At 41.8% G+C, this 284,009-nt stretch overlaps 2 protein-coding genes across 3 annotated transcripts; one reads left to right on the top strand and one right to left on the bottom strand.

Moving 5' to 3' along the window:
• The first annotated feature begins 48,436 nt into the window (after window positions 1-48,436).
• On the top strand, window positions 48,437-52,450 carry DBX1 (developing brain homeobox 1). Its single transcript, XM_066322235.1, has 4 exons — window positions 48,437-48,791; window positions 49,345-49,446; window positions 51,512-51,714; window positions 52,073-52,450. The coding sequence occupies exons 1-4, from the start codon at window positions 48,437-48,439 to the stop codon at window positions 52,448-52,450; spliced, it is 1,038 nt and encodes a 345-aa protein (XP_066178332.1).
• A 9,563-nt stretch (window positions 52,451-62,013) lies between these two features.
• On the bottom strand, window positions 62,014-273,135 carry NAV2 (neuron navigator 2). Of its 2 annotated transcripts, XM_066320538.1 has the most exons (39): window positions 272,034-273,135; window positions 214,365-214,482; window positions 210,967-211,019; window positions 195,570-195,642; window positions 190,350-190,560; window positions 188,727-188,795; window positions 185,702-185,859; window positions 168,105-169,206; window positions 164,367-164,479; window positions 160,901-161,009; window positions 158,180-158,575; window positions 145,835-145,957; window positions 114,050-114,188; window positions 108,650-108,941; window positions 107,027-107,729; window positions 103,320-103,787; window positions 102,248-102,313; window positions 100,976-101,020; window positions 98,598-98,758; window positions 96,150-96,338; window positions 90,442-90,494; window positions 89,160-89,183; window positions 88,976-89,050; window positions 85,507-85,590; window positions 84,808-84,919; window positions 84,348-84,493; window positions 81,474-81,646; window positions 79,138-79,291; window positions 77,876-78,035; window positions 77,300-77,400; window positions 75,922-76,017; window positions 75,638-75,806; window positions 72,767-73,002; window positions 70,897-71,051; window positions 70,364-70,435; window positions 69,690-69,886; window positions 69,376-69,494; window positions 66,044-66,247; window positions 62,014-65,710 (listed from the first exon to the last, which is right to left on the bottom strand). In XM_066320538.1, the coding sequence occupies exons 1-39, from the start codon at window positions 272,289-272,291 to the stop codon at window positions 65,585-65,587; spliced, it is 7,302 nt and encodes a 2,433-aa protein (XP_066176635.1). In that variant the 5' UTR covers window positions 272,292-273,135; the 3' UTR covers window positions 62,014-65,584. The 2 variants fall into 2 exon arrangements, with proteins under 2 accessions (XP_066176635.1, XP_066176636.1); XM_066320539.1 differs by lacking the exon at window positions 188,727-188,795.
• Window positions 273,136-284,009: the final 10,874 nt, after the last annotated feature.

Below are 284,009 nucleotides of genomic sequence, written 5' to 3'. Positions count from 1 at the left end.
GTCCTTTCTAAAAAGCTACCAATGAAAGAAAACAAATCAGGTTGCTCAGCAAGCAACACAATTTCTCTTTCTGTTTCTAATGGTGTATCAATAATATTCCAAAATCTTGACAATCCAACCGCCAGTCAATCACAGTTAACATGTAAAAAATGTTTAACAAAAGGGATTAGTGGCACAACAGACAAATCAAGATTTGTGCATCTGCCATCACAGTCAGCACTAGTCAGTAACAAAAAAGAGATGTCTGCATAATTTAGTCTGTTTTCTCGTCACCTATGTTTCACATGTGATGGGTATTGCTAGTTTACCGTGAGATCAGTCCTGCAATTCCTTTTTCCATTTCTTCTGCCTGTCATTTAACTCCTCAAAACAGTCAACTCTTCCTGACAACAGGGGCAGAAGCTATATTTTCTTTTGTGTTGAAAAGAACACTGGTCCTCAACAAATTAATATTAATTGCAGGTCAGCTACCACAGTGGCAAACGAAGCAACATTTTAGTCACTGTTTTCGCTATCTTAACATCCCAGGTGCAACATTCTGAGAGGATACTGAAGTTCCTAACACTAAATGAAATTGGTGGTTGGAGGCTGAACTGTGAGAAAACCCTTTCTTGAGGACAGGTGCTTCAAAACCACCACTAAGCACAATCAGGCCCCTGAGAACATGCATTAGGGAGCTGCTCTTTTCATCTCACAGGAGGCTGAGAGCACCTGATACAGTCTGAAGTTTTGCTGATTAAATCTACCCAGTGAACTCCTAGGAGCAGTTTGCTGGCTCTGGAGAGGGACGATGGGGTCACCAAGCCCTCCCTGCAGCATTACATCATGCACTCTGACATGCCTTAAGCTCCTGGGGAGGGGTTTAACCACTCCAGCTCCTGCAACATCTCTGGCCATAAAGTCATTTGAACGACTGAAGGGACCTTGGAACATAGCTTTGGACTTCCTCTGTTCCAAGAGGACCATAGGAATTGTACAGGAATCAAACCTGAATTAAATCCGATGCAAAAAGTCATTTTCTGGAAATTAGGAGATGTCTATTTTATGGGTGCAGGGGTAACTTGGTTCCTAACTACTTTCTCTCTTCTAATTATCAACTTTGGCACAAATTCTGCTACTACTTGAAGCACTCAGAAGCAGATAATGTGAACCTTGGCTTGGTAGGTTATCTACAGCCTATTCTTCAGAAATCACCTGCATGAATGGTGTGTGTGTAGGGAACAACAGGGAGATGAAGAGTAATTTTCATTAGGTCCATGGACAGCTTGTGGCAGAGCAGACCAAAAAAATCCAGCACAAGAGGTATAGCACAAGAACAGACTAAGTTCTTTTAACATTTACAGCTAGTGCAGCTAAGGTAATATTTTCAGGCAGACTGACATAATTTTTAAAGTTAATTAATTTACTAGTATTTTGCTCTTCCTTCTGGCTTACACTGCTTAGTTTAAAATGGCAACAAGTCTTACTACAAAGGACAAAACAAACCTTTTGGTAGTTGGGAGGCTCATAACACTGAAATTTAAGGTCATACAGTGTTGCTCATCCCAGAGCAACTTGAATGTTAATCCAAAATTTTCCACCTCTTCTCCTTCAGCTTCAAAAGAATACTGATTTCTCTGGAGCTGTGGTGGTCAGTCACTGGTGCTCTCCTGATTAAGGGCTTTTGTTTTCTAGTCTGACAGGCACCAACCCAAAGCCAAGAGAAGAAAAGAATGGAAAACATTATCCATAAAGAAAAGATGGATTTGAGGCTGCAGCTGTTACTGCTCATCTAGTAGCTCTTCACCAATACCTTGTTCGTTAAAAAAAACAAACAAACAAACAAACAAAAAAAACCATAATCAGCCACAAAACAAGCAGTCATACATAAAAGCCAGGTTTCAAACTTTGACCAAATAAAGGCTGCTTTATAAAGCATCTTGGCCTGTTCTCATGATTATATAAAAAAAGCAGAACTGTGATCCATTAATGAACATCTAATGGGATGCATGACATGGCCAATTTTATTTGCAGTTGACTCAAGGCTCTTAAATGATGTGTCAAGGGATCATTTTTTAATCCATGCCCCATTTGTTTTACTGCTGTGTCAGGGATTCTAAATGGAAAATAGGTGCTTTGCAATACCTCTGCAATTCTTTGTTTGGGTGTTTGTTTCCAAAGCTTGCTTACTCCTGATTAATAAGGCCAGTGTCATGCAGAATAAAAGAGGAATGTGTCACGTTAGTTCTTTGAACAGCTAAACATGTTCCTGTCTCAGTGATTATTTCTCTGTTTTTATTTTAACTTTTTATCAATAATTTCCTAATTTACATTGCTCCCATGTGATCTATATGGAAAAAAAGCTCCTTCATTACCACTTGACCAAGATCAAAAACCAATTACAGTCAGAATCTTTGCTCTGTTTAAACATATAAACCAGGAATAATCCATAATTGCCTGATTTCAGTATCTCTCTGAATTGTGATGCGCAGGTTTTTTTAAACCTAAAAAGATGTTTTAGGTGTATGTCAATATGGTAGTTGTGGAAGATGAAAAGACTGACTTGCCAGGTAAAGCCCATCTCCATAGAACAAGACAAGCTGTATTGCTCCTGGGGCTCCTAGAGCTCCAATTAAGACAAAGCCACAATTAAAGAATATATCTGCTGTAGAATGCTACAATTATAATGCCATGGTGACTGCCAACAGCTGTGAAATATATTTCAAGGTGGTTTGGGTTTTGCTTTTTTTTCCCCTAATCAGCCATTATCCTTGTGTTAAGAATTAAATGCTACCTGTAAAAAGTACTGAGGTAGTATAAATGCTACCTTAATGAACATAACTACCATACATTATAATTCTTGATTTCATTAATGGGGTAAAGACCAAACAGTGGTTGTAAGGTAAATTGGATGAATAATTTACAGGAGTACAAATAGCGTGTTGTCTGCTACAGAATAACTGGTCATCAAGAGCATTACCAGAGCATTTCAGTTTGGAAAGATTTTCATCTTTTTTAGAAGGAAAATTTATAAGCAACTTGAATACAGGGCAGAGCTGTGAGTCAATAAACTTTAGTCTCAAATCATAAAAGATTTGGGACCTAAAAATACTCCAATAATATCTTGATTTTTCTTTAATTAATAGTCATTTTCCACCTGAAAAAAAAAGGGGGGGAGTCTCAATTTTACCTTGAAAAAATTTCACCAAGTTCTCCAGCCAGTGCATGCAGGATAGCACAAGCTGGATGTTCTTAACTGATGGTTCTGAGCTGTAATTAGTCAGTGGCAAATGTCAAATGTGCTGGTAATTGATGTCATAATGGTTTTGCAGGTGCTTTGTCTTAGTCAAATGACATGTGTCATCTTCTTGATGCAACACCACTTCAGCGTTCTAGGATTTTTGTTTATTTTCATTGCAGCACTTATCTGTGGGGTTTAGGCTGTGTTGGTATTGATGCCTTAAGTTCTGGCTTTCATGTATTTCACATTCTGTGCTGCCCAGGGGTGCAGTTCTGAGCCTCATATTCAGTGTCACTCAGCTCTTTTCAGAGAGCAGGGAGACAAAACAAATCCTTTCCCTGCTGGAGACCAAGGACAACTTTCAGGCCCAAAAGCACAAACAAGGGTGGGCTGGAGGGAGGAACAAGAAAGATGGGACCTCACAACCTGGAGCTGGAATTGGACAATTAAACCTCAATATGCAAATGGACCAAAACTTATAAAAATGTGAGACCTTGTGACCAGTCAGACATTTTGTGACCATTTTCACTCCATCTTAGGTATAGCCCTGCTCAGGCTCCTGTCCTGCACAAGGTGTATCCTGGAGGCCTTTAAATAATTCCTACTTTATTGTCTGGCTCTGTCCAGTCTCTGTTTGAGGTCAGCCTGCCCAAGGCAGCAGTATTTGCCCTGTCAGGTGCTTTTCCTTCTCAGCCCCTGCCTTGCTGTGGGGGGTTGGACCACCCCAGCCTCAGCCCCCAACATCTGTCGCACACAGCAGCCAGGAGTGGGTGCCTGCAGGAGAATATCAGCACACCCCCAGCATTCTCCTCTTTTTAGCTCCACGACTTTCCCAGTAATTGCAGTTCTTGTAGAACTGCAGTTATCTTTTTGACAGAGAGCAGATGACAGGTTTCCCTCAGAATGGAGATTGTAAGCGCTGGCACTGCCTTCAGCACAAAGCAGAGCAGAGAGTCCTCAGCACACAACCATCTGCTAAGAGACAAGACAATTCAAAAGAAACAGCCAAGGAAAGCAGGTGCTGACACAAGCTACTGACTGGTAATTTAGCCTCATAAATCTAACTTCTAAGAACTCTGACTTTTCAGATTTAGCAGTCAAATCTGTCAGTTTGGCAATGATGCTGGTGCAGAAAGCATGAGTACTGCCCTTGATTCTGTTTGCTAGTGAGATCCAACAGGGAGTGGTACTGGGATTGATAATAGGAAATGTTATTTTGGCCTAGTGTGTAGTAAACATAGCAAGACTTTGCTGCTAAACTATTCATTTGATGGAATACAACAGTCAGGAAGGCAGAATTTATTTCTCTAAGGATCAGTAAGGTCTGAAGCTCTGCTTTTAAATAGTTTTTGTGAGTGAGTTAGCAGCTGAGGATAAAGCAGGATCAGGTGTCTCTCAGAGCTGAAGATTTCTTTCCCAGACACTTAGGAATACAATCAGGGATCATACAAATAGCAAATCTATGTCATCAAGCCCTGTTTTCCTCACTTGAGTCTACACACTCATCTGGAGAAGTGACAAGGAAGTTGTGGGGAAAAGGTCTGATGTCTGGGAGAGCTTTCTCAGGCAAAGATGTGAACTGTGCAACTTCTCTCTTCATCTGCTAGAAATTATTCTTGCTATTCATCTGCTTTTGCTTTTGTAACTTGTGAGCTGTATTAACAGGTTAGGCTTCTGAATAAATCCTCATGTATATCCAAGGGACCCCCATTTCTCTGTTTGTCTCCATTTATTTGGAAATGAGGAGGAAGCAAAACGTGTCTGAGTGTGTGCCAGTGTCTGAGTCTAAGAAACTTCACATGTAAAGGGTTTTCAGGTGCCTGTTTTCAGCCTAAAAAAATAAGCTCCTCTTTCCATCTTCCACACCCAAATCACCTCCATCCTTGCCACAGACCTTGTCTGTTATTCTGCTTTACACCGCCTAATATAATTTAATTTTTGACATCCAGGATATCAGCAAGGGATTCTTAGTTACCCAACCCTGATCCAACAACCTTAGAAAGGCACAACCCAGATTGCACACTGCAGAAATGGTATCATGGTCCTGCCTCCCCAAAGAGCCTGTAGCTCACTTTTCTTCAAAACATCCCCAGCTCATTGTGCTTGATTTGAAAATGCAAGTCACTCAGGGTGGAGTTTATGCCTGACATAGACCAGATAAACTCCAGTCAGAGCCTCACAATACTTTTTTTTTTTTTTTTTTTTTTTTTTTTTTTTTTTTTTAATTTAATCTTTAAAAGGACAGGCTGCTGGTTAACTGAGAGTCCCTTGTTTGATTGACAGTATCTGTCAGAGGCAATGAACTCCACTTGAACATGTCCTTTATGTTCCTGTGTAAAGTTGTTCAACTGTGACCCTTCCATCTGTTCCAGCTAATCTGAAAGTCATTTAGGCCCGCTTCTCCATTCATCCTAAACACAGCACATTCTCCTGTTAACACACATATGCAAAGTTGTCAGGCTGTCAGCTACGTAAGGGCTTTTTCCCCCTCTTTTTTTTTCCCCCCCAAACTCCCACAACATCTGTGTATACGTTTCCTTGCACCGATTATAATTTAAAAAAAAAAAAAAAAAAAAAGGTAAAATCAGAAACTGGCTCAAATCTTGCTAATTACTTTCATGAATGTAATAGTAAACCTCACAGCATCACTTCAGAAAATATTCAGGGAGGTCCTTTAAGGAGAGGTCATCAGGTAGCTGACTCCAGTGCTCTAATGTGCATGTACAAACCTCCATATGTTAAACACTGAAACAAATGATTGCCTTGAAGGTGCAAGATCTTTACCAAAAAATATGTTTTAAGATTTTCTGACCGCCACTCATAAACAGCCCTTCAAAACTCCTTCAAAAATCTATGATTGTCATGTCCTATTTGATATGCAATTTTAAAATGCATATGAATTTATGAAAAAAAATACCTGGAAACTTTTAAAAATGTGGTACTCTCAGTTAATTTATTCTTTAAAATTCATCTTACTCCAGTAGGACACTTTCCCACTAACTCTGTCAGCACAGTTAGTATTTATGTTGAGAACAACTAAGAAATCATCTGTTCCTTGCACACAAAGTTAATGTTGACAAAAAAGTTGACTGTAAATTCAGGAGAGTCAGTATTCATTATGGTCCTGCTCAGATATTGCTGCAAAACTATGAAATACATCCAACAAAACTAAGAAAAACCAGAGAGGCAGTTTCTGATGTGTCCAAAGAAACACAAAAGGAAGGTTGTCACCCAATCAATTTGTTATTGCCACAGAAGAAAATATTTATAGAAATTTCATCATTCATTATTCTTTTCTGGTACATGCATGCACCAAAGTCTTTACAAAAGACCAGGGTTTTTACAAAGAAAGGAAAAAAAACCCGAAAGAATAGCATAATGCCATCTATTGTAATCTACTTTCAGAATAAAGAGAAATCTGCTAAAATTTATGGAATAAAAAGAAAATAACAACCAGAGGGGGCAAAAAGTAGTATAGGGATTATTATGAGGTTTGTTGTGCTTCTCAAAGGGACCATGACTGCGTGCTGTACACATCCACACCATGTCTCGAATATTTATTACATGGAATGTGTGTACTTCTGGTAGAATCCTGACTTCCTGGTAAATGTTAGTACAAAATGAGTGACACTTGTAGCAAACCTTTGTTCTCGTGGCTGATTTCTCTGACAGAAGTTACACAGAAGAATAGGATCAGGAAAAAGAAGGAAAAAAAAAACCAACAGAAAAAAAGCCCCCAAATTTCCCCAGCCTACTGTTCAGCTCTGTCATAGAGAAGTAAAGAAACTAGACCTTCCATTCATGTATTACCCACTCTGGTTGTCATGCAAGCACTTTGGCAGTTCTCATTGTACTTGAATGGTGGTAAAGTAATAAAGGCAATGGGATGAACTTCTCTTTTTTCCTTCCTTTTTTTTTTTTTTTTTTTTTTTCACTCACAAGAAAAAAAGTGTTCCAGATTCCTGTTATGATGTGACAGAGACTCAAGAGTGACAGTAAAAATCTGCCAGCCTCACATTAAAGACACAGTAGAACAAGATTGTCATCTGTGCTACCATTTTTTTTTAATTTTTTTAAGAGATGGTTGTTGACCTTTCATGAGTTGTCAATAACAATCTGAAGTCATCCTTATATGCCCAAATGCTTTCCCTACTATAGTTGTAGGAATACTGCTTGTAAAACCTGACCCACCAAAGTACATCAGAGTTGCAGGGTTAATTGCAAAATGCTCAAAAACTACTCAAAAGGACTTGTCTGTCATTTCCTGCATGGAGTTTCTGCTTTAAAAATAGTCTCTCTACCCCTCCTCATCAGCAAAGATGGATGAGATCTGCTATCTTCTGAGGTCTGTAGGATAGACAGGCCAGATAATCGGGCCTGGTCTGCAGAAAATGTCTTCTCTTAGGGTTCAGCACCCTAAGAACACCATCCTCTGTTCTGTTTGAAATGTCAGCCTGTGCTGATGAGTCACACACCTTTAGATGTGCTTATTTGCCTTAGTATAAAGGCCCCTGAGACAGGGGTCTTGGACACTAGTTCTGGTGGATTTGGGGCCAATGAATGCAGCCTTTATTTGCCAGAAATACCATTAATGGAGATTTGCCTTTATTTGCCATGAATATTGTTAATGAAGGAGCTTTGGCAGTGTTCCCCAACTCTTCTGGCTCCAAGAAAGTATATGTGGAGACACTCCTGTTTGCTGTGGTGCTGCCCTTCATATCTTCTTGCATTACTGCTGGTCAAATTAATGTCTTAGGGAGTCTAACAACACAATTTTTTCTAATTAACACAGGAAAATGTCATTAAAAATGCAGCTAAAATATCTTCCTCGACATGAAAATCATGCTGGACTTCAGGGATGGGTTCTGAGTGCTGCCTGATGTGTATTGAGCTTTTGCTTTATCACCTGGGGATTCTTGTTGCTTCCCTTTTATTTCAGATAAGGGAAAAGTTAAATGAATTTGCCATAACAAGGGGCATTAATTTCAAGAGAAAAGATGTCACAAAAAAGAAATTCAATTAGAGATGGAAGAGAAGGTGGATTTTCGTGAGTAAGGGATCTCTGCATATATAAAAGACCACTAGGGAGAATCAGGTCTTTGTGTGTTTTCCCAGAAACCCAGAAGAGTAAAAAACAACTACTACAGCACAGTGAGAGAAAAGTTATAACAAAATTGATACTGGAAGTCCAAGAAGGATGCAAAGAACAAACAGTATCTAAGATTCACTGAAATCTATGATTTATGTCCAGTCTGAATTTTTTGAGTAAGCATGCTGGTTATTTTTCCCCCAACATCAACACTTGGTAGGAATATGTAAGAAATTGCTAATATGTTGAGTCTGAAAGAAGGATTCATGGATTTACAGGCCCAGGGAAGAGGCTATGAAGGGGAGCTCATGGAGAAAGAAAAAAAAGAAAGCTAGAGGTCCCAGCTGATAATAAATCTCATTTGAAGATATATGTTGTACTTTGACAGCAGCACTCCTGGGTGTTCTAGGATCTGGTTATTTCTCTGTGTCAGAAGAGGAGTATTGAACATGCAAGGTGCAAATCACCCTTTAGCTCCTTACCCTGTCTAGTTTGTGTCAAATCTTTGCCCAGTCCTCATTGTGGAAGAAAAGATGACTTTTAATTTAACCCTTATACTATATACTACTATTTTCATCTGAAAATACAGCTGTTAAAATAAGAAAATCTGTTTGTAAAAATTACTATGTCATCTACTCTGTACTCGATGAAAATTAGAGACTGCCTTCAAAAATAGATTAAAAAAAATAGAAATTCTTATTATTTGACTTTTGATCTTTGCCCCTAAAAAACACCTTCAATAAATCTTTCAAGATTTATTTCACAATCAAAAGAGCCAAAAGTGTACATTTAAATGAAAAAAGAAAGAAGGCAGCAACTTCTTGGTAGCTATATGACTCCAAGTCGTGGGGACTAGAAAAAGAATAATAAAAAAAAAAAAAAACAGATTTCTGAGCTGAGACTGGGGAGCTTGAAAGGTCAATTAGTCCATGCCTTTGCCTCAATACAGCGACTAATGGGAGGAGATAAAATCATATAGCTCTTTGCACGATCCTGTCATACCCACAACAGGAACAAAGTTTCTAATGACCAAAGTTTGTCTTTAAAAGCAAATTCTACATGACAGAAGTTTTAGAAATAGAAACCTGATATGCTCATCCGCTGCAAAGAAGAAGCCAGGGAGTAACTTCTTCAACTTTCATTGCTAATTTTTGCAATTTTGAAAGTCTAGTGATATTACAGAAGCGTTACCTGTGGCCCACAGAAAATTATTTAAAATTCGCTGATGTTTACCCATGCCCAGATTTAGGTGTTTAATCTTGGCACTCTGAATTTCCACTAACACTCATTTTCGGGCTGATCGTCTCAGGAACTTCTTGCATCTCATCTGCATGTAACAAACAAATCCCTAGTAAGGAGCAGTTTTGTATCTGTGTTGGCCTGCATTTGTGCTTTGTTTTTAATACTTTTTAAAAGAAACTGGTTCTATCCAAAAGAGAACTGGAAATAAAGAAAGATACGTCTCTTGCCCAGGTTTGCCCTCATATTTACAAAATTCAACATTTTCAGCTACAATGCTCTTTTTGCTTTGTATCAACTGAGCTCCAGGACACTCCCTGAATCATTAAACAGCAAGGCAAAATAATTTTTCTTATTATTCATATTCAGCTCAAAATTTGAAAACAAAACTGGCATTGGAAAACAAAATTAGTTACAGTTTCTACATGATCGCAATAGCAACTGCACTCTATATCTGACAGGAAGACATTTTAAGGCACAAAGAAAGCTCTTTAGTAAAGACATGGATGTACCATAGAGACAATGGAAATAACTATCCTATTAAAAAAGTTTAATCTAAAATCCCAATTTAAGTTTGGTTGAAGCCCTGCATTTCTCAGCTGAGGATGGCTGAGCTGCAAAAGAAACGTGGGTGGAAGGGGATGATCTGTGGTGCAAGTACAGCCAACTGATGGATGTTAAAACAAAGAGTAATAAAAGCCAAGGAAACTGAAATAGTGAGGGAAATGGGATGCAGGAATATCAGTCACTGAAACTCAGGTGCACCATAATCAGTCAACACCATCATCAATATCCTTCCTGTTTAAACACTCAGTATTGATTTTGCATGTGACAACTTACTCACAATGACTTTAAGATATCCGAGAACTCGGAAAAACAGATGCTAGATGAAGTACAAGCATGAATTAACTACTGCAAATCTTCAAACATCACATAGCAATCGCTTTATTTTACATCTTCTTTAAAAGCTACAGTGGATCTTTTATCTGACTTTCAAAATTAAACCTTTCTAGTGTGTTTAAGCCATTTTTCATCTTTTCTCTTGACTTCCAGTGAGACTAATTTTTTTCATGAAAGCTGATATCCTTACACAATGATGTGACTCCAGGAGTTGTGGCTCTGACAAAAAGCACCACTTTGAACAAATTATCCAGTCCATGAGAATAGCTGCTTACACTGGGTGATAACTAGTAACAGGATCTGTCTCACTGAGTAACTTTGAACACGAGTGGTTTTTAGCTCTAAAGGATGCTTTTAAAAATATCAGTTGCAGAGACAGAAGTCAATTTAATACGTAAAATTCAATGAAGGAAATAGGAAAAATAGTAAAGATGTGAGGCAAATAGCCATAGTGCTTTACTCACTCTTGAGCTTTACTCACAGGAGTATTTGCCACTGCTCCTGTGAGGACCATTGCACAAGCATACACCAACCCCTCTTCGTTTCTCCCAGCACAGTGCACAGTCCCTCTGGGAATTTATACACGTTATTTCAAATTCCACTTGTCCCAGTCAAGCCACAGCAAACAGACTCACTTCTGGAGCTGGAACAAACAGGCTGAAAGGCAGAACTGGCAGAGTAGCAAAGGGGCTCGGACTGGAGCGTACATATAGGAGAGAAATCTGGCAGAAAATCCAGTTTCCAATAAAGGAATATCTCCATGAAAAATACGTCCATGTATTTCTTCCTCAGAAGCATCCCCACTGGAGCCTAATGGGAGCCCATGAAATGGGTGTGGGGAGCCTGTTAAATAAACCTCAGTTCTCTTCTGAAGAGCAGCCTCGTCACTTGTCAGACCTCAGTTTTCCAGGGATTCACCTGGAGACCCTCTGTTCTTTCCCACATGTTAAACAATGAATTCTCCCACCAATCCTTTGACATCATTACATAGATTTATTGCTACCTTTTACCAGTCAAGTAGCCAGAGTGCCTAAGAGCCTGTGCTAAAGTTACAGCATGAGTTAGAGGCACTAGGAGGGAGCATCCAGCAATGCCAGCATTTAGCACAAGCCACAGGAAGAGTCACAACTGGGCTTATCAGACTGAACAATGAACACAAGCACAGTCTCATCCCCACGAAACTGGAATAACCCAGCCTCCCAAACATATGGAGGAAAATATTTTAGGACTCTGGTACCATTAAAGAAACAAACTCGTACCCAGGAACATGCAGTTCCAACTCTATTTTGCACAGCCCTTCCTCCAACACCCAGGCAAACAAAAGGTCAGAAAATTTAGTTTCATATTACCAAGGCTTGGTGGGTCTTTTAATCTATTTTCTTGAGCCAACCAGAGATGGAGTGAGTTTTCCAAATCCCTCCCCCCGCAGAGACAGAGCAGATTTTTAGTCTCCATGAAGTCCCTCTGCCCCACAGATGCATCATGAGCACCTGAAGGTTCTGCTTTGCCTGCCGTGCCTGCAGTTGTCTGTAATCATTCCCTTCTCTGCTGGCTGAAGTTACATGCTGTGGTAGAATATCTGAGCAAGAGACTAAATCCTGCTGGTACTTTCTTCCATAACTTCAAGTATCGTAATGGAACTGATTTGGGGAGCATTTTTGCCCAAGAAACTCAACAAAATTAATTTTGCCCAAGGTTACCACCAGTTTATGGCTGCCCAGTATCTGATGCTATCCAAAAGCTCCAGTGCTGGTGATTTTTATATTACTTTTCCAATTACTGCAATGAGATGAGGTCTAACAGTCAAACAGCTCGACATAAAAGAGCCTCAAATCAAAGGAAAATGCAACAGAGGAATATTGGAGGGAAAAAAAACTTATCCAATTGCAAGTTCTGTTTGCACCTCTCACTTTAGATTCATTCATGCAACAGCCAGAAGTAACAGGTATCTGTAGTACAGCTGCACAACAGCACCAGGGTTGTCTTTGAATCACAGCCCAGGCCCAGAACTCATTTAGGTTTTGAGCTAAACTTTCTCTTCTGAAAATGTATAATAATAATAAATAATAATAATAAAAAAATTAAAAAATAAAATACAAAATTTAAAAGGTGCAGACTTCCCAGCCTGGTACCAATCACCAACCCTCCACACACCCTTTCCCCCGCTCCCTGTCCCCCGTCTATTTTACAAAGCTCCATTTAATGTATTTCCTTGGAGCTCTGCAGTGGTTTCAAGAACTTGTGCAGGTTCTGTGACACTGGTGCTGGGTGGCAGCAGCACAGACAGGCACCAGGGTGGGAAACATTGAACTTCATCCTCAACAAGTATCAAAAGGCGACTTCATTAAAGCCAAAGATTTTTTGCAGTGAGGTAACAGCTTATAGTGTATTGCAAAGAGATATGAGAAAGGGCAGATTTTTCTTATCTTTTGTTATTGGAATTGACCCTCAGGGTCCTTAGGCCTTGGTGAGAGCTTAAGCAAGCTTAGATCAAGGAAGGATTTTGAAATTGAATTTATTCAGATTAGCAAAACCTTCCATGAGAGGATTTACTCTCAACAAGCTGTTGCCAACTCAGAGCTTAGAAAGCCCAGCACATTTTACTGATTTACAATCAACTTTTTTTTTTTTTTTTTAAACCCAAGGCTGGCCTCATTAAAATGTTTGCCATCAACATTCACAGTGTAGCTAAGATTCCCTGCCAAATGTTTATTTATAGGTACTTTCCTTGCTTGTTCAGATAATTTTCATTCAGAAGACGTTTCAGGGTTTTAGGAAAAAGATATTGCAAATAATGGTATAGGGGAAAGTATGAGAGGAGGAATGCCGTAATGAAAAAGTGCTCTGTTAAAATGACTGAGATGTGGCTTTCACTTTTTCATTACGGCGTTCCTCCTCTCATACTTTCCCCTATGCCATTATTATATAATGTGTGCCTGAGGGTACAAATGAAGGAACTCACCTCATGGGTTTAGCACTATTTTAGTGCCTCAGACAATAATTGGACTGCAACAGTCTAGATCAGCCAATGTCTGTTCAGCATAGTCTAAACAATGTCTAAATTTTTTTAATTAAAAAAATTAAGATAAAGTGCTCTATTAAAATTGTATTGCAATTTTCTTCATATCCCAATAAAAACATATCTAGACTGCACATAAAAAAAATTCTCTTCCACTTGATGCATTGGTTTTGCTGTTTCTAGCTCTAAAAAAGTGAATTATATGTTCCTATTTCTGTCCTGCAGCCCTGTGACACACATGGAGCTCTCAGTCCCAGTTGTTTTATTTCTTGTGAACTCCGAGGGAAACCCAAGTTGAATCACTCGGCGTTTCTCCACCCGCACCACAGGGTCAGGATTTTACCTCACAGCTCCCAAACCAGATTTGCATGGTGGGAATTTGTTATATGCTTGCCCTGGGAGCTCTCTCCCTGCCTTCAGGAGAGGGAGAAGGTGCAGCAGGGAGTGACTTGCTCAGAGCCCACTCCTGGATGGCTTTGCCAGCTTAGGTGCCGCACCACCACCACATCCTGCAGAAACATCTATTTTGGCAGGGAAGAGATTTGTGCCTGATGAGTCCATGGTGTGGCAGAGACCTGCCCCAGGGCTGTGAATCCCACAGGTGCTTTGCTTTTTGTACAAATTCCTACCTGGCTCAGCCTGGTGGGAAATGAAATACAACCCTGACAGCCGCCACCAGGAGGAAAGTGTGGGGAGGGCTTGAGGATACAAATGAAGGAACTCACCTCTTGGGTTTAGCACTATTTTAGTGTCTCAGTCAGTAATTGAACTGCAACAGTCTAGCTCAGCCAATGTCTGTTCAGCACAGTCTAAATAGTACCTTTTTTTTTTTTTTCAATTAAAAAGTAAAAGCCAGAGCGATACTAAACCATTTGTTGCATTTCCTCAATCTTGTGACTTTTTTCTTGGTTGTACCCTAGAAATGTACTTTGCATTTCAATTCTAGCTGTGAAAATCTATCAGGAAACAAATAAAAAAAACTTATTGATACTCAAATTGTGTATTAATATAAGGTGAAATGGTGCAAGGAGCCAAACACTGCAGCACTTGCTAAAGAGTTCTTACACCAAGTCAATCCAAGAATTATTTTTCACAGCCTTCATTTCCTCAGCACAGTCAAATTTCTTTGCATGTATTCGTGATTATTTTATTTCTTCAGCTAAACCTGTTTTCCTTGACTTACAGTATAAAAAGGAAAAAATTACTTTAAGTATGTACCTTTCTTAGTGTGGGAGATTTTTTTATCCCAAGTAATATCTGTTTAGAGAAACAAGCCAGCATAATTTTATAAAGCCTCCTCAGAAAAAAAATCTTCCAATATCAATCCATAAAATGTTTTCACACCTTTAAAGTGTTTGGGTTTTTTTTAACTTGAAAAACATAAGAAAAATACATTTAACAAGGAACACTTCTATATAAACAAAGCTCAAAACTCGCAGAATATTTTGTAACTACCTGATTTTATTTAATAATCCATTGTTTTTGTGCAATTCTGATCCTGACTGGATTTTGTTCCTTGAAAATGAAAGTAATTAACTACTAAGTTTCATCAAATAAAGACCCAGAAAGCTTTTTTTGTTGCGTTTTTTTTTTTAGTGGAAGCATTTAAGAGAAACTACTGCAAAGGACTTAGAAGTCAAATCTTACGTAGGTCCCTTAGAGATGGACTGGTAAAGGGACTTGTGAACTAGAACAATTAATGAAATCCCAGCCTTTGCACCTCTGGTGTCTGCAAGAGTCCTGTTGCCAAACAACTTTCTTCTTGTGATTGAAAAGCAAGTAAACACTCAGTAAAAAAAGCATTTAGATTTTCTTTGCATTCCCGAATAAACCGTAATATTTTTTAATTAACAAAACGGATTTTTTTCCTGCAGAGAAACGGGATTTTCTTGTTTAGCATGTATTGCACCAACAGCAGTTTTTGAAAAATCATCTTCCCTGTTGCGTGGTGTGTGCTGAGAATCTGCTTAAGGTACATGGGATTCCCCTTTGCCCTCTGCCAAAGTGTGCACATGCATACGTTACGGGAGGCAGGTTTGGAAACTCTTGCAAATTCTAATTTTGTATACTTGCCTAACCCTAAGCCCATTGTGCGTGGTATTAGGGCCGTTTCTTGTCAGAAAGATTACTGTTGTATGTATACTATCTTAAATGGTCTTTTTGTGACCTTGCTCTGTGCCCTGAAACAAACGAAGCAGGTTTCTAGTGGAGATTTTTTTGGTTTTGTTTTGTTGGGTGGGTTGTTTTGTTTTGTTTTTTGCTTTCCTCCTGATGGGCGTACTAGGAGTGGTGGGAGAAGGAAGAAAAAAAAAAAAAAAAAAAAAAAAAAAAGAAAGAAAAAAAAAATCATCATTACACATGCGGTGCACCAAGGCACACAGACTTCCTTGTGACCGTACTTAAAGGAGCGGGCACAAAGAAATAGTCATTGCAGCTACAATGGGGGAGATCTAGTATGCATTTCCAAGGAATCACATTTTGGGGAGAATTACAGAATAATTACACATATGCTTAGATCATGAGCATTCAATGAAGCGGACAATATTTTGAGGATTTAAGATGTTGGTGTTGTGGTCGTCTCTAAGAAACCAGGATAATTCAGACATTCAAATGCAAAAATGCACCATTTGGAGAGTGTAATGCGGTCTGTTCTGGTCAGTGTTACAAATTCGGAAAGGATTCCCCGGCTGCAGACATTAGCCACTTAATACCTAAATCTGTTTCCAAATGTAAAGCATACAACAAAAGTCTTTTGCATTAATGAATCGGATCCTAACGCTGGCGCAGTGACACATTTCATTAACGTGTCACATTACAGATGTAAAATATAATTACAATGGATATGCCTGTCCTACAGCTTGATAAAACCCGTGGATGAAATATTGTTTAACTGATTATGCAATAAACCTCCATCTCAGTCCTGTCATTTTCTGGCTGTAGGCTGAGGTAATTTCATGCCAGCATACTGAATTTCTCAGCCTTGCAGCTACACTTAGGGGTGGCTCAACCATGTGGATTTGATTTCTGCTAGTACAACAAAAATACCAGGCCATGCTAATTGTCAACTGCTAATTAATCGTTAGGAAGTGCCAGCAAATGAGTGCAAATATATTTTGAGTTTCCCTACCAGCATCACGATATAAGCCATTGCCACTTGGGCTGGCTGTGCTTTTAAATGCAGAGAGATGCTACTACACAGAAGTTTAAAAAACTTCACACTGTTTTCTCTCATGTTTCATAAAAAGCACAGCCACTAAGACACAGAGCACAGCAGAGAACTAGCATCAAACTCTGTTTCTTTTCATCATCTACTTCCTTCAAGTATATTTCAATACTCTGTAAAACATGGGGCAGGTTTTGCGTCTCTGCATCTGGTCTCATTGCAACTGAGAGCAAAAGAACAGCATAATCAGTATGCAAACGAGTATTACAGCATCACTCATGTGACCCAGGGCACTCCACAGTCATCAAAGGAAGAATAAATGTACTATTATTACTATTGTTGTTGTTGCTATTGCTACTATATCTAAAATATGCTAATATTTTACAAATATTAGCCTTTACAAATCAGTAAAACAATGGCTGTAGTCTGAATTCACGTCCTCAGATGAGTAGGCTGCAGGATTGATGGGGCTGTTGGTGTGATGAGAGCCTGCTTTGAAAACCATGAAGTCTGAGGGACTATATGTAATTGCGGCCTCTGCAAACATTTACCTCTGGGAAGCCCTGGTAGAGGGCAAGTTTATGGCAAGAACAGCCTTCAGGCTGGAACACAGGAGGGCTGGAAATCCAAGGGGTGATTTTCCACAGGGAGCCCTCCATTCTGGGCTTACCATCACAGGGGCAGCATTTAAGGCTAAGCCACCACAAAATGCAGCCTAAGCAGGATAGTTACACTCCTTGAGAGCCTCTGTCCAGGCAATACAATGAATCTGAGACAGTTCCTCCAGTTCATCTCCCCAGTCACACCACCAACATAAGGTCTTTTCCAAGAAATTAGGACAGATTTCCCTTCATTTATACTGTGAGTCAATTAGTCTCTCTGATCGCCTTTGCTTGTGGGCTTTAGCACTTCTCTTGGTGCACTAGCATTGAGGTTTACTACAACTTTTGCTTCAAATTAATCTAATTAAATTCATGAAAGCAAATTAAATTCAACTTACTAAATGTACTAAACAAATTTATCCACAGAACTGTCTTACAAGTCACGGGATTTTAGAACATGAAGAACCCACTAAAAATCTCCTATTTGGATCATTCTACGCTTGGGGGGGTTTAATACTTTTCAGTGCACTTTTTATATCTTTGTGTTTCTTGGGAGAAGAAAAAGAAATTAACAGACCTCACAAAACTCTTTAAAAACTACAAAGAACAAAACACACAAACGAAATGACAAAAAAAAGAGAACCTGGACCCACAGGTTCTTTATGTTTCTCAGACACTGCTGATGCAATTCTGCCTATCAGGAGATAAAGTCACTTGGCAGCAGTGAAGCATCTCTTTTGAAACTTTGAATTTTTTATGAAGCACAGGCACTATGTGTACATTAAGTACTCAAAAAGAAAGGAAAAGGTGGTAAAGCGGATAACAACAGGGCTGTGCTGTGTGCAAGAGTATGGAATTGTCAAAGCTTATTTAAAATCCTATTCTTGTTTTAAACTGCTGAAATGAATAAGCAATAATTGCAATCAGGAATGACAAAATAATAATGATTTAAAAACTCAGGACCCTGTGGACCATCAGGTTCATATGAGCTGTAAAATTCAAGTGAAGGCCACAAAATACAAGTGTGTGAATAATACACATAAAAGTAAGCGATTCACTTGATGGTTTCACTGCCAAAATTGTAAATACCCTCAAAAAATAATCAATTATATTTCTATAATAGAACATTCAGAAAAACATGGTCTAGTGCACATTCAGTCCTTGCTACAACAGAAAGGAGACAGAGAGGAATATACTAAATAAAAGAAGAAAAAAGTGAAATACATAATTATAAGAAATTGATAAATATAAGGTTGCATCTGTAACATTCTATTATACAAAGATATAAACCAGGCAGAATTCATTTGACATAAATATTTGGATTTAAGAAGCTTCTGCTTTGAACATGGGAAGTGGAAGAGACATTTGCAGCAGTAAAGAGCAACTTGCCAGTGCTGTGATTCCCCACTGATCAGATTGTGCCAAAGATTCGACTGATACACCTTCCTAATGGATGGACTCGTTTTCCCCTGAAAATCTTCACATTTCTCTCTAAAATGTAAAGCCCAATGTGTATGTTTTCTCAATGTGTATGTTTTTAACTTGGTTATGCTCCGCTGGCAGCACCCCTTCACATGCATGTTGATTTAGAATGTGACTATGTTGCTTAAGTCTCTATGTTTCTGCTTGTACAAGCAGCTATTATTAACCATAAGTCACGAAAGAAGGATGACTTAATTACTGTAAAAAGAATATTTTAATTTCCTTGTAGTCATGTGACACTTTCATCCACCACAGTCTAATTGCATATTTTTTTATGTACGTTACTGTGTAACAGTGACTTTCAAGCAGCACCTTGCATACTTCTATAGGTGTTACCAGAGCTGAGAAAGGTCAATAACAATCTTAATTACTGGAACCCTAAATAGTCTGGGGAGACATGAGGCAGGTTTTTTAACCTATGTCTTGTCAATTCAAGCTCCCTTTTTTCAACAGTGACTGAAAAAACTTCTTACCTCCTTTGTGTTTGTGGAGTTGCATCTCAGCCATTATCATTCCAGCCCAAAATCCCTCGTGGGGTGAATCCACACCTTGCTGCTCTCACTGTAGTGGAAGGATGAGAAAGAGAAAAGTAGAGAGTCATCCTCCATTCCCACCATACAGTGCCTGGAGCTTTTTATGCCAGCACATTCCATTCCCAAAGGCCAAAACCATCCCATTCCTAAGCAGCCAGTATTCCTTGTGGTCATATTAGATGTGATAGACAACAAACAGTCATGGGTTTATAGCAAGCATTTACAAAATACTCCTAGAAGTGTTCCCACCTGTTCATCTTAGACATCTTTGCCCCACTAAGTGCAATAAGCAGCAATTCCAAGCAAATGTATGAGACAGAGGTAAATCTGGTCATATCAGCCTAAATGAAACAGCAGTCACTTATTCTGAAGGGATAGTATTAAACCTTCCTGGGGTAACTGCAGGCTTTGAAGCAAAAGCTCCACAAATAGTGGAGATCTGTAGAGTCATCTGCAAAACCTCACTCTTCCTACTGTTTCTAACAATATTTTGGTGACTTTATCCTGAGTATAGCACAGGAGTAGGTATCTGAGCAATTTGTGTTTTCCACTTGCTTTCTTTTTGCACAGTGCTGTCAGACAAGGGCACTGAATGTGGGAGTCTGATTTAATTTCATTTTCACAGAGAGTAAAAAGTGCTATGCAGTTTTGTAGCTCAAGTCTTCCCACAGGATTTATTTGTTAGGTCCTGCAATGCTTTTGCTTACTCCAGCTTTATGTTTTAGGAGCTGCTGACCTGAGTGAAGTTTCTCCTGATGCATAGCTGCACAGGCAGCCAACTCCAATCCTTCCAGTCTCAACTGGAAGTGCTTCATGGGAAGAAATACACAGCTATCTACCAGCAATCAGAGCAGTGGTGTCTGTCTCACACTTGTTGTGTTGTTGCCTCAGAAAAGTTAGACCCATTTCTCCCTCTTACTCAGACCTTCTTTCCGATTAACAGCTAAAAGAATTTCCCTGTTCAATCACAAACTAATTAGTTCAATAAAACTTCTGCTAGAAATGCCCAACACCCTCAGAGTTAGCAAACAAGAAGTGTAACACTTTCTAAAACAGATTTACTGAGGTCTTAATTGATCTTAAAATAAAGTACACAAAAATAACCGGTGGCTTGGGAAAGCATATTTGCAGATATAATATTGCATTACCACATCCCCACTGGCAAACAAGACCCTATAGGCTCTACTGCAGCTTCCACATTCTCCATTAAAATGGACAGGAAAGCTCTCCCAGCCTGGCTCAGTTTACTCTGGGTGTCAGCAAGTCAGGTTATATATTTCACCAAGTGTAAAAGGAATGTCATGTACTCCCTCCACAGAGTCACAGGAAAGTGCAAGGGCAGCTCTGACAGAATCATCATCACCTCTGTGTCAGAGACCAGCAAAGAAGAAAACATGTAGCTTGGGCAACAAGAAGTCAGAAGTTTTCTAAGGTCACTCAGAAACCTCCCATTCATTATTATGGTTCAGGTAATGGCCAGATCTGGCTGGCACATGAAATCCACCTTGTAAAGTAAAGAATGTGATATCCATTCAAACCCACTGGCCTTATTGTTAGGATGCTCTTTCCAGATGGTTCCTGTAATGTACTGGCAAAATCTGTAACCTTGGAATGTTTGGAGTTACATCCCTGCCTAGCACTAACCAACACAGCCCCACATTTACTCAAATTGCCTGAAGGTAGAGTCATGGAATGGTTTGGGTTGGAAGGCACGTTTAAAGACCCTCTAGTCCAACCTCCAAGATGAGCAAGATCTAGCCTTGCAAATATTTATGCACCTTCCAAATACCCAAAGCCTTAAACATTGCATTCACGTTTAATCTGAAACGTTGAATCACATTTACTCTGAAATCTAATAAACCACCCCTCAGATGCAAACCAGCAAAGAGTTCAAGTACAAAAAAAAAAAAACCTGTGTGACTTCTAGTTTGTTCTAAACACGTCAGTGATGACCAACCCAAAACATACAATACTAATTTCTCCACAACACCATCTTGCTGTGGAACAAAGGATACTGCAGCGGTCCGCAATTTGGCTGGCTTTTCACGCTCTCCCTATTCTTCTAGGGAAATCTTCAGCCATGAAATTTCTTTTTTGTCAACGCAAAGACATGGTAATGTCAAGCATTCATGACCATAAGCATGGAAAATTGATGAAATTACAGTGTGTTCAGGAAAATAATGCGGTGACGACAGAGAGAATCTCTGCTTGTCTCTGCGTCCTGGTGGCAGCTTTTTGAACAGGTGAACATTTTTTCCTCCCTCTGTGCAAAACATCTCTCTGCATGAATACATCAAATGGATGCCCAGGGAGAAAGGTCAAAGGGAAATAGGCACACAAATAATTAAGATATGAAGAGACAGTCTATGAGGTTCATAAATGCTTTCCATTGTCTTATTCAGCTGAGGTGCACCTTTCAACCTGACACAGGAGAGTATCTGCAAGGCTCTAGAAAAATGGAAAACAACGGAGCTAGGCTTCTTGCTGCCAAAAAACCAGGGCAGGCAGAGTGTGGATAGACAGGGTATCCCTCTTCCAGAGCTCCCCACAACCTAGTGAGGGCCATCTGGAAGCTCCGCATGGAGCTTCCATATTCTGGGAGCTTCCCCATATTCTGGGCGCTTCCCCATATTCTGGGCTCTCCTGGTTTGGTCCTGCAGTGGGATCTTCACACACCTTGCTTCCACAGAGTGGCCAGGTGAATAAATAAATGAATGACTACACCAGGCCCAACAGTCATATGTGACACTACCTTGGGCAGCTCTTGAAAGAATCGAGAATTTGTTGAAACATTAATTACTTTATGAAATCCACAAGTAACATTAAAGGCTAGAATTAAAACTGGAAGACTAGGGAAAAAAAAAAAAAACACACAAAAAACTAGTTAAAAGAAACAAGAAGACAAACTGAAGAGAATGAATAAAGGGGAACACTTTACAGTAAGACCCTGCCAGAATGCCCTCAGCTAAGTCCCCAGTCCAGCTCTCCTACCAATTGCAGTTCTTCCCCACAAAGAGTGTTCCCCTAATTTGTGTGTCAGTGTGCTCTGCCTGGGAGCAGAGACTTCTCTGCTAAAGAGCAAAGCTCACAAGCCCTGTCCCCTTCTGACCAGCACCTCACTTTCATCACAGACCAGCAGTGTGGAAAACTTGGTCATAAACAGGAGTACTACCCCCTAAAGGATGGGATTGCTTTGTTGGATACCCATCATAGTAACTTCAAACACTCACACAGACAGGATCTCCTCCTCTAAGGAGACCCCAGGAAAATGCATTCTCTCCTGTTTTCTTTCCTAAATTATTCTTTCCCTCGATGCCACACCCTGATTTTAAAAGAATGGTTGCAAAGACCATTTACAATGGTTACAATGACCATGCTAAAAGCGTAAAATCAACCTAATATTAGCAGAGTTTCTCCTAACTCAAACTGATCAGGGTGGGAAATACTTCCAGCTATTTCTTTGAAACCCTAGCAATAACTTGTAGTTCCTTACAGCTTTTAATGAACTTCTACTTTTCAGACTTTCCTCAAAGGTATCTTTTCCCCAGGCAGACAGAACACACTCATCTTTATGTGTCTTATCTGTGCAGGAGATGCACAAGTATTTAGGAAGGGGTCACACAGTCACAGAGCCTCTCCCATGCCCTGCATTGCTCAGCTGCAGCTACTGCTACTGAAAACACAGTCTGAGGCAAACCTGCCACCATTTGCCTCCTCTTTGGGCTTTAAAGACAAGAATTCATGTCCCAGAAGCTCAAGCCCATATTCATTAAGAGGAAAATTAACGCATGACTAAATTTCAGCTGCAGGCTGACAGTTTTAAGGCTTCAGTTTTAAGGCAGCACTTGGTTTGCCACAAGCTTGCTTCTTGCTCAGTCTCAGGACAGGGACCCTACAACAACAGCTGCAGTTCCCTGGCCCAGTTTCCATCTGCTCTCCAAAACCAGCCACCCAAACCTGATGTATCCCAAGGTTTCCTTGCCAGGGGTATTCTCCTGAGCTTCTTAGCCAAGCCAACACAGGGCTGATTTTCAGACAGTTGCCATCATACCACTTTGTCTTTTAAAATCATAATTCCTTCTTGATCTCTTTTTATTTGAAGTCACCTCTTAATGGTTTTCAGGTCTGAGGACCAGGACTATTTTCTTAAAATCTGAAATCCATATATAATCAGAAGGCTCCAGAGGCAGATCTATCTCACATCTAAAGGCCTGCCATAAACTGGAGGGATGGAGCACCATCACTCCAGATTCCAAATCTTGCACAACCTCTGCACTTGGAGAGAGCACGAGTGAAACTCTGCCCTGTAAGACAGTTATTTCTCAGGCTTGAAGCAGCTCCCCAAAGCACAAGGCAAGTGCCAAACGGGGAGAGGTCCTGTCCTACCCTCCCAGCACACGAGCTGAAGGCAAGGCAAGCTGCACAAATGCTGGAGGGATTGCAAGTTACGTTTTACATCATCCATTTCTTCCTCAGCATCACTCTTTGTTGTGCTCATGCTCTTGTTGCCCTCTCGTGGCTGCTCTGACAAAGAAGCGGGCTCTACCTCAACCCACTCGGGACTGAGCTGTGATTACAGATAGGTTTTTTGAAGTTTAACACCAGCCTTTTATCCCTAAGAGTGATCCGCTATGGCAAGAATTTTTAATGCTGTTAATTCTACAAACCTCCTTACGTATTTCATAGTACCCCAAAAGGTTCTGTGGGGTTGGAAGGGACCTTAAAGATCCTATAACTCCACTTCCCCTGCCATGGGCAGGAACACCTTCCAGTAAACCAGTTTGCCCAGAGCTCCATCCCTTCCTGGCCTTGGACACTTCCAGGGATGGGGCAGCCACAGCTTCTTTGGGAAACCTGTGCCAGGGCCTCAGCACTCTCATGGGGAGGAATGAATTCTGAATATCTCATCTAAATCCACCCCCCTTCCCCCTAAAGCCATTTCCCCCATCCTGTCATTCCATGTCCTTGTCCAAAGCCCTCCCTCTCTCCCCATCCCCAGTCTTCATCTGCTTCCACAATACACAGCACCACCACCTTTACATTATACAGCACATTAAGCACATTTACATCAGTTTTGCTGCTTTATCCCAGCATGAAAATTCAAAGGCTTCTCTCACTGACACCAGTGAGTTTCCTGAAATCAAGTGCAAGCAAGGGAAGGCCCACAAGTCCCCAGCTGAAGTCCCTCTTTGCTGTCCAAGGGAAGCCATGGAAAGCACTGGCAGAGCAGACACCCTTCAGAAATGAGAACTGATCTGGTCACCGATTTGTTCACCACCAGCAAACAGCATCCAGGAGCCTCAGCATTTTTATTGTCAGGCAGTGACTGTCACTCTCCCTTGTCCCAAAAGCTATTCAAGCTCTCAAAGCCCCATCGCTTCCTCCAATGCCCACTGATTTCACCCGCAATTAGCTGGTTTACCAAATGCTCTAGAGATGAGCCTTAATCTCCTGGTGGGTTGGTGATTAAGGTAGAAAGTGTGAATAAGCCCCTATAATCAGAAAGTGTTGTGAAAAAGGGCACTTAATATACATGAGGCATGGAAACTGTATGCAAAATAAACTTTGTTTCAGCAGCAAAAAGAGCATCAGGATGCGGTGCTCAGGGGAAAAAAGAAAAGCAGTTTCATTTCTGAGAGGTTTTAGTTCTTACTAAAAGCTGTCTAAGTTAATTCAGGATGACTGATAATCGCTATAGACAGAGTGCCAGAAGAGGCAGGATTCAAAAAACATACAAAATTGTCAGAATTGGACAAAACCCACTATGCATCAATTTTTTTTTGCCCTGAGAATACACTGAAATTATCTTTCCCAAACTATTTCTGGAGCAGATGCTGTTGTGCTTGTCTCTGTAAACACAAAGAAAATAAAGAAATAAAGTTTACAAAGAAGCACAGACCTCCTGTGCTGTGTGACACTGACCAAGAAAAAAAGAAATACACATAGAAAAGTATGAAAGCACAATAACTTATATCCTCATGAAAAACTAATAAAGAGAACCTTGATATATTTGCTAAAGCAATATTAATGCTTCCACAGCTAAAGCCCCTAAGTAGGAATCATTTTACAATTTGATTCCACCACTACTTAAAAGACTCAGGAAGTTAACTTGAAGAGTTTCCACTTCAAAATTCCCTTTTAAATATTTCTCCCTGTAAGGTTTGACATTTCTTAGAGCTCTCACTTCTGCAAATGCGTGGGACAACACAGAGCAGATGTCTGTGAGACAGTAAATAAAATAAAGTCTCTTTGCTCAAGAAGGATAGAAGAGGAATTATAAAATGTCTCAATTCTTCCCAATTTGTTTCAAAGCAACTGACAAATTTTTGTGGGGGAAAAAATTATTCTTGTTTATTGGCAAGGCATGGCATATTGAAATATTCAGGATCACAAGTCTATGGCTTTATCCCAACTCACTGTGGCATGAAAGAGAACCTGTAACCACTCCCAAATTTCCATTTTTGATACTGAGCTGATACTCTGAAAACCAATAGATGTTTTTCTTCATGGGTTACTAATTAAAACTTGAACTAAAGCTCCACCAAAAGTGACAAGTGGGTGGAGGAGCATTTTACAGAACCAAGGGCCACCAGCCACAAGACAGAGCTCATAAACGTGGAGTGCCTTGGTGAAATCTTGAGTGAGTACAAGGTGATAACCCTGCTCTAATAAATCATTGCAAGTAGAGAGATGGTCTTTCCACTTTCCTTAAGCACGAGGACACAATTGGGGAGTTTAGAGTGAGCATGTGGTTGCCTTTAAAATTTCATAGCGGTGTTGCCATCATTATGGTAGCCTTATTTTCTCCACCCCTGCCAAAACATGTGACATTTGATCTCAGCCTGAAGCAGCCAGCGGTGGATGAAACACTGGAGTGTTCATAAAATACACAGGCCAGCTCTCAAACAATGCATTTCACTGATAGGCAGTGGACATGGGGTTTGTTTCAGAAGCCAAATCCTCCCCCACAAGAGGAAACATTCCTTTCTTACATGTTCTGGCAAAACTTACTGTGCAAAACACTGCTGAGAAACTGGGCAGAGCCTGTAGATTCAAGGACTGGGAACCACCTTGAGACTTTTTCCCCCCCTCTATCTTCCTTAAGCTGACACAACCTTGCAGCATTCGCTTTGATTTTGATTTAAAGCCATCCTCAAAAAACAATGTAAAATTCGTTATGAGCAAACCTCTGTAGCACTTCAGCTGAACTACAGCAGAAACTATTTGTCACAGCAACAGCTGGAACAAGATGTGCCTGCAAGATGAATGTCTTGTTCATGCACACTGCAATGCTGATCAGCACTGGAGGGAAAAAATAAAAATCAGTCTGTTTCCAGCATGTTTGAGGCAAGAAGAAATAGTAGTCATTTCATTTCAGTAAAGATGGATAAATCTCTGTATCTTATCAGATTTCTTAAAATAATCCCTGGCTAAGTAGACCATCAAGCTCCTGAGCCAAATCAAGTCTATTCATTCATACTCTCAAGACCATTAAATGATAATCAGGCAGACGTTACCCAAACACCCAAAAAACTCCGCTGGGGGGCTGCCTCCTTATAACAGAAATGAGTAAAGGAATTGGACTTCTCAAAGTGCTCACTCTGAGTTAGTTTTTTAGATTTCATATTTATTTTCTTGCAGTTATTTAATACCTATTTTAATTGCCAAGCACTATCCCTACATAGTCTTAAAATTTGCCCGGATGTTGACAGCCAGATGAGACTGTTCTCAGCCTGTGTGGCAGGCTTTTGAATTAAAATTTCACACACCATGCCAAAATAACTGTGGTTCTGCAGAAGCAGAGGACAGAGCAGATCTTTTACTTTATGGAAGTTAACATACACCTCTATTTGTCTCCAGGCATCAGATAAACCCAGAAACGGACCGGCCTCTGCAGCTTTTTTGCCTCTATACACTCATTGAATTCCAGAAAAAGAAGAAAAAAACCACCCAACATTTTTGGGACCTGTACCAAATGTCTTGTGGCCAAATGCAAGGGAAAGCAAAATTTGCCTGGTTTTCAGTTTTGTTTTAAAACATTTGGTCTGGTTCCAAAATCCTAAAAATTTTCAGTTTGCTCCATGCAACTACCACCATTTGCCAGCAGCATTCTTACTACTTCTTTCTTCACTTGACTTACTCTTCACTAATTAAACTTACTGTTTATGCATATTCAACCTTTGTTATCTCACTCCTCCCTTCAGTGCCTCTGTGTTCCTGTCCAGCACACACCCAAGGTTGGCCCAGGGCATTATTTTCAAATCATATGAAATTTGAACTTGACTGATTTGGGAAGTGGATAAGGGATATTTCCAGTTTGGGAGATAACAGAGAAGGCAAACATTTCCCATGTGACTTCTGCCATGACTGGAAGATGAAACCATTGCAATGTCTTGCCCTTGGCTCTGATGTGCAGGACATGCAGAGGAATAGAGGAAGACATCTCCTTTTACAGTTTGATTTGTTATTGGTTCTAGATTAATTCATTCGTTAGGATCCTCTTCTTCTCCTTCATGTTCCTTCTGCCTTTTTCTCCCTTCCTTTGCAACTCTCAAATAGCCCAAACATTAAAAAATGAATATTATCTTGAACAAGTCATTCAAGTTTGTACACTAATTCTTAGACCCAAGAGATATCTATAGCTCCGTCCCATATAAATGTCTCTAAAGAGTCATGTATTGTGAAGCTATAATTCCATTCTTTCAGCAGCACACAAAATCAATATTAAATGCCTTCCTGTTAGCTTTCCTGACTCACAGGTATCACAGCTCAAGACTTTTTTTCCCTAGCATCTTAATCCTCCACCCTGCACCATGGATTTAGGAGGAGAAAAGATAACCAGGGCAGCTGCCTTCAAACTCCATGTGCTTCAGTAAGGGTCAATCACCAAAGCTGTAAAATCAGTGCAAACACACACAGGTAGGCTTACTCACGTTTTACCTTCTAAAACTTCATGAGGAAGTTTTGCAGGGTTCCTTTAGAACACAAATTACCCCACATTTCTTTAGTCCAACCTTCCTGCTTTACTGCTGCCCCTCTAATCAGCTTTGCCAGTTGCATCCACGCAGTGAGGATCCTGATTCCCTTGGATTCACCACCCCCAGTCCCCTAAGCTGGAGAGGACAGGGTGGGAGTGTGCCACCTCAGATTGTCTCAGTGGTAAAGATCTGTGAGAAGTAATCGGGATCAAAAGGCATTTGCTTAAATTAGCTTTATTATTATTACTACATAAAGCCCAAGGAATCTTCACAAGGGGGAAAGTTTTCCTTGAAAGTTGAGCTTTAGGGGCATTCAGGCCCTAAAATTTTCCAAAATTCTCCTCATAATTGGTTTCATCATACATATGTCATTAAAAATCATCCCCAGTGTATTTGTCCAAAATTAAAAAAAAAAAAAAAAAAGAAGAAGAAAATTTCAACTTTTTGTCGTTCCTGACAGAAATCATTCCATTTTGACCACCTGATGGGCCCTTGGGGTTAATTAGAAAATCCCCATCAAGAGCTCAGAGGCCAATATCAGCTGTCAAAATCCCACATTCCCCTCTTTCACCTCTTTCAAGTGCAAAACAACCTGTGTCTGAAGATGTGCCAGAGAATAAAAGGGCACACCACAACCACTGTGGGCTCTGACTTAGACCTATTCATGGCCTCACTACTATGAATACAGCAAAATCTCAAATGAAAGTTTTAATCTCCCCACTGCATTCAAGCCAAAGAGAAAAGGGCTTCCCTTTTAACGATTTCCCCCCTTAAATCTTTTGTGTTTGCCGTGCTCCTGAAAAAGCTGAGATTTTGCTCAGCCCCAGCGAGGGCTTTTGCCACAGAAAGCACTGCACCTAACCCCTTTGTGCTGACATAAGAGTAAAGGTCTGCTCAGACCAAAAGTAACTCATGCAAAAGGCCTTCAGAGGCTCTAAATACAAACTGAACAAGATCAGAGTTAAAAAGTGCAGGCATCTGATCTCATCTTCCATGCTCCCTGCCCTTGTTCCCAAAGGTGAGTGGGGGGGAAGCAAACATTGGGGGGAAAAAAATAATAATCAGATGTACTAATGGTGGAAGATGAAGACAGGAAAGTCCTGTTACTCCGTGTCCTTTGCATCTCTCCAGATAAGATCTCTCTCATGTGAACAGGTAAATTCAGCACACCAGAAAAGTGCAGACCTGCTGTTATCCCAGTGATCACCAGCTGCTTTCCTCTCCCTGTAAGCAGACCCCACTCACAGCAAAGTCAGCAATAACTCCATTTTGCACTCAGTTTTATGAATGAAAACAGCAAAGGCTACGATTTCATTAACAGCTCAGCCACATGCAGGCACATTAATGGTGTGAGATCAAAACTAGGAGCAGCAGTGAGGACCTTCAGATGTGCCACTCCATCTTTTGGGGTCTGGGGAGCATTTTTGCCATTTTACCACAAAACACACCCTTCACCCCATTTCAGTCAGAGAAGAACATTTCTTCCCTAGCGCCCCCAGGCTCAGAGAGCACCACCCAGCCCCACTCTGTGCCCAGCCCCTCTCACCCACACAGAGGCAAGGAGGTTTTCCATCCTTCCAGCGACTGTGCTTGCCCCCCTGGCCCAGGGCTCCCTCTCTCCCCTTCCAGTGATGATTGTTTTATTTTTTTCTCCTAGTGAGCAGCAACACCTACATTGTATGGGGAGAGACAGGGAGCATTCATACTCCTCAGAAAGCCATTCACTCCAGGGCAGCTGGAGAGGCTCAGTGCTCGCCTTGCCCTCTTCACTCTTGGATGAGTTTTGTGCAAAGCTCGGGCTTGGAGTCCTTTCCCTCCCAGAGCCAAGCAATTAATGAGAGGTGGAAAAAGGAGAGAAAGTGTCGCAGGGTTTTGTCTCTCTTTCTTCGCAATTTGTTCTTTTTAGGTTTGTTTGTAGCTGAATTATGTTGTTATCTGGTTGCCCGGGAAGGATATAGAAGCATAAAGGATATAGAAGCATACTTGGGGAGAGAAAAGGAAATTATGTTTAATTAATTGATATCTCCTTGGGCTTTTTTCTTTTATGCTAAAGCATTGGAAATAGCACCTCCTATTCATGGAGCAGTGAGTGGAACTGCTGCTGCTAGAAGAGAGATCACTGGCCAAGAAGATTAGGGGTGTTTTAATTTAGTATTGCCCTACTTCAAATAGTGGCACACCTCTTTTCAGAGAATGCTTTTTGCAGATCAGAGTTCTAGAGATCCTAGCAGGCTGCTAACAACTTTTGTCCCCCGAGATTTGTGCTGTACTGACCAGGATCACATTCTAAAGCAGCACTATAGACCTTCACACAATAAAGCCTATGAAAAAAGTGAGGAAAAAAAGTTGAAAAAAATAACCTCCCTCACAGCTTCACCCATCATCCCATCTCCTTTCCACTTTATTTGCTGTTGATGCAAAACCATTGGATTTCCAATTGTTATGAGAATGCTTTATTTTTATTAGAGATGCACCAAATAGCTCCCACCTCCTCAATACTACATGGGCCACCCTTCACTAGAAAGTTAAAATTTTCATATTCTCTTTTGTGAACAAGGACCTATAATAATACAATAAACAGCATGGTTTGTTTCTGGTGAGCCAAGCACAAAGGTCAATGAATTAGGTTTTTTTTGTTTGTCAGTGATGTAATATATAAAATGCCATTTGTTTTTAGGAAAATGCCAAAGTAATGTAAAAATTTCCATCACTGGTGCAAAATGAAAACACACACCAGGGATGAATTACATTCTTGGGTTTTCCTTGGGAGAAGCTGAGTGTGTTAAGCCACTGAAATAGCACAGTGTAATCAGACTGTGATGAATCCAGTAAGACAGGATCATTTAATATAAGTGTCGTGGTCCAGCCATTTCCCACTGGTGGCCAAGGCAATGTGCTTCACACCCAAATGCAATCAATGCAAAATAATTTTACTAGAAAATTGATCAATAGAAAATGCTGTTGTGTTCTGTATGACAGCAAAATCTTTTTTGTCTTCCTTTCGCCTTTACTCATACTAAAATAATAAAATATAATGGAATAATTCTATCTTTAAGTCTAACAAATAACTGATTGAGAACTGCTTAATTACTACAGAAAATAATTTTGTCTTGTTGTTTTCCATAATAACGTAGTATTTTGCAATTTAAACCTAAAAATAAAAGTAAGTCGTGGCAGATGTTTCTGGATGGTTTAGAAGGCTGTGCAGCCTTGTCCTGGTTGACACTGGACAAGAATCAGTAATATCCCTGTCAATCCAGAGTAAGTGCCAAACAGTCAGTATAATACAAAACTCAGAAGAGTTAAACACTCTCTTCATTCCCATTGCCCAGACAAATGGGGAAAAAGAAGGCAAGAGGAGCTTGGAGATGGTGGTTCACTGTGTCAGCTGCCCTATAAATACAGAGCAAATGGGAGTCTTCCTTCGTAGCTTGTACAACCAAGGAGAAAATATCTCAGTTCAGTCTGAAGGTATGAGCTCAGCTCTTCCCAGGAACCTGAATTTATTAGACACTACTAAAAACCAGCAATTACACTTAGGAGTTGGTATAAGCAGGCCCTAAGCAGGGTAGGTGTAAGTAAGCTGGTAAGTTTTGTTCTGTGATCCTGTTTGTTACATAATTAGAAACTCGATGATCTAGGACAGCAAATGGCATCAGAGACTCACTAACTTGAATATATAGAAATATCTTTGGTGTTTATTCTCAAGAGGCATTTTAGGTATTGGTTGGACAATTAAGCTGCCAATTAACAATTTGAGAGATGTGATGGAAATACAGTTGTGATCAGCCTCTGGTCACTGCAGTAAAACCAAAATCTAGACTTCCAGTCAGGTCTTGAGAACCCTGGGAGGAAAGGCATAGTACCAGCAGAATGGGGTTTGCTGGGATATGACCTAGCAAAGGAACCACTGTGACCAGAATGACAACTCACTTGACCCTATGGCAGGATTTTAACAGATATCTTACATTAAAAACAACCCTTTCATCCTGTTCAAGAAAAAGAGACCTCTCAGGACAGCTCTACTTTTACCTGATTTCAGCCAATGATTGACATCTCAGTGAAAGGCACACACCCATAAAGTTTCACTGCAGATTTTATCCAATTACTTTTGGCCTCCAGAAAACTGGAATTACTCTTCTAGTATGACACAAGGATTAGATTTGGCAGTAATATTCTAAATAGTACCCCTGTTAGTCCTTTTTCCTAAGCTTTTGAGAATCTCTCTGCTCAAAAACAAAACAAAACATAACCAAAAAAACCAAAACCAAACCAAACCAAACAAACAAAAAAAAAAAAAAAAAAAAAAAAAAACACCAAACCAAAAAACACCACAACCAACTGGTTCTTCTCTCAGAACTGAGTTTGATGAGCTCTGACTATTGTATAGAAGGGAGGTAGAGAATCAAGGGTTACCTTTGACTTGGGTCCTTTACATTACTGGATCTCTAAGTCAATAATCTGTTGCCATGACTTTAGACTTCCATTTAGCCACCATTTGAACACCACTGCCAAAACATCCTCTCTGCACGTGATCAAAACATTCTTCCACTCTTTTGTAGCTTCTACATCCTTGAAGTGGTGAATGGCACTTTTCTATTTTGTGCATGCAAAGTGTTTTAGGTAAGATTGTGCCATAAATGTGGCACAAACTCCACTCCCTCCAGAAGAGATTTTCTGTCAAATAAAGACAATTTAGTGAAAACTCTAAAGTTCTCTGTGTCAGCCACAATATAAAAAACAATAGATAAAGACAAACTGAATAAAGTAGCAGAGAATTACCAGGGGATCTTCCTGTTTGCACGTGAATGCTGCTGAGCAAGCCAAAGCCCTTGCTTAGGCATGGTTTAATTTATATGCCCTCAGAATGAGGTCATATCCATATCATGCATGATCTCTATTAGCTTTACAGATGCCTTAACCTGAGAAGGCTCAAGCTCTTCAAGAGCTATTCACACTTGGCAGATTGATATAGTAACTGACAATTCACTGCCATCCAAGTGGATCTGGGAACACAAAGCTCACATAAATATTGTCGAGCACATCCCATTGTCACTTATTCACTTCTGCCTTTCAGCTTCCTACAGCCCTGAGAGGAAGAGCATTTCTCTCAGTATCATATGTCTGAGTGACCCAGCAGACACAAAATTGTTTCCTTTTGACCAGCAGTGGGCTGTGCTTAGAATGCCAGAGACAGGTTAGTTCAACCAACCAACAGTGCGAAACGTCAGAGGCCAGGTGGACAGAGACTGGTGAGAAAGCCTGGAGCAGCCTGTGCTCTCACAGCAGCCCTCTCTTGGAGGGTAGAAACGAGCCAAGACACACTCTCATTTAACAACATGAAATGAGCCCTGGTTTATTCTTTTCTACAGCTCAGCCATCCTGACTCTGACTGCAGCAAGCTCCTATGTAGGGTCCAGCTGCAGACTCTGGCTGCTGGTTGTTTCCTGCTGGAATATGACTGCAAATATTTCCTTGCTGCCTCTGACCCCAGGCTTTTACCTGGCTCAGGTATGAGCCAGAGCTGCAGGCTCTGACCCCATCAGACCCAGACTGACCTCACAGCACACCTTTTACAGCAGCAACTCTCTTCTTCATTTTTTTCTTAATGTTTCTCTGGATCGCTCCTTCTTCCCCAGGGCTCCTCTTGCTTCAGGTCCTCCTGCAGTATCCCCTCCTTCAAAACCCTCCCTCTGCCCAGCCAACCCACCCCTTTTATCACACTTCTCTTTATCAGTCACAGCTATGACCCGTTAAGGGCAAGGCTGTTCCTCTTCTTTGGTAATTAATAGAATTGTGACTAATCAGGTTCCCCTGTAATCTTTTCCTCCACACCTAAAGTACTGGTGTTCCTACATGGAAAAAGCTCCAAGAGGAAGAATGAAGGCCTCTCTGATGTTTTTTCTTCTGCAGTCCCATCGCTGACCTGCCTGCCTACCCAACCTAAGGCCTTACCAAAGACAACTGTGAGCAAACAACAGGGTTTTCATCCTGTACTCGTGCCTTTCCAGCACAGAAATTCCCACTTGGTCCTTTGCCCTGGATTTACTACCCTCACCTGAACCCCCCTCTCTCAGTGACAGCTCTCAGGAAGGAAGGCACTAAGAGAAATAGAGAAGGATGAGAAAAACAGGAGAAATAAGTGTGCAGAACTCATGGCTTTCAAACTTGGCCTGGACCAAATACTACTGACTGAGAAATCTGGTTGAAGAAGGTCAGATGCTCTCCGTTCTAAATTTGGAGAGGTGCTCTTTCTTGTAATTGCCTGGCATGCATCTCCCTCACACACTAATTTAACCTGAAAAGAGTAATCAAATTGAATAGATGTGTGTCCTTAGCTGCACTAATTCCTTTTATTTAACCCCTGTTTCAAAATATTGCTTTCTTTTCCCCTTAATGAACTTCCAGTTGAGTTAATGAATAAAACTGGGTCACCAAGAAGGCAAATGAGTGGCAGAATTGCCACAAGTGAAACCACAGGCTCATGTGGTCCAAACAGGAGTGTAACTCTATCTTCCAGCACTGCAAGCTGCTGGCAGAGCTCAGCCTCTTTGTCGAGCAGCACCCTCTAAGCATCACCTTCAGCTTCAGCTGGGCAACATGGACAGACTGGATTGTTGCAAGTACAACCTGGGCACGACATGCAACAGCTATTTTTTCATCCTAATCATTGTCACATGTACCCTTATTTGACAATTTTGATATGGCAGACACACAAAAATGCCTTTTCTTTTCTGCTGCTCCTCTTTAATGCAGTGGGAGTTACTGGATGTAAAATCAGTTGGTATCTAAAGTGCAAAAATTGTCTACTGAGTACCAGATGTATTAGGGAGAAGCAAGAAATTTAAAACTAAATCTTTCCTTTAGGCTGTCAGCACAAGTAATTCAGTGTCTATTTATTGTAAAGTCTGGAAAAAAGTAGATCCATGTGTTAATTGTCAAAAAGCCTTCTTTATTTAAGTACTACAGCCAGACTTGATGGAAGGGAACAAGAGAGGCTGAGTGAAATTTATCCATCTACATCATTTTGTGTGGCAGATGGGACCTTGAGAAGAACGCAGGAAACTTGGTGCCCTTCAGTAGTCCTGGATTTGCCTGAAGTGCTCCTGGCTGATTCAAAGGGGCACATTTCATTACCCAGGTCAGTCAGACAAGCACAGAGGCTCCATTTCCTTCCTCCAGCTTCCCCCAGATTAAACCATCAGACCCACATTAATCGCTGGGGGTAAAAGACATGGAGTAATTGGACTAGGAGGTTGTCAACAGGCTGAGGGCTTCTGTTCAGAAAACAGATGTCTTGGCTTTTCCTTCATCTTGTTTATTCTTCATAAATAGCAGAGCAAGACAGCAGAGTCGCTATTATCTGGTAACAACGTTCTGTTAATCAGGCATGTCATTTGCTTGTATGGCCCAACCTTCTGCAGATCCCAGACATTCCCCTTCCACAAGAATTAACCACAAAAACACTGCAGCCTAGCTGCTTTATGACCATGGATAGGATCAATTTGTTTTGTGCTTTTTGACACTGATCTTGCAACAGCAAACATACAGACACTATAGCAGGCCTTTTTTTTTTTTTTTTTACATAAATAAGGTGGTCAAAACCCACCACCTTTCCTTTTTTCAGTGGCAGTTTGTAAAGAGCTTTTGCCTAATTCCCAGCTTAGTAAAGAGACAGCACTAAACTGAGGTACAGCACATCCTTCCCAAATAGCTCTGAAAAGCAATCAACAGAGTGAAAGCCAGGTCAAAATAATAATTACACCAGGAGCATATTATTGGTGGGCTGAAAGCAGGAAAGAAAAGGAAAAACCAAAAATAAAAAAAGGCGGGGGGAGGAGAGAAAGAAAAAAAAAAAAAGGCAAGACAAAATCAGGAGTTAAAAGAATTCAGTAAATAAGTATGGAGTTACACACTGCAGCCTGAACTCACATCATGGCAGAGAGGACCCATGGGCTTATAGAGAAACCAGAAACAAGGACCAAGAAGGGGATGAGGCAGGAAGAACAGTTTTCCATCTGTGGACGCTCTCCAGATGATCTACAAATTACAGTACCCCTGCCTAGAATGCAAACCCTTTTTACAGTGCCATTTGCTTTAGGCAAAACCACAGTCTGTAACACCAACTCGAATCCCCCAAGCACCTGGATTCAGAGGTTTCCTCAGGAACAGCCACTGTGAGCTTCCTCACCTCCTGGCTGAAGGGGGTAGATGACACATCTCCTATCCCCACTGTCCGTGCTGGAAATCTTTACATTTTAGCAGGAACAACAGAACTCAGAGTGAAAACTTTGGTGCTCTGCAGCGGGGGCAGGTTCACCACAAAACCCTGACACCTTTTATCTTAGCAGACGCTTTAAAACTCGAGTGAATCCAAGGAACAGCCCAGCATTCCTGCAAATACTCAACAAACTCTAGGAAATGTGGACCTGGAGGTTGCCTCCCACTCTCCATATGGACTCTGCTCTGCTGTAACTGCATCCTGACATCCTTGCTGGAAGTTTTATATTTTGCTTAACTGAGGCGTGCGTTTTTCTTACTGGCAAAATGTCCACAGACTTCAATAAGAGCAGGATTTGGATTATTTTTTGAAGCTTCTCCCTACTGTCTCTTGTGACTTTTACACACTTCTGTCCTCAGAGGTCACCACTCTCAGTATTTGTGTGTAAACCTAACATGCTTTGCCAAACAGCCAAGCACTACAGGTGTGTGGGTAGTAAAGGAAAAAAAAAAAAAAAATCGAAACCAAGCATTACATTGTGTTTTGCACATGCAAGGGAGATGCACAGCATTTAGGAAAAATAAGGAAGAAATGGGATGTGACAGGAAAACGTTTGTGTGACTGCACATGGGTGAGTGCACCTCCCCATGGACTGTCCTCTGTAAGGGAGTGCTCCAGGGGCCATCTCCAAAAGTGTAATGAGGAGGCTTGGTAGGAGGGGGAGCAAATAAATAAAAGCTTTTTTTCCTCTTGGAGCCTCTGGTTGTTGTCAGCACTGCTGTTAGACCCACACAGCCTCCTCCTTCACCACCCTGTCAAGTGCGTGTGGCCAGCAGAGCTGGGATCTTTCATTCCCATGTCTCCCAGGATAACCAGGCTTCCACACAAACAGCACTTACATTTCAAGGGCGTTTGTTCTCTCCTAGTTCTTTATCTCCCCACAGAACTCCACTGCTGTCCAACATTTACCCCACCTGTATGTGCTGCAGTTCTATTTAGGCTTCATTTTTATTAAATATCAGAACCTATCAAGGATGCCATTGTTACAATTGCAACATCAAATGCAAAAATGCAAGAACACAGGTTCTTTTTCAGGAGGGTGTCAGACTCCCCAGAGAACAAGTTCAGCCTTCGGTTTTGCACATCAGGATCGGGGGCAAAATGGCTTGAGGGAGCCCTATAGAGGTGCTTTTGCTTCCCTGACTTCTCACACAATATTCTTTCAAATGAATTTAAGGCTTTTCTTGTCCAAATCCCCGCAAAAGTAACCACACTGCAGGTTTTTTTCCTACTATTATGCAAATAGATTAATCAGCCAACGCTCCGGTGAGAATTAATTTATATCTGAATCAAATGAGGCCTTAGATTCTTTATAACCCAACCCCCAGGCCAAGGCCTGGGCTAAGGTAGCAACCTCATATTATTCATTTGACGAAATGTGAACTGACATAAATACCGTGGCTCACTTTCAATCCGATTACCCCGTTACCTCACATCAATGCTCTCCCAGCCATCAGCCTCCAGCGTCCCTCCTTTCAGCAGCGCAGCCAACAACTGACAACTCCTCCCTGATAAACAAGCCCCCACGCTGCCACCTCGGACCCCCACTCTTAACCCATCATTCCTGCTCAATGGCCCTTATTCAACAAGGTACTTTATTTTGTTTGTAGGAATCGGGGGGCACTAAACAACACAAAAATGCTGTTTTGCTGGGGCTGCGATTCAAAGCTGCCCTTTCAGAGCTGCTGAGAACTCGAGGCACGAACAATAAACATCCAAAAAAAAAACCAAAAAACGGGAGCATCGTGTCCAGCCATACGTAGATATTTATAACAGTCATGCACACAATTTAATACAGTCACTGACATCTGTTATCTTTCATACTCTCCTTAACCCTTAAAAAAAAAACCCAAACCCACACACCAACGTTTGGGGCTACTATGTCCAAAGGTCAATGTAGAGTGAACCCACATTTTGCACAGCATCCCTATACTAAACTCATGTTGACAACCACTAAATTCTTTCTATTGCCTTGCACAGGAACTTGTTTTTTTAAAAGGCTTCCCTCCTCCCCCCACTTTAAAACTGTAAGCATTCAAAAAGCTTGGCTAAACAATCCACCAGGTGTGAGAAAAGCCTTTTCTGTGCAAGCAGCTCTGTGTCAGAAAACCTACACTTTGTAATTAGATTAGCAAGCAAGGACTGAATAGCTCTGATCAAAACATCCCCCCTCTGCATATTGTTTATAGTGCATAACTGATAACTAAGCTTCTCTAGTCATGGTTAAAATCTGCTTAAAAACAGGAGTCCTGTCCACTCTGGAATGTAAATGAAGAAGAAAAGAAAACAAAGTGCACATTCTTAAAAAGCTATATGTAATTACTTGCCTTTCTTGCTGAAACGCAGATTGATTTGAAAATATGTCATAAAACAAACCCTGTGATTTAACAGCAGCTCATCATGACACCACCACTTAAAACACAGCTAAGAAAGTTAGAGACGTGGTTTTTTTCATGGTCAGCTCAGGAAGAGAAAGAGGAAAAACCTCTTGGCCACATGAACATCCCAGATCCCTGTCAGGAGAACGAAAAAAAACCTCCTCAGCCCAGGAGGATGACTTGACTCTGTGGATTTTTTTCCACGTGGTCATATAATCTTTTGTGTAGTGGAGCCAGCTTCCCAATGTAAAGAGCAAGTTTGAAAGTGCTGACTTCCTGGGTACACTACAAGAGGGGTTAAAAGGAGTTGCAGTAAATTAGAGAGCAAATCATCCCCACCTGATCCTTCAGAGCAGAGGCCTGCACTCACCTGGGTATGATGCTAAATGGAAAATAAGGTTCTCCCTCAGCCTTGCATACAAAGCTTATGTATTTTTCTTGGAAATAGTGAGAGTGTTTCACAGCCCTGTTTCATCTGCCTCGAGTGCAAACATCCCAGTTTTGAATTTTGAGCTCGGCCAGTGCAGTCTGAAGTCACTTTTGCACTGCAGGGCCTGGGACCAGATGCAAATCCTTGTGTGCACCAATCCGTGCAAACAGAGACCTCTGGTTACTGGTTCTTCCTGCTAAGGCCAGTACACAGTATCCTATCATTATTTCATCCTTCTTAATACAGTCTTTTGTATATTAGTGCTGGACAACCAGAATAGAGACCAAAAAGCCACCCTCTCTTTGGCTAGAGGACATTGTGTAAATAACAGAAGATAGCATGAAGATATTTTCCATTTTTCCTCTCATAAATCTGGAGGCAGTTACCACATACAGAGCAGTGGATAGGAACCTTTCCATGCTGTCCAGCCTGCTGCTGCTCCTGCTGTGACGCAGGAGAAGGGAAAAGGCCCAGACATGAACTGCCCTGGCACAGAAGTCCTGTGTTATTGCTTGAACTGCCCCAAGAGAGGTGTTCCGATCACAGCCAGCAGTAGTCCTGTCTCTGCACATTCCCCCCTGCTGATCTATTTATCTGTGAGAGCAGGAGACATTCACCAACAAAAAGGAGGATAGAAATTTTTTTGTATGATACCATTGGAGGAAGTCAGATAAGGGTTGACAGGCGAGGGACTAAACTTCCATTTCAGACCTAAGACAGAACAATTTAAAACTAGAGAAACACCCCTTATGCCAGTACATCCATGAATCAGGAGGATATAGTTTCAATATTTTTCTCTATCCTCACCTTTCTGGTTCTGATGAGTCACAGTCAGAGTAAAGGTCCTCAAAAAAAGCCTGTGCCAGGACAACATGACCATACCAGATTTCATCAAGTCGAATTTTAAATCTGCTAAATCCCACCTGATGGTCCTAAAGAGCCTACTAGAGACATATAATTTGGTGTTCTCCACCCTTTTACATTTTTAATGGACAAGGAAAAACAGAAAAAAAAAAGAAAAAAAGACAAAAATCATGACATGATGAGAGCCAAAAATGTGACTGCAACCACTAAAGCATGTTTTTTGTGAACCAATTCTCATAGCTACAGGTGTGATGAGAAACCTGAGAAAAGCTGTTCCATATTATGAAGATGCTCTTCAAACATCCTGGCTGTCTCAGTCTAAACTTCAGTTGTCTTTGATATTTCCTTCTGCAGCATCAAAACATTCCTGACAAAGTCCTGAAAGGAGACAAGTGCATTCAAATTCTTCTAGGGCTTAACCCCATCGCATTGAAATTACCATGAGTTTTGCCCCTGACTTCAGCCCTGACAGAACAAGCAACATTCTCAGGCCAAAGGCATGGGGAAAAGCTTTTCTACAACTCTCTTTACATGCTCACACTCTCCTTAGTCCCAGAGATTTCCGTTTGCTTTCAGAGAGCTGAGGCCATAAATGGGTGACACACTTCACTGTGTATCTGTCTGATCTCATAGCTGCTGGAATGCAAGTAGGGCGTTTTTTCTTCTGTTTGTCAGAAAGAAACACGATTCTCTGAGAAAGGATGCACTTCCTGCAGGTTGGGGAAGTACCCATGAGAAAGGCCTTGGCTATTGCAAGACAGATTCTCAAAGTCCAGGATCTCATCAGCTTTTCTCGAGGATGAAATGGAAGAGCCCTTCATCTCTGGACATCAGGAAGCTGTACCTCTTGCAAAGCAAACCCAGAAGAAGAGTGGTCCTGTTCAAGTCTCCAGGACGAGCCAAGTGTTTTCTGAAGAGAGCAACTCTTTCTCACAAGCGGAGATCCAGTGGAAAATCTCCCGGCTCTGCAGGAATCCAATCATCCTGAATTTAGATAACAACCCCAGAGAATCCTGAAGAGATGTCCATGATACCCAAGACTATGAAGCTGGTAATTCCTTGGGCATTACTGCTCCTTGGTTTTCTATACCTGAAACAGCTCACTTGGTAAAAGCATCCCCAAGGACCAGGAGAGATACAGAAATTTTCATTCCTCTCGCTTCCCATTTTACACAAAGAGACTGGGAGCAGAGCACATGGACCATACAGACCAGAGCTTGCCTACTCATTTCTAGGTGGTTCTGTGAAGGCAAACCGTGAGGGGCAGTTTGTCATTCTTCTTCTGTCAGAGGTCCAGGGGTCAAACACCCTCCACATCAACATCTACAAGGACAGCTCGGTATTTCAGGAAACCAAGTGTTCTGTCTTTATTAAAGAGGACCACACAGCTACTCTCGTCCTGTCTTGGGTTGCAATGCAGGATGTATTCTATTCTCATCTGTTGAAACCAGGTGGGGAGGTGTTTTTCTTCATCTCTTCTCTGACCCATTCCTCCTGGCTCTGGGGGAAGGTACCTTCTTTTATCAGGCAGCTGTTCAGACCAGCTGGGGCAGGGTTCTTATCTCTTCCACCACCCATCCTCCCTCCAAGGGATATCTGCTGTTAATGGGTCATCGAGGCTCACTGCATGGCTGATACAATTACATCATCCCAGTGGGAGATGCTCCACCCAGGGGGAGGAGCCAACCATTCCTACCTGGATGGAATCTGAGAGTCAGAACACCAGGACAGCCTTTTTCAAATGGATTCTGAGAGGAAGACCAGACTCATCTCACCACCACTGGACCCTTCCATCATCTCTACTCCAACTAAACCACATCTGTCAGTCCAGGAGGACTTAAATGGACTGCTCCTAACACCCTGACCAACAGGGTGTCAGGTCATGTTCTGACTCTGTCAGTGTTTTCATTTTTGTTAATTCGCCGCCTTTTTTTTTTTTTTTTTTTTTTTTTTTTTTTTTTTTTTTTCGTACTACTACATTTTTAATATTCCTGGTAAAGAACTGTTATTCCTATTCCCATATCTTTGCCTGAAAGCTCCTTAATTTCAAAATTATCATAATTCAGAGGGAGGGGGTTTACATTCTCCATTCCAAGGGAAGCTCCAGCTTCTCCCTGGCAGACCCCTGTCTTTCCAAGCTCAGACACATCCTCTATGGATGCAGGACAGTTTACCAGCACCTTGAAGACATGAACAAATCTGTGGTCAGGGTATGGTCCGTAACTGAACCATTTAACTACAAACTCATTGCATCAATGGACAAGGTCACAAAGGCAGTAGTTACAAGAAAATACTAAATGCCCAGGGAATCTGATGATCAAAAACTCTTGGAATTCACACTTTATTTTTCGAAGATATTCCCCCATTTCAATTCTGAGAGCATTAGAGTATCCCAACAAGGAAATTTTGCACTTGTGTTTACTAAAGGACTGTTACATAGTATTTGTAATCAGTATCAGTGTTTGAAGTTTTTTCCCTTCCTTATCATATGGCTTTGGGTCTCCCACCAAATGAATCACAGGTAATCCCTGTTAAAGGACCTTTCAGCACCTTCACATGGGACTCAGAGAGAAAAACACTCTCCCCCCAAAAGCTGTTTTCCCCACTGAATCATGATGTCTGAAGGTTTTTTCACCTAGAAGGAGCAAAGTGTGCCTCCAAGCCAATCACCACCCTTCTGGCTACCAGCACATAGCTTGGGCTTTCCATTGGGAAACTCACTCTCGTGAGTCTCCCTCTTAAACCTTCCCAGAGAGACTTAAGCCCAAAGGAAGTGAAGCATCACCTGGCTGGCGTGGAAGAATTCCAGAGGTTGAGGGTTAAAGGCTCTAGCCCTTTAAGAAAAGGTATAGAAACAAGAGAAAGTCCTGGGTTTATCCTACAGGTAGTCCAATAGTAATTCTTTTCTTTCTCTGAGAGAGACCGAGGTCCGTGTGTGATGTTCCAGCAGGCAGAGGGGTAGAGAGCAGCCTTTAAATCCATTCTTGTGGCAGACATCAAGGGAGTGTGTGGGCTCAAGGACCCTCAGTTTAAGGTGACAGCCAACTCTCAGATTTTCTAAAATCCAACCCAGGACATACTCATTCTCCTGCTGAACTATGCTGAGTCCTGTCCTTCAAAGAAAGTTGTCCCTCCTGTCAAATTCAGGAGACTGAGGAACAGAACTGGGTCTTAATGACTGAAAAAGTCAGGAGATCTTCAAGTCCCAGCACTTAAAATTGCCCACTGCAAAGAGATTTCAGCAGATCAGTCAGCAGAGAAATTTGCCACTGTCACAAGCAAAGGATCACAACTTTGGTTTGCAGTAAGGAGGCAGGAGTACTCTTAAGGAATTATTTGAAAGACAAAAGGAATTTTCATTCTTCTGACCTACTTGAGCAATGTGAGAGAAACACATGTTTGAGAAAATAAATGGTCAAGTTTCATGTTCTGTCATCCTCCTCCATATTTCATCTGCACGAATTTGGAAACCCTTGGGGCAGAGACCACAACCAAAACGAGCAGGACCCTGTCCACCAATATCTGAAATCCAAACTGCCACTGTCCAATTCCCAGCAAGGTTCCTCTGGGCCAAGTAATCAAGAAACTGATGCAGCAAACAAAACATCATATTGTATTTTGTAAATCCTAGCTCTCCAAAATGTGCCAATCTTAGCTCGTGAAAGGAGTTATTTTTAAGGGGATTGTGTGGTTGTTTATTAGACAGATCAGTGGAGAAGAGAGAAGAGGGATTGTTCAACCCCAGATTATTTTTTTAAAACAAAGGTGGAGGCCGGGGAAAGGATAAAAGGACGGAATGGACAAAAATAATCAAATTTGGAAGAAAGGATGCAAATTAAACAGGCTTGGAAGGAGTTAGTAAAGCGCAAGCAGGACACAGAGACTAAACTAAAGTTAATTACTTTTGACATGATCAGATCATCTGGTTGCATTTCAGGCTGTGTGCACTCTGGGCTGGCCAGCATGAATGGCGAGGGGGAGAAAGAAAGTAACTCTCCCCTCGAGGTCCCTTTGCCAAGTCTGGGCTGTGCGCTCTGTCCGAGATCCCTCTTTCTTTGCGCAGGGAGAGAGAGGGGGAGAGGAGAGGGAAACACAGTTAACCACCTGTCAGGGCTGAGGACACAATAAGGCAGCCCCCAAAAGAGCTTTTCATGCATGCGTAATATATTTGTTCAGCTATTCACTTAATGAAGCTGATAAATGTGATGCAAAACAATAGTCAAGTTAATCTATTTAGTAAAATGTTTTGAGACTCTCAGGCGATGTTAAGGAGGGTAGTGTGCTCGGGGACATTTTCATTTCAATACGCTCATCTCTCCCCTCTTAGGGGGGTTTCAAGCAACCTATGTGAATATAATTTCTTATAAATGTGTCTTTAATGGGTTTAATTCACCCTTGCCAGCTGTTTTTTTAGCTATTTTGTAAGAGCAAAACAAACGTGCCAGGCTTGGAAAGCTAGTTAAAATTAGTTTCGGTCACTGGGGCCAAGCTATATTTCCTGCAAACCATCTGCTTGATTGGCACAATAGAAGGATTTTCAAGAAAAGGGGGGATCTAGAAGAGCTTTGAACGAACCAACAGTTACTGTTCCTTGTGCTTGAATTCTAAAGGTGAAGACTTAGGTGTCTTAATACAGCCTCGCCCCCGCAGCCTCCATTCAAGCTGCCGGCGTGGTCGATGAGCATCGTTCGGGGGCTGGGACACAGCAGGGACGGAGCATCCCTCCCCCTCTCCGGCAGCCCTCTCTCCGGTGGAAAAAAAAAAAAAAAGGGGGAAGAAATAAGAAAACAAGCTAAAAGGCGCACACGCACATTTGCACCGCAGTTTTGGGGAGGAAGGAGGCAGCACTGCGGGCCCGGGCAGCCGGGGGCGGTGAGGAGAGGGGTTCGGCCGGTCTCTTGTGGAGCGGCTCCCGGTCTGGGGAGGGAGAGGAGAGAAGTTGCGCCTGCCCCAGCTGCGGGAAGCGGCCGGACAGGGACAGCGGCTGTCCCGCGAAGGGTGTCCCGCGTGGGGCCACGGCGTGGCGGTGATTGAGACGTCCGTCCGTCCGTGTGCCGGGGCCGGGGATGCGGGAGAGCGATGGGGCTCCGAGCGCGGCTCCGAGCGCCGCCGGGGGGGGCGCCGGCCGGCCCTGCCCAGCCCTTTGGTCTCCGGATTTGAAGTGCTGGCTCTCCCAATTTCATGCGGATTACCAGCCTCGGACCGGGACACACGCAGCTTCAACTCCCACCTCCCCCTTCCTACCCACTTCACCCGCCGGCAGTTTTGGATTCGGGCTCTTTCCTTTTTTTTTTTTCTTTTTTTTTTTTTTTTTTTCTTTAACTTGACAAAGAAAGTGAGTGACTTTTAAGAAATAAATTTGAAGATAACGACATTAAAATGAATGGCAGGAAACACAAAACTGCCCGAGCATAGGTCAAACGGCATTAGTCACAGGTTTTATCCTGAGACATTAGAATTCCCTTTCTCTTAAATGATCACTGCCTCTGAAAAGAAACTTCCAAAGGAGATCTCTTAAAATAAGATCCTTTCGTCTGATTTCTTGGTTTCTTATGGTCTATCTTCCCTTTCAATAGATGTCTAGTCCCTTTTGCCGTGGTGCTTAAGGAATTCTTTATGAGTGTGCTCAGACCCATCACAAGGAATCGGGTCCACGCGTGCCCCAGCATGCGTTTGACCCAACCTTCCAGAAAATGTCAGCCCCTCTTTTTTAAAAACAGAGAAATTAGCAGCAGTTGGTCTATAGCGAGACAAAATGCCCCCGATGTATTTGCAAAGAAAAGAGTAAATCATCTCAAAGGAAACGTACAATGACTGTAAAAAACGAAGTGTTCTCGGAACTGCCCGGGCGGAGCTCATTTGGGAAACGCCGGGATCGGGGGACGCTTGCGAGAGAGGCGGGGAGCAGAGGACAGAGATGGGACCGGGAGCTGGCGGGGTGCCGGGCAAATATTTTACTGGGAAAGCCCCGTTTGCTTTTTCCATTCGCTCCCTAAACAACACCCCCGAGAGCAGCGCTGAGCAGGACCGGGGCTGGAGGTACCCCCGGGGTGGGGGCCAGGGGAGAGCAGAGCCTGGAGCAGGGCGGGGCAGCCCCAGCTCCCCCGGCACCCCTGGCACCCCATGGCATCCCCCGGCACCCCTGGCACCCTTGGAACCCCATGGCATCCCCCGGCACCCCATGGCACCCCCCGGCACCCCCAGCGCAAGCGGGGCCAGGCGCAGGTGGCGGGTGGCAGCCCCGCGCTCTGCCCACGCCTTCCTTCCCCTTTTTTCTTTACCTGCTAAGCATCAAAACTGGGGAGCGGGGAGGGGGGTGTGGGGGGAAACTCCAGCGAGGTTTTATTTCAAAGTGACGCTTTCAGACGGCGGACTTTTTGCAAAGTCAGGTCTGCAGGTGCTCGTCTGCTGGGGGCCGGCGAACAGCACCGGGAAAGCTTGTCAGGATCATACAGTCTCCAGGGCTGATTCCGTCCTCTCCAATAAATAACTTTTTGATTTGAATCAAGGGAGAGGTTTAACAGACTTTCTTTCTTCCCTAATGTGATATAAATCGCAGATGCACTTTTATTGAATGGTTAAAGCATCGACATGGAGATAATCGACACAAAACGTCCGGACAAAAACCATCGAGAGAAATAAAGCTGGTTAATAAGATTTTTGAGAAAGCTTTGTGTTAAAAAGTAAAAAGGGAAAACAGCTGAAGGTGACAGTTAGTTCATGGTTAATAGGATAAAGGCTGCATGGTTGAGCTGCACACTTCTGCTTGCAAAGGTTCAGACACACCAAAGGGCTGAATGGGGTGCTTTTAAAACATAGGACATTTAACACATCTGTTATCGTCTTTAACAGAGAAATCAGGTAAAACCACTCTCAATAGCGGCTTTCATCACCCACCTCCAAGGGAAACTAACTACACTTGCCCCTGTTTCTGTATTTGCCACCACAAACAAAACTTCTCTGCCAGAAAAATCCCCGTCTACTACTTTCCCGTTAGACGATGTCATTTGTCCCTCGCACCAAAGTTAGGGGGCTCCAGGCTCTGTGGCACTGAGCAATACACCTTCCGAAATCCCGCACAGGCGCGCAGATAAAAAGCCAGATCAGGTGAATTTTGGCTGCTTGGAGCCATCGACACTGACAAAGCCGAGAGTAGCTCGGGCAACTTCAGCCAAAAGGATCCAAATGTTGCACAGCTGTCTTCATTTTCACAGCTGGAGAGTAGACCTCCCCGCTATTTTGAACGTAGATAAGCTCCAGAGGAGCAATCGACTGAGAACCCGAAGGGGTTGCTCTGGTCCCACAAAGCTGTCCGGACCTCTCCCGTGTGCAAAACTCAGATTTTGTGGGAGCAGAGTTCTCACTGGCCACATCAAGGCTCACTTTTCGGTCCGGGCAAACCTCTCGCCTGAGCGCAAGTACGCGAGAGTTTTACGAAGTTCGGATCTTGAAAGGAGAGGTTGGCACGGCAAATACGCCTTATTCTGGACCTTTGATGTGCAGATAGGAAACCAACTCCGTCTACACGCACTAATTCTGCCTCATGCTAATAGCAGGAGCAGAATGTGTTCAAACCGCAGTGGGATCCACTCTCCAAGCGTGTTTGTCCCTCAACAGAGCTTAGTTCCACGTTTTCCAATTTGTATTTTCATATCCACAAAACCCGTGCTTTCCTGAGAGTCCGCAGATAAGTTTATATGAATATTTATTGATTTATTTCCTAAACACAGCAGGGGAGCGGCAAATAAATTTAGTGCTTTCTTTAAATAATTCCCTTTCTACGAGGCAAGATGTCATTTGAAACTTTTAAATAGGCATTTAATTAGCCTGTGTGTGTTGCCTCTGAACAAAACCCTGCTGGGAGCCTTTGGAGCGCTGTATTCCAAAGAGGCGGTCAATATGCAAAATTGATGACTACACTTTCTTTGTGGCGGGGCCATTGTGCCCTGGTTGCTTATGAAGTCTAATCCAATCATAAATTGCGGCCCCGGACCAATGGAGAAGCCGGGAGCTCGCCCTGAATGAAGCTCAAGTGGAGAACTTTGTTGAACCCCATTGTTGGGGCTGTCACTTTTGAAAGAGCCTCAGCGGGGCTGACCACTATAAAACCCACGGTCCAGGAGGAAGGGGCAGAGAGAACTCCGCCAGGCTCTCTGGCTGGATCTTTACCAACCCAAGTTTGCAAAGCAGAAAACAAAAGCGAACAAACAAACAAGCAGGCGAGCGGCCCCAGCCCGGCTCCGCGGACGGCCCCTGCGATGATGTTCCCCAGCCTCATCGCCCCTCCAGCCGTCTACCCCAGCCTCCTCCGGCCCACCCCCACCCTCACCTTGCCTCAGTCGCTGCAGTCGGCTTTTTCCAGCCATTCCGGCTTCCTGGTGGAAGATTTGATCCGGATCAGCAGGCCCACCGGCTACCTGCCCAGGACTGCCCCCCAACCCAGCATGTCCCCCCCGACCTCGGCGGCCAGGACGGACTCGGGGACGCCGGAGCTCCCCAGCTCCACCACCGTCGGCTCCAGGAGGATCTGTTCTCCGCAGACTTCCAGCAGCAGCGACTCCACTTTCCTGAAGTTTGGAGTCAACGCCATCCTGTCCTCCACGCCCCGAGCGGGTAAGCGGGGGACAGACACGCCGGTCCCCGGGCGCTGGGGACACCCCGCCCGCGGTAGGGGGCGACGGGCCAGGGGCAGCGCCGGGAGCCGCTCCGGGAAAGGGGAAAGGGAAAAGGGAGGACCCGGCGCCCAGCCGCTGAGCCTCCGGCATCGCTCGGGTTTCAGGGGCTCGGGGCAGCGCTGCCGGCCCCGGGAGCGGCAGGCGGAGGGACGGGTCCCAGAGACCGGGGGTCCCCGGCCGTGTTTTCTGGCTGCCCCTGTCCTCATGGGGAAAAAAAAAAAAAAAAAAAAAAAAAAAAAAAAAAAAAAAACAAAAAAAAAAAAAAAAAAAAAAAAAAACACCAAAACAAAAAAAACAAACAAACCCAAACACAACCAGCAGAAGAAGTGCCGCTTCTCCTCGGCCGTTCCGAGTTCAGTCTGGCTCTCTTATTTTTTTCTAAAAGTACCACAGCGTCGGTCTCCGGACCGAGCGACAGAACCCAGCCTTGCCGTCGGTGAGGTCCAACTGGCGGCTACCCTCCGATTAATTTGATTTTATTTATTTACTAGAAACCTCTCCTGCGTTGCTTCAGAGCGTCCCGCCTAAGACTTTCTCCTTTCCGTACTTTGAAGGATCCTTCCAGCCCTTTCTCAGATCTTCCTATTTCCCAGGTAGGTGTTTAAAAGTCCCAGCCTGACTTTTAAAAGCGTCCCTGTGTGCGGGCGGGCCCCTCTGGTGGCACAGCGCGGGGATTTCTGCCCGTCCCTGCCTTTCCCCCGGCGGGGTTATGCCGCAGTTCAGAGGTTGGAGGGAGTACAACATTCAAGCATCAGTCGCGCCAATTTGCTGCCCGATTTAGCACAGGCAGTGACTGCCTGACATTCCCTGCCCGCTCCCCCCGCTGATCCGCAAATTAGCCGGGATTGTCACGGTCCCGAGGCGAGGCGGGTCCCCGCTCTCTCCCTCGCCCGGACCCTCCTCTCTGCTTCCCTCCGGCCCGGCGGGAGAGGATGTTTCAGCACCACGAGGGGCGGTCAGCTCCCGCCGCCCGCCGCCGGCCAGGGAGGGACGGACAGCGGGATGGAGGGACAGAGGGATGGACAGAGGGATAGAGGGATGGACAGAGGGATGGAGGGATGGACAGAGGGATGGAGGGATGGACAGAGGGATGGAGGGACAGAGGGATGGACGGACAGAGGGAGGGACGGACAGAGGGAGGGACGGACAGAGGGAGGGACGGACAGAGGGGTGGACGGACAGAGGGGTGGACGGACAGAGGGGTGGACGGACAGAAGGATGGAGGGATGGACAGAGGGATGGATGGAGAGAGGGAGGGATGGACAGAGGCGGAGATGAGAGAGGCAGGGAGGCATGAAGAGAGGGAGGAATGGAGAGAGGGAGGGATGCAGAGAGGAAGGGAGGAATGGACAGAGTGAGGGATGCAGAGAGGGAGGGAGCCTGTGGGTGTCCCCCAAGCCTTTCCGCAGTACGGGCGGATCCAGCGCGCTGCTGGAGCGGCGTGACTGCCCTGCTCCACCTCTGCCGCGCCCTTACCCCTGCTCCATCACCTCGGCCGCCCACTAATCCTTCCCTCCTCCACCTTCCCGGTTACACCGTCGAACGACACGGGGAAGGCGAGAAAGCAGGAGCTGTGACTGTTGCAGCACCGAAATAATATGATGCTGAGAGGACAATTAAAAAAAACCAAACCAAAACCAAAACAAACCCGAAATCTGATTACACAAACAAGCTATGAATTTAAAGAGAAAACAGGGAAAGGGAGAGAGAAAAAAAAAATAACCCAAGCTCTTCTATTCATCCTCTGGATAATGGAATTTGCTTCCTTTCTCCAGCATGTGAATAGCCTAACAAAAACAACTTGAGCTTTATAAATAGCTTTTCATGTCCATTTAATGAATATGATTTGGGGAAAGAGACGATTGTGCCATCAGTATTCTCCCGAGGAGCCTGGCATGCCGTTGTGTTTAGTTTGAAAGTGTAAATCTCTTTTGTTCCAATAATATATGGCGTTAGCTGCTTGTCCTCAGTCTTTTTCTGTTAGTTCATTACTACACAATTACCATTCACGCTTCATTAGCATCTCTGTCTCTCTTGGGGAGGTTCCCCCCTCCTTTTTTTTTTTAAGGCGAAACTCTGCCCTTTTTTATCATACTAATGCCATTGGGAACCAGGCAGTGTGCTAATTAGCTGCTACTTTTCATGTCTTCGAATTGAATTCTCCAAGTTTGGAGCGGGGGTGGGGGGGAGAGAGAGAAGAGATTATTATAAAAAGATGAATACTGATTGATCAAAACTACATCTGAAGAGAAGAGGAGCGGTTTTGTTCGGAATCAGAAAAGTCCTCATTTTCATCGCCAGCATAATAAAGCATCTGAAATGATAAAAGCATCTAAAAAAAAAAAAAATCAAATGCTTCTGAGTGGGAGGGAGAGGTTTTTTATTATACCTCTATCTTAGCTGGTACGCCTCGCTTTGCCTTTTCAGGCCGGGGACCTTTGAATCTCCCAACAAAACCGGCCACCACTGACCCATTTTCCACATCTGAGCTGATAGATCTAATCCCGACCACCGCTGTCTGAAAGAGTGGGGGACGGCTGGTTAAAGCCTAAAGCTCCTTTTCACGGCCCCAGGTTGATGGGAGCCCGCCCGAAGGGCAGGGAGGGCTGGTGGGGGCCGGTCCCGCTCAGTGCTCAGTGCCCTGTGTCCCTCCCACAGCTGCCTCCGCCGTGGTCCCCATCCCTGGCACCTTCTCCTGGCCGCTGGCAGCCCGGGGCAAGCCCCGCCGGGGGATGCTGCGCCGAGCCGTCTTCTCCGACGTGCAGCGCAAGGCACTGGAGAAGATGTTCCAGAAGCAGAAGTACATCAGCAAACCCGACAGGAAGAAGCTGGCGGCCAAGCTGGGCCTCAAGGACTCGCAGGTGAGGGGGGCACTGGGTGTGGGGAGGGCAGAGAGTGTGTGACGAGCCAAGATTCCCCCACACTGCCCGGGGGCAGCTTGAGAGAAGCCGGGGAGGAAGGGATGGGGGCAGAGAGAACGCCCAAAGCAAGTTACAGGCGATCAGCAGAACCCAAAATGTCACGATTCCCAGCTGGGTGAGTAGGACCACAGCCTGATTGTCCCTGAGCTCTCTTGTAGGGTCCTCCAGAGATCAGATTCTCTGGCTCCTGTTAGCTTTAGTATGGGCATGTGCAGGGTTCTGAGAGTGCAGCCAAAATACCTTTTCTGATCCTTGTTTTTCCTGAACCATCTCACTCCTCGGTCGCTTTGTCCCCCAGGTGAAGATCTGGTTCCAGAACAGGAGGATGAAATGGAGGAACTCCAAAGAAAGAGAGCTCCTCTCTTCTGGTGGCTGCAGAGAACAGACCCTACCCACCAAGTTCAACCCTCACCCAGACCTCAGTGACGTGGGCAAGAAATGCTCAGGAGGGGAGGAGGAGGAGGAGGAAGTTCCCCCCGTGTGCCCGCCCAGCCCTCAGCATCCCCTGACCTACCACCAGTCCCCAGAACATCTACACCTGAGGGACAGACTGGACTCCCAGATGTCTCCTTCTCCATCCCATTCTAGCAGCCCCAGCAAACCTTCAGACTTCTCAGATTCAGAGGAAGAGGATGATGAAGGGGAAGAAGAAGAGGAGGAGATAACAGTCTCTTAGATCACTTGCCTGCCCCTGCCATCACATGAGGACACTGCAAAGATGTAAATAAACCAGAGTGCTATAAATTGAAGAGGTGCTGTCCCACCCCAATGTCCACATGCTTCTTCAGTGCAGCTTCTTTATCACAATAGCTGCAAGATGTCCTTCGCACTGGTATTCCTCATTTGTTGCCCCGTGTGGAGGTTTTCATGTTCATAATATCTGCCCAACTTTTCATAACTCTCTCTGCTTAGCAATGAATATTTGCTCAGTTAGCTACCTTCTCCCAAAAAACCCAGACAACAGTCAGTTCCTGGCTCTACAGCAGGGAGAAAAGGGAAATTTCCCTGTAGGAAAGGAAACTTCTTCCCCCAGATTAAAAAAAAAAAAAAAAAGGTCAAAAAACTCATATAGATGGCGTGGCTATTTCTATTACCTTTCAAGTGAATTTCCAGCTATGGTCTTACTTCAGCTGCTACTGAAGACTTGCCTGACCTAGTAACCCTTTCCTCCAAAATAAATAACCTTGAGGAGGGACCCAGCCTGAGCTCTGCCTCCCTCCTCACCCCAAATGGCACCACGCTTGTGCAACAGATCCATTGAAATCCCTGGAATGGCTTTGAAGGTATTATGCAAGCATGCCCTGTGTAATGGAGATCTTACATGTTCACAATTTTTGTCTTAATTTATTAATCAATATTGTGTTCAAAGCACTGTCGAATCCACCTCCTTACCCACAAGTTTGTGCTTATTTTCCACCTTGCTTCTCCTGTCCATGGTGTGGACAGAGGAAAGTGGATACACCTCTTTGATTTTTAACTGAACTTTGCTGTCTTTGCACAGCTTATATGAACTGTACACTATTTTGTACACTTACTCTGTATGGGTGTTTTATACCAAGGTTATTGTCAATGAATATAACAATGGTTCAACAATGCTTCTCTCCTTTTTTTTTTTTTTTTTTGTTTAATTAAATGACAGCTAAACTACAGGTGAACGCAGCTGTTTAATTGTGTAACTTATAAAGAAACCCTTTTATTTTGTATTTTACTGTGTACAGACTTTAAATATGTATATATATTAAAGTGGATGACTGTCAAATAATAAAAAAAAAAAAAAGTAGATTTCCAAATTTGATCATTCAGTAATACTTGGTTCTAGACAACAGGTGGTTGTAGTTTGTGTCTGGGAGAGGAAACTACCTTATTAGTGATTCAGTAAGAACTTATCTAATTAAGTGATTTTACCAGAATATCTACCTGCCTTTTAACTAGGGAGCAACTCACTAAGATACTACTGTTTATAGACTGGCAGCAGGTAATTAGACCATTCTGACAGGGTAGGGAAACAGAATGAAGGAGATAAAACTAACTCCTCAGCCTCAAGTTCCAGCTGAGGATCATTCCTACAGCACCAGGCAAACCCATTACCAGCCACCTGCTTTTTGCTTTTACATTTCTGCTATACATCACAGAAACATCAGTGGGTTTTGCCTTGCATACAGGTAGCAGGGGTTTCCTGAAACAAATTTCATTACAAAACTGTGTTTATTTTCTGCCCCATGATCTCTAGTGCCCACCATTCACAACACACCAAAATAAAAGCAACAAATGCAGCAGATGTCCCCCAGATCCAATTCTCCCTCTGTGCTCCACTGCCACAGCCACGAAGGAAGGTGTGAAGGAAAGAAGAGAAAGATTCTGTTTGGAAGGGACCTACAAAAATCATTTAGTCAAACTTCAGAGCTGGCCAAAAATTAAAGTTGTTACTAAAGGGCATTGTCCAAAAGCCTCCTGAAGCCTGCCAAGCAAGGGGCATGACTACCTCCTGCTAGAAAGGCTGTTCCAGGTCTTTAACTCCTTTCCAATTAGGTAATTGGACACATCTAAGCTAGGACGCATTGTCACATTTCTCATCTAATACCCCTCTGACACCTTGAAGCCATTAGCAATTGAGAACATACACCTGACATAGGTGGAATGGAAAAAGAGATGGAAAAGACACAGACAGTATTTATCCCACAGAGTACAGCAAAAGGGCTCACTGGGTTTGGGTCTGTTGTTTTGTAAAAGCCATGCACCAAAAAAAAAGCTAAACAAGGAATTCACTCACTGCTTCCAATGGGCAGGCAGGTCCTCAGCCTTCCCAGGAGAGCAGGAATGGTTACTCCCCCCTTCTTCCTCCTTACCCCCACTTTATATCCTAAGCCTGATGTCCCATGGTCTGGAATATCCCTTTGGTCAGTTGGGATCACCTGTCCTGGCTGTGTCTCCTCCCACTGATGCCTTGGGCAGGCTGACCTAGAACAGAGACTGGACAGAGCCAGAGAATAAAGTAGGGATTTATTGAAAGGCCTCCAGGATACACCTTGGGCAGGACAAGAGCCTGAGCAGGGCTACACCCAAGGTGGACCCAAAATGGTCACAAAAAAGGACAACAAGGTCTTATGACTTTATAAGTTTTGGTCCATTTGCATATTGGGGTTTAATTGTCCAATTCCAGCTTCAGGTTGTGAGGTCCCATCCTTCTTGTTCCTCTCTCCAGCCCACCCTTGTTTGTGCTTTTGGGCCTGAAAGTTGTCCTTGGTCTCCAGCAGGAAAAGGATTTGTTTTGTTCCCTGCTCTGTGAAGAGAGCTCAGCGGCACTGAATATGAGGCTCAGAACTGCACCTCTGGGCAGCACAGAGTGTGAAAAACATGAGAGCTGGAACTTGAAGCATCACCACCCTCCCAGGCATCCCCAACTCCCTCGCCAGTGAGGCAGAACAAAAAGCAGAGAAGGCCTTGGCTCTGTGCAAGCCTCACTCAGCAATAACAAAAACTCTGTTTTTATCATCAATAATTATCAACATTACTATTAGTGTCTATATTATTGTGCATTCAGCACAAATCCAAAATACAGCCCCCTACCAGCAACTGAAGGAAAACTTACTCTACCCCAGCCAAAACCAGCACATCCAGTAAGCATAAGGCTATAGTTAAGTAACTTAAAAAGACAGAACTAATTCAAAACAGAGTTTAAAATCCAGTGGCTACTCCAGGAAACACAGGTGCCATCACACATCCTACAACACTCTAGAAAGGCACGTATCCAAAATAAGAACAGGTATTGCTTATACAAAACCCCTCCTGATTCACTGTTCAACAGAAACTGCTGATCTTCTTATGCCCTCTGCTCTTTGCATTTTCTCTGCACTAGAAATGCTATCAAAAATAACCATTTAAGACTGCTTCTTTTAGCACGAGGGCTGTGACATCTTATACTGCTAGAGAAATAGCCCTACTAAAGGAAAAATATAATGGAATTGCCTTTTAACAGGGAAAAGTCCTTACCCAAAATGTGACGTTTATTACTCTTAGACTTTTTTCTTTTCCTCATTCAGAGTCTCTTTTTTTTAACATTAAAAAACCCCAAACACCATTGTATGACTACTAAGCACAAACATTTGAGATTCAGGGAAAACTAAATATGAAATTAAAGGGCTCATTTTTATTTACCAACAGTTGCCAAACTGTACCTCTGGCTGCAGGAAGGGGACCTCCTTCTCCAACACTTCCCTTGTACAGTCTGGATGAAGAATTCGGAGTTCACAGCTACCATGGGGTGGCTCAGGTGGCACCAGCTGTGCCAAAAGAAGTACTGCAGAAGTAGCCACCCTTCTGGGAGGTCTAATGTCAAAGGCATGAACATTTTCTCTTACCTCAAATGTGGAGAGATTCTAGTCACATTAGGAGCATCTAGTGGCAGCTGGATTTGTCCTGGTGTGCCAGGCTCTGGGAGCTCAGCTTGAGTGTACTTCTGAGAGCAAATTGCTCCATAATTGGAGTGTCAAAGGTGACCTCCCTCTACTCCCTGAAACCAGCTCAGCACTCTCTCTCTGTCTTTATTTTTAGTGTAGCTCTCTGTAGGCTTTGGGAAAGGAGGGAAGGTGATAAGAAGCCTTTCCTTCCTTCATGGAGATGGAATGGTTTCCATAATGACTAGCAGTATCCCGAGTTTTGGAAACTCTGGTAATCCCGTGTGTAATGCACTCCAACAACAACCTCTGTTTTAGGATATCAAAGAGCTGTTTTTAATCACCCCGCAGGCCAGAGGTATTGTTTAACCTCACATCAGCACCACTTTCCTGACCCACGTGACAGGGATTTAACACCTGGGAACCTCCAGGTGAGGCAGAGTGGGGAGTGAAGAGTGGGGCCTCCTCACAAGTGTCTTTACTGGTGTCTTGGTTTGGGAAGACAGGTATCTGCCAGGGAAAGATGGAGCTTCCCCTGGAATGGAGAATGTAAACCACCACCACTCTTTTTCCCAATTATAATTTTTTTTTCAGTTAAAAAGCTTTTAGACAAAAGATTTTGTAGATAAAAAGAGCAGTTCTTTACTAATATATAACAAAACAAACAAACAAACACAACTACAGCATTGATAACAAAAACAGTACCAAGAACTTCGAGGGCTTTGCGTCACAAACACGCAGGGCAGTTTGGTCTCGGTGCCTTTGTAGGATTCTCAGAGCACCAAGCTGGGAATAGTGGGAAAAAGAGTCTTGGGCTGGCAATTGCAGAGTGTCAGAAATGTCCTGGCAGAGCGGAGGCAGGGTCTGGCAGGGCAGAGGGATGCAGGGTCAGGCTGTAGCAAGAGGAACAATGCTGATGGTGTTGCCCGGAACGAAGTTAAAACACAAACTAACAAGGAGTCAGTTTATGTCGTGCTTTATTCGGGGCCCGGGGACCTGGGGACCAACGTCCCAAATCAGGATTCCCAAAGACCCTCATCAAGACTCAGGTTTTTATACCTTTTTACAAAGATTACAAACAGAAAAATCTTTGATAAAGCAATGACGTTCAGCTACTAGGTAACAGGCTTCTAAAGTAATAAATTCTACATGCTTGTCTTATTTAAAACTATAGGTTAATTACCAAAATTTACCTTCCCCCCGTCACTAGACCCCCTCCTAGTAATATTTCAAACTTTATCTTTAAGACGGTTTTCCCTTACAGCATGTTCTTCATGCTTTGCTAATCCCTTTGATTATTGTTTCCACAGACCCAGCATATTCCCAGGCTACCTTCCCAAGGCCTAGTGCCCTAATGCTAGCCAAGAAGCCTTAGCATAACTACTGCTATACAATTTTCTGATATTTTGGTAACAATGGAACTACCACGGCGGGGCAGGGCTGGCTCAGCTCTCGCAGGGCAGCAGAGGAGCTCAGAATTCCAGGGGGAGCAGACGAGGATAGATTTTCCAAGACTGGACTGCAGTGAAATCTTCCAGCAGGAGCACTCCGAACGCCAAAACCCAGACAGCCTGGCTACCTGAAACTTTGTCCTTTTTTCTGCCCCAAAACCCCCACCCCCGCTCCGAGCTTTGACCATCTCTTTGTTTTGTTAAATAGTCTTAAGTACGACATTTAGTCTCCTTGGTAACTTATGGGGAAAAAATTCTTTAGAGTAAAAAGGAACAAAACCTAACCCCCAACAACTGGAAATGCACATGCACCAGGTCTGCTGCTTTTACCTAATTTTCCCTCCTATGTAACCAGCAAAGGGCTAAAATACTTCATAAAATCATACAACAGCACAGGTTGGAAGACATCTGGAAAGATCCTCTGGTCCAGCCTTTTGTGGGAAAGGGGCTCTAGGTGAAGACTGTTACCCTGATCAACCATATTTTGAAAAACTTCCATCAATGGGGACTCTACCATATCCTTGAGGGGATTATTCCATAGAATGATTGTTCTTTCTGTAAAAAAATAGCACTGTGATAGTGAGATAAACCCCTCTCTGGTGCAACTTATACCCATTGCTCCTTGTCCTCTCCATGTGGCTCCTTGTGAAAAGAGAGCATCCATCCCCTTTGTGGCTGCCCTTTAGGTACTGAAGTCCTGCCGTGAGGTCCTGGACAAGTTTTCTTCAGGAGGAGACCCACCTGCTTCAGTCTTTCTTCACAGGGCAGGCTGTCATAACCCTCCCTTGGTTTAGCCAAGCTTAGCCTTGCTAAAAGCAACTTTGTATGCCCCAGCAAGGCTCTTGTAGCCCTTGATGGGTATTTGGCCACCTTCCCCTGGTCAGTATTTATCTCTTTTTTTGGTGTTTAAGCACATCCAAAAGCTCTCTGCTAAGCCAGAGTGGTCTCCTGCTCTGCTTCCTCCCTCTCCCTTTGTAAGGGTTGGATTGGTCCTGAGTAACTCCCAGCCCTTAAAAGCTGCTTGTGCTCTCCATGGATGCTTCCCACAGCCCCTCACAGCCGTGCTCTGAGCATATGGAAGTTTCAGGAGTGGAAGTTTCAGGGGTTTTATCCTTTTAGTTTTCTTCAGTGTTCTTGTTCTCAGGATCTGAAACTTCACGGTGTTATTATTGTTATATCCAAGGCCACCACTGATAGTTATGCAGTAAAGGAACTTTTCTCAGGTTGTGAGCATTAAATCCAGCCAGCAAAGCGTCGTTCTGAGCCAGCATATCCAGCATCTGCAGCAGGAAGCATTTCTCACCGAGCTTTCCAGGATCCTCGTGGATGATTTGGGCACTCCTGTGCAGAAAGAGATTGTTTAACAGTCAGGACTGATTTGGGACTGGAGGTTGGTGGTATGGCAGAAAGTGTGAAGCTGAAAATTGTGCAATATCATTGTCAGAAATCCTGCTGTGGATGAGGTTTAGTGGCTCACACAGATCTGAGCTCATGAGCTTGTTCCATCCCCACCTGGGCTTCGTGTCCTAACTCCTCTTTTGCACTGGGTGGTGCTGGTTCATCACAATCCCTATAAAAAGACACTGGGACCTGGTGAGCGATCAAATGCTGTTTGTTAGAGCCAACACTGCAAGATGGGACCAGCAGAGACAATCCCCTGTCCCTCCCCAGCAGAGCAGCATCCACACACAGCATCCTGGCCACACCTCACCCATGGCTGGGGGCATTCAGGGTGTCACAGGAGGGTGTTTGCTCACAGCAAAAGAACTCTATTAACCATTTCTGCTGTCAAACAGGAAGGATGCACCCATGAGACCTTCTTGCTGCATGGTTACATGTCGTGTTTTATCTTGTTTTTGCCAGTGTCGGGATTAAACGCGCCAGACAGTATTTCCTGTTTGGACTCAGATGTTTATTAACTCTTATCTACATTTCAGTCTCACAAGCCATGAGTCCTACAGCACTTCTAGCTAACAAACTGAGAATGGAGCCTTATCTCTCTCTCTCTAAAAGGCCTTTTAAGGATAAACTGTCTAATTATGAAAAAATACCTAAATTATTTTTACTTTTAACCCAATAACCAACCTTTTCTATCCGATTACAAAACACCACCCAGACCCAGGAAGAAGAAGGTGAAAAAGAAGGACTGGCTTCAGCCCTAAAACCTCCATCTTGCTTTATATATATATTACTACATTCTAAAACTTTAACCCTAAGTTTTCCACCCTGTGATATTACACACTTCTATTCACACTACACACCCATAATCCCAGTGCTATCACTCAATTTTGGAAGCCTTCTCCAAGGCCTCAGGTGAAATGCAGTGTTTTCCTGGGGGTCAGTGCCTGTCAGCACAGAAAGCTGAAATTCCCAGTGCCCAGGGTTCCAACAGTTACACAAAGCCAAGGACACATGGATGGCTCAACCCCTCAGAACCCAGCAGGAGCTGAGTGCCTCTGCCAGAGTGGGCTGAGCTGATCCTATGGACAAGGGGCTTGTGCATCCCAGGTCTGGAGGCCAGCCTGTCCTGGTGGCACAGGGCAGCACAGCACAGTCCTGGCTGTACTCAGGCCCACTGACATGAAGATCACCAGCTCCTCCATCTACGATGGGATTTCAGTCAGGATCTCAGTGGAAGCACAAACTCTTCCCATCTGCCTGTGGATCCCACTCTACGTAAAGTCCTTCAGACTTCCTAACTACCCAGCCCCACATGGGTGAAACTCCCCGAGGAGGAATTACCTATCTTTAGCCAGAGCATGGTCTCCACTCCCTGTAACATCTCTTGAGCTTCTGAGCATATCAGAAATACTTGTGACCGAGCAATACTTGTGTCCCAGCTCATTGCAGGAGGTTGGACTAGATGACCTCTAAAGTTCCCTTTCAACCCAAACCATTCTATGATTGAGGAAGGAGAGAGGAACACTGATATCTTTCTGTGGCCAAGCCAACAAAGATGATGATGGGGCAGGATTTGTCTACAGTCAGCACCACTGCCAGGGGCAAAGATGAAAGTTGTCCTCAGCTGCTGTGCTCTGCTCTAACTCCCAAAAGCCCAGATGAAATGTGTCCACATTAGAAACCACAGATTAACTCTTGGTAACCACAGAGATCAATGTCAGAATCCTGGGCATCAGTGAAGTGGTGAAATGGACAGAAAGTGTGGAATGGAGGATGGGAGCCTGCAGGGTACCAGGAGGAATTTCCTTGAGGTGACTACTCCAAAGTACCAGTGGAAAAGGTCAGAGCAATGAGAAGGGTGTGAATACATGTCACAGGCTGCAGACAGAGCTTATAAAATTACTCCAGAGAATTTCCCTTCTCCATTGCAGAAAGGAAGTCAGCATTGATCCTACGGCGCTGAGAAATGATGAGATCGATCCAGAAAGGACATAAAATGAAACAGGATGTTGGAAAAGTAGGAAAATAAAGGTTGAAGAGAAGATGAGGTAAAAGAAAAAAAAATCAAGATAAGTGAACAAGATAGAGTGTATAGAGCAGGGACAAGAATAATGTGGCAAAGGGACAGGGCAGCCAAAAAAGGGAAGGAAGGGAAGAATTCCTGAGAGATAATAAGCATTTTGGCAGTCCAGCTTGGATTCAAAAATTATCCAAGATCATGGCTGAAAGCATTTTCCAGCACCAAGTCTAGGACAAGCAATTCTGTGAGTCAAAGGAAGTTTACAGAACACAGAAAAATGTGCTTGAGCATGTCCAAAGCAATTCTGCCTCTGGAAAACTGCTGTGGAGGACAGACAATGCCCACATCACAGATCAGCTCTGAGCTACCATTTACATTGCTGTGTCATTTTGGATTGAACTAACTTGACTGGAGATCATCAGTTTTCAGCAGAACTTCTTCTTTTCCTATTTTCCTTCAAGTTTTCTACATGTGAATCTATCCCACCAAATTTAATCGTTCAAATGGGTGATAAGTGGACAAGGAACTGTCAAAAACCCAGAAATATGAAAAGAGTTAGTCTCCAGAAAAAAAAACAAACCCAAACACCAAATCCCTTAGATTTTAAGTGCAGAGGAGAGAACTTTTACTTTTTTTTTTTTTTTAGTCAGAATATTTACTTGCCATGAAGGAGAAAAGTTTCCTACATGTTTTTACTGAGTATTTTTTATTACTGTATATCCACAATGTCTCTATCAAATGGGTGAAGAGGAAATTGGGATACTGTGTGGAATGTGAAGGTTGTCCAGAGGGGTTGGAGATGCCACTGGAAACATTCCAGGCCAGACTGGATGGATGGGTGAGGGCTGTTGGCACCTCCTCACAAGTACTTACAAAAAGCCAACAAAATCAAAGGAGTGATCCCCATACTCCTCAAATGAAAAACTGTAAAATGCTGATTAGGAAGGGATAAAAAGTTCTGGGAAGCCACAAATCTGAATAAATAAGCATCAATTTTATTGAATCATGAATAATTTAAGACTGGTACAATCATCAGCTTTATTCTCCATGACACGGGGTGGGGAAGGGGTAGAAACGGGGAGAGTGAGAAAGGGGAGGCATGATCTCAAACAGACCATTCACAAATTCCAATCCTAAATGAGAACTGAAAATTAAATAGGGAGAGGAGCAAATGGAAAACATCATAAACGTACACAAAATACTCAATTCCTAGTTTTCTCTTTAAAAATGGCTAGAAAAAATTCATCAAAATGCAGCACTTTTAATCAAATATTTACATTTCTATGTTACAATGAAAAAATGTACATCTTATAGAACATATTTCATAAACTGTTCCACTGGAAACGACTAGATCAAAACAGCAACCTTCCATTTAATATCAACAAAGATTTTTTTTTTGCTTTGTTTTTGTATATTATTTTTTTCTTGAAAGAAAAATTGCCACATTTAGACAAGATTTCATACACATAATATCGAAGTTAAGCATCAACAATGAAATATCAAGTTTGCTTCTTTCAAAATGTACAAAAAGGCTAACCAACCCCCCTCCCTCCCTCCCCTTCCCCAAATAAACCACATCTCATTTATGGCCTGTATCATTCTTGGCAGTTCTGAAGGAAAGAAAATGGTTTATTCTTTCAATTTATAACTCAACACGAATGTTGCATAGAATTTTGCATTTCTTGTTGGTATTTTTTTTAAACAAGCCAACTTTGTAAGGAGGAGAAAAAAAGGGGGAAAAAAAAAAAAAAAAAGGAAGCGTTTTGAAAAAGCCTTAAATGAGAAGGAAGTCACCTAAAGAAAGACTTAATCTATGAAAAGTCTTGATTAAAAACTAAGACGTGTGCACAACAGGTAACCCTGCTTCCCGAAGTTTCAGAAAAGACATGGAATATTGTGATGCTCAGAATGACTAGCCTATTCAAAATTGCCTCTCTCACTTTAAGCCAAGCTAGTGTCAATAAAAAAGAACAGATAATAGAAATGTCTTCCTGAGCTTAAGCACAGGATAAAACATGAGAAAAAAAAAATACCCCGTTCCCCACAAATAAAACATTACTTTAAACATGTCTTTAGCACTCAGTTAAAAGTCAACTGAGACATTTTCTAGGATATCAAGTCCATTTAAAGCCCTAGCCTTGCAACTGGATTTTTTTTTTTTTTTTTTACAGGCACATGCTCTGTCTGCATGGATTCAGTTGGGGGATTAGGTACCAAAATTCACAGTAGTAGCAGGTAAAGTCAGTGCTGGGAAGCAGAATTGTCAACACTACTGGAAAAAATAACTTCTCTCAAACTCATCATCAGCATGCTATGGATTTGATTCCATACAGATCTAACCCACATTTTACAGTACCAAGAACTGGATTAGGAAAATTGGCTGAGTAACCTTTGTTATTCCGTTCAGTGACTTAATGAAATCAGAGTCCATAAGGTTAAAATGGTAACAACACCAAGCTCTCCCCCCCCCGGTCATTAAAATATTTAATTTTTTCCTTTTACAATATTTTTCTTAAAAAAAAAAAAAAAAAAAGTCATCAGCACTTAAAAGTTGTAACAGGAGCAGATTCAAGACCAGCTTAGTAAGACAAAGTACAGTTATATTACAGAAAGTCATGAGGTATAATAAAACCATCCTCTCAAGCTGAGCCACAGAAGCATGAACTTGTCTGTTATGTCCCTTTAAACCCACAAGATCTTCAAAAAGTGTTTCTAGTAAGATTTCTTACTGTACATTGAAAAACCAGCATATTCCTGTAATTTATTGGAGTTAAAAAGCTTCTCTTGTCCCTCCTGCATGGATAAAGCAGCTCCTCAGTGATTTATTAGCTGCGGATTGATATGAACCTGAAACATTATCTCATTTCCCTCCTTATTTTTTGTCACATTTAAACAAATTCTAGTTTCTCATACAAACAATATTCACAGCAACTTATGATATTTCAAGAGATGACTTTAGCCCTGTTTCTTTAAATAAAATCCCATAATATACAGCACTTATTTAATCAAACACAATTAGTACAAAATAAGGCATCGCTTTTAAAAGTCAGCACCAAAGGAGAGCTGGAAAGGCTCGTACAAATCCCTCCTGAGGAGTGAGGTGTTGGCTGAGGTACAGCTGACGTGCTGGGGATGGTGGTGTCACCAGGAAAGTGCAACTCTTTGGGAGGTGTTCTTGTCCCCCAACACAAGTACAAGCCTTAACACTGACAGTGTGGGTGTGTGCGTTCACAGAGGAGGAGAAACCAAACCAGGTTCACAGCTCCGCCACAACTCAGAAGCATGGCACAGCTCAACTCAAAAGACACAGTACTCAGTACCTTTTTTTTTCCCAGATCTGAACACTGCTAGATTTTTTTTTTTTTTTTAACTTTGCAATTAAAAAAGAAAAGTCATGGAAGTAAGTTTTGTCACCAGAGTAGCACTGGAACTGCCACAGAGCTGAATTTCAATTAACCCCCTTACGGTTGTGCTGATTGGAATGAAACCTCCGAACAAAACCGAAAGTGTTTAGAAAACAGCTGTAACATTTCATGGCAAGAATTTAAAACTGAAAGTCTGACTGATCCCTTCTGCAGGGGTGTAGCTCACCTCTGTGTACAGAGCTCACCATGCCTGTGCACTGCCAAGGGTCCTTTGGAGCTGTGGGGCACAGCCCTGCCACTGACTTCTGTGCAGGAGGGAAGCCCCCTCTCCTCAGGGTGGATCAGTGGGGTGTAAACGCCACAGAAGTCAGCCCAGCTGGTGGTGTCGATGTGAGTGGGAAGAGAAATTGGGCCCTGACTAGCAAAGGGCTACCTAACCTTTCACTTGTTAGCAGGATTGATTGTTACACAGTGTTTGAAAATAACCTGACTTGTTCAGACTGTATATATATTTTTATATATTCCTATTTATATATATAATCTTTATAAACACACAATGAAAGAAAGCCAAGGTCTCAGACTGGCAAGGAGAGCAGCGTTTTTTTAGTTTCTTTTTTTTTCCTTTTCTCTTTTAAAATATTTATTCAAGCTTCCCTGTTTTGCAGCTTTGCCTTCACTGAGTATTATTACTGAGGCAAGCAACATTGTTATAGCACCAGAACTATATGAAGCTGAGTTTAATCCACAAAGCTGATTGGTAAAAGTCCAGCCCTCATGTAAATGTGTTTGGTCAGAAGCAGCATAGGCAAATATTCCCTCTCCCCTCTCTTTCCAGACAGTACATGGCACAAAGCTGTTTGCTTCACAGCTGTGAAGTTGCCTCCCACCCCAGTCCCTTCGACTTAGTAGTGATGATGATTTTCAACATCTTCAGGATCTTAGGCATGACAGCTTACAGCAACTAAAAGGAAGGAAACAAAGGAGTAGTGCAGTTCTCATCATTGTCAAAAGAAAAACAATACAAAGGTTGCTTGGGTTGCCTGCACCCAGGTTCAAGATTGCTCCAAGTGTCTTGTTCTTGCAGCTCTAATACTGAGATCCCAGCCCAGGAACATGTTCTCTTCATGAGTCTGTGATCAGGGCTCTTGCCAAGTGGAAAGCACCTCTGTCTGAGGGAGATCACAATGTCGACTCCAGGGAGGAATCCAGGATGTCGTCGTGATGGCTGTTGCTGTTGGAGTCGCTGTCATAACTCTGGGGACTGGAGTAGTTGGCTGCCTCCTGCAGTCTCATCAGCATGTTCATCTGCAAGGAAGACAAGGGAGTTCATGATTATCTGTATTCTGAGGTAGGAACAACATTAACTCCCCATGACAGCCACAGCAGCACTCGCTTTGCCAGTGGGCAAGGAAGGAAAGGGAGAAACAAGCAGGGTCAGTAACGCTGAGGCTCAGAAAAGAGGTATTGACTGTAGATCACAGCAGCATTCCAGTTACTGATAAAACACAGCTTTTCCAGCAAAGGGGAAAAGGAGACGACCGAAGGGATTAGTCTACAGCCACAGACCAGTTCCTTTTTCTAATCCCTAGAAACAACGCAAACAGAAACACTTCTGCTGCTCCAGAAATGAGAGCTTACCAGAGGATCTCCTTCAGCATCACTCACTGGAACTTGTTTGGAGGTGGAGCCTTCCCGGGACACGGAGTAGCCGTCAAAGCCCACGTCCTCGGGCCGCAGCTGGAGCAGAGGGGGCCACTCGTGGTGCTGGGGGCTGGCTGCCCAGGGGTAGGTGTCCATCACCCACTTGGCAGGGTCCTCCCAGGGAGCTCTCCTCCCGTACAGCTGAAAGAGCACAGAACCATGCCAGACATTGCAGCCACCTCAGCCAGCGCCTGCCTAACCAAAATGAACGTGCCACGCTTCTTGGGCTGCAGGAAACACTGTGTAAAGTAGGGCTGAACGTGAGATTTTCCCTACCCTAATGACACACAAAGCCCTTTGTCATGGCACTGATTTGGAAGGAGCTGACCACCTTCCCTGAGGCTTCCCTTGGCACCAGCTGAAGGAAGAAACGCCTGAAAACAACATCACCTAATTAAGTCAACCTAAACGATGGCAGCACAGAAAAGAAACCATCAGTGCTGACATCTGGACTGCACTGGCAGCTGCCTTACAAACTGCCATCCATGGAATGTGGAGGAGGAAACATGAGATCTGTCATCAGACAATAGTGATGGGTGACAAGGCATGAAGTTTTCAAGTCAGAATTTTTCATATTCAACTAAGAAAAAGCACCAGCAGTAGCATTTGTCTATGGTCAGGTTCCTAAGCAGGCAAGCTCTATTTCAAAAACGTTTTTCTGTACAGAATAGACTGAGCTACTGGATCCCAATGTATTCTCCCTCTTATATTCCATCTGCCTTAGCTAGACAACATATTCATTTTAATGCCTTCATGACTTCCAAAAGCATAAATACAACTACAGGTGCCCTTAAAACATTTATTTCCACTTTATAAAGATCAGTATCAACATCCTTCGGCAACTGGAGTTTGTCTCTGACATTTTGTCACTGTCTCCTCCTTTTGAGCCCCTGCCCAGGGGCAAAAACAACTGTCTAGCAAAGAAATTCACCAGGTCTCTGATGGATCTAGGACTATCTCACTTCCCTCAATAGTGTTTCTCCTTGGCATGCTTTTGTGGGTTTAGATTTTGCTTGCACAAAGCATTAAATTGCTCTGAGTACCAACCCGTGGTGTGCTGTGAAGCAGGAGAGAGCAGAGGTGCCAGCAGATGGTGCTAAGCAATCTGAAACACAGCCTCCTCCACAGCCCAAACCCTTCATCCTGCAGCCCTGCTATATTATCTTCCCAGCAGAATGCCTTCAAAATGTGGCAAACCAAATTTCCCACTTTAATCTTGTTCTCAAATTTACAATGATGCACGTCATTTGGAAAGTGGCGAGGATTTTGTATTTTTCACATCTTTTCTCTTGAAAGTCTGAGTGGATCCAAGCTCAGGAGAGGCTAAATGACTCATGGTCCTCTTCCATGGCAACCAGGTCTGTCCATCCCTCCCACTGGCATGTTTTCCAGGGAGCAAGTAATGGGACAAGGATGGAACAGGCTGCTCCACAAAGCATGAAAGAAAAAAATCCCTGGAGTATGAGTGATAGTGGCAGAAAGGCACAGGGTCTCTGGGTCCTCTTTTTGCTGGTGCTGCATTCTGTACTGATACACCAAGCAGGAGGAACTCAGGTTTTATGCAGCCTTCTGATTTTCACATCCCTGTTTTGAAGAACAAAACAAGCCAGCTCCCATGGGCGCAATTATTGTAAGGATCCATTTGGCTTGTTTGTATTTGACCCAAAACAATTCTCTAAATGAGAAACAGAAATATAAAAATAGCTGAGAGCAGATCCACAGAGATCAGAGAGAAATTAGGAGTCCACCTCTCCTTTCTGGCCAGCAATTTCAGGAAAGAAGATGAGTTCTCAAGAGGGGTGTTTGTGGGTGTGGGGAACAGAAAACAGCTCCAGATGAAACCCACATTTCCAGCATTAGCTTGTTCATTAGCACCACTCCGGCTACTCTTCAAGTACTGAAGTGCATATGCTTATCCATCAGCCAAACAAGAGAGGAATTATTTAAATAGGGATGAATTAGTGCAATTTGGGGAAAAGGGACTGAAGGGCATAAAGAATCTAAAGCACAAAGTGAGGAACTAAAGTCCTTACACCTGGAACACAAACCACTCAAATACCCTAAGGAGAGATGAAGATACTGTGCAGAACAAGGAAGCTAAAGAAAGGTTTTATCAATTGCTCTCTCCCTCTTCCTCCACTTCCATTACTAATACTTTAGTGCTTTCCGCACGTACTGATCAGTGATATGAGAGCTCCAAAACCCAGTACAAGGAGCCCATGCATTACTGTGAGTATCAGTTTTCTCCATTTCAAGAGTAAACAAAGTCACCTTTCTCTTGTTTTAGGCTGGAAAGATTCCTGGCCCCCCATTACCTTCCTTTATAACAAGTTTGATGTAAAATGGTTCTCCTGTTCTATTTCTAGCAAAGTTCCTGAGTGTGTTTTGTACTCCAGGACCTATCGTTTTCCTTATGTCTCAGAGTCTACCACAATTCCCAAAGAAAACGAGGTCTCCAAGTACAGACAAATTTCAAATGGCGGCTGCGGTTTGCCAAATTTTTACCCAAAACTTGGAGAATTCATGTATTTCAAAATTTGTAAGAAGCCATCAGTAAAAGATTAGCTCTAAAACATATTTTAAATTAGCTGCTGCTGGGCTTACTGTGAACAAAGAGCTGGTTTTTAAAAAGCCTCCTTTTTTCCCTTACCTAAATGGCAAGTCCACAGCAATTCTCTGCTGAATGAACCCTCCTCCTGATTCCAACAAGCTTTATAATCACACAGATGCCAAAAACTATTCCAAACTGCCAGATTATGAACCAATTACTAAGCACAGACAATCAATGATGATTTCACTTCATCCTCTGAAAGAATTATGAAGGAAGCTACTAAAAAAATCATCTGAGAAGTAATCAAAATGTCACTGATACTGCTCCTGTCATTTATGAGCACATTCTCTCCACGCAGCTTTGCTCCTATGCTGACAGATTTGATTTCCAAAGGAAAATCCTGTGCATATTTTTCTGATGCACAGAATAATTTGAAGGTGTGCTTCTGGAACAGTATTGAAAGCTATTTGTATGTCTAACTCCCTCCCAAAAAACATCAGCAGTTTGGCATCTAATCACTTCTTCCACTCTCTATTTCAGAAGTGCTTGAAGGGACTAATTCTGCCTGAAATTATTGGCAATTCTGGTTACATTTTCATAAACATGCAGATATGCAACATGCAAAGTTGTATCTACAGAAAATGTTGCCACTACTGAGTTTTGTTGCCTTTTGAACAGACGCCATTCTAGACTATGATTTTTCCCTTTGCCTGCTCACCTGTAGTCCTTCTCTTACTGCCTCCAGGAGATATGGAATGATGGAGTAGTTCCACAAGTCAGTGAACCAAACTCTAGAACCATCTACATCTATTGGACAGGAGAGGAAGAGCCGTGGGCCTGGAGAGGGAAATTCGGATATTACACTCAAACCACAATCACAATAAGCATCAAAAATAGGATTGATAACATCTGAGAGTAGGGTTTTAAAGAAAGCACTGTGATACAGCACAAGGAAGTGTACAAAGATACACCTGATATATAAGGAAATATATAAAATACATATATTTACATACTCCTGGGCAGAGTACTTACCAATAGTAACATCAGAGGAGCTGTGAGCCTCCAAGAATTTGTTCAGGTGTTGCCAGACCTTGGGAATCCAATCAATAATCTTAACCAGCTCTGCATTCCTCATCCTGCCACTGATCTCTGTTTCAATGAGTTTTCTCCTCAGGAAACGGCCGAGAAAGCCTTTGACAGGCTCGGTGTGGTTTGCACATAGCACCCATCTATGGCAGAACAGCAGAAAAAGCCACTGTTTCTCTCCCATGCTACTGAGTGTATCTATTCTTGACTACATTTCTCTCCTTTTTGCCAGATTATCAGGATCCAAATGGGCCATTCCAGTCATACATGTTTTTCAGCAGGAGTTACTTTGGAGTATTTCACTAGACGAACCGATTTTTATTGTGCATTGTTTCAGCTTATTTCTCATTAATCTGCTTTGCCTAAATATTGTCTTACTGCAAATCTGGTAGAAGATCAAGTATCTTAACAATCCTCTGCAAAATAAAAGTTTTATGAACCCAGTTCCTTTAGTGACAGCACCATAACCAAGCTGCACATGTCAGGGCAGTAACCAGGAGCAAATGGCATTTCTCTCTCACTTTGCTATTTCAGCTGATAAGAACAATTTCAGATGACTCAGTAGCCATTACTCCTTTGCCAGCCCACAAACATAAATGAGAAACATGAAAAAACAGTACCTGAAATTATGGTGAAGTTGAAGATTAGGTGTGGAGGAGGTGGCTTGGTTCATTGTGCCAATAATATATGGACTATTGGGAGAAAAAAAAAAAATCAAGCAAATCAAACTTGTGAAAGACAAGTTTTAAGTAAAACCTGAACATTAAAAAAGGTTATTCAAAACTCTTTTGTCAAAGAAGGTTTTGTAGTTACTTATGACCAAATTCTCTACTGAGACTCTGAGAACATCAAATTCTGAAAGCAAACCAGAAGTCCCAAAACAGGACCTCTCACTACAAATGGGGATTTACTACTAATGATCTACATCATGAAGCAAAGACAACTACTATTTAATTACTTATTTCAGAAAAATGGGTAATTTTATGAAGGAAAAAGATCCCTCTGAAGCACTGTCCACAACATGGACAACCTGGTCAACTTCCTCCACATTACTAAATCAATGTAGACTTTGGTTTTGTGATTGGGTTTTGCGAGAGCAGTGCTCTGAGTACAGGATTCACATTTGCAAAGTGTTCTGATACTATTTCTTTACCATTTGTGGTACTTGCAGTTTAGGAGTCCATTAAAGATCTCTCCTAGGGAGCTAACGTGGTGCAAATTATCCAAAATGATGACAAGAGGCATATCCACAGCATTATTTTCACTGTTGCACTGGTCTGCCAGGTTGGACAGGTACTGGCGGAGTTCCTGCAAAGCAGATATAAAGAAAAGAAGAAAAAAATTTTTTTCTTCACATTTCTTAAAAAATCGATTTAAGTAGATTAGCTTGGTAACAAAACCTAAAGCAAAAGAGTTTGACATCTATCAAAATACACACTTTTTATGAGACAACATAAGATATGGTTTTCTTTCTCTTTTGTAGGTTATGCTGAAGACTCAGAGACTGTACCAGAAATCCTGTGAGAGATAAGGGCTTCAAGAGGGGAAATACTTTGTAATTTAGTTTGTGCTCTTTATTCATCAATCTCAGACCTAAGAGGTCTGAAATACAGTTTTGTTTCTTTTCAGGAACTTGATCAACTCTCCCCATACCAAATCAAACTCTGCATTCCAGCTAGATTTTTGTTATACCATCGTACATCTGTGTTTCCATCAAAATACAGCTCACAAAATTAATCTGGAACAAACCAGTCCCCATCAGAGGCCAAATCTGGAGGCCTTCAGTAATGCTGGAAAGAAGGACGAGCTTTTGGTGTGACTGATGGGTGGCTGAAATGCTCTCAGCAGCTTTAAAGCATGTCTGAAATCATACCAGTGGCTTATAACCACAATTTCAACCATCCCTTTTCTCCAGAGGAAAATATGCCTAAGGCCATCAAATACACAGCTTTTTTCTTTTTTTTGTTTTCTTTTCTTTAATCTAGATCACTGGAAGTATATTCAGCAAAACCAGCAGCACATAAAAAAGCCACGACACGCCCTACCTGCCCAGGAATGTGTTTGCACAACAGCCCCTCCAAACTCAGCACATGATTACAACTGCTGATACCTGCAGCTGCAGAAGCTCCTGACAGCCTGGAGATGCATTTCAGGGTTTTGGGAAAAGTGCCCATATGCAATGGGGATTGCTTAAGTCTCTGGGAATTTTACACAGGTGTTTAACTTCCTGGGCAGTTCTCAGGCTCCTAAACACTTGAAAATCATGACACCTTTAGGTGTTAAACACACACCTCGAAGCTTGCTCTTCCAGACCCATAATCATGTGAATCTAAAAACCCTTAAATATTGCTTCCTTCAGGATGAACACAAGGCTTTGGAAACAAAGGGAAGTTCAACATGACGGATTGAGATGGATTGAGAAACTCTTGTTGGAACTCTGGAGGCTGAAAATTTCAGGCTTTCTGTTCTAAAAGGCACTGATCCTCAAGCAAGCACCACATTTGACTTGAGGCCTTGAAACAGGCTTCTGAAATTGAGTGATAGCACTGGGGTTGTGGGTGTGTAGTTTGAATAGTATTGTGTGATCTCACAGGGTGGAACACTTAGTTTAAGGTTTTAGTATATAGTAATATATATGGGGCAATATGGAGGATCTTGGATGTTGTCTGGGTCCTTCTTCACCCTCTTCTTGGTTTCGGGTGGGTTTTTTTCTAATTGAGTGAAAAAGGTCCATGTTGCGGATCTTGGGTGGTCATTATCGGGTCAAAAATATAAATAATATAGGTGTCATCTTGTTATTGGGTGATTAGCACTTAAATAACCTTGGAAAGAGTCAGAGGTACTCCATTTTACCTTAATTTTCTACCTTGCTAGTTAGAGCTTACGGCTCATAAGAATCAATAAACGCCGAGCCCAAATATGAAAACCGCGGCTCCCACGTACGAATCCCGGCTCTAACAGGAAGAAAAGAAGATGCGAAACCGAACTGTGGGCACGTGGTGGGGCGAGGACAGTTGGCTCACCTTGCTGGATTTGTGGTCCACGTTGAAGGTGGCGATGATGCCCTCGGCCAGCTCCCTGCCCTCCCTGAGCACCATGTACTCGGACAGGCGGTTGGCCAGGTAGGTCTTGCCCGTGCCGCTGGGGCCCGACAGGATGATCCTCCTGTGCTCCATCAGCAGGGACACGTACCGCTGCAGGATGGGCTTGGGGATCAGCGACTCGAACACCAGCCCGTCCAGGCTGTTCTCACAGATACCTGCAGCAGGGAGACAGGCCTCTTTGTGGAGGGTGCTTTCCCCGGGGAAGAAGAAAACCCCCTCCTTGATGCCATGGGAAACTCCTTTCTAAGTGCAGTAAGCCAGAGGCTTACTCACATGGCATCTAAATCAAATATGCAAATTGTTGCTAGAAGGTTCCTCGTTCTTTGTGTTACCACGGGTCACAGGAATCTTAATATTCCTAATTGTTCTCCCGTAATGGACCCTTCAGGATTCATAACTACCCCTGTCTGACCCTGGCTTTCTGCTTTTGGCCCCTTGTTACTGCCTTGTCCCAGTTCACTCCAATACAGTGGACGCCTTCGTGTTTGTTGTTTCTGCATTACTAAATTCAGTTTCTGGACAACTGGATCAAGGCTGTCCCTCTCTATCAAGTTGCCATCAGGGTAGAGTCCAAAGGAAACTCAAAAGGCTATGATTGTCCAGGCTCAGACCCCCGGGAGTTTCACCTGTTTTAGGGGAGATTTCCAATTTTTATCCAAATTAGCCTGATGAAGGCGTTCTTCACTCCAGAGCTAAACCCCTTCCCCACCCCGCTATCCCTCATGGTCAAGGGAGGCACACATAAAACTGGAAATCAAGTGCAGGGGTGACCTGTGGGCTTAGCCTGGATCCTCCTCCAGCCTGTTTAAATCCTCAGCAGCATCCCTAAGGCCTTTTGGAAGCTGCCACACCAAAGGATTCCAGGCCATGCTTTTCATGCACAGGCCATGATGTTGGAGTGTATTTCCACACCCAAGCAAATGTTTCCAAGCAAGGAAAAGAGGATTTCAGTTACACCCCTGACATTTAAGGAAGATGCACCAGAACCTTCTGTTCTTTGCTCACCATGCTTGGCTCAGTGCCCAGCACAGAGGCACCTGTTGGTTTCTGTTCTATTCTATTCTGTTCTGTTTCTCTTGGGCAGCAAGCCAAAAGCCCTCCTAAAACAGTAAATACTTAAGAAGGAGCACAGAGGTGCTCAGGGCTTTTTGGGGTGTCTTAGCTGGTGCTAGAAGTTTCTCTGCACCATGCCCAGCTTTTGTTGTGTTTTTATATAGCTTGTTATTTTCTTATTTATTAAAAACCTTTCGTTTTTCAAAGCACACCTGATCATCCGTCTCACAAATATTATTACAAGCCATTCTGAGAAGTGCTGGACACCCTCAAGACTTGATACACCTTCCTGAGGCTCATTACAGGCTGGCCTCATGTAAGACTGTATCAAAGCCATCCATTTTACAGCATTTCACCAGGCATTCACCCAGAATGTACCTGTTTACTTTTGGATCACTAGACAAAAAAAATCCCAAACACCAGCTATCATCAACTCCCCCTACTTTCCCAAATGCTTGTAATTAAACTCCTCCTCTGTATGCTGATAGTTATCTCCTCTAACAGAAAACTCCTACTGATAAGCATTTATGCCATGTCAGCAGTCACTTCAGGCAGAATTGGCTCAGGGAAAATACACAGTGCTTCAAAATAAACAGCAGGAAGCGAAGTTGGCAGGTCACCCAGAGAAATGTTTGCACCTCAGTGGTTACTTGGAATATTAAATATTTGTATAGGCAGCTTTATATCTCAAAAGTATATGTAAGTGATTTTCCATAAATTGATTAAAAGTATTTCTATTTTATTGAAAACTCTTATCACTTAAGAACCTTCAAGGCACAAGCCAAGTCAGTGCAAGTTAAATATAAACTCAAACTGCAGCTTTACAGACACAGGTAGACCTTATGCAGTATTTCAGTTAGGATTTATGACTGGACAGTGCATTTTATATAAGCAGAATATCCTGGGTTCAAGCCTTGGTAAATTGATGTATTTCACAGTTTGTCTTCCTGCCCACTGATTTGCTATACAAGGTAACTTGGTTTTTAGACCAATATTCAAAAATCTGCACTGCTCTCAAATAGCACCAATCTGCCTGCAGATTTCACTGGTCAAACTTTGAGAAAACTGATGTATGTTCAAAATGCAAAAGCTGAGGGTTTTACCCCTGAACTTAGTTTCACAGTATAGTTTCCATAAAAAAGTGCTTCCCTGAGAAGCCAAATGAGAAACACCAATACTAAATTTTTATCAGTATTATGGAACGAAATTGATAGGAATTCTACAAACCATACATTTTGAAAAAAAATCCAGATTTTAAGGTGTTTCATAAAATTTGGGCTTCCTCCTTCCTGATACTTAAGGAGGGACCCTTCAGTGAGACCAATCAAGCAAGTGAGTCAAGATCAATTTTGTTTTTACCCTTCATGAAGGAAATAACCACTATAGCTACGGCAAAGATCTAATGAAATTTTGAGGCTTGACTCATTTGGAAATTACTTTGCCGCTCAAACAGCTCCACTGCATCCCTTGTGGAATGAGGTCTTCTCCAGGACAACTCCAGATCTGTGGAGTTTGTAATTAGTCCTAGAGCTACAGGTTGAAAACTTGCTGAAATTACAGACTTAGCATACCCCAAGTGCTGACTTTATGGAATGAAAATAGAAGGAAGCAAGTAAACGGCAGGAACAGGAAATAGCAGCTCAATAAAAAGTTTCTACTCCTCTGACTTTCTTGACACAGCAAGCTCTGATAAAATTCCACAGTGAAAACTCCACTAGGCAGGTCAGGTGAGATTACCTTTGATGGCGACTGAGATAGTGTTGTTTTCTCCAACCAGGTACCCACAGGGCAGCAGCTCCGGGGTCTCTGCACTGTTGGTGCGCTTGATTTCCCCGATGCTGTAGCCCAGAACACTGTCTGAGTTCAGCCCCAGCTGGCTCACGGGATCCACGTGGATTATGTACTCCTAGGGTGGAAAAGGGACACAGGAGGTCAGGCAGCACTGGGGGATTGCCCTCTCCTGTGACAGTACCCAACACACGAAGGAGAACTCGAGCTCACGGCGTTTTGTACCCACTGACCTTAAACAGGCGCCTTACAACCCCATCCAGAACATCCCACTTGGTCTTCCCACTGACTCCAATGCAGCCTATGAGGAAGGTGTGAGGCCTGGAATCCTAAAGGCACAGCAATAACTCCATCAGACAAGTGTGGTTAATGTAATTAAAATGCTGGCTTCCCTGCCCCTTCCCCTTTTACTTCTAAATAATGGTGTATTTTCCTTATTACATCCTTATTACTCTATATGGTGAATTCTGAATGGCATATGGAATCCTTTGCACATAATAAACATTTTCAACAGTGTTGGACCCTCAAATCTACTCAGGTGGCTGTGATGTTAAGTTCAAGGTATTTATTAATCAATCCACAAAGAATTCAAAAATCTTTGAGAGGACTACAGTTTAGCAAAGAGACAGAAAGACTCCTAGGAATATTCCAGACAGAAAAGTAGATGTCAAGTTCATTCTTCCATGACTTCACAAGCAAAGATGTGACATTTGCAAGGTTTATCCTCTTTATTTCTAGAAATCCTGCTGTGGGCATAGAAATCTATATATACAGAAATGATACATGGCTCTAGTAAAAGTAGTAATATAGAAAGAGAATTTATATATTTGATGTATCACAGCATTTTGAATTTTGAAGTGATTTTTAAGGCAGATAAAAGAAATCAGAACAAATATAATTCTTCTGTTTCTCTACAGCTGCACTCACTGTGAAACATTAATTGAAGAGAAAACTAATTTCTATCATAAGATTTGAAGTGTTACTAAAACTTGCTCTGACTGCAATCAGCATCAGTTTTACTGTTTATAATTAATGCAAAATCGGTATTTAATGGAAAGATCTGCTGAGTCCATTTTATTCCTCATCATTCTGATTTGTCCACCCCTCAGGAAGACATGAAGTTACTTCTTAAACACACTTTTACAGGTACTCAAAAATGTGAGATAGCCAAGGCCATTGCTTGGCAAAGACTGTATAATACATTCACACATGTAATATTTAAACAGATGAGATGGGATGGAAGTTTACAATATTTGCAACTCATTTGGCTATTTAAGATTTTTTCACGTACTTGTGGATGGGAAACATCTGAGAGATGTCACTCTAAACAGGGTAGTTGTGCCAGAGAGGACAGCTGGAACTAGAATGATGTAGTATAGATTTCCCAGTTTGGATTTGTCAAGTTCTTCCATAGGGCTGGTGCTTCTGGCATTTTGGTCCCTCTCAGCAGCTCCAAGGGAGCTGGAGGTAGCCAAGTGCCTTCTCTATCACTGTTAGCACACCAATGAACTGTTTCCCTGAGAAAATCCTTAAAACTCCCTGGCAAACTTGAATTCCCTCACACATTCCAAAGCCACTTATATTTCAAAGCTGGGGATGAAACAAACTCACCTCCTTCCATTTCACCTCATCCTGGAAGTTGACAACTATTTTGACATGCCTGCCTCCTTCTTTCCGGGCAGAGCCATCTCCAGTGTCATCCAACAGCATGTCTGTGGACAGGAAACATCAACAGCTTCACAGCTGGAGCTCAGTGACAATGGAGGCTATTCTGGTTTCCTGGAGTCTAACACAACATGTCTGGGCTTCACATGCCCCAAGGTAAAACACAAGAACCAGGCTGAGTGACTTCCCCACCACATATCCCTCTTAAAAAGGGATGGTCATTGAGAATTATTAGCCAGTTACTCTGTATTTTCCTTCCTATGATATATCCCCTGGCAAATGTGCACCATTAAATGGCTTTAAACATGACTTTTCAGAGCTGAGATCATAATTGGACACCTCTGACTGAGGGTGTAGCAGACCTACGATGATATTTAAAGGAAGGCTTTGTGCCAGCTCGTGACATATTTCCACACCTCAGCTGTTAATAATCCTCACGCTTTCATTTTTCCATGGCTAACCAGCCCTAACCTTCCAAGTGCAGGATAAAACCTGCCCCACCACCCTTCTCATTAAACTCACCGAGACTGGTCGACTCTGTGAGGTTCAGGCTGTGTTGAGAGAGCCCCACTGAGTGTCTGGGAGAGGAGGAGATGGAAACCTGAGACTGAGCCCTGCTGCAGCTGCCGTGGTTTTCAGACTTCAGCCGATCGTTCTCCGCTTTTAACTTTTCAATCTCGCTCTGGAAAAGACAAGTCAGACATTAGAAGACACAGTGAAAACATGATTATGAGATGGCAACGTAAGAAACTTAAGAATAAATGGTAGTTTAGCAGAAATGCTGTTTTCATAATGTTTTAATTAAGGATTTTAGTTATTACTGTATCCTTTCTGTAAACCTTTTCAACATATCTTAAAATATGTTGGAATTCACTAACACTGAAATGTAGCAACCTAAACAGAGAGCACAGAAACATTCTGACAGCCAAGAAAATGCTGTCCCCATCTTGGGGCTGAAAAAGCTGCAGCTGAGGGCAGCAAAGTCAGGTGTTCAAGCAGACTCTTTTAATGAAGGTTTAACACTGGCACAAAGCTAAATAGAGCCCTTAGCAAGCACTCAGAAACTTCAGATTTCACTGTGGGGGTGGCTGGCCACATCAGCACAGGCTGCAGGATGTGGGGTGGCTGCTCCTTGTCGTTGTAAAGGCGGCTGAGACACAGAGAGTGACACAGTAAAAGTTTTCAGAAGGCTCCTTTATTAGTCCCAAAGCTTGTACTTGTAGGAAATACCAGAAGGCACTGTGTTAAACTTAACTGGTCAGCAGTACAGTGAAATTCAGTTCATTGGTCAGTAAGGGCTATTGTGTATGTCTACCAAATTTTCTCTCTCTAGACACGTTTACATTTTTCTTTTGTGGGTTCTCATGAGACAAATCTTATCGTTTACACAGGTGCTTTTGTTTTTCACCCTCAGAACAGATTGTTGTGCTACAGGAACTCCTCATTCTCAAAACAGTGAACTAGCAAAAAATACAGGAATTAGCAAATTGCTTGTTAGCTAAGGGAAACTTGCAAATTACCTGTTAGCTGCACTTAAAAAGAATTCACAGAATGACTAGGTTAAAAGAGACCTCCAAGATCATTGAGGCCAACATCTTAACTAAACCATGGCACTGAGTACCACATCCAGGGATGGTGACTCCACCACCTCCCCGGGCAGACCATTCCAGAACTTCATCATCCTTTCTATAAAAAACTTTTTCCTAATTTCCAACCTGTATTTCCCTGGTGCAGCTTAAGAAATGACAGGGGAGCTTTTTGCCTCCTTTCCTACAGCTCCTCACCTGCATCCTGTTCATGGCCTCTCTCAGCTGGTCCAGCTGGTGGGCAGAGCTGAGAGCTTCCAGGCGGATGTCCGTCAGCTTCATCTCCTTGTCCCGCAGCTCGTTCCGCAGCTGCATCACCGTCTCGGCCTCGCTGTCCGTGCACTCTGAGATCCTGCAGGAGGACATGGACAAACATACGCTTGTTGCCTGCCTCAGGGGGCTCCTCCAGGTTGTATTAGGAGAGGAGGAATGAAGCCCTGCTCATCCTGCTTTGAAGCAGGTAGCAATTCCAGCTTGTTGGATTAGAGGTGCCACTAATCAGATATTAAACAGGTCATACCGTGGGACACAGACAAACACACACTTGCTCTTTCCTCAGGGTGCTTCTCCAAAATATATTCGAAAAGGAGGAATGAAACCCTTCTTATCCTGCTTGAAGCAGGTAGGAATTCTGGCCTGTTGAATTGGTGGTACCACAATTCACATATTAAACAGGTCATACTGCAGGACATGAACAAACACACACTCATTTCTTTCCTTATGGTGCTTCTCCAGGGTTTATTAGGAGCAGAGGAATAAAGCTCTTCTTATCCTGCTTGAAGCAGGTAGCAGTTCTGGCTTGTTGAATTGGTGGCACCACAAATCAGATATTAAACAGGTCATGGAAATTTTAGAGTTTAATGAAACAAAGATGTCTGAGGGTTGTTTTTCTTTAAATCAGCATCTGAAACAGAATTATCTGAAATCACCTGCTACTGGATAGTCCTCATTTTTTTCCACAGTAGTTGCTATAAAGGAAAGCTTCTAAAGCCAAAATCTAAGTAAATTAAAGGGGTGCAAGCATTTAACAGCAGTTGGTTGGAGATTGATGAGTTCACAGACAGATTTAAAGCTCACTAGGTGTGCACAGCTGGGTTTCCCTGAACTGCTCTGGAGGGCTTTGGAACTCTACACCTATTCAAGCATGATAAATTCCTGCTCACTTTAAAGAACTCAAGCTTAAAAAATTTTTGGTGGCATTTTTCTTCCCTCCATCCACAAAAAAAAAAAAAAAAAAAAGTTTCTGAGTAAGGACATTTCAGCACATTTGTAACTGTATCTGTATAAAGATCAACCACACAGCTGCATGCTTTAAGGGAGATTTTACCTAACATGTCTTCCCCTTTATTAGGTTAATGAGAGATGTCTTCCCCACCAAAAAGCCAAAACACACTAGTTTTACTTGTGCTCTATCCTTCCCCCAGTTCACATATTTATTCCTTGTTCATGTTTATCCTTTTGGCTTCCATAGCAAGGTGAGATGTACCCACACAGCATTTTGGCTGATGACAGATGGCATCATCATTTGACAATTTTCTGGCCTGAGAGTTCTAAAGCACAACTCACTGTAGTCACCAGAAATGCACTGTGGTAGGCTCAAGAGACAGAAGAAGCTTTGAAACAAAAATCATGGGGGATTATCTTCTGCTACTGACATTTCATCACTGTTATACAGCTGGAAACTATTGCTATTGTTTTCACCTCTTCATGTGAAAACAAGTGGAGGGGAACTACTCCAACGCATTTGTTCTGAAATCAGGCTGGAAGCTCTGCACGACCTCCCAAGGTCAGGAGGCTGTCTGGTGATTACAGGTTTCACAGTACTGGCCTGTTACAACTCTCTGTATTTATTTATCCTGCTCAAGGGACAAAGCTACTGATGGAATTGACCCAAAAGCTGCTTTACTAAATTTTCCATGTACTTTCTAAAATGTGCGTTCAGACTCGAAACAGCGTGGCAAGGGAATTGTTCAACTTTATTTCACAGGTGGCCATGGGAAGAACCAGGCACAGGTGGCTGGGGAGCTACAGAAGGAAAGAGGGGTGGATCATCTCCATTCACCAGGCACAAGTTAGATGAACTCATCTGTATCACTAAATCACAGTGTTTGATTTCCTTTCCTTTATCTGAATTTGTCGATAGAATTGGGAACTTATCACAGCAGATTAATACAATATGTGCTGTGTTTAGACGAGAGAAATAAAATCCCAGATTTAACCTGGTTTTTTTTAATTAATAGGAAGAGATCCAATTACTTTGGCACCTCAAGGTCACCCTGGTTATAAATATTCTTGATACTCAGTACATTATGCTGAGAGAGCAACTCAATGAAATATTTACACTTCAGTACTGACACAATGATTTTTGGCTTTCTGGACACTAATGCAAAGGTACTGGGCTGGGAGTCAGCTTATGCATCTTTAAACCTCTGGACACATGAATTCAGCATCTCTGTTCCTCTGCCTTCTCTCTACCAATGCAGTAAGATGTCTTCCACGCCGTTTTTTGTCTAAAAACTACAAACATCACTTACAGGGAGTTGGAATGGGAAGCTCTCAGCAGTGGTGTTGAAACAGTGGTGTTGTGGTGTGGTAGCTTTGGTGAGGAAGGCAAGGAAGAATCAGTCATCTCCTCAATGTCAGAATGAGAAGATGCTGACTTGGGAGATTTCTTTTTCCCAAAAGCTTGCTTGAAGGAGCTGCGTAACTGGAAAAAAAAAAAAAAAACAAGACCACAGCAGCAGGTCCATCATTAAGAGTGAAACCAGTCAAAAAAAGCCATAAAGGTAAAAACTCTCAACATGCAAATACTCCAGATGCTACAGCCGTACTCACACACATAGTTAAGACAGATGGAAAACAAACAAAAAAAAGCTTTTTTTTTTTCTTTAACCATTTTATCAGATTTATCAGATTAATAAGGTCAATAGGAGTGGCTATGGATGCTTCCTATTTTTTAAGAGCTATTTGACAGCAAACTCTGTTGAGTGCAACAAGCTTTACAGCAGCATGGTGACAGCTTGCAGCTGTGCTGGCACAGGGCCCAGGCCAGGTTAATGGTGCTGGCAGGGTTAGTGGTGTCAATGGTGGGTTAGCTTTGTACCTCCCCAGTTAAAGTAGCTCCTCCTTACCTCGTTGACCTGCCGGAAGAAGTGCAAGCAAAAGGAAGTGGGGGAAGGAAAAAAGACATGTTTTAACAGATAAAGCCACTGATAAGGAAGTTCTGGATTTCTAAGACAAACACGAGCAATGATTAACAAAGACAAACAGTTACTTTAAAGCCGGAACCCTGCGTTTTCCAAAACCAGGTGTCTCAAACCACAGATGGCCATTTTTTGCATTACCTAAGGAAGACACCAGATCCAAACTATTTAAATTGCATCTTCTCCTAAGTTCAGGCAGAGTGCTTTGGCTAAGAGCCAAGTTAAAAATGTATCTTTTCATTACAGGAACAGGTATTTCACTACCTGAGAAGACTGCAACTTCTCTACCTACCTGCAACTAAAATAACCTTCGGTAATGTGACTGCCATTTTCCAAACAAGAAGTAATATTCATGTCATTAAACTGATGTTACCCCAAAGTTACAATTCAAGTGCTCAAGAAGCATTTGGACAATGTTCTCAGGTATGTGGTTTCACTTTTAGGGAGTCCTAAAAGTTAAACCCCCTTGGAATCAAGGTCTGGACTCGATCCTCATGGCTTCCTTCCCACTCAGACACTCAATACACACCTTTTAATGCCATTGCAAATTACATACCGTACACAGGCTGGCTTAATATGAGCTGAAAGCTGTTTTTAAGCTAGACAAATACTCCTACAATGAGAAATGTTGAAAATCTCATGTTTCAGCTCTGAATGGACAGCTGCGTTGCTTCTACACAGAACACAAGGATCTTGGCTGAGAACTTCCTCAGCACTGGTGGAACAGAGAATGTGTGAATCAGATTCAACTCACATTTTCTTCTCAATAGTGTTTTAATTTCAAACCTTCATTTCACAGCAATGATGCACTCATTTTTAATAACAACATAAAAATACTGTCCTGTTTCTCCTACTTCATGAAAACTTTATTTATTTATCTTTATAACAAGGAAATGTTCTCTTAACCTTCTTCAAAGATAGTTATCTGATGGATGAGAAATGCAGGCTGATGCTGGACCATATCCACTAGGTTACAATAACAATGAATAGAAGCTAAACAAGAATTTAAAAAAGTCTTTATCTTACCCAAAGCTTAATGACTACATAAGTTTTGTGTCACAAACTAAGAGTTGCTAGAAATTTAAAAGTTACAGCAATTTACTCTGTCTATACACTAACAGCACAAGGATTTGGAGAAGAACCAATTATTTAAGGGGCAGAATGGAAATGCTTCTTTTGTGAAGCAGCTGGCAATACCAAGAGACACCAAAATGATACCTCTGAGAAAAGAGAGAAATAAAACCAAGAACTTGTTCAGGAAGCTCCTTCTTACAGTTCAGGAGTTTCATCAACATTTCTGAGAGGATATTGTGCAAATACAAATGAAGCTTTTACCAGCTCTAACCAGATTTTGCATCTCTACAGATTTATCTGTACACCCAAGAGATCCAGGGAGATTTAAATTCAATGGGAAGAAAGGGGTGGATTGTTTTACTGGCTACAGTAAAGGATCTAGGGACTTCAGTCCAAACTACAATTACACTAGGTCACTAAGGCAGTTATGTTCTAATTGAAAATGGAGTTGAAGATAATGTACCTTTCCTCCAGTACAGGGTACCTTGTACAGAGTACGTGATGAGCAAAGAGGGAAAAACGGGAAATGACAGGTGAGCATTGCAAAAACTTCCAAAAGAGATGTCCATCATGAAAAACGTATAAAGATCAGGGTTTTTTTTTGTTTTGGTTTTTTTTTTTCTTGTTGTTGTTTTTGTTTGTTTGTTTGTTTTTGGTTTTTTTTGTGTGTGTGTGTTATTCTTAGAACTCCAAGTTAGTGCTGGACAAAGAGTTCTTAAAGTGTTTAATATGTTCACTTATAAGAAAACCCTATGAGGTAAAACCAAAAAACAAACCCATAAGAATGATCTTCTCTTGTGGGTTTGTTTTACTTTGATGACAGAAGCCACATTTTCCTTAAGGGGCTGGACATCCCTTTAGCCAAGACTGATCTTTGACAGCTCTTTCTAATTTAAGGCTGGCCTTCTAGCTGTCAAGCTAAAATTCAATCCTGTGCAGGGTCAACACAAGGATATACATCACTTCCAACTCAATTAAGGCTTCACAGGAGAGTTTACCCAGGATTTAAGCAGTGCACAGTCCTCGTGCTGACCTGCTGCACGAGGCAGGGAGCAGCGGCTGGGTGGATTTCACTGTGCATGTCCTGACAATTTCATATAAATCTCACACAGTCTGCTAAAAGACACTCACCCAGTTCTTTCTCTTCTTTTTCTTGGAGTCACTCTCGATGTTGCTGCCCACGCTGGAGTGGCTGGTGGCACTGTTAATGCTGGAGACGCTGTCTGAGGAGTGCTGCCGCCGGATCCGCAGGTCCGTGGGCTGAGCAGCTCCAGGACCTGGATATGAACAGAGGCAGTGTCAAAATCATCTAGGAAATCTGATGAATGGTATTAATCACGCAATCCTAAAGAAACATTTAGGGACTCTGACAATCACTCATTCCAAGGGATGTATTGCATATTTCAAATCCTTGTTTCTTGTGACGAGACTAAAACCTGAGATGCTTCAAACTTTGCCTTCAGCAGATTTATCCCAGTGTAAATTACTGGGTTACTCTGAGTAACTCTGATGGTTACATCAGCTATTCCCCAGAGGACTGAAGCCCCACTGGAGAGCCCTGGAGTCTCTGCATGTGGTGCTTGTCTCTCACCTTTGCAGTTGAGCTCAGGTGTGTTGATGACTCCGTTGATGGCAGCCTGAGCAGCAGCATTTTGTTTCTTCAGGAGTTCAATTGTCTTCCTTAACTCATTCAGTTCTGAGTCCTTGAATAAGGGAAAAAAAAACCCTATGACAGCACATGGGAGAAGAACTCCAAAGACGCTGCTTTCCCATCTGAGTTTTGGTAGTTCATAGTGAATTTATGGCATATAAATATAAATGGAATATAAATGAGGTTTGGGATACCTGGGGAAGCACACCCTCAACAGGGTGCAAAACAGCTTGGGTATTATGACACAAAAAAAGGCATGTATTCTGTAATGCAGAAATAATGCCTATTCAAGTGTACTGTCCAAAAACACAATGCTGCCAGTCTTGTAAGTATTCTTGGTGTTTCTTTCAAACATGCCCGTGTATGGCTGCACTGGGATGAAATATATTGCAGACATACGCAACACTGAAGACTTGTGTCCAAAGCAACAACTGATAGGAATAACCTGATCAGTTGCCACAAAATCCCAGTGCAGAAAATGAGTGTTTTATACAAATTATTTATTACATTTTACTCAGTCACCACAAGTCAGGGAGCTAAGGCAAGTTGTGTATGTGAGTTTTTCCCCCACACAACTACAGAAGGAGCAGCAATGCTGGAAACAGAAATTAAGACTTCCCCAATCCTTTTGAAGCTTGCCTTTTGTTCTGCTGTCATGGTCAGGCTCTGCAGTCGGATTGTCATGTTCCCCAGGCTCTGCTCAAACGCTGCCACCAGGTGAGCCTGAAATCAAACCACACAAGAGGAGTTTGTTTTGCTCTCTTCCCCCAAAAAGGAGTATTTCTGCAGTATTTAATCAGTCCACCCAGTGCATGGCATTGTTTGTTGTGTAAATGGTGCAGAGAAAACAACACTGCTTAGAACAGGTCAAATGAGTAGAGCACACATTATGGAAATGCTTGCCAACAATAAAACACAAATCAAGTTTTTGGATAGACAAGAGTCATGCAGAAACTTCCCTCCAACTAAACCACTATCTTCCTTGTGGAAAACTAAGGCAAGAAGATACTGGCAGCCACAGAGGTGGAGGTTCTCACTGTGTTTAGCCCACCAGGAAAGCCAGGTTTGCCAGCTGATACACCTGCACTCAACTCAAAGACTTCTCCAATATTTGAGTGCACCTTACTTCCAACCAAGGTCAGCTTATTACATATCATCTAAAATTCCTGCTGCTTGGCCAATTACCCATTTTTCTTTTCCCAAGGAAGGAAAAAAAAAGATTTCTCTGTGCTTCTTGGGAGAAGAGTGTCAAATCTTTTTCCCAGGAAGCACCCAGTGTCCATTACATGAAAGGCATGAGCTAGGAATTGAAAATGACTGAGAAGCAAAAGGAAGGAAAAGCAGATTGAGAAGATGGAAAAGAATGTAAGAAATTGTATTTCTAGTGCCATGACATGGCACTGTTTCATGGGTATTCATATGCATGTGCACACATAAGTGATCACAGGTATATTTCAATATTTGTCTCATTAGCCATAATAATCTACACTAACCATAGAAAAAATAGCTTTATTTCTTTATTAAAGATAATTCTATATGCACAATGACAAGTAAAACTGTAAAATCTTTCCAAGCAGAAAATGACATTTTCTCACCTAAAAAAATAAAACACTGAATAGCAAAACCTTTCACAGAGCTATTCCAGAGTCATTCATCAGCAGCACACAGTTGACTTATCCTAAATAACTGTTCTCACATTCACAATGAAAACAAACATGAGCAGTACAATAACATAGGGATGTGCAGCTCTCATTCCCATCAGCCCCAATGAAAATAAGCAGAGCTGAGACTGAGAAAACGGCAAAAAGTAATTCAAAACCTAACACTACACACATAGGAAAATCTAAATATTTATTTTAAAAACAGAGAGCGCACAGCTTCTGTTGGGGAGGATGAACAGGGAACAACAAAGCTGATATTCAGGGACCCTCAGCAATACTTTTCAAAAGCAAAAAATAAACTGGCAAGCAGGACTGCATGGATTAGTAACAGGATACAAAACCCTGAATGGTTTGACCTGAGCCTGAAAAACCAGCTGTTCTTTCAAAACCGGATCTTGCAATTATTCCTATCTCGAAATTGCTCACTGAGCAATGGAAAAAAATGTATCTTCACTTTCTATAGCTAAAGCAAAATGTTTCCAAATTCTTGCCCTTGATGGCTTGAGAAGCATCAACAACTGCAGTGACTATGCAAGGAAAGTCAGGGGAAAAAAAATGTAAATTGAAGAGATTAATTTGAATTGTCTAAGTTTTAATTACCTTTTATTCCTTAAAGGAATCATGTCTAAAAGAAAGGTCCAAGTGTCTTAACTAACAGCATTTATTAATCTCAATCTTTCTGGAAGCAGACCTTGCCTTTTACATGGAAAAAGGGCATGTTCTCTGCAAAGAGGTGGCTAGAGACTGAAATTTAATACTGGGACAGTTATAAGGACATCTCTTTTGCCAGTTTATGGACAAACCAGGGGCAGCCTCGAGTCTAAGAAGCTTAAATAGCATGAATAAAACACCGCGAAATTTTAGCAAAGTGAACGAAGCAAAAATGGAGTATTATCAAAATAACAAATGATATGCCAATTTTTTTTTTTTTTTATTTTGAGAAAAGCCCACAAGAAAAACCCGCAAGAACCCAAATCCAAACAAAAACATACAGGAGTGCACATTAAAAACTGTTCTCCACAAAGAGAGTGGCAGTAACCACACCGAAATTCTTGGGCAGATGAAGAGCAGCTGGGCCAGGCAGTGAGCAGCCTGTGCTGAGCACCAGCCCAGTGACCCTGAACTGTGGCAAGGAGAATGCAATAAAGCCAAGGCAGAGCCAAATGAGCTGCTCAGCTGACAAGCTCTTTGTTTGAAGGACACAAGCTGGGTTATTTAACAACATCATTAAAAACCTGTGCAAGAGAATCTGGTCCTGCTTTCCCACAAGCAAAAGAAACTTCTGGGGGAAAACCAACCCGTGTATCCATCCCCTTTATGTTTGAAAGGCAAATAGAAGATTTAACTTTTGAAAGATGTTTAAACTGCTTTCTTTTCCTCTTGGGACAGTGACTAAGTGGTTTCATGCAGTCAAAGCCCTTTTATTTGACTTCTCTGTTTTAATTGTGTTCTTGGTTTTCCGTTCCCATTTTCAAGCTGAATGAAGCACTGTGATGCCTGCAGTGGACAGCACAGATTTCTCCCTGAACCTTTCCTGTGATACTGCACAGGTGAAACCTGTCCTTTCCTTTGTCTTTTCCTTTCCTTTGCACTCTCCCTATTCCTAGAGCTGATGGACAGGAATGCCCCTTTCAAGCAGCACATGTTCTGCTGTTTATTCATTCCCATAAACCAGGATGTCAGTATGATCTGATCTGCTGACTATTCATCTGCAGCTTATTTACTCTAGAATTGCTTATTTTCCTTGCAAGCTTCTGTGTTGCAGATTCCTGCTATCTGTGACTGTAGCACAGAACACACAAATAAACTTGCACAGGGTCATACAGTATTACCTCAGCACCTCCTGGATTCCAAGTATTTTTTTCCCCCCAAGTGTCTTAAATTACTTATCCCTCCGATTCCTGAAAGGAACAAGCAGAAGTATTGTCTACACTGACAAAAACTATCTCCACTCTTTAGGCTTAACTTTAAATTAGTTTCTGGAGCCCCTTATGCCAGTACTATCTATCATATCAACTCACATCTTTGTGCAACAGAAAAACATAATGCATTTCAGTACAAGTTTCTATTAACTGTTATTCCTACCAATTATAACATTTATCTGTATTTCATTCCATCCAAATGTCAAAGCAAGACACTATTTATAAAAAAAGACCCTGTCCTCCATGATTTTCTCAGGACCTTAAGATGGCTTACATACGTATGAATCCAAATTAATACTCTAACTCAGTTTTTAAAGAAAGGTGTCAGATAATTTAGTGGGACAGGGCAGAGGAAACTGTTTTTGGACTTGTCCCACACTTGCATGCAGCCATTTCTTTAAACACATCAGTAGTACAAACTGAATGTTATACATAGGAAATCTTTTTGTCACTTATAAAAACTGGGTGGTAATTGTTGCATTAAATGCATTCCAGGTCCATGTTGGCTCTCAGAGTTGTACTCACGTTAGCAGTCAGCTGAGTTGTCAGAGCTGACACCTTTTCTTGGGACGCATCCAATTCTCTCCGCAGCTTGCGGATCTGTGGGTTTGAAGAGAGCACTTGAGTGCATCATAGCAAGGAAAAATAAAACAGCAAGACACACAGTGCAGAGTGTCATTTATGCTTGTCAAAGAGGATGTGCTCTTACCTCTGACTGGCACTTCTCTTCAGGCTGTAAAATAAAAGGAAGCACGTGAGGTTGTTACAACATAACCAGCCTAATAAATTTATGCAAATTCTCTTTTTGTATTTCAAAAGCTCTAATGTGGATTCCTTATTTTGGATTCCCACATCCATACTCAGTCTAATTTAAGCTCCTAATTTATTTACTCTTAAGGAAAAGGAAAACAGGCTGCTGGATGTACTTCCTTCTGCAGGAAGGAATTTGGGGTCCACCTTGCAGCCTGCTGGCCAGTGCACCTCTGATCCAAATCACAGAAGTGTGAAGAAGTCCTGGCTCTGTCCTCAAGGAGCACGAGGCTCTGAAGAACCAGGACTGCCACAGAACTAGGCAATTCCCTTTGATCCATGCTCAGCTCTCCATGGGAAGGAAGTCACATTTTTTTGCATTCCAAAGTAATGTGGAAAAAAACCCCACAAAATTAAAAATTCCTCCCACTTGGGTCCAGGCACTGTGGCAATGGAGGACACACAGCCAGTTATGAGGATGCCAAGGTGGATGTACTGACCATCCACCGTGGTCAGCATGACAGAATTGTGGCTGCTATGGCCAGTTTCTAACCACAGTTATCAGCCAAGGAGAAGTATGGGGTGGGAAGTCACACACTCCCACTGTTTCCAAGTAAATATGCCCAGCCACCAGGAAGATTACACCCACCCAAATGCACTGTTGGGGCCACTCGTGCAGCAAGCACAGAATCTGAAGCTCTGAGTGCTCCCCTGGACTTTCAAACTCCAGTAAGCCTTATTTTAGGATCAGATAACCAAATGAATACACACTTGTGGAGAAAATGTAACTGGCAGAGCGAATAAATGGTCTTTTTTTTAGAATTATGAATATCTGTGCATTAAAAAGTGGACAGAAACTTCTTTAGTAGTAGCAAATCATTAATATAAGGATGGGATGACTTTATTCAGCAAATTCTGGGATGCTCTAAATAATGAAGTTCAAATCTCCTCCTAATTACTGAGATGCTTTGTAGCAAAACTTACTTAGCACAGCATAAAATACAGACTCAAAAAGTCAAGGGCTGCTTTTAGACCACTGAAGTCTGTTTTTAATGAAGATACTGCTAAATATCCACAGGCATCTTCAAGAACATAAACATTCCTTTCCTAGCTAGCATTCAGAATACAGTCAAATGAAAACTGCATTTTTCCTGCTCCTTGAATGGCAAAACTAGCACAGCAAAACCAGTCAATTCAATAATTTTGATGAACAAATAAACTCTTCATTCCATTCTACTCACTGTGGAATAAATGGATGATGTACTGGACACCAAAGAGAGGGAAGAACCATGCACTAAAAGAAAGAAAATAAACACAATGAATGTAAGTGCACTAACACAGAGTGGAATCCTCATAAATCATCCACTGCCAACCACTAATCTGCTGAAGAAATACTTTCCACAAATTTCATCATCCATCATAAACTTAATTCTCTTATTGCACCAATAACGTACTGTTTGAAGCATGCATTGCCAGCTGATACAATCCACAACCTTGGATTTGGTAAAGCTGTTTTACAATTCTCATAAGACTTGTTTGTTTGGGAAAATGAAGTGTGGCCAAGGAAGCTTAAAAAAGTTTTGATGAAGGTCTGTTCCGAACGAAATATTTCTCTGCACAGTTTATCTTAAAATTCTTGCAGAAGGGCTTGCTCAAGAGTAAAAAAAAAAAGTCCCAAGAAATGGAGACGAGATAACAAAATTAAATCTAAGTATTTAATCTTCAGTTTTAGGTAAGATTGAGGGGTGGGGTTTTTTTGGTTTATTTAAGCAGCAGACCAAGATGGGAATCTCCATAACACCCAACTCCAGTGTGTAACCAGATGCTCCAGGAAAAGATGTGGAGGACCCAAGATAAAAAACATTGTCTAATTTTAGGCCTGTGAAGTGTCCTGTAAATGCAGCTGTACCTTCCTTCTGCTGACTGTATCAGTTCATCAATGAGCCAAACATCCCCTTCCCCTGCAGGGTTTCTTGCTCTTTCTTTAAAGCAATGACAGGTTTTTAACCAGGCAAAGTTTGTTCTCCCATAACATGGCCACAAAACTTTCCGGAAAAGGATTAGTTTCAAGCAATTTTTGCATTTAAATTAAATGAAGGAATAAATTATACACTGATGGCCTAGATGATCTTCAGAAGTCCCTTCCAACCCCAACTATTCTGTGATTCTCAAGGTTGTTACCACCACTCAGGCATCAGGATTTACATACAAATATAGCATCATTTCATTGTTTATTACAGTATTGAAAAAAGTACCTGAAGCTATTCTTTCTGCTACTGAAACATGCAAAATTACTTTTCCTTTATTTTTAGAAACAAATAGTACTGAACTGAAACTTTCATTCAAAATTTAGGTAACTGAACACAAATCATATGAAATAGCATAAAATCACTTTTTCTTTCTTCTAAGTCCTCCAGCCAAAAAAAAAAAAAAAAAGTTTAGAAAAGCTGCCATTTTTCTCTAATTACCTACTGCAATTCTACATTCATAATAAATGGGTTCTGCTTTCCCACTGACATTATATCCTAAGGCAATACTGGAAAGAGAAGTAAATAAGGTCTAAGTTGGCTTCTAAAGGAATTTAAGACAATTTAAAAAACCCACAAGAAAGTAAAATCAAACCTCACACCCATTCGCTTTCTCTGGGTAATCATATTTTCAATTAAAATCATCTTTCTAGTTCGGCATTAAGGACTAAACTGCACTAAGAACATAAAAATAAGTGGTGTGAGTCAGAGCCAGGCTCTGTCTAATGGTGTGCTCCAGCCCTGGCTGCAACCACAGGCACTGTTTACTGCAAAGAATGAAAAGAGGAGACAGATACACAGTGATTGTTCCCCAGCTACATCTTTGGACCTTCTGGGAAATCAGCAGAGATGGATATTCCAGAGATGGAAACTGCAGTCAGACCATGATTTTGCCTGCTGTGGCCTCTCTACCATTAACTCCCTTAACTGCTACTGAATCCACTGACACGTTTTGTCTGTAAGGAAAAATCCTCTTGTGTTCAGAAATTCAGTTCTTTGCAGTTGTTTCAGAGCCGCTGCTGAATCAGTCAGTAAGTTCCTTGGGTGCCTTTACAGCACTGTGCTAAGAGAAGGAATGAATAACCAATCTCTTAATAACAAACCAAATTCAACACACACCCCTTCAGCCATCATTTTCCAAGCTGAAGATTTCAATTTTAATTTGGTATCACAGATGTTCTGCACTTAAGATGTCCTTCTCACTTTTCTTTATAAGATATCCTTCTCGCTTTTCTTTATTTGCATTTTCCCCTGCAGATTTTTGAGATGGAAAGCCCAAAGTGAGGCAATATTGCACAAGGCAACAAAGGGACTCATACAGGGAACAGAGTATTAATTTCTGAGCTGCCTCTTTGTAGCTCTCCTTGTTGAACTTTTTTCCTAATAGAGATGTAACCAAATAAAGAGCCCTACCAGCTGGCCAGAGAGGAAACAGAAACCTTTACCATGGACTTGGTCACACACATCTTTTTAGCATCAGCTGGAATTTTTAAGATCACACTGGCACTTTAATACAGGAGAGAAGACTCAAAATGAGGAGAAAAGGGAAAGAACATCCAGTTCCAGGAATCCTGATCCTGCCTTGTGAAACACCACAATCACATAGAATTCTAGATTTATTTAGGCTGGAAAAGACCTCTAAGATGCTCCAGCCCAAGCATTAATCCAGCACTGCCAAGGCCATCACTGAACCAAGTGCACATCCCCGTGGCTCCTAAATTCCTCCACGAATGGTGACTCATGTGCATTGTTTGAACTTGTGCATATTTTCAGATTTCTCACTTCCAGGACAACTAAGGAGTTAATGTATTTGTGCAATTTCTTTTTAAAGTATCTGCAGATGGCTACTTGAAGGCTATTTAATTAGGAGCCTGAAGGCAGTTATGCTCTTGATGCAATTCCTGTTTCTTGCAGCCAGCGTGCATCTGCACGCAGCCTACAAACCCAAATTGGTCTAGAACTATTATTTTAAAGCACTGTAAATGCACAGGCAAGCATGTATCATTTTTAATGGTAGGAAGGAAAGGCTCTAACTGTGATCATCTACTCAGAGAGCAGAAAGAACAACTGGTATTGCAGTCAGTAGCACGAAAAGGAATAACAATTTATATCCCAACAATAATAAATGAAGATTTTAATTTTTTTTTTTTCTCTTGGAGGCTGAAGTATCAGGGTAGAGCCAGTGGGAGCCCAGCTCCTGGGGAAGACTGTTGGCTGGGGGAGTGGGGAAACTGGAGAGCCAAGAGACCACTCAAATTTTTAAACTGTGTTTTTTTTCCCCTGTAAAGTTCTGGCGAGTTTGGAGGCTTTTCCTGCTGGCACCTCCACAGCCCTGAACCCTGTCTGTCACAAGAGTCCTGTGCTGCAAGGCTGACCAACCTCCCCACCTACATGCTGTGCTGTGAGAGAACATGACTGTACTTCACAGCCAGAGACAAGAGAAGAAAAAGCTTTAAAGAATAAATCCTGCCCCTGCCGGAGTTAATGAGAAGCAAATGTCTTGTAATCTTATGTGCTAGGAAATAATTAAGAAGTAGGTTGGTAAAGCTTTATTTAAGACCTGGATTTATGCTTCATTGACACCGGATGATTGTATAAACTCAATTTGTTCGCTAACCACAAATTTATAGAAATTTAAATTTCTATAATACTTTTTAATCTATTCTGTCAAGGTGAAGGCAAATTTCTGCTATATTCAGAAACATCTTGATCACTTAGGCCTTGTGATTCCCTGAGAAATAAGCAGGAGCTAAAAAGCAGGTGACTCCTGCCTTCTCTACACCCAGGGAAGTGATAAAAGAACTATCTCCTGAAGACAAAAATAGAGAGACTATACCTAAAATTCAATCCATCTGGTAAAATAATGATAACCTTTAAGGTGTGAAAATTTGAGGAAAATCTAAAAGGAATCTTCAGCATGTCCACTGTAGGGTGAAATTCCTTCCTCAGATACCAAAGTGGTATTTTCCAACCACATTCATGTCCATAACTTAGTGGCTATTTCTTGGACTTCATTTTTATTACTTTCTTCAAATGAATAAAAAGTACTTAATAGAACATTTCACCGAACTCTTTTCAAATTTTGCTTTTCTTTTTTTCTTAATGGCTCATCTTCAAATACTGCAATATTTATTAAATGTTTATCCCAACTAGCCTCTCTGCTGGACAAGTATTTCTGAACTTCAAGAGAGAGTTTAACCTCCAATATGCCAAAATGGATTAGCTGCAATTTTGAGCACGGTTAAAACACTAAGGCTACAATTTCTTCAATAAAACCCAAGTAAGTTTTGCTGCAGTAGCTCCTTCCGTAAATCACTGAAGTGTAACACAGATGCAGTGATTCAAACTGCTTCACAGATTATATTAGGGGACAATTTAGTAAGAGCATGACTGTTCATCACAGTGTGGAACTTGACTGACTGAGCATCTGGCAGTCTTTGTTTATGATCATTCAGCTTTCTTGAGAGCAAACAAAGGTTAATTCCTGCAATGATCCAGCTTTTAGCCCTACAGCATTATTCTAATAATTTTCAACCCCTAATGAAAATCCTCAGCCACAGACTTCTAAAATACAATTAAATGTACTGAAGTTAGATTGACTAAATTCAATAACCAATTAATTAATTAATCTTTCCAGAGACATACCCAATACATATTTTCTACTTCTTCCAATGGCAAAAAAAAAAAAAAAAGAGTGAAAGGATAACCAGAATCTTCAGGAAGGCTCCTTGTGGATCTCAAAGGCTTCTGCAAGCTCTGAAGTGTGGCTCCCATGCATGCCTGGTTCTTGGGGAGCAACAATCATGGGGCCCTTGTATTAGCAGTGCTGAGTAAGTGCAGGTCTGTCTCCTGTAAATTGCAATCAAGCTCCCAACCCTTGCCAGAAAAGAGATTTCAGACTCAAAGAATTAATGTTGAAAGTGTTTCCTATGAACCACTCCATCCTTGACTTTCCAAAGTGCAGTGCTCGAGGATTTTAACGTGTAATCACAGCCACTCTTGCTACAGCCACAAGGATGCCTGATCAGGAGCAACCAAACTAAATATTCATCGACAGATAAATGCCTTTTCTTATTATATTTACATGAGTTCCTTTTATCAGGTGTGGTTACATATTTGAAAAGAAGATGAAACACTCTAAAGACAAGCCTAGATGTTTCAAAGAACTACTGAATTCCTTTGTTTGGAAAAATCTGTTATATCAAGCCAGATCTGTTGTATTCAGCAGAAATGAAAAGGAAAAAACAATTTGAGCACAGATTAAATACTGGAAAAATTACTGGGATAGAAACAGTCCAACTGCTATGACTTATCACTATCAGTGATAGCAGTTTGATTGTATAGATCTCTACTCTAAGTGGAGATGCAAGTTCAGAATACCCCTATTGAAGAAACACTAACGTGCTGACACTAAGCGTGACTTAGCTGCTCTGAGAGCACTAAAATTGAAGCACAGGATTATGTTTAAGCCATTTCTTGAACAGGCAAGGTCTAGGTACAGAACTTATTTCCAGTGTCTGACCAAAACAATCACTGAATAAATGACATCATTCTCTCTGGTGACCAGTGACAGTCATGTCAGGGGACATTTAGGTTGGATATCAGGAAAAAGCTCTTCACTCAGAGGGTGATTGGAACAGGCTCCGCAGGGCAGTGGACACAGCAGCAAGGCTGGCAGAGCTTATAGAGTGTTTGGACAACACTCTCAGGCACGTGAGGTGATCATTGGGGAGTCCTGGGCAGGGCCAGGAGCTGCATGTGACAATCCTAATGGGTCTCTTCCAACACTCTGATCCTACGACCACAACAACCACAACCGGGACTACGGTCTTCCCAAACACCGCGCTCCAACAGAACAGCCCCAAGCTCCCGTGCCAACACCACCCTCTGGCACTCCCAGCCCCAGGGGACACTCCACTGACCCTCCTCGAAGCCATCACGGAAGGATCCGGAGCGGCTCATGGTGCGGCTCTTCTCGTCCAGGGACATGGAGCTGTTGCGGAGGCGCGTGTCGCCGTAGGGGTCGTAGGGTGCGTCGGCGTTGGACAGGCTGTGCGTGCGCAGCATGCTGGGGTTGGACAGGCTCATCTGCGCCGCGCTCGTGGGGCTCGCTGCCAAGACAGCAACACACAGACACTGTCGGAACCCTGGGAGCTGGGAATTCCAGGCCTCCTGTGCTCGCGGGCACTGACCCTCCATCAAACACGAACGAACCCACAACACGCGCCGTTACCGCCGCAACCACAGATTTGTGCGCTTGGTTTTCCTTTGCTTTCCTTTTTCCTTCCTTTTTTTGCTTCCAAAAATGCAAACACTTCCCCCACCCCGCTCCTGCTTCAGAGGCACAAGTTTTTGCTATCATCTTCCCCAAGGTTCATTGTTTTTTCAAGTAAGAGGGATGTCAACTAGGCTAGCAAATGTGAAAACTCGAGTAAAAAAAGGTCATTATAAACACTAGGTGCTTAAAATGGTTATGTGCTTTTTACAGGTTGACATGTAAAATGTTTACATATTTACATTTATGTTTTCTGTGTTTCCATAAACAAGCTCGGTCACCTCACTAGCACATCCCAGGCATGAACTAATCAAACCATCATTTAATTTGGAACTGCTCTTCCACAAAAATTTCAATGTTTTGGCTATACAGAGCAGAACTTACCTTCTTCAAAGCCTTCAAGTTCTAGGAAAATGACATTTTTCTATGTATTTTAGTCACAAATATAAAGAGCTTTAGTTTCCTAATAGCTGTATATTTCAGAACTTTCTTTCCACTATGATGTTCTGAGGACTGTAAAATATTAGCTTTGCCTTAAAGGCCAATATTCTGTCAGCCAGCATTTAGAGTTCAAAAGTACTCCAATCTCACATTTCTCAAAAAAACTTTTGTGCTAAAATTATGCCTGCTATTTTCTAAGTATTAGTTGAGTTGTGGGTAAAAAAAAAAGAGAACAAAATCACTGTTCATCTGGGCAGGTTCCTCTTGGTGTGCTGCCACTGCCTATTTCTATACAGATCATCAACTAATACAGACTATTGTAGAAGACAGGATAATTCAGCTTACAGGTGCTCGACTTTCGTATCATCATTTGGTCTTGAATTAAATCCAATGACCCCTCTTAACTCCAATATCTCTAAGTCCTCTTCTTAAGAACACAGAAAAACATATTTTCTACTTTTTTTTTGTAGTCATTGCTGTTTGTGGCCAAATAGCTTTTGAAGCTAATAGAAATAATCCCCAACACGCTACACATAATGTGTTAAGTTTCTGGGCCTATGACAAATTTTTTTGGTTATTTTTTTTGAATTTCATTGACTTTCCTGACAGTTTGCTAGCTGTAGCCATGCTGTGTGTATATTCAGCTGAAATTTTGCTAAGTGTCAGTTTATTTAAAGCCACTTATTGAATGTGTTTCTTTCCAGAACACTCAAAGAAAGGCTCTAGAATGTCATCACTGCAACTCAAAACTACTCTAGAAATAAGCGATTGTGCAATCTGCTCCAAATTTGAACAAGAAGTTCCCAAGCACAAGCTTAACTATTTTGCACATAATTATTATATATAAACTAGTTATTATATAGAAGTTATCATAAACAATATATTTATTTTAAATAATAATATTAACCATTATGGCGGGACTTCTGCGAGTCATAAACAAACAGGCATTTTCTTTCCAAATGTCACTTAAAGCCAAAATTTACAAAGCAACCAAGTCATATTTAACCAGCCCACCAGAGATGAGCGTCACTAGCACTTTAAATCAGCTTATTTCAACTGCTGATAGGGTCAACTAAAACCTGCAATGCTTCATGGATCCTGCCAATCAGCTTGTATTGTTCCTTTTATTTAGAATGTGTCTATCAATGAAATTAAGTGAAGGAATGGCAGTTTTTCTGATCTGAAACTCCCCTGGCTTTAAATATAGCTTGATTAAGCTTTCTGAATTCTCCTACAAGCCACTTGAAAAAGATCAAGACAAAACACCACACTGATGAGACTGGCACATGCAGTAAGTAAAATCTAAAGATTTTAGAGAATTATTACTGTCCAGCAGGAAACATCTTATTCTGTCCTCTGAGCACTCCAATGTGTGATATTACCCAACAGCTCTACTGAGCATTTTATAAAGCTCACAATTTATATTAGGGAATCTGATTACTCCCAGAGAAGCAGTTTCAAAGTTACTGCAAGTATGGCACCTTTGGGCATACGAGATAATGATGCTAATTAGTCACTCTCATTTCAATGAAAGTGCTTCCTCAGGTTCAATGTGGGCCTTGGAGCTGCTGAAAGAAAATGATCTTGTGTAACATATGCTGTTCTCAGGACATACAATGCACTGCTGTGATTATTCAAACAGATAATTATTCACCAAGTTGTGAGAAGTTAAATCTAGTTCCAGAGGGTGATGTTATGCTGGATCCAGATGAAAATGGAGAATTGGCAGCAGTATCCTGCAGTCCTCCTGCTGAATGGGAGCGGAGCCATTCCTTTGCATCCTCTTGACTACGGAGTTGTGAGGATGGAGTATACCTGCAAAAACGATTTTCACTATCAACTTTGATATTTATTTGACATTTTTGTTTAAAAATCTCCAAAAAAACAACCAATCATGAAATGTCACAAGGCTTGGGGTGGGAGAGAGAGAGAAAGAAAAAATGGAAGAATCCTCATATGACATTAAAGGATTAGAGAATATAAACCAAATAGCATTCTGAATTAAGGAGCTGCTCCAAGCTCTTCCATCATGTTCCTAATTCATTTCACCTCTGTTTGGGGGGAAAAAACAAACCACAAAGTTCTTTTTTATGGCTTCAGGTATAATCAGACCAGAGTGAACCAAAAGTTACAGGCAGAAGTTGTACAGTGTAAAACTGTAGGATAAAATGTAGTGTGTGCTACATCATATGATTTAAAAATAAAACTGTAAGCTGGCAAACCTTTCACAAAGTTATGCCAAAATTCTAACACTATTCAAATATTCTGGTATATCAATAATATTAGCTGACTTTTTGTGATATTACAACCAAATTCAAGTCAACAAAGCCATTATCAGGACTTTTGTCAACAAGCTGTGACACAGTATTTTATATTCCAGAGACACTCATGTAAGGCCTGGGGAGGTGTATCCCACTTAGTCCAAAACTATCAGCATTAAAGCATCATAAAGGAGACTATGTTTAGCCTTTTCTGAAGGCAATGAAAATAGCACCAACATGGTCCATGCCAACATCAGTGGCAAAACATCCACTGGCTTCAGCTTAAGCTTGATTTTTTGTGTATATGTGTGAAAAATAGATATGTCAGGACAGGTGTTATGTAAGCTACGTGATAGGGTACAGGTATCCACAGCCAGAGCATCATGGAAACACTTGTCTGCTGATGGAATTCAGTGCCTGTCTTGGGCTATGCCATCACCTTTGGACAAATATTTATGGATTACTAGCTCTCCTTCTAAAAACTTAGAGCCTATTACTTGCTGATACTATCTATCTAATTAATTAGATTCCCTTCAAGTAAATATCCTACAGGAAGATATCACTTACTAAGACTGTTTTAAATCAATGGGAACACTGCAGTAAGTTAAAAAGTCAAACTGCTTTCAAAAAATACATTCATACTTCTGCTTATGCCTCAACACTTCAGCAGCAGTCCCTGACAATCTGCATCTCTTAAACTTTGCATATAAATTAGTTTATTTAGAAAGGGCTTTAAACAGTCATGTTACCTTAACATACTACAGATTAATTTTTATTTTCAGCATTAATACCTACCTCTTCAGCACTCAAATGTTTTGGTCTTAGACTAGAGACATGCTTGAGGACATTAAAACAAATTGCCATTTAAAGAAAGGCATTTAGTACTCAGCCTCATGGGACAAGGCTGCTGTGAAGAACAAGATGCATAGCACAGAAAAAAATCAGAGCTGCAGTTCCAATGCAGTGATCCCAGTAGCTGCATTAAGCAATTCAGAAGCTGCAATTTCCTAAGTTGTCAAAGATACCTTCTGTAAATTCTCTAACACGTAAAGCTTTTAATTAACATAGCTAACAGTAATTCTGCCTAGAATTGCTAGTATCAATGGGGGAAAAAATGTTATAAAAATCACTACCTTACAGATGTACAAAATATGTGAGAAGACAACTGCTGAAAGTTTATTTGGTGATTTTATTTTTTGTTATTTTCTACAGGAGTAGAGCCCTATAGATGTAGATTTAGGTATTCTGATGCCTTTTTTTTTTTTTTTTTTAATAGTATGTCCAATTTCATCCTGAAAGGTTTAGCATGATCTTGTAAATATTTTCTATTTATATAATACCACCAAGGTTGTCAGGGTTAAAACGATCTCAGGTCATTCCATGTAACAGCCACAGAAACAGCAACATTATTGTTTTTAAATCAAGCCCAGAGAAGGTTCAAGATGCTTTTCAGCAATTAAGCCAGCAAAAACTACATTTCTTGCTCAAGCAGAGAGGCCACTGGATGAAAAAAAGCACAGTTGTCAATGGCCTTCTTTGAGGATTGAAAGAAAGCAAGAAAGAAGGAAAGAAAGCAAGAAAGAAGGAAAGAAAGCAAGAAAGAAGGAAAGAAAGCAAGAAAGAAGGAAAGAAAGCAAGAAAGAAAAAAGAAAGAAGGAATATTGTTGCCACCTCTTGCAAACTGCGACCATCACCACCAGCCACAACAGAAACACAAAGCAAACTCCAAAGGCACCACAAAAGATGTTAAACCATGTGGAAACACCAATACCTGAGTCCCTTCTTAGGCAAAGTGTTCCTATCAAGATGTGGATCGCTGCAGAAAAGTTAAAAGAAAAGAACTTCAGAGAAGAACAAAAGGGAAGGAATAAGATCAGGACGAAGGACGAACAAACATCTGCATCACCTTTTCAGAGAAGAAGGTGCTAGGGCCTCCCTACAGAAACATGCACAGACCTCCTCACCCAGGTGGGGTTTGCACAAACATGCAGCTGGTACCATGCCAATGAACCACATCTGTCCACAACCTCATTTCACTGTCTCTCCTACCCACAATGAACAGAAATGGCTCTTTAAACATCAAATGGGTGTTTAAAAATACACTTTTCAGCAGGCCATTGGTAAAATCTGATGGGAATCTTCAAGTCCAAACCAGCTTCCCATCATTTCTTTCAGCAGACACCATTTAGGGAATGCAACTAATTACTGTACAGAGGTATTGAGCCCCAGACTGTTTAAATTCCCAAATCTTAGCCTAAGTTCCATTAGCAAAGTAAAATGGACTGACCAGTCACCCAAAACTCAACTACTTCAGTTTATGTTTTTACAACTGATGAGCAGAGCCCATTAATTTGTTTTTTTAAAAAAATATCCCCAAGCTAAAGCAAATTCATTTAATGACAACCCTTAGAGCTAAGTTACAGTATGGGACTGATTAAAATTACATCAGTGAGCAAAAGGGAGCTGGAACGTTTAGATTTGTGTCATCTTTTTCTTAATTTTAGCATTCATTTGTACAAGGACAAATGTCCCTAAGTACTTGGAAAACACTCATGAGCCAAGCTGCAGTAAGAGACTGACAACACTGAATGACACAGGGACTTCACAACAAAAAGGACAGGCCAAAAAGGCAGTGGGAAAAGCAGCATGCCAGAGGAATGCTGAAATGCTAGTGAGAGTTTAGATTTGCAGGAAAAATAAATAAAAAAAAAAAAGGGGCATGATTTTCAAATTGCCTTTGGCAAAGATACGAAGGGTGGTTTAAAAATACACCCCCCCCCCCAACCAAAGGACATTCCCAGAAACAAGTGCAACACCAAAAACATGCCAACTGTGCTGTCAGCCCCTCTCCAGATGGATCTGGGTGGGTAGCTGGGTGTTTGCAGGGACTCTCACTGGCATGTCTTTGTGTCAGTTCACACCTGGACGATGAACACAGCAGAGCACTCAACTGAGCACAGTCTGGCACAAAACAATTTGCTTCACTGAGATGGGCAACAAAACCTACAGCCTTAAGCATACTCCTGTCCTGAGAGAGCATTACCTGTCCTGTCTCCTGGGCAAAGTATTTCGGCAGAATTTGGGGCTAGCAGCAGGGGAAGAAAGAGGGCTAGAAAGAGCAGTCCAACAAGACAGAAAACAAAAGAAGGAGTATTAGAATGAAAAGATGAGGGAACAAAAAGGAGTTATAATAAAACACAAACAGAACCCCAAACTGTCAGAACATTCAGGTAATTTTCTCCATTGAGACACAGCTACAAAAACCTTGCTACCTGAACTCATCACTACACATCAGGATGTAGCTGATCTCCAGTGCTTGAAAGGATTCTCCTGCCATCTACAAGGGGTCCCTCAGAGACCACTGCCAAGTCCACCCCAGTGACAGCTCAGTGTGCCACCAGTCCAGCTCTGATGCTGGAAAAGCCCTGCCCCCTCCTCCCAGGTCCTACCCTGTGTCCACACAGATACCAGTGAATCTCATTGTGTACAGAGCTGGGGAACTGAGCAGCCTGAAACACAGTTCAGCTGATTGTTTATCACTTGGATCCAGCTCCCAAGAGGATTCACGAAGCACTCACATGAATGCTTGTACTGAAATACTGTAGGCAGCAAATGGAGATGGGAAAAGGCAGCAGGGAGAGGATAAGAAGGGATCAAGTGACCATAGAGATGGGAACTTGTCTTTTCAGCATCACCTCCAGTTTGAAAGTTGTCAAATTCTATAATCAAAAAGTTTAACAGGAAATGGTTGACTTTTCAAATCTAAATTGGAGGCTTTTTAAAAATATCACTATCAGCTCAATTAACAGCAGATTTTTGGAAGGATAACCTAAGATGCGAAATTCAAGTATTAGGTACCATCTGGTAGCAAAAAAAAAAAAAGTTGTCACATTGGTTGTGACAGCGAAGGAAAAACCTCATCTGAACCCATCCTCCTGCTCTGAACTGGGCTCCTTTCCTGGAATAACTTATCTAGTTATTTTCTAGTCCTAGAGGTACTTGCATTATAAAGTAAGAGGCATTACTTGAGCTCTATCTGCAGTGTTGGCTACTGCTGCCAGGGCTTCATTCCCACTTGAGACGCAAACATGAAAACAAGAAAAAAAGCCACTAACCTTTCAGACAGCGTAGTCTTAACACTGTTGGTTCGGACGAAGGGAGTCAGAGAATCATCCTTGGAGGCTGGTATCAAGCCACTGGAGGAGTTATGGCTCAGGCCACCTCCACTGCTCAGGGAGATGTCTATGGACTCACAGCTGGTGTGCACGCTGCTGACAGACTGGTATCCAATGCCATCCTTGCTAACTGCAGAAGAGCTGCTGGCGTTGGTGCCCCACGTCAGGCTGTTGGAAGGAGCAGAATGTGCAGAGCTGGGGCTGGAGGCCAGTGGAGACTGGTTGAGATCTGTGTTTTTACCATAGAGGGGACTGCTGCCCCCACTGCTCAGCACACCACTGCCAGATGGGGAGTCAAGGTTACCCTGCTGGTTCATGGTGGCGTGGGGGTTGGAGATGACTACTGAGTTTTTCATATTTTCAGCTGTTGTGATGGGAACTTGTTTACTAGGCTTGCCACCAAAAAGTCTGTAGAAAAGAAGACAGCATGAAAGATATATAAAATGGAATAGTAAACACAAGGATATTTTCTATCTAGACCATACATATCATCTCAGCTTCAGAAAACCAGTATTGAGTACATGATTCTAGACTGTCCATATGCAACTACACATTTATAATCTCCTTGTGTTCACTGTCCCTTGCAATAAAGCCCAGAGGCAATTACAACAGCTTCAAATCTATCTCAGGTGTGTCATCTTTGAATCATCAACCAATATTTTCACAAAACTAAAATGCAGCTTCACAGAACTAAGATACAATCACATCATCTTCTGTTCCTTAAGGAAAAAAGGACACCAGAGAAACAATCTGATGTATGGAATACTAGAGACTGAAAGCTTATTGACCAGGTAAATTCTGCACAAATCAGCAAATGCTCTGCACACAGGCAGGTTTTGCTGAGATGCAACAATGTGCTCATACCAAATATAGCCTTGTTTCATTCCACCAGCCAAGCTGGCTGGAAACAGTATTTTTTAGTGGAGAGTGTGATGGTACCTGCTTTTTGGCACCTGGAAGTGGCTAGTAAAAAGCTAAGTGAGTTCCAGAGCTCAGGGAGGGAGGGGATGGAGGAGGCTGACTGCAGCATCACTGCTGCCTGTGATGCAGCTGCACTGCCAAGGAAGTAAAGACCCCAGTTCCCTCATAAACAGTCTGTGAGAAACTTCTGCCCAAGTGCCTCAGCAGTAAACATAAACCATCAATCATTCCAAAACCAACCTTCAAAGTTAGGAAGGAAATGTACCTTCCATTCCAGCTTCAAACATCCACCCCAAAACCTTGCTTTCCCTTCTGCCACTTGGTTCCTGTAACTACCTTTGGAACCTCAGTTTTCCTCACGCGCACCTGTACAGATCTGCTTATTCATCTTTCCCTGTGGAGTACTGTGAGTGAAACCACTCAGAACAGAGGACTTCAGCACCTCCATACAAGTGCTCCTAAAGACTTAGGGGTGGGCGTGCAACCAGGCAGAACTTTCTCTGCTTTGGAGCATGCCCAGGTTGTTGGATGCACGGACACTAAGTCACTCTGTCCATCACTTCCCACCAACACAGGCTCCTGCAGCACCCCTGGAGCAAGCCCAGTGCTGCCCAGCAGCAGTGTCCACACTGCACAGGTGCTTCCTGCAGCTCCAGTGCCTGCAGCACACCTGAGCTGGGCAGCTGCTGCTGCCTACTTGCCACAAGGCACTTGGACAACACTTCCGACTGAGAGGGCAGGTTTAGATAGGACATAAGGAAGAAATCCTTTGCTGTGAGGGTGGTGAGGGCCTGGCACAATGTTTCCCAGGGAAGCTGTGGCTGCCCCATCCCTGGAAGTGTCCAAGGCCAGGCTGGGTGAAGCTTTGAACAAGCTGGGATAGTGGAAGGTGTCTGCCCATGGCAGGGGAGTCAGAATGAGATGATCTTCAAGGTCCCTTCCAACCCAAACCAGTCCATGATTCCATGGCCTTCAGCAGCTATACTGACTCAGGGTATTCCCTAAGGTATTCCTGTGCTACAGCATACAACCTCTTCAGCTGCACTGGGGAAAGCACTCCTAAAAGAAAGGATCCCAGAGCTTTAAAAACCCCAAACACCCACACAGCAGTCTTACAAGCTGTTTTTTAAGCTATTCCCTGTTTATGACAACATGGAGGTTACATATATTCCCAAACTTAGAGGTAAGTCTGTGTCAGTACAAAGGTATGGATTCTAATTCACCGCGTAACACAAAAAAAATTACCAAGGGCCAAGAGGAAGTAAGCAAAAAACAACTTCTGCAACTCAATTCACTATGAAAATTAGGCTCAGAATCTTCTTTACTGACATTCTAGAAATCAGTAATAAGTAGACGAGGCCCAATTCAACTCTGATGCATTTCAACACATGACAACTTTGACAGGCTGGTGAAAATTCAAGTGTGAAATTGTAAATCAAATGAGGGGATAGTTAAATTGAGCCTCAGTGCCTGCTCTTTGAAGTTTCACGTATATAATGTAGGATTTCAATTACACAGCCAGCAATGTAGCTTTTTAGTAAAATTCCCAATCACATTCCTACCAATGTGCCTGAGGCACATTGAAATCACTGAAAATCTGCATTTCTCATTGTGTAGCCTACAGAAGTGAAAGGCCTACTGAAGCTTTTAGGTAGCCATTGATGAAAATTACATGTTCCAAAGCACATGGCTTATCTATTGTTAACCAGGTACAAAAATAAAATATCTTCAGTTATCCTCACACAGACTCTTCAAATAAAACCACCCATCTAAAAACAGTTTACAGCATCAGCCTAAGCTGCCATCACAGCCATTATGCTTGCACTGGTGCTTCAGATGGAATGTGGCTTTCTCACATCACTGGAAGCAGGATGATGGAGCATAACCGTATGGGTATTATGGGCGTCACGACAATGAAATGCAAAACACTGCAACTTGAAACAGACAAGCCACTCAAATTCAATTGAAAAATAATATTAACAGAACTTTTTTCATCAATATCAAGGCTCTGATACACACTGCATCAACAAATTAGCTCCTCACCAACTATTAATGTTAGTGTATGAGGTACTCCTGGAGAAATAGAAGACAGGACTTTAGTCTAAAAAATAGGATTAAAATAAGAAAATTTCAACCAGCTTAGACAGTAACTTTATTTAGGGCTCTTCTACACAGGCTAAAACGTTGAGTCTTGCAACATACTGGGGCAATCCACGCAACTTATAACAGTTTGCTTTTGGGTGAATCTAAGCATGGCAGGTCAACACCACTGTCATCACGAAAATCTGAGAGAGCCCTCCAGTTGCTGGTTTACAGTTTGATCCACGACTGGACAGGTTTGTTACATACACACCTGTGCAAGAACTCTTCGGTAACCTTCAGGTAAGAAAATTCTTATTCCTGTGATATCTGCATGGATTAAAGCCTTCAGGTACGGATTTTTGAAACAAGAAGACTCAAAAATGGTAATTGGCAAACTTTCTGCCAGACCTGTGTGTGGTTTTTCCCCTAAACATTAGACTTCTGCTGCTGTCATGTGATGATGTCCTAAGTATCCACAACACTGGCCAACCCATTTAGGTGAAATTAAATGTAAATACAAAAGACCTTGAAGCAGGACACTAGATAGTAAGTGCTGCACCAAAGCCAGCCAGGCCTGGCTGGCAGGGTGCTGCTCATCCAACTCCCACTAACACCACTGCACAACCGAGGAATTTGTTGCCTACCTGCGCAGAGTGGGAGAGGCCACATCAGGGTACTTGACTCCTTGCTGGTGGGTACTCTGAGCTCCGCTAGCAGCAGGCTGTGACGCAGGGTTCACTTTAACAGAATTACATGAAGCCACGCTTTCGTTGTCAGACGAAATCCCTTTCTCTTTATCAGTCTGATTGACTAATCCTGGCAGAGAGCTTCCAAGGATTACCTTGGCAGGCTCTCTGATTTTAGGGACAGGCAACCCAGCTGACTTGCTGCTTATGTTGGAGTCTATGCTACTTGTGCTAGATCTATTCCCAGCTCCACTTCTGCTACTGGATTTACTGGGCCGGGGTAAGCTACGGTACTGGAGATTAGTTCGTGCACTAAGTGCTAAGTAGCCATCATCCTGGTTCTGGGAGCCATCAACACTAGTCTTCCGACCAGTGGTCCTACCCATGAGTCCAGATGACTTGGGGATCTTTCCCAAGGTAGCCGATCTACTGGTGAGAGTTGCCCCACTGGCAGTGATTATGGTCATGCCTACGGCTGACCCGCTCTGTTTCTTAAATCCAAATGTATTAGCATTAGCAGCAGCTGTCCTAGAGTTACTTGTGGGAAGCTTTTTGGATTCATCACCACTGCTGCGTCCTGCATCTGATGGGGAACGTTTAACATGTCCAGCTTTAGGAGATAGTCTACCCTTTTCTGATACCTTGGCGTCATCAGTTTTCCCTACAAAAATAGAAAAAGAATTCTAATATTTAATGACTTGAAAACATCGAGCAAATGATGAAACTCAAAGCAGCATGAAAAGCAAAAGCGTGTTAGCCACTGGAGTGCAGTTCAAAGTTATGATCTAGTCTGCACTGAACTTACAAGCCACTCTAGTGAGTTACACATGCAGACTTGCCAAAGAAAATATGTGGTGCCTTTGCCCTCGAGAATATGGAAAGCAGAACAGCCTTACATAATAGTGACAGATAAGAAAAAAAAAAGTTTCCCTCTGCAGCTACCACAGATTGATCATTTCTATCATTACGCACTAGTAGTGTTAGGCTGAGAGCATAATCTCCCTAAAAAGCATTGTTAAAGCATTTGTATTGTTCAACGCAGTATCTAACTTTAACTTTTTCATATACAATTGTGTACAAGACCTAATAAAAAGAGAGGTATGCAATTATATTGCTTGATTATGCAAATTCGATCGATTTTCATTCACACATCCGCAAGTGCTATAATCATTAATACACTTAAAAGAAAAGCCAGAAATCATGATTTGTATAAACAAGCATGCTTGTTCAGTAAGGGGGGAAAAAATCTCAACCATATACATTGTATGTGCTTGGTTAACAGTGACTTCAAAAACTAAAATTACATTATTTATTCTTCACACAGCAATACTGTGCTGAATAAATAGCTTGGCTTAAGACCAGAGTTTTCATGAAAACAACTGGCAGAGTGTACTAATCTGAAATGTACGTTTTCAGACAGAAATAGAAATGTGGACAAACAAGATGCTGCTCAGGTTAAAGCAATGCCTAAAAATACAGACAGGATTACCTGAAGTTCAGGTTCTGCCTCTGCTAAGCCTTTAAACTGTTTTCACACCGAACACACTTTTTGGCTTGTTTACATCTTACGCCTCCTCTCACCTGTTCCAGGTGTCTTTAGCACGCCTGGGGCTGTTGAAGGTTTGGGCCTTGGTGTGGTAATGCCAACCTGAGCTGACATGCCCCGTCGCCAGGAGCCCGTCTGGGAAATGACAGTGTTCTTCCTACCAGAGGTGCTTTTGTCCGACTCATCCGACACATCCGAGGGGTTCCGCCTCCACTTGGAGCCCGGCTCCATCTTTACGCCGCTATCAGATCCCCCGTCGGATTTCTTGACTTCATCACTGGACCACAAGGAATTCCGTTCCACCTGGGAATGCTTTTCTGCATCAGTCTAGGACAGATAAGGCATTGCAAGACAGCTTTCAGAGCAAGTCTTTCTTTTTGAGAAGCTTCTTAAGTGAGAACCATCAACCTGATTACTCAGCTCAGCAGGCATCTCAGAGTACCAACAAAAGTGACATGCCTTTGATGAAGAAATAATCACAGCAAGAAATTAACCCCAGCAATGACATATTTTTTTTTAATATGCTTTGTGAGAAAAACACAAAAAAACCCACAACAGCCATGTTCCTTGGAATAAATAAAGGGGAAAAAAACCCCACTTGATTTATAAAGGACATATTCAGCTCCATGACGTTTATAATCCTCCATCTCAAATTTCTAACAAACCCTTTTACTGCCAAAAAAGCATTTCAAACCTGTGCAGCCAGCCTTCCTTTCTTCCTGCTGCTTTCTTATCTCTTGTCTGGCAATCTGATCTCCAGAGCATGAGGAGGCAGCTTTTGGAACAGATCTGAGTATGTGGAATGCTGTTAATTCTAACCTAACATAGTAGAAGGACACCTAAGAACCGAAGAAAAACTTTCTAACAATACTCAAGCCTGACTTCAATACATAAATTACCCTTAGCTTCTCTTGCAGACTGTTTTTCCTGTATTTGCACAGACTGATTCTGCTACCAGTCTTTCAGGAAGAATTTTGCTAAGCTCAATGTCAAATAGAAAATTTTCTCATTAGCAGACCTTTACCAAAATCTCAGAAAGGCTTAAATTAAATCCATTATCCGATACATATGTGAATATTTTATATATTCCCCACACATTAATATTTTCCACTCTTTCGGAATTCTACTCCTGGCAAATGCTGTTGATTAAATTTGGCAAACGAGGTAACACCACAACCAACCATTTTGTGATCAGGCCCAAATGACAAATATCCACGCATTTGACTCTGACCAGGATAAAAAAAAAAAATCACAGCTGAACTGTTCTCCAGCCACCACAGCACCATGAAAAAGACTGACAATTCAATACCTGATTGGGCAGTTCCCAAGTACAAGCTGATGTGTTTTGGTGAGCTGTTGAGTGCCACCTCTGCCCTGCAGCCTCAGCACAAGATGAATGTGCTCAGAACTGTGCGGTAGGTAAAAGGAATAATTTATTTAAAAGGAAATTATTTTAAATATCCCAAAGCATTATAAATCTCACAGACTTTATTCCCTTTGGATAATCAGAAAAACACAGCACAGGAGAAGCTGCAAGATTATTCACCACGCTTTTCAGCCTTTATTTTTAAGTTCCTAAAGAATGTTTTAAGTTTATGACTTTTCCTAGCAGATAACACCATTAATATCGAAGAATTTAGGGGAACTGTGGTTGAATTTTCTCTGTTTTTTACTGTAATTACTTTTTTTTTAAAGCCTGAAAAACTAGTTAAGCGATCAGCGTGTGAAAGCTGACACCACACATCACAATGGCCTTTCTTCAGTCGGGAAACAGGGCTTGGACTATTAATCTACATATTGAGCCATTAGACTAACATGCATTTTGAATTATGGATTTTGATAATATTATATTCTTGTACTTCCCTCGTGCAATGCAAATGTTGTTTCCCTGAGCCTCCATGCAGAGAGAGCAAACCAGCTTGAGTGGATCTCTGCTAACTCCCTTCTCTTCCTATGCCTGCCAGGTTTGGGGCTGGTGGGTCACCTTTCTACTTCTGACCATCACTAGGTGTGGAATAAATTCACAGTGAGATTGTTCCTATGTCCTGTGCCTCTCCAAAATCAGTCTTTCATGAAAACATCTCCTGCATTCACAGATCTTGGAAGAGAGCACAGGGAAAAAGTACCCCTTTTATTATAATAATCAACCAATAAAGCCACCTCAAAGTCACCAGCCCTCACGTGGTCACTTCAGTATCTTGCTCCAAGCTCCTTGTCTGGAATTGTGTGTTTGCACTGTTAGTGCTCAGGAACAAGAAATACACCTACTTGCTAGCAAAGGTTTTATTCTAGTTTTGGTTGACTAGGAAATATTTCTGTACCTTCTATTTCCCCTCCCCTAATCTGTAAGATTAGTACAGTCTCCCCAGAGAGAGCAGCACTGCAGGAAGTCCTCTACCTTTGCCATCCTCCCTTTCATTCTACTACTACACCCACGGCCAAAGTTTTCCTGCAGCCTTTGAAATGCTGCACCTCCACCTGTGAAGCCCTCTGGCCAGAGGTGTTTCTGTTTACTGGGAAACACTGAGAACAGCACAGAAACATGACTAAGGAATCAAAACCAAAACACAGTTGAAACCTGGCTTGGGGACTGCAGCTGAAACTCCACCCATCCGGAAGGATGAAAGTGGAAATACTCTTGGCTGGAGGTCATGGCAAGACACAGAGAGCACAAGCTGAGAGCAAAGCCTGAGCTGGGAGCAAACCACCAGGATTTCTCCACTCACTCATGAAGTTCTGTAGATCTGAAGCTGTGGACAGACCAAACCCATCTTTGCTGAGATGTCATCTTATACAACTGCTGCAGTTAAAGGAACCTTTCTATCTTCTCATCTTTTTACCGTCACATGGTTGAATTTATTACTTGGTCTCTTTCTCCCATCTTATTTCAGTTAAGTAAGTTATTTTTAAGTGCCCACCAGGTTCCTAATTTCTCCTAAAAGTATGCATATGATGTGACTTTAAAGGCACGCTGTATGTAGTACTGTGATAAAGGTAACTTACCTAATTCTGTGCAATACAAAGGAAAAACACTACGGTGTCAAAACTCACATATAACTACATTAAGTAGTTTGGTACGTGGCATAATCACAGCAGGACATGAGAATGTGGTAAGGCAAATTCTGGTTCCCATCACGAACCTGTTCAAAACAACTTGAAAAAATCTTCACTGCATTGCTATAAAAAGGGGCTACAGCTGTAATTGTCTCTGAAGATGGAGTTAATATCATATTTAAGTCCTGTTTCTGCAAGAAGGAAGAAACTACAGCTTTTGGAGTATGGGGTGCCCATCAGCTCCAAGAATCAGCTTCCCAACAGAGATTTTTTTTTTCTACTGTAACTATGCCTTTCTTTGCAGAGATGATTCTGCCCGAGTTACTGATTTTATCAGCAGACACCGACATGTTCAGGCTCTCCCCCTTTGATGTTACTGCATTATTTGCCTGGACTCACAGCTGCACATGTATTAGCTTCAAGCTCCCTCCTTAATTATCTGAAATCCAACTTCTGTACCCTCTCAAAGAGATGTGACAGAATCACAGCAGCTCAAAAGTGCCTACTGTTTAGGAGAAACAAAACAAGGGACCCCCTAAGAAGAAAAGTCCACATCCCTCTGCAAATGTGTGCTAGTCCTTTGTGGTTCACCACGCTGGGGAAGGCAAACCTGGGCACTGGCTGTCACACAGTCCTTCAGGAAAGACAGAAAAGGTGTCTGTGCAGCATTCACTGCATCATGAGCTCTGAGGTCTACAATTGGCAGTAAAAAATAAACCCTGCAAGCTATGCATTTCAGTGCTCCAAGCTCTTTTCATTCCCTGGGCTGACAAGACTCAGGTGGTTTGTTCCATGGAAAATGAACTATTTTACAGGCAATAATTTTCAGATAACCTGGCATCAAGATTGTCATTCATGAAAACTGAGGAGAGAAGCAGGTCAGAGACACACATCACACCAAAAAATTGCAAACACGACTTGTACATTCTTGGCTCCCAGCTTCCTCCGCCAACAACTACACTCTACTGCCTGAACAAGCTCCAGCTGCTTTTCTTCTGGTGTCTGTCTGCACCCTCTTGGATCCTGTAATAGTTGTGGAGGAGGAAGAGGAGTTTGTCAACACAGATTTCGATCTCTCAGAGGTGTTTCCAAGAATCTGATCCATCAGAAGATAGAAGTCATATGAGTTTTTATTTTTTTTTCCTTGGGTTAGTCACGTCTCCCTAAGTCTTCCTTCCCTCCTCCCTGCTTCCAACAGAGTTAAAATGTTGAGACAGTAACAATTGTCAAAAAATACTTCTAGCTGCCCATCTTACTCTCTGTCAGGTACTGACAAACATGCTTGACAGATCTTAACTCCCCTCAGCTTGTATGGGACTTGTATTAGCAGTTCCAAGTGCCTGTGCAGTCGCTGATAGGCAACCAGAGGCTACCTGGAAACCCTTCGTGTAGGCTCAAATATGCACTGCATGGCAAGGGAACAAAGCCTACTCTGTGCTTGCACCACAGCTCTGGAGACAGAGCAACACTTCACAGCAACCACACGTCTGCATCAAAACTGATGTGAAAACCAGATTTAGGATCCGCTGATGAAAAGGGCTGGGGAAGATTAAAAGAGGGAAGAAACAGAGGAGCAGGTCGTACTGACATCCCTCTCCTCTACCCGTGGCACTGCCAGGTCACCACATCCCAGTGGCTTCAGCACACAGCACCCCAGTCCCTCCAGCAGGCTGCACAGAGAACAAAGCTGGACTCTGTAGCCCTGCACTTTCCCAAACAAAAATCTTTCCAATTGGTTAAAAAAAAAAAAAAAAAAAAAAAGGCAGTTTGTGTTAGTGCAAATCTCTGTGTTAAGCAGTTTATTTGACCAATAAAAAACTGTGTAATGCCTTCACTTGTTCCACCCCCTTTGGATGTGTGGTGTCTAAGCACAAAATGTACATGTATGCTGCTGAGGGAGGCAAAGTTTATCCTCCTACAAAATGCTGCCAAACACAGAAAGCCTTCAATAACACACAGCTCTGGGAATTTAATAAAACCTATTTCATTTGCATAGCATGCTTACATTTCTGATAAAAGTGTAAACAACCTTTGAACTTTCATGTTGACTTTTTCATATTCTATTATTTAAGACAAAAAATGTAATACCTTTCCTAGACCTAAAAAAAAATCTATATAAAATCCCAATTACATTTTTTTTTCTGTGCAGCACTGCCTCTAGGAAGGCAAGACCCAATTGTTGCGATATCACCATGGCACAGATGCCATGGGTTCTACCCACAGAGGAAATATCTGTAAATGCTATGGATGACAAGGTGGTTACTACTGATATTGTCTGTCCTGAAGGCTGGCTGTGTGCTCAAGTTCAGCCAACCTAAACCAATCACATTTCCTGCACAGAGAAAATAATAAATATTACTAGAATAAACCAAAGCTCTTACCTGTGCATCTAAGTTCTTGCGGGAGGAGGCAGGTGTGTTGGCATAGGAGCTGATGGAGGAGCTGGTGTTAATGTCATCAGTACTGAGATTATCTATGGTGTCACTGATCCCACTGCTGACAGAGCTGCTGTCATCCCAGCTGGAGAGAAAAAGCACAACAGATGGAGAAAACAAGGGTCAAAAGAGAAGACATAGTTCAAAAGGAAGAGTAGTGTTTCTACAACCCTTAGGCCACTCGTGCTTGCCAGAAAGGCCAGTCCATGCCATCATCAAGCCAAGGGCACCAGTGACACAGCTCTTCCTGACTCAGCTGGAATGTGTGCCTGCAGTCCCAGAGCAGGGGAAAGTAGTGGCATGAAGGGATATTAGCAGGGAATTTTTCCCTGTGAGGGTGGTGAGGACCTGGCACAGGTTTGCCCAGAGAAGCTGTGGCCACTCCATCCCTGGAAGTGTCCAAGGCCAGGTTGGATGGGGGTTGGAGCACCCTGGGATAGGGGAAGCGCCCCTGTCCATGGCAGAGGGATGGAACAAGATGATCTTTAAGGTCTCTTCCACCCCAAATCATTCTATGACTCTGTGATCTCCAAGCAGGCATAGCACTGACTCGCCAAGCTGTAACACAGAGATGGAGCTTAAATGCAAGGAAAAAAATTCATCCTGAAGCAACCTCTTGTACCTGGGTGTTTCACAGACCTGGGCAACAACCTGAATCTACCATCAGCAGCATCACCAACCTCAAAAAACTATAGCAACAAAAAGTTCAGTCCTTCAGATGGCAAATAACCTTCCTGAGCTGCACTGCTCTTTTCAAGAATAGCAACTATTCAGGACTATCTTCTTCTTCCAGCATGTGATAGCTTCAAGATTTTCCAATTTTCCAGTAAATGAGAAATGTGTCACTGGAAGTTTAGGACAAACAAAGCACCAAAAAAAAAAAGAGCCCTGCCTGAAGCAATTTGAGTGTTAGAAGAGAAAGAATCAAAATGATCTAAAAACGGAGCCAGATGCTCCAACTCGTAAAATGCCTATAAAAGTAAGCTGCTCAAGGAAGAGAGGAAGAGATTTATAAACTGGCTTACAAGTGCTCCATCTCCAAGAACAATGAAGCTGGGACTGAAATATTGTCCTGGAAGGAGCTCTGTGGAGACACTTCAGTCCACTGGCTAGCTATTGCTGGAAATGCAAATACATATATACACACATATCTCATAGGTCATTTGTAAAAGGTTAAGAGCTCATCACCGGGCAGCTCTCTAGCTATTTATAACCTCAGCTTCAGATTATGGGAGCTCCAGCCTCTCCTCCCTGCTGCATTTCTGTTTGCTTTACAAACTTGTAACAAAGAGATTGCAATGAGGTTTCTGGCTGGGCAGCGAAAGCTATATTCACAAACCAATATACTGAGCAGTTAATATATGCATTTAAACCTGAACTGTCTTAACCTGTGTTAAGAGAACTGTGTAAAGAAAGGCAATCTATCTCTGTTTGCTTGAACTTTATTCAAAGCTTTACCAGTGATTTACTACAGCCTTTCTACATAAACTTTGTTGGCTTTGAAATGGAAAGCATTTCATTTTTTCCCACTTAGCACTACAAAACACCTTCCTGCATCACTTTTAACGCTGCTTTAATAACTTGTTTTTTCTGACTTCAAGTACTATGTTCACCCACATCTGTACAAAGCCTTCTAGAGCACAGCTTGAAGAGCAGCACCATTTGCAGAACCAAAAATGACGTGTGGCCACAGGGACATCCTCCTCTGCCTGCCACATGAAGGGTTATTGCTGGCAGCTGTTTCTTGCTCTGCAGGTCCCAGTGCAGGTCCCCATCAATGTGTCAGCACAGTCAGTTGTCCCTTTTCTTCCATAGCCCTGTGGATAAGCCAGCTGGGAAGCTCAGATCAACAGCTCCAGCAAGGCAGGAAAGGAAATTTGGGCTGGATGCTCAGCCACATTGCTCTGCTGGCAGAGAACAGGGATGGGGAGGGACAGGGACACACCAGGACACACTGCTGGCCTCTGTTTGATGGAGCCTTGGGGTCACCCTTCATCTGGTTTTCTCCAGCTCATAAGAATTCACTCCTGCCAGCTCTGAGTGACTTTCAGGAGTGTCCCAGTTACAGGATTTCCTAAGAGATTTTCCAAATGCTATTTGATAAACCTGCAGGTATGCCAGCTCTCATGATTGAAAGCGAGTGCTGCAGTCTACAGCATTGGTGATGCTACAAAAAAGAGAATTTTTCCCAGATTTGCCTTCACCTGGATAAAAGGGAATCCACTGCAATACAAAATAGAAATCCACATTGAAATAAAACCCACAGTGTGAGACCTGCTGAATCTGAGAAAGCCAGGCAGGCAGATTTGACCCACCAGTTTTATTTGCTGCATTGAAAAATCTTTTCCAGCATAACTGAATGAAAGATGTGCTGCCCAAGCCAAGAAATGTTAGGGGGGGAATTGAAAATCTGGAAAAGGATTGAAAGACCTCTTTGAAGCCCTTTTTTTATTTAAAATAGGCAATTAAACATCACAAAGCAAAATATTGCAAGCCATATTACTTCTACACCTCAGTTTTGAAAACAGGTCCTGTAACTGACATTTATTTCTCTCTTCAAACCTATCACATAAAGCAACTACAATTCCTAGCTAAATCTACAAATGAGGTTACAAAACAGTTAATAAAATTACTGAATAAAAAAAATGCTTCTTGTTTTCTAAAGTTTTGTGCAGCAACAAACTTATTTTCAATTTCTGAACCTATAATAAAAGTACAATCCTAACACAGTAACAATATCATCGATGCCAATGCCTTCTGTGTTTAATAGTTTCGTTTCCTTCTTATGAAGATATGGCAGTGGGTAAAAAAAAAAAAAAAAAATTAAACACTATAATTTTCCTCCCTGTGACTCCTAGTCCCATCTTAAATGTATACAAACTGAAACTTTTTTTTTTTCAAGCACTCACAATTCTTAAACTACCACAGGCCCCAGTTCATCAGCATCTAAAGAATGTCTTTAATGTTAATCATAAGTAGTTTTTTCTGGCATCAGCCAGTCCTGTTGGCTTCAGTTGGGCAATGTAAGGCATTATGAAAATATTTGAGTGCCCTTCTGAACTGGGACATGTGCCTGAGGACAAAGCTAGAAACATGCACCTGAATACATTGATGGTTGTGGCTTCCCCTCATGTGCATCCTGGGCTTCAGGTCCCTTATGTTCTGCTGGAAACTATTAACTACTCCAACTCTGTATTTTCAAGCTTACGGATCTGTTTACTAAATGTAAGAAGATTAGCTGTTCTGAGGTCTGCAGATAGATGTCTGGCTAGACTTTGGGTGCCACAAGCTAAGCAACACAGCTCTCATGGACACGCTGGTGACACTGGTGGCCAAGCTGTTCTGATAAGGCAGGATCTGTAAACCCAAATAGCTGTCTAAACCCAGACAGCTTCAGCTTTATTTCATAAATATCACTTTGGTAGAAGGGTAAGAATGTTCAGTCTCTAGCTAGAAAACACAGCAGCAAGCAAGAGAACATGAAAAGACCTTAAGAAACTAAAAATAATTTTGCAAACCTACACGAATTAGCACTAGAGAGGGCTGGTAGAATTCACTGAACACTGTAAACCAGTTGCCAATGCAAGCCACTTTATGAGCACTCAAAAAGTGCTAAAAAGTCGTGCAAGGAACCGACACACTCAGGTTAAGGCTGGGGCTCCTCCAGGGGACAGCACCCAGCACCAAACTGAGGCATTTGTTTCACGCTGTTCTTGAAACCACCCCAAGCCCTCCACTGAAATCTGTTCATTTTTACCTTGATCCAGGGCCTTGATGGTTAGAGTCAAAAGCGAGGAAGCAGAATGGAGCATCTAACAGCACTAATTATGGTGCTCTTGGCTCCCAGAGCCAAGATAGCATCTTTGTAATTTAGCTGGTGCAATTAATAATTTCTGATGTCAGCAAAAGTCTACTCAACCACAACCTGAAGCTGAAATGGTTGAGCTTTCCTTTCTTTCTTTGATCAATCACCTGAAACTCTACTTTGATTACTGAAAATTGCAAACAGTAATAATAAAAAAATTCAAATCTTAAGAGTGTATTATACACGAAAATTATACCACCACCCACTTTAAACCCACTCCCACCATCACTTGAAACCTTCCAGGATGCTGCCTCCTTGTCTCTATGAAGCACCCCAAAGCACCTTCCTCTGCCTCCCCACCTCACTCTGCTCACCCCAATGCAACACTGCTGCTACACATCACCCACGTGCAGCACCACACCAACTGCTCCAAGCTGCTTTTTCAAACAGGTTTGCAAAGCTGTTAGGCTCAGACTTGTATTTTTCCACAGTCTATCAGCACTTTTCCATCTTGCATAATCATCACCCACAGAATTGGCTCTTCTTTGTCAACTTGGAGAGCATGCAAAGTCATTCTGTGATCCTCAGGACAGCCCCTCTCGCTGCAGAAATCTTCCCCCTTTGCAAAGGGGTCATTAAAATCCTTCTAAATAAAGCTATTGTGGAAGGCTGAAAATGCACCTTTCTCTACAGATGGGTGTGGATTTTAATTTTGTTGGATCTTCACTCAAAACCAAAATTATAATGAGCTGCTGAAAAATACATTTGTCCAAGAAAGGGCCTTGGGGCTCTACAATATTTCAAGTGGAAACATGGCAATTATCCTCTTCTATTTAAAAATTTAACTATTTATGAGTTGATAGGTGAACAACAACAATAACAAAAAAGATCGAGGTTCAAAATGATTGAAACTCCACAGCATCTTCTAAGATGTAAAAGTAAAAATTAAATGTGCTATAACAGGAGACAGTAAATACCACAGTTTCCACTGTGTTCTTCTGGGATTTCCTACAGTAGTGAGAACTGGGCCAGAAATCCACAAAGCACACACAGACCCTTGCACAGTTTTCTTTTTAAACTGCTCTAAAACTGAAACATAACCACTGGCAAAAGAATGGATGGAAATCTACTCCAAGAGAAGTTAATTTAATTAATGTGTTTTTTACGCTGTTATTAATCACCCACCTCCCCCATGTCTCCAGTTACTCTTTTCTTACATCTCACTATAGGTATTTTAACATAAACCACTTAGTTTCTTACCAAAAGAGGAGCCCAGGGACAGGATGTTACCTTGAAACACTTAGTAAAGCCAGACTGAGAAAAGCAAACCAGGAAAAATGAATACAAAGCCTTCCCAGTTGTTCTTTCTGGAGCAGAATCTAATCCTTTTAATGACATTTTTTGGTGCAGAGTTAAATTGCTGGAAGTGTGCTGGGAGCTCCTCAGACAGTTTTCATGTTTAGTGACTATTGGGGTTACTGCCAGCAAGCTGAACTTGAAGGTCTCTGTCAAGGTCTGTTTAGAATTCATCCAAGATAAGGTTTCAGGATTTACATTCAAAAAACCTACTTGCAAAGAGAATAACTCACAGAACAAAATTATTCAGTGTTGAAAAAACCTGGGTAAGAAAAGATTTGGAGAAGCTAGAAAACTGCACATGCTCTTTTCATTTAATCTTCTTATATGAGTGCTAATAACCTTATAAAAATAACACTGGATTTTATTTTGTCCCTTAAAATCTAACCAGGAATTCGACCCAGCCATTGACAAACCTGAACACAGCTGAGCACACACACACACACAGAGGACGTCCTAAAATCCACCTGATCTCAAGGAGTTAGAACACCCTAAATTCTCATGAACTGATTTGACTTTCCACCGAAACTCAAGGAATCCTGCTCTGAAGCTGAAATTCCAAAGTCTCCTTCAGCCCTGGCTGTCTGGGGTCACTCAGACAGCTGCCAGCACAACTGTATTCAGTTGCAAAAATGCCTGACTGGTGGAACTTGTTTTTTTGGCCATTGTTCACAACCAGGGTTCCTCTGGTACCTCCACAGCCTCGGGGAAGGGGAGAGGAGCGAGGCACTGCATGTGACCCAGGTGCTGCAGGAACTCCCAGCTAAGTCTGCAAAATTTAGTGTACAACACCACAAGCAGCTGCCAGCCCCTTTTCCTCGCACTCACAACCTATAAATCATATCACCCCACCCACTGTTCTGTCTGAAGACTTACTGTGTTTATAAAGCTGTTTACAGACCAGCTCTCCACTGGGTGCATAGGGCACCCCTTGGCCAGCTGCACCCTCACCCCCTGCTTTGGAAGCCATGGGAGTGATGCTCAACCCTGGTCATGTCCGTGTCACTACAATGACTCCAGAGAGAGCTGGAAACAAAATCAGGCTCTTCACATCACAATAAAGTCAGTGTTAAATCTCAGTCATCACATTACAAAAGAACGTGCTTTGTTTGTTCTGCCTCTGTTTCCATGACAGTAAGAAGCGCAGAGAAAAGTCTTCTAATCAAAGTCAGAAATCCTTGTTGACATACAAAGCCTCGGGCGCCTTGCAGAAAATAAATCCCCGTGAAGTGTCCATGTGACAGCAATGGACTGAACAAACCCAGAGGTCCAGCCCAACCCGCGGGGATGTGGGGATGGATCACCCCAGCTCCCTGCAGTCCTCCCTGGACGAGGGGATGAGGGGATGGGAGGAGGCTCCTGGCAAAGATCTGGGTGTAGGTCACCACTGCAATATGGCTCCAGCTCCCTCTCAGCAAGGTCCCAGCCCAAACACCTCCTCACTCCAGGCAGGCAGAGAAGGTGGCCTGCCCAGGGGATTGAGAATTGTGAAAACCAGACTCGACTGCGTGGGTTTCTTACCCTGCCTTACACCAGTACTTCTTCCTTACTACTTACATAATGCTCCCCCAAAAGCAGATACTCTGGATCACGTTACCCCCTCGTACAAAGACACAATTTAAGACTTAAAGAAGGAGGATGCATCCACTGAACACAATTTCTGACACCTGCCTCAAGCTCCTCCAGCACTGGGCTGAGCGGGTGAGAGCTCAGCAGCTCACCAGCAGTTCCTGGCACCTGGCAGCTGCTTCACCAGGGGCTCCAAAACACAATAAAAACAGGAGTAAATACCGAGGAGAAGAAAAATAATAAATCAGCTAAATTCTTACAGGACTGACATAACAAAAACATGGAAGGAAAAGAATGAAGAGCAGTATGGAAACAAAACTAGGCAAGATGCATTTAAATTACCTGCTACTGATTGTGCTTTTCAAAGACTCAAGGGGCTGGACCCCCTGCCCCTGTGGCCATCTGCCTCCTGATCAGGGTCAAGAATAAGTTGCCAACTGGGGCCACTGGACATCCTGACCCAGGAGAAGGTGGACACTGAACACCTCCAGAGCCAAAAGCTGCAGGAAGAACACGGCTCCTTTGCTTCCCAGCTTCTTTCCATCCATCCTGACACTGTAACTCCACCACTGACACCAGGGCAAAGCCTTCAGGTCTGCAGACTGCAACCCCAAGCAAGAAACACACAGGCACAAACTGAAGATAAGACGATAATGCATGAAGACTGAGAGCGATTCCCAGGCATTGTTATGCTCAGAAGACACTGCAAAGCTCCTACATAAATTCAACAAGGCCAAAACCTGTGCACAGCAAAACTGATTTCACACGTGAGAACTGCTCCTGTCTCACAGCAGCACCAGCTGCAGCTGAGCACATGGAGACAGAGATAATGCACACAGTTCTCCCATCAGAAAAAAGGAGAAAACCAGCAGAAATTGTCTTTCAGCCTGCTGAAATACGCCTTAAAACAAAAGCTGAACTTGGCAATAAAAAGAGTGTTAATTTGATCACAGGGCACAGCACTGCCCCTCAGGAAGCCAAACCACTGAAAAACAGCAGTTGTTATCACACCAGTGATTTACAGAACAAACAGACACATAATCAAGCAAAATATTTTAATCTTTGCTGTGTGGAAAATGTCAGCTACCAACCCTGAAAGCAGTTTTTTTGTCCTAGCAGAACTGCAACATTCTAGATAGTACCAATAACTCCTGGTTCATGTGAGCCTTTAAAATTAAGCTTATTTGCAAGGAACTACAAAAAGGAAAGGGATCTTACAACCTTACTCAGACAAATCAGGAAGCCACCAGAAATTTGCACAGAAGTGAGAATAAGAACTGGATATTATGCATTAAAAAGCAAGTGCACTCTGGGCTGGGATTTGGCCTGAAACAGACTCACACACGCCTTTGTTTCCCTGCAGGCTGAGCTCATTCCCACAGAGGTTCCTCCTTTGCACAGAAAGCAGATTTACAGTGCTAAAATATAACAAAGCCCCATAGTTTTCTGAGGCTAAAAGCAACACTAGTGGAAAGATATCCTGCTAGATTGCAACCTTTGAGTTTCAACAAACCTCACGGAATCACAAAATTAAGCCAGAAAAAGCAAACCCCGCAACAGCCGTCAGTTCTCACACAGGAAATTTTCTACCATGTAATTCAAATATCTGCACTCTATTAAAAATGTACTGATCTTATGCAGCGTACAGTGATTGAAAAGAAACAGAGCGGGGAGAAAGCTGCTCAGATTTATCCATCATCTACTGTTTTCACTGCTATTTGCTATTTCACTATTTGCAAAGCTGAACCTTCTCTCTCAAAGGTGTAACACAACACACTCCCGTGCTTTCAAAAGTGCAGAAAATCTCTTACCTTGCAATATTACCCAGCCAAAGCACTTCTCCACCTTGTTGCCCATGAAGGATTCCAGGAAAGGGGCTCAGGTTTATTTTGCAGGTTGATACCTTCATTAGGCTACCATCCAATAGCCCCCCCTTAAATAAACCAGCCTGTAACTTGACTGTCTAGGAAGAGACTTGGAAAAAAAAAAAAAAAAAGTTGGAGCAGGGTTGTTTTCCAACAGAGCCCTCCACAAACAGCAGCACTGAGAGACACTAGAAAGTAAAACTCAGCTAGAAGGTGATCATCAGAAACTTCCCCTGGAAAGAAATCTGATCCCTCAACAAAATTAACCTCTGAAGTGCTGAAAAAGCGAGAGGTCAGGACTTTGTGCTGGGACTAGGTCATCTGTGAAAGCTGTAAGCTGATGGCAGTAACCAGGCAGACTGGTGCCTCCACATCAGGTACCGTATCCCACCAAGTAAAAGCTCCTGTCAGCAGCCCTGTAACTTGGAGGTACTAAATGGCACTGCTGGATCTCAGCTGAAAGACTACGACCTCTGAAAGCACTTTTCCCACTCTGCTTCTACAGAGGAGTTCAACAATGTGACTGCTGAAGCAAGTATTGTTTACATTAATGCAGCAGAAGACATACCTAAAATGTTTGAATACAAAATATTTGGAATACCGGTAAAAAAAAAATAACTTTTTTAAAATAAAAAATTTTTGAGGGAGGGAGTAGTGCTATAGAGAAACATTTTCAATAGGAATGGTAAAGAAAATAGCAATTTATCCACTGGTATCTCCAGCAAAGAACTTAAGAAAGTGAGAAGATATGTAATATTAATCTGACTCTTCTTTATTTAGCACTGTAGAGTTAAGGAGGCTTATTACTTCCCCTTAATTCAAATGGAATAGACATGGCTATTTAGAAATATCTGCTTGATAAAAAGGTCTGGTGGTTCACATTCAAAACTTTATTTTGGTGTAATACAAACATTTTCTGACGGGATTTTTCCAAGACCTCTGAATTCTGATGAACATCTGGGATGATTCCCCCTCTCCCCCCAACATGGGAAATAACATCAGCTGAGTAGTGCAGGATAAATTTTCTTCCCAGCAAGATCACCAGCAAGGGATCCTGCTCTGGAAAGGAGGTGAGAAGCCCTTAGGAAGGAGGAAATGGAGAGGACACGATGCTGTTGCTTTAGCCTCACCTCAAGATCATTCAGAACCATGGATCATTCAGAACCAAACTCAGAACCAAAAAGAACAGTAGGAAGGACTAGTGAGAAGTCAACTATACCATTATCTATTTATTAACTCAGCTTGAGTACGTTTGTCTTAAACAAACCACACCTTTTAGCACAACACTGTAATGCTGGTTGAAAGAGTTAAAATGCAAGAACACAAAGGTTGTAAAACAAAGACTTTGTGGAGATATTCCGCTGCCAAAACCTTCAAATAAATGAGCCGAAGTCAGAGCATGCCTTTTCTACTGCTGGAGTCTGTATTTCAGTGGCTACTGTGTAACTATGGCAACACAGAGGACAGGTAATTTAGAGCCTGGTGGATGTGATAACTTACAATTTTGAACAACACTAATAACGAAATGCTTTTCCCAAATGCCTTGGGAAAAGCATCGTTTAACACAAACGTTTGTGGTTCAAAATTAAAAAGGCCTCTTCACTTTTAAAAATTTTTAGATTTTTTTTTTCAGTTGGATGATTACCTATATTTTCTTAGTCTGATGACGAAAAAATGATAGAAACTTGTGCCTTTTGGTTCATCTGCACCTTAGAGTACAGCCAACCCACCCTCCTTGTGATGTGCACATGCAGAAATGCAGAGCTGCTGATATCACTATCTTTGCTGAAGATTAGACAACAATCACATGACATTTTTAAAAGAAAGCTATGTATTATCCATAAAGAAAGAGGGAAAAGATCCTCATGGACTGTTAATACTCCTTTTTTGCCTCTGGTCCATTTTAACTGCTATCTTTTATCAAAGAATCCTTCAAACTGCTTCTCATTCCCTATTTTAATTGCTGAAGAGTGAGCAGAGATAACTCTCAGATATGACAGGTACTTAAAAGAATCACAACTGCAATAGTGAAGCTTTCTTTTAATCCCTAACACACTTCCTGTCTTCCTCCAAATACCTCTCACAAGTGATTTTTCTCAATTATCTGCCCATTCAGTTGTATAGGAAATTAGTGACTGACCCACTGCTAAAGGAAAGTAAGAATAGCCAGAAATATTTTAATTTTAAAAAAATAATAAAATCTGAAATTGTTACCTAGAGGGAAGAAAACTACTCAGGGCATTGCATCTGTTGAATCACCAGCTCCCCAGCTCCAAATCAAGTCAAATTCACAAGATTAAGGTACAGCACTTCACTCACAGCCCCACTGTCCTTCCCTTCCCTGGCAGCCCTTCCACTGCAAAGGAGGGATTTCGCAATGTAATACCCATAAGGCTAAATACAGAGGGATATTTCCAGATGACTTTTACATGTAGCAATAATCACAGTTTTATGGGTCAGGAAGTTCAGAAGATTAGTGAGTTATGGCTGCAGTGTACAAAAGCGTTTGTGTTAGAAGTTTCACATAGCAACGGGGTGAGATAAGCTGTGAACAGCTTTACATTAACCTCTTTTATGGTAGTTAAAGCTGGGGAGAAGTAAAGAGACCCCACGTATTAATTTACCTAAAGAACAGCTGCTTAGAAAAGGCTGCAAAGTGTCCTAATGCTCAGTGTCATAAAAGCAGTGCACCTCCAATAATCCCTTGGTCCTTCCCGCCACACCCGTGTGCTATTCCCATTAACCTCAGGCACAACTGTGGTCCTGCTCAGAACTGAACTACATCTGCTTGCAGCCAAACAAAAACTGTCTCAAAGAAATGCCCTGTTCCATTTTATTTCCAAAGGCCTAAAGCCACAATTACAGGTTTGCATTCTAGGTTAAGGCGGCTCAAATCTTGCTGCATTTCAAATACTCCCTCGGAGAACACCTGAAAATTGTGGGTTTACTGCGACACGTCAAATCCTTTTTATTTCTGTTTCTCAGTAGGCTGAGGTCTATCAGTTAGGAACATATAAAATGTCTGCATTTGATATCTGGAACGATTATAAAAGTAACACAAGCAGCAAAGGCTGTAAAGACATCCCACTTCCCAGTCTTTGGAACCTGCTGGATAATGGGTGGCATGAGGCTTCTGGCACATCTTCCTGAAAGAGACTCCATTGCCACTGGGTAAACCAATGTCTTAGAATCATCTCAACAGCAATTTTTTAAGATTTCTTTTTCATATCTTTCCTCTAAAAGGACATAAGGACTATGTAAATTTTTTTTTAGAAAACCAATATTTCTAACAACAAAACATATTCTGAACAGACTCAAACATGCTTTTGAACACGGTTGTATCCTTTGAACTAGAGCACATGGAATAAAAATATACCTTTTTAGAGTACTTTCATTGGTTATCTGCATGAGAAAATAAAAGCAGGACTACAAGCAGCACTGCTGCACCTTTACAACTTTTACACACCATACTATGTGGCTAAAACTCTATGTAACTACCCAAACAAGTGACCTTTGCGTTAAAGTAAATTTAAAGAAAAAAAAAATCAAACAAAAACAACAAAGAAGCCCCAACTTACTGAACTCATGTCAGTAATTGCTAATCCTAGGAAAGTATTTCTATCCAAAACCAGTGCAACACTGGCAGCAACATAAACCATCAGGAAGAGGAATAGTAGAAAATAAACCCTAGTTGCTACAACCCTGTGGGTGCTCAGTGAGGTTCCAAAGGGAGCTTGGAAGACAGGAAAAGTAGGACTGGAAAATGAAGCTTCATTTTTTAATTCCCCCTATTCTTCAGAGACACTGAGTTTGCAGACTGACAAGGGATGTCTGCTCTGAAACACTCCTCACATCTTTCAGCCTCAGTGGGAAGAACCCTCTGTTGCCTCAGGCTTTCCTGAGAGCAGACAATTCTATCATGGTGGTGCTGTGTGGATTGATTTATTTTTATAAGTGAACACATGAAGTGTAGAATACTTTGGGAGGTTTTGTTTAAATCACTCAGATGGTACCACACAGGAGAAAGTAAAAAGGAACCATCAGTGTGTGCTGCTGCATGGGCACGTATTGTAATGCATAGGAAGTGGGCAAGGAGATGCTTAGGGAAAAGGGATTCTGAGCCCCAGGAGACTGTGAATTTCACCAGAAAACTCAAATACAGGGTAATATTAATAATTATTGCACAGTATGAGATAGACTTAGAATCCACCTCCAAGGAGCAACCATTAAGGAATGCCCCAGCTTCCTCCAAAAAGGTGAGATGCATGCCTGATGGGGAAGAAAAGATTACTTGTGTGTGTGTGATGTATGATGAAAAAATGGTTTTATAACATTTTAATATGTACTTCAAAGATTGTTTGAAAAATGCCAGTAGTCTCCACGGAGCACTTGTGTTGACACAGTTGTGAGGCATACTTTTCACTATGCCCACTTCAAATGAATAAGCAGATCAGAGAAAAACACAAATGGCTACTTTCTATAATGAAAAAAAGCCAGAGAACTGGAGAAAATCCAACAAAAATAGGGGATGCTAAACAGCAATTTAGCTTGCATATTCTTATCTGAGAGGAATTCAAAATTAATGCTGAATCCAGGGGTTACACTTGGATGATCAAAAATGTTTCTATATTTAAACACATTACCAAGTCTACAACTCTTCGAGTGAGAAATATTATCAACATATGAACTATATACATATGAATTTGCTTTTGCATCTATGGTTTCTATGCTAATATTCCCAGATATAACGAATTAATAAACCCAACTAAAATACATATAAGACAAACAGCCCATTAGTAAGAACAGTCAATATAAATTGAAAAAGAAACCTTAAAGTGCAGTTAATGTGGTGAAACACAAAAACAATGTATCATTCCCCTTGTTTTAAATGCAGTTTTCCTTATCTCCTTCTCCAAACTATAAAAATCAATCCTCTTCCCAAAGACTATAACACTGCCAAGCAAGATTTTAACACACATGCCACCGCCTAAGGAAAAAAATGTAATTCTTCCAATCTAAACTGCTGAATAGATTAACAGGAACTGCTACAACATTCTAAGACTTAACTGTCTCCTGCAACCATTAAGATTTTCAGTTTGATCCCTACCAAATAGAATTATAAACATAGTTCAGCTGGCACGAATTCTTTTTCTCAGGACTCTGAAAAAATGCTTTGGGCTGAACCTATGACAGATGTCCATATATCATTTACAGTTCATTTTCTGAGCTTTCTAACATCATGTCTGTGTCAACGAGCAATAGAGTGGAGAACAGAAACAGATACGAAAGAATATACAAAGACATACAAATCATCATCTAGGAGCAGTGAGGTAGAGAACAGCTCAGAGAGAGAGAAAAATTGAATTACAGGTTCTGTCTTGGCCAGCAGGTACAGGGCTCTGTGTCAGAGAATGCATTCAGGACCAAGAAGAATATGCCAAGTGGGATATCTACAGAATTAGATATTTCTGGCTGAACAAGCAGCTCTCCAAGTGGTTGTAGTATGGTTTTGAGAAGCCCTATAAAACTTGATTTAACCTTCCTACCCACACTCCCCCAGTAAAATACTAAAATCATTACTGTTAAATCAACAGCAGTCATTAACCATGTCAGGGCACTCACTGTAAAATCACTGATGTATGTATCTTGTTCAGTGATGATCAATAGAGTTTACCCATCTTAATTGCTTCAGCCTTCCCCTAATTAGAGCTATCTCTGAATTTACAGTTGTTTATTATTGTTGTGGATGTTGTAAAGCTTGCACATCTCACTAGAAAAGTAAACTCGTTTATTCTAATGAAAATACCACCATTAAATCAAGCTAGCATCATTGTGGTGTTTGCAAATTCTCTGTATCACTGAGTCTAGAAACATTCAAACCCTATAAACATTTCAACAGCATAATCTGCAAAGAACAAAGACACAAACCCTCAACTTCAACAAAAAATTATTTTCCCTAATTTCTGAGAGTCCATTTGTGTTTTTTCTTATAAAACAAAGGGATCTACTCCACCAACACTAGGATGTTCCAAAGACTGTATCTGAGCCAAAAGACATCACTCCTTCTCAGGTTACCTTGCAAAGTATTCCCACTCTTTTGGATGTGCTTTTCATGTGAATTGTTTTTGCCTTATTTTTATTGTTTTTGTCTGTCAAATAGACATTGCTATTTCCAAATTCACCGTAGACTCTTAATGCAATATAGAATTTTGGATATTTCCCCTCCCTGCCACAGTTATTTATGCCTAGTTATGCAAACCAAGGTTTTTTTTTAGATTTATAATCTCCCTAAAACTAAATTAACTGAATCAAACCACTTACCTACAACAAGACAGCAGCTCTAACCAGTGCATACTTTTAAACAAAAGTTTCTCCTAGCTCTTAGGTAGGAGACAACTCTCATGGACTCATTGCTCTGGAAACACAAAAAGTAGAAATTCTTAACTAAGCAGGAAAAATGCCCAAAGCATGCACAGTAAGGCGCTGAATTTAAACTAATATTTCAAAATTGCAGCCGATTAAGAGGCGTGCCCTCCATGAAACGCCTTATCTCATAAACACTTGTGGTGATCAGGTGAACTTCTTACCTCAGCTAAGCTCTAATAAAATCGTAGCTGAAAATCACCTGAGAAGGATCCTTCAGAGTAGCTGCATTTCAGAGAGCTACCATCAACTTGACTGGAGAGAAATTCAGCCTTGCTTTAAGCAAAAGGTCAACTTTTTAACTGCTCCACCAGTTCCATTGCTCAAAGACCGCTTACACAGGGAGAAAACGTTCTTCTGGCAAACGCAAGGATGAAACCTTTTGCTCTTACCTGACCAGAAGATACAGACACACATTTAGACTGCAGCACGACGTGGGAAAACTGATGGCAAGAACAAAACTGATGGCAAGAAGAACTGAACATGGACATGGCGAGCTACTGCATGTTACTGTTGTTTTCTTTTGAAACTGAGTTACCAATTCCAAAAGCCTCCTAGTGCCCAGATTATCCGATGGCTGACACCTGAAAAATTAACCTGGTAATGAACTTTTCTATTGTAGTCTGACAATTTTCTAACAGGTAAATATTTTTTTATCATATACCTTATGAACTATGTTAAATATTTAGTCTGGAATGCCATATATGCTTTTTTTTTTTCCCCCAGGGAGTAACTCTGCCTACATTATCCTACCTCTCCAAAGAGCCAGGTCCCACCTGTGTGTCTCCCCTCCCTCAAGTCACAACAAAACTACTAAATTCTGTGCTCTAGTAAAAGGTACAGCAGGCAGGCACCTAGTAATTAACCAACAAGGGGTTAATTATTATCATGCCTCACGGCATTATCATGCAACCTTTTGTTTCATTTTATTTTCTTTACAATCAGGTGCAAGGACAGATGTTGTCAGAGCCAGAAGTGACACTAATCCTGGGCTTCTTCCACAATTGCCCCTGCTATTCCTGGTTATCTCAGGGCTGTCTGGCTCTTTATTCTGTCACCCATTTATTTGCACGTGAAAACTTTGCAATATTCATTTCCATGCTGCATCATTTTACACATGAAAATGCTGAAGACAAGAACTAAGATGTGGATTACTGGCTGTGTGCACAGCTAATTAACATGCATACGATCTGTATGCAAATCACGTCGTTGGAAATAGTGACTATTAGCATAACAAGCGCTTATTATTTATTGAGCTGCAACTCGAGCAGGCATCCTGCTGGGCTCTGACATCCTCCTACGGAACGGCACCATCTTTTCTTTCTTCCTTTACACATTCTTCTCTCCTCTCGCTGATTGCCGGCACAGAAAACAGGGAGACTCCCTTCTGTGCCTTTCTTTAAGGGTGGAAGTCTTGTGTGTTTAATTGCGTGTTTAATTGCCCTGCAGCATCCGATGCAGTTCAAAGCTCTGCGGAGCCTCTCCCCTGAGCCGCGCTCCCCTCCCGCCCCAGCGGCCGAACCGCAGCCTGCCCAAACCATCCCTTCACCCACATCAGCTCTTTAATTCTGATAACAAGTTTAAAACAGCAGCTGGGGCCTTCTTTCTCTAGCCTTTTTTTTTTTTTTTTTTTAAGGAATAAAGTGTGAGAAAACAAAAGCTCGACTGTGCAAAGTTATCAACCTTTTCCCAAAATATCACGCCTATCCCTCCTTCAGAAGAATTTAACCTTTTAATCGTTCCAGCCGTGGAATGGAACAGAAAAACCACAGTTTCACTGCTTTTCAGCAGGTGAGCAAGGCTTGCTTGTTCATCATTTTTATCACTGCTCATCAGTCCATCAGCCGTGCCTGCTGAGAGCTGGGGATCTCTGCTGCCAGCGCTGCTTCCCTGCTCCTCGCCCTACCCAGCGCAAGTCCCAGCCTCTCCGCAGGACTCTGTTGCCTCAAGTTTGCCTGCTTCTCACTGTTTGCATTTTGTTCTCATACAGCTTCAAGAAAGCTATGTGCATTTTTAGAATTTATCTATCTGTTTACGTATTTCTCCTCTGGGAGGAAGGAGAAAGATAACTGATGGTGATGGTCACCAACGAGGTCCAAGAGGTGGTTACCTGTGTGGCCAATCTTTGTCCTGCTTGTCGAAGTGTATCTATTGGAATCAGAAAAATGAAATGGAGAGAGTTTTCCTGCTGATCTTTCTCCGTTCTTTCGTGTCCCTAACAGCGACAGGACTCCTTAACCTTTCCTGGCATTTCTGTGAGAACAAAAACTTGCAAAACTGCTCATGGTCCAGTAATCCCTTCCCCAGCCCCGCTGGGTTTGTCCTCTCAGAGGTTACACCCACTGCTTCAGAGATGGCTGTGTTACAGTAATGAACTAATTAGCAGGGGGGATGAGTTCAATTATTTATCACTTGGCCAAAACTGAGATGTTTGGCCTGAAATTTTCCAAGTTGCTTGCTAACCTAAGGGCGGGCTTTGGTCTTGGTTAAAGATAGGACAACAATTCCTCAGAATTGTTAGAAAGGGAGACATGATTTTACTATTGAGTTGTATTGATCTTCCCTGAGAAACATTGCCCTGCAATACAAAGTATTTATTTGGCTCTGGAGGGTCCTGGAGAACAGAGAGGGTAAGACATGAAGGGAACCCACAAATGTATGTGAAGAGTAACTGGAAAAAAAAGAAAAGAAAAGCGAAAACAAATTTAGATGGGAAGTCTGGAGCTGAATATTTGGCCTACTGGAGGATTGATCACTGCCCTACAATGATAAATAAATGGCTGTTACTCAGGGAACCAGCAGAGAATCCTCCAACATTTTGGGTTCAAAGGGACCTTAAAGATCATCCTGTTCCAACCCCACTGCCATGGGCAGGGCCACCTCCCAGTAGACCAGGTTGCTTAGGGGTCCATCCAGCCTGGCCTTGGACACTTCCAGGGATGAAGCACTCACAGCCTGCACCAGGACCTGGCAACCCTCACAGCAAAGAATTTCTACCAAATATCCCTTCTAAGCCAACCCTGTCAGTGTGAAGCCATTCCCCTTGTCCTGTCACTCCCAGGCCCTTGTTTTAAGTCCCCTTGGAGCCCCTTTAGGCACTGAAGAGACTCTCAGTTCTCCCTGGAGCTTTCTCTTCTCCAGGCTGAACAACCACAACTCTCTCAGTCTGTCTTGATCAGAGACACCTTCACACCACAGTACAAAAGTGGTACAAAAGCAACTGAGAAGTGACCAGAAATGTCCAAAAGTGACTGGAACCCTGTCAGAAATTTATTTTGTTAGGAACAGGCTTTAAGGCACTGTCACACTACCTCTAGTTTGGGAAGCTTTTAGCTAAAACTCTCCAATTGCCAGCTCTGCTACTGCTATAGCAAACATTCTTGCTTTAGAGAAATCTGGAATTTTTTCATTAAATATCCTGTTGGTTTATGAAAAAAATGTGGCTTCACAACACTGAGACAACTCCCTTGGACCCCATGTTAATTTTCATAAAAAGTTAAGTTTCATAAGTTAAATCAGCTGGGGGAGATGTGGGAGTTCAAGGACTTCAACCTGAATTCTTTCCATCCCATTTCCTGTCCTGATAGCTCCACAATAGTCAAGAGTCCAATCAACACCTTTCAGTATCTTATGTTGATATTATTTCCAGCAAATAATTTGGCAGGAGAGACAGGGAGAAATATTCTTACAGAAACAACCCTAATACAAGAAGCCAAAACAGAGATCCTTGCTCCAGTCAGGCACAGCAGCGACCTCAACTAAACTTTGTACATTATGACCTTAATCACAGCATCACTACTCTGCAAGGAAAAAAAAAAAACAAAAAAAAACAAGAACAAAACCCAAACCCTTATTTCCTGTTTTATCCACGTGCAATAATGAAATAGTTCTAAACCAGCCTCTCGTTTCTCTGTCCTATCTCAACACTGGCAGAGTGTGGCCATCTAGTTAAGGCTGAGCTGTGAAATGGTGCCTCACTTTGCTATCAGAGACTTAAACTAGGAGTGATAAACACAGCTCTGTTTCAGTGAATTCCTCTAGAATTAAGGAGTGGTCATTGGATATATTTGTTTAGAGACTTCAATGAACTGAACCGCAAAAGGGAAGACAGGATGAAAGGACAAAAGTCAGTAGGTGTATCCTGCCCTCCCCCTCCCCAATTAAAAAAACAGATTACTAGTTAGATTAATGCACACACTAATATTTAGTGTTTTAACAGGCTCACCTAACAACCCGAAGAAAGTCCTTGCCTTCAAGATTAATAAAGAAATAAACAAAGATTCATCTGGAAAACCCCTTCTTGGTTATTCCCACCACTTTCCCTCTAATGTGTGATTGTGTTTTGGTTCAAATAGATTTTTAAAGACACAAAGAACAGAGTTCTCAGAGATTAGTTTATAAAGAGGTTTTTCTTCTAATCACCTTGTTTTTCTTGTCTGCCTTGAATCCATTCTACTAAAGTTATAGCTACAGTTCACTACTATTCCTGAAAATGTCCAAAGAAAGTTTCGTTCTCCTCCCATGATCTCACCCAGACTTGCTTAGCCAAGTCGTAAGTTACCTTTGGCTCTCATTTTTTAATTTCTAAAATAATCCCTTGTTCCTAAATGATTTGATAATGTACACATCGCCATAATAAATTCAACCACATCACTATATATTCCAACCCCCTCATTTTAAGGGTGTTAAAATCCAGAGGTGAAATCAGAGCCCAATGTCAGTAAATAAGAGAAAAATGTACCCAAAGTGGGGAGTGACTTAGGGATTCAAACATGTTTCATGGGCAAAGTTGCAGTAATTTGCCCAGTTACAGTTGCAGCTGCAGTAATTTGCTGAGGAAACAGGTATATACGACGAAAGCCCAGCCAACAGCACAAGGCATTGTTTGGAAAGAGATGGATGGCTGCAAGGGAAAGCAAACTGATAGCATAGAGGGGATGATGCAGGAAAGGTAAAATAACTCACAGAAAAGAATGACCAGAATTGTGGTGGTGGAGAGAAGAGAACATATGGTATGACTCACAGAAAAGAATGATTATTTTATCAGTCACATGCTTAGCTCATTACAGCTGATGTAAAGTCAACCCATATAAATACGGTGTGAGAAATGAGAATGCCACTAAAATCAAGAACTGGTCAGAAGTTACTGCAGAAAGGGACCAAAACTCTAAGTCACAGCACTGAAGAGACCTCTGATTCTGCCCTCTGGGTGTGAGTGTTGGAGGTCAAGCCACCAGCATATTTAGACCAAAAGGAATAACAAGCAACTTCTTGTTGCCATATGGCATTTTGGATTTTAACCTCTATTAACAAAGAAACGACTCAGTGGTTATAGTTAGAAGCCAACAAACAATTTCAACAGAAATAAGAGCATGAAACTTCAGTTTGAAATCACAGTCTTTTGATTTCAGAAAATTTCTGTATTTCCTTTGCATGCACATTTAAAGACATTAGAAATGTGTAAATGCAGATTTCTTTCCACCACCTGATCCCTCTCATGAATCCTTTGCTTCAGAAATGCTCTCAAAGCACAAATGAAAAAATCCTGTCCCTAGGAGTAGACAGAGGATACACACAGTCCCAAAACACAGGTTAAGTGGAATATAAAGCTTTCCTGGGTGAATGTAACCTCTGTGAACTTGACCTGCCACAGTATACTCATATTTCTTTGCCGTAGGCTCATCTTGGTGATTCTTCCTTCTCCTTTTCCCTCTCATCTTTTTCCATAAAGCCACACAGTTGCCTATAAATACCTCTCCAGCCATTTCCTGATAATATTCTGTTCATCCCTTCTGGATTCAAAACAGTTCCAGTTCTGCAAATGCAGTATTATGTTTCAGTCATCCCTGAAAACAAAAATTAAGTCTTTGCATAAAAATGTAAATGAAACGTGAAACTATGCATGTGCATATCAGATGGTATCAAATAACATGAATGGTTTCAAAGAAATGCTTAAGGCATTAAGTCATGTTACGAAGAGTATTTCTAGCTGCAAGTTTCATAACAAGAATAAATCAACCTTGACAATGAACATGAAAGAGGGAATGAAACCTTTTTGAACACTCAAGGTGGTTTGCTCATTTCCCCCAAACCAAAACGAATGAATTAGTTGATATATATGAAAATTAACTTAAACTAACAACATAATCAGAAAAGATAAACTTTAAAGTTCAAATCAGATTAAAAAGATTAAATTATTACTTAGAGCTGAGGAGAGCACATGGTAACTCCACAGTAGCTGCTGAGCTGAGCCTTTGTAAGTTAAGGAACAAAAAAATTACATATAGTTAAAAAGAGCTGACCTAAGCCCTTGGACTTTGCTCAGGCACTAATCAGACTTCCAATGTTTAGCATCTATCCCCTGGCTACTTATTGACCATCTATAGCTGGACAAACAAAAACACAGCCTCTAGCAAAGGGGTGGTTACTGAGGCTCCCTGCGCTAACCCTGCACACAGGTTTCACACGTTCCAATGGCACTTATGTCCAATTAATTAGCCTCACACTGCAGCAATCCATTTTAATAAAATCAGATGTTTTATTTTTAGTGAGAATATATTTAAAAAAAACCCCTTTGACTAATAAAAACAAATTACACATGTTTTCATAATACTGCTGTAGCAGCACAGTGTTGCTCCAAGTGTTTCTACTGTGGAGTGAGCAATTATTTATCCTGGCCTAATGTATATTTAACTGCATATACTTAAGCAACATAGGAACATCATGTGGAAGCCTTAATGCCTGTTTATACAATAGCAGAGTGTTTTTAAGCCCCATGGAGCTGTGTAACTCTGAGCAGTTTAAGCCTCAGGATGTTGGAGGCTCAATGCAGAAAGATCAGGAGCAAAGTTCTTGCATCAGTTTAAGCCTCAGGATATTGGAGCTCAATGCAGAAAGATCACGAGCTTGTTCTGTGGAGCCTCAATGTCACTGTGAATCTTACTAGCTGTCATAAAAAGGTCACAAAGTCACTTTATCATACTGCTGAAAAATCCCTATGTCATGAGGAAGCTGAGGCATTGGGAAGAGCAGGATAGGATCTACAGATAAGAATGGACCCCAGTATGGAATATCTAGCTGCACACCAAGGAAGTTATCGTGACACCAAGGAATGACATGACATAAGCAGCACCTCCAAGAATCCTGGGACAGCAAATACATAGTTATAGTCTTTTGTCCCTGCCACTGCACTCCCCAGCTGGTAAAATGCAGCACAGCTGCTCTACAGAGGGGGAATTTCCTTCCACTGGGCACAGAAATTCATTCCACATGGTCCATACACTCTGTCCTCTGCACTTCTGTCTGTGGATGTACATGGGAAATGAGACATTTCCTCTCTGAAATTTTAAAAATCAGTTACAGGTGACAGATAAGGCCTGTGGTAGAAGGGGCAAAGAGTGCACCTCTTTGTGAAGGGACATGGAAACAGGGAACAAACCGTCATTTTATCTGAAGACATCTTCTGCTTCCACAAGTGCCAGGTCAGGGACGCTTTCATTTTCTTTGGTATCAATCAGCCTCAAAGCACCCCCTGCTTACTTCATTACCTTCTAAAAACACAGGAGCTGCCATTTGGGACAGCTGAAGGAGTGAAATACAGAGAATTCTAAATATGAGCTCAAAGTTGTGGATACTTTAGAGCTTCTTCTGCTATGCTGCAGGTGTGGATATTCATTGGATATACCAGGGTAGTAGTACCATCCAGCTTCAGGCATTTTAGTTAACTGTCCAATTTAGGAGTCTCATTCCCATGTATATGCAATACATCAAAGCATCCAGACACCCTGAATTCCTTGGAGGGGTCTCACTGTTGGAGACCCTTCTCCCCCACCAGCAGTTTGAAATCTCTTCACTTGAGGGGACAAAACTGGGAATAAATGACAGATGGGGTGGAGGGAGGGAAGGAAGAAAGGAAGGTCCAGCAAAGCGCAGAAGAGCATGCATATAGGAAAATACATACATCTTACATCTAGACTCAGAATTCTGACATAATTTTCCAAACAATACCATTACAGGAAATATTCACCTGCTAAAAAGAAAGCTTAGATCCTGGCTATTAACATTAATATTTCTATTACCATGGAAGCAAATACTAATAGACTACTGTTATGATCACAACAGAATACGTAGCTGTACAGCAGGAGAAAAAAAAAAATTGAAATTTACAATTATGGACATCAAAGATAGACAAACAAAGATCAAAAGGAGAACAATTAGTTTTTCCAGTAATGAGATGTTTAGTAATAAACACAATATTTGAAAAAAATCACCAGTCTAGAAATTTGCTTTACAGCCACAATGAGCTTCCTTGCTCTTCAAACAACCCCAAACTGGGATTCTGCTCTGTGAGCCTGACAGCTGTCTGCTATTAGTTTTATCTATTCAATCTCCAAATCCCAAACTCAGAGGTTACTGGTGTAGGTCAGTAGTGAGACTGTGTTGACTCTCTTGCCATTCGACATGGAAACCAAACAACAAAGTCTGCTCTGTGTCAGCAAGCATTTCACATTCTTCGGTTTGTCATGCAAAGCACAAAGACCCTGATACAGTTCAAAATGGTCTTTGTATCTACAATCTTGTTTACCCTTGGAATACAAGCTTAATTTCCCACATGTCTAAAGTGTTTTGAAAGCCACTTCATACAACAGAAAAGACAGTGCTAATCTCTGGCAGTGGAACCAGAAACAGAGGGTTTCAGGAGAGCCTCCAAATCAGCACTGAGATCAACTTTATACTTAGACACTTCGAGTGGGGGTGTACAAAAGGAAGCATTTCATCAGGAAAATCTAGTTCCAGTGGTGTGGGATTGTGATTTTTGGCATCTCTAGATGCAAATTATTCAGTTGCTTAAATCAGGCAGTTTTCCCCCGCATTCACAGAATCAGCACCCACAATTCTGGAAAAGGCAAGGTTGCTTCTCCTGTCCACAGCTGCAGTGCAGCCTTCCAGGGAAGCACAAACTGTTTGCATGGGCAAAAAGAAAGTCAGGATGAGTTCCTCCCTTGAGGGCACATCCCACCTTCCTTTAGCTTTGCAGTGAACAGCAGCTCCTGGCCTAAACATTTTACTGAGATGCTACAGGAGAGATGTAAACACGCCCTAAACTACAAAGGAATGCAGAATGAGAATCACAGCTACAAAAGCGAGGGTCATGAACACCAGGGGAAAGGTTGCAACAAGAAATGCAGCTCCTAAAGCCTAGGTCCAGACTATCTCTTACATATGTTTGCATCTAATCAACACAGGCAGTTGAGAAGAGGATCAGAACTAGAGTGATAACCAAGCACGTGAAGACTGCCCTATCCACTGACATTGGAGGGAAAAGCTTGCAGTCATAGGGTGTTTTGGTTGGTTGGTTTTAGTATCCAGTGGTAGAATTGCACCTTCTCATGTGAAGAACTCTCAAAAAAGGCAAAGAACTGCTCTCAGCTGCCTCATCAGCCTGTGGAGGTACTAAACCTGGTATTAAAGAACACCTGAATGCCTGAGTAGGAGAAGAACAGGATAATTCTTGGCTTCTTGAATGCACACAAGTCCTTACTGCAGTAAAATCTGCTCTTTTTTGTGGCCATGGATACACAGAGAAGGGATTGTCCCCAAGGAAAACCAATTCTAATTTTACAAAATGTCAGTTAACTAACAGGCATAAAACTGCTTCAACAGCCAGCCCCCACAGGTCAGTCACACATCTGCCATTGCTACATGCTGTGGTATTTTGGAGCCTGGATGGAAATTTTGACACAAGCACAATCTCAGCTGAAAAATTATCTACTTCCCTAAGTCATCCCCTCCTCAAAACTCTCTCTAGCCTTCCAACAGCTCCCAGCCTCACTAAGTTGGTTGTTGGAATCACAGTCTTAGCTGCCATCATGCAATGAGTACAATTAGACCAAGCCTGAGAAACAAACAAAACTCTCAAACTCTCACTCCATTCCATCTCATTCTATTACGTGTCGATTATGCCTCTCTAAACAGAATTAATATTACCAAATCCTACAGAAGTACTGCCCAGAAAAAAAAAAGAAAAAAACATAATTACTGTGTCTACTGAACAAATTCACACAAAATGAAAATTTTTGCTTCTAGACCTGAAGAAAACTACAAGAAGTTTGTCGTCTTTTAGACTACTGAAACAGATCTGTCAAAAGACCCTGCTTCTCTTGACTAACCTTGCCATGTTTGTATGTAGAGTGTCCTCTTCTTCCTTTTGGTAATGCTCATTTCAGCCCCCAGGTATAGCTACTATACCTTTATTTTGAACTACTACTTGTTGCTTAACTTTGCAGTTGCTTCTTGTAATCTAAAACCACTTCAGACTGCAGCTTGTGAAAAGATTCCTTGGAAAATAAAAGTATATGGTATTGTGATTCTAATCAGCAGGTCCCAGGGCCATAAACTTCAAAGAATCTTTGCAATGTGAATTTCCCATGCTTCTGAGAGTCAGTTTTCAAGATAAATGTGGGACCTTTCAAAGACAGAGAGATGGATATCTACAGGTACCAAGGTACAACCTGCGTATTTAGAAGCAGTAGCACTTTTTTCTAATTTAGTGATAAAATCCAGATGGTCAAACAGGGCAAATGATCTGCTAGGCATGAATCATTTCACCAGTCCTATGACTTTGCTGTTGAGCAGCTCTAGATGGGCACATATACACAACTTGGAGTGACTCACAGCACAGACACAGCGAGCAATGAATGCTCAAAACCATGTTTTATTTCTATTATCCTAAAAAAAACCCCCACAAACTTAAAGAGTTATTTTCCAGAAAATTATGCTTATTTAGTATACAGGATCCTTTTATAGGGGTGTTCCATTGTCCCAGCAAGGAAAAGGAATAGGAAGAGTGGAGCTTATAGGTTATCTTAATCACAGCAACTTAATGCAAGTGCAACTGCCAGGATTCTGGTTTGGGTTCTGGAAGTGAAGGAACTGTGAACTAATCTTCCAGGTGGAGTGGAAATAGTGTGGCAGCAACCTTCTCAGCTGAGACCTCCTGAGGTGTGTAGATGACTTCAGTTACCCCTTCTCCTGCTAGAAGAGACATCCTCCCTCTGCAAACTCATTCACACAAAACACCAGAGCAATCTCCCTGCAAGTCCCCTCACACTGAAACTCCACAAGCACTTTTATGTCACCGCTCCCAAGGGAGCACTGCAGGGCAGGGAGATGCTGTGGGAGAAGGAGATGATGGGAATTCCACTGCCATTACCAGGCAGGAATATCTATTTCTACATATTATTTCAGCAACTGGCTCCACCTGAAGTTTAAGATATAACCCAGTCATGTTTTAACAATTTAAGATGAAGACTATCCAGTCTGTGTGTCAAGAGACATCTATTCCAGAACCATTTTCTCTGTTTTGCCCCTTTTCTAATGTATTGTGCTATTACTGTTAGAGCAGTAAAACTCCAGCAATGATGACACGGGGAATGATGGAGTACTTCTGCTACACCTTCATTTAACCATTTAACTTCAGCCTCACTGTCTCAATTAAGAAGAAAAGCTGAAACCACCAGTCAGGGCTTTAAACTGTCTTATCCTACCATAAAACTACAGAAAGAATATCTTAACAGAATTTTCCTTCTATTATAAAATTCTCCATTTTCTACAATAAATCAGCACCCGATGGAAAAAATAAAAATTGGTGCAGCTTAAAGGAAATTTGGTGCAGCTTCTTAAGCAATACCCATCAACACTGTAACTGTAATTCTGCTTTCAGTGGAATCTGCCTCCTCCCAAAAGCAGAGACATCTTCTCTCCCCACTTTTCAAAACAGGCCAATATTTTCCCCAACCTGATGACTTGCTTCAGCTTGCTTTTCAGCCCTTCTGAAGTGTGATCCAAGTTCTGCAGGTTATGCAGGCAATCCAACAATCTCCCTTTACCACCAAGAACTAGCCCATCCCTGTAGTAATCTCATCACTGTAGCAGGATTCAAGAAATTAAATTGCAGTTAGTGAATTTAAACATACTCCAGACAAAGGGGTTTACTCCACAAATGTGAAATACTGTCTACTACCTGAGCCAAGAGACATATAAATCTGTTTTTATCAAATGCAAATTAGCAGCAAAAATACTACTCTTCAGCTATTTCTGAAAGCCATCCTTTTTACCATTTGTACTGCACTCAATGACATCCCTAATAACAGCAAAAGTATGTGTGCTCTGCATGGAATGTCCTCTGGCTTTCTGCTCGGTTTCTGCTTCACTCCCAATTCTTCTTTCCTGTCCATCTCCTGTCCAGGCTCCACAGTCTCCTCTGGGATTATTCAAAGATCTTTCCAAAAGCAGGAAATACTTCTAAAATGCTGACTGCCAGGAAGCAGCCTCAGTCACAAATCTGCCTAAGAGTTAACCTGAATGTGGACTTGTTTCCAACCAAGCGTGTGACAAGACTGGTACTGCAGTCAACAGATGTGATCAGGATACAGACACACCCTTGAAGGGCAAGCTCAGCGCTGTTTTTACTTTTTAACCTATAGTCCATCAATGCTGTAGCTGCTGGAAGCACCAAGACAACACAATCCACTCTTTGGCAAGACAAGTTATTACAGTCAGGAGCTGGGAAGACCTTTCTCTGCCTTTATGCAAAGCCAGGTGATTCATGCAACCTCAAATAGAACTGTAAAAGGGAAACAATTGATGTTAATCATGCTCAGCAGTAGTTTTTTACGTGCTTCATCACTGATGATTTTTTTAAAAAGGTCATATAGATACTTCCCTAATAGCATTAAAGTTACTCTTGACAAGCTCCCGTTCACAGTCTCCTGTCCCAGTCACAAGGATGTGATAAATCAGCACAGGTCTGAATTATCTCCTCTAAATAACAGGTTACACAGGTAAGCAACTACAGAAAGATTTATTCAGATCTAACTTTCCTACACATATTACAGCAAGCTATATATATGAAGGCAAGGGCCAGATTGGGTCTCAAATCAAACAGCTGTATCTGACAATGTGAAATCAACTTAAATAACCAGATGGCACACACCATGTCTGTATGTATAGAAAAGACAAAATAATAGGATATTTACTTCCAACCTTGAAAAAAATAATCCCAAACTAAATTATGGAAAAACAACCATAAACTAAAAAAAAAAAAAAAAAAAAAAAAAAAAAAAAAAAAAAATTATTTTAATGCCTTTTTTAAATTAAAAATGCTTTTGTTTTAGGCAAACTGAAATTATTTTGAAGTCAAAAAGTAAGCTCAGCTGAGTGCAGTGATTCCATTAACCTTGGAATCAAGCTTTAAATTTAATGCCCTTGTCTGGATTTCCCTGCTGCAGGGGAAAATGTACCTTGTAAGGTCTCTGCTTTACCTTACCAGAGCCAATGAGTAAAAGCCTCACAACTAAACTTCTACAACTAATAGCATAAGAAAATAAACCAGCTGGCATATTGCAAAAATTCCTCTGATAACTTTTTAATGATTAACCTCATGCTCACAGGTTCACAGCCCTTCACACTTGTTCTCCCATGCATTCAATTAACATCTGCCTTGAACAAGCTAAATAGAATCTTAATATGTTTTCTGCATGTACCAATAAAGCAACCCAGTACCCCTGCTCAGTGCCTCACAGAATGAAGAAAACAACTAATTACTGCACAGTTTTATTCACCTTTTTCCTTATGCCCATTTTCACCCCAGAGAACTCCTTGAACTAAGATTAATTCTTTTGTTTAAACTGCATATCGTGCTCACCAGCGAAGTGGAGCTATTTTTAAATTGCTGCCCTACTGTCAGAAACTCCTCATCTCCTGCAGAAGGTATTATATTCTAAATAGAAAAGACTAAATCAAAGCAACACATCATAATATCGCCAGCTCTGGGAACAAGGGTAGTTTTTCTGCCATGCAGAGTCTTTGTTGTGTGTAAAGTCTGTCCCCCTCCAAGTGAACTGAAAGGATGATTTTCAAAGCTGAAACAAATGACAACCTAGGGATTGCATTTCAGTGGGTCACAGCCCCATTCTAGGTGGAATACATTGAAACACACCAATAATCCCTCTTGTCAAAGGTTCCGAATTGGTGACTGATGTGTGGTGTCTTCAGGAAAGGAGCTCAGCAAACAGAAAGTGTTGCAAACACTGAAAATATTGGATGGGGACAGAACCAGTGACAGGAACGTATCCCTGCCTCTCCAGAAAGCTGTTAGACAACAATATACTTTATCTTAGACAAATGCTGAATTTTAAACAGATGCTTTTGCTACTGTGGCAAAGCCACAGCAGCAGAAGAGAATGACACTTGATTTGTCTCCAGCTGCATCACAAGGTGGGATCACCCACAGCAAGTGCTGCTTGGGTTTCAGGCTGCACATTTCAGAAAGAGATATGAGCTCGTGGAAAAATCCAGACATATTTTACAGCTGGCAAGCATATGTTGACCTGTAATTCAAACTGAGCTGGGATTCTCTGAGAGGTTTTAGTTCTTTTGTTTAGATCTGACATCCTGCTCTTTACTAAAATCACGAGGATGCCAAGGAAGATTTAGTTCTAAATCTCGGCAGATTTAGATTTAGTTTGCTCAGAAAACAAGGCTAGATTCTCCATCACAAGTAATATATGCATCACTATGAAGAAAGTATCAATAATATCAAGCTCAGTCAAGTGCATTGTGTCCTGGGAATGACTTCTAGATGGCAAAAAGAGAAAAAAAAATTTTAGTTAAAAATTGGTTTGAATGTGTACCTCAAAATTCATGTTTTATACTTAGAGGCCCATCATGGAAGAAAAAAAAGTAGCTATGTGCTGACCTCATTAAAAGCAACGCTATTTAACCCATTTATATCAACATTAACAGAACATTTCACTGGGTTCCTTTGTGACTGCACTCCCGTAAATTATGGATTTCCAGTCCCCTAATTCTTGACATTAGGCCTTCACTGTTCACATTGAACCACTGGAATTGGAGAATCAATGGACACGAGGATAGAATTCAGTCCTTTCTATTTTAAACACTCTTAAAACAGGAGTTTTGTGAGGTTTTTATCTTCTTTTCTTCATGTTAGAGCTGTGATCCATACATGCGAGTTGCAGTTTTGTGTTTATTAATTCTCGGTGTTTATTAATTCTCATCTATAGTACAGTCTCACAAGTTGTGAGCTCTAACTAACAAGGTAGAAAATGGAGGCGTCTCTAACTCTTTCCAAGGTTATTTCAGCACTAATTACCCAATAACGAGGTGACACCCATATTATTTACATTTTTGACCCAATAATTGACCACCCAAAGCTCACAATGCAGACCTTTTCCACCCAGTTAGAAAAAACCACCCAAAAGCAAGAAGGTGAAGAAGAAGGACCCAGACAATGTCCAAAATCCTCCATATTGCCCCATATATATTACTATATACTAAAACCTTAAATTCTAAGTTTTTCACCTGGTGAGATCACACAACACTATTCCAACTGCACATCCACAACCTCAGTGCTATCACTCAATTTCAGAAGCGTTTCCCACAACCTCAGGTCAAATGCAATGCTTGGCTGAGGGTCAGTGCCTATTAGCACAGAAAGCTTAAAATCCTCAGCTTCCAGAATTCCAACAGAGTTTAACACTTCATTGCATTGCCTCCTGCCCACAAAAGCACAGGGGAGACTCCAGCTAAGCGTTCAGGGGACATAAAAACCATAATTCCTCCTGACACCTCTGTGAACACAGAACCTAAAACACCCCAGAGAAACTCATATCCATGCACTGGATGCCTGGATTGCTGTGGTGGCCCCTGAGCCACCCACACACGGTGCTGCTCTCCCACGGACAGTCTGTAGCCCTTTAGGCTGCTGTGGTTGGGACAGCTCCACTGGGGAAGACTGCCTTCTCCATTATAGGGACAGAAGTGTTGCACTCCCACGGAGCTTTGCAGCACTATGTTAATTTGTTACCCCCCATTGGTTGTTTCCCCAGTTCCTGGTTTTTACCCCAGTTAATTCCTTCATTTTCGATCCTCTCCCTGACAGATCCTTTTCTCAATCCTAATCCCTACTGACCAAGTTCTGTAGCCCCACCCCCTGACTTCCCTATTTAATCCCTGCTCCCCTGAGCCTTCCAGTTCTTCTCCCCCTGGACTTTGAGGAATAAAGAAGGTTTCCTGAGGGCTAGAAGGACCCTGTCTCACTTCTTCATCTCCTGCATCACCCAAAGCAGCAGTTGTGGCTTCATTGCTTCGGCAGCCCTCACAAAAGAGCTGATCACTGAAGGCAGGAGTGTCCCTTTGGCACCACAAGGTGCCTTTCTCTGTGGGAATACACAAGTCTGAGAGTAAGACAGACTTAATTAGCATAACTAGTCTGGTGACTAGGATGCCATAGCAAGGACAAACAGAACTTTGAGCTTATGAGAAAATAGGATTATAACTTGTTTAAGAGAAAAGATTCAATTAACTTCCTACAATAAAGATGTTGTACAATGCATGAGTTGCTTGTATGATCTTCTAACCTAATTATTGTAGTAAAAATTATTAACCTCACTGAAATGGTATAGAAGACTTGGAAAACCTCAATAAAATCGAATTCTGATCATGAATCAGTCTTCCCATCTCTCCATCAATCGCCGATAGCAGCAGTTGCAGCTTCACTGCTTTGGCAGCCCTCACAAAGGAGCTGATCACTGAAGGCAGGAGCGTCCCTTTGGCACCACAAGGTGCCTTTCTCACCACTGCCACCGGCGCAAGGCAGACCACCCAAGGGGTTTATGTTTATCTCCCTACCTGTCGGCGTCGCCGAGCCCCAGGGCCGTGCTGCGCTGCAGCGTCTCCCGCACCGTGGCCATGCCATCGGGCAGCCGGTTCAGCCGCCGCGTGTACAGCCCCAGCCCGCCGTCCGTCAGGTACCTGGCCAGTAAAAAACACACAGGTTATCACGGCTGTCTCCCCCTTTTCGAGGATGTCACATGAAATTAGAAGCAAGGAAAACATTGTTCTTGGTTAGATCGGAGGTATCCTCCCCGTCTCGTCATTCTCCATTATGCCTTGCACGCTCCCGCGTCACCAAGACTCCAATTTCAACATAAGAGTGATAAAGGACACTTAAAAGAAAATTTAACTTTCATAAAGGATACCTACATGGAAGTAATGTAATTTTTGTGAATGCTGTAATTAATGATTCCTTTTTCCCCCCTCAAAATACATGGTTTATACTGCCCTGAATTTTTCGGTGTGGGCTAAAAAACAATCAAAATTTCAAATCTTTTACAAGTTAACCGCAAAAATCACATTGACTTAATCCCTAAGTTTTGTCAAGGAACAATAAACTTAAAGTATTCCACAACTTAGAGAAATCATCACGGATGGTAAGCTTTTTGCAACCTTCTTTTGGTTCCTACATTCTACTCTGGCTGCAACTGTGACCTAGAGACACCTGCATTTAAAAATCACTATTTACTATTACTGTTCTTAGGCATTAAGAACTGCCAGGTGTACATAGGACACTTCATAAATTTCTAAGACAGCACATTTCTTACTCTCTGGCTTAGACAAATGAAAAACTAAATTAAACTGGACAGAGATTATACATGGCTGGCAATGCCATGGAGCAAGCCCTGTGTTACCACCGTCAGTTCATCAGTTGGTGTAGGTCTATGTGAACAGCACTGAGAGCTGATTAAACACACCACGGAGATTTCCACACACCTGAGACTGAAACAACTCAACAACTCTTGCACTATGGTCACTGTTTCCAGCACACTGCTAGACAAGCACCATACCTTGCCAAGACAGGACCTGACAGGACTCCTCAATCCTTCAGCCACTCTTAGCAAATCGACAGCAGACCACAGAATAATATCCAGATACTCAGGACACTTTCCTCTCGATTAAGAAAGCACACAGCTTTCTCCCTGATAGTGAGACACCCTCACCCAGAGCAGGAAAGGAGGGATGCTCCAGTGCTCCGAGCTGCAGGCAGCAGTGTCTCTGCTGGTGAGATCTCACTGTGTTCATGTGCTTTACCCAACCCAAATTGGATTACTACATTTATAAAAACGGGATGGTGAGCACACGGGAAGCCTGGCCCAATCTGCTGATTAGCACTGTGATTCAGTGTACAAATCTGTACAGGGCCATCCCAGGAGCAACCCAGGAGTCTCTGCGGAGTCTAACAAAGAGGTTGCCAAGCCCATCAAGTCATACACAGGAGCATTCAGCAGATCTGTGGGGATTCTTCCAACTCACAAACAAAGACTGGAAAAAGCAGGAGCAGCAGTTGTGCTGTGGCGTGTAGAATTAGCCTTAGGTTTGGCATTTTAACTTGTGTTTGACAGTTTATAAATATTTTATCGTGGAAGAGTAAGGCTTTTCCTTAAGCTACTAAAATAAAGGGAAAGAAGAGGAAGGTGGAGCTTCAGCCCATAGTGTTATACAAACATGCAAAGAGTATTTTGCAAAAACACCTTATGTGCATACACTAATTGGTTTACTGCAGCTACTTGTCTGCACACGAAACAAGTATCTGTATGAATACTTTTTGCATGCGTGCTGGAAAATGCAGCTTCTGGCTTTGCTGTCAGATTCCTGGCATATTGGTCCTTTGATAAAAAAAGATCTGTTACAGCTGAAATAGATAGTTTTTCATACCTCTCCCTCAGAATATGTGGAAATAAATATAGTACTTTTAAGAGTCAGCCATGCTGAAATCAATGCCTTTTCACCAGCATCAGCTTACTTAGTCCTCTACACAGAAGCCCAGCAAGCTAAAAGATCAGAACAACACTCCAGTAGCTCAAATTGAAAATTGGTTTCAAGCACTGATAAATCTTACATCAGCCAGGGGAAGATGGATGGCTTTGGCACCTCTGACAACTACAGCATGACACTTTTCTAAACAAGTCCATGTGAAAAAGCCCAGCCATAAACCATGACTTTTACCTCCCATACTTATAAGACAAGTTTCTTACATGCCAGAACAACGGGATAGACTTCTGTATTTTGAAACAGGTTTGTGTCATCACAGTTTGAAAGCTTTATATCTTATTTTTATTTCACACAATATCCTCTACCCAGGAATGTTTAATTCAGGCAAGATGCCAAAACCAATGATGCCTGAAGTCCTGCATAAACAGCAAGGTGAAGGAAGAAGGAAAGCTCCTGAAGTCTGTGGAGGAAAACACATTTAAAATAAATACTCTTTAAAGTAAATAAATAAAAAAAAATAATCTTCTTCATATCCATTGGATAGTACAGAGAAGATTCAAAGCTACTGGTGCCAAACCTCCAGCTGTTACTTTCTTTTCCCTCCTCTCCATCCCTTCAAACTTCAACTGTCTTGGCTTTAAGAAACTCTCTTGTCCTTATGAATACATTATTATTGCTGCAGATTTTTGCTTTATGGGAAAGGAGAATATAACAAAGGCACATTTTTCTAAAAAAAAATCTTCCAATGTTTTACTCGGGAGAAACAAGACCAAGGAAATATTCTCCTGTATAAAGCTGTAACAGTATTTAGAGTTATTGGAATTTATTGTCGTATCACATCCACACAATGTGGAACCCAAGAATATTTGCCTCACCTCTACAATGACACATTGCAGTCCAAACAACTGTACTAGGCCTAAGTGTAATTTATTTGACTTTTCATACTAAAAATCATGACAAATTTGCACTAAAAGCCTTGCTAGCTTCATGACTACTAAGAATTCTGCAAGCATATACAGTGCAAAACAAACAGGACTTAGAAGTATTCTTTTACCTGCCCCCAAATAAGAAAGAGTTGAAATATGCGACCTGGGGAAAAGCACAGTATCCAGACTGTGACTTCTATAGAGACAGGTAAATTGTACAAAAAATTTAATTTCACAGATGCTTTATGAATGGTACCAACAGCTGGGGGGAATGACTACCTCTATTGAAGCTGAATACAATAATATTTAATGAATGCACACTGGAACAGTGATAAGGTTGGTTAAAAGGAGTTCCTGATCTGTCCAGGAATTAATGTCCAAATACCCATCACTACAGCTTTGCTCTACATCAGCAAGGAAAAGAACCCCACAAAACTAATTTCTGTCAATATGAAAAGACTCAGATTAAACAAGAGCAGTAGTATGCATTTCTAACACACAATTAGAACTTCTAGCCCACTTTCTAGGTGACACTTTTTTCCTATTAGAAAATGGCTCCCTGCCCTGCATTACAGGCATAAAGTAATTTGCTTTGGACAACCTGGACCTTTAAGCTTGTCTTTTCTTTGGCCAAATACACCCTTTCTGTGCCTCTGAAATTTTAAGTGCCATAACAAGCCCTTCCAAGTGTAATAATTTTAGGGTATTTCTGAATAGCCTAAAAATGAAGTGATTTATTCCCCTTTCCTGAAAGGCACACCGAGGAAACAGGAACGGGTCATGCCAGGGATCAGCAAAATCCAGTGGTCTGAATCACTTGACTTCTGTCTGCACTCCCTACTTACTGACAGATACAGCCAGCACACTTACTTTTATGGTCTGACAACTCTACCACTTCATATATATTCATTTCACTCCTTAATGCATGAATATGAATTTTCCAAGTTTCAAAATAGATAGCCAAAGGACAAGCATTCTTTACTTAAGGATTAGGAAGAGAAAGAGCAGCAGGTAAATCAGCAACACACACAGACTGGGCAAGCCTACCCTGACCTGCTCAGGATCCTGGAGCTCCATAACCCAAATCCCACAAGCAGGAGAACAGCAATGTGGCTCAAATGGGACCTGACTCTGGCAGCTCAGGTGCTTTTGCCTTCCTCTTGGTGCTTTGGATTACAGACTGGTGTGGAAACACCTTGCCCAGGTGTCTCCAGGACAGAGGACTTGCCCAGCAACCCAACAGCTTGAAACTTAGAGAAACAAAAAGCTTGAGGGAATTATTTCACATATCAACATCTGCTTTGACATGAGGAAATGTTCTCGTATTGATGTAGCTGTAATACTGTTACCGTTAATGCTTTCCTTTAAATCTCTGTTTTCACCAGGCTTCATCTGTCTCATCATTACAGTCAGTTAAACAAGATCAAGAGGCTTAACGAGCTTTGAGTATCAAAGAACAACTCCAACTTTGCCAGTTGCTAAAAACCCCCAGCAGAGAATTCCCCAGTGCTGTTTCTGAAATGCACTGAACGGGATCAAAACCCTCCTGTTATTGCAACTACAAATACGTCCTAAATCTGACTCAAAAAAGAGATGTTACCCCAACAGCTGGATGATGACAACTGCAAATTTCTCAGTTTAGTATCAATTTGATCTGCATTTTTCATCATAACACTGGCACTAGACCATATGGGCTTTTCCCATGTTTATATCCCCCCAACTCTTTCCAAGCACTATTCTTGCCTGACTTGAATCAGTACTTGATAAATGCTTGATCTCTTCAGCCAGAGGGTTGGACACAGACTGTGTCTATAAGCCTGTGGTTGTAAATTCCATTACTGATCCCTGTGAATTTCAACAAGAACATTCAAGAACAGGATTAGGTCCTGAGCTTGCAGGTAGGGACTCCTGATACAACAATAAAATCCCTATTGTTAGATCAAATGTTATAGTCCAGGTTCACAGAAAGGCAAACCTATTACTCAGGTAATAAAATTTAATTTATATTTAAGGTAGTCTATAATTTATAAATTAATAGACTTTTACTAATAATCAGTAATTATGTATGATTAACAAACTAATGAATGAACTATGAACTGTTTTGCAGATGCTTAACCCAAACATGGAGTAGGACCTGAAAAAATTACTTGCAGACTCAAAAATCCTAATCACTGCTGGAAAGGAGGAAATACCTGTTCCACTAACAGGTAAGACAAGAAATATGAGATGGCGCAAAAGTTAGTAAGTATATATTAGTTTCATAGTTTATTTAGAGAAACCTCTCACGTGTAAATAATAGCATGAATGGTGCTGCTTATTCACATTGTTCAAACACATTGTCTAGATGCAAAACAAGTTCATCCCATTAACTACTTAATACTCAGACCTTTTTCCATGAAAAGAAGAAGAGAAATCTGCAGAAATAAGTGGTTTCTGTGAAATCAGTACTCTTCTGCCTGGAGATATATTAAAGCTGCCTGGCACATAAGTCCTTCAGCAGCCATCAGATAACAGCTTTTGGGCACTGCTGTCCAAGGCTATTTTGTTTTCTCTGTCTTCTCAGCTTCAAGCAGTCTGCAGGCAAGGAATTCCAAGGACAGTGCAGCCTGTAAGGGATTTGGGTAGCTGCTGCTCCTACACATCCCCAAATCCAGAACAGCATCTGACAGAGCTTTTGAAGAAACCAGTTTCCTGTGGAATGAGCAGTCTTAGATAAACCTAGTCAAAGAGAAGCTGTCAATACTTAAAAGAATATTAGACTGAAAGAGTCTCTCATATGGCTGCAGCCATTCCCGTGCCAGAGAAGAGCCTCCAGTGTGTGATCCTCTTTCCAACACTCACTCCATCTGTCAGCCAAGGGCACCTTAACCACAAATTCGCCTTCACCTCAAGGAGGAGGCCTGCTCCACCATTGCTTTTAAAACTCTTTTTAAAATCCAGTCAGCCCAGACAGACGGGGCTGGAGTCAGACTGGAAAACACTCAAGAGGTCAGTCCTTTCAGGTGTGCAAATGTCTCTCTGGACCCCAGGGAAACATGGATGGAAACTCATCACTGAAAAGAGGACAACACTAACACCAACCAAACACCACCAGACTGCTGGCCTGAAGCCAGCTGAAGGCCCCCACAATCAGGCAGCTCTTCAGCAGGGCTTTGCACACGCCAATTTTGATTTCAATGCCGAAATCCTTTCTCAGAGTCCATTTCAGTGAAAATCACAGAACTAAGCTATAGAAGAAGTGATCCATTTTTCATCACCCTCTCCAGTTCTGCTCAGGAGAGGAATGACCTGTGACCAAACAGGATTAAGGAGGGGGTGCAGCTTCTCCAGAGGTTTTCAGTGGCAGAGCAAGAGTAACTCCACAGTCACTTTGGATTATTCCCTCGTGCTCACTCTTTTCTTGCAGATGATCCACATCGACACAGTGTGAATGACTGTATCCCCCTCTACTGGCTAGCCCCGGCCTGGGACCCTATTTTGTCCTTTGGAAGTTATCCCTTCACACAAATTACAACAGCCTGTTGGCACTGATGGGGCAGTTCAAACACTGCCGAGGTGTTTATTGCAGAAAGAAACCAAAAATGGGATAACTGCTATTAAATGGTATTTCGGTAATTGTTAACAATAGGTCAGTGCGTAGAAGTAAGCAAAATTACAAAACACCATAACTACTGCATTCATTTTATTGATTAACACTACAAAAAACCTAACACGGGTATTTTATCATTACACTGAAAAAAAAAAAGCTTCGGTTTTAACTCATAGGCTTACGTTGTCTTCCTATGCTGAATCACACTGCAAGAAAGGTTCTATGAGCGTGTGATCTGAAATATCACTTGAGATAAATGATAAACACTGTCTTACTGATGAACCTGACATAACAGAACTTCTTCTGAAGTGAGCAGAATATTTAAGAATACTTAAAACAATATACAAAATTAATAATACTGAATGTGCTTGTTGTGCCACATCCTACGCTCCTGCAAAGAACTGCAAGTACAGTTCTTAGAATAAGAATACTAACTTTATTTAAACACTGCCATGATTTTTTCATTTTTAAAGCACCAAGTCATCGCTGACTTTAAATCCAAACTCAGTTGCAATCTTGTTTGCCATAAAGTCAGAAGTTAATGTATCCTTATCCCTTTTCATGAAAGTCAAACTTTTGAGTTTGCTTGCCTGACCCCTTCCTTATTTGTGTTAATTATCCATTTACCATATATAGATATTATTCTGCAATGCTGAAAAGATCACAGTGTAGAAATAGTCAGCCCTAGCAAGATGAAAGGCAGTTCAAATAAACACTCCGCTCAAACACAGAAGAAAAATAAAATAAACCTTCTAATGAGTCTGTCATGCTGAAGTGCTAGAGCCATAAAAGGAATGCAGTTTCACCCATCCACTGTATTTAGCTGAAACCTTATCACTAAAAACGTATAATTTTAAAGAGCAGCGTCCAGTAAATGACTAATACACTGTAAGCCAATGTGTACATTGAAAATACGCTGGTAATAACTATGGAAAGAAATAGATGAGAAAAGCCTATAGACAGAGCATTGAATCGATGCACAGGGCACCCACGTTCTCACTCAGCCCAGGATTAGCTCAGGCACTCCTGATTTCCAGCCAGCCACAAGTTACCTGGAGCAGCAACCACTCCTGCTACAGACAGCTTAGAAGGAAAGGGTTTCTGTGTTACCAATAACAAATTCTCATTAGCAGCAGACTGCAGAGTCCTCCTCCTCCTGTGAAACCTCAGCCCTAGAGCAGGTCTGTTATAGCACCTGTGACCCTGACATCTGAAAAAAATGCATCACTGCCTGACTGCTAAATAGCACAAAACCAAGAAACAGCTGCAAGGATCCTACAACTACACTTCAGCTGATTCAGTGAAATCAGTCCTCAATTTCAGCTCTTTTTTGCCTCCCAACAGATGTAACTCCTAAATGTAAGCCTCCTTCAGAATTCTTATTTCAGTGATGGTTTCAGCCCATGAAGAGCACAATGCTTCTGGGTGAGTTTGAGACCTGAGCAGAAGCAGGGATAAAGCTGATTCCTTAGTTCTAAGTGGCCTGTTCTCCCTTTTAGCACCCTTCATACACGTTCCAAATTCAACTGCTTCCAGTGCTTGTAAAACAATCCCCAGGGAGCACAAAGGTTTGAATAAACAAGAAACAATCATAACCCCATGAGGATTGTGCATGCAAACACATTAAGAGGTTGTGGAAACAGAGATGTGGGACAGGAATATATATCACCACCAAATCATCAAATATGGGGAGATTAATAAAATGGTAAAATGTATCCCCCCAACAACAACCACTGCACCCACAGGAGGTGGCTGCAAGGAGAATTTTAGCACAGAGAATTTTAGCATTGTTGGAACACAGCTGGAACAGCCATGCTTCTGCAAAAAACTATTTTGATAAAGGTGTGTTTGCAGACCCAAAGGCATTTTCTGAGAAAACTTGTGACCAGCACTAATCAGTATATCCACGCTGTTAATTCTGCATAGAAAGCTGCACACTCAAGGTAATGAAAACAGGGACAGAGGATTAATTAAATGAAAATAATTATAAAAGGCTCCTTTTTTGGACCAACAGCCCTGTTGCTGCATTCCAATAAGAGATAAAAAGGAAATCAACTCTACATCTCATTAGAGAAAACGGAGGCTAAGGAGACCAAAAAAAAAAAAAAAAAAAAAAAGGAAGGAATGTGTATGTCAGTAGTCAGAGGGAGACTGAAGTGCACAAAAACCTTATGAACAAATGCAAAAAATCCATGAGAATTAACATCCCCACCTGGGACAATCTTTGGGGTAGAGAGGTGAGACAATTCTGGGCTCTGAGATGCCACCTTCCAATGAGGCTCTGAGCCTCCAGCTCAGCCAGCCACCAAAAGGAGTGGGTTGGGGGCTCACTCCCCAGCTCACACAAGTCCTACTCCTGCTGCTTCATCACTGGGTTTGTTTTAGACCTTGCAAAAAGGCAACTTCTTACCTTTGATCCACCCCCTGGAGACCTGCTTACTTTAAGCGCTGTTCTCTGTCCCTTTGGCAAAGATGCTCTTCCTTAACCTTAAGAAAGCAACCCCAGTGTCTGCCAGAGCTCTGTTTGAGCAGACTCATTAAGAGAGGCCAAATGAAACTTCCCATGACCCAGTACATTTCAGAGAAAGCACCAGGATCACAGGGCTAAACTAGTTTTCCTTGGCTATTGGATTTATTTTGGCTGTAACAAATATTTTGGCTTCCTTCCCTATCAGTTTGCCAATGAAAACACAGATCCAGGGTTTTCAGGCTCCAGGATTGTAGCAATGCTGAAAAATGACAAAGTGAAACACATACCAGCTAATAAAGAGCTATTCATGCTCTAAATACCCTCTTGTGCTGCTCTGCACATAGTGTAGCTCGGCCTCTAGAAATGCTGAGCCCATTTGCCCTAACACTGATCTTGGTGATTTGTTCTCCAGTAAGCCATACAGATGCTTTCTCTACAAGCAAACTCTCTGATTTCCAAGCAGTTTATTATTCCTCTCCCACAAAAACACACTGCCATCCTACTTTTTCTCACTGTTTGAATTAAACAGACATTGGGGAACATAACTTACAGAACAGGCTACCAAACAGTCTGTTCACACTGGAGATGGCAACCCAGTGTCATTAGAGGTCACCAAAGGTAACAACCTTCTTTTTTTTACCCTTCTCCATTAATATTGGAATGCGGTTACTGCAATTTAACACTGCAATATTCCCTTCTGAAGGAATCCATTCACATGATTACCCCTCCACAGACTGCAGCCCCAGGTTTGTGGGGCTGCTGGCAGCAATGCTCCCTCCAAATGTCCACAAGTGCAGCAAGGAGAGGACCCTCAAACTGCCCCTCTCCAAACCCTGGAACTGGAGCTGCATCTTTCCAACAATGGATTGACCTACAATACCAATTCTGTCTTTGGAACTTAGTCAGTGACTCCAGCAGTGCTATACTAATTGATAAACCCACACACACTATTTAGCAAAACTGACTTCTGTAGCTAAAGGCCAAAGATGTGTAAAAAAAATATTTGTACACGCTTCTTTTCCTAAGAACCTTGAGATCTCATTTATCAGTATGTGGCTACTACATGAGTAAAAAGTGAAAAGTATCTCACTCTTTTAAAAGCTAGTGAGGAAAAAAGAGTCAGATACTCAGTTAAAGATGTCCCAGTGCTAAGGCCAGGAGCGAGGTGGAGTATATGACTTTTCTGCTATGCTAATCATTGTTGGTATATAACTCACTGCTTTGGTGTTGGTATATAACTCACTGCAAAACCATTCTCTTATCCAGAATCTAAACAGCACTCTTGTACTTTCAGACTATGGAGACTCTCAATTTTTACCCTGCAGGATGACCAGACACAGAAAAGGAAATGATACACAGAGATGAGCAAAGGTACAGATTTCTCCAGCTATATCATTCATAAATTTGACAGATTTTCTATTCTTTCATTTTTCTCAACCTGGAATCTGAACTTTATACACTAAGTAAAGGTCTGCAGATACTGGGGCTCCTCTGTGAGCAGCAGAAGGCTGAGGTGACACAGTCCTGCCAGGGGGAATTCTCAACTACCACTCAAGGTGTTTTATGGAAACCACAGGGCTTCTTAGAATTTACTTTCCTCACTTCCAGACCAAAACTACAGCCACAATTTAAATTGGGTTCATAGTCCATTGAAAAAGAAGTAACTGTTACTACAATAAACATTACTAAATCCAGGTGTAAGTCGATTTATATGAGGAAAACACAAGGTGCTTTAGTGATTCGATGCATTATTCATGCAGCAATAGCTACTGGCATTTTACCTGAAACAGAATTTTACACTGATTTTTGCATCAGCTACTTCACTATATGCTTCCCCAATGAAGCATTAAAAAGAAGGTGTTCAGGAAGTGTGAAAATAGCCAAATATTCAAGACAGACAGAATTAATGGAGGCTTCCAGATGGCGTAACTGAACTGCTTAAGTTAATGACAAAGCAGCAGCCGGATTCCAGTAAGAGACGTTATATCTTTCAAAAAAGCCAATGCCACTAGAAAAGTCATTAATAACAAAAAAATTACAAAAAAGCAAAGGATGCCAGATGGCCAGACAGGACTGCCATAAAACCACCCCCAAAACAAACCAACCAACAAATGAACAAAACAAAAATACCCAAACCAAAACAAAAAAACCCAAACAAAAACTCCACCACCAAACCACGTAAATTTCAAAGATAATTTTTAACGTCAATGCAATGCTAATGCACTTGAGCTAAGAAAAAAATACTTTTATAGTAGGAACTAAAAGTACACAAATTGAATGCTGACTTTGGAGTAAAGAACTTCTTCCACTCAAGGTAGAGGTAAAATGCTGATGTAAAATCTTGTTAATAATTGTCTATCACTTCATATTTCTGCAGGCTGACTTGTTCTTTAAACGCTTTTTTATGCATGTACCACTGTTTTACCTAACACAGAGATGCATCTTTAACTCATTTCCTTCCAGTGAACTGGCCCCTCAAAGTTGAGGGCAGCAAAAGAGCTCAGCTAAGTACAAAAACGTGCCTCACTCCCTCCATCTCGTGGGCACAAATGAAAGTTGCAACCACAACTGAGTCTTGGCTCAGAAAAACGTTTAATCACACGCAAGAGTATCTTCATATCTAGGGATATTTTCTTAACGTGCACTTAAAAACTGGAATTTTGTTTGAATCTCTCTGTGATAATGAGCTGTCTCTCCAAAAGGCTTATTAAAACTGATGCTTAATGTTTTTGCTTTCATGTTTTTCACATTCTGTGCTGCCCAGGGGTGCAGTTCTGAGCCTCATATTCAGTGTCAGTCAGCTCTTTTCACAGAGTGGGGAGACAAAACAAATCCTTTCCCTGCTGGAGACCAAGGACAACTTTCAGGCCCAAAAGCACAAACAAGGGTGGGCTGGAGGGAGAACAAGAAGGATGGGACCTCACAACCTGCAGCTGGAATTGGACAATCAAACCCCAATATGCAAATGGGTCAAAACTTATAAAAATCTAATACTTTGTGACTGGCCAGCCATTTTGTGACCATTCTAAATCCACCTTGGGTGTAGCCTTGCTCAGGCTCTTTTCCTGCTCAAGCTGTATCCTGGAGGCCTTTCACTAAATATCTATTTTACTCTCTAGCTCTGTCCATCTCTGTTCCAGGTCAGCCTTCCCAAGGCACCAAAACCAGTAGAACGTCTTTATCGCTGGCTTTTATTTCTCGAAATAATCGCAGAAACACTCGGCGAGAAGAGAGAGGAAGAGAAGGGAGGAAGAGAAGGGAGGAAGAGAGGGGAGGAAGAGAGGGGAGGAAGAGAAGGGAAGAGAAGGGAAGAGAAGGGAAGAGAAGGGAAGAGAAGGGAAGAGAAGGGAAGAGAAGGGAAGAGAAGGGAAGAGAAGGGAAGAGAAGGGAAGAGAAGGGAAGAGAAGGGAAGAATGGCGCCCAGCGAGGCATTCACTCACCCGCTGGTGATGTCGTCGGCCCGGATGTTCTTGCCCAGCACGTCGCCGTCGCTCATGTACCCGGTGGCATCCATGGCGATGCCCTCCAGGTCCACGTCGTCGCCGGCCTTGTCGGCGATGTCCAGGTGGCAGACGGTGCTGCCGCGCGCGGCCAGCTGCCGGCGGAGCGGTGCCGGGTACAGGTAGCGGCCGGCGCCCGGCTCAGCGCTGACGAAGCGGCTGGCGTTGGCCCTTGGAGGGTACCCATTGCCCAGGGAGGGCGCGTCGCCCGCCTGCAGCCGCGGGCTGGACTGGCCCAGCCGCCACGACAGTGGCGTGGGCCGCCCCGTCAGGCTGAGGATGCTGCGGCCGCTGATCTCCGTGGTGACGTTGGTGTCGAAGGTGGTCTCCAGCGTGCTTGGAAAGGAGAAACACACTGCCTTAGGATATGCTCTGGCCTCAGGTAGGGGCAAGATCACTCCGAATTTGTAATCAGAAAACTATCATTAAACTATCAAAACAGAATTCCACGTGAATTTTTTTTCCAAACGTTCTATCGTGATTTAACAAGGCTCTAGCACAAGCTTTATTTTCATAATCTGGTGGGGAAATATAAAGAATGCTTATTAATGTCTATGTATTTAGCTTTAATGTGTTTCAGATCCTGCACTGTGCTAGTGCATAACTCTAAATTCCACATGGAGTGTTAACCGTCTTCACCTTTTGGTCAGAGAAAACAATCCCTCTGGGTCTGAAACAGCCTACAGCCTCAGGCCTACAGCCTACAGCCTCAGGGCCCGAAAAGCATAAACAAAAGTGAATTGGGGGGGAGCAAACTGAGGTAAATTACTTCATTACCTAAAGCTGTAATTAGAGAATTAACTCCTGATATGTAAACGGACCAAACTTAAAATTGTCAGAAAAACTCATGACTGTTGTCCTTCTTGGGTATAGCCTCTGGAAAGCTTCTGACTGCCCAAGGGGCACCTCTTTGAAGGCTTTAATAAATACCCACTTTATTCTCCTAATCTAGTCTAGCCTCTGTTTCAGGTAGCCACTCCAAGGCATCAGATGCACCGGACCAAATGTGGCTATTACATGGAATGCTGTGAGATTCCAGGTGCTTCCAAGGCCCTGAACGCTCACCAAGTTACCGACAATTTACTGCTGCAACATCCAGGGTGATCCTTTCTTTTTACTTTTCAGGTCCTTCCCCCATGTTCCCAAAGAGACTCTTGCTCCCAGGCCACCAGGTGCTCTAAACACACCTCAGAAGACTTAAGCAGGAACTTTTAAATGGATTATCCACAGTATCAAAGTATGACTTTCTCATCTTCAAGCACATATAACAGCAAGGGAGTGGGATAATATGCTGACTAAAGGAAAACCTCCTGAAGTACTACTTTTCTGATGTAGCCACTTTTATTATCCGCATTCATGAAAATTCTAACTCTAAAGATGTGCCCAGCGCCAGGATGGAAGCTATTTCTACACTATGGAGAGAATTAAATGAAAAGTAAGAAGAGCAAAAAAAAATTATTTTTTCAAAATATATTTTCTATATCAACAAACCAATAATGATGACTTGCTTTGAAGATGTTCAAACCCAAATTAGAAAAAACCAATAAATTACTCATATATTCATGAGTTATGTATATCTTTAAAATTATTGGTAATATTCTTATATGACACCCTAAAAATGGGATTATACCATGAGTTTTCAGGTGATGTGTACAGATTGTAAGACTACACCCTGAATACTCACAGCTGAGTTGCAGCTAATTTGTTTGCAGCTAATTCATAGCTGCAACTTGTCTTACCCACACAAACTCCTCTTTTCCTTTCCTGCTCAACTAAGTGCCACTTTTTTTAAATTTATTGTAGATATTAGTAAAAATAAACAGCATTGTACCATTCCCAATGTTACATATAAGCAAAAATCTCTATATTCTCTGGTTATAGTAATTAAACCATGAAGGGATGTCACATTAATTGAAACTTGCAAAGAAAAATGGCTTTGGGAGTCCATCTTTGCAAGGTCTGCTTCAGCTTTAGATACAAAGCCAAAATGCAAAGAGTTCCTCCAATAAACTCAGTTAGGGTTGGGGTACATAAGGCCCCAAGCATTAGGGGCCAAACAGCTTATTCTCTCAAACTTCCTGTTCAACACGTGAAAGACCTAACTCATATAACGTTTAAGTCTAATAGCAATCTTTGCTTATTTACAGCATATCTTAAATAATGTTGAAGATTTCCAAATACTGCTTTACAAAGAAAAAGCAGTTACATTCAGGGGATAACTAACTATATAAGAAAAATTTGTTTGTCCGAAGTTTGGTCAGGAATTTAAGTTATGCACTTGATAATGTAGGTCAAGCACAGTTCACCTCTTATTTAAACAAAATATTACACACAGGGGGAGAGAGGTGTAATGCACTGAAGTAAGAAGAAACATTTTAAACTGTAACTTATATTCAAACACCACCTCACACATTTGACAAGAAGTGACTATCCTTGACCTTTGAGCCAATACAAATACCATCCCATCAATTCCTCATCATGCCCTCCCAATAACCAGCCAACATTATTCAAACTCTGTGCATTAAAGACAAAAATTTCAAGATCAGCACCTCTCACTGTCAGTGTTCACAATTTTTCTAAGGATGCAACCCAGCCAGATGTAAGGTAAGAGCAGAGTGGTTTCCATTTTCCATTTTCTCAGAGCCACAGTGGTGCCCTCACCTGTGTGTGACCTGGGTTCCCCGCAGACTGGACATGGTTTCCTCCAGGTTCTGCCGAAGGTCAGCGATGTTCTTCACAGTTCGCAGCCGCCGCGTCTCCGGATCCTCCCCTGCAGGGAAAACAAACCACCAGTAAGGCCCAGGCAGGGGACAGCACAGAACTGAGCTGCCGCCTGTGCCTGAACCTGACTCCAATGAGCTTTTCTTCTGACTTTCTAAGCTGGTTAGGATTGAGATCCTGTTCCCCTCGGCAGGCACCTGCCCGCATCACATCCTGACTGAAATGAGCTCTGCAGGGTTACCCTCATTGCACAGGCTGCCTTTGAGATGTTGCTGTACTGTCATTTCCCATATGACCCAGTTTAAATTCTGGTTCACTTTCAACCTCATTAGAACACACACTCCATCAATACCACCCTTTCCATCTCATATATGGACACAATTAACATGAACCTGACACAGGCAATTGCTCCAGTGCTGTGTTTTCACTAGATCTTTTTTGTCTTACAATAACTGCTTTCTATAAACTAAGCCGTGCTGATTGGGGGGGTGGGTGCTCCATGCTGAGTGATGCTCCAGGTAAAATAACAAAAGGTTATTGTTTGCTTGCCAACATCACAGCACAGTTACTGTTCCTAAAATGTGCTACATGACACAAAGTTGCGGGATGACTTAATTTTCATGGCACTTAGAAATTTTCTTCTTTAAATACTTGGTTCTAAAACACACTCGTGTCCCGCTCTTTAAAAGTGGAGTTTCTGTACACAAAGAAAAAGGTCTTCCAACTGCCTCAACATAATTTCATTTTATCAAATTAATAATTTAATTAGTGCTTCAGCATGATTTATTTACATGCTCTCAGCTGTCATTTCAGAAATGCTTTGGTTGCTACCTCAGCTGAGCTTTATAGAGTTAAATCCTCTAAGAGGCTGAAGAGTAGTGAATTTCTAGTAGTGCCAGTGTATTCTTTATAAGCTGAAAGCTGGAACAGAAAACCTCCAAAAAACTGTCACAAAGCTTCTGTGGGGCACAGAAGGAAATTATTTCACTCTAAAGGGTTTACAACTCATGACTAAAGAAAATACTACAGTAAATGTAAAACATTTCACGTTTTGTATCAGCCTTCTCTGTAAAAGTGATGCATTTCTGAGCTGCCAGGATGCTGGGCACTCACACAATTGCTAGTTTAGATGGATATCTATGTATTACCCACATCACAACTGGGAAGAACCAGATAACAAAGCTGTTGTTGGAACTTTTGACACTCTCTCCCTTTGAATTTCACGTTTCTAGAAGATGCCAGGTTGGTGGCACAGAAAAAACCACTCACACACTGTTGCCTGTAAAACGCAGCAGTGCTACAAACTAGTGACCAAAGTGCTTAGTGCCTGTGTGAGCATTTTTCTTTTAATCACTCTCTGCTCCCTGGGAAATCATTTCCCTGAGTTACAATTCACTTAAGCCAGAGGGTCAAACAATTATGGTCTGGCTGGACTGGAAACATCCACCTAACAAGACTGATTACTTTAGCCAGTGGGTCTCTGGGACAGAAAACATTTTCTATACTCACGGATCTACAAATTTTTCTAGTAAAAACCATAAAATATTTATAGGCCTTTAGCTTAACAAAGGTCACAGTGGTTTTTTACAGATCATTTCTCTCATAGATGTGAAGGCAAATGGTAGGTAGCTTCTTAGGAAAACACACAGGAGACAAACTAAACCAATTTCTTCTGAGATCACTCTTATGCCTAAATTGATACCAAATTTTCACTTAAATTACATTCCACTGCTTGAATCACAACTACACTCGAAAGACAGATATTGGATTGTTGGCCCCTGGAGCTTAATTGTGAAATCATTCAGCTCCTCATGAGCAGACAGCATCTTTAAACAATTCTGCTTCCATTTTCCCCTACCTATGCTCTCTTTTGTTTTATATGTGCTTTTAAATGAACAGCATCAATAGCTGCAATGCAGGGAGAGGAGACAACTCTGCCTTATTTCTTCTAATTCATCTGGGCTGAGGGACTATTTTGTTCAGGTTGCTCTGTTTCCCCCAAGGCCCCTTCATGGATGCTGCTGTCTGGTCTGGCTGTGCACAGCTGGGGTTTGCATCTCCCTTCGTTTGAGGCTGGCAGCTGTCTTCCGCCTCTGGATCCCAAAACTTACATATTCTAGTTGAGTAATAGCCTCTAGTTACATAACATCTGTCATTAAAGACTGAAGACTTTTTGTCTCAGTTTGCAGGCTGAAATACATCCAGCCCAGCCAATATGATGATTAAGAGGTAATGCTGAAAAAGTTTAAGCAGCTGGACACTGTGTTTCTTACTTGTGACTCTCATATTTAAATATGAACCCAAAAATGTCCTCAAGGATTTTATTGCTTGTGCCTTTTCTCTGCCTTTTAAGTACTTAATCCACCTATGTATAAATTGTACACACAGATATAGTCCCTTAGGCATTCCTGCAGCCCTTTTCCTCACCAGTGACTCTGCCTCTCACCTTTGCCATCAGCACACAGTTATAAAGGCAGCACTGACAGAATATGCAATGCAGTATGAAATTAATCTCACTGTGAGACTTTTGGCCAAGTCACTTTTCCAGAGAGGGCTTCAAATCCCTCATTTGAAACCAAAGATTTGGTTTCAAATTCCCCATTAAACTGGGGGACACCAGGACTAAGCAGATGGAAAAAACCTGAGATATTCTACAGATGAGATATCCTGCAATAGCCCACAGTAACTAAAGTCAAAGGTATTGCTGAAATGGAGGAGATCAGACTGTGACTTCAAAATCACATTTTAGACCACATTAGTAGAATCTAGTAGATTCTAACAATATGGTTGCTGAAAATCCCTTTGTTATACTTATAAGCTTATTTTTTTTCTAAATATTTTATACTTCTTACAGTAGCAGGAATTCTAGATAAATATACCAGCTACTTTCTAATTTAGACTGCTCATTTTCTAGCCACAACCAGTTTCAACTTCTGTATGCTGGACACAATAGAGTGTGGATTTTGGTGCCCCATTGCTGCAAAGGCTCAAATTTCTCAAATTGATGAGATTCATGTGAGTGATACTGAGGTTCCTCCAAACCAAAACGTCAAGGAAATGAACACAATCTCTTCTGTAAGCTCCAAAATGAAGTTTTTAAAACGAAACAATGCATATTAAATGCTTGGGAATACTTAGAATCCTTAGAGTAGTTTAATCCTTAAAAATGCTGCACATCTCCAAGAAAAACACTAAGCAGGCTGAATTCCTGGTGATTTCAAGAAATTTGGGGAGCACACTTGTGCTGAACTTAATTTAAATTATTGACACCTGGTTTTCATTGCTGAAGAGCTGAAAGAAATATAGTTATTAAGAGCTAAAGCATTAGGAATAAAATCAGCTTGCTCTAGCCCATTTTTATTGAATCAGACCACGGTCAGTAATGAGTCATGCTGCCAAGACTCACCTGAGAGGTCCTCGAGGGCAGGCTGGGCAGTTTTGACATAAAGAGCAGAATCCATGCTGACCCCTCCTGTGCTGGCCTCGGCTGTCACGTTCCCCTCATTGTCTGTCTGAGATCTGGAAAGCAAAACAAAACAGGGATGTGCACCCACTCTCCAGCCAAAGTATCTCCAATACAACAGCAAGACGAGTGCACCTGCCATCAGCCACTCTGTCCCACTCTCCAGAACAGACCAGCAGACTGATTTTACATAATTCATTAGTCCCATGTTGAATTATGTCCTAGAAATGGAAACAAGCACTCAGCTGTAAAAAATAAAAAATTCATAGTCGAAGATAGGCTTCACAGCTCCTCAGATGGGGGTCTTAAAACACTTGGATTTCCAGATATATTTTAATTATCAATAACATCAGTTGTTGTGGCTAATCTGATCCTCTCCAATAAAGTGTGTATTGCATGAAGATAAATCAGGCAGCATTTGATGGCATGTCACACTCCTGCTAGGCTCCCTTCAACATCACTTCCATTTTAAAAGAAATGACTGGGCAAAACCAAATTCAAACTCCAATTTATTGTCCAATATTATGGCTGCCAGGAAATCAAAGGTGATGTAAGGATCTGTTGTCAGATTTCACTAAAATACTGTGACTCAATTCACTTTACTAATTGTGCTGTGTTCTGCTTATAGAGCCACACCAACACACAGCTGGAAGTTCTCCTGCCCCAAGGGTAAGTGCAGTAAGAAAGTGGGGATACAGTGAGGAATTATTATTGCAATACTCCTAATTTCACCTGACTCTTGCAGCAGGATGCTCTGCCTGGAGTGAGGATAGAACAACTGGAACAATGCCCTATTTTACAGAGCTGTCTGTGGCAGAAGGAGAAGGGGCTTCCTGCTGCTTTTGGTGTTGAATAAGGCTGAAACCAGCCTGACTCATCAACCCCAAAGTTCAACCTCCTGACAGGGAGGTGAAGATGTGGCAGACCTGGCAAAGGACCTGATAAAGGACCCAACAGTGATACCACTGATAACTGGAGATGCTGGGCTGACACAGCTGGCCAGGACACACAGGACTGATGGTCACTGTGACCTATGAAAGCCCAATCCCACTCTTTAATGGCAAGGCCTTCTAACACACCCCTCCTTGAGTGGGGACATCCTGGACAGGGAGGAAAAGAGATGTTCCCACAGTCATTGCTATGGGTGAGTAACATCTACTGAATAATTGCTTTTAATATAACTTTAACGTAATTCCTTTGGCATTGTTTCCAAAATAGTGAATTATACTATGCTAGTAATCACAGCTGCCTTTACCATGCAGTAAATAATTCTGATTGAGAACTATTAGTCTAATCATTATCAAAACAAATCACTTATTTTCATTTAAATATATTTGGTTTCCCATCCTTAATCCTACAGGACAGTTGTGTTATATGAAGGTCAATTACACCTATATAATCCTTTAGACATGAACAAAGTTGACAAAGTCTGGTGCTAAGTCTGGATCCAGCTGCACCCAGACTCCTCTCTGAGAAGGAATTTAGAAAGCAACGGGGCCTTTTCTGCACCTCCTGACTAAAGAGGAAGGCTTCTTTAATAAACTTTGTCTGAAGCTCCCATTCTGCCCGTGACAACCCTATACAAAATGCAGGACAATTTCTTATGCCTTTTGCTTTAAAAAAACCCCATCAAACCCAAACAAAAAGTCTACAGGCAGCTGATAAAGTAACCTTAAATGATGTCAGAAAACACCTGAGCCTTCTACTGCAGTGCATTAACAAGTGCATTTTGCAGATTGAAATAATGTCTGGATAGTAAATACAATAATGTGCTATGTTTGCCTTGCAAACCAATATGATCTGACTTTTCTCTTTCCTTTTAAAGCTAACATGATTACAGAGTTACTTTTTTCCTCCAGTGCTGAAAACTAAACAGTATTTTTCAATTTGCCAGCTGCCAGCAGGTAGTTTTCATTCCTGGTTTTGGTAAAAGGTCAGGTAAATACTGTGCGGAGTCTATCAGTATGTTTAGATTATAGAAATTGTATGGATTGCATCTGCTTTCACATTTTAGATGATATCTGTGTTCAGACTAAGATCAATACCAACAAGGAGGGGACACTGTAGTAATAAATTTAACAACATTTCTCCAAAGGTTTCTGTTTTCCAGGTGCCTTGGCATTTAATTCCATACAGGGAGAATCCTCAAAGGGGCCAGAACACTCAAGTGTTGCTCTTCCCATTCTGCATTCCTACATAGGCCTTTGGCATCCCTCTCCTTCAGGTTCATTCCACTGTCATTCACTCTTACTTACAAAATGTGATCAACCATTTTTTATGCTACATCTGCCAAGAGAGCCAAGCCTAAAGAATGTGTACAGTAGAGCTGAAAAAACCATGGGGAAGGGCAACCAAAATGAATAAAGATCATGAACAAAATCTTCACAAGTGAAAACTAAAGAGGTTAGGATACCTTAGCCTAGAAAGGACACATCTTAAGCAAGCAAAGGAGGTGAGAGGGGTCTTTCAGATCATAAGCAGCAAGAAGATGATGAAGACAGAACAAACACTTGCATCCTCTTCCTACGAAAGACACTAAAAGCAGTGTCAAAAAACCCCCATGAGATGGCTGTCCAAACCAAAAATCCCATCCTCTGACTGAGAAACTTGTGTCCCAGTCATACTGTGTCTTTAATAATCTCTGCTACTGATTTCTCTCCTTATTTCCCTACTATCCCTAGGGTACTTCCCTATGTATCCTCTACTGTCACTGTCAAACAGAAGGTGCTTCAAACAGAAAATGGGACTAGACAGAGGATAGCTGTGACTTCATTTGGCTGCCCTTTTCCTTATCTTGGGGTTAACACATACAGTACCACAGACTTCTTGTCTGGCCTTACTTAAACAAAAGGATTTTTATTTTCATTTATTTATTTTTTTTCGAATTTCCAATTCCTGCTTATAGTGAGGCAGCTCCACCACAGTCAGCCACAACAAAGACCCATGAGTGTGTCTTGGCATTGTTACAGCTTTCAAAGCTATAAAACAAACCTGATGCACCTTCTTGTACCCTTTGGAAGAGCAGCACCTGGTCATGGAGCTTGTCATGTTTCCTGCCAGTAGAGCTGGATACAACCATTATTCCCCCTCCTGTCTGTCAGAATTCTGGAAACCTGGATTTTGGGATTTTAGTATACAGTCATATAGGTGTGTCAAAATGGAAGATTTTGGGCATTAGAGTCCAAGTCCTTCTTCTTCATGGGTTTAGGTGATTTTATGTAGTTGGGTGAAAAAGGTCTGCATTGTGGGCCTTGGATGGTCATTATTGGGTCAAAAGTATAAATAATATGGGTGTCACCTCATTATTGGGTAATTAGTGCTGAAATAAACTTGGAAAGAGTTAGAAGCACTCCATTTTACCTCGTTTCTATAACTTGCTAGTTAGAGCTCACAGCTTATCAGCCTGTAAACAGATAAGAAGTAATAAACATCCCAAGTCCCAACTCGAAACCTACATTTCCCATGTATTATTCATCCCGACCTTGGCAAGGAAAAAAATGAAGCCAGAGCTGCCACACCCATCTACCACGACTTCTCATACCGCCTTCACCATCAGTTTTTGCGAAGACGCACGGATTGCCCACACTCTTGAAGCAATAAACTTCTCCACGGAGCAGCATTCACACGGAAATGTCCAGAAGGACCCTCCCGGTGACCCTACTCCCGCGGCGCACGCCGTACCTGTACATGAAGGGCGCGACAGTGGCGGTGTTGGGGTGGCTGTACTGCTGCTGGGGCTGAGGTAGCTGCACGCTCACGGTGTTGCTGCCTGTGGTGTGGGTGCTCACCGCAGGGCCGCCCACAGCCTGGCTGCTGCTGCTGCCGTGGAGGCCCCCGGCGCCCTTCCCCTCGGAGGAAGCCAGGCTGGAGGAGGAGCTGGAATGACGGCTGTCCAGCTGGGACTTCTGATGGGAGAGCCCCGAGCCGGCTTTGCCGCCACGGCTCCTCTCGCCTTCCTTTGCGGGAACAGGGGCACTTGAGGATTTCCCTGCGCTGTTTTTCATTCCTGGTTTTGGTATTCCACTGTGCGAAGGGGCAGAGGCCTCCTTCTTGGCACTGTTCAGCTTCCCTCCTTTAGGGATAAAGCTTGCGATCTTGGAGGACTTTTTTGGCATCTCTGTTGTTGTTGTTAGTGCTGTCTGTTCTTCTTTAGGTTCCTCCTTCAGGTCCAGCTTCTCGGTGATGGACGTTCTCTTTGTAATGTCTTTACTTTTATCCTTTTCCTTCTCTTTTTGTTTCTCTTTCTCCTTCTCGTTACCCTTCGGAGAACTTTTCTTATTAGTCAGCGCGCGGCTGAAAGTCCTTTGTGCAATTCCCTTGAGTGCAATTTTGGGGCTGCTGGACATGGATCCCGGGTTGTTGACATTCTGATTGGTGGCATCGATCTCTTCACTCTCCTCAAAGCTGAGCAGCGCCTCCAGTTTCTCACAGCTGTTGTCCCGAGAGCCTGGACACTCCAGCGTGGTCCCCCCTGCTTTGGAACCCCCTTTGCTGTTGAAGAGTTTTAGCTTTTCCAGCATGGATTTCTGGCTGTTGGGAGCTGTTTTGGCGATTTCTGAGGGCGGCTTTGGAGGCTCCACTGCCGGCTGCTTCGTGGATAACATGGAAGACGTCGCTGTGTGCTTGGCACTGAGGGACTTGCTGCGCCAAGGTTTAATAGCAGAGCTGGGCTGAGGGATGGCTGAGGAGTTATTGCAAGGAACAGCGCTGCCGCAGCTTTGAACTGAGGATGAGACATTTTCATTCATTCCTGTGGGCTGGGAGGCCGTGCTGTCTGCAGGCTCTGGAAGAAAAAACACACAAAGCAACCCAAAAATACAACACGGTAGTAACCTGGTGTTAAGAGTTACCGTGAGATTCTTTCTGTAATGAAACATCAAGGATTTCACACTGATAACATTAAAAAGACACACATCGGTATTTTCAACGCCAGTGAAATTCCAAGAAAATAAAAGCCAGTCTTCTTTTCCTACCCAGCAGAGCAGCAACGAGCTCCTACTGTATAATTTACATTTACTTGCTGTTTCAAGAAAAAGAAGGAAGAAAAAGAATCTCTTCCAATTCAAACCAAAATGTGTTCTGCAATGTGCTCTCCCTTATTAAGTCCACAATACCTTTTCATTAGCAAAAACACAGCACTATTTTGTAACTAAGGGTTCCCTCTGCTTTTGGCAAAATGCTTGCTCTCCAAGTTTGATTCTTAGAAAAACCTCAAACATAAAAAAATGCAGGAGTAAGGAAAAAAGTAAAACTCAAGTCCCTTCAGTTATTGGGGGTGGAGGTGGTAATATCTTCATAATGCAAAGGTAGAAGAAAACTCCATGTACAAAAATAAAACCAGTTGCACCCTTTTGTAAAGAACCTAAATTAAGTATTACCACATATCCTAATACAGCTGTAAGAGAAACTTGTGGCAGTAACTGCACAGCCCTCCCCCACAGAGAAAACGAATCTTGTATTTAGTTAGTTCCTCCTAATGTTATTTGTTCTCATTAAGAAATTAGTTCCGAGCCTAAAGAGAGCTTGAAAAATCACACTCACCTACCAGTGGCCACTTCTCCTCTGAATCAGTTTCTCTTTGCAGAGTTTCCCTTTTGGAGATGTTACTCTCTCAATTATCACAAATATGTTTTCTGTTAAACTGCTCATGTTTCCAATTAAATTTTGTCATCTGTGTCTGTTCGCCTGCCCAGCAGCCTGCTGGGGATTAACGGCTCTTACCTATATTTCCCTGCCCTCTAGCACGAAAGTAAACTGTGTACAGAGCTGCATTTTTTTAATTCAAAAATCAACAGCAGTGGAGAGCGTGCGTTCTCGGCAGCAGGAGCAGCCCTGTGAATCCAGCCCTGTAAATCACGAGCTGCTGCAGCCACACAGGGGCTGTTTTGCTTCACTTTCAGTTGCTCAGTGAAGATACGGCTCTGTTAACCTCCCTCCTCTGATCCAAACCAGATCTACTGAAGATGTAAGTCACATACATCTTCCTGACTTAGCACAGAATCAGGTTTCTCAGAGTATTAGAGACTCCTTAACAATAAACTCAGCCATTTCATTTGGTTATGGACAAAGCGGAATAGCAAGAATTAATGATACTTTAAAAAATATTACTCCAGTCAGAAGGTTTCCAGGACTCTTAACCAGTAACTATTATACTGGCCAGTTTTGCTAGTCCTTTTCCTATGGCAAAGTACCCACATGGAGCTGGAAGGAATCAGGAGCTGGATTACAGACACAGACAGGAATTACGCTGCTTTTAACCTGGTGCCAGCCTGCTGACTTCCAGGGCATCACTCCTGTTTTACTCTAGTACAGAAGGATAATCAAGCCACCAAATATCCCAAACAGTGATGCCATCCAGCCTCTCACTGCTCTGCTCAAGCCTGCTGAATTCAACTCAATGTGTTAAGGAGGACCAAAGAGATAAAGGTGTAGGATTCAAAGAATTTGAGTCACATACATCTTCCTCACTTAGCACAGAATCAGGTTTCTAAGACACTCCTTAACAATACACTTCTCTCACTGCTCTGCTCAAGCCTGCTGAATTCAATCCAATGTGTTAAGGAGGACCAAAGAGATAATGGCATAGGAATCAGAGAATCATTTAGGGTGGAAAAGACAGCCAAGACCAAGTCCAAACATTAACACTGCACTGCCAAGCCCACCACTGAACCATATCCCTAAGCACCACACCTGCACCTTTCTCTGAGCACTTCCAGGCATTCCAACTCTGTGGGAGGAGTCCCAGTGACTCCCAGCGGAAACAGGAGCAGTGACCTGACACAGTGCCCTGACACAGAGAGGAAAGGAAGGAAGGTGACAACCTCTTCACAAGCTGCCAGAAAAGTTCCTCACTCTGCTTTCAAAAGCTGCACCACTGCTCTTTCCCTCATGCCTCTTACCGTACACTGCTGCTTTGTTTTGGTTTTCATTTCCTGAAGTTCTCCTGCTCATCACAGTCCACTTCCCATCCCCAAACCACACCAGGCTCCTTCTGCACATTCATAACAAGCAAGCCTTTGTCTCAGCCTGCCTTCCACAGAAGACGTCCAGCAATGAAGTGAAAATCCCAATTGTGCGTACTGTACGGTTAATTTGTATAAATTATTTTTAAAAATAGTAATAGCCCATCTCAATATTGAGATATTGCTATAGGAACTGGAGATTGACAGTACTTTCAACACTAAGTTCCTAATCCACATGTCTTCTGGCCTCATCATGCTAAACAAATCTCAGCACTAAGAAGAGCCATGCCCTAAAATCATCAGAGCTGTCTGGGATTCATGAACACGCCTAGGATGGATTTACAACCAGGGAGAGACCCAGTGCACTGATCAATATGGGCAGGGAAGCCTTCACCTGCTCAGAAAAACAGGGCTGGAGCAATAGAAGGGTGACACAATGAAAATGTCCACTAAGGTTTCTATCCATAAAGTAGAAAAGCTGGCTGTGCACCCTGTTAGTACAACACAAGCAGGCACAAAAACTCGGCTTGGGGTCAGAGCACGCAGACAACTGAGCAGATTTCTTAGAAAAGGAATCTGCCTTCTCCAACACTTGCTTCACAGCAGCTTGAGAACAATGCAGGCAATGTGTGCATGGGATGAACAAAGCCAGCCTGCATTCCCAAGCGCTCAGAGCCACTCACCTGGGACAAGAGGGACCATGACCTGGCTGAGAAGTCTGGCCCTGTCTCAGACACTGAGCTGGCTGTTAGGTCACTGCAAGGCAGCAAAGGCTACCACATCAAAACAGGGCTCTGAGCAGCTCCACAATGTTCTTCTGGAAGTGAACAGAAGGGGTTGGCTGATTTGGGACCTCAACTACATCCTAAGAGCACAGATGAGTGCTCCAGTTCACAGACCTCTGGGAAAAGACACTTGGCTTTTTTCACTTGGATCGAGTGAAATGGCTTGTTCTCCAAATCCCAGAGCATTGCTCAGAATTTATTTCCCAGCAAAATCTAGAACTTTTTCATTTCTCCTCATTTTTGTTTTTAACGTTTCGTTTTTTAACGAAATCTATTTATTTGTTTATTTATGTTTGGTCGTTGACTAAAATATGTGGTTTTTTCCAGTTTATTTGTTTATGAACATAACGCTCTCTTTGTCCCAATGCCCCCACATACACCCTCCTGTCTGGAAGTGAATTTTGTTTCTGTTGCCAGTGGCGTAGGAGGAGCACAGTGCAGCTCCATTTACAGACATATCAGAGAAACCAAAATTAGGACAATACTATGACTGTAACATTAAAAAATAGAATACATTGCAAGCGTAATGTAATTTTCAGAGTGTCTACTTAACATTTTCTACAAAGTGAATTCTGTGAACACTGGATGCTACACACCTGAAATGACTGAAAAAGATTCACAAAGTCTACAGTTAAACAGCAACACTTTGGGAAAGGAAAGAAGGTACTTCCTTACACAATTGTGGTGGATTTTGATTTGTACTTGGGTCAAATACAGTGAAACTGGAAACTGAACATCCTCAAATGATTTACTACATTGCACCGTGCACAGTTACTGCAAGAAATAAAAGGTTCAACCTAAAACACTCATGAAAAATTGCTCCAGCTTAAGAAAACTTCAGTTTTTCAGATTCTCTGTTTCTTCCTTACAAACAAGTGCTGGCTCTTTTACTCCTCTGGCCAAGTTTGGTAAGCAAAAGGAGTTCTGCTGCCAGAATGTAGCTTCAAATGCTGGGTTTCCTAATGAAGCAGCAACATCAATTCGTGGAGAACGCATCAGCATGCAAAGGGGAAAGTTTCATTCAGCAAAGCATAGACCCTTCTTTCATGAAAAGGGGAGCAGGTTTCATGCATTCAATTAATAAGCTTATTATTTCCCATGTGTTCCTTTGTGTGGGAGGTATTTTCTTTCTTCAGCAACCTGCATTAACTAAAACTGACTATAAAAGAAATGTTTTCAAACCCAAGCTACAGTCTACAATAAATAATGATCACTTTCCTCTTTTCAAAGTCAAATCTTGGCCTGAAATCTATTTTGCTCCTAATGTTCCTGTTAAAAAAGATGTTGGTGGTCCAGTTCCAATGCCAATACACACTGTAGCATGGGTAAATCTGATTTTAGCTGCTCCTGCAAAGACTGAACTTCATCTGCAAACCCACCCGTTTGTGAAGAAGAAAAAAAAAATAATCTGAAGGCTTATGATTTAATTCTTCCACAGAAGTCTTTGAGAGCTTATGTTATAATAAGGTCAGGAGAAAATATATGCAATTTCCCATCATTTGTAATGTTCACTCAAAGTAAGTTTTGATTTGCTATAACTGAAAACTTTCAAAAGCCATCATTGTAAACATGAAAAGCAACACACAGACAAAGGATGTTCTCATAGTTACTCTCCTTAGGAGGGTCAAGAACTTAACAGCATTTTTACCCATTTTGAATGAACAAACTTTTGTTTTTTATTATTTTACAGCTATGGGAAAAGTAAGTTCTTATGAAGAGAAATATCTTTTAGTCCAACCTATAGATTAGATAACAGATTTAAAAGCAAATCCACAGCCAGATTCTCATTTAGGAAATAAAAGCAGCTCTGCTCTATGACATTACAGTGTCAGAACTGCAGAAACCACTGTGGCAGTTTCATCATTTCCCATCTAGAAGAATAAATGGTGAATCTTAACCCTTCCCATCTACCAGAAGATTCTCCTTCAAACCACTGCACATAAAGTCCTACAGAGAAGGACTGTTTTTTTAGCTGAGCTCTTCTCGTCTTCAATGATCATTTATCAAACCCTGGAAAGCATGGAAATGTCTGCATTCCTGCCAGGAGCCAACTATAAAAATCCCAATCTTTCCATAACCCAAACCACGAGCAGGTAGAGCAGAGCATTCCCAACAAGAGCCACCTGGCACACAGCTCTTCCTCAAAATAAGCACAACTCTTGTGGCCCACAGAAACTTCCATTTCCATTTCAATTGTAACACTGGGAGAACTGCAGCTGGCAGGAAGACACCAGCTGAGCTACCAGTTTGGGGTGGGCAAGGCCTCCACCCACAGGATGGCTGGAGCTTTCTGTTCTTGCTTCTATTCTGGACCACAAAAAACCCAACAGAAATTATTTTTCTGAAGCAGATTGCCAGACAGGGAAGTTCTGCATAACCTGAGAAAAGCCTGAATAGAGAATGTTTTTGCTTTGCTGAGGATAAAACCTTAGAATCACAGCTGTAGCTGGAACTGTAGCTGGAAGAGACCTTAAAGATCATCTCCTGCCATGGAAGGGCAGGAGCACCTTCCAGTAGACCAGGTTGCTCAGGACCCTTTCTAACTGAGCAGAATTGTTTCCTTCAACTTCTGCCCACTGATTCTCCCTTTAACAGTGACAAAATTTACTGTAACGCAACACAAAAATTACCTTTACTCTGTGATACTGTTCTCCCATCATATCTACTTCTTTAATCCCAGCGCTGTAAACCCTGTGACTTCAACAGCAGCTCCAGGCATCCACAGAAATGTGTTCTAGCTCTGAAAACCTTCACCAAAGCCTGTGGATAAGTCAAAAACTCAACTTCCACGTTTCTGTAAAGCTGTCTCCATTCACACAGAGCTCCAGCACATGGAACAACGGTTCTGCTGTTGGCTAGTTCACTCAGCCAAGACTCAGCATTTTTGCTGAGGTGAGGGGAAATGAAACTGGAGCACAGGCAGCCCCTTTTCTCATTGTCTCGCCATAACCAACTAAGACATTTGAATTCCTTGTTGTTTTTGTTTATTTACTGTAAAATTCAAAATGCTGTCGACATGAATGCCGAAGAAAGCTTGGAGGGACCTCTATTGACCACATACCAGTTAGATGATCATAAAAATAATGAAACCAAGTTTACTGTGCCATTCAAAGCAAGTTGCACTCTGCATTTTATACTAGACAAATACCATTCTTGTTCATTCTTCTCCCTTTCCTTCTGACTATTTGTACAAGCTAATCCCCCAAGACTTCTCACAACAGATTTATTCAAAAGCATTAATGAATTCCAGGCAGGAAGTTGTTATGGAATCTTTCATTAGATTTTACACTTAGCTGGAGTGGACAACATGTACAGTTAGCAGCCTTGCTCTGACACATCTCTCCTGCAGGCTGTATGAAACAGGCACTGTGAAAACCAGAGCTCTGAGAACTATTGTCCATTTGTACCCAAACCAGCTGACAGACACGCACTGTGATTTATGGTGGGGTCTTCTTCCTTCCAGTTCTCTGGTGCCAGTCACAGATTCTTCAGGGGTAGTTGGTTATAGAACAGGCAAAAAGTTCAGCAGAGAAGCCACAGACAGAAGGGCCCAGGGAGGCTGAACAATGCTCCTCAACCCAAGGAGAAGGGGCTCCTACAGATGTGGTAGAAACCTGCTGGCACGTGGAGAAGTCTGGGATGTAGCCACCACTGCTCTTTGCTTTCCCATGATTTAATAGTGAACCTTTCTTTCCGTGGCCGTTTTTCTGGCACACTGCGCCCAGCAATAAATTTATGAGAAATTGTAAATATTTATTTTAAAAGGAAGCATGTAGACACTGCAAAGGCCATGAAATGCTGGAGCAGCACTTCAGCTGGTATAAATTAACGTGGTTCCACCACCTCCAACGCAGCTATGCAGATGGACACTGGGCAAGAAGCTGCTTCTCAAGGTTGAATTTTACTTCAAAGCTCAGGATTTTTTATCCTCATGAACTGTACTGCTAAGAACATGTCACTGGCTAATTTTTTTTAGGGTATTTCTTTTCCCTGAAACTTTGCTTAAATACACTTTTGGCTTGTTTTACGTATTTCTAAAGCTTATACCAACTATGTTCAAAGTCCTGTGGTCTTGTAAAGCTCCACTTCAGCCAGGCTTTGTCTAGGTAGAAGGGGACATATTTTTAAATGGCAGATTCAGTCAGCTGAACAGTTGTAAAATTAAGCACAAATATGATTCACTGCATACTCATATCTTGTCCTATAAGCATGCCATGCTGCTTGCTATTTCCTGACAGTCTTTAAGCTGTTTGATGGGTACACAGCCAACATAAATATGTCACTGAGGATTTACTAAAATGAGCCAATTTTTTAAAAGCACATTTGATTAGCAAAGTGAAAGAGTGCAAACAATTCCCCAGGATATACACACATCTCAGCTGGCCAAAGATGAGTATTTTGTTTGACACTGATGACTCTTACAAGGGTCACCTTCTGACCCAAGGCAGGAGCCTTATGTCTGGGGAATCTCTCAGCATCAATTCATTTGGTAAATTGGAGAAATAAACTCGAGTCAGTAAGATTTCATTCACTGAGGCTGACTGAAGAGGTGTGCACTGAGAAAGAAGAAACTGAATGACTAAATTGAAAAGCTCAAGCGATCAGCTGTGAAACTGCACTGCAGCAAAAGGAGCAGCAGCAGAATGCAGCTGCACACTTCCCAGTGTGGCACCAAGGGAAAAGAAATGCCATTCAGAAATGCCTCAGGAGTATCACATATGGAATCAGAGGTTTGGAGAATCACAGGACAGAAGACAAAGAACTTAACTACTCCATGCTGTTCAGCAGCAAAATAAGGCATCAGGTGGAGTGCTGTGTCCACCTCCAGCACCCCTCTAAAAGAGACTGGAAAGGGGCCAGCAGAGACCATGAAGACATAAAAGAGATTTATCACATTGAAGAGGTTTATCACAAGAAACCTCTAAGAAAAAGGATGGAGTAGTACATATTGCTTAGTCTACAAGAGAAAAGGCTGAAGGAGACATTTTAAGCCTTCAAATACATGAAGACTGTTATATACAGGACAGAGATCAAGAAAGAGCAAAAATATGCCTCATTTTTAGCCACACAGAATGGCTTTATGTGTATATTTTAAATAGCTATTTTTAAGACCGAATGGACACTGGAAGGGATGTTTAAGAGATGGTCAAGTCCCTGTCATGAGACATTTCAGAACAGGCTTGTGAGCACCTGTTCAGTTGTAGGTGTTTTCTATACAGGTACAGTTGATTTTCATTCAAGAGCTGGAGCGCAGACTCCCCATGTTCTTTACATATGCAATTCTACAAATATATAGTGTAAGCTGCAAGCTAAATTGTTAAAAAAAGTTAAAATTTGAAGCACAGCTCTTCAGAGTTAAAGCCAGGAGCCATATCTGCACTTCAAAGTGATGACTCAACAAAAGAAAGTACCAGGTTTCTCAGCATATCTTTCAGATTACCTCATGGTCCTTCCTTTCTCTCTGTGTTTTCGGGTTTTTTTACTCTTCAATGATCAAATTCGTGATCACTGTACTATATTCAAGGCAAAATAAATCCCCTTAATCATTTGGTAGATACCTTCAATGTATATTATATTTAGAAAACTGGATAGGGTTACTCCAGCACCTGTTTTTGGTACTGCACACAGCAGAACAACAGAAAACACCCACTACTCTGGTAATGGATTCACTGAGACAAATTCTGTACATTTATTTTACATCTGTCAGACTTACAGGGTAAACCCTTGGTCAATAAAACCAGAGCATCTCTTGAATGCCACAACAGAGGAGCACAGAGGCAGCACCCTAAACACTAAGCAGAATATGATGTTTGCTTCATGTCTGGCCTAAATAAAGTAATGGGACATTTTTACAAGGTGGGATGACTGATATTTAAGTAATTATCATATTTTCACACTGTTGAGACAATTACATCTATTTCCCAGTGAAAATTTGAAAGTGCGCACAAACTCGTTTCATATTTTATATACCTATGGCTCTTCAAAAATATAAAATCTTATCTCCTTTTGCAATCCTTTTAATCTTAGTGAATTTGGCACAGTCTTATCAAGTCATAATTTCAAAAGTAAATGTTAGACTCATTCAACATTAGAATAATTTCTTAGCAAATTATTAGATTTATTTCTAAAGAAAAACCTAAAACTAATACTAGCCCCAAGATGGATATAGAACAGGATTGAAAGTAACTATTTCATAAAGTCAAAGCAAGGAAATCTTTTCTGAGTCTATAAGAACACAATTTTCAGTCATGAAGAAAGTTAGAGCAACCTAAAAATTAAGAAAAATAAATGAATGGATAAATAAATAAATAAATTTAACTTACTGTTAATGTTGCACAACCCAACTGTTTCATTCTGTAAAATCACTTCCCATCTTTCTGACATCCATACACTCTTCATCCATAAGCACAGGAATCTTTCAGACTCAGAACTCAACTGAAGTTTCCTAGTCTCAAGTGAGAGTCCCCAGCTAGAAATCCTCAGCCTACAAAGAACACGGCTCAAAATTTCACATTTATGTCCTATCTGTGTGCCACTGGATGCTGCAGTGACTCACTCAGGAGGGAGCACTGGAAAAAAATGACTTTGGGGGTTGGTATGAACTGAACACTGAACCTGAAGTGTTCAAGCACCTGAACGCTTCAGGACTAGCCAGTCTTTGATCAGTAAAAGATGTAATTCAAAATATAGGACTTCTTGTAACAACTGTTATGTAACAACAGAATCACAGGACAGTGGCTGGTTTGGGTTGGAAGGGACCTTAAAGCTCATCCACTTCCACCCCCTTTGCCATGGGCAGGGACACCTTCCACTATCCCAGGTTGCTCCAAGCCCCATCCAGCCTGGCCTTGGACACTTCCAGGGATGGGGCAGCCACAGGAAAACCTGTGCCAGGGCCTTACCACCCCTGCAGTAAAAAAAGTTCTTCCTAAAATCTAATCCAAACCCGCCCTCTGTCAGTATAAAGTCATTCCCCCACATCCTGTCACAGGCTGCCCTTGTCAAACAGCCCATTGTGAAAAGCATCTGTTCAGCCATCCCAGTGACCTTCTGCCAGCATCCAACATCCCAGCTCCCTGCTGCAACTATCCTGATAACTCCTCCTGCACCTGAAGCCATAAAAAGCCCTCTCTTTCCCATTCAGGCTGAATGCTTCTATAAATTGGTAGAAAGAAATTTTTACATGCTCTAAGACAGATTTCTGTCATGCTTGGTAAGTCTCAGAGCTCTTTTTCCCCCACTTCTGGGTTTTGTAGTTCTTACACTGTGACTAGGCACAAAGGCAAAAGCCTGGATTTTGTCTCTCTTTATAATGAATAATTTATTTGAAGTGGAAAAACTGCATGGGGTTAAACAGAAGGTTTCCAGCAAGGAAGTTTGTGCAATGCCACTTGATTATCCTTTACTTGGTACAGGAGCCAAATCCAGTCATTCAGAATATCAAAATATTTCATCTCATTTTACATGAAGCTATAAAAGAAGATTTGTCCTCCATTTTAATGTGCTTTAGTGAAAGATTTTTCATTCAGGAAAACTTTCCAGATCATCTATGTTGATCTTAAAGACAAAAGGGCTCAGTAATTTCTGAGCCAAAACTGGAACCTCTGTATGAACACCAGCTCTGGGCAAATATTAAATTTTGACTCATTATGTCTGATTTAATCTCTTCCAATGGCTAAACACCCTCATTCTTAACATTTCTATCTGTGGTCTTATTTGGGCTAATATCAAATTCCTGAGAAATGGATACCCACACACTATCTACTGAGATAAGGAGGGATTGTTATTACTATAAATGTCACTACAGGTATCTTCTTGCAGGTAATAATGGAAGCTTAGGACATTTCTTTTAGACAAAGAATATAAATGAACTCTTTAAGCACCAAACTGCAAAGGAGATTTTCCAAAGCTCTGTTCATGCAGAGCTCTGTTTCAATGCCCATTTGAATACTAATGAATATCTCAGCCTTCAAGACACTACCCACAAGAACTCTGAGGTTTGAGCTCCTTATGCACATTTCTCGCCTTGCTCCACATGAAGATGAGAGTTTTTCCCCTCAGTTGCTAAAGTAGACTTTTAAAATTGAGTCTGAGGGTTTGACATAATACAAATCTGCCATTTTTAAATGACCTTAAGCAATGCTGAGCTCAAGACAAGCCCAATATCACAAAGAACCAAGGCACAGAAAGTATTGTCATGAATTTTTATATCAATACAGCACTTGAATATGAAACATTTTTATCATCAGGAGTAGAAATTCCAATGGCTCATTTCCAGATTTGGGATTTTCTACTCTTCTGCAAGAGGGCATTTAGAGAAATAAATATGGATTTCCTAGAAAAGCTAACACGAAGACCCTGATTTAACCCTGAAGAGTCTTTCCTGCTAAAACTCTGACAAGATTTGCCATGGCCTCTTGAACCATGCCCTTGAACTTGATGCTCTGACCTCTTGAACCTGATAAATATAACTGCCTACATATAGAGTGCACACATTTTTGGCACTCATGTGGCATGTGTAACCATACACTAGTTTGCTCACTGGAGTGGGGGTGACATTTCCTTGCTAACATTCTACTGATGGTAGTCAGCCCTATTTTGATAACGTGAAGTTAAAAAGTTAAGAGGAAAGAAATTCCTTAACTCGTCCTTCAAAACACCTTAGTATCTCTTCCTATCTTAAACAGTTTATACCTAAGAAAAAATTTACAAGGAGATAGTATTCATAGACATCAAAATGTGGCAACAGTCTAGGTCACAAGAACTCTCTGGAGATATTTCTTCCAACCTTCATCTGAAAGCAGGAGATGAGGATAGCCTGGATAACCTGAGATGAGGTTATCCAGGGCCCTGTCAAGGCAAGTCCTAAATACCTCCAAGCAAGTGAAACCTGACCTCTTCTCTGGACAAACTTCTCCAATGTTTTGTTCCTCTCATAGTGGAGAATTTTGTTCCTATTCCCAGACTTCTGGATTTCCCCTAAACGAATGTGTGCCCTTTGACCTGCCATCACATATCCTTTTGAACATAGTGACTCCCCTCTACATATTAAAAACCAGTTAGTAAATGCACACAGTGTTCAAAGTTAAAAGGGTTTACCCCAAATTTGAAAGAAATAAAATAAAAAGAGTAGGAGAGGAACACTCACTTTTCTTACTCTCCTGCCCATACGGACACTGCTATTAAAAATCATTTATTTCACCTCACTGTCTGAATCTGTTTGCATGTATTCTTGGGTTTTTTCCTTTTTCTGATACTATCTAAGAGAACTCTGACATCAACCTGCCTTCTTTATAAATCTGAGTAATGACCATTTCCTTTGATCTCAAGCAGAAATGGGCTAAGTCTGGTACTACTTTTTTTCTTACTGGTATTTTACCTAACATCCAATCTAAAGGAAAAGTGTAATTTTTCCCACAGACGTCTACTGCCCTCTGTAGGACTATTTTAAATAAAATATTAGGAACAAAGTAGAAGGAAAAAATAAAAAGAAAGCATGTAAGCCAGTCACAGCACCATATCACATCATCAAGATGGTGGAGGTGGCTTATTAAGTTGATGTCTCTTACGGCTTCCTAATGTCATTGATTTTATAGACTTGACACAAGTAATAAGTAGAATATTCCCAGACTTTTGAGACTGCAAAATGCAAACTGAGTGCCTGAAGAACAGTGAAGACAGTGAAGGTACACGAGGGTGTTCAAAACTAGTTCAAAAATTCCCTCCACTTAGCAGAACTGTAAGCTGCTTTCAGAGCACGTCCCAAGAGACTCTCCACTGTGTGCAAGCAAAACACTGACATAAATTCACAAGAAAACCTACTGTATCAAAGTCTTTACTGAAGTTATATGTTCCAATATATTTAAGTTTCATTCTTGATACTACCTAGGATGCAGTTCTGCTCCTCATCGCCGTGGATAAAAAGTAGATTTATGTACTCTAAAATTGTATATGCAAATCAGATATTGGCTATATTTTATGTGGTGATCCTGTTAGACAATTAGAAGGACATGGTAATGTGAAGCCTCAAGGTAACTACTTATTGCACACAGGCATAGAAATGCAATGTTCATTTGCCTCTCTATGCTCCTTAGGAAAGTTTTTGATAATTTAGATGAGTTCAGCAGTGACCATGGGGAAGTGTCTGATGCCTTCCACACCATAGTAGACCTCTGGTGTTCAATGATATTAAAGGACAAGGAAGTAAACCAAAGCTCTTCCTACAAAAGCATGGGCTAAGTAATTCTGACAATTCAGAAGAGAACTAAAAGGTTCCAGTTGTATGAAGGGATTAGGATGACATAAAAATCCCCAAAACTCACAAGCTTAAGTCTTTATTTTCTCACAAAAAAAAAATGCAATTAAGACTTTTTCCTTAAAAAAAAGCCTGCAACACCAATGACACATATAAAAATACCCTGTCTGGAATGTAACTGCAATTATAAATGGCTAATCACTGGGACAATAAATTAAAAAGACATACTGCTTCATGTTATCATTTTATGATGTGAAGAATGAGTGTCCTGAAATTCCTGTGAGTTTGGGTGAATTCCCTATGAGAGGGGAATTCTGCATATAAACTGATGCTTTAACTCCAAAAAGCAAGTTAAAGCTGTCAGGCCCTAACCTCAAAGAAGGTGCTCATAGGACTGAACCAGGTGTCTGAGTGATCCTTACTAGAGAACACTTCTCTCTTCTCTGTATATTGAAAGTGGTGGCAGCCAGCATGTGGAGACTGAGAGAAAAAAAAAAATACTGAGGACACAAGGTCAGCTGCAGGGAAGAGAAGATTTGCATCTCTTTACATGTTCCTTTGCTAAGAGCACGTGTGCACCTCACATCAAACACGGGCATCCATCCAAGAACCTCCGCAGTGGTGCAATCACTTTTGATATTTCACACATCCTTTCCCCAAGTTTCCTAGAAAATCAGTGGTCTCATCAGTTACTGTTTTATAGAATCTTTCAAAAAAAAAATCTAGGTTATTTATTTCCCAGCAGCTCTTCCATGCTCCATTTGCTGTCCTTTTCCTTTCTGATGCATTCAGTTTCAATTAATGCACTTTCATCGCCACAAGACACAGACGACTGACTAACAAGACAATCTGCATTCGGAGGGAAAGGCCACAGATTAATAAAAGCTAAAAACTGCAACCTGCCTTTTGTAAGAAACTATTCAAACATTCAAACACTAAAGGCCACCAAAGTGACCAATCATGCCAAAAGAAGCTGATTTTTATTTCCCTCATTTCCTTCCTCAAAAACACACAACGGAGCAGGTACTGGGTAAAGAGATGAAAACTTTCCAAAAGCCTGGCACACAGCACAGTCATGTAAGTCTCATTTTCTTGGGCAAAACACAGGATATGGGTCAGAAAACCAGAATTGTCTTAGCACTTTGACAATAAACTTTGCCTGGCAGTGTTACAATGAACTTCAAAATAAGCCAAAAATTTGTCAGACCAATTGCTTTTGTTATTCATGGATGCAGACCAACTTTGTGTCATGATTATACTTTTAAGAAAAGTTCAAGCTCAGCTTTACATAAGCCCTTTTTTTTTTTTTTTTAAAGAACATAATTTATGACTGGAAATTTTGACCAGAGCAAAATTCTGAGTAGTTAATGCAGCTTATGTAGATTGTCAGCCTAAGAGCCAGCCTTGTTTCCTTTGGTCATTTGTAATATTTGTAGGAAGCAGTTCATCTCACATGCTTCTTCAGCAACCAGTTTATCTTTCTCAGGAGATGAATTACAGTGAGGAACGAGGGTTCCCAGAAGCGACTGTCTAAAAGCACTTGATATTTAAATTAGTTGACAAATGACCGTTATTTCTCTGCATGCATAAAGACTTTTTTCTTTCTTTTTCTTTTTTGAAGACTAAAACCCGTACTTTACTTTCCTTATTTAGTAGTCTTGGTAAACTGAGAAAAAGCTGAAATAGATGGAAGTCCTCTTCTCTACGTGATCCATAACATCACACATCCCATATGGAGTAGGGATCATCCAGCCAACCAACCCATCCTGCGGGACAAGACAAATCCCACCCCACCTCTCCCCAGTCCAGTGCTCACGGGACATGAGCAGAAGAATATTCACAAGAAGGACAAAGAAAGGGACTGGGGAATATTACACAGGAAAACAAGGTTTCTGCTGTTCACACTAAAACCTGTTAACTTGTTCTTTGAACAGAAAGCCAGACCTAATTCAGATTTAGAGACAACTATTACATGCTCATGTCACAGATAAATCATTACTGTTTACAGATCATATCTTCTAAAAGAGTAAGCATGGATTTACCAAGGTAGAATATTGCTAAATTACTAGCTTATTATGCTAATACATTAATCTGTAATATAATTATAAGAATTATATTATACAGAGGTGAATTTTATTTTTCTTTTTTTATACAAAATCTGATCAGGGCGTTTCAGAATGTCCCTGGAGGATGCTGAGGATCCTCCACTGCCACCACAACTTTTTTGGGGTAACATTCCAAAACCTGCTGACATGCACGCCTAGGACAACGATTCCTAGAGAAGGAAGAGCAGAGTTTCCTGGAAAGAACTAAGCACGAGAACCATGGAGAAGCTGACCCAGACCAGCACTTCTCCCTGGAGCAAAATGCTCATTACAGTTATCAAAACTTCTGCACAGACAGCAAGGAGACTTGAGCCTGAAGGCTGTTCCTGTCAGGGCACTGCAAGGAGCCTGTGCTGAAGTGCACTGCTGGCCCCTCCTTGGCAGCAGAAGGACTTTGGGGATGTGGAATCTGCTGCCAGCCCATGCTGACAATCTGACCATGCCAGGCTGGAGAGATGTGCTCAGTTCTCACCAGCCACAGCCCCCCCAGCCCCACTCAGAGCTACAGCTCAGGCTAATGCATGCTGTCAGATTGCTAAACTGGTGAATGGACACAAAGTCAGGAAATGTCATTCAAAAAACAACTCTGCTTCACACACGGCATGGCTCTAAGTGCTCCTGTGCACTGCCACAGACATCACCTCACTGCAATGCCTGTAAAACATAACATCTTCCTCCTGCCTTCAAACACAATACTGGATGACTCCTGAAATTAGACTGAAATTGTGTCATTTTGTATCTTACAGGATCTTCCACAATAGTGATGGAAGTAAAGCAAACGGTACTGTTTATCACATAAACACTTTGCAGAAATCTTCAGTGGCCATTTTTCATTCTTGTCAAACTACTCATCAAAATGCCTTCTTTCATGATTAATTCATTCGCCCTTATCTGTGCTTGAAGCAAAATGAAAAAACATGGTTCACCAGTGCCAGGACTTTTTAAAGTTATTTTTTTGGATGTACCTTCAGGCCAGCAAGTCACAACTTCAGATATATTAAAGGAGGACTACACTTTGTTTCAGGAAGAGACGGCTGGCTTTTGGATTGCAGATGTCATGTTTACAACACACAACTCCAAGACAGCCTTAAACTTCTGGAGATTAACAGAAAATCCCATTTCCTCTGAAGGAAGCCGGTATTGGGAAAAACTCAAATTATGGAGTGCTTACCTTTGTCATTGCTGCTTGTTGGGGTTGGAGGGAGAAGCCCAGGCTTGGATTTGTCGTAGTTGTTGAAGCTCTGGCTGCGGCGGTTGTTGGCACTGATGGAACCACGAGCTTTGGCCTCGCTGCCCGCAGCGGACACCCTCGTGGTGGGACCTGGAAGTCTGGTGGGAGAATTTACAGCATGCTTAAACACAGGTCAAGAGCACTCTGGAGGGGCAAGAAGCTATGGGATACCATGCATAAGCTGAAAATAAAAAGGATCAACAGCACAAGTATAGGCTCATAGGGTCTTTCCACTTACGTAAGAACAAATCAAAGAATCATCTTAGATGAGACTTTCTGTCAAGCAAGCTACAGACTGAATTGTTATACCCCAGAAAAAAAAAAAAAAAGCCCTGAGACAAAATGAACAGTCATCTGCCATAAGTGTGGTGAATCAGAAATAGTTGCAGGTAAATTCACAGGAGCAACACCACCAGCAGCAAAAGTGGGCACCACTGTTCTTAAACAAGATTGCTGGACACTTCAACACATGCTAGCCACAGAAGGGCTCCCCTCATTTCAGAAATAACAATTGAGATGGAACTTGGCTGCCTTTTCCCTTGCAGAGAAGCAGTTCACATCTCTGCCCTGACAGCTACAAAGCTCAGCAGCCAAGCCTAGCAAAACTTGAACTTGCTTTAATTATTTGAGCCTACATAAGTCACTCAAAGCTTCAGTATCCTCTCCTAGAGGAACCACATTATCAATGAGCTGGTATAAGCCTCTGGTTAAAACTGATCATCTGTCTGTTCCAGCATTTTCTTACCACAGCCTGCATTTACCACATTTAGCTGATTAACTAGGGGAAAAAAATGTAGTTATTCTGGAGTAAGTAGACAAGCTTTTATGGTTTTCAGGCAAAAAGAAAAGTGGATGATGTCTCTAAAAAGCCTGACAGAAGCAGGAAAGCCACTGGCACCACATCTCAGAACACTTCAAAGCCAACATTCAAACATAGGATATTTTTAAAGCTTCTTGATATAAAATACAAAAATCTGTTTATAATAACTCATGCCAATAATAAGGTAAAAGGAAGGAGTCCCAGTCATCTGAGAGAGTGGGGATGCAACTGACCCAATCACCATTGTGCCTCTGAGAGAAGGAAGAGAAGCCAGGAAGGAACCTGGCAGGGCTTCCTAAATAAACTGATTTATCCAAGACTAGTGAAGAAATAAAAAATATGAAAAGAAGCATGAAGAAAAAGCCAAAATGTCAGCAGCTGCATGCACATGCTTTCAAAGCTCAAAAGAGTCTAAAACATGAGGGCATCATTCAAATACAAATCCAAAAATTAATTTACAAGCTCAAACCACCACAGATGCAGCACAGCACATCATGGTTCTGAGGTTGACTTTTAGACCAGGCTCTCAAAGCATCCAGCTTTTTTCCCAGCACTGGGGGGTGCTAAAAAAGTTGTCCATACTCATCGTTGCAGCAAAAGGCCCATGAGAAAACCCCAGAGAGGCTTCATCCACTGTAGAGGAGACCACAGGGGAAGAAGCTGAGGGCAATCAGTGACAAACAAAACTTTTTGAGAAAGTCACCAAGACAAGGAAGTTCATGAGAAGTTCATTTTGTTTGACAGGAAACAGGAGCCAGGTTTTCTCCAAGGTACCTCAGCCCAAAGCTGCCTCCCAGTTTGGAAACACTGAGTATGGGGCACCCACCCCAGGATGGCTACTGGGGCTCCAGTATGAGAGGGGAGTTTTCCAGCAGCAGGGAAGGGACAATCTTCCTGCACTGATTGGCAAGGAAAGGCTCCTCACACATATCCACACACAGGTTTTGCAAAGCTGTCACCTTTAAAACTAAACAAAGCTCCTCAAAACCACGTGACCACTTAAGAAGTGACAAGTTTTCCATCTGAAGTCAGTATTGTCACTGCCAATGAAAACACTCCAAGAATAAAAAAACCCATGTGCTAAAAGCACTCCTGAAGATATCCTTTCTCTTAAGACTTTTTTTTTCCTCCCCCTGTAGTTTAACTAACTGGTTTTAAGCCCCTGCTTTTGGTGTCAGGTCAAGATACTTCACAGCAGTGCCTGTGAAATCTAAGGAAAAAATCACGTTCAGGGAAGGTTCTGGGTTCTTGCTGTTTAGAGAGCAGGTACTGAGCTTGGAGCACACAGTAAAAGTTCACTTTTACTACTCCTCAGCACCTCTGTTAAGTAAATACGAGCTGTCAGGCCATAATTATGATCAAGGAAGAACATGAAAAGGAAACATGGAACTTTTTAACAGGGATTATTCTGCAGAGATTCATTGTTCGCATATAAGAAATAAATCTAAATTATACAGCAGAAAAAAGAATTTATGCAAACCCAATCAAGATCATAAGCTATACTTCACAAGCTTAGCAAAAACAGTATGGTATAATTTACCAATGTAAAACTATGTTCTAGTCAAGCATTTAAATATAATAGTAAAATAGCAAGGTTATTAACCAGTCTAATAACCACAACAACCCTTAAGATCACTGAGATGGGATGGACAGATGAGCTGGCATGCAAGTCATGCTGGGATCCAGGGAAAACAAGGGACTGCAATAGCTATGATTCACTTCCAGGGAGATTCCAGGAGCTGAGTGTGGGAGCTGATGAGCAAAAGCCACACTGGATGACCTTAAAGGTCACTTCCAACCCAAAACATTCTATAATTCTAGGATTTCAATAATGCAGATCAAAATGTAATTAATGCAGTGGGGCGAGAACTCCCAGAACCATGTTTTGTTCTCAAAAGCAAAAGCTCCCAAGAACAAGAAAATCAAATTATTTCCTTAAGGGTCAAAATGCATTCCACACCTCAAAAAAAAAAAAAAAAAAAAAAAAAAAAAAAGAGAGAAAAATTCAATCCATCTGAACCTTTCCCATTTCAGCCGTTTGTAAAGGCCTAGCTACAAACTGTTTTCGACAGAAACCCTAAACATGCACCCAGAAATATTGCAAAAGGATTATTCATGCTTTGCAGAAGATGAAGAAATGCTAACCTAGAAGACCTTTTCTGACCAAGAGTGAATCGGATGATTTTGCTTTGAGATGAGTCCCTGGGAGATGCACTGTGACAGGAAAGAAAAAGTGGAAGAGAACATTGAACAAAGAAACTTTTTTTTTTTTTTTTAAAGCCACTGAACTTAGTAACTGGTTTTAGGGAGAAAAGAGGGTTTTATGAATTTCACAGGAATATAAAGCTTCTTGCCCAAGTATGACTTCAGGTCAAAACCACTACAGTCTGGAATTAATTAATTTTTACAGAGTAATGAACATGCAAATCTGCATGCAACCCCCAACCCTATTCCTCTTTTCCTCACTTCTTTATTATACGTATTTTCTGTAGAATCTGTGCAATTTGACTTTAGCACATACTAAGAAACCAGGACACTGAAGATCTTCAGGATATACACGTTTTTCAATTTGAAACCCAGCCCAATCTACACAATGGACTGAAAACAGCAAAACAGTGTTCAGCTCCTCGGCATGTTTGTCAGAAAAGTTGAAGAAATCTCTTCAAACACATCTTTATTTTACAGTCATTATTTCCTGTATATACATGCTGTAGGAACACTATGTTTTCTAATTATACAAATCCATTGTTTACACCCGAATGAGCATAATTTGTGAAGAAAGACATAAAAGCCAAACCCAATTAACCTCTGAGTAGTCTCACTTGGAAGGCTTCAGTTAAACTGTTTATATCCCTCATAAGGCAGCACTTAAGCCAGCATTCACCTCAAGGTGTGTTAACACAAACAAGCCCCAGTGCGAGATATATAAAAAACAAAAAGCCTTCATACTTTAGCAATTGTGCAAATATTATTTCTGGTTTTAATTCTACTTATCCCCACTAAACCCTCTCTGTTTCAGCAGTGCAAGGGTCAGACCAGTAGAAAGCTGCACATGCACTCACTGTGGTATTGCCTCAGAAAATTGCTTTTGTTCCAACCTGGGCAGAGCACTCCTAGTATTAAAGACATTCAAGGAACAAAACCCCTTTCTATTCATCTGTACTCTGATCTAGGAGTGCCAACAAACACCTACTATGACAATTATTTTTCATGTAAAGCCAGCAGCATATTATTTTTGACCAAAAAGTCTAGATTTGGTTTTGATTGCCGCCAGGCATTATGAGCTCTGTTTCTTTACCACTGTCAGAGTAACCTTTCCCTACAGTGGAAGGTAATCCTTCCATCTCTTAGTGAGGACTGAAACTCTTGGAATCTGAGAACTGAAGTTGTTTTTTGTATGCCTAAAATGTATGTTTTCTAAGGGAAACAATGTGCATGCTTTGTGAGTAGAGCGAAGCAAAAGGAATAGCGAGAAAAAACATCCTTTTACAATCCTGTGGTTACGTGGTCCAGCAAGGATGGTACACCCATTGGGCTGCAGATTTCCAGCACTGAGAACGTATTTAAAGACACGTGTTTTGATTTCCAAAGGCTTGAAGTCAATTGCAACCCAGCATTCCATTCCCAGCACAACTTTATTCTAGAGCAGAACTAAAGAACGGAGTTTCTTTGGCTTTTTAAGCCTGCAATAAGGAAAAAAAAAAAAGAAAAAAAAAAGAGAGACAAATAATGAATAAAAACCTCCCAACTTTAAGGAGATTTCCCCACCTGGACTGCATTTCTGGCTGTGCTTTGAACTGATGCTGCAGAGCTTGTGGGGGCTGTTGGCACGGAGTCTGGGGCGGAGCTGGCGCCTGCTGCTGAGGGAGTCCCAGCTGGCCCTGGGACGGATGGTGCTGGGGCTGCTGCTGCTGCTGCTTGTACCGAGACAGGCTGAAGAAGAGGCCCAGGATGGCCTTTAGATTCCCATTCCTGATTTCTGGAAGGCAAAGTTGAGAAGTCACTCGTCAGCCGTCAGTGGGTGTTCTCTCTCCGCTGCATCCCCGGAACGCTGTCTGAACTGAGTTCCTTTGGGATGTCCTTTAGGGTAACTTTCTTTCTGCACATCTAATTGGCATTACAGTTGATTGCCAGTGAGCACCAATGACAAATAACTAATCTCTCCCCTGTGGTGACTGAGCAATAGCTCACATTTCTACTGCAGTCTGCGTTAATGCCAGGGTGCTTAAAAAGCAAGTCCCTTTAAATCTTTCCTTTAGACTAATGTAGCTAAAAAGCCCAAAACAGAACTCCCATGACAACAGCTGTATTAAGGACAGCACACTGTAAATGATTTCTCAGACCTGAACTTGCACGAGGAGGAAACTAGTCAGTTCTCACACATATTTTCTGGAATATCAGAATAATCATTTCCAATAAGAAAATTTGATGCAAGTTTTGCCCTAGAAAATATGGTTATTGGGTGACATAGCTGCATTCAAACAGATAATTACCAGCTTTGATACTATCACAAGCTGATAAGAGATGGGCACTCAAGGTACCTAAAGATAGCTTGACAGCCTATGCATAAACTTTTCAATTCCTGAATGTCATCCTGCTCTTCTATGCAACAGCAAATGCAAAAATGTAAAGGCAAACAGAAATACAAAGATGAAGATGTGTATCAGACCATGCACTTAACCACTGTATCATAATTAATATGCAAGAGGGGAAAATTCTTCCTTGCAGACAACCTTAATGTGCTGACTTAATTATTTCGCATGTTTAATCTCCTACATTTAAAAAGTGAATTAAAAAAGCTACATCAAACATCTGAACTTTTGCCTCTGTGTTGTACAGATCACTTGAACTAAAAGCTGACTGTTGCCTTGTGTGAAAGAAAGGAGAAGAGGATGTGTGGCAAGACAGTGGCCAAGCACAAAGGCAAGAACCAGGATTTCATTTGTTTCCAGGTCGAGCTGAAAGGCTGCTCTGAGTTTGTGATGGGCCCCACTCCATCCTCTACTCCCTCTGCCAGCCACATTTCTGCTCACATTGCTCATCTTTGCTGTATAAACAAACTTCTGCTCCTAATTCTAAGCACTTCACCCAGCAGATCTGAGGCTCAAGGTTTAAAAATGTTGTCTCCTGTTCTGCACCAGCTTCCAGCTTTGGTCTCCTTGTCTATCTGCACCTCAGTCTACTCTCCCTCCACAGCCACTAATGTAAGTTACTTTCTTTCTGACATTTGTCTCAACCCAGGCCCACGTGGTCAGAAAATATCAGCCCTTCTCTAAATATCACCCAAACCCAGGATATTCCTTTCCTCTCATACTTCTTGACTCAGTTTCCCTAGGCTAGTTTCTCCTCCCTGCAGCCTGGCCCCTCCATCAGTGCTCTCCTCCACCACTGACCCCCCCTCATTCCCTTGTCTAAAGGATTATCATTCCCAAGGCTTTTCAGCAGCCATTTTCAGTCTTCCTTCTTTTTCTTGGCCAATTTTAGTCTCTTCCTGAACACTGGGGTCCCAAAAACTCCTGCCTGTTTCCCCTTTTCCCAGCCCACTCCTGCTCCCATGCAGTGCCCTGCAGAAACCCAGCCTGCTCTCACTGTACCAGGCAGGCTCCTTCTCCAATCTGCAGGGTCTCTTCAATAATCTGTGTTCAGCTTGGGAGGACACGGATGCAAGCAGAACAGACACAAAATACAGCAGAACACAGTAAAAAGGATTTCCTTATCTCCAGTAAAGAACTCAAATTACTCATGGGAACTCTAAGGAAAGCAGCATTTAATCGCAGGTTGAAGCATAACTAAACAGATCCAGAGGCACTGGGAAGCTTAACTGCACAAATACAGGCCAGAAGATAAAAGAAATGACCATGGGCCTGCTTGTTTAAATGTAGCAAAGCTATATACAACTGGAAACTGATTGCTATGTGAAGTGAGAGGCAATTATAACAATAACCCAACCTATGACCTGTTGCTTTCTATAGCTGCCTGTTTTCTGCTGTATTTATCAGAAGAGAAACCTGCTTTTCACCAAAGAGTCAAAAGAAGAACACTTTTAATAAGTATAAGCAGTCTCTTTCCCTCTGTATTTGAAACAAAACATTTTAAATTGGACTTTCAGAGGTACCTCTGTTTCTTTTATCTTAAAAACTGAGGTAATTCTGGCAGTTCTACCCTGCACTTTGTACAAAAGGAGTATTTCAAAGAGTACTTCAGCCTCCCTGCACTCTGCACATCAGCAGAGTCTCAAATGCTTCCTGCTTCAAGCCTTCTCCAGCCCGTGGTCAGCTCCAGTATCATATTGACTTAGATAAGGACAAGGATGTCACCCACCCATTCTAAATGTGGAGCCAAAAATTACTGTCCTGGATACTGGAAACAAACACTCCAGACACTTGAGAGGAAACTGGAATTTGGTTTTCACAGGAAACTCCACAAATCCATTCTTTGGAGACTTCCATCCCGGGATATCCCTGCTGGTGCTTGTTTCCCCTACATCACTGGCCCATGATGTGTTCAGTTGATCATCATCCAGCTCATCTGTTACCCAAAAGATGTGCAGCTGCTAATCTGTGATCCCAATCTGAGTTTCTACTGCACATTTATGTCCTCCATTACCTTCAATATCTTGAGAGCAAGGAGATATTGTGTGAAGCAGAGCAAGCTTCCCTGGGCAGCTGCAATTCCAGGAGTCTAAAACAAGTCTATGAGCGGGGCTATGGAAAGACAGTTCAAAGAATGAACAATAAAAAAATTGCAGCAAGAACTGAAAAGAGGTCTCCAGCCCTCTGTAGTTTTCTTTAGTAACTACAAATGGAGATTTTAGGTTTTTAAGGATCTTTTGTAAGGGGATGTCTTTTTGCCTCCACATTTCTGGAGAAGGGAAAGCACAGCACAGTCACCATTAGTGATTGCAGATCCTCAGCACCTCCACTGCATAAATCCATCAAAATGGACTTTGTTTGAGTGGCATGCACATATCAAAGCAGGAGTTTTCAACACCAGAAGGGTATGACACATGGAATCCCAAATCATTTCAACATCTAGGAGTCATCTAAATTCCAGTTCTGAATCATTAACTTCCCTCCACACTGAAGCTGCACTATTGAAAAATACGTGCTCTTAACAAACCCAGGAGACTTCTGTGATTATTTCCATTTGGAAGCAATCACAACCTTTTCCTTCCTCCTAGATGAGGATCTGCCAGAGAAGTAAATAAAGTTATTTGCAGTTGACCTAGCAGGTCTTGGCAACTTGCACAGAAACACTGGCTTGTTTGGTAACAACATTCCTCACTTCAAATGATTCTGTGTTCCTCAACACAGTGCTGGAGCAACTAGAAAGAGAAATTCACTTTACTGTTGCATTCAAATATTTTAACTTATTTTATAAAAATAAATTCATTTTATATAAATCATATTTTATAAAAATATATGCATTCCCTCCTCTCTCTAGTTGTCACTTTCTTCCTTTAATGTTAGTGGTGGAGTCAGAAAATGCTCTCCTTTATACGCTGGCAGCAAACATTACTGGTCCCTTCTTAGCTTCCGTGTGATTTAATACACTAATTCCTGGATTGTGCAAAAGAAAGGCAGAAATCCCAACTCAAGGAAGCCATGGGAAGCACATGGATCCTGCTGGGCCTTACTTGTGACTTGGCAGGAGAGCCATGAGCATTAATCACACTGTCCCTTCCCCAGCGTGAGCAACACTGCGCTGCCAGCTTTGTACACCCGGGCAGTTTTCTCATCACTGAGCTGCTATTTCACTTCGATTTTACCTTCCATCGAGACAGGTAAATAATGTGAAATGTATTTTTACAGTATTTCCACGCTAAGGTCAAAACTGGCTTTCACAACTGACTCAGCTACGTTTTCTTTTTAATCATTCCCTGGCCAACAAATTTTCTGCTGTTTGAAGTTTTAGCTCATGCTTTCTTTTCTTGACATGAGAATCCTTCTGATTATAACTGAGCAATTGAGGCATATAATGCTGGCATCAGACAGGTGGGAGGGTAGTAAAGCTTCTCTTTGGAGGAAAATATTTGTTATTGCTCTTCTAATCCAGCCTATGAATACATCTAACATTCAGCCTCCTCTTCTGCTAGCTGTGGTACATTCAGGTCAGAACAATGCATACTAAATCTCTGCTACTTTGCTGCAGCCTCCTACTCCACATTAAATTTGTCAAACCTAACTTGGAAGTCTCACCTGATGCCACACATTCAATTACTTGTTCTGTAAAGCACTGATGAAGATGTCGTATCATATATTCAGCTACTGAACCCAACTGCTCTTCCAGCATATTTAAATGAAAATACAAGTGAAAGCTGGTGCTGAGGATGACAGAGATCTGTTTGATCTCTTAATAAGATAATTGCTAAACAGCTTCTGAGCCAACAGGTACCATACGTCCTAGCATAAAGGAAGGGAGTAAACCTAATTTGGTTTCAGAAAAATTCTGATGCCCTTCAAAAGCAGAGTGATTAATTAGAGGTAAAAATGTCTCTTTTTTTGGCTCAAAACATTTGGATTTGATTGTTTTGTGCAAGTGGAAACAAGAAAAATCTTTAAAATGAGAGGAAAGCAGGATGGTAGTTCAGGTAAGAGAATAACTGAAGAACAAGAAAATAATTTTTTCTCTGAAAAGGCAAACAACTGACAGCAGTTCACCTATATCTGTAAAATAGATACCAATCAATGTGCAAATTATAGAACTGAAAAAACAAATTTGTGGTTTACAACAGAAAGCAGTAAAGAAGTGACTGAATTCTAATTTGGTCTCACTGATTATTTTTACAAGTCAGCTGTGTAGAAATTAGATATGTATTTTATCTATCTTTCACACTGAGCTGGGGAAAAAAAAGAAGTAAAGATTGTCAGAAGTTTAAATCGACCTTATTAATCTTCCATTACACTCCATGTTCTAGTTGCAATCAACTAGTTAAATCAATAGTTAAATTTCATTTAACATGAAATCTTAAACAACCAGTGGACTCACCTTCTGCTGACAGCCCCTGGATGTTAATCCCCTTAGCAGCCAAGAAACTCAGGCATGCATCTATGTTTTCAATCTGTTCAAGAAAAAAACAACACAAACAGAAAAGAAGGAGACACAAAAAGAAAATGCATTGTAATAATTATTTACTTCCATCTACTGCCACCCTTGAGTACACCCAGTCTATGCATCCCATAAAAAGTCCCTTTGCTCGCGATGTGGAAACCACAGCATGAAACCCTCTCAGTTACTGAGGTCCTAAATGGATTTCTCCATTGATTATAAACTGATTATTCCACGGGTCAGGGCTTTCTGCTGTTTGCATTTGGATGAAGCAGGTGAGCTCAAGCCCCAGCCACAACAGGCATTCCTTAGGAGAGGGTCAGGGATGCTCTGTGCCAGGATCCGAAACCTACATCACGTGCAACAAACGTGAAACCGAAAATGAACACGGAGGCCATTCATTTGAGAAGGCAGATCGCCACTTGCTCTGCAGCTCACAGCTGCCAAAAGTTTCCAGCCACACCAAGAGCTGGATATAAAAGGTGTAACTGGAAACCCCAGCTGGAATCCGAAGCGCCTTCCCCGGCGGCATTCCCCGCGTGTCAGGAACGCCAGGCCACTGGCTGAGGGGCATGCCCTGCCCCTCACAGGGATGGCACAGTGGGAACAGCCTCCATGGGATTAAACCAATTTTCACCAGCTAGGGACTTGTGCACAGTACCACCTGAGTGTTGGATTTTATCTTCTTTTAACAAGAGTCAGGATGGCGTTTCTTGTTCGGAATCAGAAGTTTATTAATTCTTACCTACATTACAGGCTCTCAAACCATGAGATCTACAGCACTCCTAGCTAACAAACTAAAAAATGGAGCCCTATCTCTCTCTACAAGGCCTTTTAAGCACAAACTGTCCAATTAAGAAATGACACCTCAATTATTTTTGCTTTTAATCCAATCACCAACCACCTGTGGCCTGCAATATGGACTTTTCCATCCAATTACAAAACACCACCCAGACCCATGAAGAAGAAGGTGAAAAAGAAGGACTGGCCTCAGCCCTAAAACCTCCATCTTGCTTTATATATATATTACAACATTCTAAAACCTTAAACTCCAAGTTTTCCACCCTGTGATATCACACACTTCTATTCACACTACACACCCATAACCCCAGTGCTGTCATTCAATTTTGGAAGCCTTCTCCACGGCCTCAGGTGAAATGCAGTGTTTTCTTGAGAGTCAGTGCCTGTCAGCACAGAAAGTCTAAAATTCCCAGTGACCAGGATTTCAACAAAAAAGTGAACTCCAGAGAGGCTGGATGAGTCAGGAATGTTGTGCACTCTATCTCTGCATTACAATAGGGATCTTGCAGTAGCCTCACACCTGATTTCCCACCAAGCTCCCACTGAAGCTCTGCTGCCATAACCAGAAGATGCAGAGAGATGCCAGCCCCCACTCCAGACCTCAGCATTTCTATGCAAAAGTCTAAGTTTGGACACCTCAAGGGGCTGCAAGTTTTAGGAAATACCATGTTTTATGTGTGATTACAGAAAATACTCTTGGATGATGCTGTTAAGCAATCTTTTTTTATTTAACCATGGTAATCAGCAAGTGATAAAATAGAGTCTTTGTGTTTGAACATCTCTCAAGCATTAATTTATTAATTCCTGAAACACTGCAACCAAACACTGCATCCATTGGATAAGGAAGGATACAGACACCAAGCACCACACTTGGTCTCATGTAATATACCTTTATTCTGTGAAGTGTGGAGACATCAAAAGGAAACAGGAAAAATCCAGCTGCCCTGTCAGCTCCTGCCTGCCCTCAAAAAAAATACAAAACTGAGGGCCAAGGCAGCATTTTAGACCCTGAGCTCCTAGCATGTGACCTGAGCTCCTTGTCCTTCTCAAAGTAATAAAAAATACCAAGGAAGATGCTGGAAAACTTCCCACATGGATTTCTCTCAGAGTGCATTAATTTATTGTCTCTAACAATAAAACCATTTTCTTCTATCAGGGGGAGGAGTGGAAGTTATTGGCATTGCTGAACTGTGATTTCAGCAATTAGAAACACTTTTATCAACCTCATTATACTTTGAGATATAATATAAAGTACACAAAGTGTATAGTACACTTTGAGTAAATTATATACTCTGAAACCCAGAGAGGTACCAAAGAACACATTTCCTGTACTGCTCAGACCTTGAGGCTTGGAGCAGGGTGCAGTTCAAAGGTTCGTTTATCCACAGTTCAATACGATCCAACAGTCAATTGACCCATTTCCTTCTTCAGTACTCAACAACCCTTTCAAGTTTCCAACACGGCTCTTTCATTGAAGTGATTTGGGACTCCAAAGTTCACGTTTTCAAGAATAAAGACCACATAAAAGGATCAATCCATTCCTAGTGCCTGCACTTAGCAAGCTGCATCATTCCAAGAGCATTTCCTGACTCCCATAGCTGTGGGTAGATGTCTCCTCTCCAAACAAGCAGGTTAGTGACTAAAGATAAGCCGTATCTCACCCCTCCTCCAGATCTGCAGCACCTCTCTCAGTCCTGCTCTCTGCTTGCTTCTCTTCCCATGCCCCTCATCTTTGCATAAACTCTCTTTTAGGGCAGAGTGAGCACAGGATCAAGATTTACAGCTGGCTCACAAGTTCCTCATCCATGCCCTCGTTCTTGGGGTTATTGAGCAATCTCTCTGCTGATGTCCTAATCTCACCCCATTCAGACTCAGAGAGTCTCCTTTAAAATAATTCCATTTCTCCTATGGGATAATCCCCCAGGTTTTCTGAGCATTGTAGTCACTGAATTAAGACAGAACACTCCCATCCTCAGACTGATGGATGGCTCTCCATTTGAGGTCTATATTTCAACCTCAAGTTGAGCAACCTGGAACCTCACTGCCATATGAAAGGTCAGATGGGCTGCCTCGTCTCATCAGTGGTAATGCCTGGCCAAAAGCTGTCAGAAACAGGGGCTCTTGGTGCTCTACTGGTATGGAAAATACCATAATTTCATCAGGCATGACAAAACAAAGTGGGAGTTACAGGGATGTGCAAAAGTACACCCTTTATGTTCAGAAAATGGAGAACCAAGGTAAGATCCTATGGGGATGTACAGCACTGCACATACTAGGAATTCCCTAAAAGATAAAAACTGAAGGACATAAAGGCATCAATGACACTGCTAAGATTTGCACAATAACTGTGATATTAACAACATTACACAGGAGCATGGCAGGAATGTGAGGAATTGGTTGATTCTTGAAGGAAAAATAGAGCTTGAAAAGGGAAATGGGAGGAAATCAGAGAAAATCCAAGAAGAAAGTGAAACACAACGCAGGACTTCAGCTGAAATGATTAAAATTTAGTGCTGGTCAAGGAATTCAAGGACCCTCCCAGAAAACAACGTCTGGCCTGAGTCAAGAGCCCTGATCTTGGCTGAATCAGTCTAATGCACCAGAAATCAGTTGCTTGTTTGAAGAGATGACTTCCCAACAATGCAACATGTCATGAATTACACTCATAAAAAAAAGCTCCAAGGAAGGATTCTGCCCCTGGCCCCTGCTGTACTAACTGCTAATAATAGGAAAATATTGTTTTATGGAGACAGGGCAGTGCAGGGCAGTGCAGACAGAGCTGGAGACAGCTAGCTAAAATAGAGCATTCAGATAGTTAGACCATTAGACCATTTAGATGTGTGTAGGATGGAAGTAAAGTTTCTGGAGAGATGTCAGCTAGATAGTAGGAAAAACGTCTTCCCTGTAAGGGGAGGGAGGCCCTGGCACAGAGCTGTGCCTGCCCCATCCCTGGAATTGCCCAAGGCCAGGTTGGACAGGGCTTGGAACAATCTGGGATAGTGGAAAGTGTCTCTGCCCATAGCAGGGAATTGGAAGAAGATGCTCTTTACAGTCCCTTCCAACCCAAACCATTCTATAATTCTAAGCAAAACCCCAACGACTGCATCCTGGTGACTTCCAACATAAAGTGCAGTTGACTCCTTGTAATTACAGCATTCAGCAGCAAATCATCACCCAGACTCTATGGGCTCTTTTTTTTTTTTTGCCAAGTCCATATATGGCTTAAACCCTTTAAGCAGATGTGAAAGGACTGGATTTGCCAAAGGGGAGTGGATATTTTCTGTTTCACTGTGAGCTACAATTGGTTTTTTGGCTGACAATTCTGATTTCTCATTTGCTTTGTCAGCAACGTTTAACACAGCAGAAGTAAAGCAGGAAAGATGGCAGCTGGATGCTCTCATTCCCTGCCCACCCAAAACAGGGGAAAACTGTGCAAAAGAAGGAAAACCAAGCACAGCCACCCACAGTGATCATCTCACTCACAAACATTAACAGGGGTATTCAAACCTGAGCCTTACTAAACTTCCCAGCTAAAATAATCAAATGAATTTGCAATTTTAGATCACCACATTTAAACTATTTCAGGGGTAATCAACTATCAACGTGTGCTGTCAGTCCCACATCCTTTTATGATGGGTATTTATTCTGAAATGTCCCTAAATGTCCCTGCTGAGCCTACACCAGGGGGGCTGTCAGCCTCTGGGGTTCTTTCTCCTCCTTTCTTTTAATTAGAAGATTATGAGGGAAAAAAACCAAAAAACAACAACAACAACAAAAAACAAAAACAAAAACAAACAAAAAAAAAACCAACACCAACAACCCTGTAAAATTAAATTTCTGCTCAGACATAGTATACCAAGTGTCATCACTCCCATTGTCATATTCAGAGAAGGAAGAGCTACTGGAAAACTTCCTCTTGAAATCAATAACCTGACAAGGTGGGAAGAGAAGGCATTGTGGCCAAGTGTTGTACATGGAGAACTGTCCAAGACCAGATCCTCACACAAGACTCTGTGCTTGTCATATAGCAGCAATTGCAATTTCTATTCTTGCCAGTGTTAAGAGAGAAAACATGCCCTGACCTGTTTGAGCAGAACAGGATATGCCAGAAACAAAAAAACCCCACCAAAACCGCAAAATACTCCCACATCCTGTAGATGTGGGACCTACAGGTGAGCAGTGATGTGTTGAACATTGACTATATCTGACAAAAACCTGAGTATGGACACTGCCCCCAGCCAAAGCTGTCTGTCCAACTCTGCCAAGTCAAATACACAAGGTAAAGGATAACCAGTGCTGCCCTTGGCACAGACACGGATGTTTTTCCTCAAACAAAAACCAGAATTAAACATGTTGTAGGTTCCTTCACTTACAAACCAGGGGGAGTTTCTCACATTGTGATGCAAAACCTCTGCTCCTAAATTTTACAGTTTGATAAATGGGGAGTTTTGATGAGCTTATCCAGAAAACCCACTTCTTATACTGAAACCAGTGCTTTCCATGTAACTTGTGGCTCAATGTTATGTGTAGTATATCAATCTTCAAAAGAAAAAAGATGGAATTCATATGAAAGTTTTTAAGGCCTCATAAACCTTTATGCAGTATTCCAACAAACTTCACCTACAGTGCAGAAACTGCACTGTAAGAAATAGCCTTGCACAAGCTGCTTCTTACGACATAATCTATTCTTTATCTGTATTTTTGAATAAGGCTTTTACCCTCATATTTTTATATCCTGAAGTTTAGAAAGAGCCTTAAAATCTTAAGTCATTACACTGACAATCCTTAGAACCCTGGAGTTTTGGGGAAGGAAGGGCTCTCTGTTCCAGTAATATCTCATTTGCTCTATTTCCTAAACATAATTATATGTAAAAAATTCCAAAGTAGAACTGCAAATTCCATTTCTCCCAGAAGGATATAAATCCTAACTCTTATTGCTCTGTTTATAATAAATCTTCATTAGTAGTAATCCCATTCAAAATGTATTTTTTTAAAAAGAAAATAATACATTGCTCCCAGTGTTCATCTGCTGCTCCTGACTATCTGGATAAAAATGTCTCCCAAAATTAAGTTTCAGGATTTTGACAGAACTCAGTAGGCACCTTAGAAATAAAACAAAAGAGATGGGCAAATGAAGCTAATCCACATTCTGAAGCCAGGTTGTGGTAGATGCACCCACAGAAACAAAAATCTGCTCAAATATACATGAAGAGTTCACTCTTCTCTTAAAGTTGCCTTACTTTGGGTTTTTACAGACCAGGAGAGTTTGGGCACAAGTCTAAGGCTGGAGAACCAGTCTGAGTCTCATCTTCTGCATCTTCTACTCTTTGACCCTGGTAAAACCTTGGCTACCCTGTGTTTCCAGCTCTTCTTGCAGAAATTATGGGACAAATATTCAACGTTCACTCCCAACTTGCCCAGTGTGAATAGAAATGAGGGCAGGAGACCCCACAATAGAAAACTGTGCTTCACACCGGCCAAAATTCCTAATGACAGCAAAGAGCATCCAAGGGGCATGCTTGTAATGTGAATGGATTCAGGCCATCCAGGGCAATTCCCAAGGTTTGCCAAAGCTGATCTGCTCAGGGACAGACACATGGAGAGTTGTAGAAATGCTCCTGCTTTATTCAGCTTTTCAGGTTTCTTTCAGGTTGGTTTTTTTTCAGGTTTATTTATTTAAAACTGAAACTTTCCCCTGGGGAAAAACAAAAGTGAAGAGCAATTTCTTTGAAAAATATCCCTGGAAATATTATTTTTGGACTAGCTCTTCAGAATCAGATCTTTGAAATATTAAAGTGGATAATTTGTGAATAATTTGAAACCTTGAGACGTTCTAAATTATGATTAAGCAACAACAAGATCAACTCTGCAAAACAAGTATCAACAAAGAATCCTGCCTCTGGAGAACCATTAATTTGGGATATAGATGAAATTCTCTTGACAACAGTTTTAGCACACGCCACAGTAACAGTATTTCTTGGGGCTGAATCTCTGTTCATGTGTAACTGAAAAGAGGAAAAGGTGGGGAGAAGCCACGGCCGTGCTCAGCAGAGCCACAATGAGGACAGCAGTGACACTCACAGATGCATTATTTCCACCCTCCCTGGCTGCTGTGAAAGACCCTTTTCTGTCTGGGGCTCCCAGGCTGAAAGCTGTGCAATTGGGAAAAGAGGGAATGGCTTTAAACTGAGAGACAGCAGGTTTAGATCAGACATCAGGAAGAAATCCTTCCCTGTGAGGGTGATGAGGCCCTGGCACTGATGTCCTAACTTTTTGCTTTCATGTATTTCACACTCTGTGCTGCCCAGGGGTGCAGTGCTGAGCCTCATATTCAGTGCTGGTGAGCTCTTTTCACAGAGCAGGGAGACAAAACAAATCCTTTTCCTGCTGGAGACCAAGGACAACTTTCAGGCCCAAAAGCACAAACAAGGGTGGGCTGGAGAGAGGAACAAGAAGGATGGGACCTCACAACCTGAAGCTGGAATTGGACAATTAAACGCCAAGATGCAAACGGACCAAAACTTATAAAAATGTAAGATCTTGTGACTGGTCAGGCATTTTGTGACCATTTTCAGTCCACCTTGGGTGTAGCCCTGGTCAGGCTCTTGTCCTGCCCAAGGTGTATCCTGGAGGCCTTTCAATAAATCCCTACTTTATTCTTTGGCTGTGTCCAGTCTCTGTTCCAGGCACAGGGTGCCCAGAGATGCTGTGGCTGCCCCTGGGTCCCTGGCAGTGCCCAAGGCCAGGCTGGACAGGGCTTGGGGCAGCCTGGGACAGTGGAAGGTGTCCCTGCCCATGGCAGGGGGTTTGGAACTAGGTGGTCTTTACAACCCCTTCTAACCCAAATAATTCCATCATTCTATGATTCAATCTAAAACACCACAAATATCTAGCAAAGGTCGACTTCTTCCTAAAAACATCCTTGAAATTTACATAAACCACTATTTTTCAGAGTGCACAAATGCTTAAAAGAAAGGACTGACACCAACACCATTCAGGGCACTGAGGCTGGGTGCTCTCCGTGTGTCATTGACTTGAATTTGCAGCAGGAACCTAGAATTTAATGAAACTTGTTCAGAAAGAATCCTCTGCAATGCAGTGGCTGACAGTTGTTCCTTTCTAAAAAAGGCTCCTGGGAAGGGAGCTGTGGCCAGAGCCTGTTCCCAGGCAGTGCTCCCTCCCCACTGGGCTGGCAGGACATTCTTCTGTCTGGGGCTCACAGCTTCACCTGTTCCCAAGGGATTTGCTCCAGTGGCACCAACACATATGTGCCCCCTCCTTCCTTGCACCTGGATCCTGGATTACATCTCCTGCTGAAATTCCCCTGCATAACTGCTCAGAACAAGTGCTTGTATATGTAAAAATAGCTCTGCACAAAAACCAGAGGAATGAGATGCTCTAGATCTGCACCGCCTTCAAGGAGTGGCTAATTCAAATTATCACACAGTTACAGGGTATAAGCAATGGCTGGCAATGAAAGATCTGTGATAAGGCACAAAAATTTATTTCTCTGGACTGTTTAATTCTTTGTAACAGCTATGATCTGTTTACACAGATATTGCACAGTGAAGAGCTTATCACTGCATCTCCTGTAAAAAGAAACACCCAGGCATGAGAAAGTAATTTCCATACAAACAGCCTTAATTCTTATAGCACCAAGCTGAGTGAGAATAATAAAAACTTTTCTTTCCACCTGTCCTCAGATCAACCTAACTTTTTCTTCTTAGTTAGAAAAGGTTCTCATCCATGATTTCCCAATTTTCCTCACTTATGCCAAGTATAATAAGAAGCTGTGTGTTTGCTAAGTATTGCATAAAAGGCCTATTTATGTAATAATTTTATATCAGTAATGGTTATGGCAGAAAAATTTGTTAGTGGTGCTTCTAGACTTTGGTGTAGGTGTAAATATATGAGTGGAAGCTACAGACATCTCCATACACACATGTGGAATGACCCTGGCCCCTCAATCCACTTGCTGTTTCATGTATTTAGTCCATACAGGGTGGGCAGAACCACAGGTATTCAAAATGCAGTAATTCCATTTAACTGTGACATAAATGATCAAACAGAATCTAATTCTCTAATTTATGGAGAAGTTCATACATTTCATTTTTTTCTTTAAAAACTACTTTGTTGCTCTTTATCGAACCTCACACCGTTTTTCTGAGACAGATAATGTACAAATTCCTGCATCACTGAAAAGGGTGAGGAATTGAGAGCAGCCCACTGGGGACCAGGAAGGTGATCCATTATGGGACTGAAATAAGAGTGTCAGCAGCAATGTCTCCAAAGGCACCCTAACACCCACCCAATGCAGGAGGCACACACTGCCTTATCACCCATCCCTGCGTGCTGCAAGAGTTCTGGGAGCCAAACCCTCCAGAAGTGAAGCAAACCTCCGTTTAGGGACACTGCCATGCCTCATGGCAGGGAGATGTACCCAGTGGTTTTTCCTCATCTGCTCCAGCTCTATTTATCCTGTTATTTTCTATGTAGGATGATGGAGGAGGGCCACAGTGTGGTTTAATTTAGACTGCAAGCTCTGCAGCACAGAAACCTCTGCTCCAACCATGCCTGTCTCTCTGATCACCATGCACAAATGGTAAGCATGGCAGCACAACAACATAACAGTCTGGGTATCTGGAAAAAAAGAGACACACGAAAATCAATCTTATCTTGGAGCAAGTGTCATATAAACCGAGGCTGAAGGACAGACAAGCACAAGCAACCTGGCAGATCATCCCTGTACTAAATCATTCCTGTCTACATCACAACATGGGCTCATACACGACCAACAGAAACCCTGAGAGCTGAAAGAAAATTCTTTTAACATTCCGGAACTCGCTCTTTGGCCACGTCCCTGCACAGGCAGTCCCAGAAGCCAAGCTGGTGTGTGTCCCTGGCCAGGCTGGCACAGCCCTGGGGGATGTCCTCCCCCTCAGCTGACCTGCAGCTGTGAGGAACCCCACCACAGGTTAGGGCCAGGAGACACCCATCTGTTACCATGGGAACACCAAATCAGATTGAATTTCCAAACATATTCTCCTGCTCAGTGACAAACTCCCCAGGCAGAGCAGGGGTAGTAGAAGGCTTAGGTGATGGGAAAGTTCCTTTTCCTACATTTGCTCAGCCTTGGAGTCGGATTATTTGAAAATACACGGCTATATTTAACCCCTGGGATACATTTCCAAAAATCCTACGCTAGGAATTCACAGAGACAAAAAAAAAAAAAAAAAAAGTGCTTGTGATGCTTTTGATCTTCCAGCAGGGCTGCTACCCTGAATTAGCACATGCCCCAGCAGCAGAGCCCTCCTTGGCTTTGGGAGTCAGGGGGGGCTGGAGCAACAGCCTGGCAGATTTATTGCACCTTCCTATGGCAACGTTTGGACAACACTGGCTGTAAAAAACTGCTCAAAACATTTAGAGGAGCAGGTTAAAGTGGGTGCCCGCTCCCAAAGAGCAGAGACAGAATTATTTTCCATGAGAAAACGAGCAACTAAGAATTATTATTTTTTTTAATACTGCAGCTATTTTTAGCTATTTGTACATAACACAGCAGCTCCCTCCCTTAGTGGGTATTACACACACACAGAGAGCTGCTGGGGTCGTGCAGATGGTTTCAGCTCATGTTATTCCTTCCAACCAAGCCATGAATGTGTGAGCCCAGCTATCTCCTGTAAGTATGGGCAGCACTCACATCTTTTACATCAGTTCACCGAAGTGCTCTTGAGAAAAAGAACACAGAAATATGGATAACACACAAATTAGCAAAGGAGGTTTCAACATCTAATGCTCTTTCGACAATAAAAAAAGAATAAATTCGTGCAGCTCACAAGGATCATGCTGGGGAGGGGACTGGATACCTTTCTCCAACAGCTGAATTAACATTCTCAGTGCTGTTCAAGTCAAAACCAAGGTCCTCACCATGTTGGAAAAGTTCCATACAAACTGTTCCTTAGGTATCATACACATTACAAAACAGCTCATTATCAGACCACAAGAAACCAGTCAAATAGTAAAATAATAGCCAAATTCCCATCACTGGAAGTAAGGTTTCCTTGAAAATTAAGTTGTTGTACTGAAAACATGGCCTTCATCCCAACTTCCATACAGCTCTTGGGAAGAAATGCTGGCTCTGACCCTCACTGCAGTCAATACAACATCCTTTGTTTGCAGGACAAACAGCAGCAGGAAGAATGAGTGATATTAGTTTACCACCCCAGCTTGGTATCTGCATCAGAAAGAGATGACTCTTAAAAACTTCCTCTCAGCAAATGTAAAAAAACCCCCAAATACCTCCCTTTTGCTATTTGAGAACAGATACTTATAGACACAAAGTGATCCTGAAAAATATTAAAGCCTGAGCACCAACCCACAGGCGACCCAAAGTAATTTCCTGGCCTATTTATAGGAGGTGCTGTGGTGTTTGTTAAGCCTATCTGTTGCTCCAAATTCCTGTCCTGGCTGTCCCACAACTTCCCCAGATATGGGAAGATGAAAATCTGCTGTATCCACCCACAGGTTCCCCAACCCTCTTCTTTTCAGCACGTTTCAGCTTTGCTATTTTCATACATATATAATGTAGCCCAGACAACACACATACTTTGGGTTTTGTTTATCATTTTACAAATGTAAGTGGAATGAGCCCTTTTACAAGAGGTAACATCCAGCAGTTGCAAAGGCACCCACATCAATAAGAATAATCTACAGTACCTAGGAGGGCAGGTACTAACCTCCCATAATCTGCAAGATGCGACAGCTTAAATTCTAAAATCACGTCCTAAACAAGAAGCAAATAAGAAAAAAACAGGGAAAATATCCCTGTTTTTCTATAAACAAACAATATTAGCAGGTTTATCTACCTAATTCTTCTTTTCAGAAGTGTGTAGGAGAGGAAACTGGCCTTGATTTTTTGTCCTTCACCCAGTTATCAAGAACTATGCCAACATTTTCTGGTGTTTTTTTTTTTTAAAAATCCAAATGCTGCGATGCTCTCCAAATATTCTTGGTCCTAGAGCCTGTGCTCCATACAAGTACATCCTCTCTTATCCACAGTATTTTCTGCATCCAGCTGGAACTAATCACCAGAATTACAGGCTGTTGTTTAGACAAATATCTACAGTACAAAAATACAGAGGTTTAGGGGGGGAAAAAAACCCCTCCAAAACAGATTTTATGCAGAAGACAAGCTATAGAATAGTCTGTAATAGATTATATAAAAGCCAGCCAGCTCTTATCCAGAGCAAAGGAAGACAGGGATCCTCCCCTCAGCAGAATGACCCAGACAGGATGATGATGGGAGGACAGGTTCTCACCTAAGTGATTTTTCACCGAGCCAGTGGGGTCCTTGTCATGTCATTTTTGGCACTGGGACAAGGCTGATAAGCAAGGAAGGTCCCACATGGTTCTGCAGTACTAAACTTCACTTGACAAGGCTTATTAGCACTGGCTTGGAGCCTGACAGACCCAAGCTGTCTCTAATGCTCAGTTCAGGCCAATTTGCCTGATGCTCTCCAACACTGGCAATAAGGCAGAGAGGCTGGATGTGGCTTTGCAGAGAGCTACCTCAGGTTTGGCATCACCAGCTTGGGACTGTGCCACGTGGAAGTGAGGACACTTCTCTTCCCCACGTGAATGGATTTGGGAAGACACAGATTTGGTCCAGCTTTCTAAGCTGATACACCTGGCTGGGAGTGAGCTGAGTCTTCACAGCTCAGCTCACATGTGTCTGCTCAAGGCACTGGGGCTCTACAAAGGGAAAAGAAGGTGGAAAAAGGCTTCCTTAACTCCGAGATCTGCTGTACTTCTACACAATGAGCAAAGTTAAATCTCCATTTATTGATGGGGTGTTTTTTTTTTGTTTTTTAACCCCCTCGGATCTCCTCATCTGTGCTGCTTGCCTTTCAAGCACTCTAACATAGATATGGACACTTTTAACTGAAAGATTCATTTGAAAACACACTGGACTTTACCTAAGCATCAGGATTGCCTGCCCCTGCCACCTCTCTGAGCCAGGGTTACCAGACACAAACACCAGTCCCCACACTCTGCAGGACCCTGTAAGCTGTATTAATAGAATACACTCAAATGCTAAGGATGAAGACCTAAAACAAGCACTGTAACACATTCGTCCTGGACCTCCCAAAGGGTTGTCTCACTGTTGGTATTTTATTCTCTTTTCTTCTGTTAGAGCCAGGATTAATACTTTGGAGACACAGTTTTCCTGCTTGGACTCAGATGTTTATTAATTCTTATCTATAGCACAGTCTCACATGTTGTGAGTTCCAACTAACAAGGTAGAACAAGGCTCTGTCTCTAACTCTTTACAAGGTCTTTTAAGCATAAATTCTCCAATAATAAGATGACACCTAAATTATTTTTACTTTTAATCTAATAACCAACCACCCGTGGTCCACAATGAGGACCTTTTCACCCAATTACAAAATACCATCCAGACTCATGAGGAAGAAGGTAAAAGAAGAAGAACTTAACCTATGCCCTAAATCCTCCATATTGTTGTATATATATTGCTATACACTAAACTCCTCAACTCTAAGTTTTGCACCCTTTCTATATCACACAATTCTATTCAAACCACACAACCACAATCCCAGTTCTATCACTCAGTTTTGGAAGCCTCCTCCATGGCCTCAGGTCAAATGTGGGGCTTGCTTGAGGGTCAGTGCCTGTCAGCACAGAAAGTCTGAAATCCTCAGCTTCCAGGGTTCCAACATCTCCTCAAACACTGCAAGTAACTACTGCACCAACACCAACCCTGTGAAGATCCCTGTGTTCTGCCTTAGAAGAACCATGGAATGATTTGGGTTGGAAGGATCCCTAAAGATCATGTAGTTTTGTTCCAAGATTTTTTCCAAGAATTTGTCCCAGATTTGCTCCAAGTCCCCTCCAACCTGGCCCTGAACTCTTCCAGGGATGGGGCAGCCACAGTTTCCCTGGGCAACCATAGTATTTTTATAGCCAGATGACAAAAAGCTCTGTAAGCACGTGCACCTGATAAAAGCAAGCCCTAGGCAGGATTCTCCTTTTCCTCACAGAATGAAAACTGCTGGGGATGCCCAGCTGTGACTGCAGGTCTAACAAGTGCAGGGGAGGACAGTCCCCCCCACAGCACCCTCCTGAACGAGCAAGTGGAGTAACATCAGAGGAGGCAACACAGCCCAAATGTGCCCTTCCAGCCCTGTCCAGCATTCCTGACCCAGCACGTGGCCCCTGCGTGCCACTGGTTATAACCTGATCTGCTTCCAGAAGCAACCCACTCCATCCATCCCACTATCCAAGACAGCAACCCTTTCTCTTCATTGAGAATAATGACTTGAAGTGACTTTTTTTAGCTGCAACATCCTGGAGCTGGTTACAGACTCCAGTCCTGAATGAAATTCAGTTCTTACAGCGCACTTGTGGGACATTAAATTATAGTAATTGTCAAAATTTCCTCATTATTTATACTCCAGACAGCTGCTGTGGCCACAGCAAGGACAGCAACCACCCTCTTCAAAGCAGCAAGAAGGAGCAATGATAAATCTTTCTGATGGCTTGCTTTTTACAGAGAGCTTGCTCCGTGGTTTCAACAAGATTGATAACTTCCAAGAAACAACAAAAAGCCAAAGGAGGAGAGCAGAACAGAGTGTGGGTTTTGACTTATGATGTCAAGCTCTCCTTAAATCTTTATTTCACTTTACTACATGAGTGGCTGTGCTCATGTTGAAGTCATGAAGGTAGAGGCAGTCAGGAACACTCGTAAAAATAAAAAACATTAATATAGCTTCACACAGAGGATGGATATCCAAGTGTGCCAAAGCAAGCATTTGCAATGCCAAAGGAAGATATTAGAATTTATGCTGTAAAACGACTTTTTCTCAAGATACAGAAAGAAGTAGCCTTTTTTGAAGTACCATAAATTTTAAGTGCTCTTCAGTTAAATGTATTTTAAAACCAGGTTTTTTATTATTTGTATTCTTAATAAAATTCTGCTATACCCTTAGCTTCAACAATACTGACAGTAAATATACTCTTGAGGTATTATATGCTTTTAATTTTCCTGGAATGATTTTTGGTTTTCCAGGTCTGAATATTAAATACAAACAAGATACAAACCAACTGCTTACCTGCCAAAAAACTGCATCTTGAACCTCATGAATCTTTTTCATTTCATTCATATTGCTCATATAGTTTGGTTCATTTTAAAAGATAAAGGAACTTTTAATCATACTTTCAAATATCTAATTCTTTATTTCTATATATTTCTGTCTAATTTTGTGATATTTCAGAAATATAAAGTAGCAATGTAAGAATAAACTCAATTGTAAATATGTGATAAATTTTAAGGCCTGATTCAACTACTGTGGAATACAATGGGGCAAGAACTGTAATATTAATGTTCTGAAGATTACACTTATAGTTCACTACGGTAAAAAATTAAATTAATTTAAAATTATTATTAAAAGCCTCATACATTGAAATCCCACCCTGTCACTCAGCCATGCACACACAAACAACAGACCACTTTACCACTTACCATTTGAGATCTATTTTTTGGGCAGCCATTGATGTCTTCAATCTTTTCATTTGCTGAAAAGCGAAGAAAGAAGAGGCAATAAGGCAAAAAAAAACCTAAAGCAAGGGCATTTATTTATTCCAATGATTTCTTGAGCACCTGCTGCCAGCTCAGTAAAGGAGTTTTGGATTGTAGCTGTCCAGTCCAAGTGAATGTGTGAAACGCTGAGAGGCACAAAAAAGAAAAAAAAAAAAAAAGCAGGTGGAGTTCTCTACTGGGTCGTGCCTCCAGAGACAGCTGGGGCAGAAGCCAACTGCTCTGACAGCCTCTTGTGACATGGAATTCCTCTAAACCACGAGCAAGATGGAGCTCTGGAAGCTGAATCACTGCTGGGTGGAAAAGTGAGCACTCCACATACAGAGACCTTAGCATGGCAGCTGGTCTGCTTGGAGAGTGAACACAGGTTTTAAATCCACACGGGACATTGATGATCAATAACTCTACGAATTTTGGTTTTTTCTTTTTTAAAGCACAAATCGTGAAGCAACTTTTAAAGATTCCTGACCACAGCTTATGCGCTACCTGCAGAAGATTAAGGAGAAATTTGTTCAGAACTTTCATTATCTATTTCCACCTTTAAGGTCAGAGGTGAAACAATGAAATCCCTGAGGTGGATAATGTTTGCCTTAGAGTTTGCTCAGTTTCACCTTTCAGCCTTGGATGCTGGAATGACTTTGTGTCTGAGTCTGAAGAACCAGTGACAACCAAAGTCCAGTTTCCCACAGATTTTTTCACTGTAATAGAGGCAGGTGCTCCCATCCCATTTGATTCATGCATTAAAAGCTGTATTTTCTGGCAGTTCTTTTCAGAACACCAGTCAGAACTCCATCCCACTTCGTGGTTTCCCTCAGTTAGGAGGATCCAGCAGGGTATTCCAGTAGGATTCACAGCCTTGAGAAACAAAGCAGTGACACAACCTCACTCTTGCCTGATATGTCCCATTTTACACATCCATGTCACAGCACACCTTTATCCCACAGCAATGCACAGAGAAATTGATGCTCATCTGAAAGAGACTGCAGCTAAACCCACAGTGTCCATCAGCCCCTACCCATGAAGAGCAGACCCTGCTTCCAGGAAAGCCATCTCAACTTTGGTCATACAGAAACAAAGATGAATTCATTAAATCTCTCTTTCCAAGTCCTGTGCACCCATCTCATAATATTTACCATGTCTAGCTTTAGTACCATGCAATATCTCCATCAACTACATTTTTAACATATTTAAAAATTAATAGCTGTATACCTGTAAATCTAAATAGTAATAAATAATAATAAATAATAATAAATAAAAGCTGTATTCCTATAAATCAGCACCATTCATAGTCACTGGAAAGAGCACTAATGAACTTGTCTCTTGTTGGGACACGTGTACAGAGACACCTCCAAGAACTCAGGTCACACCCAGTGTATCTGCATTCATGGATTTAAACACAGCTTCTATGTTTATATGGCATTAATAAGGGCATATAGCACTTACACATTCTTTTACAGGCTCATAAATTTTGAACTGACATGAACCACAATGATGTGAGCACATTTTAATTGACTTGCAAACAGCTGCTTTCACACATAGCACACCATAACATAAAAACCCCCTCTCCTGCACTGTGTATCAAAGATTTCTTAGTATGCAGTTAGGAAAAAAGCTTGGATTTTGCAGGCTGCAGATAAAGCTGCTCCTAGGTGTGAAAGCCCTCCTCATCTTTGTGACAATGAGATGCAGCTGCCTAAAGCCATACACAGCAGATACAATTTGCTTTTCTTCACTACTTATTTGGAGGATTAAACTCAGAATGTTTAAATAAGACCTTCCTTTCACATGAAAAAGGCTCTTTATAAAAGACATCCTTCCCCACATACTTCAACTTTTGAAACCTTGCAGACCTTATCTTAAATATTAGCCAAAAGGCAGCTACAAAAACAACCAAAAATAAAACAAAACAAAAACCAACACCAAACCCAACCTGCAAAGGTGATCTAAGCAATAATAGGTTACATATTTTAGAAGGAATAATTTGAATTTCCTAATAGTTTTCACAAATCAGTACTCAAAGAGCTACATTTAAATATTTGTTGGAAGGAACCAAGTCCACATTTCGATGGTGGAATTCTTGCACATGCTTCCTCCTGCAGGAGTTTCCTACAACTGTGTTAAGGCAGGCTGGCTAGATAGACATGAAAGGAATCAGCTCCTAACTGCTCCTGGGTTTCCAAAAACCTTTCCTTTTAAAGGAAATGGATATAGGAAGCAGCATTGTTCATAGTGAATACCTGTCAACACACAATCAACAAATTCATGGCCTGTTTTTACACCTCTGTAACCTGCGCCACAGGGCTACAATGCTACTGAGATTTAACGTTGCTCTACAGCAGAGAGACAAAATCATTTTTAACATATCTCAGTAGAATCACTGGAAGATTCTTCACAGTGTCAGCCCAGAACAGGGCTTGCAGATCCCTACCTTCAACTCAGAACTAGCTCCCTTAGAGCATCTCAAACACAACATAATAAATCTGCATGCTCTGATGTCCCCTCACTGCTGCCTTCTTAATTTGCATCTCAAATCTGTCACTTTGCTCCCAACAATGGTTGTCCTAATTCCCATCAGCAGGCTTTGCCATCCCATCCATCTCCATCGGCCCATGCATGTGTTTTGTGGCATCCCCAGCACCAGATGGATGAGCCTCTGAAGGAACTAATGAAGGATCCAGGCCCAAGGGAAGAGGGACAATATGCAGCTCTACACGGAGAAAATTGTTCAGAACTTTCATTATCTATGAGCATTAGGGCACTAATTTAAGGGAACTAAAGGCTTTGGATAAAATAACCGAGCCTGCACTTGAGATTTGTCCTGATGGTAGGTGATTCTCCTCATCCGAAAACTCGTTATGAAAGATTTGGTTTTCTGCCACACAAAAATTAACATCCCTTCTCCTTTGGAGAAGCTGTATATATGGATCTCCCCAATCCAACTGGAGGCAGGAGGTTCAAAACAGGAGGCAGTATCACTGTGAATTATATTCAGACCAGTACCCAACAGAGATTAGAAATAGTGAGGGCTAGCAGCATTATAGCAGAAAAAAAAAATCTCATGAGTTGGGTTTTTTTTAAAATTCAGCCATGTGGAGTAATACTGCTGTGTCAGGAGATCTTATCAGCAACATCCAATATTTTTCCACTATAAGACAAGGCTTTTTCAAATTAATTAGCAAAGCCTCTGAAGGAAAATGATCTACATAATTCCAGGCAGTTTGATGGATTCCCCCCCACGCACTCCGTGTTGGTGTAGAAGATAAAAACAGGGATTATCTGAGCAAGCTGGTGGATACTTGGCACAAACACAGAAAATCACTCACCTACAACTTGGATTATTTCAGCTAGCAGGACTCCATCAGTCACATCTTGCTGCAGGTCCTTTATCAATCTCTTGTGACCAGATTTTGCTAGATAGTGATTAGCCCAATCCGTATAAATCTGTTAGGAGACAGACAAACAAAAATAAACTGTTACTCATAGCACAGCCTGAAAAATGAGAATTCTTTGCTTCTCCCAGTATCCAAAAGGCTGATTTCAGATCACTGCCTTTTTTTTTTTTTTTTTTCCCTCTTCAAAACAAGTCAACAGCATTAGAATTCAAGGCCTTGTGCAGATCAAGTGTTCAGCTTACTGTAGTATGGATTTTTCTATTCAGCAACCTGACATCCAAGCTCAGGGCAGATGACAGTGAGCTCCTGAACATGTTACAGCTTGAAAGAACCATCAGGAGGTCAGTGGAATATTCTACAGCAGCAGTGAGTGCACAGAAGAGATTTCAATTTCAAGTATTTTTTTCTTTTGCATTTTCCCTTTGACAATTTTTCTTCATAACTGTTATTGAGAAAGTTTTAAAGGTTCTTTTCCCAAAAATGCTTCTGGTGGATATGAGACATACAGCAGTTCCATCGTGAGGAAACTCCTTTATTGTATTACCAAAGAAACCTTCAAAGGTCCTAAATATCCATCAATTCTAATAAATTCCATCTCACAGGTTAAACAGGCCTATTAAAGCGCTTTTGATCTGTTATGCAAACTTTCAGCTGTCGGAATTTATTTCAAAATGTGTTACCTGAAAGCAAAGCACACCAAGCAACCAAAATCTCTCTTTAATTTGCATTAAGTTTGCATAATGGCACTGCTCATCGCATGCCAGCACAACTTAATCAAGATTGCCAGAAAACTTATAAAAACTTTTCATGCTGAATTATCAGAAAGAAGCTAAATTGCCTCATTAGGAATTTCTGCTTATGAGTTAAATAACAGTAGGACATATATACAGGACAATACATAGGACAATATTCCAAATTAAGATTTTGTACAATTACCTAATATGTTCCCCAAAGAAACAGGGTAAAAACAATTAAACATCAGGATTTTACCTTTAAAATATCTAAATATTAATGTTCACCCTTACTCTGCAGAGTGTCTAGAACACTGGAAACACGTTCATCCCAATCCAGTCCATCAGTACGCAGATGTAAATTCAATGTGCATCCTGGAGCATGAGCCATCCCAACCCTCACAGACCCTACAAACCCCAGTGAGGATGACAAACACCTCAACACCAGGGTGTCAGTCACTGGGAACAATGGGATTCAGTCACCAAAAACCCAGGAAATTCTGTTTTCCTTCACAGCCACTGACAGATGGAAAGCAAAGGGCACGAGGAGAGGGGCAGCTCTCCAGGGCTGAGCAACTCCAGCTTTAGGAGAGGTGCTGCAGCCCTCTGATCATCTGCAGGCGTTGGAACACTGGGCACTGGGAATTTCAGACTTTCTGTGCTGACAGGCACCGACCCCCAAGAAAACACTGCATTTCACCTGAGGCCATGGAGAAGACTTCCAAAATTGAATGACAGAACTGGGTGTGTAGTGTGAATAGAAGTGTGTAATATCAGAGGGTGGAAAATTAAGAGTTTAAGGGTTTAGACTATAGTACTATATATATAAAGGGAGATGGAGGTTTTAGGGTGGAGGCCTGTCCTTCTTTTTCACCTTCTTCTTCATGGGTCTGGGTGGTGTTTTGTAATTGGATAGAAAAGTCCACATTGCAGGCCATAGGTGGTTGGTTATTGGGTTAAAAGTAAAAATAATCGAGGTGTCATTTCTTAATTGGACAGTTTGTGCTTAAAAGGCCTTGTAGAGAGAGAGATAGGGGCCATTTTTAGTTTGTTAGCTAGGAGTGCTGTAGAACTCATGGTTTGTGAGACTGTAATGTAGGTAAGAATTAATAAACATCTGAGTCTGAACAAGAAACACCATCTCAAGCCTTTAATCCCAAATCTGGCAAAAAGAAGATAAAATGCAACATTCAGGAACCTTCTTTGCACTCCAGCAGCTCCATACCCTTCTTATCCCAGGGCTGAGCAGTGCAGATCCTCCAAATTACTGACCCACAGCTACTGATTTCAGAAGCATCTCAAGCCTTGAATTTCCAGTGTGGTGGTGATGTCCTCCCTCACAGCAATCAAAAGCCAGCTGCCAAGTCAAGGGGGACAATATTTGTCACAAAACAGAGGAACCTGGATGTGATACAAGGATTGTAATTTCACACCCCTCTTGCACTTGCTGATTCAATGTCAATATGATAAAATGAAGAGCAGAGGTTTTGACTAGAGCTGGTTTTGTTATAAAGGTTTTATATGTATTTTTTTTAAACCTGTAAAATACAACTGGTAAGCAGCCATGAACAAATCACTTAATATCTGAAAGATATGCCCCTATTTTCCACCATCCATCCTTTACCTTCCCCTTCAGAGCAGCAGGATGTGCCTTTCCTATGCCAACAGCGTCATACAGAAAAACACACTGGAACACCTTCGTGAAAAAAACAAACCCAGAGCTGGAAAACATCTCAATGAAATAAGGCTGAGTACACGTGAGCGATTTCCCCAGCTGACCAAAAAAAGAGAAGGCGTAAAAAAACCACGCTGCACAAACCACACATTGTGTCCCTTGGCTCCTTTTACAAGAAAACATTTTCCATAACAGGAAAACATTTTAAAAGATTCAACGACTTCAAGGAACTGGGACTGACTTAACCTACTTTTCTGCCACATGGTTTTAGCTTTCTTATCTTGGAGTGAAGACACACGAGGTAACAGGTTGTAAACCATTTACTCTGCAAGTGCAAGGGTCCACCCTGCCACACACCATCCGTGCAATGCAGCTGACAAGGAACTTATCAAACACAATAACCACGTTTCCTTTAATGGGAGGGCTGCACTGATGTCCTAGTTTATCACCGAAGCAGTTCCAGAAAATTTAAGAATATACTTTGAAGGGTTCCATCCTGGATCATTTCCATAATGCAGATCATCATGCAGCCAGACAAATCCTTGGATCAGCCCTAGACCTAAAACAGGAGCAGACCCCTCCCAGCAGAGCCTGAAATCACAGCAACAGCAAGACCTTGAGAGCCAGTTAGGATTGATTTTTAAGTCAAACAACAGCGTGAGAATGCATGGCTGGCACTGCCAAATGTTATCCTGTACCTGATTCCTACTGCCCTAATTCCTGTTGGACCCGCAAACACCAGATCTTACATTCATACCCTGGAACTGCATCAAAGAAATCCCTGAACTGCCTTAAATCCTCGTGGTAAAGGGGACAACCTGAAAAACCCCAAATACCTGCTGCCTGACTCACTGCCTGTGATGACACACAGAGAAATTCCCTCTGATGGCAAATTATTCTTGTATTATTCACTTTGGATGCTGAAGTCAGCCTGCTACAAGCAGAGCTTTTATGCTTATTATGAAATGCACACCAGTGTGGAGGAAAAATATTTGTTCCTGGGGTATTTAAGAGTGTGGAATACTATTTCATTCCACTGCTTGATTAGGAAAGCATTTCACAGGAAAATACAGATATAATAAACCTGCACGTCTCTTAAAAATGTTATCACGCAACAGTCTTTTGCAATATGCATAATATGCAATTTTTTTTTTTTTTTTATCTGCCTGGGCTATATATTTACAAGCTCTGAAGCATTCTCAGAGATACAGCATTACCCAGGCTTACTGCAGTAGCTCCTCATGCTCACCACTGATTTTTATGGCATATATTAAGCTAAGCATTGAAAATTTCCAGGATGTTTTCAAAACCTGTTTGCTGCAAGTCTTTGTAATATACTACACAAATAGATTTCCAATGTTTCTTTCCCACTTCCATACAAACAAGTGGAAAAAAAAAATACGTAATTGCACAATGGCTGCTATTTCTAGACACATGAAATACGTTTCAAAGCACACAGTGTTTTCAAATGTTCAAAACCAGGCAAATAATCGGGGGAAACAATAATAAAAGTAAGAAAACACTGCTGAGAAACTTTCCATTTTCCTATCTCTGCACATCAATGATGAGTGCTCCTCAGATACTTTCAGAAAATGGGCATGAAGTCACATGTTTGAATATCCATGCGAAAACGACCTGAACAATTGTCTGTTTGAAAACATAAAGATCTTGTGATATGAAATATTCAACCCACCACAAGCCAAGAGATATTGCCTTCTTATACACACCAGTATGGGCTTTTAAAACTTTTCAGTGATTTCACACAGTATGAAAATCACTAGAGCCAGCTTCCTTCCTTTAGTTACAAAAATCAAGTGAACATGGTGATTTGGGCATTATCACCAGAAGCAGGTCTTTGTGTCCAAGTCAGGTTAATGTTTAACTTGGGTCTAAGTCCCAGCTTTTGTTAAAGGTGAACTCAGCTGTTTGGTACCTTTTTTTTTTTTTTTTTTTCCCTTTTTTTTTTTTTTTTTTCCCTCTCTCTGCAGTGTATGATCTCAGGAATCCAATTATCTGAGAACAAATTAAAAACGTATGCAAAAGGCTTTTTTTCTTCTCTCTTTTTCTCTCCTCCTTTGATCCACCAGATTTGAACTAAGAGCATTGCAGTTAAGTATCAATTTTGGAAATATTCAGAACATTATGAGTCATAGCTAAAACACTAAAATCTAGTGAATAAAAAGCGAGGTTTGGGAAAAAAAAATCCAAATTCTAAAGATTTTAAAATCTGACTGTAAAGAAAAAGGCCTCAACACTGTCTTCCACCATTAAAACAGAAGAATTTTGAAATTTAATGCAGTTTCTCTCATTCTGCCCTTCTCTTAGGCTCACACCTGCTTCTTTAAAGCACATTTCAGAGAGAGGAATGTTGCTCTCCAGCCAGGAGACCCCTGAAATTCCCTGGCACTCCAAGCCTCCTGCAACACTTGTGGCTGTGCTGAGAGAGCACATCCAGCACACCTGAGCCTGCTCCTGAACACTGAAACCAGGACAAAAGGTGCCTTTTGCAGAACTGGTTGGTTGTTCAAGCCCACACAGCCACCCCCAAGGCTGGGGAGGAGAACTGACCAGCAAAACCAGGCTACAAAGCATGGATGAAGTCATGGGAGCAATGAACCCAGGAAGAGACCCTTTAGAGACTCAGTACGTCCAAGGGGGTTCAATTAGGTTAAGTGTCAGATATTATCATATACTCCAGGGTCTCCTTTAAATGGAAACTTTTGATGTTTTTGCCTCTGAGTCAGTATTCTGACATACACTCATGGAAAGGAAAGGACTCACATAAAACTGCTTGAAAAGAATGCCTCTCCTCCCTGCAAGTAGAAAATATGCCTGAATCTCTTCCTTGTTACTCACTTCCACACACACACACACAAAAATCTAATTATAATCAACACCCAAGTAAATTGTCAAATCTTTCTTTCCTTCCCTTGCCATGCCAGTTCAGAACTAATCAGCCTCTGATTGTTTTCTCCCAATAATTATCATGAATCAGGCTCTCACAAATTTGGTAACAGCTGAAGAATATCTTTTTGACATCATTTGGCATAATTAGAGCAGAGCAAGGCTTTTTTCATGATTGAATAGCAGGGTTAGTCACATCAATGGGCTCCCTTTCCAGAGCAGCCACCACAATGCAGTGCCTGTGCTGCTGCTGACCAAACCACACTGTGCCTCCTCAAGTTCACAGGGAAAACAAAAACCAGCCCAACACCCTAAAAATAGCCACAACACGCTGAGATGATCTGAAGGGGAATGCCTGCAGTCCTCACAACACCATGGGCTTTGGAAAAGCCTGTGAGATACTCACTGTCATGGGGCTTGCACACGTGGAGTCATGAAATCCCAATTTTTGACTGGTAACACTAATTGCAGTCTCATGCTGATCCATGCTACAGTCCAACACAATGATCTCATTACCAGGTACCACACTGCAAAGCCCAGAGCTAAACAGCTAAGCCAAAAGGTTCAGCAGAAAAACCCACCCTTCTGGAGCATCTCTGGCTCCAAGGGATCACAGGAAGGATAATGGCTATTTTCAAAGCGCATAGATATTTATGATCCTGACAATATTTTGCTGAGTTACTGGCAAAAGGACAACAAGGAAGCATGTATTAAAAAAACCCAAATAAATAAAATCAAGTCTAACTGCATTTGTCACAGACCTTTTTTTCCAGAGATTTCTTACAATTTGTGACCTTTGCTGCCCCTACATGCTTCTTAAATCCTGTAGAAGTCTCTAGCTGTACATCCATACCAAGACACAAGTCCCACTAAAAAGGTAGTGCTGACTTTTCCAGAATAATGAAAGTTTGCACTGCTACCCAAAAAGACTGCTTTATGCTTTTTCCCCCAATATAAGTTTTTGTAAAACAAAACAAAACAAAGCAAAACAAAAGCTTATAAAAAGCAGGACACGAGATGGATAACATGTGACCCCATGGCTATTTAAATTTAAAAGTGGGATAATTAAAGGTGGGCTTTGAGCAAAGAGTTCTGTCTGCTCCTTTTCTTTCAGGACACGGCTGAGGAGGACAGCAGGGCTCAAAGCAAACACAGCCCATCCTTAGGGGTGCCTTTGAGCCCCCAGTGACCCCCAGTTCAGAAGGAAAGGATAGCAGTGAATCACTTCTCTCTGCTCCAAGACACTGGAAACATCTGGAAAACCAGGATGGAGGGCTGCAGCTTTGCTGACCCAATCCTGCCAAGCACCTGGCACCAAAGCCAGCTCACAAAGGGAGGAAACCACCAGAAGCTCCAAGTCTGAGGCAGAGATGGGCTGAATTGCAGGTGGATTCCTTCCAGCCCGCAGCTGAGACAGCAAAATTACCTTCCTAGAATGTCACTGTATGGAGAACAGGCCAGGTTGGATGGGGCTTTCAACAACCTGGTCAAGTGGAAGGTGTCCCTGCCATAGCAGGAGGTTGGAATGAGATAATCTTTAAGGTCCCTTCCAACTCAAAACCACTCCCTGGTTTTATGATTTGCAATCCCCTAAAAACAGATGTCATGCACATATGCACATACACTTACTAATTAGCATCTAATATGATGCCAGTACTCTTAGTTACCTGAATTTTTGAGTTATCATCAACTATTGAGAATTGAGCTATAACCACCTGCAATTCCCACTTGGTTCCCACATTTCTGAGGAAAAAGAGGTAACTGCCTTTTTTTTTTTTTTTTTTTTTTTTTTTTTCATTTCTTAAGGCAACTCAACTGAATTATTATTCTACTGAGATGTGCAAGTGTTTGCTGCAACTGCTTTGAATTATTACCCAGTTAGTGGGGGATATTCTTCTGAATATTACACTTTACTGGACACTTGTGTACATGAATTAGCCTTTGGAAGTTAATAGAGAAATGGGTAATTTAAACACCACTGGGACTACTTATTTCTCTCTCTTTAAAGCCTTATTCCCAACAGAGGAGGGCTTTTCTCATGCATATGACTGCTATTCAAAGCAATGGGCTGACTCACAGCACACAGAGCCAAGCATATGTGTCAATTTTAGGAGGCTTTCGACCTTTCCAGGAATAGAGCCTTGGACTGTCCACACTTCAGAGCAAATCTTTGGTGGATACTAAGCAAGCATCATGCTTTCAATTGCCCAGCTGGCATCTTTCCTACTGAATATTTTACTACATTTAATATAAAAGAGGAGCAAAGAGAGAAGTCCTTTTTATCCCCCCAGTGGTGGAGTTTCTGAGCCCTGTTACTGACAGGTGCTGCCCCACACAGAGGGCTGGCTATTTCCACCAGAGCAGCATTTTCCCCTGGAGCAGCCTGGAAGGTGAAGCAAGGACAGTGATTGCGCTGGCATCCCGCAGGCTGCCGCTCTCAATGCTCCCCATTATCCACGTTTGCCATATACAAATCCCTGTCAAGCTGGAGCCACACACACACCACGCCAAGCAGGTGGCTGCCCTCTCATTTCCCCTTGCAAAGAAACCCCACGAAGTCCTGAATAAATGAGATTGTCCCCACACCTGCACCTCTGCGTATCCCGAAGTGAAATGGAGTTGAGTTTGCTGAGCTGATCGGCAAAACGCATCCCAAGTCACATCTGGCTGCAGCGAAACACCTGAACTGATCTCACACCAACAAAGTATAATCCACCTCAGAGAACAGAAGCAACAAAGCACTATTTCTTTCCAGTGTTTTTCTAAAAGGTTATTTTCCAATATCACAGTTCTCATACACAAAATACACCCGTTCACATCTATACCACCCACAAACAGCGACAGAAAAGGCCTTATCTGGAAAGGTGATACACATCTACTCCAAAGAGAAACCACAGAAAATCCTAAAAAGCTGCAGAAGAAAGGAAAAAAAAACCACAAAACAACACTTCTAAGGCTGAAGTAAGGTAGTCTTCAACAGCACCACTGCCATGATCGAGGAGCCAAGAGCTGCTTACTGTTTTATAATGGTCACAGGAAAATTTACTTCTCCCACGAACAGGGACCTGGAAGGTCATACTACTTATTGGCATATTTAATAATATATTCTGCTTGAGTCCAGCTTGCTCTTCCTTCTCAAGGGGTCCACAGTTAAATGATTATATATATGCTGGCATGTGAAGCTTGGGTGGTTAATTTTAGCTGAAGACACGCACGCACAGCGCTCAGATTTCTGACACAGTCACACTTCACAACTCCCACCCCTCCTGCAGCTCTTCCCTTACACTGCTCCCTTCTCTTACTACTGGGTATAACACAGAGTTCCAAGGTTTGGCATCAATTTCAAACAGGACCAGTATATTTTATCATATCAAAGCTATTTCCAGCCAGAACGAAGTTCAGCAGATCTTCGGAGTTGGGACACTGTAGGCATTAAAGGAATGATTAAAGAAATTGTTGGAGTTTTGTCTGACTGCTTTGTTTGTTGTTGGGTTGAGTTGTTTGAGGGTTTTTTTACACAATCAGGAGGCTTTCTACTTATTACAGAGACAACCTCCTTCTCATGTAAATGCTCCTAACATCTATGGAAATATACACTCTGAAAGGAAACCCAAGATTTTGCACGACAAAAAACTCCAGGTACACCCCTTTTTAGAACTTCGGAACATTCACAACACTCGAAGGTTTTTATCCATCATAAATGCAAGCTAAAAAGCATCAGGCTGAATGAGACCTGGCATGGACACACACAGCCTGGTGCAGTAAGGGCTGCCTGCCCTCTGGCAAGGCCCCACCATGAGCAAGTCAGCCCTAATTCCATGGTCTGACCACTGTTGCTGGCATTCCTTAAAAAACACAGAGAATTGGCACTAGTAAGATGCTTGGCTGGAATTCTTTCTGTTAACAAAAATAACACGGCCGATGCTGCCAAGGTGAGAAGCAAGGGCTGCTCCACCTCCCCTCTTGCCAAGCTGAAGGATAGATGTCTGACATTTTCCCTGTTGATTTTTCAAAAGGCACACTCCTGCCAGAGCCAGATCCATGGGGCCCTTTGAACTGCTCCACGAAAAGCAAACAGCCTGGAGCCAGTGTGTCTCCACACCAGCTCTCCCCCCAGCAAAGCCCCTCACCGTGGCAGAGGTGGGTGTTTGTTTTGGGAGGTGGGGGACCAGAGGGGCTTTGATGAAGCTTGGGGAGAACATGATGTGCTGTGACATGAAGTTGCTGCTGTACCCAAACAGCTCAGAGGGCCCAGGCTCTGATGTGCTCAGCACTGTGCTAATGCAGGACAGGCACCAGGCTGAGGTGAGAAGTTTGCATGTTCTCCCCCCCAAAAACCCTGACCACTGAAGACAGGAGAAGGGTCTAACTCCAGGCTACCCCTCAGAGTGCACCCAATTCTCAATGTGATCAGTTCCCAAAACTCCATGCAGTCCGGCACACTTGGCTTGTGACAGTAAAAAAGCCTTCTAAACTTTTCTAATGAAGACACACTCATTTTCTCTGTTTGGAAAAGGTATGAGAGGCTGTTCCAAACAGCTGCTGTAATTTCATTGGTATTTTTCACCTGGGGTCACAGATCTGTGTGTTTGCAGTATCATCTCCTCTGGGCAGAAAGCCCGGCTGCAGGAGGGATCAGAACAGATGAACTATCACTGCTGGACTGGACTCTGAGAAACAAAGGGCAAGGAGGAGATTCCAAGAGATAATAATCTGAAGAGGGCTGGAAAAGGAACCTTATTTGCCATGTAGCATTTTAAGAACAAACTCGCCTCCTCTATTTCATTTTCTCTTGATTGCTTAGAGGATTAATTTGTCAAAACAACTTTCACAGATGTGAAGCAACTCCAAGTAAAAGTAAAATTGGTTTCTAAGGCACATGATACTAAACCCTTTCAACTCCTAGCAGTGCATGAAGATGAAAGTTATCTGATCCAAACACTGAGGCCAGGCAACATTGCAAAAGCTTTTCTAATTTTTAACAAAATCATTTTGCTGTGGGGATTAGGGAATTACAGAAATTGGCTTTGGTCTCACACCAAATCCTAGCCCACTTTCAGCCAAGAAGGACCAGCCAACATTCCCTTTTGGGTCTGCTTAGTGTTTGATGGACAAAAATGAGACTTCAAAACCAGGGCCTGGGTAGGCTCAGTCCACATCAACACCGCAGGCACCAGCCAAATATCCTCCTCTCCCAGGAAAAGTGTCTAATACCACTCAAAAAAGAGGAAAGTCATCTGCACTGCCTTCCTCACTCTGTAAAATGTAATTTAGTTCAGTGTCCAAGGGTTTTCATGAGAGGCAATGCCTCTGGAGCTGCCAGAAGCTTGGAACAACATAAAGCATCAGGCAACCGGCACATGGATGTGAAAAATCACTGCAACTGAGTCAGGAAGGCCAACAACCTATTCATCACTTATCTGCCAAGCAAGATCAATGCAAATCTGGGGATGGAAGGAATGAAGAAAGGAGGATGCAAGACCCAAACATGAGCAAAGACTTGACCACATGATTGCTTCAAGCCTGTACTCAATTCTCAATTAGACATTTAACTCTCCTGAACAGCAATGCTGAAGTACTGAAGTTGGTAGCTAAAGAATTACATATTAACTCAATTACTTCCAAAGCTTATTGATGGTGAAACTAGGAATGAGAAGGAGCCAATACCTTTCCAAACACTTTTTTTATATTCTACCCGTATTCCTATTTCTAATGCTGCTCTGGCTCCTGGGCACTGTCAGAAATGGGACAGTTGGCTAGACAAATCCTAGGTGTGACCTACTTTTGAAAGGCCTATTTTTATTTAGGCTGCATTTTTAAGATAGTGAAAAATATTTTGTGACAGCTGAGCATTAATTTGCGTGGCAAAGACTCCATCCCAAAGATACATTAAAAAAACCTCTCAGAAGGATCCAGCTTCTCCCATTAGAGTCACATCCCAAGAGCTCATCTTCCTCCTAGCCATCAAAACAACCAATCTTTCAGAGAACTTCAGGTAGTTTAAGAAAACTATACAAGTGTCAGATCTCCAGCATTTTTAAAATCTGGTCCTCACTTTGCAGTACAGAAAAAAAGGAAATATTTGTGTATATTTGTATCAACACACAGGGATGCAGCACACACAGGTGTCTGGCCCTAAATGTTTTCTTAATGAGATCTTGAGGTAAAATTCTTGCATTTGAATATTCTAACAACCATCTATACATAATTGGAAGCATTTTTGGTTTTGTTATGTTCATTTACTATTATATTGCACACAGCCCAGAACTCAGGCTACAGAAGAAAGCCTCCTGCATACCTGGGATCACGAGGGGTTTGCCATATTTTATAGGAAACAAGGTCATCTTTATAAATTGTTCCTGCTAAGCATTTACAAGTCATTTCTTTTTTTTCGTCCTTCAAACAAAAAATAAAGTGCTGAATTAATTTCCACAAACATAACAAACCTAATCTAATGGCCTTGCAGTTGGCCATCTGTTTCACAGATAAAAATCTAACAGAATTTTCCACTGACTGATAACTTTCTAATTACATTAAATTGTCAGTGCTAACCCTGCTTCCAACTTCGAAGGCTGGGAGTGCTTTCTGTATCATGATCTATATGCCAATTAGACAGAAGAAAATTGGCAATAGTTAAAGCTACACATTTGGCTCTAGATCAGATTTAAAGGGGCAGAGAAGGGCACTGTCCCCCAGCTATGATGCAGACTAAGGGAATATAGGAAAAAAGCTCTAGAGTGCAGATGTTATAGGAAAAAATGTTAGTTCCCCCTTCTCCACTACAGTCTGTGTCATAAAGACCTTTTCAATCAAATGTACCTGTATATTTATAAATAATTAAGAAATAGCTCTCCTAATGGGAAGGAGCAAACCCCTATACTTAAATTTAGCTTGGCACTATATAAACAATTAGTGATTTTATCCCTGAAGGCCACTTACAGACAGGCTGGCCAAGACCCCAGTCACCAATTCACTGTCTTGGGGATGCAGAATGATTCCCAGCACGGTACAAGAGGAAAATTCTACTTTTTCATTTCCCACTGACCTTATGCCTTGCTGGGGAAGGAGGGAAGGGGGATGCTACTTCCATCAGAGGCAGCTGGTGTGGGCACTGCTGCAGGCAGGATGCTCACAGACTCAGGAAACCATTTGTGATAGCAAATCCTATGCTCCTAATTAGAGAAGTTCACTGAAGTGACACCAGCCTGTGCTTTCATTGATCTGGCAATTCAAATCACTGCTGTAGGGTTTTGCTAAAAATTCCGACACTGAACTTTTAACATCTCTTTCTATGTTAAAAAAAAAAATCCAGTAAAGTAAAACTTACAGCAGACCAGAATTAATAATTTAAAAGTTTACTTTATGGTTGATCAAGAAGTGACAGTACAGGCACAATTCCCACAGGTCAGGAGGTTTGGGCATCTCTGTCTGGGAGCCTCCTCACACAGCCATCAGCCACTCAAAGGCCTCCTGCACCTTCCTGAAAAAATCATTCAAGCAAAAGGAATAATTCCTGCACTGCTCCTGAAGCTTTCTTCAGAAATATATATATAGCACAGTCCTTTAACAGAACTGTCAGGAGGCAGATCAACTGTAGGCTTCATCTATTTCCAGCAGAAAAAATTTTTACAGAAAGATATTAATGGGAATTTCTGATTCTTGAACAGCAGGACCCATACCAGGCTAAGACTATTACCAGTTCCTTATGATTTTTCTTCATACATCCCTTTTTAAAGTGCAGATGGTTGAAATATTTACATTATTATTAATAGTCCTTCAAGAATTACATGGCAGCAAGGAGGTTGATCAAAAGACCTGCAAGCTCTGGAACATTCAGAAAGCACAAGGCAATGACAGCAGCTTATCCTCACTGGGGCCTCCATCACTCAAATTCCCATATAATTTTACACACACCTACACAGCCCCTTTCTCTGTCTGATATCCTGCTTTTAGTTTCCCATTTAGTCCTGCTTTTGCCTGAACACTTACACTTTGGAAAGTGTTACTCCAGCAAACTTACGTTGCTAAAATTAGTTGAGTGAAGGGTTTAGTGAAAAGAAGAATTACATAGAATTCAAGGTAATAAACTCCTGCAACTAATCCTTGTGGTCATTTTACTGGGATCTGTAGAAATCAAACATCTGACTTTATTTTTTTTTTTTTTATACTTGGTAATGCCTGGGTTTCCTTCAGATGAGAACATTCACTTTGATCCATGCTATAGATGTGGTCAAAATATTCCCACAGGATGCAGATGAAAGCCCACCTATGTATGAAACTAAGCATGGTTGAAAATAACATCAGATTAGAGCAGTGGCTGAGCTGCAGATGAAGTCAGAGCAATTTACTGGTCATCATTCTGAGGACAGGCACAGAAACAAGGCACAGAAACATCAGCAACATCAGTTATTCTTTTCTGCCTGGAGCAAGGGTTGGAGGAATGCAGAACAAAGAGCATGTTGCCAGTTAGAAAAAGAAGGAAAAAAAGTGATTATGCAACCTGTATAAAAAGTTGATTCATTAATTAAATGCAGAAATACTAATACTAGGAGGGGAAAAAAGGAAAAAAGAGCAATGAGGACTGGCTGCCTGTTTTCCTGATCAAACAGCTGTTATTTAGAGCATTCCTTGCCCAGTTCCTCGTTAACTTCAGCTCTGTAATCTTAAAACTTCAGCAATAAGTTTAAAAAAATTTAAAAAGGAAAAAAAGAAAGCTGCAGCAGCTGTTGTAGCACTACATTGAGATTTCAGGTTACAGGCCACTTTCTGCAAAAGGCAGGTTAAGAGCATCACCTAAAAGTTGTGACAAATTAATTAAGCTGTGGGCAAATGGTTGAGTTGTGAATGAAAATTCAAACTACTATTAAAACAACCTGAAAGGAAAAAGCAGCTCACCACTTGGGTTTGGGGTTGGTTGGTTGGTTGGTTGAGGTTTTTTCTGGTTTCGCAGGTGGGTCTTTTGTTTGGTTTTGTTACTGTCTTTTTGAACAAAACAATTCTGTTGCTGAGTTTCCTACAATGTCATTTTCCCAGAGTTTGTTTCATACCTATGGCAATACTCGCGTTGAAAATTTGGTTTATGCAATCCCACAATGATTATGAGGTTACAAACTCATTTTTCCCTCTAGAAATAACCTTCCCAGATACCTCTTGCAGGTCTTCTCCTGAGCCATCACTGCTGGACTCTGGAGGAGCAAGACTGCCAGGCATTATCAGCCTTTCACCCTGGCTGCATCTGGCACTAGAGTAGCCTCAGGAAAATGACAAATCCTTCCAAGGAATACAGGCTGGTGACACCCTGTGAACATGGTCCAGATAATTACTGAGGGGTTCTGGAAGAAGTACAAAACATCAACATCATTGACTTTTACCACAAAGGTATTTACATACTGGTGGAATTCTGGAAAGTGAGGATTTCAGGCTTTCTGTGCTAGCAGGAACTGACCTGCAAGCAAGCACTACATTTGACCTGTGGCCGTGGAAGAGGCTTCCAAAATTGAGTGATAGCACTGGGATTGTGGGTGTGTGGTTTGAATAGTATTGTGTGATCTCACAGGGTGAAAAACTTGGATTTAAGATTTTAGTATATAGCAATATACATGGAGCAATATGGACGATTTAGGGCATAGGCTAAGTCCTTCTTCTCCACCTTCTTGGTTTCAGGTCTTTTTTCTAACTGGGCGAAAAGGCGCACATTGAAGATCTTGGATGGTCAATTATTGGGTCAAAAGTATAAATAATACAGGTGTCATCTTGTTATTGGATAGTTTAGGCTTAATAACCCTGGAAAGAGTTAGAGGCACCTCCACTTTCTACCTTGTTAGCTAGACCTCACAACTTGTGAGACTGTAATACAGGTAAGAATTAATGAACATCTGAGTCCAAACACAAAAACTGCATCCTGTGCATTAATCCCAGCTGTAACACAAAGAAAAGAAGATAAGAAACCAACAACATACAGCTTCTGAGGTGTACCCTCTATAAAAAGCATGTCTTTAATGCAGGAACCACACCTCCTCAATGCAGATGCAAAGGAAAAGTATGTTTCGTAGGGGTAAGAAGTGGAAAATGAATGCAGCATTCTACATATTCATTGAAACATAGCTCCAGGGGACACAGAAATACATAGAATACAGGCACTGAAGCCACTGAACTTCATTTCTATCCCTCTCAAACATGGACATCTTTTTAAGGGGGTGAGTGACACTTCCAGGCACGAATCAAGGGAGTGCAGCCTTGTCCCCATCAGAGTGATTGTGACACAAAGGCCAGTAAAAGAGAAAACATCTTACTGAACTCTATTGGAACTGACAAACGCAGCAGCTGCTCTGCTCCACAGGGCAAATTCATATCTACAGTAGGTGTTTTGGAAAAAGTGATCCTTAGGGAAATTACTGTCAGCTCATCCCCTCTTGCCCCAACGCTATCTGAGAGATCCCAAAGAAGAAACCAGGAGCAAATCAGACCACAATTTCGTTTTTAAAACACGAGAAGCCCATGGAATCGTTCAGAGTCTCACGCAGAGGTGTTTCTGATGAGCATACAGAAACACCAGGAGCTAACATTTCCCAGCACACACTGTAAAGAATACTAATAAGTTGGAACAGTAGTGCCTTCAAAAGATACAGATCTCTTTACCAGGATTCAGAAGCTCCTAGAGGATTTGAAGGATGGATGTTTTGGCACGAGGTCCTCAAACCTCATTTATTAGTGCATAAGGGAAAAATTTACTATTACTACTACTAGAGCTACAACTACTACTACACAGTTGGCTCAAGGAATAGTTCTTGAGCATGAACCAGCTTAAGCAATAACTGGTAAAAATTAGGATTACTTGAAAAATGAGCAATCTTAGATACAGAGAGATGTTGAGATTGCACAAAAAAACAAACAAGTGGAAAAAAACCCCATGAGTCCATGTGGTTTATAAAACATAGCATGGAATACTATGGAATACATGAAATCCTATGGAATGCTGCTCTTTGGTAGCCTAAATCAGGCTTCTCCATGGACTGAGGGACAAAGTCTGTGCAGTTTTGTATGCTGACATTTGTCCAGCATTCTGCAAATCAATAATGCAGAAAGCAAGTCCTCAGCAACACATTCTGAACTCAGCATTTACAGACAATGTAACTGCATTTAGCACATCTGTTCCTGTATTTCTACATTCTCAACTTTTCCTTTTTTGAGTATAACTGAAGCATATATAGTAGTAAATAGCACAATAAAGTATTCTGATGGTCTAAATGAGTTTTTCTAGTGTTTTAAACACTTGTGTCTATCTAGTATGACCCTTTATGTTTACTCTTTATATAAACTAGGATGTGACAATGCTTGGGTAAGGGATAAGGGTTAGGGAGAGCTTTGCCTTTTCTTCATGGACACCTGCTTTGCACTGACAACATTTTGTTCTCCCAACTCTCTTGCAGATGCTTGTCTCAAAAAGTGAATAACCCGAAGATCAGATTAGCAGCCTGGTATTTCCATAAGGGCAGCTAAGACTGGCAGACCTCATAAAAGTAGCCCTGAGACCAGCCTCCACCCCCAAGAAGGATTAAATACAATTAGCATCAGGAAACAGATGTCTAACAAAGTAATAAACCATAACTTTTACACAAGGTTAAACATTTCCCTCCTCCTTTCCTCTATTCAGTGCATGATCCATGGCTCCCAAATGTATCTCTCTTTGCTGCTTTACACCACCTCGAGACTCCTTCATTCTCTCATCAGTCAATTCATTGGCAATTGCTTGTCAGCAAAAAAGAAAAAAAAAAAGCAAAACAACAAAAAAGCTTGTTTGAGCAAATGTCAGAGAACATTAAATTAACCAGTCAAAGATCAGCAATGAACAGCTGACACCAAATTGAACCCAACACATGGCCCCATTCACATTATTGTTAAACACACAGAGCCAATCGTTCTGCCTTCAAAATTACATTAAGGGATCTTTATTTTATAAAACAAAAATATTTGCTTGTGGATGAATAGCCAGCCTAACAGTAAGTACACCATAAAAATAAGCTATTGCTTTCATGCAGTTTGGATTACATGTATCGCTTTACCTCTGAGCACAAACTAAATCATTAAGCAATATTATTAAGCATTTTCTCTTTAGCTCAAAGAGACCCTAAGTATATTTCTGTGTACTTCTGTTGTGTACAAAGTGTATAATCTTAGGGGAAGACCTCCCAAGCACCCACTCAAGACTCTATTAAATTTCTCTCCTGCTTCATGGAGTCACCACACACCTTCCAAGGGAGGACGTTATCTCCAGTGCAAGGCACCAAAACAAGCAGGACACGGGATGGATAACGTGTGACCCCATTTCTCTGGATAATTTAAAGGTGTTTAGTGGGCTTTGAGCAAGAGTTCTGTCTGCTCCTTTTCTTCAAGGACACAGCTGAGGGTAGGAGGACAGCAGGGCTCAAAGCAAACACACATCATCCTTAGGGGTGCCCTTGAATCCCCAGTGACCCCCAGCTCAGAGTGAAGGATACATGAGGCTCACACACAGCTCATGGTACACAGGCTGTGGCTTAGCAGAACGGCAGGTCCCAAAATGACCCAACAATCAAAATGACCCAACAAGCAGCACCTCTAAGCTTGCTTCTCCCAAAACAATGATTCCAGCTTGTCCCATCAGCACGCACACCACATGCCTTCCCCCAAAAGCACACACACCTTCCTCAGCCTTGCTGAGTAGAAACAGGATTTGGCACAGCAACTGACGACTCCAGAATGGAAAAATCAAATACCACACAAAATAAATGCATTAAAGAAAGTGGAAAAGCTGATGGGTTTCTCCCTTGGCAGCAAGGGCCATTCATTCTGTGCTGGAACAGAATCAGCTAAGGACAGGTTATATGGGGACAGAGATAGAACTGGATGTGGATGTGAGGACAAGGAACATAATTAAATACATCCATTCTCTCTCAACAAGGAAAAAGCCAACCAGGCGATATTTGCAATATTTTAAACACAGGCTGTTGAAATGACACATGAAAAGAATCATATTTACAAGAGACTAAGGTACCTAGAGTGGCAGGTGTGTTTCCTTTATTCCTTGAGGACTTTTTCATCACTGAGTAAATCTTATTACTTCTCTCTATGCAGTCACCCCTCCCACTCCCTGTCTTATTCAGGTAGTAATTCTTAGATGTGTTTATACTACACACCTCCAGAACAGAGCTGCCACTTTAAGTTTCAGCAACCCCTCGCACAACTCTCAGTAAATCAATCCGGGCAATCTACTCAAAATCTAAATAAAGTTTTTTCAAAAGGGCACAAATTTGCCTCCTAAATCCGTAATTAGTCATGAAATGTTTATACAGAAGACCAGAACAGACCACTTGCTCCCCACAGACATCTCATCGTCATAAATCCCAGTATCCAGTATTGTGGATCTCTCCTAATGTAAATTTTCCACCACAATGTCTTACACTGAAATCAAACAACAGACATTTCTACCTTCTGAATACTAAGGCATCTGTCACGAGAGAACCAAAGTAGCACCTGTGTGGTTTTGGAAGCCTCTACCAAACCAAGCCACAGTCAGGAAAGCCTTTGAAAGTGCTGGTCACATGCCCTGCACTGAATCAACTGGTATAGAATTGTAATCCCAGATCATTTACTTGTATTTTGGTCATAAAAACAAACAAACAAACAAAAAAAAAACCTCCAAGGATTTCTTAAAAAAAGGAAACAGCCTGTATGGCAAATCTCTGAGTGAAGAGCAGAGAGGAAAGCAGTTTGCCTTACAATGCCCAGGTGCTTCCCAGGTGATCACTATTATCACATTCCAGTTGGGCACAAGGGTGAGATGCCAGAACACTGACACCACTCGACTGCTTGAAACTGGACATTTGGGAATGCTCCATAAGCTCTCCAGTGTAGAGTCTAGCTCTCTTCACTGTAAAATACACTGATAAATAAAGAAATACAGCTATTGGTAAGTTCAGAAGCCTTGTTAAACCCTTCCACACCAACATCATCCTCTCTCCTTCACTTTAACAGGACTCACCCTGATTAAAGTTCTGTGATGATTCTCAGACAACAAGATTGGGATCGTTGTAACAAAATAACTAACTGTGCTGATAATCTGCAACGTAACAATTTATGTTTGCCATTTCTAACAAAAAAGCAGGACACACTACGACAATAAGTAAGTGTATTTGAAGTAAGGCTTTCCAGACAGAAAGGTAACACAGAAAACATGTGAGCATTAACAGGCTCACCAGGATGGCCCTAATCACAAAACACCTGCTAATAAAAGAAGGCATATACTGGTTTCGTGAGAGACTTAATGCTTACTCACGTGTAAAAATTTTAATTAAGGACATATTAAAACCCTCGTGTAATGTGCAATGCCTAGAACAATGTGTAATGTTCAAGAAGGAAGAATTCAGACCAGAAATGGTACAGAAAATTATCTGGGAAATGAGGAGAAAGTCTTGTGAAAGAGAGCTCCATTAGTTTAGGTGAATAGGTTCATCTGAACTTCATAGTAAGACATTCTCTGCCCAGAACACTGAGGAGGAGTAGGAGCAGAGCAGACTTGCTGCCACAGTCCCCCCAAGAGCACAGGAAGAGCCTGTGAGAGTCAGAGCAGATGAGGCTGGAGAGAATTCAGGGGCATCTTCTCACCAAGAACGAGATAATGCAAGCCAAGCGGTTTTCAGATTTTTATATTCATGGAAACGGTGAAATAGTTACATTAATTTACTATAAATTTATTTGTTTCATTATTACTTATTATAATTTAATAATGATTGATTTCCATTTATTTCTATTTATTTATTATAATTTATGATTTATGTTGTTTGATTTTTATATTGTCTTTTACTTACTTACATGAATGATATGTTTTAATTATATTTATATTAACTGCAAATAATAAATAATCAATACTAAATAGATATTTAATTATTTATTCATAAATACATTAATTGTTACATTAACACTGTGACAGTAGAGTCTGAAATTGATTAAAGCAATAAACCCTCTGTCTCACATGCTGTTAAATACCATCTGCATCCATCCCTCTGTGCTCCACGAACAGAGCAAGACTTAGCACAAAATCACATCCAACTGCAAGTAAAAGAAATAGTAAAGCCTTTAGAAAAGCATATGAATTTTTTAAGCTTTCCTCAGTATCCTATGGAGGGAAAGAAGCCAATAAACTAAAATCAAGCTGCAGTCCCAAAATGCATCCTGTACCAGAAGAGGAATGCTTTTGAAGGATCACCTACCTCTAATCCCTTTCCAGTCTGTTATTGCCGTAATCACAGAACAGAATTGATTGAGGCTCAAACCTCTACACCTGAACTGAGACAGACAAACAGATTAATCCGGAATATTTCAGAAGGCCTAAAGCAAGCAACATACAGCATCTACATACATTTTACATTTGGATGTCTGACGCCCCTTGCATAAGGATTTTTAATGATATCTGCACTGAAATGGGACATGTATAGTTTGTAACAAAGCAGTTATAATAACATGGCCTTTATTTATCTTGAAATATAAACATCTGATATGCACATAAAATCATTTTCATGGGACTATTTTCTGCTTACTCTGATTTCAGTAATGACATCAACTGCTTAAATAACTACACAATTTTAGGTATTTCGATTTTTATAATATTTAAATATCTATGTATTACAGAAAAATACACTGTGCTGAGATGTCCCTGGCATGTGTATGCACATACACAGTACCTGTATCTGGGAATTCAATTGTGTGATACAGGTGCTGTCACAAATGATCCCAGTCTCTCCTAGAAGGTGTGTTGAGGCTTCCCCTCTTTGAAAAAACCTGTTTCAGTCCTTGCTGTGGTGACTAGAAGCACCCTGATGTATTTTGATGTCTTTTGCAGAGAATACTTAGATGTCCACAATGTCCTTTTTATTTTTTTTTTCCTGGTTAGGAGTGCCAAGAAAACAGATTTTTCTCTCTCGTGGTCAACCCAACAGCCCTTTTCTCCTTTTGACCTTCTGTAAGCAATACACAAGTGAGTATAAGATTCTGGGTGAGGTTTCACCTGCCTCCAGGTAGTTCACTGCTTTCACATCTCCTTACCTCTGCTGAATATCTGTCTTTTGCACAGCTACAGTTCACAGTCATGTTGTCCTCTCTGACTGATCCCCAGGAAAAAAAGGTGTGTGCTCCTGCAACATGGGCTTTTGTGTCAAAAGAAACATTTCCTTAGCTGTGTGATTAAATAGAGGTGTGGGGAATGTCTGATTACACACAACAGACATATCCTAACCTGCGAAACACTGAATTATACTTTGCTATACTTTGCTATTTATTTAATCTTTGTAGAGCGCCAGCAAGTAAGCCTTCGATCTAGACATCTAACAACTGGCTGAAGTTCCACACTTTCTGGCTTGGGAAACCTCAGTAACAACAGGCTGTGATCCGATTCCAAAACCAAGTCAATAGTCAGCTGCGAGATAATGCTATGACGATTCCAATAAACTGCTTATATGCACTAACAGGGACGGCAAAGCTAGGGAAACTGCAGGAATTCTTTCCCTTACTTAATGAAAAGTATTGCTAAGTCAGCTAGCAAAAACAGCCTATCAAATCATAACTTTGCAAATCTCTTATCAGCCCAGTCAATCCTTCTCTCTCAGTTTTTAAGTTAAGCACTTGAAAATCTGTTCCAGAATGAAGTGTTTCTTCCAAATAAGTATGTTCCCTTCGCTGTATGCTCCACATCAGCCCAGAAGGCACATAGAGATAAGAGCATTAAAGGGAAATGTTTAATAGAGGGAGAAGTCATGTGTTAACCAGGACTGAAATTTATACATACAGATAAACCTTTTAACACTCTCTTCACACAGAACATTTTGAATTAGCTCACATTTTACAAGAATAACTTTTTTCCTATTTTTCTTGCAATAACACAATTTAAAAATTAAAAGTAAAAATCCAATTATTTACCTAGCTCGGGGCCTGTAACTTCTGCAAAGCTCAGGTACTGATCCAGCTGGCACCACCCACCCCTGGCACCATCTGGGGTGGTGCAGAGCAGGAGTCATCCCTTCTTCCCCAGCCCATATGGACATGGCCCAGCTTCTCCTGCACCTCCTGACCTTCAGCAGGAGCGATTTTCCCACTCCTTGGATCTCAGGGTCTCCTATACTCCAAGAATGGGAACACTGAGGTACACCCAGAGCCTGTCTGCTGCTGGGAAAATGAGAATTTGGTCCTGCTCAAAGGTCACAGCACATATATAAAGTGTTTGTGCAAACACACGCACGTTTCTTTTCTCTTGTGTTATTCAGTGGTTTAAATCAAAGCAGAAAATAATTATGAGGACAGAAAAGTCATGAAAGAATTGTATCTGCTTAATAGTAAGTACCATTCATATTTTTAAACTGGAAACAGAAAGAATGAAGCTGAGCAGCCTTCAGTTTCCTCCAGCTCTCTATAATCCACAAGTCTGACCTCAATGAGAAGAGACAAAAGCTACAAAAGTCACAAATAAACTACATTCAGCAAAATCCTAAAAACTCAAACGCTTGTGCATCTGAAACCTGTTTGAAACATCATCATGGTACATTTCACAATAAAACGCTCTGCTGACGTTACTGTGGCTCTTCAGCCAAATTTCTTTTGCTCCACTCAAAGAAACAAATCTTTCAAGACAGGCTTATCCCGGTGTCATTTGTTACACCACGTCAGACACAGAATGTTTCATCTTGAGAAGACATACATAGGGGTTTCATTCATTAGTTACTTACAGGCTCAAAACCAAAGAAACCCACCAAAAACTCTCACCTAAAACCAACCCAACCTAACACAAACCAACTAAAGCACAAAGAAAATCCACCCTGGAAAGGTTATCTACTGTCACTAACATACTGACAGGTTAGTTAACACGTTCTACTGATAGAACAGGAGGGAAAACCTTGCAAAAAGGCCACAACATTCTCCTATTCGTACAGGTTGTATACACGCTGCAAAGGCTGGTGGCTTGTAAGATGTGTAGGGGGCAATTTGAACTTGGCATAAAGGAAAAGGATCACATGCTATTTACAACCTTCAATCACCACAAAACAATGCCTTAACCCTTGTGAATTCTCCAAGCCATAAAACAGTGAGTGGGAACGATCCTTGTTTGATTACATTAGAAAAAGGTGTTTGCATAAGGTGTGAGGCTGACTCAGAAGAGCTAAACAAAAAGTAAGAGCGGAGGAGGTGTTACACTTTACGATGAAACACTGTCAGCCTCAATGTAAAATGGAAATAAGATCAGAATTCAACATTTGTTTTTAGAAATCCAGGAATAAGGAACTCTGAGGTAAAAATAATTTTATCAGCCGTGTGCAAGTCACTCACTATGAATAGGAGCAAGCGACACAATTAATTTTTTTTATCCCAAGAGTTGGCAATACCTTAGAAAGTGGGCATAGCCTATTCAGCAAAAAATGATCTTGGTTACTGTCGGGCCACTCCTCTGAATGTCTAGTAATAACATCAATATGCTCCAGAGAAACCTGTCACGATTGCCCAGGAAACGTATCAACAATGAAAGCAACCTTGTATTTTGCAGCTAATTCAGATGACAAGAGGGCAGCTGAATGGATTGTAGAGCGGTGTGTGACAAAAATAGGCCACCATCCCCCCAAATTATTCAAGGGCAATATTACGGAAAAGGAGTTACCAACACAAAGTTTCCCGCACAGTTAGATATTAATTTCACGATTGCAACTTTATGGCTACATCACAGTTTTTACAAACTTCTCTGAGTAAGTCTTGCAGGATCTGATATTCGGGGAATCCATGATGACAGCAGGCAGATAGATTCATCCCTGGCTGCCTGAAAAGCCCTACATTACAAATCTCAAAAGCCCCCCTAAGCTCCACACCCTGAATCTTCAACCACGAAGTAATTTTTGCTGTCACCACCCAGAACTCTCAGCAGAAGGTATTTGGCTTTTGTTGGCAATTGTAGCCATATTCAGCTCACCCTAAGCAATGACTGGAAAGCATTTTCTCCTTCTTTTTCTTTCCACAGAAGCCTCCCTAGACCCAAGGAAGGAGGAGGAGAGAAAGCAGAAGGGCAACGTCTGTCTAAGGCATTTACTCTGACACTTACTTAGCTGAGGATTCTTTATATATATACATATATTATATACTTATATATATTATTTATATAAAAATGCACACACACACATACATATATATAATATAAAAGCTGTCTTTCTCTGATCCACTTTATCAGGACAGGCCAGAGAAGGGCTCTGGAAGAGCTCTGCACAAAGCTGAGCTCATCCTGGCAGAATCCTGAGACTGAGGAGCATCCCGAGCTCTGCCTGCTCCAGCACCCAGCAAAACCACACCAGGCAGGAGGCGGTCCCAGAAGGGTAACCTCCGGAATTCCCTAATTGCAGGGGCAATAAATTCACAGAATTCACAGAATCACCAGGCTGGAAGAGACCTCATTGAGTCCAACCCAGCCCTAACACCTGAACTAAACCATGGCACTGAGTGCCACATCCAGTCTTTCCTTAAACACATCCAGGGGGTGACTCCACCACCTCCCCGGGCAGACCATTCCAGAACTTCATCACCCTTCTGTAAAAAACATTTTCCTAATTTCCAACCTGTATTTCCTAGGTGCAGCTTAAGACTGTGTCATCTTGTTCTGTCAGTGCTGCTGGAGAAAGAGACCACCCCACCTGATACAACCACCTTTCAGGGAGCGTAGAGAGTGATAAGGTCAATAATAAAGTCAATAATATGAATAATAAGGCCAACAATAAATGTCTGCTGCTCGATACGGAATGTGGGTCAGGAGCAGGCTATGTGAAGGATTTTATCTTTCTCCTCCTGCCCACGGAGTGGGTAAATCCAATACTTTCTCTTCACCTTGAGCATTACTTGGGATTTTGCTGGACACTAGCGACTACTTGATTTCTCCCATCTCCTTTTCTCCGCCTGATTTCACAGCTCAGTCCTCACAGGTGCCGGCGCTGCTTTGTGCCGCCCACCGGGGGCGAGTTGAAATGCAAAGCCTTTGCGATACACCTGTGTACATAAGCTCTTTCTGCTTCCTAAAGAGCTCTTTGCATATGAAAAGCGAAGAGAAAGGACTCCCCTTCAACCTCCCACCCAAAATACTTGGCTTCAGCTGGAACCAGGCTGGGGCAACAACCCCCACACAAAGCGCCAGCATCCACTGCCAGCTCACGGATTCATTATTCCAGGGGCTACCAGGCGTGAAATATCCCGAAAGTCTCCGATGCCACGTGAAGGGCTGCTGTTGTATGCAGAGCTGAATGCTCCTTCACTACTAACACGTGTTTATCACCTCATTCCTGGCCAGGAAAGTGTGTAAAAACAGGATGGTTACATTACCAGCCGAGCCGTAAACTCCTCTGATTGCAGAGCCCCATAGGAAGAGGCGCTGGGAACCTTTAACTCCCACGTGGATTTAGGCAGAATTTTCACACAAAAAGGCGAAAGGATTAGACCTGTAGCAAATCCTGCGGCTTTGTGGACAAATGTCTCAGGAAAAGAAATCTTTCCTCTAAAAGGTGCATAGAAAGGTAATTTTCTTTGTTGAAATAATCCGCCAGAGAGACAAGAGAAAACACATTTAAAGCTATCTCAGCCAGCCACTGTCTTGAGATTCTTTACCATTAATAGCTTTAAAAAAAAAAAGAGCTGCTGATGAGAAGTCTTTTTAAGTTTTGATCAGAGTTTCTATCTTGGTAGGGACAGTCATTCAAGCAGACAGACACGTGGGTTCCTGAGCTCATCTCTGCTGCAGGGATGGAGCAGCCACACACACTTTTTACTCACAGGGTGCAATGGGGGTTTTTTACTTTCCAGGAAAGGAGAAGAGAGGAAGGGGAGGGGGGGTGAGGAGGGGAGTGAGGGAAGGAATTTAAAACCAAAAACTGTAGTGCAAAAAACACTCCGAATGCTCCCAGCGACAAAATTATTCCGGCAACAACAATAATAATAATAAAAAAAACCCACCAAAACCAAACCAAGCCAACCAAACAACCAAAAACAAACTGACAGACAATTGCTTCCAAGAAGAAGAAGAAAGAAAAAATAAATTTCGATTGAGCGGAGCGGCTACGCAAGGAACTGATGCTCCGGTTCTTAGTTTTTAAAACGAGCTTAACTACACAGACGAAACAACAGACAGACTGACCAAAATATGAATTAATGAGTAACAAATCCGGCTGCGACTGCAGCAGAAGTGCAGAGGGATTCAAAAGAGCAAAGGGATGTAAAAGAGCATCCGCCTGGGAGAGCAGCACATCGGTGCAGCATCTCCCTGCCACCCCAGGTCCCCCATGAGAACCCACGCAAAGGTCATTTCTCCTCCACCAGCGGCCATCCCACGCTGCCTCCGAGCTCCTTACCAACTTCATGGTGTTGTTGTGTGCTCCCAGCGCCACAGCATGAGGCTCATGGTGCGGGGGCACCTGCCGGGGCTGCCCAAGGGGCCATGCCCGGGACAGCGGCGCCCGGTCCGGGGGAGGATCCTCGCAGCCTCGGGGCGGGGGTTAGCACGGGGGCGGGGAGAACATTCCCACGCGGAGAAATGGAAATGCAGAATACAGGGGGAAGAGAAGAGAAGAGGAAGAGAGAGAAGGAGAAGAAGAGAAGAGGAAGAGAAGAGGAAGAGAAGAGAAGAGAAGAAGAGAAGAGAAGAGAGAGAGAGAGAAGAGAGAAGAGAAGAGAAGAGAAGAGAAGAGAAAGAAAAAAAAAAAAAACCCAAACAAAACAAAAAACCACAACCACCAAACCGAAACAGCCCCCCAAAAGCCCCAAAAAACAAATAAAACCCAACAAAAAAGCCACCAAAAAAATCCACACACAAAAAAGAAACCAAACCCCAAAACAAACCCACACACCAATTAAAAATGAAGCAAACACAAACAAACTAACAAACAAAACCCCGAATGCCAACCCCGCGTTTTAGCAAGATGCTTTTTAAAGCAAAACCGCGAATTATGGGGGGTTCTCCCCGTTTTGTCAGCGTTGCTCTGTTAAAAGCACAGAAGCTGCCTTGCCAGTATAATCATACAAAAGGGGAATTTTCAGATAATAAAGTGATCAGTTTGAGTAAAATTTGGTCCTTTTTCTTTAAAAAAAAAGGTTTTGTATTTTTTTTTTTACTGGGTTAATAAATGATTTAACAATTAGGAAATGACGCTGAACTGCTCATGGGCTCACTGCCATTTGGCATGATCTGAGCTGCTTGCAGAATTTGGTTTATTCCTGAAGTCTGCTGGGGTGGGAAAGGACCAGGCTTTGCCCTGAGTGAAAGAGAAGAATATTCTGCCTTAAAAATGATTCAACAGGTGGAGCATCGCAGATCAGCTTCAGGAATGTAAACTAGAGAACGGAGAGAGTGTTCAGAATAATTCGTATATCAGAGTTTGCCACATGGTATTTGAGACACAGCTATTAAGGATCTTTTATAAATGCCAGGTTATTCCACAGGTGCTCTCTTGCACCCATCTGAAACACCTCCTCACCCTGCCCAGCACAGCACTCCAGTCAGGATCCTCAGCTGTGGGAGGATTCATGCCTGCTCTTGCCCAAGGTTCTGTGAAATCACCATGAAAAAAAGCAGTGGGAACCATACTCCTCACCCTTCTGCTCTGGGAAATATGGGGAATTCAAACACGTTTGGAAGGAATTCCCCAGGCCATCCTTTTCACACACCCTCTCTCGAAAGATCAATTTTGATCTGCATAAAGGGTAACTTTGCTGGCTGCAGGAAGGAAGCAAGAAATGACCACAGGCATAATCCACAGCCAATGGATCCAGAGACCATGAACAGTTCAATGTCATTTCTATTTGTTAAATCATTTAATAATCCAGCAAAAAGATACTAAAATATTTTAAAAGGACCAAATGTACTCAAACTGATCATTTTCTTATCTGAAAATTCCCCTTTTTATGATTTTACTGGCAAGACTGCTTCATGTATCCACTCAGTATGTCACACATAATAATCAGTAAATTGGCATTTGAAATTCTGTAAATACCCTTTTCCATAAGAAAAAACAGATGTGCCTTCTTACTGAGTCTTCTCTCCAACAGTTATGCTTCCACAACTTAGATTTAATTCTTTCAGTCTGTAATTCTTCTCTTGTTCTAATTTATTAGTTTAAATGATAACGAAGAAGGAATAATCACTGAAATAATCACATTCCCTCACTGTAAAAAGAATTGCCCCACCAAGTCTGGTAGCTTGAATAACTACGTACAGAGAAAGAGCACTCAAAGACTTTACGCATACAGGTTACCTTTGAACCACAGAAGTAAAATCTGAATCCTCTTCTGAGAATAAAGAACTCTTGTTCTTTCCCTTCAGGCCAACACGAACCAAAGCCCTAGCACAGCCAAATCTTCCCAGCCAGCCCTCTGCATAAGCAAGTACTCTGCTGAAAGGTCACTCCTACAACACTCAGCAGAGAGGAAGGTCACAGCCCATTCGAGGGCTTGAACATAAGATGTATGGCCTTCAGGAGGGTCACAGGCTGAGACAAAAAACCTGCTGACAGACTCATGAATGAGGGAATGAATGCCTGCACCGGGAGGGAGAAGCATGATGCCAAATGGATTTTCTAAGAGCATCTCAGCAGCACCTTGGAGGAGGTGCCAGCGCCCGCAGCGCGCGCCCCTCGCTGAGCTTGGGTTTGTCCCCTCCCTGCTGCTGGCACAGGGAGCATCACAAGGGCTTCCATCCACCTGCTGGCATCTGCCTAAATATCATGACATGATGGTGTTCTGCTTCCAAAAAACACACCAGCTTCAGGCAAAAAAAAAAACAACCCTGATGGAACTGAGACAGCGGAGCTTTACACTTGCGGGATTGGGACCGGTGCAAAGGGCCAGGATGACCCACAGCACAAAGTCAGCATTACCTCAGACACTTTCTAAGCCTCTTAAAGGTTGTTGATGGTCTGCTCTGCCAGTTTGAACAGCCAGATACTTCCATTCAACGCTCAACCTGGTGCCAAAATCAGGAACTGTAAGAAACAGAGGAGAAGCCTCAGAAAACTTTTTCTACCATCACGGGGAAAACTCCATCTTTCGGACCCAGGGAACAGGGTAGAGCCAAACTGCCTCAGCTACAAAAGGCAGATTAAAAGAGCAGATATGGATGGAAAGACTGTCCAGCCAACCAGTCTCGTTTCTTTGAACACAGTTTGCTGTCTGTTTTTACATTAATTGAAGTGTAGCTTGAGTATTTTCTCATTTTATCCTGTTTGAGCCAGCTGAGCACACTGAATGTGGACAGAGGCACTCACATGTAATCAGCCTGAAATACTAATAAAGCAAAGCTCCTGAGGTTAAAGCATAAGCTCTATGCCTTCCAATCACTTTTTAAGTGAATTAATGTCCTTAACTAAAATCTGTGTTGCTTTTAAAACACTTTATTTAATGGATTTTCCCAAGCCACCCTTGATTTGGGTTGGAGATCCCTCAAGTTCTGACAGTGTTGCCAGGTGTAACTGGAATTTATTTCCTCCATTAAAAGTAGACTTCAGAGCTGCCTTTCATCCTCCTATCTCCCTTTTAGGCTCCCACAACACAGTGGAGGAGATAAGGTTAGGAACTGAAGCTGCTAAAATCCATGCATGACCTCTTGCCCCCCGGCAGCATCACGGCGGGAGTTCCTCCCCAATTGCTGTGCCCCGCTTTGGCTGACAGATCCAGGAGATGCCTTTCCCAGACAATGCCCAGTTCAAAAGAGAACAAGGACCAGATACTTGCTTGTATTTGAATCCTTTCAAACCATAAAGCATCCAAGCTCTCCAATCCTTTATTATGACCTTCAGCAACACATACGTGATGACGTGGAGTCAATATTAAGTTGAACCTTCAGGAAAGGACATTATTTACAGCCTTAATGGGCATCTAAACTTCCCCATTAAAGTGCTGAACAATACAGTTGTTATTCACCAGTAAGTCTTCAATGACACAGAAACATGTGTCCCCAGCAAACTCTGTGCTCTAATGAGACATCATTCCAGTTTCCAGTGCTTTCCCAATAAAACTGCTGGAAAAACAGGAGGAAACAGGTGTTGGAGACATTATGAATGAACTCAGTGCACACAGTCATTGTCCGTGCAACATTACTATAAAGAAAGCTTGGGGAAATCCGTTCACTAATAATTCATTGTTTGCCTATGAAAAATATGTGTGCTAACAACTTGCTGCACAGTCATTAAACAAAGCCACACTCCTGTACTTACCCATTACTTTTGCTTTTTAAACACACCAACATTTTGCTGGGGTTTGGGTTTTGGGTTTTTTTTTGTTTGTTTGTTTGTTTGGTTTGGTTTGTTTTCTGTTTTGTTTTTAAATCTGGAAAATAAATCATATTAGAGAGTTTTAGTACTGCTTTTCAATGCATTTTGGTCAAAAAGACTACAATCTTCTGTTCACTGAAAGCTGGGGTTTTATTTGTTTTACTCTATGACATACATCTTCCTTCACGCATTATGGAATGGAAGTATCTACAAATTATAATCTTGAAAGCATCTTCGAAATCTTGAAGCTGTCAATAACAGTATTTTGCTAAGCATGACATGGGAGAGAACAGGAGCCTAGCTCATGGAGTCATACCAGATGCTCCATAATTTTCATTCCAAAAAAGCCCTCAAAATAGTATTGAGCAGGAGCCACTGAATTCACATTTTCTAAACCAGCAGATGAGATGCCTTATATTGAGTAGTACCATTAGAGGACCCAATGAAGGAGCTGCCCACATGGTTACTCTTGATTTTCAGCAGTGTTTGGGTGGTTCTGGAGGAGGCAGAGACAGCTCGTGCTAGGTACTAGATCAGAGAGAGTGAGATGGCCTTGACAGGCACAACCTCCCACCAGTCCCAGACAGAAGTACAAAAAGAGACAGAAACTCAATTAATCAACAGCTGAAGCAGACAGTATTATTACTGGCAAATGAGCATTCTTTCTCTGGAAAACATGTCTTGTTAAACTGGTATTTTCTGCTGAGCTCACAGGAGCTTACAAAAATGATAACACAGATGTGATTCTGTCAGGAGGCTCCTGCCTCATTTTCACCTGGCATGGTGAAAACCACAATAATGACAAATCAACCCAGCAAACATCTGATGGACTAAAAGGCGTTAACTTGTTTAAAAAAATATATGGTAAGGGAGAGGATATCTTTACAAAAGTAAGCAGCTTGACTGTGTTTCACAGGAGTCATTTTCAGCCCTACTTTTCTGAGCAAGCCCTAGAGAAGGGGCTATGAAATTTGTTTGGGGTACATCAGTAATGGGAGAAATAAATGGTAAAAAAAAAAAAAAAAAAAAAAAAAAAAAAAAAAAAAAAAAAAAAAAAAAAAAAAAAAAAAAAAGAGGAAGATCAAAGCAAAAGAAGCTCATCTATACTGACTAGAACCATGGAAAGGCGTTAACACAGGAAATGCAATCTTGTTGATGCCTTAGGAAGGCTGACTTGAAACAGAGATTGGACAGAGCTAGAGAATAAAGCAGGTACTTACTGAAAGGCCCCCGGGATACACCTTGGGCAGGACAAGAGCCTGAGTAGAGTAATACTCAAGGTAGAGACGGAATGGTCACAAAAAATGGACAACTAACCACTAGGTCTTACATTTTTATAAGTTTTGCTCAATTTGCATATTGGGGTTTAATTGCCCAATTCTAGCTTCCGGTTGTGAGTTCTCAACTTTCTTGTTCCTCCCTCCAGCCCACCCTTGTTTGTGCTTCTGGGCCTGAAGTTGTCCTTGGTCTTCAGCAGGAAAAGGATTTGTTTTGTCTCTCTGCTCTGTGAAAAGAGCTGAGTGACACTTAACATGAGGCTCAGAACTGCACCCCTGGGCAGCACAGAATGTGAAAGACATGAAAGCCAAAACTTAAGGCATCACTGTAAGGAAGATAACCTAAGAATGTGACAGAGCAAACGACTCTCCATGAGTCCAGTGCACCTGGAGAGAGCACCAGGGCCATGACGTGCCGGCAGGATGCCGGGGTTTGGTGCTCTGGCCGTAGGGGTGATGCAATCCTGCACACAGGAACAGGTGGTTATCAGGCAAGAACAGGCTTTATCACCTGCTGGGTTTAATGCTGGTTGCGTAAAACAGTTCAACAGGTTTTAACCTTTGGAGAGGCTTCAGAGAGGAGCCGCCGGAATGACTTAAGGACTGAAAAATGCGGATCACAAGACAAGATTCAAGCAGCTCCATTTCATTGTCAGAGAAGAGTAAGGGCAAATATGAGATCATAATATGAACTAATAAAAAAAAAAAAAAAAGAAAGAAAGAAAGTCAGCAGAAGTCATGTGGACTGTTTTATGGAGGAAGTCAGACTGAATTATTACATTTATTGCTGTCTTAATAATCATCAAAGCTTATTTCTAAGTTCCCCATTCAAGTGTATCAGTCAGCCACAGATCTGTTCCTGCCAACCTCGAATCTTACTGTAATCACCTGACTCCTGCCAGCCACCCAAGCAACATACAGCAGCCTTCAAGGATCCAAGGAATATACCAGTAATGGAAGGCTTCCTGTGCTCCACCTCAAGTCCCAGTCTACTCACCAGTGCACCAAGAAACAGCTGGGGTCTGGGGGATTTTTTAAAAAGTATGAAATTCTTGATTCCGAACACAAAGTGTTGGGGAAAAAAAGCTGCTAAAATAAAAATTTATTAAATAAATAAATAAAAATGGAAAAAATTTTGGGAAAAAACGCTGCTAAATTAAATACAAAAAATACCAGGACACTGAATACCCACCGGTTAAGTAATGCTGACAATATTAATAAGGCCACCCAGATAATGGAGAGCAGTAAATTCTCACAGTGGTCTGAGGGACACAAGTGCCCAAATCGTCACTTCCAACCCCCCTGGTCCCACAGTGCAAAGGTCTGAAAAGGACAGTAGTCCAGGGATTATCTTTGCCAAGGAAACCTTTTGGGTCCTCCTCCAAAAATCGTTGGGCAAGTGTTGTCTTTGGATTGGAACATAATCCCAGCCCACACTCCCAGCTCTGTGACCTGACATGCCTTTCCCCAGTTTCCAACATGTAAAAAATAATAATATTGATACCAAACAAAAATAGATTGACTTACTATATTGAGACTAATTCTTGAGTCATATTATTTAATAGGCAGACTAAAATACAGACAGGAAAATCTTATTTGCTCTGTTTCTGCTGAGTCTTTGCCAAGTGCCCTGAACAGCAAGAACTTAAAATTAACTAAGCAATTCTACTTAAGCAGATGCAGAATAGTACCAGAAAAGTGATTCAATTAGTCTGTAGACAAAGCTGCTCAGTGCTAACAAAGGATCTCTCACCATAACTTCTGAAACCCATCCAACAAAAGAACACATACCAAGATTTAATTAAAAAATAGCTGTTACTCATAGCCTTGATCAGCCACCTGGAACACTTGATAACAACTGGTATCCACCACATCCTTTTGCCAAATTCTTTATACTTCGCTCTTAAATGAAGTGTTGCTAATTCAAGAGCACAACATTTTGTGACCCAAAGAGCCTATATGGTAGATTTGAGTTGAAATTTGTATTATGAAATTCTGTATGCACACAAATACAAAAATACTGAAATATATAAAGACTTTATTAGGGGTGCATTTTTAGGGGTGACCTTCCAGTACCTGAAGGGAGCCTAAAAGAAACTTTTTACATGACATGGGGGAAAGACTTCAAACCAAGAGTAGGTTTAAATGGATATTAAAAAAGAAATTCTTTACTGGAGGGTGGTGAGACCCTAGCAGAGGTTGCCCAGCAGAAGCTGCCCCATCCCTGGAGTGTCCAAGGCCAGGTTGGATGAGGCTCTGAGCAATCTGGTCTAGAGAAAGGTGTCCTGTTCAGGGCAGAGGGGTCAGAAGAAGATGATTTTTAAGGTCCTTTCCTAGGGACCTAGGCCATCTTATGGCTCTATTTAGAGTTGAATCCGTGAGCAGTTGCCTGTAAAAGCTCTAGTTAACTCCAGGTGGAAGTGCCATGATCAGCTTGTCTCAACTAATTTGATTTCAAAGAAGTATTCCACTGTCCACAGAGGTTCTGGATGCTGTTGTTCTCCTCACACTTAGGTTTCCAGCATTGACTTCTGAACCTGCATCTTCAATTCTAAAATACGTAAATGCAATGCCCAGGCCTGTTCTGAGTTTGTTGACAATGGAACAATGTTAATGGATTAATTATGGCATCCCATTAGTGTTTGGTGGTTTAGTAGAGCATCAGCTTTGAAAGCCTCTGCGCTTTGCTCATGGCATGGCTGTGGGTCAGAGGCTGGTATCAGCCCTGCACAGTTCTCCTTACTCTTCCTGCTCAACCAAGAGATGGGAGGGAGCTGCTGGCAGCCCCACAGAACCACCTTCTGTGTGCCCCCTTCCCCAGCCTCTAAGGCATAGATGACTTTAGGGATGTATCACTTCCCTTTCCGTCATCAGCCACAACCAGCTCCCTGAAAGCAGCAATTTGGAGATATAAACACAGGTTATGAAATGCAGTCCAGGATTTTGGTGATAAATGCTTCTTTCTCTGGAAGAGCTGGTCAAGACCGACACCACTGAGGACAGCAGCGCTGGGTGGATCTCATCTCTTACCCAAAATGGCAGGTACACGATGAAGAAAAGCTCCTAGCAGGTCTGTAACTAGAGCAAGGCATATTCCCAGCTGCTGCACAGCAACAGTTTGGTTTTGAAAACGCAGCATAAATTAAGGGACACATGGAAAAAGATGAAAAACCCTGGTCCTGTGCTAGGGATGCCCAAGTACCCAAGCTGAATGCCCAACAAGGCTCTCCTCTCTCAACAAACTCACATTGAATTCAGCAGCCCAACCAAAATTGATTTCTAGCTCCCATAAGATTTCTGTACCCTCAGTGAACCTTCTACCTGAGCTAAGAAATTAAACTATACTGACAACCTGACAAACACTTGTTTGTTGTTTGCTTATTGTCTTTGGGGTTTGTTGTTGGGTTTTTTTTTTTTGCCGTTGTTTGTTTTAAATACAGGGAACACTGTTGTGAAAAACACAATTACTTAATATGATCACACAGAGCAAAAAGGAATTCTTCTTCCTCTGCATACTCAGAGTTTGCTGAGGTTGAATGCACCAATTCTTCAGCTCTTCACAGAATACCACTCATTGTGCATGTCATGGGGGAATGACAGGCTGCAGCCAGAGCAGTGCTAATTTGACATCACCAAACAAAGATACAAGGAATTAAATAATTAGAGCCTTAATGACAGAGTACAATGCATGTCTCCTTTGATAATCTCCTCGAACTCTAAAGATAAAAGCAGGGTAGAAATGTGCATACAAGATGTGCAATGACTGAGAGTTTCAAGTGTAGTGGAGCACATTGTAGTGCACCCTTCCATAGTATTCCAGTATCCTAAAAGATCAGCCTTTTAGAGCAAAAAACTTCTCCAATTGTCTGGGCTGCTTCTGCTCTTTTGTACCCTCCCTTCCAGCTGCTTTCCCCTCACCTTCTCTGCCAGCCTTCCCTTGGCTCACTGCACTTGTGGGCAGCTGGGGCTTTTCTTGCTCTACCATTGTCTGCTAATAGCAGAAGTGACAAGAACCAACTTACTCCATGTTTCTCCCTACTCTTCAAGATCATTAAAAAAATTAATATATATAATCTATTGAGTCCATTGACTGGAAAACAATTTTTCCTAAAATTTGACCTCTTTTTTTTTTCTTTTTTAATTATTATTTCAGATATTACCCTTTCCACTGTTTTCAACTTTTCTTTCAGTTTTCATCCTGCCACATCATTAACCTTGTCAGTTAGGGGGAAAACCATCAAGATCCATTCAAGCCCAAAAGAATGCAGTAGTCTAAAAGTCAATTAAAGATACTACTTATCTACTTTTTAGCTACTTTTCCCCTGTACTCTGAAACTGAGGACAGAAACAGAAATAGTAACGACAAAAAAAAGAAATGAAGATGCTGATATTTATCATGAAAGACTGCTCTAGGCTGTATCAAATAGAAATGCAAATTCTTATTCACAATGCTGCATAGAGACAGCCAAATCTCAGCTTATTCCTGCTACTATAAAAGAGAGAGATTCCTCTAAAGGGTAAACAAATGATGAGCTGCCTAAGGTATGGGTGCTGAAAACAAGTTTTATTCTAAGAAAAGCTTTTCTAGTCCCCGGAGTTGATATCCAATTAATGCTTCTGGTATTCTAAAGAGATTATCACTTGCTGGAAAACAAACATCAAAATTCTCCTACAAAACTTGGCTTATGTTTTTGATGGATTAGTAAAATAGCACAGCGCTGTGAATATAGGTTTTTAATTCAATACTATTCTCCCACATATTATCACCATCAAGGATTACTCCCATGGCCTTCTGGCACTGTTATTCTTCTGCATCTCAAAATATGAGACAAATAGAAAATATCAATAAATAAAAAGAAGCTACAGTGTGCCCCACTATAAACAGTCAGAAGCATTTTGCTGAATTCACCTTATATTGCACTAATGAACACAGCACTGTCAAATGAGTAAATGTCAAATGAGTTTCATTACCATGAAAACCACTGTAAGAATTTGACTACATTTTCATGATGGGTCAAAGAAGTGTGTGTTACTTTAATCTGCTCCTCAGACTGGTCCAATCTAAACTATGACCTGCAGCCCAGTCTGACTTGAATAAATAATTGACATTTACTAAGATAACTCAGCCATCAGCCTCAAATTGAGATGCCTGTCTAAGAACATAACACCAGCATTCTGATTGGGATTCACTTCAACAGTTAACAGGTTTTCAATTATAAAGTTATATTAGAATACCAGGAAATTTTTCCTCCTACTTGCACCATTTCCTATCACTTGTGTGTCTGATTAGCTTATATCTCAGTACTAAAAATTATTGCTATTCCCAGTACTAAAAATTACTGCTGGTCTGTTCTCATGTACCTTAATATGATGACTAAAGAAGACAAAGAAAACTCTAATTAAGATTTATGGGCTCTGACTCTTCTTGCCTTTTAGTCTGACCATGTAATTTAGCATTTCCACCCTTAATATTCAACTCGTGTAACTACCAATTACATAAGCTTCAAGGTAAAAAAGAATCAGACCTGTTTGATTACATGAAATGAAACATTTCTCATTCTATTAAGCATTCTTTCACTGGTGTCAGCCCATGCCCCAAAGTGGAGATTCTAATACTGCTTTTAAGCTATTTAAAGATTTTTAAAATAGTGTCAAACTATGCTCTGACATATCCTAAAATGTGGTGGTTCTGAGCACAATGTTATTTTCAGAGCAAAGAGCCTCTGAAACAAGATTGGTTTCCAACCTCTAGTCCTGGTTACACAGAGTTCAAGTCACAGACCAAGGGGGGAAAAAAAAAAAAAAAAAAAAAAGACTGCTGCTACTGTTACAGCACTTCACTAATGTGAGTAGTAAAAACAAATAAAGCTGAGAACAAGCTATTATTAGTTTGCAGATTAACATTATTAATGCTGCTTGGTTTACTCTCCAAGCATATGACCCAAAAGAAGCCGTGTCCCACTGACCTTTGCCTTGTAAACTTTGATGTTGGTTCATCCAAAATCCAAGAATGGGAAGGACAAGAGGAGGGAAGAGAGCGAGGTAAAAAGAGACACCTGCCTGAGGATGCCTTCCAAAAATTTTGTGTCCTAGTCCTCAGGTTTGGGAATGCAGTGCCCTTCTGTCCCAGACACAGAGCATTCCTGGACCAATAAAAAGTGGGAACCTCTTTGGCTAAATCGAACAGTGCAGGTCAGGTTGCTTTGTCTCCATCTGAAGCATTCAGTCTAGGCAAAGTGGTTTACACCTAAAGGGCAAGCCCAATAAAAGTGTCCTTAGATGATTTCCTTTCCATCCACTTTTCTCTGTCACTAAGAGCCAGCTCAGCTGAGCCCCTCACCTTGCAGCATCCTCTGGGCACAGCCCAGCAGCACCAGGGTGACTCTTGTGGCCTGAACTGCACTCACTGCCCACCTGGGCAGTAAAAACCCACCCAAAAACCCATCCTCAACCAACCCAGCAACCACCAGAGGACTGGGAAGAAGACTTGCTCCAACAACAAGGTGTCCACCAGAGGACTGGGAAGAACTGTGATCTTTAAAGACCTTCTGGTGCGCTGGCACAACCACAGAAAAGACTAGAAATGTGTAATTACAAAATCTTTGCAAAAAACCCAAAAAAACCCAAAAAACTAAAAAGCACACTTCAAATTCAATCTATTTCCTTTCAATCCCTTTCCCTGCACATTACAATCCGGGATCACTGTAAGCAGCATTTGTAGCACCATGATCCAATTCATTTCCAAGTACTGTGAGGATTAAGCATACATGAACCAGAAAGAAAGAAAAAAACAAACCAACCTTCGCACATGAGAAATAAAGGCTGGCTTCCATTTCAGGGGAATATTAATAACTGAAATTGTTAACAAGTGACTGACAAAAATTGTCTGCTCCCTGCTGGTTAATTTAACTGCTTCTAGGTAAAATTATGATTATTGCTAATAAGCCTTAATAACAATACAGAACAGCAAGTCACAAACCACCCTTTGAATGAACCAGAATGGTTCTCCTGCAGCAAACAATACAGTGTGAAGGTGGCTTGAAAACAACCAAGTAAAATTAGCACTTCATATTCATGAGGGAAGGGACTTTGCACACAAGGGCACCATTCCAGTTGTATTTCAGGTCCTGTTAAATTGGCTGACACTACCATATTTAACTGGAAATCCAAAGATGATAGATATAAGGACAGCATAGCTGCTTCAGAAATATTTTTCCCCGCATTAAAATTACTTTTCTTTCATTATGAAGGAGCATGGCTTGGGTTGGAAGGGACCTTAAAGACCATCTAGTTTCAGCACCTCTGCCATGGGCAGTGACAAGGCCATCCAACCTGGCCTTGAACACTTCTAGGGAAAAACTTCCAGACCTGACAACACAATAGAAATTTTTCAGCTGTAATTCCAAGCAAATGCTTTTGACTTTATTGGCTTTACATCTTCCCCCCAAATAGAGGGGGTTTTTTTTGTGGCGCAGTTCATGGCAGCTACAACAGAGGGAAAGAGACTTTTAGATCAGATCTCTACCATAGGTCAGATCAAATTTCCATACATTACAAGCTGATCTTAGCTGCCTGCAAGATTCACAGCAAATCACCTATGCCAGCTCTTCACTAGAAAACATTATAAAGCTCAGAAATGTTCCAGCAGATGCAGATGTTCTGTAGAGACAGAGAATTTGCAGATTAAGCTACAGAATGTGGCTTTGTCACTGAACAGGAGGGGCTGAGCACTGATTTCCTTTTTTTTTCTTGGTTACTACAACTTAATCTGTATTCCCCTGCTAAAAGGATTGCAATAAAACTCTTTACAGTGAAAGGACAATTAAGTCATATTACGTGCAAAAAGTCATCATTTGATAATGATCCACTAATTTCAGCAAGATAAGACACTAATCACTAGGGTAATCAAATTTGCCCTGGTAATGCAGTGCCTGGACCCTGCTGTAGCAATTCAGAGATGTTCATTAACTCTGCAACCAGATGCCACCAACTCACAGTGAGTCCCTGATGGAGACGCTGTGAGGACACCATGTCACCTCCTGTCCCATTTCTGTACCAGAAAAGGCAGATTCTGGATTCATCAGTCGTACTTACTGCATCAGTTTCCAGCCACACAAGTACTGCTGTCTGGCAATTATATGATGATGCTCGAAGAAAGGCTCAATTATATATTTTTTACAACATTATCTACGCCCAAAATGAATGACAACCATAAAATATTGTGCATTCTTTGTCCGACATTGAAAGAATTATCTATAATAAAAGCATATCCATAATAAATCTAATCCATACCCAATGGCTACTTAATTCCATGCAACTCATCCGGGAAAGCAAAGGAAAATTACGGTGCTTTGGTCCTGTCCAGCACCACCAGGTGGCAATAGCAGCCCAGCTAACCCATCCCACAGCACTCCAGCAGCATCGACTGCTTTATTCCCCTTTTTCCTTTCACTCAGCCCTACCCCGAGCTGTTTTTTTAACTGAAACTCAGCATCAGACTAAGCATCTATAATAGTAATTTAAAAACAGCAAAATATAGCTAAACCCCCAAACTAACACATATATCTTGCATATATATATATATATTTATATACTAAATTATAATTTAGTAAAATACATAATTATAGCAAAATACATATCTATAATTACAGCTAAAACCTCATACTAATATCTAAAAATATATATTTAATATATATTTATATATTTACTAAATTATATATATAATTTAGTTAAAATAGAATTGTAGCTAAAAATATAAATGTCTTTTTATAAAAAATATGTATAAACTAATATAAATTAATTTAATATAATAATATAGCAAATATTATTATATTTGCTATATTATAATAATATATATATTAAATTAACAAATATAACCAAACTAATATATATAAATATAGCTAAACCCCCAACTAATTATAACTAAAATTATAGCTAAACCGCCAAAGCTACTCCTGCTTCATGAGCTAGTCCAAGATGGGTCCAACAGGAGCAGCTCCCAGGACCCTGTGACTGACACTTCCAGTCTGGCAAATCCTGCAGTTCTGCTCCAAAGGCATTGCTGCCTCGTGCAGATATCCATCACCTTCACTTTATTTCTGCAAATTGACACCCCTTCGATGTATTTTGGCTCAAAGAGGGAACAGCATGCAAGACTCCACTCATTCCCTATCCAAAACACTGCATCTATGCCCCAAACCATCTACATGGAAAAGCAGGAGAAAAGAAAATACTTTTTGATAAACTGAAAATGATAGAAGCACACCAGGCCTGGATTTGAACAGAAAGTTAGATCCAAAAGTGGCTTCTATTCTCAGATTTAAGTGAGTTGCTTATACAAGTGAGTTAGGACTGCATGGTCTTACTTTACCAATCATTTTAAGTTCAAGCAAGAGGCAGAGGTGGCTTGGTGTAGGGAAATTAACTGCCCCTGTGAACTCAAGTTGCAGACATCACACTGAATGATGATGCTGTAAATCACAAAGCAATCTGGCTTCATCCACAATCCCAGGACTACAGCTTCTAAACTTCTCAGCAGCCTAGTAAACAGATCTGTGGGTGTTTTTTTAATGGAGCTGTAGGAAAATATTATCCTAGGTAAATTCATATATAAAGTTACATCTCTGATCCGACCCTCACCAGTATCCTATCTGGAATTACAGTAAGGTAAGCAAAAAGCCACAGATCTACACCTGCTTTTCAGATTTCTGAGTGCTCAATTACCTCAGACCACCAGGAACTTCCAGCTCCAGCCCCAGAGAGATCAGCCTTCCTTCCTTAACAGCCACACTTCTGGCCAAGGATTCACCCACTGACTTAAGTCAAAAACCCATTTTATATAACCCTAAGGTAGAACCTGGAATAACATGCATTCTAACCACTGTTCTCTACTACAATTTTTTGTTTAAATGAGCTTTTTTATCAGAAGTCTCATCCCAACACTGGGAAAGAAAATGTGACTGAAGGTGGTAGAAGAAAAAGGGGAATTACATTCTCGTGGCTTCACCCATCTCTCTAAAATTGAGTGTGTTCATGCTCAGGATGGATTTATCTTCTGGTACTCAAAACCCACAGCATCTTCTTGTCAGAGGAGCAGCTGCTCAAATGCAAGTTACACACAAGGACTTTTTGTCCCAAATTGCTTTGGTCTTTAATTTCAATTCCAGTATTGTCTGTAATTCTATTCATAATGCTAAATTATGACTTGAACTGCAAATTTCATTCTAGCTCCTTCAGAATTTAAAACACAGAATCAGAATATGAAATTAGCCACCGCCTCCAGCTGCAATACATTTCTTAATTCTCATTTTCACCCACACTCATTGGAAATGTAGTTCAAGTGACAACCTGAAAATTGGTTTTAATCACAACTAGTACATGGAGGTTCCCCCTCCCTGCCTTTTTGTTCCTTACATCCCATAAACACCCAAACAATGACATGTAGAGCAACAGAAGATGAGCCAAATACCTCCTCCAAGGTACTCCAAGGCACCACACTTCTGAGTAACAGGTGTGAGCTCTTGCAAAACAAAACCAGATACCAAAAACCCAAAACACACTTTAATTTGATTTAATTCTTTTGGGCATTCAGCCTCAGGCCTAACGCTGCAGCTGTTCACAGCATCCACTGATACTTCTGTGACATTCCTAAGCCGGAGGGGCAACATTTCCCTTTCAGCCTCTTGAAGTGATGCAGTGGGGTAAAACCAGACAGAGCCCCACAAAAAGAGGAACAAGCAGCAAACATTGCACCATTCCAGAGAGCATGGCAAGAGCATCCTGAGGGAAAGTCCTGCTCATAAACCTGATTTCCTTTTATGACAGGGTAGCCCACCTGGTTGATCAAGGGAACTAATGTTGATGTAATCTTCTGGGATGTCAGTAAAGCTTTCAATACTGTCTCTCAGAGTGACCTTCTGGACAAAATGTCCAGCACAACAGCTGGATAAAGGCATCGTGTGATGGGTGAGCAGCTGGCTCAGGGGTTGGGTGCAAAGGGTGACAGGGAATGGGTGGCACCAGACTTCCACTGACAGGGTTCTGAGGGGCCCCATCTTAGGCCCTGTGCTCTTCAACTTCTTCATTAATGACTTGGATGCAGGACCCAAAGGAATGCTGAGCAAGTTTGCAATGATACAGGACTGGAGGGAGCCTGCAGGGAGATCTGGACAGATGAGAGGACTGGGCCATCACCAACCTCATGGAGCTCACCAAGGGAGTGTTGGATTCTGCTCCTGGGATGGGGCAGCCCTGGATGTACAGACAGGCTGGGAATGAGACACTGGAGAGCAGCGCCATGGAAAGGGACCTGAGGTCCTGGGCAGTGGAAAGCTGGTATGTGGGTCAGCAGTGTCCTGCAGCCAGGAGGGCCAGCCCTGCCCTGGGGACATCAGGGACAGCATCACAGCCAGGCAAGGAAGGGATTGTCCCCTCTGCTCTGGGCTGGGGCAGCCTCACCTCCAGTGCTGGGGCAGTTTGAGGTGCCACAGCATAAAAAAGACATTTAGCTGTTAGAGAGTGTCCAGAGGAGCCACAGGGATTGTGAAGGGACACCAGGGAAGCTGTGTAAGGAGTGGGCTGAGGGCACTGGGTCTGTCCAGCCTGGAGAAGAGGAGACTGAGGGGACACCTCATCACATCTACATCTTCCTTGTGAGGGAAGAGGAGGGGCAGGCACGGATCTCCTGCTGTGTAGTGACAGTGACACAGCCCAAGGGAATGGCCTGAAGTTGTTTCAGGAGGTTCAGGTTGGATGCTAGAAAAGGCTCTTCACCCATGATGTGGTTGGGGCACTGGAACAGGCTCCCCAGGTCACAGCACCAAGCCTGGCAGAGCTCAAGAACCATTGGAAAACACTCTTGGGCATTCTTGGGGCATCCTGTGCAGGGCTAAGAGTTGGACTCAATGATCCTTGTGGGTCCCTTCCAATTCAGCATATCCTGTTATTCTGTGAACAGGCTGTCCACAGAGGTCATGGAGTGTTCCCCTCTGGAAGTATTCAAAATCCACCTGGAAACGTTCGGGTGTAATCTGCTCCAGGTGACTCTGCCTTGGCAGAGGCCTGGACTAGATGATCTCCAGAGGCTCCTTCCAACCTTACTATTCTGTGATGAAAGGACCACAGAAGTCAGGCTTCGTTCTGTGTTCAAACTGTAACATTTGCAGAGCTAATGCAAAGCAACCTGCAGTAGCTCTAGATCTCTGGAAAAGAAGCTATTTTTAAACTGCAGTAGCAATGTGGACTGCATAAATAGCATAATCTCAGCCTTCACAGAGAGTTCTCAGCTGTTTTACTTACTACAAATTAACACTGCAGATTCCTCACTTCTACTAACGTGTCAATCATGCATTTCATGGGGCTTAATATCTCCTTTTTCCATCCTACAAAATCTCAACGGCCCTTTTTTACGCTTCTCTTTTCCTTTTCAGAACAGTACCATCACAGACTCAGGTTCCATGACAAATCTCACAAGGTTTTGTGTGGTACTGGTGGTTCTGTGGCTGTCTAAATGCAGGACATCCTCCTATTTTCTCAGCTGATGATTTTTCTCCACGTGGGCAGATGGAATAGAAGTGGAGTGCAGATGGAAAACCCACAGCCCACAAACTCCTCATTATAATTGAAATAGTGTTAGCAGCTCTTCAATTCTCATCTTCTCTTTAAATTATTTTGAGCATAAAGGATAAACTGCTGTTTTCAGAAGGCACAGCCAAAGTGATGGTATCTGTTTATAGCTGAGAACCTTCTCCTAACAATGTGACTTCTATTTTCACAAGTTTTATTAAAAATCCATAAATTGTTACCAGAAAGGACTTTAAATCGAGTATCTCTTACTTTAATTCAAGTATTACCTTAAGAAGAAAGATCAACAAGAAAATAACAGATCACATATATATGAAGGTTTAGAAGTCCCCACAGTTAGCTGTTTAAGGTAATTCATGGCTCCAGGTATCACTTTACCTGAGCTGCTTGGAATTATAGTGGGTTTATCTCTGCAGAACACCTGTGAGATAAGGGAGCTGCCAGTGATAAACTGCAGCAGGCAGCAAGGAGGTGATGATGCTGATGGCCTCTGGCTCACAGACCCACTCTGCATCCTCCCTGCCCTTTAGGACTGAAACCCCTCCTGGCAGCAAGGCATGGCTCAAAATGAGGGTGCCATAAAAACTAGTCTTGTCATTTCTTCAGGCTTTTTCACAGCATGTCCAGTCTGCTGGAGCTGGCTTTCCTAACCTTCTGACCAGTTGGAAAAATCCTAAAACGGCAAAATAAAAATATCTGTGGTGAAATAGCAGGAATGAAAAATAATAAGCATTAGAGGTCAAGCTTGGATCCCTGAAAAGTTGTATTCATCAATGGAAAAGTATTAAAATAATAAACTTATCCCTTAGCTATAAAAGAAAAACAAACAATACTTGAGACACCCAAGTGACATGGTTGGTAGGATTTACAAGCTCTCACACACAGAATAAATGAAAAAGTCAGCTAATTTGCTCCTGTTCCAGAAGCCTGGAGTCAGACTTGATAAACACAAATAGCCTCATTTGTTCCAAGTTTTGACCTGGTGCCTGACAAACCGATTACTAAACTGCACTGCTCCACCTCAGCTAGAAATGAACCTTCTAAACTGTCTCACAAAATGGTTTCTGTTACTTAAAGAGTGCATACGTGTTGCTGGACTGTTTTTTCAGCCTGCAAGAGTAAAGGCTTTTTCTCAGGGGGCAGAATTTATTCACGGGTTACACATCAAAAACATTCAGATGTTCAACCTGGTCATGGTACACATACACTACAACATAAATAATTTGCCTATATAATGCAGGGCCATAATCTCTCCTAGCATGCAGGCATGCTAATGATCTTACACAGGACAACAGAAGATGAAAGAAGAATATTTCATCACCAAAGACAATTTCTCTTTCCTGCATTAATGAAAGAAGATTATGGGAAGTCATCTTCTTAGAGTTTCCCTTTCATGAGAGAGAAAAGACAATAATCAGTTTTCATTAGGGAAGAACTTGTCCTTTCTCTGTACCACGTGACTTTCCTGTCCCATCCACCAAACATAGCACTGATACCAACCAAGTAACCACATGGGTATTGTCTACCACAAAGGTTTATAAAGGGCAATAGAAACACTCGAATTTGAGATGCGCCCCTTAAGGACCTACCCATGTCAAAAGATCTGACACATTTTATCTCCAGTTTAATGGCTTGCACATGAAAACTGATCAGGGTCTTCAAAAGTGACCATTTGAAATTGTTGTTTCAAGATAAAACTCAGCTTAAGCTTGACACAATAAAGAATTTGCAGAGGAAGAGAACGCTCCATTTTAAGTGCCTTGAGGAAGGCCTGATTCTGTAAAGTCCATCGATATCCCACAGCTCATCCAAAGGCACGTTCAGAGTCTTTGGCATAAGAGGCTGATCACCCAGGGAAAGGCAAAGACCATTTTGGCAGAGGATGAGGCACTGTGCCAGCATTTCTGATGCAGTAAAAGTGACTCCACCACACATCTGTCCCTCTGTGAGAGGCTGAATCTGCCTGTGACAAGGTCAATTTTGAGAAAGGTTGGTATTAAAAGATTATGCTCCCTCCATCCTCTCACTGAGGTTATGCTAATTATTTCAGGGGAGCAGAGGAATTCTTTGATCCTCCCAGTCCTCCTTCCCTCACAAGGTGACTCTGGCTGCCGGCACCAGCACCCAGAGGAACAGCCCAGCATATCCTAATTCCATAATTGTGGAATTAGCCGTTTTCAACCTTGAAATTTAACCCTAAGAAATTGACTATGCAGTAATCCACATAATCCAGGCCTCTACACCTGTCCCTCTTCCAACTAATCTCCCCACCCTTCACCGTGACACATCTTAATTTAGAGCCCTGCCTGCTAAGGTCAGTGTGTAAGTGGGTGCTCAGGAGTTGCAACAAGAATTTGTCACAGGGTAGGACCAATTGCTTTGTGAACCCTGCGAGGTACAGAACATACCAGCAGCGAGCAGAGCCTTTGCCAGCCGTGCACAAACCATCTTACAAAGGCTCTAGGAAGCAAGGAGGAGAAGGGATAGACAAATAAATAAATAAACACGTGTAGTGTAGCCCCGGATAATGTGATCTGCTGGTATTAAGTTTTCTCCTGAAGAGTTAAGTATATACCAGCTGCTCCACATTAAACCGAGCTGGCACTTTAAACCATGCAAATGAGCTGAGCTCCCATCCATTTCAGCCCTGGTGCTTTTAGCAGCGTTGCTGTCAATGATGCAAAGTACTGGTCAAACCAAGCCTTGCCATTTCAGCTGCTGCCAGGGAAGGTGGTGGCTCTGAGTGATGCTGCAGCTACTCACAAGATGGTTTGCAAGAGCCTCCTTCCAGCAGAGGTATTGTCTGTACGACCAGAACGTGCCCATGCGCGTGGAAAGCCGGGGCTTTTTATTTGTTGAAAAATCCGTTTATGGACGCTACTAAGAACCGCTGAAAAATGGTTTAAAATTCAACTGTTTGCCAGCAGAACGCTGAAATTTCAAATCTCTCTTTGCTTAACGCTGCACAATGAACACTGAGTGGATGTGACGGGTCACTGGCTCAGAAATGCTGACACAGCAGCCAAGGGTGGCATCAGTCCCCTCCACCATGTCCAACACCAGGGGACATTTCTCAGACTGTGAAGGAAACAGATGAAAAATTCGAGTTTATCCAACACAAACTCCTCTTCTGCTGAATCTGAGAGCACTCAGGAGGCAATAAGAGGGCTAAATCCTCCTTAGTTCACAGTGTTGTGGCCAAGAGATTAAGTTTCAGCACAAAGCTAAAACAGTGAAAGGAGAGTGAAGGATCTGCTATTAAGAAGTCAAGGAGCTCCACAGACTTTTTTTAAATTATTATTTCAGGTTCCTTGTTTACCTACTCAACAAAGGGAAGGTGGAATTCATTCTTGTGTTAAAAATAAGCTAAACTGCCTTGCTATCCAACCTGGTAAAACCAACCCAGTAAACCAAACCACCCCCAGGCATGACATCCCACCACACAATACTGTATCTGGTGGCTGCACCACCATCACTCCACATGGTCGAAACCCTACTAGGGGAAGGCCAAAAGGCACCTTACAGGCAGGAAAGGAAAATCTACATTGCTGCAGTGTGAGAAGCTGGTACCTGACTGCTTGGAAACAGGATCCTAGGCAACCACTTCTCTTCCTCTTGAAAAGCAGAAAGCGGTTTGATTCAGTGCAATAAGGCAAATTCATTACAATCCCCCTGGAGAGAGGCCCTGTAGGGATGCTGCTGCCTCCCATTCTAGCTCCACACTAGAGGTCCTGACTCCTTTTGGCAGCTTTCTTTGGCAGTGCCTATCTGGCACATTACCATGGAGGACCAGACCCGTGTGCTCCAGAGCCCATCCCGGAGGAGCAAGACACAGCAATGCCAAAAATACTCCTTCCCAAAATAATCCATCCCAGTTAAGCCCCAGACAAGTCTGGAATACATGTGGCTGTCCTGAGAAGCAGACTGACCCCTGGTCATTGAGCAAGAAAAGCAAAACCAATTTCTAAGCTATTGCATCAAATGGTCAATGCACATTTGATCCTGAGACAACACGTGACATTTTCTGATTAGTTCTGAAGACTTAAATATCCATAGATCTCTGGCAAATGGAGAATAATTTAGAACGGAATCAAATTCATCTTACCACACTGATCCATTAATTATTGTCTCCACCAGCTGCAAATCAAAGTTGCACATTGATCTTTGTGGATCAAAATGTCAGTATTGAAAGTACCTGTGGTTTCCAAGAGTGGACACGGCTCAAGTGGAGATGGCTAAAGAAAAAAGGAATCTGCTTCTAATATTTGTTTCAAGATTTACAAGTATAACAAAGTCTTAGTACCCATATTCACTGTAAAATATCACACAAGCTAGACCAGCAACATGAAATCCCACCAGGGTATTTTGTTCTACCAATAGGCAAGTATATATAACTAATAGATGGCAGAAAAAGACAATGTAATGATTTTTGGTCAGCATTTCCAGAATATAAGCCAATCCTGTTGGGGAAGATTCCCTCACTGCGTGAAACAAAAACGTGTTACTACAAGAGCCTTCATGACTGAGAATGTCACTCCATGAGACATAAAATACATAAAATTAATTACAATTCCAGCCTGTTGCTTGCCTCTCCACTTCCCCCAAGACCAAAGCACTAGTGTCCTCAGACAGCTCTTCCAGAAGATGTTCTTCCTAAACAACTCTGAAAACTCTAGCTCCTTTGGCCAAAAGGCCTTGTCAGCCCCGACAGTGTTATCTGGGAGATGAGGAGAAGATGCCAATGATCAGGGAAGTTGGGTCAGTCCTTTTGTTTGGAGAAAGTGTAACCAAGCCAACACCACCCCAGCACTGAGAAGAGCTGCTGCTGCTGAAACCAGAGAGTAAGCCAGCCTGCCAAGGGCTGGTTTAAGGTTTCTATTTATTTATGGATTCTGTATTTCATGAGAAGGCCTGGATATGCATAACTAGCTGGCCGTGTTCAGCAGGTGAAACAAACATCTTCATGTTTCTCCAGGGAGGCTCACAAGGCACTTTTGGTGGCTGTCGTTACATAAAGGACAAGACAGAAGAAATGGACTGTCGTGGGTTGTAGTTTAGGATGTATTCTATCACCATCTTCAGTTCACGGCCCGTCAATGCCTTGTGCATGACTCATAGAGAACTCCCTCCGGGAGTTATCTCTCTTTAATGGGCCATCAAGGACCTCCTCTACGACTCATCAACCCATTGTGAGATGCTCCGCCCAGGGGGAGGAGCCAAGCATTCTCACCTGGATATAAGCTGGGATTTGGGACAGTAGAAGCAGCTCTCACTCACTGGATTCCCAGAGGAGCGGAGCTACCAGACCTTTCCACGAGATCACTGCTTCAGGAAGACCACCTCACCTGGACTGCTTCCATCACCCTGATCAGGTTGTATTCTGACTCTGTCAGTGGGTTTTCTTTTTGTATTGTTGCATTTATTTTATTTTTTTTTTCCTTTTCTTCTCATTAAATTTAATTTCTGACTTAGAGCCTCTCACTTGGTTTGTTTTCAAACCACAACATGGACCAATATCAGTGACAGGACAGGTAAAATAAAGACATATAGGGAAACTCCTTCCAACTGTGAAAGAGAGGATAGGGTAGCTTTTAGCCACAGCTGTAGAGACCAAAAAAAAAAAAAAAAAAAAAAAAAAAAAAAAAAAACACCACCCACAACAGGAGAAGGACTTAAGGAAACATCCAAGACAAGGGATGAACACAAGCTAAAAAATGCAAGTAAACAAGACATTGTCAAAATATGATGATACAACAGTCCAAAACTCAACACAGACAGGGGGAAAAAGTGAATTTTCAAATACAGAAGTTGAATATTCTTTCCTTTCAAGCATTGTTTTCCCACACAATGCTTCCAATTTTTAAATAACCCGAAGTTAAAAATGAAATATAATCCAAGGATAACACACCTAAAAATACTTTCAAGAGGCAAAAAAAGGTGGAATCAGAATAAAACTTCAGATCTCAGCCTGTTTTAAAATAAGAAGTGACCTGTTTTCTCATTTATTTTAATAGGTGGTTTATTTGTTTTAAGTTTTAGCAGTTATTTCCATGCCTATGCTTTGCAAAACTGAAGAAACTGAGACTGTTTCCACAAACTATTTCAGAAAAAACAATTTACAGATAAAATTAGAGGCATACAACTAAGTGCCAAGTGTTTGACTGAATTCCAGTTCTTGGTGAATGGAAAACCAGCAGCTTCCTGTTACAAAATGTACCAACAGTTCATGTCTAATAATACACATAATATCTAACCATTTATATACTTCAAATATAGCTGTTTCTAAAAATAATATTAAAGCAGGGTATTTTTAGCCAGTGAAATTCTCAGGAGAATGAGATTCTACAAGTTTGCTGCAAGGAAAAAATAGATTAATGGATTAAAATTTTAAGGGCATCTCTTGATTTATACCAAAACAAAAGTAGAAGATTTAGCTCCAACCTTCAAGAAGGAAAAACAAATGGGAAAAAGGTCAAGAGAAGAACACACACCCTTTCATTAAAGGCCCATCTATTACCTAAGTCACAATGTATCTTCTTAAACAACACCTTCAATATTTATCCTGTTGCAAATTTGGAAAGTTCAAGCAAAATAATTATTGATTTAAGCATCTCCTTCATTTCTTCCATTTTGGTAAGAACAGGGAACTTGTAGGCATAGAAGCATTAAAATACTCTACAAATTATTCAGAGATTTAAATCTAGTGGTGAGACAATCTGAAAAGTGAAATTACAGAGTGGACAGTGTTTCTCAAGGACTCTTAAAAGCAAATTAAAGCTATTCCAATACCACCCTGAATTTCCAAACCCCAGAACTTAATCCCTGCTATCTCAATAAATAAAGATTTTCTTTCTGATACCCTCGGATAGGCAAGAAGAGCCCAAGTGGTGTTGGTCTCATAATTTTTTTATTTTTGGTACATCCTAGATACTGGAAACTCGTGAAAGGTTCATGATTTGTTTATCAGACCTTCTTTATAATTAGTTTTTTTTTTTCTTTTTGAGCACTAAAGCTGAGGTTCAGAGTCAGCAGATTTCAAAAATCGGTTGTTTTGTACTAATATCCTTGTACCTCTCTCTGCTTGGGTGTCACTATGCATCAAGTGTCACAGCAGAAGGTGATAACAATCACTTGCTAAAGCAGGGACAAAAAAGTGAGAGTGTTCACTTAAGAAATTCAACTTCATGGCGTGAACTAACAGTTTCAAGGACAGAAGGAGAACACATGGACACCATATGCATGAGCATTTTGAGCTGTTAACAAGTAGAAGCAAAGGAGGAAGATAATCTAGTATCAGGGGACTAGCTATAGAGCTGCAGACTTTCTGACCTTGGCTGAATTTTTTGTGCCTCAGCCATCCACTTAACAAATGTTCTCCAAAAAAATTAAGAAAATATCCCTACCTCTAAGGGGTGCTCTTAGGTTAAACATATTCAAAATTTCAAGTCAGATAGATTGTCACAAGTAAGAGGGGGGAAAAAACATTTTCCATATGATAAAAAAACCAAATGGAACTTTGAACAAGGTTACTTATGCAAAGTCGCCCATTGCATAGTCTAAATGAAAATCCAATGATTAAAGAACCTCCTGAATTATAGTGCAATGTTACACCTGTTGTTCAAATGCAGGGCTTTAGAAAAGGTAGCTCTTTATATGAAAAGAAAAATCACTGAAAAATCCAGGTTAATAACAACAATAAAACAACTTCGGAATGATTTTCTTGTTTTCTATCTGAGAACATTTCATCTGGAGCAACATCCCAACAATGAAATATTTTTTTGGTATGTATCTATGAATGTATCAACTGTAATCATAAACCCACTGTAATCATAAATAGAAGAAGAAGGATTTGGCTATTTAGTAGCCTCAAATTGCTTACAGTATGTAAAAGAAATCCATCATCATAAAGATACAGCACGGGCCTTTTTGTAAGAAGGTACTTAGGTACATAACTATAGTCATATGAATAAGCTCATTAGTACCAATTTCCAATTTACTTTGTGCTTCTGTATTTGGATAGCCTGAATCTACAGTTTTTCTTAGCTTCTCTCATCTTCAGCAAAATCTACCCTTCGTTCACATCCTAAACACGACCCCATTTGGTTTCTTCAACTGCAAAAAGCGATCTTTTATGTTGAAGTTGTCAGTATGATTGACCACATTTCTCATAATTTTGTTTGTAATTAGCTCAGCAGTCGCAGCGAGACCAGATTTCACACCACTGAGGCAGCTCATGCAATGGCACTGAAATCAATCCATGTTCATCTGACTTGAAATTGGGTGCAGATAAAGATTTGCATGATCCCTATATACCTTCTGCAACTATGAAACCCAGTAGCACACACAAAAATGGCTAATTCACTTGAGGAGGCATAATTTCTCTGCAACATGCCCCATTAATTTTTCTCTCTGTGAAGCTTCACATTAGCGAGAGGTTTGAACGGCTCCTGGTAAAGTTAATTAAAATATAGAAAAACAATAGAAAGATAGAAAATAATGAGTAATTCTGAACTATGTGGCTTCATTTGGATTGCTAATGGGCACAAGGGGAGTGAGGCAGAGAAGGGAAACTGCTAGCCCACAGATCATGTGTGCCTCATCAAACAGTTGATTTGAAGTGTGGAAAATACTGGAGGAAACCTACTAAGTTAATCAGTTTGAGAGCAGCCCACAGCTGACTGAAAAACTCCCTGGAACATGCCAGCAGTGTGCCAGCAACCTGGGAATGGCTATCCACTCGATTTATACCAGGGAGCTGTAACAGAGCTTCCATACCTCATCATCACTTGGCCTACAAAATGGGCAATGAGGAAAAAAAACCAGAGATGTTTTAACCTCAGCAGGTGTGGCAAATGCTTTTGGAGCACACCCCAGATGTATATGATCTTGACGAATTAGGAAAGAATCACTAGATGGGAAATCTAGTGTAAGACTAGAAAATAGGGACATCCCAGACCACCCCAGATCCAGGCTGCCCAACTCAACAAGATCTTCGCAAGTTGGGAAAGCAATATGAAGAAAAATCTAGCTGAGCAAGGTAGCTTGATTTCAGACAATGTTATCTAACCAGTTTTAAACTGATTTTTTTTTTTTTTAAGTGGGGCTATAGGGAAAATGAAAAGAGTTCTGTAGATAGCACAAGGAGTTGTGAGAGCTCTAGAAATCCTAGGTTTTGCCTAGTGTAGGGAAAGAGAAAAGTGAGGGAAAACATCATACCCAGTGAGCGCCTGCCTGCCATGTCCACCAGGAGAGGGCAACTGTCTGGTTTTTCAGCAAATTAATATTGCAAAGAAGTTTGCAAAGAAATACCAATTCCTACCCCCTCCCAGCCAAACTAAGTACAATTACAGGTAATTGCTGAACAAACACACTTTAAACCCAGGTTAAATAGATGTGTGTTAACTTGAAGTGTTTTAGTGGAAGGGTGGGACCAACCATTTAGCAAGGTCCTGGTTCCTTTAGTGCTGCTGAAGGTACAAACAGTGATTATTATTTAGGTTCTCTGGAGAAAGAAATCTAGAAGTTGGAGAATACAACATAGCAACAATAAACACAGTAATGAATCTGTGATATCCTTCAGTGACATTCACAATGACATGGCAGCAGACTGTATGCCTGCAGTGGCACCTTCCTTCTTCCATCTGCATGAACAATTACACCACGACCACAGACTCCTAATTGGTAATGACTTCTTTCTTAAATAACTAAATAACTTAAATAACGCAAATTTAGTAGCCAAACGCATCCAGCTTTTTCAGAACCACTGAGAAATACCATTTTGTAGATGAGAGATCACAATCTTGCTATCTACTCCACGGAAGTTTCTCTGGTAACTGAGTTAAATATTTCCAAAACAATTCTCTCTAACATGGGTAGTACAATTTATTGGCGGTGTTTTCAAATTAAGACAAAATAAGCACCAGTGCAACAGTGGGATACTGTTGTGCACAACATAGGGGATTTAATATGGAAAAATAGAGTGTGTGTATCAGTAACAGTAAAATAGGAATGATAAAATAGGAATGATAAAATAGGAATGATCATCAACCTAACATTTCTGACCAGCATTTACAATGGGCTTGATGCTAAAACCCTAAGACCTTTCTTTGGAAAGTGCCTCTGAAATACTCTGAAGTGTGCTTTTTATAAATTGCACAGCATTTTCAAAAACACAATACCCTTACAAGGCCTTAAGGCATAAAACTTCCAGTTACTATAAAATCCAGCTTACCCATGGAAAACCGTATCAAGAGGAACAAAATTAGCAAAACATTTAGAAGTTTTCACTGATACCACATTTGTGAGTGGCACATCTTGATTTTCAGCAGTACTTTAATGAAAACCACTTGCAGTGCTCATGTTCTCTGAAGAATCAGCTTCTAGAAAGGTACCACCTGCCACCAAAAAAGCTCATGAAGCTTTGCACTGGTGTGTAAGTGGCTTGAAACACGCTCACCCAGCATGAGAACATGGTCTGGTAACCCAGCAGAAGACTGGACTATGCTCTAGACACAGCCTCTTCTCCAGAATTATCAGTCAAATAAGCAACTAAATTTTGTATTATGTAGTGCAAAAAGGATCCACTTCAATGGGATTAAGAGCAACTCCCTGAAATACTCCCAGAACCAAGAGAATTGGTCCAAGTGACACAAACTCTCTCTCATTCTCCCTCCACCCATACAGCAGGATGTTCTTCCTTGTAGGCTGAAAATTCTGCATAGGGACCAATATCTACAGAAGAGAGGAGCCAAAACACTTGGCATTGGTCCAGCTTGTGGATCTAAACTCCAAATTCTAGTGGAAGAATATAAGTTCCTCTGTCACAGTTGATGCCAAGGTGCCTGCCCAATAAAATGGTGAGGGTTACCTTGGTACTTCAGATAAACCACACAGAGAAGAGAAGCAAGTGATCACCCTCAGATTCTCAAGATGCTCAGACCTGGTGCAGTGCTCTAGACTAAACCTTACCAGGGTTATTATCTGAAAGCACTTTTATACCTGCATGCAGCTGAAGGTCTTCCAAGATAAAAGTGCTTCTAGCTGCTGACATATCACCTGGCAGCTGTCCATCCATCCTGTTCCTCCTGCCTTGGCAGGGAGGAACAGCAGGGAAAGGAACAAACAGTGCCCTTGATACAACACATCTGGAAAATCCTCCTCTAGTTATAGACTGTAATTCCAAATTACCACCCTGAATGGCAAAACCCTGCATGATTTTGTGGGCAGAGGGATTAAAGCTGGATCTATAGGAACAACAAAAAATGACTGTGTTTATTCAAGATAACGGATAGTGAAAAAAGCCTCACTGGTTCACACCTTAAAAGGTGCTGGTCGTCCACTCAGACCACCAGCCAGAGGAGGTTACTGAGAAGGCAAAGCTTAAGGTTGCTGCTGCTGCTGCTGAAGTAATTAAAAATGTAAAATTATTTGACATTCCCTTAACCAGAATCACTCCCTGTTCAAATATAAAAAGCTAGCATCAAGACCCTCTTGTCATCAAGCTACAAAAAATGGGGTTTGTTCCACATCCTTGTAAGGGTTAAAACCACCATAGTGTTCCCCTTTACTGCTGCAAACTCTGGCAGATCTCTGTGAGCACAATCTGTTACAAGATGAGAAAGAATTTCTGAATAAGCACCACTTTTCCAGCAAGGTAGATTTCCATGCAGAAACCACGGCATGTGTGAGAGAAAGGGTAGCAGATAATGCGATTTTGCTGACGTTTCATGAGCACAGGGACAGACTCAGGCACAAGCAAGAGAGAGCACTCGATGCTCTTGTAAGGGCAAGATGTGATGCACAGGTTGGCCTCCCTGCTGCCACTATCCTGCATGGATGCTTGGCCGTCTCCTTTCCCTGCTCCCAGTCCCTCAGGAACTGCTCCAGTCAGATCTGTCTGGCCTGAGCAGCCCAATACGTCACCCTGTCTACCAGCAAGGAAAGTGCAGCACATCCTGAAATCAGGGCACACGGTCAAATATGCCCAATCAGTAGGCACACTTGTCTGTAGGGAACAGGGTTACCAGGCCACAGATTTCAGAATCTGCGTGGTAGGGATGATCCATTATTACTCGAAGAAGGGACAAAAAAAGAAAAAAAGAAAAAAAAAGAAGAGCCTCTGTCACCATTTCCCTCTCTCAGCGTAATGGTATCACCTTCCACCGGGCTCAGATATTGGCAGAAGCAGCATGTAATGTACATTGCTGTTGCCAAAACACATCAAAGGGCTGTACAGCCATCTCAGTAGCACAGCAATCAATTGTGCCTGCTGCAGCAGCCCATCTGCCCTGCTGCCCCCATAGCACAGGAACACCCAAGCTGTGCCCACGCCGCAGCGGAGCTCACCGGGGCACGGCAGTGCAGGGCAGCCCCAGCCACGCTGACAGCCTCACCCTGCCCACAGAAATTACACCAGCTGAGGAACGGGCTCCTCTCCTCCCTCTGCAGCAAGCAGAATGTATAAAAATACATTAGAAGACTGACACAGATTAAAGGGAAGCCTAAAATATGTGTGTTGATGATGTGCTGCATCTATGATGTCATGCACATACAGCGTTATACAGGCAATTCCAGTGAAGTGTTCATTTCCTACATAATCTGTTTAATTCAGCTGCACTGAACGACATGCATATTGTAACCTAGCATCGAGCACTGCCTCCCATTCACTCCCCACACAGCTACAGGCACAGAACACTCACACAACTAGTGCTCTGGTACAGTACATGACCGAACACAAAACACATTCGTGACAAGCAGCAATCCTCCCCCAGCTCAGGCACACCAGCCAGCCCTTACACTTAGCACCTACAGAGAGCACACAAAGAACACACACCACAAACAGCACCTCTACCATCTCCCTCCTGTAAATCCCCCCCAAGCTGAAGCAGAGGTGATGGGGAAGGCAGCCCAGGCAAGCAGCACACGCAGCCCCATCCTTCAGCACCCCACCATCAGCTCCATCGCGCTGACAGAATTACACATGCCACTGTGTGGAATATAAAACAACTGCAGACAGATGTTGGCACACACACACATGCACATCCCCTCTCCAGAAAACCTGCTGCATGCTCTCAACACAGAAAGAAATTCTCACGTACACCTCCCCAGCATTTGTGCCTGCTAACCTGTGTGTCAAATCCATTTTCTACCGAGCTACTCTTCCTCGCTGGGAGGCCATCTCCGGCGTTTTCTTGTCCATTGGAAGATTTGAGAGGGATCTGGCTGGAATACAATGGCTTCGTCACCTCCACCTTGTTCCCAAACTTCAGGTAACAGGGCTGTGGGATGGTCCTGGCCGTTGGGACATGCAGGATTGGAGCAGCGCTGTGTACGGGTTTAGGTAGTCCCGATTTCATTTTGGAGGCTACCAGGATGGCTGGCATTTTCTCTTTCTGCTTTCCTAACACGTTTCTGTCAGCAGCAGCAACAGCAGAGACAGCAGGCAGGGAGAGAGAAAATGACACTTTGGGGAAGCTGTTCTACTCCAAAGCAGCCTGGTTACTGCAGAGATCGCCAAAATCAGCTTAGAATTTAAAATCAACAATAAAACCAATTAAAACAAAAAAAAAAAAACCTTTAAGAAAAAGGGAAAGGAAAAAAGAAAAGAAAAAAAAAAAAAAAAGGAAAAAAACTCCGAAAAACACTACTTTCAGTCTAAAATATCTCCCAGCTTTACGCCAGCCTTCCACCTGTTTCCTCTAATTTTATTTTCAGTTCTTTATCACTGTCCTCTTTCTTATTTCTGCTGTGTAACTTGCTCCTTCCTTTCTCTGTCTGTGACTCCTGCAATTTTCTTGCCTGGAAATGAGAGACTTTCACTCCATTATCTTGTCACTGCATCTCCAAAGTGAGGCAGCCTTTGGAGAAAAAAAAAAAAAAAAAAAAAAAAAAAAAGAAGAAAGGAACCTGCTGCTGCATATGCTTCCCCTTCCGTACGTACTAGAGAGTGAGCGAGCAGGATTTCCAGCTTAAGATGTCTTTCTTCAGTCTTAGCCAAGAAGCAGATGTAGCTCAGTGTGTTAATGACTGATGCCCTTGGATACAAGCCTTAGAGAATCAAGCTTCTTAAGCCTAAATAGCTGTGAACAGGACAACGATGCCGGAGCAGAAGGAGAAACGTCCGTCCACCGACAGCGATTTTTTTTAAATCAAAACATGTCAGTGGCCACAAGATTTCCCGGCTCGCCTAGTGCTGAGCATAAAAACCGGGAGGTGGGTGGGGAAAAAAAAAAAAATTTGAAAAGAAAAGCGATTCAGCTGCGAGAGGGAAGGGAAAGCAGCCGGCAGCTCGTGTGCTCCCTCCCGCAGTGGAGCGACCCGGGGGGGCCGGCGGCTGCCCGGCACCGAGCGGGCAGGGCGGGCCCTGCATCGGTCCTGCCCGCTCCCAGCAGGCAGGAACAGAAAAAAGAAAAAGGAGGGAAAAAAAAAATTAAAAAAAAAAAAATTGTTCCCAGCAGGAACAAAAAAAAAAAATTATATATATATATATATATATTTATTTATATATATATATTTATATATATATAAAAAGAGCCAATAAATCGTTCCCTCTCTCCGCAAGGGGAGGAGCGGAGGGGACTGGAGGGATGCAGGGATGGATGCTCCGGGCGCCCCAGGGATGCTCCGGGGGGGCGCGGCACGGAGCTAGCCGCGGCCCGGTTTGCTTTTCGAAATTTAAAAAAAAAAAAAAATTTAAACAAAAAAAATTCAAATCAAAACACCTGGAGGTGACTCAGTGTTTCGTGGCTGTTCGGGAAAAAACTCCCGCTGCCAGCATCAACAGGAATTTGAATAAGCACAGTGAGTAATCCGGCCCTATTATAGCAACACTTGGCTTTGGGGAGGCTTTCAGTGTCGCGGGTTTGCTCCTCACGCTGCTCGGTGGATGCCAGGATCCGCTACAAGCCCCGGCCCCGGCATTGCGGTTCATCCTGACACATTTCAGAGGTGCACGTGTTCCCGCACACCTGCACCACCCCGGACAGCGGGAGATGCTCGGTGTGCAAACCGAGGCACCAAGCGATGCCTCCAGCCCGCACGGGGGCTCAGCACCACGATATGCAGTGCCCCCATTCCGGCCGGTCTGTAAAGGCAGGAAAAGGCTCGGACTTACCCCTCACTACAAGGAAGACATTGAGGGGCTGGAGAGAGTCCAGAGAAGGGAATGAAGCTGGGAATGGAGCACAAGTGTGATGAGAAGCTCAGCCTGGAGAAAAGGATGCCCAGGGGGGACCCTCTGGCTCGGCACAGCTCCCTGGGAGGACACTGTAGTCAGCTGGGAGCTGGGCTCTGCTCCCAAGCCACAAGCGAGAGGAGGAGAGGAAACGGCCTCAAGTTGTGCCAGGGGAGGTTCAGATTGGATCCCAGAAAAAAATTCTTCACTGAAAGATTGGAACAGGCTGCTGAGGGAAAGCGTTCACAAAACACGTGGATGTGGCACTTGGGGACACGGTTTAGTGGTAATAGGGCAATGCTGGGTTAACAGTTGGATTTGATGATCTAGGAGGTCTTTCCCAACCTTAACAATTCTATCATCATAGGAGGGTGCCTCAGAATAATAGTCACAAAACCAACATGGGACATGGAAGCAAAAGGTGCATTTAAATCAAATCTTCATCACAGTTCCAGTTAATTGCTTTAGTTCCCTACTAGGGCTGCTTCCTTCAGCTCCTTATTCTCACCTCAACCGCTCCCCAAATACTGAAACCCTAAACCACTGCCTGGTGGCAAGGATGAGAGTGATGCCAGCAAGAAGAGAGTGGTCTGGGTTGGAAGAGATCTTAAAGATTAAAAATTCTAACCCTCTCCTGCCATGGGCAGGGACACCTTCCACTAGTCCAGGTTCCTCAAAGCCCCATCCAACCCAGCCTTGAACATTTCCAAGGATGGGGCATCCAGAGAAGCAATGAACCTACACTTGAAATATTTGAAATACACATTGGGTGAAGTGACTCAGCAGGACAGAGGAACCCTGCCCCACTGCCCCTGCCCCATCCAGGCTCTGAGCAGTGCTTGGGGAAGGAGGGCTCAATCCTGCTCTATCACTCATAGCAAGGGGAGCTGGGACCTGCCAATTTAACACCCAGTCTTTTGAGGAAGTTTTAAATGTGCCAACCTCAGGTTTGTAGATCTGAGACTCTTTCAGACAGAAAAATGAGGCTTTTCTTGGATTGTATTGTAAGTGTCTCCAGGGTGAAGACAGCATTTCTGGATCCTTGTGGCAGAGGTCATCTTCAATGACTTACCCAAGGTTACACAGTGTCTAAGTGGCAGAACTAAAGAATAAAGTCAGAAATTGTGCCCTACTTATTGTCAAGTACTATTCTTCCTCAGCGTTGCAATGTAAAATGTAATTCAAGTTCCCGCAGTACACATAAAGCTCATATGTTGAGTTTTGGCTGTTGCTGAGATTTTTCAGCACATCTGCTTTCACATGTACCAGTTCTGCAGACTGTTCTATGGTAACTACAAAAGAGTAAATTTTATGGCAGTTTAAGTAACTGCTTCCACCTCAATCTCTTTATCCACCAATTTCAGATGGGAAAGCACAAATCCCTTTTCATTCATCTCACTGAGATCCCACCAAGACAAATCTTCGAATGTTCTGTCATAGCCATGCACAATGTCAGCCTAAACACAGCTATATAGAACTTTTCAAAGCCCTACAATTCGATAAAGAATGTAAATTTACCATCTGAGAGGACTGGTAGTCCTTGGAGCAGAAATGTGTCAAATGCTCCAACAGCGTTTCCATCATTCCATGCTGAGAACTCAGCCCTGCTGGCTAAGAGAAGGCTGGGCTCCAGGATGAACATCTTGAAAAAGATCCAGACCTGAAAACCACCCTAATTTTAGGTCTGTCATAAAATACAGTAAGGTTTAAAAGCTATTAGAAAATCTAACTGACAGCTTTATGTTCTGTTCTTCACTTACACGTTTTATGAGGTTCAGGCCACCAATCCCCCCCGCTGCACCCAACTTGCCAGTTTTTGTTGTTCTGTTTTCATCTTGGAAAACTGGCTAGGGTACAGGATACCAAACCAGCCACAAAGTTAATTTTACCAAAAGAAAAGGATTCCTTTCACTGCTCCCTTAACAATTATGGAATCTGATCCTTGGATGATGGTGGATTGAATATTCCACACTTCTCCTGGGCACTTAAGGGAATCTTACTGATTTCTCAGTGTGCAGTCCTACTGAAGATGATTTCTTCTGAATATACTCAGTCTATGAGCCTGACAGTTATTTTGCCAAATCAGTGGAATGGACACATTCCTCATCAAAACTTAATGTGAATTCCTGTTAACACATTTGAAGAGTGACCTAGAATTACTTCTCTCATGGATTTGGTTTGCATCTAAGAATTCTTTGTCATCTAAAACTTGGGGGAGTTTTTTATGTTACACATATTTTGCTTCATATATCTAAACAGGACAGCATAATGGCACTGAAATGCAAGCTGCTGTATCCAGTGGCAGTGGAGTCACACCATGAGATCATAAATGACATCACATCACAGGCTTTATCTGCAAAGACTGGCAACATCACTTTTGGTCTATCTTTGGAAGTGACTAGTTTTTGGGCTGCCTGGATTTCTGGTTTTGTTTTGGGTTGTTTTTGTTGTTGTTATTGTTTAATAATTTTTATCTGTTTTTAAGGCTAGGACTTTTAAAAGAAACTACTTCTCTTGGATAGTCAAAGGGATCTGGGAACCTGTCTCTTTATCTTCTTTGAAAAGCCCAACTAGTTTTCCCTTCCCTGTTTTGAATCACCCAAATTCTGTGTCTAAGCCAGGAGTAAGTAACTTTAAAAAGACAGCAAATTATCTAAACAAGAAGCAAGAGCCTCATTCCTTCCCAGAAATGTTGAGTAAGCCTCTGACTAGGAGAAATTCCCTTGCAGTTTTAAGTCTGATGAGTATCTCTGCCTGAAAAACCACAACACCCCCTCCTTATCTGCCTGTAGTCCAGGGAGCATCCACCTACTCCCCAAACGGGGGAACACAGAAGGAAAAATGCTATAAACAAGCACTTTACTTCCCTGTTAGAAAAAAAAAAACCACAAAAGACCACAATGAAACCACAATGAACCCTACTGGTTTGGCTTACACAGCTGATTTTGAAGCTTGGAGAGTATCACTGCTTTGGACTCAAGCTGTGGCTGCTCAGCACCATGGAGTGTCAACTCAAGTGCCAAGACTCTGGTGTTGAGAACTGGCTTAATACCCTCAAAATTTAGTGAGCAGACTCATGTGAACTCAAGAACTTAACACATCCGAGGAAACTATTTGAATGCCCTGTAGTTCAAGAGCTGGTAGGCAAGTCAGCACATTGCCCAAAACAAAGCCTGTAAACAGAACAAAAGCCCAGGGTTGACTGCTCTTGAACAGATGATCTTTTATGAAAGAGATCAATGTTTCTGGAACAGTAAAACCATTGAAGCTGCCTCCACAGCTCACACATTATCAATTAACAACAAAACAGGGTCTCTGTACCCAGGCGGAAAGAAAATGCCCGTATGGATTGCGTGTGGGTATTGCAAGTAAAATTAAAAGCTTCATAAAATGTAGCAAAAGATCAGAGAATCAGACCTTCCTTTCAACTCGTGGTTAATATTCATCCTCAACGAAGCCAAATGTTACATTAGCCTAAATGGAAAAACCATGTAGAATTATGCTATCAATTAGAACACCTCATTAGCCGGTCTGGCGATTCAGAACTGCTGATGGAACTGAACTCAAGTCTTGAAAATACCTTCATCAACACCATCCACGGCTTTTAAGCATTAAGGATGTATCTGCAGTCTCTCAGAAAAATCATTTCAAGGTGAATTCCAAATCATTCAAGGTGAATATCCCTAAAATGTCACCACACAGTGTCAGAATCAGAGGGTTTAACTGTTCTCTCAAACCCATTCTCATCAAGCTTTACAACTGTCCTATAGACTTGTGGGCATGTTCAGCCTTGGCACAGTTCCATCAACTTCAGTGAAGTTATGACAGGAATAAATATGGATCTATTTTTGGTACCGCAGGCATTTTGCACATTCACATCCATATTTTGTCCCTGATCAGTATCAAATGTGGAAAAACCTGATCCCATCTGCACATTCACATTACCATTCTATGAAGGAACCCATAAAGGTGTAGAGGAGTAAAGGTGTAAACCTCATAATTTTTTGTTGTGCCCCCCCAAGGAACAGTAGAGATTAGAAAGAGGAATGTGGAGAGAAGCATTATATAATTTGGCATCCTCTCACCACAGCAATTATAATCTGTACATGTGAGTTCTTTATATAGAGCAGTGAGAAGAGGAGGAAACCTTGGTTCTGTTCCCAGTTCTTTTGACAGAAATCTTGTCTGCATTACAGTAATTCTGATCTAAAATTCCGTTTGTAATCCCCTGACATGCTTCTAATTCACACTGGGTTTAATTCCACTTCATTTTATAACGGTGTAAAATTTTTTAAAAAATATACAAACCAAGTTCCACCTGGACAAGAACATCTGTTCCACTCATTTTCATTAAAAATACACAGGAAATCAGGAAATTTCACTGGTCACACTAGTGATGCAAGCAGATGCTCCTGCATAGTGACAGAAAATGGCACCATTTAAAATTAGCATCTTCTGAACAATGCTCACATTTAATCCCATTTCTGTACCAGAGCGCTTCATGGTTTTGTAATGTAAGCCTGTAGTAGTGCTTCACTCAACAGCTTCAGAAGTTTCTATTGTCACAGCAAATGCACACTCACAGCTCTGAATTCATTATGCTCCCATTGCTTTTGGATTTGTAGCCATACCAGTTTCTCACAAACTGATAAAAACTGGGCTCAGCTGTCTTGAGACATACACTGATAAGGGTTCTGTGGTGGGCTTTGGGGAGGTCCATCTGACTTTGCATGTAAAGTTGATTCCTCACACTTAAACTCCTCAGGAACAGGACTGACAGGGATGAGGAATGCAAGAGCTTATTTGAATCAATGCTTTCTGTGGTGCTGTAAGATTTAGATGCTTGCTGGTTTTCTGTGCCATGGTCACAGCAGTTACCACTGTGTAAAGCATATACACATGAATAACCTTTATGATCCTAACAGAGGAGCTCTGTCAGGGCAGCCTATAGCTCACCTCGACTTGCAAATCTCTGTGTGACTGTAACAATGGATATCATCTCTCCATGCCAGTAACAGCACCTGGAATAAATCCTGCAATGCTATTTTGGAAGGAGACTTGCAGATCACGTCTTCCCGACAGAGATGTGCATCTGTGTATTCTTAATCTATTCATGTGTCCTTTGTTTCCACAAGGTTAATGGTATACTAGCTCCTATATTATTTTATGCCTGACTTGACATTGCCTATGGCTTTGTGTGTTTGGTAAAGCAAAGGAAACATCTGTGACTAATGAGCATATCACAGAAGAAAGGTGATGACGACGATGATGATATAAACACCACAAACTACTCTTGACTTTAAGAACCATCAAGTTAAGATGAAATACGATGCAGAGGACTTAAAAAACACTCTCTTCCCTCTCAAGAAGTGGCATGTTAAAATAGCCACCACTTACAAGGTAACAACCTCACATCATCAGGTAGTCACCTTCTGTAACCTTGCTGGCACGTTTCAAATGCACCTGCTCCGTCATCTGGAAGAGTTGTCAGAGCCTAAAGGTAGAAACCATCTGAGAAGCGGATGGGAAGAAAAGGCTGCATTTCAAAGCCTTTTTACAACTGGATCTGCTTAAGCATTCCAACCCAGCCTCAGCTGCCATCAGTCTCTCCCACATCAGCAGTTCTGAACAAACACAAATTGGCCAGATTATCATTAAGCAACTTCAGCTATTTTGTAAAGAGCAAAGTATCACTACTCAAACTAAGTGGCGAGGACCAGATTTCTGCTCGCCCTAAATCAATGCAGTTTCTCTACAGCCAACATCAGAATTTGCCTTCCAAATTCGAAGTATTTATCAAAATCCTCTTTACAGAATGATCCAATCCTATCATACACTCACATTATCTCCGTTCCCCTGAGCATTTCCTATCAATTTGTATTAAAAAATCCTCTTGCCTACTGAGCCCAAGCATCCTGTTCAGCTGGTGCTGCACAGTGCAGCTCTGGAGCCATAGAATAAGTGCTTGCGGTGCTCACCAACTGCCAGCTGATAGCAGGGAATGATGGATATCATCCTACACTTCCAGGTTTTGCCAAGTACATTTCACAACCCAAGCCTGCAGGCAGCCACTCTTCCCTAGAATCAAAAAAAAAAAAAACACCAAAGAGCACTTCCACAGGGCAACTGTTCAGGAGCAGTTCTCTGCTGGAATTCACCTGGAATGCACCACATAATGGCACTAATTGCAATATTACTAACACCACCTGTTTCTGAACATGTTACCAGAAAAAAAATAACATACAAACCTAGATTGTTCACAGTGGTATCAAAGGAAACACAGAAAGTGCTTAACAAAATGCCCTGAAATGAAATTGCCTACCTCCACAGCTCCTTTAAAGAAATATTTGTCCTGAGTTGATGCTTATGGAAAATAAAAGCGCATCCTAGTCAGCTAAATTTTGAGGTGATGAGTCTACTGAAATTCTTAAATCAAAAAGCTCAGTGAAGTTTCTTCAGAATTACAGAGACATAAGTCAGGCATCAACCCAACATCCCCAAAACCAACCTCCATCCCCACCGTGATGCTATAGCAAGGGAACTTGATGAGGAATACCTAACCCATAAACTGTGAGGGGGGAAAAAAACAGCAAAAAGTAATAATTAATTTTATTTTTTTAAAAACCGCATGTCCATTTGGGGGAGGGGTTTACTTGCACCTGCCAAACATCATACTCAGTTTTAAACCAGAAAGCTTAAATAACTGCTTCACGAGGAAATGTACAGGAAACAGTTGTTCTTGAATCTCTCTATTAACCTAGCACAGAATAATCAAATTGAAAGTGCTGCAGGGCCACTGCACAGCCTCATGCCTGGCAGGATCAAGCTTCCCTTCTTGAATTTCTGTGTATTTCCTTTGTTCTCCCATTCTCCCATCAGCAAACTGATAACTAACCCCCCTGTGTATTCTAACACTGGTTTTTTTTCAAGCATTTTTAAGACCCACCACCCAAAACTGACATAAAAACCTACTCATGCATGCTGTCTTAATATTTTGTTTCCTACCAAATCAAAGGAGGTTCCCACTGTAATGATTAATGACATGTTTGTTGCCTTAAACAGCTTTGATATTTCAACATTTAATCAATTTATTTTTTAAGGAGACAGGTTTCCTGCCACCCTGAGTTTTACCCATGATGCTGTACTGAACTCAGTGGTTTACAGCTACAGTAGGAAGACCTGATAGCCTTGCAATTATTTGACACACCCCATCATATGATTTTTAATAACACTGCCCTCACTGTCTGGAATATTTTGGGAAGGTATCAGTGTCAAAACACCTCATGACCATATCAAAGATCTGGCCAATGTTTATCACTGGACAACAAACAACACACTGAAGACATAGCACTGAGAGAGAAATTTTCTGAATTGCGTATTTCCTCCTGAAATTTTAGCAGCAAGGACACTGTAACACAACCACCTTTTTTTTTTTTTTTTTCCTTTTTTCCAAATAAATGGCATGCAGATGATGGAACGATTTTCTGTGTTTTGAGACATAATCACCTCCTGTACCAGAATTAACCTGAGCTTTGTTTATTCCAGCGGTAAAACCTCTATTCAAGCTTGCCCAGATTCCACTGTAAAAGCAGGTGTAGTCAATCACTGCTGTCACAACATTGGTACATTACTGGCTGTTGGCAAGTGGGTCAGCTCGTCACAGGCAAAGCACTTCTCAGCTGCTCTCTTTCCTTCCATCCCTGTTGGCACATGGAACAACGCTGCTACAGCTGCTGAATTTCAAAAGACATCCATCTGTTTAACTTCCTAAAATGACTTTAAAGAGCAGGATACAACAAACACATCTGCTACCCTCAGCACATTAAAAAAGATCATCTGGAAATTAACTGGGAAATTATAAATCTTTTTTAGATGGGGACCCACAGTGAAGTTCCAATACACGTGTAACATCTGTTCCACCTTCAATTACAGCTCAAAGCTTTGCACCTCTGGATTTCTGAAGAATCAAGGCAAACTTTGTTTGTAACCAGCTCTGTATCTCCTTATCTCACTGCTAGAGTTTGTTCAGGATCACATCTCTGGGCATCCATCCATTCAATTTTGTCACTCCTGAAAGGCCTGACCGGATAAAGCACTGTGGTCCAATCTCATAGCTGACCCTGCTCTGATTAGGTTAGACTGAAGACCTCCTGAAGGCACTTTCAATCGGAATTAGCCCAACTATTCCCAATAGAAGAGAAAAAATTAAAAATTCCATTAGTATCTGCTGGAAGAACTCAAAGTGGGAACCAGCTATGAACAATAACCTGGTCCATCACAGGAAAATGCTCAGGCAGGAGGGCCAGCAGAAGATACCAGCAGTTCAGATTTTAGGAAGAAAAGGTTAGCACATGTTTAAGTGTGATCTTCCTTGCAGTTCTTCTTTCACATCTCTCACAAACACAAACGTGTTATCACTTTGAATTATGAGAACAGATGCTGACATTTAGGATTTGCAATTTACATTAACCTAGCCTGCATTACAGCCACTTCGACACCGAATGCAAACCACAGTGCGTGTTTCCACCCTGAGGTACAGCACATGTGTAACCTGCAGCACCAGGACAACTCAGTAAGTTCCTTGGCTACCTGCTGCATTCTCAGCAGACTCTTCAGGCATCCCAATTCCATCTGCAGAGTGCAGGCAGAGCTGGTGTGACACAACCCAGGAGAGGACCTGCATCTTCCATGGGTCTGTGGGCACCAGAAAGGCTGGCAGTGAGCCATGAGAGATCCCACACAAGGAGCTGCCATATCCACCGGGGAGGTGAGAGGGATTTACAAGGACACAGAAGGAAAGCAGCCATGGGGAATATGTTAACACCCAGCTGGGAACCAGGTGAGGTGTGCTGGCTAAGGGCTTGTGAGCTAAAAGGCCAAGGCAGACCTTCAGTAACAAGAATTAGTGTTTGACACTCAGTATTAGAGCAAAATCTCTCAAGTGCAGCACTTTGCAGCAGTGCTAGCACTGTTCTGCATGTATACAAATGAGAAATCAGTTTTTCTGTGCTGTAAATAGCTTGTGCAATTAATAGCTGTTAGCTGTTCCTGTCTTTTTCCAATTACAGACTCAGGCAAAAAGTGCATATTAAGTTACCTCATGCAATTCTGGACCACATACTGTTAGAATTGCAATTTGAGGATGAGCTGCTAGTGCTAATTATCAAAATTAAAACCTGAAATAGCAATGTTCACTTTTAAAACTGAGTTGATTTCCTATTGCAGGCATAACTTTCCACTGCTCTCCCCTGCCAACAGTTATCACTTTTGTCTGAGATTTCTGGACTGAAACTTTGAACACAGAAATGCCATCATCCAGAAACCTTTCAAACATTTTGGGTCACCATTTTGGGTCTTTCAAAACAAAGCCATTTATTTACCCTTGGCTAATTACCTTTTACCCTCTGTACAGACACAAAATATTTGTGTTTCTATTTGTCTTTCATTTACATTTTCAGACAGCTGCAGCCATTTCCAAAATCATCATCATGTTTCCACCACAATGTTAGGGAAAACATTTCTCCTGGACAGTACTGCTGTTAGTACAACAATAAAAAAAATTACAGCTGTGTATGCATATGCATGTGCACACACACACGTGTATTGTGAGCTGAATAAAAATGTGGTTATGTCCAATTTGACCTGAGAAAACTAGAACAGCACGTCGACATAAACAGGAGAAGTTCGACACTATTGGAGCACAACATCACCAACTCCAATCTCTCTTACCCTGTGCTGAACAAGCATTTCCAATTCAAAGGAATAATCAGAGTGCTGTAAAAAATCAGAGCACCAGCAAATACCAAAGCTTTAACTTGGCATTAGCAAAGATCAAGGAGAATTCATCACTGTAAGCCCACCATGAGCACTTCCTGCCCAAACACACTGGGATAGGCAGGACTGTGCCTACACCACCCATATTGATCAC

This window comes from Sylvia atricapilla, chromosome 6 (genome assembly GCF_009819655.1).
Source record: "Sylvia atricapilla isolate bSylAtr1 chromosome 6, bSylAtr1.pri, whole genome shotgun sequence".
In the NCBI taxonomy this organism is placed as follows: domain Eukaryota; kingdom Metazoa; phylum Chordata; class Aves; order Passeriformes; family Sylviidae; genus Sylvia; species Sylvia atricapilla.
The sequence above is the reverse complement of the archived record's forward strand: the minus strand, read 5'-3'. Positions and strand labels throughout refer to the sequence as shown.

What these genes read in the sequence shown, in the direction of transcription:
- DBX1 (XM_066322235.1), top strand. Translation starts at nt 48,437, where the DNA reads ATGATGTTCCCCAGCCTCATCGCCCCTCCAGCCGTCTACCCCAGCCTC. An exon ending in GTCCTCCACGCCCCGAGCGG is followed by an intron (nt 48,792 to 49,344) that starts GTAAGCGGGGGA and finishes TTTATTTACTAG; the next exon opens with AAACCTCTCCTGCGTTGCTT. An exon ending in CAGATCTTCCTATTTCCCAG is followed by an intron (nt 49,447 to 51,511) that starts GTAGGTGTTTAA and finishes TCCCTCCCACAG; the next exon opens with CTGCCTCCGCCGTGGTCCCC.
- NAV2 (XM_066320538.1), bottom strand. Translation starts at nt 272,291, where the DNA reads ATGCCAGCCATCCTGGTAGCCTCCAAAATGAAATCGGGACTACCTAAA. An exon ending in ACCTGAGCTCAACTGCAAAG is followed by an intron (nt 84,494 to 84,807) that starts GTGAGAGACAAG and finishes GTTCATATCCAG; the next exon opens with GTCCTGGAGCTGCTCAGCCC. An exon ending in CTCCTCTGATGTTACTATTG is followed by an intron (nt 69,495 to 69,689) that starts GTAAGTACTCTG and finishes TTCCCTCTCCAG; the next exon opens with GCCCACGGCTCTTCCTCTCC.